Source organism: Myotis myotis, unplaced genomic scaffold, assembly GCF_014108235.1.
Source record: "Myotis myotis isolate mMyoMyo1 unplaced genomic scaffold, mMyoMyo1.p scaffold_m19_p_10, whole genome shotgun sequence".
NCBI lineage: Eukaryota > Metazoa > Chordata > Mammalia > Chiroptera > Vespertilionidae > Myotis > Myotis myotis.
Window position 1 is genome coordinate 35803571 of NW_023416314.1, and position 250767 is coordinate 36054337.

The following is a 250767-nucleotide window of genomic DNA, read 5'->3' on the forward strand; positions in this document are numbered from 1 at the left end:
CATTTACGACAGCATGGATGGATCTTGAGAATATCATGTTAAGTGAAATAAGTCAGATGGAAATGGACAAGAACCATATGATTTCATCTTTTAGGGGATATAAAACAGAAAGCAACAAACAAAGAAAACAAACTTATAGACACAGACAACAGTATGGTGGCTACCAGAGGGGAATGTATGGGGAGGATGAAGAGGATAAAGAGGGTCAAATGTATGGTGATGGAAGACTGGACTTTGAGTGGTGAGCACATAGTGGAAAATACAGATTTATTATCAAGTTGTACACCTGAAATTTATATAATGTTAATAACCAATATTGCCCCAATAAATGTATTTTTAAATTGGCTTTTTACTTATAAAAGCTAATGAGAGATATTAATTATTTAAAGTTGTACACCTGAAATTTATATAATGTTATTAGCCAATATTGCCCCAATAAATGTATTTTTAAATTGGCTTTTTACTTATAAAAGCTAATGAGAGATACTAATTATTTAAACTAATCACTATTGTCTTGTGATGTTATAACTTCTCTAATAAGCAGTAAAATAGATTTTTGATATCTATGAAAGAAAAAAAATAGTTATATTTTAAAATTCCATTTGTCTTTTTCCTGGGGAAATTTGAAAAAGGTATTTTCAATCCAAATTGAAGATGAAAATACAGTTAAACCTAAAGGCTAGGTAGTTTGGGAGTCAAACGTGATGTTGTTTCTTATAGTGAGGAGATGGCTGATTCAGGAGTTTGAGGCCTGACAGTCCCAGCACCTTGCATGTGTGATTTTGGACAATGAGCTCATACATCATTTCCCTCAAGTTAGTAAGTACATTAAAGTGTGTGTAAAACGGAGTCGCCACACAATTTTATAACTTTGCTTTTAGTCTTCATTGAGTTACGTATATGTAGACTATAGCTTGCATATTCAGTAGAATTTGTATTATCAAATAATTATGAAAAGGCTTTCATGCCTGAATAATCAACTTTCTAAGTATCATTAGATGACTTACTATAGGTCATTTATATGTGAAGTTTATTTTAACCTAACTCAAAATCAGCTGAAATGAACTACAGAATCTTAGAGTTGGAAGTCATAGAAGTCACTGAGAGATCAAGGTCAAACTTCTGGCTGATGCAGAGAGATCTTGTGTGCCTGGGCAGCATCTCTTGGCACAGAGCTCAGTAGCCCACAAAATAGCTCATTTCATTTCTGAATCTCTCTAGTTGGTAGCTTTTGCTGAGCTAAAATCTACTTCCCTGGAACTTTAATACCTTGGACTTAGAAACCAAGTTTAGGACAGAATAAAAGAGATAAGTAGGGCTTCCATAGGTTTACTTCAACCATGAGCTACAGAGAGAAATTCATTTGTTTATTCAACAAATACTCTCTGAGTTTATTCTATATACTAAGAACTGTGAAAGGTACTTAATAAACACTAACGAACTAAACAGAAATGATCCCTGCTGTCATGGAATTTACAGTCTATTAGAAAAGACACACAATCAGTAAGTAAACAAAATGTATTATTTTAAAATAGGACATGTGGGGGGAAAAATAGGACATGTGCTATAAAATATAAAGCACAGGTCAAGTATAAATAAACTTGCTAGAGAAGACATCTCTGAAAAGGTGATATTTAACGTTAGAATTTGAAGATAAAATGCAAAAACCATTTTAAAGCATTTGCAACATCAGCCAATACTGATTTGGCATTCAGGTCTCCATACTGTATTGATTTTGTGGAGCAAGAATCAACAAACATTCACAGGTCCCAAACCTGGATGCACTAATAGTTTCTGAAGCTAAAAGGAATCATGTCTCCATTGATTTTTGAGGAACTGGATAGAATTGTAAAGTTAACATGTTGGTTGGATATTAAAAGTAAGTGATAAAAAGAGTATTGAATTGGAGGACTCCTAGGTTCTGGTCCCAGTGCCACCACTAATTCACCTGTGGAGCATTAGCCAAGTCAGATCATCTTTGTGGCCTCCAGTTATTTCATCTGCAAACCTATCATCTTAAAGTAGATGAACTCTGAGGATCCTTCTATCTCTTAATCATACATGAACATGTGCTGGACATAGTCACTAACAATTGATGCAGAGGCTACCTTTAGATGTTATGTTAGTACATACTAGGTCTCCAAAATATATTGGGAAGTCAAAATCACTGAAATTGTGACAATAGACTTACGTGTATGGGGGGTGGGGAGTGGGGGGGTGGGGCGGTCCATGAACTGGGAATATTTGACTCAAGGAGTCAAATGCACATTGTTCCTTACCTTTGTGATAGTCTTCAGATGTAGATTTTTAAACTTTCACACTTGTTTATTCTCTTCCTTCACAATTGATCACATGAAGAGTTTCTTCTTGAAGCCCAACACTTGCCACTTAGGACAAGCCTAATCACTGCCACCTTTGGCTCCATACTTCTTTCTTTACCAATAATTGAACAAAAACAAACATTAATGTCAGGCAAAGATGAAGAAAATGCCAAAGCAAAGTGTTGCTTGTGGATAGCATCAATGGGAAGAAACTTTAAAATGTCCACTTGTCAGCTGATGCATGAATACCCAAATTCTTCATGCAAACAGCATTGTATCAACTCTGTATAATGAATAAAAGTATGGATGTGTTAGCTGAGGACCTCCTTTACTATAATCGTATTCTTACAGGGCTTAATTTGTCAATCAAAAGTGATTTGAAGGTGTTATTTTTATTTTACTCGAGTAACCAGTTTCCAGTGAGGAAAAAAATCAGATTCTGTTTTCCCAAGATTTCCAAACAGCACCTCAAAATAGTAACCCCAGCCATCCGAGAAAGAGTGTGTTCTAAAACTTAGAAATGTGTTTTTCCATCATTAATTCTCATTTCAAATGTTGAAGTCGGTGGAGAAAAATAGTTCCTTTCCATCTGGCTGTCCTCTTGCCTGGGGAAGTTGTGCTGTCTTTCTTTGTTGTTCTGACAAGAACTTAATTGTGTGAGTGATCCATTCCAGATCCAGACAGGGCTCTCCCACCCTCTGACCCAGCCCAGGGACGCTGTCAGAGCAGCAAAGGAGCTGTTTGACCTTCTGTCCTCCTCAGACAGGATCTGCCAGAAGCGTCCCTCCACAATGTTACACATTCATATTCTCTGTAAATCGAATCTAGACATTCAAGCATGGCAGGACAGACACTGAGGATGCAATTGGTGAGGGGCATTAACGGCAATCTTCTTTAAATCTGTTTCAGATAATTATAGATGAAAGATGCTTATTTGGATCAGATTACTATTTGTTCACATATTTATTTTAGTAAGTGGTGAGGCAAGGACATAAAAATGCAGAGTTGAAAGACAGATTGGCCTTGGATTGAGTTGATAAGAAATGTATGGGGCTTTTGGCTTTTGATCAATATTTGTATTCAGTGTGTAATCTAAAGTATGTATAATAAAAAGAAAACAGGTGGGAGTAATATCAGATTGTCGTTTATATTCCAAATTAAAAGATAGAAAAGGCATTGAGAAAAGAGCAACAATCCTTTTTTTTTTACTCTGGAAGAAATACATGGTGCTAGCAAGGTGCATGTTTAGTGTCCAGCATCCGTGGTTTTGTGTTGTTGTTGTTGTTTTTTCTTTTATTGATTTGAGAGAGAGAGAGAGAGAGAGAGAGAGAGAGAGAGAGAGAGATTGATTGATTTGTTGTTCCGCTTATTTGTGCATTGCTGGGTTGATTCTTGATTCCTGTAAGTGCCCTGACCGAGGATTGAGCCTGTAACCTTGGTGTATCCGGCATGTGCCCCAATTGGGCTGGGGATTGAGCCACCTGGCCAGGCACAAACAGCTGTCTTAATCACCCTACACCAAAACGATTAATAGGACTTCCATAAGACAGATTTTATCAGGTCATGGTCCACACCCCTCCAGAAACCTAGATATTCTACTTCTCTTGCCAGTAGCCCTAAATTGCCCTCTGGTCAGCTAAGGCTCCAGCTACCTCTTGTCCAGTGAACTTGCAGCCATTATGTGTGGGAGTTTTAGGGGACCTTTATAAAGAACTCGGGAGTTTAGGTGGTTCTTAAACTGTTATTCAGGGAGCTATTACTATTAACATAGCTCATGACTCTTCAACTACTTTCTGCTTCATCTTTGCTGTTAATACTTGCTGTTAATATGACTGTCATTTGGACATTGCTTTACAGTTTACAAAATGTTTTAATGTGTCCACAACATATGGTGGACCTGGTTTCTTTGTAGCCTAGTGTCTCAAATTGATCTGGTTTAATGAAAGATTAGTTTATTTATTATGAAGATTGGTTATTTGGAATTCCTTACACCAAGGGAGAGTAAAGACTACAAATAAAATTCACTGCTCTCAGCCTCTGGAGAACCTGAAAGCACAGGACTTTTTATAGTCATCCAAGAACCTTGCTCCTTAAGCCTGGAGTTCACTGGACATTTTGCAAAGCAAACACTCTGGCCTCTGGTTTCCTTATTCTGAAAAGAAAGGAGACTTAAGAATGTGAAGAAATATGGCCCTGGCCAGTTTGGCTCCATGGTTAGAGTGTTGGCCTGTGGACTGAGGGTCCTGGGTTCGATTCTGGTCAAGGACATGTACCTCGGTTGCAGGCTCCATCCCCAGTCCAATTGGGGCACATGCAGGAGGCAACCATTCGATGTGTCTCTCTCACATCCATACTTCTCTCTCTCTCTCTGTCTCTCCCCCTCCCTCCCTCCCACTCTCTTTAAAAATCAAAGGAAAAAAGTATCCCTGGGTGAGGATTAACAACAACAAAAAAGAATGTGATGAAATATGATGATTGAGCTCAAATACATTCTAGTAAAGAGAAACATTGAAAATGGAATAAAGGGTTCCGGACTTAGCAATGTACTTAAGCTCACTATGCCTCAGTTTTTTAATGAGTTTATATTTATATTTGCCCTACCTTCCTCTTACAGTTATCCTAGAATACACATAGAAGTATAGATGGGCATTATTAATATCCTCCCCAAAATGATTGACCTTTGATATTTCAAGATGATACTCTAAGGACAGAAACTTGGTAGGCCCATGTAGCGGAGGTTTTTTTCATACTACAAACCCATACACAGCTAGAACTGCATTTTGCAGAACCTGTGCCTTTTACAATTGGGACCTGACTCATAACCTCTGCACACTGGCTCAACAAGAACTTCTGGTTTGCTGTTTTCCTGGGATCCTGGATTTGAAAAATCTCTAAGGCCGTGGTTCTCAACTTTCTGGCCCTTTAAATACAGTTCCTCATGTTGTGACCCAACCATAAAATTATTTTTGTTGCTACTTCATAACTGTAATGTTGCCACTGTTATGAATCGTAATGTAAATATCTGATATGCAGGATGGGCTTAGGCGACCGACCCCTGTGAAAGGGTTGTTCAACCGCCAAAGGGGTCGCGACCCACAGGTTTAGAACTGCTGCAAGGGATCCTATTCCTTCCCCTGCCTCTGATACTTAAACTACCCTCCTCTGTATATCCCCCAGTTCCTAGTTTTTCCCACTGTCCCTTCAGTGAATATGAACTCTGACCTGAAGAGATCATTTATTCTTGGAGACTCTTTTTTTTTTTTTTAATATATTTTATTGATTTTTTACAGAGAGGAAGGGAGAGAGAGAGTTAGAAACATCGATGAGAGAGAAACATCGATCAGCTGCCTCCTGCACATCCCCCACTGGGGATATGCCCGCAACCCAGGTACATGCCCTTGACCGAAATCGAACCCGGGACCCTTCAGTCCCCAGGCCGACGCTCTATCCACTGAGCCAAACCGGTTTCGGCAATTCTTGGAGACTCTTGATAGTGGCCTGATAGTAGTAACACAAGCTGCCTCTCCATAGTATGCACGTGTAACAAACTGGAAACACAGCAACAATTTTTCTCCAGTAATTTTCTGCTACATCTTTGCTGTAAATAATTGCTATTCACAATATGACTGTCATTCGGACATTGCTTTACAGTTTACAAAATGTTTTAATGTGTTCACAATATATGGTGGACCTGGTTTCATTGTAGCTCATTGTGCCTCAAATGTGATATTTCAAGATATTCCTCTGCTCCAGAATAGAGTCTCTAAAAATTGCTCAGTTGAACAGTCTATCCTTGCATGAGGGGCTGCACCCCACTAGGGTATTCGTCAGGCAGGATATCCTTTAAATGGGGAGAGGAGTGCTTCCCTCCACTCTACTCGGCTGCTATACCCACGTACCCTGTGATACAAGTCTCCACGTAGCAAAGCCCTAAAGTCCAGTGCCTTCTTCCTGTGTCTTTCCGCCTGTAGTAGTTGTTCCTCTTCCTCTATCTGTAATACTACTGACGAATCTTCATTACAGCCTCGGGACGTTCAGGGCAGCCCCACTCCCCTTCATGTGGGAATTGCAGACGTGGACTTGTGTTGGAGAACAGTGAGTTCTTTTGCTGAGGATTTCCACTAATAGCCACGTTTCCATTGCCGTGCCCCCAGCGGCAGGAACTGGTTCCTGGACAGTCAGGGGATAGCAGGACAATGATCTCTTTAAATGTACTTTCCATCTTGCACATTCTGCCTTACAGACTTTTGCAGCAGGACACTGTTGGGTCAGATTCCTGTCAGAAAAATGTGCTGGACGTTTGGTGTCCTGGAAAGGGTATTGGGCAGAGAGGGAGAACCCTGGTCTAAGTCTGACATGCTGCTTCTGAGCTGTGGGACCCTGAGTGAGTTATTTTACCTCTGAGTTTGTATATGTGTCTGCAAAGGAAGGGTAATACCTATAAAGCACTGTGAGAAACAATGAGGTCTGTGTGAAAGGGTTTCATACACTGGAAAGCACTACACAAATGTAAGGTCTTCTAAGGGAAACTTTTTCAAAACTCAAAAAAAATATTTATGAACACATCGAATGAAATATTTCATAGCCATTAAAATTTATAAGAGAAGTTGTGTTGAAAATTTTAAATTGTAGTTTAAATTAGTGCAGTATAAAAGCTATGGGCCAGAAGCATGTGAGAACACATGAAACCAGCTGTTTTCAGGCAGTATAATTGAGTCACTTTTTCTTTAAAAATCTCTTTGGTGGCACGGCCTACATGGCTCATGGTTGAGCGTCGACCTATGAACTGGGAAGTCACGGTTCCATTCCCTGTCAGGGCACATGCCTGGGTTTTCGGGCTTTGTCCCCGGTGTGGGGCGTGCGGGAGGTAGCCGATCTGTGATTCTCTTTCATTCTCTCTCTCTCTCTCTCTCTCTCTCTCCCTCTCTCCCTCCCTCCCTCCCTCCCTCCCTCCCTCCCTCCCTTCCTCCCTCCACCTTCTCCCTTCCTCTCTGTAATATATATATATATATATATATATATATATATATATATATATATATATATATATACACACACACACACAATGAGCCAGGTCTGTTGCTAGACTCTGGATGCAGAGAGAAATAGGACATGCCTCCTTGTCTCCTTGTCTCAGGGACTCCCATTTCATACAGCCTTTGCAAAGTTTATTGTTTATAAGAATCACTGGATGAATTCCGATTACCCTGATCCCACCCTAGAAAGTCTGACTCAGTAGGTCTGGGATGGAACAGCCCACAGTCTGTGTTTCTTAAATAGTTACCCTGACTGATTCTAATGATTCCATTGTAGGCGGTTTAATCCACACTGTGAGAAACGTTCAGTGAGGTTTGAGTATTTTGCAGTTAAAGATAAGTGATAATTACACAGATCTGCTCATTGAAGAAGGCACTCTGTTTTGATTGTTCTGTCTGCACCTTTGAGCTGGTGTGTATGCCTCATTCCAGGGTGGGAAAGCCAGCCTGCGGAGAGCTGGTGCCTGGGAGGCGCAGGCAGCCCCTCCACACCTCTGATCTGTATCTCTTCCCCTCACTCCCTTTCTCGCCCACCACCACCCCACCCCACCCCCCGGGTTTTTCTCTAAGAACAGGTTCCTCTCCCACTCTGATGCCTCCTATGCCTAATAATATGTCAACATCCAGGTGCTCCCCCTTCCTTTCTCCACCCCACCCCCCAACAGATATGTCAATTTTATTGAAACAAACCAACTTCTATCTAGTTTACCAACGTGCTGGGGAAGGCTCTTGGATATGGTTACTGTTTCTCATTAGGAAGAGTAGGCCACTCATTGATGAACAGCCACAAAAATATCATGTGGAACCTTTTGTGTCTTGATGTTTCACTATCATTTAGCTCTTAGTCAACTTTTCCCCAGTGGGTTAGCAGCCCTCCACGGATTCCTGTCCTGCCCATCGAGTTAGAGTATCCCCTGAGCCCTGACTCAGCACCGCTTGCTTCCACATGCCTGTGAATGGCCCCGGTGGCTTGCTCGGGCTACACACCTGTCACCTCTTAGTCACCCAGCATCAAAATATTACAACTAAGCACACTGTCTGAGGCTAGGAGGCTTCATACTAAGAGTGGTGACACTCCAAAATGCAGCGAGGATTTCTCCATGTGCACGTGTTTACGTTACTAGTGTTAGTTTTATATTGCTTGTGCTTCAAAATACTGAGGGTTGAACGGTGACTTCTAGACTCCCTCCTTTCATTCTGCTCCCTCAAAACCACATGCAAATTCTGGTCCTCACCTACCAACATTTGTCATCTCTGCAAGACGTGAGCTTCCTGAGAACAGAGAGGAGAATGCCTTGGAGAATAGGGCACATAGTAGGTACTTACTAAATAGCTCTGGAATGAATTAGGTATCACTGAGGTGTCAAAAAGGCGGTTGGGGGGGCATGTCCATCAGACAATGAAATATTTCTTAAAAGTAATTCCCAAACTGGCTTTTCCTTGTTTTGTTTTGTTTTTTTAAATATATTTTATTGATTTTTTTACGGAGAGGAAGGGGTAGGGATAGAGAGTTAAAAGCATTGATGAGAGAGAAACATCGATTAGCTGCCTCCTGCACACTCCCTACTGGGTATGTGCCCGCAACCAAGGTACATGCCCTTGACCGGAATCGAACCTGGGACCCTAGAGGCCGCAGGCCGACACTATCCACTGAGCCAAACCGTTCAGTGGCTGGCTTTTCCTTCTTTATGTGTCTGAAATATTTCACAAATTTTTCAACTAGCTCTTTCAGCATAAATCCAAGACTGGAGCCATTGCCTAGCATAGAACAAAAAGCCAGGTATCAGGAGTAATTATGAGTTGAGCTAGTAATTTGTGTTCCTAATGTGTGGTGGAAGGTCAGTTTCCAGGGCATCTCTCCCAGCATTGATTCTTTTTAAAAATATATATTTTATTGATTTTTTACAGAGAGGAAGGGAGAGAGAGTTAGAAACATTGATAAGAGAGAAACATCGGCCGAGACCGGTTTGGCTCAGTGGATAGAGCGTCGGCCTGCGGACTGGGGGGTCCCAGGTTCGGTTCCGGTCGGGGGCATGTGCCTTGGTTGCGGGCACATCCCCGGTGGGAGGTGTGCAGGAGGCGGCTGGTCGATGTTTCTCTCTCATCGATGTTTCTGACTCTCTATCTCTCTCCCTTTCTCTCTGTAAAAAATCAATAAAAATATTAAAAAAAAAAAAAAAAAAAGAGAGAAACATCGATCAGCTGCCCCTGCACACCCCCTACTAGGGATGTGCCCGCAACCAAGGTACATGCCCTTGACCAGAATCGAACCTGGAACCTTTCAGTCTGCAGGCTGACGCTCTGTCCACTGAGCCAAACCAGTTAGGGCCCAGCATTGCTTCTTAAGTACAGTGACCTCATAACCTGCTCCAGAGCCTCACTTTACTGCTCATCACTATGTAACCAGCACCTGGACATGGGCCTTGCACACAGCAGGTGCTCAGTAAGTATTTGTTGAGCGAATGTATTTGATTGACAAATTCAGAAGCAAGTCCCAGATTAACTTAGAGTTGCTCACATTTTCAGTTATTGATCTTCTCCACCCTACTCTCTAAACAAGTTTCTTGCTTTCATATTGAAGTAGCTACTGCTTACATCATCTAATCCAGCACATTTTAATTGATGCCTACTCTGTGCCTCCCCAAAACAAGTAAAACATAAGCCCTGTCAGTTTCAGTCCCCCCACAGTTGGTTGCTCTGTTTTCCCACAATCTTTTGAAATACCTCTATTAGAGCATTCATTGTCCACACACTACTGAGACATCTGCCTACCTATTCCTCTCCCTAGAAAGGCTCTGAGTTTTGTAAAACCCTGGGTTTATTCATATTTATATTTCTATGCTGAATTTAGGAGAGTAGGTTCTTAGAAATTCCTTATTGACAATAAAAAGTACAGAAATAATCTTTCCTGAGTGACATGTATGTGAATATAAGTATGTTTTGTATTTGAATAGAAATATATGCCTTTCTAAGTGTTTTCCAGTTTTCAAGTGATAAATGCTAGGTATGTCATGAAAGAAACAAGGCTGGTTTTCATGTCTCTATTAAACACCTTCCAAGGTGTCTGCTGAGTTATAAAAAGCATCCCTCCTCCAAGAATTCCCCCACCTGACTCCTACCAGTTCATCCTCAGCGGACACATAGGAATGTGAGCTTCTCTTGCTGATGACTAGGGGTGGACACCGACCCAATTGGACCAGTCTCATTTTCTCTTGGAAAACTGGGATCAGGAACACCAGAGACTACTTCTTTGACTGGGAATATGTAAACATAGTAACTGCAGGGTAACTATGTACCCAAAGAGACAGAGAAAGCAGTCTGCAGAGAGAAAGGAAGGCAAATGCTCAGGCATGAAAACCATATGGCGAGAGACAGACAGACAGACAGACAGACACTGGCTGCCTAGTTTTTATCATATTTAGTCCCTTCCGAGGCCAGATTATTCAACTTTTTCTTGGGTTCTATTGGATATACCTCATTTTCTTAGCAATAAGTTCCCAATTTGGGCTTAAGCAATTTTAAAATAAATATCTGCTTTTGCAACTAAAAAAGATACTAATACACTATCTGAATTATGGAAGGAATTCTCATTAGTTTTTTTAAGTCATATTACCTTTTAGTTGTATCCACATATTATCCCAGAATATGTTAATCAGGAAATTATTTAGGTGAGGAATTCCTGATAAGTGCGATGCAATAGGTTAGGTGACTTTTTGCTCTTCAAATTTCTTGGTCCCTAAGACACACACACACACACACACACACACACACACATGAATGGAGGCTTATTTACAGAGGGGATTGGACACAGACCTTTGTGGGACTACAAAACTGAATTAGAGAGGTTTTGAAGAACCAACACATTTGGCAGCTTCCCAAGACATCTATTTCTGAAGATTCTGCTTTCCAGAACTGTAGAAGAATGGCTTTTGTCATGGGCCTTCACTGTGTTTCACATGAGCCAAGACAGAGAACTGGAAGAGACTAAAGAGTGTGTTCCTGGCGCAGCCCAGGCCCCGCTGTTGGGCTGGCCATAAACAGTGATGGCCAGAACTATCAAAGTAAAATAAAAGGCTTTGCTCATCAGAAACCGTTGCAAATGTGTGCAGCACATTCATTCAACCCTGGCATGACACACCCTGAATTTAGTCCTCAATTAACCTAAGCATTTCAAAAACATACATGGAAAGGAGAGGGAACTGTGGACTGGTAAAATCATCATTTGGTTCAGGAAATATTCAGAGGAGAATTTTAGGGCTTTTTCCTAGACTGTTATGAAAATATTAAGTTATAATGATTGCTGCCAACCTATTTAGAACCACTCTAGGAAAAGAAAACAACAAATAAGTTTCCAGCTCTTTTCTGCTTGGTGCTCTGAACCTTGAAGAAGCTTGTGTGTAATTTGACTGCAACTACTTTCCTTTTTTAGTTACTTGTGTTAAATGTGCCTCATAACTTCTCATCCCAGTGGGGCTGTCATTTAGAAGCAGGGTGGGGGGATCTGTTTTAATTCTGGCTTTTGTTTCAGCCACTAAATGTAATGCCACATGATTGTTGACCCAACAGTAATCCAGTTAAGAAACAGTCTTCAGAGTTACTGCATCATCAGAATTAACCCTGATTACATCAAATTATGTTGAAACCGACCACAGCTGTTTGCCCTGTTGAAGCAACTGCTTGAGAGCTCATCCAGAAGATACATCTGGGTGTCAGGAAGATACATTTTAGTTTTAACTTTTGTTTCTCAACACAAATGTAGGAGGGAAACAATGTGTTCTGCCGAGAGTGCTTGGTGGGAGCTGAAAGCCTGTGATTCTCCAGAATCAAACATCCTCTTAATCCCCAAAGAGAAGAAAACCTGAGACCTTTGGTGTTGGTTTCTGAAGGAAGGATGGAAGAAGAAGGAAGCTAGACTCTGTTGAGTATTACTCTGGTCAGCAGAAAGAAGTGGAACTGACTACAGGGAAGATGATGGGTTTTCTGGGGTAGGCGGTCACACAGTGGGGTGCTAGGGCTGGCTCAGACCAGCCTGAGAGAGTGGATTGGTTGCCGGGGTCCAACCCCAGCAGGTCCAGGGGTTCCCAAAGGCGTAGACGGAGTCGGCGAAGAAGGAAGGACACGGAGACAGTGTTCAGTTGATCAGCAGCCTAGCCAGGATCTCCAGCCAGGATCTCCAGCCAAGTTCTGGTCTGGATCTCCAGAGAGGTTCTGCTGTTTATTGTCTTGTTACATTCGTATTTATATCAGTTGATTTTAATCCTGTCAATTTCTATTACAAAGGTTAGGGTGTTTCTTATCTCCATTCCAGGGAGTAAAGATTATGTAGCTTAAGCATGATTGTTTGTAGTTAAAGTGATTAACTACCCGCCTGGCACTTAGTTAAGGAGTTTCATCCCCTCCCTGACTTCAGGGAAAAATCCCTACCTGGGGAAACAACCTTTCTCGGAGAGGTGACCTTGGTTAAAACACACAGCGCTAAGGGGAGCAAACATATTAAGAACAGTATGCTATATACGCCAGGTCCCTTGAAACATATGCTGTGCAGATGTTTCTATCCTGCAGCAACTGTGTCAAGCAGCAAGGATGGACTGGCTTCTGGCAATTGGTCAGTTGTGAAAAATTTTGTAAGCTGTTTAAAAAATAACATTATTAAAATGAAATTATAATTTTTAAAGGAGAATAACAAGTATTGGAGAAGATGTGGACAGTTTGGAGCCCTGTGCATTGCTGGTAGGAATGTAAATGATGTAGTAACCACGATGGGAAACAGTTCACGGAGTCCCAGTATGATCCAGCCATTTGACCCCTAAGTCTATACCCAAGAGTATTGAAAGTGTAGATTCACACAAAAACGTGTACATGAATGCTCTTCATAATACCCACAAAGTGGAAACAACTGAAATATCCATCTACTCATGAATGGATAATTTTCATCCATATATTGAAATATTACTCAGCCATAGAACGTAATGAAAAACTGACATATGGCCCAGCTGGTGTGGCTCCGTGGTTGAGCGTCGACCTATGAACCAGGAGGTCATGGTTCGATTCCTGGTCAGGACATATCCTTGGGCTGCAGGTTCCATCCCCAGTGTGAGGTGTGTAGGAGGCAGCTGATCAATGATTCTCAACATTGATGTTTCTCTTTCTCCCTCTCCCTTCCTCTCTGAAATTAATTTAAAAAAATAAAACTTACATATGCTACATGAATGAACCTTGAATACATTATACAAAGTGAAAGAAGGCAAACACAAGAGGCCACACATTGTATGATTCTATGAAATGTGCAAAATTGGCAAATCCATAGAGACAGTAGATTAGTGGTTGTCAGGGGTTAGGGTTGGGGGGATGAGGAGTGACTGCTAATAAATATGGAGTTTCTTTTTGAGGTAATGACGATGTTCTGAAATTAGATAGCCATCATGGTTGCACAATTTGGTAAATATACTAAGAAAAAAACACTGAATTGTGCATTTTAACATGCTGGCTTTAAGTTATATTAAAAATAAGGGGGAATAAACCAAAATTCATCAGTTGCTAATTATTTTAGTACATGTTGCTCTTATCTCTGCTCTTGGTGTTATATCTATTTTATCTTTATGCTGGAAATACTAAATAACTGTATCTCTTAACTCTGCATTCAAAGACATGAAGTTGATATTCTGACATCGATCAGGCAAGGGGTGGAGAGAGTATGGTATTTCCACCGCAAAAAAATTGTCACATACTACAAATCAATGCTTCCACCACGAGAGAGCCCATCTTTAAACATGTACCCGCACATCACGGGCTGTATGAGTCAGACAAACATCTTGGGTAATTCTGGTAGAATCAGGGAGTTAGATGAGATGATCTCCTGTGGCCCTTGGGTGCCCAGCAACACAGAGACTAGTGAGTATGCACAGCCACTATGCTTGCATTGAGAAACAATTGCTATTGGTCAGCTGTCGCATGAAACCCACTTTGAGTCAGGGGACCAGATTTCTCCAGCTTTGCTAGTATGTGTGTGGGTACAAAGGGTTCTCTGCTGGAGCTCCTCTAGGACCATCATAGTGAAACCAGGCACCAGATAAACCATAACCAGTTTAAACCTTAGTCCCAGAGATGTCTGGACAACAGTGTCAGGGTTTGGAGACCAAGGGTTAACGTAGTTACCAGTAGCTCTGTAGAGCCTGGGGGTAGAAGTCAAACGTCTATGGAGTTATTGTTTTTTAAACTCTCCAAGGGTTTTGACCTGTATTTAAAGTGAAATTGGGATTACCCCCACCTACTTCTGCCCTCCCCACCAGGCCAGTCCCTGGGGGTCTAAACACTCCAGCTGTTTATAAGGACCTTCACAGATACTGTTGGGGATGGGTCAGAAAGTTCTGGATGCTCCAGGGCCCACAGCTTCCACTGGTTATCCTTTAAGGATTGGTTCCTTCCTTCTCCCAACAGACATTTAATGGGCATCTGTGTGTGTGTGGCAGCACACTGGGAGGCTCTAGACTAGGGAAACAAATATTCGCAGTACATTGTGACGGCCCAGTTTGTAAGGGTGTGATGTGAGTCTACGAGAAGAATGAACAACTATGCTGGGGAGTGGGGTGGTGAGTTTTGGAGGATGGGTTCACAATCCAAGTGGAGGCAGGACTTCTCTCTGGAGGAAGTGGTCATCGTGCAGAGCATGGTTTGGAGCACTGGAGGCACCTTCCCAGGGACCTGGCAGTCTGTTCTTGGAAGACAGTGATAACCAAGTCTGCAGCATGATCTGTGCACACTGATGTTACCACCCCACTGGGGTCAGGAGAAATGTTCCCGGAGCCTAACTAGCCCCCAAGCAATCAGCACAGGTTCTGGTTCTTTGCAAAGGAAAATTGGGAAGCTGGACTTGCTCAGCCTTTTCTCATTCAGAAAGTTTATTTCCAAAATGTTTCCCACTGGGTGTAATGTCAAGTATAAACTGTTAGTGGCCACAGACAGGGAGGGAACCCAGTGAGGTCTTCAACCACTCCCCAAGCCCACTTCCAGATCTCCGTCCCATCCACAGGCCAGGCGCTGATCTGAGCAGGTCAGAGTAATTTGGTGGAGGGGACCAAGTGGGCTCAAAGCAGAACGGGTTGAAAGGAGCCCAGACCTCAATATGCCTGGGAGACACGGTGAAAGCCACCACGCCGAGGTGGCTCAGCTGGCCACGCTGACCTTGGCAAGCAGCACTCAGCGCTGAATCTAACCTGTCAACTAGACTGAAGGGGAGAAAAGGCAGAAGGACACAAACATCCACCCCCACCCCCGGCCCAGCCCCTGACGTCAAGCCTGGCGTGGGTGGTATTAATCACACCAGCCTGGTGTGCAGTTGGGCACAGCTCTCCTTCCAGCCCTTCCAACCCGTTCCTGGGAGCGTTCCACCAGCCATGCACCTGCCGCTGGCCACAAACCCTCAACCACCAGACAGGCACGGATGCAGGCTGGCGCTGATGAGACTCAAAGCCACAGTGCACCCTTTACAACCCAGGCTTGGTAGGGGGGAGGGGGACGCACAACGCGGTGCCCATGCTTCCCTCCCAGGTGTTCATTTTCTAATGTCTGCAATGCTCCCTCCAGAGAAACCCTCCCCATAAGATGGCCATTTCCTGAGAATTTAATGAGTATAGGATTAATGACCCAAAGCCCTCCTTGCAGCCGGTCATTAATTCCTCCAGGAAATAACCATGGTCTTTAATCAAAATTGCCTAAATTATAGACTAGTGGTGCATATCCTCGAAGGTGGGGGGTGGGGGAGTTATTCCAACCGATTCCAATAGATGGCGCTTAGCTTCATAAATCACTCAATTTGTTTTCCATTTTCCCTTGGCCAAAGGCAGGGAGCATTGGAAAAAAAACAAAAAACAAAAAAACAGCAGGGAGTGGAGAGGATTTAGTAAAGGCCCAGACAGGAACGTTCTGTCCAGCGCTGTTTTCCGACCTGGCACGCACCTCAGGCTCATAAGACTGGAGCCACCCCAGCGTGCAGCCAGGGGCCACAGCAGCAGCCCTGCCCCCTCCGTGCAGCCTGGGTGCTGGCAGCCTCCTCCTAAGAAAGTTAGGGTGGCTGTAGACACACCATGCGGATTTCTCAGTCTGCAGCCCTTGGACCTGGCACCATGACTCAGATGTGAATGAAGTCAGAAGTTGCTTTAGGTTGAGAGTCGCCGCCTCCTGATGGATTTGGCAGACTTGAGTATTTTGATATTTGTCGCACCGATTTTTAAAGTACTTCAAGCCAGAGGTTAAAACGGCCATAATTTTGGTGGTGGCCCTTGCAATGTGGCTTACAGATCCCGAAATTGGAAGGCTAGGGGAGCTCTGGTACCAGCCACCGCCTCATAGCTCTGGCTTCCGTTCAGCCCCAGCAGCACACTGAAGAGTGAAGAAAGTCAGTGAAATGCTGGGTCCCAGGGAGCTGACCTAAACCTCCTGGAGTGTGTAGAAAGGCTGCATATATAGTAAATGATTCGCTTGTACAAGCTGATTGAAAGTGAACTTGTCCCAACCCACCCAAGATCTGTACAACCAGAAGGGTGTCCCACTGCTTGAAGCAACTAGCTTTGCTGCAAAAAGACAGGGGAATGAACAAAATCGCCTCAGTCCAAAGGTCTATGGGGAGTGCGAGACGCTGTCCCTCCAGCTCACCTGCCGGCAGCGCAGTTCCTTACTGATGCAGCGGGTCACTCTCCCCTTCTCAAAGTGGAAGGAGGACCTACCTTTTACTGTTGTTTCTAAAGGTGCTTCCAGACCTGTGGTCAGGATGGCTGAGTGGTCTAAGCCCCGGCGTTCAGGTTGCAGTCTAAAGGTGCTTCCTGAGTGCAAAAGTGCTCCTAGGAAAGGATTTTCCCTCCACCCTCCACCTGAAGTTGGGGTTGTCTGGTCCAGTGTGTGCTTCCCCCCAGTTCATCTCGGGTAAACCCACCAGGGCAGTCAGAGGGGCTGCTATGCCGCACTTTTCATGTGAGCCAGAGAGGTCTCCAGTGTGGGGGTGCGCTGGGACCCCAGTGTCTGGTCCTACCACACCTTGCCTCCCGGTTTACTATGACACACATTGACTCACTTTTGCTTCCTTGATTCTGCACATCATACGAGTTTTCTTTTACTAAATTGTATTTCCCAGAGGCAGTGGAGGAGCCAGCGGGACTTTATTTCCTGGTAGTCAGATGAGAGGGCCCTAAGGTGATCTGCACACATTAAAGCCCCCCCCCCCTTTAAAATGAGACGGGCAGGCCCACCCCCACCCCCCACTCCCCACAATTAGAAACCTGGCCCTGCGCTGCACTGTCTTTGGACTTGAAGCTGTTCGTGAAATGGGACTAACGTTGCCCGCCCAGTTCGTAGACCCGTCAAGACAATCGTGCATATGCGGACTACAAAGGCGCCAGCGCCTAGTGGTCTGTTTTCTTCTTTCCTCTCCCGCCAAGGGTGCGAGTGAAACCAACTCTTGCTGGGAAGCGGGTCACTCATTTCAGCAGAACCTGACCCACTGAGCCCCGAAACTCGGGGATGGGAGAGTCCAGCCGCCCTCGGGTCCCTTCCTGACGACCCCCCCGGCGCAAAGCCGATTGGCGACCAGGGGCGCAGCCCCTTCCCCTAACCCCGACCCGCTCCCCCCGGGGCCCGGCCGCCACCCCCGCGTGCGGCTGGAGGCTTCGGGAATAAAGCAAAACGGGGCGGGGGCGCGGCCGGCGGCAGGCTTCGGCGTCCCCGCGCACCTCGGCCTCGGGGTCCCAGGCGCCCGGCGGTGTTTGTGTCTCCGAGGGCGGCGGCCGGGGGCGCGGCGGGCTGTGGGCGTGGCGAGCGCGCGCCGCCTTCCTGCTGTGGCGCCCCCTCCGGGGCCGAGCGCGAGTGCGCGCCGGGAGCGAGTGCGCGCGCGCGGCCGCCGGTCTGCCGCCTCGTCCTCGCCCCGCAGCCGCGGCCGCCTCGGCCCCTCCCCGCCCCGCGAGCTGCGCACCGCCCGCCGCCCGCCCCAGTGACTCGCGCCCGCGCCCTTGTCCATCCGACCCCGCGGCGGGCTCCAGGCGCCGGCAGCATGAGCGGCGGCGGCGACGTGGTGTGCACCGGCTGGCTGAGGAAATCGCCCCCCGAGAAGAAGTTGAGGCGCTATGTGAGTGCGGGCGGGGAACGGGCGCGGCCCGGAGGGCGCGGGCAGGGGGCGCGGCGCGGCCTGCCGAGGGGCTGGAGGTCCGGGAGGGACCGCGAGGACGGGGAGGGCGGGCTCCCGGTCTCCTGGGGCCGAGGGGCGGGGCGGGTGCGCCCCGAGACGCGGGTGTGTGGGGGGCGCCTGCACACCTGTCACAGGTGCGCCGCCGAGGGGCGGGGCGGGCCGGCAGGTGGAGGCTGCGGTGCGTTCTCGGCCGGGCGCGCGGCGGCCTCGGCAGCCAGCCTCCCCGTGAACTGCACACAGGATTGAAGTTTGTATCCATGGTGTTCGGACAGCGACGGAGTTGGCTCCCGGGGCCGGGGGCGCGAGGAACCCTGAGCGGCTTCCGCCTGCAGGATGGGGGGGAGCGGGCGGGGAGGGGGGCCCAGGCTCCGCACACCCCTTCCCCTTCCCTTTCCCCGCCCGCCCCTCCGGCGGCCGCCTGCTCCTTCCAGCCCAAAGCCTCCCCGTCACGGGCAGCGGCAGCGGCATCGGCATGTGCAGCCCGTGTGGTCAGTGGCTCATTTGTCTGTCCCCCTCCGTCCCTTTATTCTGTGTGTCTGTCTCGCACATGCACCCCCCACCCCAGCCCTCGGCGGGGACACTGCAGTTGGGTTTGATCTAATGACCTGGGTTTTCTGTTGTGCAGCCCCGGGGTCGGGAGAGACCATGCTGCTCAGTTGCCGGGCGGTGCTGACCGACAGTGTTTACTGACATCGCTGGGACTTCTCCCTTCCAGATGAGAAACTGGCCGCCTCGCGGGGAGAGTGGTCCAGTCTGGGGTTGAGTGGTGAGGAGGTCTGGCTCTCACCTACCCCCCAAACTAGAAGATGACTTGCCTGGTGGGGGTCAAAGTACAGGCTGGTGCCAGTTACTGAGATTTGGCAGAAGTCAGCCCTGGGCTCTGCGCAGGAGTTTGGAACTAGAAGTAAGGTTGCTAAAAGGTGTCAAGGTCTTCATCCGTTCCTGTTCGCTTCCTGTGAAATGCCCTTGTTACATGGACTCCCAGTGCGGGACTCTGGATCATTCCCGCAGCGTGGAAGTGAGCTGCTGCCTTCCAGCTGCAGTGCATCAAGGGAGCTCTGAATAGACCCTGCCCCCTGTCAGCTGCACCAGTGCTTGGGGGGGGGGGGGCGGATTGGGGGGGAGATGGAGGGGGGAGGGGGCGGCGGCAGCAGGAGGTAGAAGCTCACCAGAGTTTCCTGTCTTGGCTCCCCAGATCAGAACCAGAGGACTTCTGGCCTCTGGATTGAGGAAGTGACATTGTGTGTGTGTGTGTGTGTGTGTGTGTTTTAAGGAAGTATTGTTTCTGGTGAGTGCAAGTGTGTGTGTATGTAAATGAAATCAGGCTCTTGTGTAGATCATTTGCTGGGGAAAAAAATTCCAAAGGTTTAGCACAGGACTTTTGAAAGAGGACATAGATTTAAAATACAGTAGGGATGTGGCAAGGAAGTGTTCATCTCAGTTTAAAAGCTCATTTTCAGACATGCCCATGTAGCCAAAGAACTATAATTACTAAGAAAGAAACTTTTCTGTTCTTCAAAGTGGTATCAGTTCATTAGACACGGTTTTTATATTAGGTTGGGGAAGAGCAATTGGCTGTTAATGTTTTCATAAATATAAAAAAAAACACAAAAATATTTGGCCCCCAAAGAGCTTCTGAAAACTAGCAATGGAAGTGGAATGCCATACCAGCTATGGAATAGAGTATCCAGTAAAAATGTGACTTTTAGTTGTCAGATTAGACCACTAACCTCCAGAACCTTGAAACTTTGTTTTTGAAACAGTTTGCAAACAATTTGATACTGTATCTATATTTGACTGTGACTACTTCAACTCCATTGCCCAGACTCTTCTTATGACCCACTTATTGAGTATGTTTGTCCCCCCCAAAAAGAACTTTCGTTCAAAAAACCAAGTTTGGGGTCTTTGGGGTTAAGCACCTTTTCCACTCATTTGAAGTACAGGCATACCTCGCTTTCTTTCGCTTCACTTTGTTGCACCACACAGGTATTGCGTCTTTTACAAATGGCAAGATCCTCCACCAGCAAAAAAGATTATATCTGGCTTTATTGTGAAACTCACATTACTGAGATACTTGCTTTATTGTGGTGGTCTGCAACCAAACCTACATGATCTCGAAGGAATGCCTCTACATACTTGACTACCTGCATTCGTACAATGACTTCAGCCTCCCTCCCATCTTCCACACAGCTGCAGCCTGTACGCAGCTAATGACACGAACAACTTTCGTTAGGCTGTAGTGTGATGTGTTCCATTGGTATGACTGGAAGTCTTCCAGACTGTGGAAAGTTCAGATCCCTTAGTTAAAACTGAACTGATCTGCATAACCCTGAATTCTTGAGGAACAAACTGTCTGCTTTTACATCTTTTCTTTTGGGGTGTTGAAAATGTTGCACCCTGTTTTAAATTTGAATTCTGCCAGTTCCCTCTGTATATTAGAGGCCTGCATTTGTTAGAACCAAACTGGGAAAGAAGCATGTTCCAGCCCCATTGCTAACCATATACACCAAAATATTATTCTAGTGTATATATAATAGCCATGTGGTATGACAGGTTGATAACACTTCATTGTATGAATGTATCAAGCATCTGAAATAATGGGAAAAAAGCAGCTTATAAAATAGATCACAGCTATTTAAAATTAATCCAACAAATCCTTGTTACCAAGGATTAGCTTTAGGGATTTCTTTTCATCCACCTTTTGTAACTGATTAATCATAAGAAAATGTAAAAGGTCTATTCAGTATTTTCTATGTGCCCTGGAGGAATTACAAAAGTGACCTATGCAAAATGGTGAGTATTACCTCTGGGCATCATGATTTGATTGCAGTGGAAGGCTGGTAGAAAGACTAGCCCTTCCATCCTGCGGCAGTGTGTGTGTGTGTGTGTGTGTGTGTGTGTGTGTACACGCGCACACACGCCCTTCCCAAAGCAAACCCAAAGCAAAGGCTTTGAAGACAAAGAAAACAGTGCTGAAAAGCATCCACAGCCCCCAACCGCCCCCCCCCCCCACACACAGAAGATCCACACATCACCCACCTTCCTATGCCCAGTACACGGGGGCTCTGAAGGCAGCCCAGACATTCTTAGAAGATCGCCCCGGGGAGAAACAAGCTCAACCACCATCGTCAGGTTCCCCCCAGCTACTGAGTCAGCCATGAAGAAGACAGAAGACAGCAATACACTTGTGTTGACTGTGGATGCCAAGGCCAACAAGCATCAGGTCAAACAGGCTGTGAAGAAGTCCTCTGACATTGATGTGGCCAAGGTCAACACCCTCGTCAGGCCTGATGCTTCGCTGGCTCCTGACTATGATGCTGTGGATGTTGCCAACAAAATTGGGATCATCTAAACTGAGTCCAGCTGGCTCACTATAAATATAACATTTTTACACTCTAAAAAAAAAATACATATTATGACATACACTACTCTGTAATTTTCTATTTCATGGTGTTAAAAGATGTAGCTTCAGATTGGCAGCAGTAATGCCCCCTAGTGGCTAGTTTGGAGAAAGTTGAGTATTGACTCTAATGAGCAACTGAATTAAGGAAATTAATTGTTTGCTTTTCTTTTATTTATTAAATACATGTATTTATTAAGTATCTGTGTCCAAGGCCCTAGATTTCATGCTGGGAATAAAAATTAAGCCAGCCTTTCAGTCTTATCAGATGACCTTGCCTTCTCTTTCACAAAGGAAATTGAAGCTACCAGGGAGTAGCTGTCTGCACATACTGTGACCAAATTTCCAAATGCATGTGTATCCTCAAGGTTCCTTTCCTTCCCCCCTCTTCTTGGAGTAGATGAGGTGCCTCTTCTGACTGAGCTGTCCTTCTACATGTGCTCTGGGTCAGATCCTCTCCTACCTATTCAGATAATTCATACCCTTTGTGTCATGAATCTTCAACTTCTTCCCCTCTACCTATTCCTTTTCATTAGTATTTACACACACTTGCTTTTTTTTTTCTTTCTTCTTTTTATTTATTTAATTTTTTTTAGAGAGAGAATAAGGGAGAGTGATAAAGAGATAGAAACATCGATAAGAGAGAAACATCCATCCAGCTGCCTCCTACAGGCCCCCTACTAGGAGTCAAGCCCACAACCCAGGCATGTGCCCTGACTGGGAATCAAACCAGTGACCTCTTGGTTCATGAGTTGACTCTCAACCACTGAGCCACACCGACCAGGCAACACATACTTGCTTTTAATAAAATTCTTCCTTAGTATCACCCCCCTTCCTTCTCACTGTGCTTCTTTTTTTTTTTTTTTCTTTAGAGCTAAACTTGTTAATGGTTGTTTATATTATGTCTCCCTTTCTTCCACCTTCTTCTCAGTTAGCTCCAGTCTGAAACCTACTTTGTCATTTCACCAAAGTGATTCTCAGCAGGTTATAAATTACAGGTTTATTTTTCACTCCTCGTTTTAGTTTATCTCTTCACTGCTTGGTCACAGTGGGCCACTCACTCTTTCTTGAAACACCTTCCTCTGATCTTCAGCGATAACATATATGCCAGGTTTTTCTCCTTTTCTGGCCACGCTCAGTCTCCTTTGCTAGATTGACCCTCTTTACCCAGCACTTAAAGGGTGAAGCTACTTTATAGTCACAGTGGCTCTGGTCTAGGCTCTTTTCTCCTCAGTCATCCATTCTGCTGGCTTCGGTTATCATGTGCACGCTGGTCATTATCAAGTTGAAGTTCCAGCTTAGAGCTGTGTTCCGAACTCCAGACTTGTATATGCACTTGTTTACTGGACACCTCTACCTGCATGTCTCTCAGTCAACAGACTCACCACTCCCAAACTAAACTCATCTTTATTCCTCTCTTCTTTACCCCATGGCTGCTCAGTAAATGGTGCCACTGTCAAGTGGGAAACTTGGGAATCATCTTTGACTCCCGGTCACCCACTGTTCTACATCTAATCTTTCACCAAAATCCGTTAGTGCTATTATCCAAAGATCTTCTTCTATACCCTTCTCCACCCTCACTGCCTCTTAAGGTTATCATTTTAATAGCTGTCTGCTTAGTACTTACCCTGTGCCAGGCACCATGCTTAGACCATTGATCTCTTCATTTAATCCTTTAGCCCTGAGAGAAGGGAAATGACTTTCCCAACTTCATCTAGCTTTGTCCCAAAGCCTGAGCTTTTTTAAAAATTAAACTTATTATTTTGAGGTCATTGCAGATGCAAATAGTAAAGAGAGATCCTGTGTCATCTTTTCCAGTTTCTCCTAGTGGTAACATCTTGAAAAACTATAGTATAATTTCACAATAGGATATTGACAATGATACAGTCAAGACACAAGACATTTCGATATCTACATGATCCCTCCTGCTGCCATTTGTAGTCACCATCCCACTCCCACCGAGCCCTTACCCATGACAACCACTAATCTGTTCTCCACCTTTGTCATTTTGTCACTTCAAGAGTGTTACCTAAGTGGATTCATACAGTATGTGACCTTTAGGGTTTGGCTCTTTTTCCTTGAGCATAATCTGGAGACTCATCCAAGTTGTATTTGTTTTTTATTGCTTAGTGGTATTCCAGGGTATGGATGTACCACAGTTCATTTGTTTAACTGTTCACCCATTGGTTTTCCTTATGGATAATGACATTGAACATCATTTCATATGATTTTTGTACATTCTCTTTCAAACATCTCTAAGTCTTTTGTCCATTTTATACGGATTGTTTATGTTTCTTTGCTGTTGAGTTTTGAGAGTTCTTTATATGCACAAGGTATCAGTCCTTGTCAGATATGTAGTTTGTAAATATTTTATTTCAGTCTGTAGTTTGTCTTTTAATTCACTTAACAGTATAGCGGTTTTTCAAAAAAATTAAAAATAGAATTGTATGATCCAGCAGTTCCCCTTCTGGGTATATATGCAAAGGAGATGAAAACAGGATATCCAAGAGATATGTGTACCCCAGTGTTCATTGTAACATTATTCACAATATCCAAGATTATATTGGTGGGCTATATTGGCATACAATGGATTATATTGTCCATTGAGATACACTGGATGAATGGGGAAAGAAGATGTGTGTGTGTGTATTAAAATATATATTAATATATATAACACACAATGGAATATTATGCAGCCATGAGAAAGAAGGAGATCCTGGCATTTGCAACACATGGAAGGACCTTGAGGGCATTATGAGAAGTGAAAGAAGTCAGATAAAGAAATATTGTATGATATCACTTGTATATGGAATCTAAAAAAGCCAAACTTATGGAAGGATAGAGTAGAGTGGTGGTTACCAGAGGCTGGGAGTGAGGAATTCAGCAGTTATTGGTCAAAGGGTACAAGCTTCCAGTAGAAGATGAATAAGTTCAGAGATCCAGTACACAGCACTGTGAAATAGTTAGCAGTACTACATTGTATGCTTGAAAACTGCTAAACGAGTCGCCCTTAAATGTTCTCCCGCATAAAAAGAAATGGTATTTCTGTGATGTGAGGGAGCTGTGTAGAGGTAATCACATTGCAATATGTAAGGGTGTCAAATCAACATGTACACCTTAAACTTACACAATGTTGTATTTCATTAACGCTCAATAAAGCTGAGGGAGAGAAGGAACAGGGGAGAGGGAGGTCTTTAGAAACTAGAGTGAATTCAAGATTTGTTTCTAGACCATCCTAGGCCGCCAAGGCTTTATTCTAACAAACTATTTGAGTATTTAAATAAATGTTCTTTCTGGTTCCAGTTCCTGGGTCAGATAACCAGGTGGAAATTCCTTTTGGCAGCTTTCTGTTCTGTGGTCCTCATCACGGATTGGTTCTTTGAATGTGTTCACAACATCAAGGAAACTGCTCTGACCCAGGGCCAGTCTCCTGAGCTTCTTTGTCACAAGCGTTGGATCAGAATTTCTCAATAGATGAATCAATAAACAAAATATGGTATATACATGCAATGGAACATTATTCAACCTTTAAAAGGAAGGAAATTTTGATTGCTGGACACGCTACACCATGGGTGAATCTTAATTACATTTAGCTAGGTAAATAAGCCAACAAAAGGATTCCACTCATATGAGGTACCTAGAGGAGTCAAATTCATAGACAGAGAGTAGAATGGTGGTCTCCAGGGCTTGATGGCGGGGAGACAGGAGGGAGGGGAGAATGGGGAGTTATTATTTAATGGATACAAAGTGAAAAGAGTTCTTGAGACAGATGTTAGTGAGGGTAGCACAAAAATGTGAATACTGTACTTAAGACTACTGAACTGTATACTTAAAAAGTGGTTAACATGGTAAATTTTGTGTTATATGTATTGCAGCACAGTTTTTTAAATGCCAACCTCCTTATTTGCTAAGGGTTAGTACTTGGCTTTGCTAATACTTCTAATCCAAAGGAAAAGAGGATGGAATGTTCACAGCCTTAATGATAATGGAATGTTCTCCCAGGGATATCTGAGGAGCAAAGGCAGTGAAATCGTACAAAGCAGGAACACATGCCTGCTGCTTTGCTTAGTGAAAAGACTTTGGAATGGCTTTTCTATCCCTAGCTAAAGGGAATAATGGAATGTGGTAACCTCAAGTTTATGAGATATGCGGAGAAATATGGGCTCCTGAGCAGGCTATTGCCTGCATCCACATTAATGTTGACAAGCATTTCTTCTGCACCCTTTTCCTTCCCAAGGGAATGCATCAATACTCAACCCTGCCTTCAAGGAATTGGCAAGCTAGGGAGACAGAAGTGTACATGTGAAGTAGCAATGCCCTTATATGGAGCGATACGGTCCAGGCAGCAAGCTTCATGAACGCGAGGGCTCTGAGCATGGGGACAATGGAGGAGGAGTTGGGGTTGAGAGTTGGACCCGAAAGATTAGAGCCTAGAAAGGAACAAGGCAATTCAAGTGGGAAAGGGGTAGTACGTATGGGATTTGGGGGCAGTGAAAATCCATCCAGAGTGGAGAATAAATCAAAGAGAGGTTGGAAAAGTAAATGGAGAGCTGAGGCTGAGAGTCCATAAAAGGCCTTAGAGGGTAGGATGACATTTAATAATGAAGAGCATCACTCTGACTCATAAGTCTTTGCCTCTGAGAGAGCCACTCCTTTCATGTGAAATGTCAGTGGTGTGTGGACATTGGTTTTTTTTGTGGCTTTTTTTAAAAAAAATTATTTTTCAACTACAGTTTACATTCAGTATATGTGTAGACAAATTTTTATCTTCAGAAATCTTAGTGCTTCAAGGGCCTTGGGGTCCTTAAACAAGTGACTTGATTCTTTGAGCCCATGTACTTCCTTGTCTGTAAAATTGGAGCAGTACCTCTTACCTCACTGAGTTTGAGAATTTACTGGGATATAACAAGTGAAAAAGATATTTAGCCCAGAATAGGTATTTAATATTGGGGGAGGGGTGATGTTTATTGATATGTGTTAACCTTTCATAGGGACTCTGAACATGGGTGTCTTCGCCTCCCTTTCACATTTGGGGCAGACCCGAAGTTTGCAAGGTCAGAATGTAAGTGAAATTCCAAAGCTTGATATGACATCGAGGTCTAGGGAGTTAGTTTTTCCTGAAAGGAACATCTCAGGGCCTCTGGATTCCTGGGAAGGGAAATGAAACCACATGGGGATTTGTCTGGAGCTGTAACTCTGACCAGTGGATGTAAAGATCAATGTGTGAGATTCTAGAGCCCAAGTTTGAGAACGGTTTAAAGTGCAGAAACTTCCCAGTAAGTGGCGACCCCCTCCCTTTTAAAAAAGCAACAACGTTTTCATTGACCTGGAATTGAACCAGTGTACAGGACAACGCTCAACCATGGCCCAAGTGGTAACCCTTTTAAGCTGATGTCTCCCAACCTCCAGGCCCCTCCAAAGGGCATTTTTTTCATGTCTAGTGTGGCATTGGGCTTGTGTCTGTCTCTCTTTGCTAGGTTACGAGCACTTTACATGATGGTGTAGGCATCTCTCTTAGGACTTGTTGCAGTGCCACTTGTCGGGCACCAGCTATAAGCAAGGCACTTTCATAGCCACTGTCATTCTTTACCCCACCCCCAGCTTTATGCTTTCTTCTTTTTATTTGCCTACCATTCATCAAAATAGTGGGTTCCTTATTATCCTTCAAAGTGATCCATGAGGGTATTTTTAGTGCCCATATGAGCTCACATTTATACACATACGATGGGTTTGAATCTGTTCTAGTTGTTATCCTTATGGATGCTGGGGTTGTGCTGTCTGTGGCCAGTGGGAGCCTGTTGTCTTCTGAGTTCTTCTGACATGACCTTACCAGTACTTGATAGTTTCTTTATTATCTGGTGCGACAAGATGTTCCAGGTCTATCTTTCCTGATCCAGACCTAGAATTAGCTATTTCCTCAAAGACTTCTTTACTTTTAGTAAAAATGGTATCTAGAAACCCACATGGACATTAAGGGGTTGCTTATTGCTATTGGATTGGTAACACTTATTTTTTTACATGGTTATAATTAATGTAAATCATCACTTTATATTCTGCTTCCCCCCCACCCACAAACCATCATTGTGAATATTTTAAATTTATTTCTACATAATATTTTTCCAGTTCTTAATTATGAAAAATTTCAATCACACACACAAAGTAGAGAAAATAGCCTAATGCACACCAATTCACACCATTTCAAATCGTTTTCAAGATTTCACTGCATTCGTTTCATGTATCCCTTTCACTGTTCCTTGGCTGGAATATTTTAAAGCAAAGCCTAGACATATTTATAAGTCTTACAAATGCCATGTCAGTGAATGTATCACACCTTAGGTACACATTTGCCCTGGCTAGACATTTATGCTGCTTCCAGTTATTCAGTGTTGTGTACAGTACAGGCTTGTTCTGTTAAACAGGTGGGACATCTCAGAGTTTCACACCTGCTGATGAGCCACAGCAATTAGGTGTGGTTACCTCTCCCTGCAGTTTACTTTGTCAGGCAATCAGTATAGGTAGCCTGCTTTGGAAAAACGTGCCAGTGGAGTTCCACAGGTTAGCAAGAGCCTTTTATATACAGATTTTCTTATAAGGATTATAGGAATGAGTCTGTTGCTTTGATCTTCTTTTGACCTTTTGATATAATTTTCTAGAGGGGAAAAAAATGAGTCTAGGCTAGATGTATATATACTTTATTGGGTCCCAACAGAGGTTACCGTGTGTTGAGTTTAATGCCCATTAGAAGTCTATCTGAAGAGACTGTCATTACCAAATAGTAAAAGTCTACGGTGTGCATGGTGTTCCCCTCCGAGATTACAGACGTGTTCGGGAAGCAGCTTGGGTTATAATGGCGGGCTGTGCCAGTGGCAACGACTGGTGCTGCAGTAGTCCAGGAGAGACTGGGCTAGTGCGGTCAGTGAGTTGTGTCACAAGACCTGTGTTTATATGTCACTTCTGGGTAATCTTCCATTTCACCTTTCTGCACCCATTTCCTCATATACTATTAGGACTCCTATTGTGGCAGCCTTTTACTGCCCCGCCCTCCCGCTCAGAATGAGTTATGGAACCCCTTCTTCACACTCGTTTGTCATTATGCCTTCGTACCACTGACTGGCAGCTTCTAGAGTGTACATGTCCCTTGTTCATTCTCATAGCCTGGTACCCGAGGCATAATATATTCTCAGTTGACTAGGATTTTATATGCTGTTAAGTTTTGAACAGATACTACTTTAGGATTGTTTACATTTCTCTGGAGAAGTAGGAGCTTGAGATGGAATTGGACTGAAAGTGCGATTTATTTAATTTTCTTTTTTAGCAACAGATTTTGGGAACTTTCATGAGATAGGCTATTAAAATTGAATTTTTTTAGTAATACTTAAATTTCACTCTTATAATAAAGCTAGTGTAAGCAGGTTGTTAGAAAAAACAAATAGCAGTATTAATTAAGAGTACCCATTATGCTCTTACCATGGCATAAATATTATTAACATCTTAGTGTATTTCCTCATCTCTTCTTTCTATGTTTACATGTGCTTTGTATATTTTACAATATCAGAGTAAGGCTACCACCTTTTCTATGCTTTATGTTGATGTATTGAAAATATTTCCTTGTGTCACAAATAGTCTTTGAAGACATGACTTTCAGTGGCTGCTTAAGCAGAATGACATACGACAGAGCTTCTCAAGCATATGTAATGTAAGGACACTTTAAACAAACATTTCTACAAGTTATTGATGTTGAGTTAAATTATCTTTATCATTATGTAACCAAAATGTTTATAAACAAAAACTATGAGGGATAAACGTATACTTACAGCTCTTCTACAATTATAAAATTAAAACAGATTTGCAAATTAAATATACAACTTTGGAACCAATATAATTCACATAACAACAGTGGATATTTTGGTGAAACTAAATTGCTGCTTAAAAATGTGAATATCGCCTTTTTTTCTATGGGGCCTCTCTGTTCTGGGTCCCATTCTTTTTTGTGTTTGAACTACAGTAAAACTTTGGTTTGTATAGCAAGCCACTTGGCTGTTAACTGGCATGCCTATATTATTTATTTATGCTGTCCCTCTGTCCTTTCTCATTAAAAAATAGTGTATGATATTGAAGAGCTTCATACTTGATATCAATGAGATAAATGCAAATGCTGATAAACAAGGAGCACTTTTCACTTGTAAGATGATCAGTCAGATCATTGAGACTAGGCTTGTGTATTTTAAGATCACTCTAACCCCGGAGATGAAAACTCAATGTTGAAAACGTTTTTTGAAGTCGGTCTGGAGATCCCTAGGGATATGTCTTTGGATCCTATATTGAGAAATTCTGGTTTCACTGTAAAAGGCATGGGCTCTGAGGTTAGCACTGGGTGGGATCCACACGACGCCTCCCATGTAGTTTGTGGAATTGAGAAAGTTTCATTTCACCCTGTGAAATGGCGTGAATGGTAACTGTAACCAGTTACCCAAATAGTTTTAATGCGGAGGGGTGCAAGCACGAGTGCTCTTCTCTTTCTCCAGTCAGAACGTCCCAGTGTGGTTTGTCAAAGTCTCCTTCCTCTTCTAGAGGGTAAGTCCCTCGATTCTTTGGGCAGAGTCCAAAACCTCTGGTCACTCTGGGTTATTCAAAGTCCACCATTTTAAAATTTCAGCCTAGGCCAGTGATGGCGAACCTATGACACGCGTGCCAGAGGTGACATGCGAACTCATTTTTTTGTTTGATTTCTCTTTGTTAAATGGCATTTAAATATATAAAATAAACATCAAAAATGTAAATCTTTGTTTTACTATGGTTGCAAATATCAAAAAATTTCTATATGTGACACGTACCAGAGTTAAGTTAGGGTTTTTCAAAATGCTGACACGCCGAGCTCAAAAGGTTCGCCATCACTGGCCTAGCTCATCGAACGCTTTTCCTATTCCTGTTGGCTGGCCAAACGTGTGGCTCTGGGGACGTGAGGTGGATTTGCTTTATTCGGAGCGTGTGGAGGTGGGAGGACATACAGTCCCTCTGGACGACTTCCCTGCTCTCTTCTAAGCTCCTGCTCTGCGGTCCAGGTGGAGAGGGACAGGGATAAGTGCCTCTCCCACGGTGGCTGTTGGGTCTTCCCGGGTGACATTTACTGGTGGTTGGACCAGCACTGCCTGTGTGTGCACGCCTCACCCACACTTGTGAGTTCTTGGGAGGATGGGCTATCCCACTGCAGTCTCCAGACCTGGAGAGGAAACTGTATGCAGTTCTTTCCATCTCTTTCAGGCCAGCCACTCCCTCTCTGGGTACTGCACAGCAGGGGTCTACTTGCTCAGTGGACAAGCCCTCGTGGGTAGGGACCTGATAAGAGGGCTTAAGGCCAACAGTTCCGTGGAACTGCTTGACACAAGGGACTCGTATCCATGCCACGCAGTCAGGTAGCAACATTACTGCCCCTCCTCCCTCCTTGTCCACTCCCGTTGTCCACAGTGGTACAGGGCAGATCCTTAAGTCACCTGCCTGAGCAGATTTTCACCAGGCATTATAATATTTAAAAAATTCTTGTCCCAATCCTTTATTTGTGGCACCCCTCATCTCTTAGAGGAGCCCACTGGAGCGGTAGGGAGAGTACCATCCTAAAATACGGCACTGGCCACTAGGTCCGAGGATACACCTTTCCCCTCCCCATCTCTACTCTTCTTTTGTGGGCTGTGAAGAGGGAGGGGCAGTGCAGGACCACCAGTGGCAGTTGGGCTAGAAGGTCGCACAAGTACATCTTCTTAATAGATTCTTGAATTAGCCCAGCCCCTGTTTTTGACTGTTCCCTTTACCTTCTGGGGAACTTACCTACTCTCAATCCAGTGGTGCCACTGGAAAAGTCCTACTCAACTACTAGTCCTTTACAACTACGACTTTGTAAACTACTGTGGTATTAAATATGATAACATCAGACACATTGTAAGCACTCTATAAATGGCAACTGTTACAATTATTATAGTGCCAAATTCATTTGACTCTTACGTTTTCGGACATTTATGTGGTCTCCTATTTTCCACTATTTTAAGTAACACTGTGATCTTCATAGCAAAGACTTTTTATCCTTAGGACAAATTCCTATAAATAGAATGTTTAATTCTCAAAGGGCGCAGTTATTTGCAAGGCTTTTGATATTTTGATACATCGCACCAAATTGCCTCTCAGAAAGGCTAGTTAGGGTTTCTCTGATTCTTCTTTGATACCAGGTACTATAATTTTTTTAATGTATATATTTTTTATTGATTTCAGAGAGGAAGGGAGAGGGAGAGAGAAAAATAGAAACATCAATGATGAGAGCGAACCATTGATCAGCTGCCTCCTGCATGCCCCACACTGGGGATCAAGCCCACAACCCGGGCATGTGCCCCCCCGCCAGAATCGAACCTGGGATCCCCCAGTCCGCAAGCTGACGCTCTATCCACTGAGCCAAACCAGTAGGGCCAGGTACTATAATTTTTTAAAAATACCTGACAATTTAACAGGTACAAAAGCAGTTCCTTGTTTGAATTTCAATGACCGCTACTGAGTTGAATACATTTTCATGTAGTTTGACTTGTGTTTTTAAAGGAGTTGCTTGTTCAAATGACAGGTGCTTTTTTATATAAATAAATGATGCAATTGGGAAGATTGTGTGGCTTTGGGCAACATAAAAAGAGAACTTGGAATAACTTGAGCAGGGAATCTCCAACAGTGGGGAGAGAAAAGATGGACCAGACCTGACCAGATGTTCCCCGTGTTTAGCAGTTCTCTTCTGCGGCCTTTCAGCTCGGATTCCAGAGATTCCCCCCAGCCTTTTGATTTTTAACTCGGTTTCAAGGCCCACCTCAAATGTCAGCTTCTTCGTGCCACTTCCTGATTTCCTTCTGAAGATTTGTCTTCCCACGTCATCCTGCCTTAACCTCTGTCCAGCTCTTATGACATCGCAATGTGACTGTGTTCTTAGATCTCTCCCCATACTTATATGGGCTCCTCAGTGCGAGCAGTTTTCTTTTTTTGACCTAGTGTTTGGCACAAAGATACTCAAGCAGGAGATAAATTGACGAATAAAAATCATCCTTGCTCTTTGGTAGCTCACAGTTTATCAAGGAAAATAGACATCTGAACTTACTAATCCTCCTATATAATAAAGCCTAATATGTAAATTGTTTGACCAGGAGCTGGACCGCTCACTATGACATGTGCTGACCCCCAGGGGGCGGCACGGAACATGGTGGGCATCAGCGATGCGGTGCTGGCAGCGGCAGCAGTGGAGATGCTGCTGGCCCCGATGGGCCCCGTTGAAAGCGGGACCGTGGTAGGATGGTGGAGCAGGTGAGCGGGTGGTGCCAGGCCGAGGCGGGTGTGAGTGGTGTGCCCGATTGCCCTGCCAATCGCTCCGCAGATGGCAACCAATGGTGGGGGGTGGGGCTGCCACCCAGCTCCCAGGCGCTGAGGGAGCCAGGCAGGAGGCCCAGCCCTGACCCAATCACCCCTGATGGTGGAGCAGGTAAGGGGGCAGCGCCAGGCCACAGCAGGGTGCCAGGCAGGGCTGCGAGCCTGGGGGTGTGAGCTGGGGCCCGATCCCCGCAGGCCACCCTGAGGGACCCCACCCATGCATGAATTCGTGCACCAGGCCTCTAGTTAAATATAATGCAGAGTATCCTGCTATACGAGAGGTTGTAGAAAGGGTTGCAGTAGTGGGATGGAGTGATTAATTCCACTTGGAGTGGGGCAGTATCAGAGAAAGCCCTGGAGAAAATGACAGGGGGGTTGGCCTTGAAGAATAAGTAGGAGCTCATTAAGCAGATGGGGAAAGAATATTTCAAATAATGAAAACAACTAAAGACCTAAAGATATGGGCACATAAATGTTGAGGAAAGTGTACATATGGAAAAGGATGAAGGATGAAGTTCACGTGGCCCCCTGTGTTCTCCCTGGGACCCCATCTTCATTACCTTACTCACCACAATCCCTTTGCTTTGTTTGGAATATCATCTCTCTCCCCTAAACCCTCAGAACCTGTCAATCATTCTGAAAAGTTACTGAATACCTTCTGTGTACCATGCACCAAGGGAAAGAGGCAGAAATGGATTTGTGGACGACTCTGAATGGCATCATGGGGATGCTAGTCCCCGACTGAAAATCTAGGCGAGAGAGCGGTGTCTTGCCCAGATTCTTCCAAGTAACTGAGGCATTTTCTATGATAGCAACTGCAGATCAAGTACACATTCTTAACTATCCAAAGAGTGTTACAGTGTAGTCCCCATGTGACAGGATAACAGTTTCCCCCACACTAGGCTTAAACAGTCAAAGAAAATGCAGCTTCTTTTTTTCTTCTTCTATCACGGATCTGCTGCTTTTCTGGCCATTCCCATCTGTTCCAGTCACTTTTGCCTGAGGATAAATTTTTGGACATGATAAAGCATGCCCCAAACTAAGTGGCATAGGACAACCATTTTGTTTTGCTCACAGGTTCTGTGGGTCAGGAATTCAGACAGGGCATGGCAGGGACTTGTTTCTGTTCCCCAATGTCTGGTGCCTCAGCTGGGAAGACTTAAATGGCAAGGGGTGCCTCAACCACTAGGAAGCATCTGAAAGTGTCTTCACTCACGTACTCATCAGGGTAGGGATGACTCAAAGGTTCCACTGCCGGAGGGGGGGGAGGGGAGCGGGCACCTGCACATGGCCTTGGCATGCAGCCTGGCATGCAACATGGTAGGTAGCCTCTTAAGTAATCAGACTTCTTGTGTAGTGGTTCAGAGGCCCCAGGAGTGAATGTCTTAGTGGCCAAGATGGACACTTCATGGACCTTTTTAATGGTCTTGCCTTAGAAGCCATACCGTGACTCTAGTGGTCGAAGGAATCACAGACCCACTCAGGTTCAAGGAAAGGGCACAGCCTCTTAGTAGATGGAGCATCAAAGAATTGTTGGCTATTTTTTTAAAAACTGCCATAATAATATTTTAATTTTTTCAGTATAAACAGTCTCCTTTGAATCTGTTCAAAGTTCAACTTCCTAATCAGAGATCTTTGAGTAAATACTTCATCTTTCAGAGTGACTCCCACTTCCCTTTCTCCACCCTCAAATCTTGTTTGGTCTGGGATTCTGTCGGCCTCATTTATCTCCAGTCCCCCTCAACCTAGAACAGTGTCTTGGCAAGTAGTTGGTGCTTAAGATCTATTGCTGACTGCTTAAGGAGAATGCTCGCTAAGTCTGTGTGTGAGTTAGAAGAGGATCCCTGGGTGGTGCCCTCCGCTTCAGGGTCGAGTTGGAATGTGTCCTGGAGTTGTCTGTTGAGTTGTAAATCATTCTGTCTGCCCTTTGGGAGTGACATGTGGAACCCACTATGGAGGTTGTGATGCCAGACCTTTGTCCCAAAGTCCCTGTGCACTGAGAATCTTTGCTCCAACCACAGACCTCTGCTAGTCACCAGTCTCTTAGCAACTTCCAGATACCCTGCTCGTCATGCTCAGGTTTTAGGGAGTGAGTAGCGCTGCCCCAAATTCCTCTTTTCTGGCCACCTCCTGCTACTGCGTCCCAGCACCAGCTCCCACACCACCCTCCTGTTGTGGTTGGGGAAGTGGAGGCACAGTATTTCTGAAGTTCCATTGTTCACTAATTTGAACTTGGTGACAGCTTGGTGACAAAGAGGGTGTGCATGTGAATGGGGACCGTTTCTTTGTTTATCTCTTCTACCCTTTTCTTCCCCATAGAGCCGGAAGGAGCAGGCTTCTCTCTTACTTCCCCTTCCACAAGCGAGGGCTTCTCCTATAGCACATCCTCCTTTCAGCTTAGCTGCAAATAAGGAGGCACTTTCTATACGGAGTATGTGAAGAGAAGCTGCTCTGTCAACAAGAGGATACCAGTTAGGAAGCATTTCAAAAATACTGTAGCAGTTATTCTTCACTACATGGAGGCTGAAGTAAAATGACCTAAACTAATTGTACGGATTGTATTGTCTTGGATCAAGTCAAGACTTCTGTTTAAGCTGGACTTGTCCAAATTAGAAATCACTTACTTACAGCTTGCTGTTGAAGTAATGGCCTTGCCAAGCCCAATGTTCATTTATTTCAAACTCTATAAACCAGGGGACAGGTGCAAAGTGCCTCCTCGTTTGCAGGAACGTCAGTATCCGAGTTTCCTAGTAACTAGATTTGTGGTTGGTGAGTTCTGAGCCCCCAGCTGTGCTGTACTCTCTTGCACTGCACTTAGTGTGTCTGCGGTGTTGATATAAACTGGACCTCTCAGGCTGCCTGACCCTTATCCAGTGAACTTGTGTGCTGGCAGATACGGAAGGATCTACATCATCCTGAAGAGAACAAAACAGTGTGACTTTATTCTTATACAAAGTTATTGTGCAACAAATGCCTAAAATGCTTGCTGTGTGCAAGAACCCCTGCGAGGCATTGTGAGGGATAAGGGTGTTATAAAAAGGAGTCATGTTAACCTGCTAATAGTGGTAATTAGTGTATGTGTGCCATGAGATGAAAAAGGTGAAAATCGCTGGTTTAAGGCAAGGGAAGAGTTAACTTTTTTCTTTTTCTTTTTTTTTCAATAAAACAAAAGTAAGCAGAACTACTTGTGGGAGTAGGATCATTGTGTTACTTACTATGTAGCTCTGTTTCTAAGGATTTCCATAGCTCTGAGGGCAGAGGTTGGTAGAGAGCATTTGAGTAAAGATAAGAAAAATTCTTGCCCAGCCAGCGTGGCTCAGTGGTTGAGTGATGACCTATGAACCAGGAGGTCATGGTTTGATTCCCTGTCAGGGCACATGCCTGGGTTGCAGGCTTGATCCCCAATAGGGGGTGTGCAGGAGGCAGCTGATCAATGATTCTCTTATCATGGATGTTTCTATCTCTCCCTCTCCCTTCATCTCTGAAATCACAAAAAAATATATTTTTAAAAATCCTTTCCTGAGAATATATTGTGTATATATACACACACACATGCATACATATCTACTTATCTATAGTATATAGCAGTGATGGCGAACCTATGACACGCGTGTCAGAGGTGACATGCGAACTCATTTTTTTGGTTGATTTTTCTTTGTTAAATGGGATTTAAATATATAAAATAAATATCAAAAATATAAGTCTTTGTTTTACTATGGTTGCAGATATCAAAAAATTTCTGTATGTGGCACGGCACCAGAGTTAAGTTAGGGTTTTTCAAAATGCTGACACGCCGAGCTCAAAAGGTTCGCCATCACTGGTATATAGCCATACCTCATTTTATTGTGCATCACTTCATAGTTCTTCACAGATATTGTGTTTTTTACAAATTCAAGCTTTTTGGTAACTCCATGTCAAACAAGCCTCTTGGCACCGTTTTTCTAAGAGGCTCAGATGATAGTTTTTAGCAATAAAGTATTTTTAATTGAGGTATGAACATTGTTTATTTGAGCAATGCTGTTGCACACTTGATAGACTAAGTATAGCATAAGCATAACTTCTATATGCACAGGGAAACCAAAAAACTGGTGTGAATTTTTGTGTGTGTGATTTTATTTCGATATCTGTTTTATTGTGGTGGTCTGGAGCCAAACCTGCAGTATCTCTGAGGTATTCCTGTATCCTGTATATTGAATATGTGTGTGTGTGTGTGTGTGTGTGTGTATATATATATATATATATATATATATATATATATATATATATATATATATATAGTAAAAGAGTACTATAGTAATTAGACTGGACAGCCGAACTTCTGGACGTCATTCTGGACGTCCTTCCGGATAAAGCCGCTGCTGCGGGGGCCAAGGCAGAGGCAGTTAGGGGTGATCAGGCAGGTAATCAGAGTGGTTAGGGGTGATCAGACAGGCAGGCAGGCAAGTGGTTAGGAGGCAGCAGTCCCGGATTTTGAGAGGGATGTCCAACTGCCAGTTTAGGCAGGATCAGGCCTAAACCAGCAATCGGACATCCCCTGAGGGGTCCTGGATTGCAAGAGGGTACAGGCCGGGCTGAGGGATGCCCCTCCCCCCTGCATGAATTTCGTGCACCAGGCCTCTAGTGTGTGTGTGTGTGTGTGTGTGTGTGTGTATTTGCCTATTGATAGATAAATTGATTTGTCTATTCATGTATATGGGAAACTGTTCTGAGCACTTCTTATATATTATCTCATTTAATCTCCACCACAGCCCTAAAAAATACGCACTTTTTATTTTCCCTAGTTCATCGATAAGGAACCGAGAGGATCAGGGACTTTAGGACGTTTACTCAAACTTCCCTATTAAAAAAAGAAATAGATTTTGAACCCAAGTGCCGGCTGGCCTCTCTTTATAGAATAAACATGTTTTTGTCAGACAGATCTGAATTTGAATCCTGGCTCTACTCTAATAAAAAGGCGACCTTAGACGAGTTATCTGAGCTCGCTGAGCCTCCTTTCTACGTGGGGCGGCTGGCAGACTGTAAGTGAAGTTCCTCATTCCATTTTAATTCTCTCTGCCACTTCTTTGTGGCTATATCTGTGCCAACATTACACAACCTGACAGTGACAGGGTATGATGGCAGATTTCAACTGAAAATTTTTGGAGTTTGGTTGTGTAGCAAGTAACTTTATTCAACACATCCTTTCCTGGCCACATTGGCAACTTTGCTTTCTCAATTCGCTGAGAGACCATTGTAACTGTGGTCTCTGACCCAGTGGGAAATATCTTGGTCACATGAACTTGATGAGAGCTTGGGAATGTGGTGTCAATTTGGTGTGCTATCAGTAAAGAAAGAGGAAGCTGGACCTCAGACTTTAGGAATACATATTTCAGAAAATGTGTATCTTAAAATCTTGACCAGTGCTAGCACGTCTAGAGAAGATGACTAAGGGATCAGGTAGGAACCATGTCAGAAAGGAGAAGTAGGAGCTTCAGAGCCCTTCTGGTGAGAGGAAAAGAGATTTATTTTCTTCTGGCCGTGATATTTCTTGTGCTTCAGTGTTTGAGTGAATTCTGTATCATATTCTACTTCCCGTGGAAATTGATAGTATTCGCTCCATGATTTCTTGCCTTTTCTGGTGGCTATTGCTAAGGTCAGACTACAGTTATATTAAATGTACTTTTTGAGAAACATGAATCAAGAGAATCTGAGAGGCATGAAACTTTTGCTGTGAGTAAAAGAATCATGGCTCACAGCCACTAGTTTTGATCTCAAAACATTGCTCTTACTGGAATTCCTTGTTCGTAGTAGACGCATATAAATGTGTTCTGCTCCCAAATCTACAGGGACTTTTTAAAATTGGAGGTACGGTATTTTCCAGTGCTTTGAACTGTTAGAAAAAATAGGCTTTATCCTGGCTAAGTCTAAAGGCACTCATGGTTACAAAAGACTGTGGAAAGGTAGGAGTGAGTTGGTCCCCATGCATGGTGACTTAGCTTTGTGTAGGGGACTGTGCAATACACAGAAACTTGCATGGTTGCTGTTCTTGGAAAGTTGATTAGGTATAAAAATATAAGTATCCTTGTTATTAATTGTATAAGTATCCTTGTTATTAATTGTGTTAGGGGAAAAAAGCATCCCTCAAGCCTTCCCATTTGTAGATTCCAAAGCTTTGTTTTGGAATACGGTGGCCCCAGCAGAAGAAACTAAGAAAATGGAGGCTTCCATCAAGTGCCTATAGGATGCCTCTCACTGAGGATGTAAATGATACAGTCCTCAGCCTTAAGGAAATCGACCAATCAATCAATAGCTAGCTGAGATCCACTGAGAACAGTGCTGCTATATAGACATAAGCAAAGTGCCGTGAGGGCACAGAGGAGGTACCACTAATTGACTAGTAATGATCAGAGAAGAGCCGTTGTATTAAGAAATGATATAATGTAAGGTCAATATAAGGCATTTAGCTCAGTCTCTGACTTATAGTAAGTAAAGAAACTACTTGATAGGGCCTGTTCGGCCTCTCACATCCAATCTCGTGCTACACTGCCCCTTTGTTCGTTACTGTTCAGCCACCATGGCCTCTTCTCTTCCTCAAAAGAACCAAGTCCTTCCCAACTTCAGGGCCTTTGCTCTTGCTTTTTCCTCTTCCTGGAATATCTCCTCCCCTCTTCCTGCACCGCCCTCTTCCCCTCACCCTCCCTCACCCCCACCGGCATTAACTAGTATCTTCAAGGAGCATAGCAGGTAGTAAAGGGCATGGACTCTGGATTCAAATTCACTTACTGGCTCTGTGATCTTGGGCAGGTTACTTCTCTGCATTCCAATTTTTTCAAATGTAAAACAGGGTAATAATATGTTTTTTATGAAGTGGTTGTGAGGATTCAGTCAAAAGTATATATAAAGCATTTGGGCTAGGGCTTGGCTTGTAGTAGAGCTTTGATGAAGTGATTGCTGTTATAATAAAATGTCGTTACCTCAGCGAGACCTTTCTTGACCAGTTTACCTAGAGTTTTCCCCAAACCACTGTAGTTACCTATTGTGATTACTGGCAGATGTGGATATTTTTCTGCATCTTATGTCATGCCTTCTGTTCCCCTCCCTTCCGTTGGTTTCATCTGGTCTCCTTCATTTTTCCTTTTCTTCCTCCCACGACTTGGAATTTATTTACACATCTTATTTCTATTATTTTTAATGATTTTTCCTTGAAATCTTTAATACAAATTCCTTACTTGAAGTCTAAAGTAAAATATCTCTCCCCTCCTTCAAATTCAAGATCTTTAGGCATCTGTGCTTTAATTCTGCTCACTCCCCTCACTTTCATCTTCATTGTTGTCTAGTCTTTTGATTCCACCTTATTTTTCCACTCTTCAGATTAGTTGCCATCAGTGCTTTACACTGTCAGTGCTGTAGATATCCACATTTACCAGTTTCTTTTGCTTATAAGATATACATGTGGTTGGAAGGATAAATGACCATAGTAGTGACAGGTAGGAGTACAAACCAGTTGGAGAAAAAGGAGACCTATGTAAAACTTTAGACAAAAAAAAAAGAGTACAAACCGGGAATGAAGTATATCTTAGCAAAACATCTATAATAAATGCCACTAATGAAGACTGAACCATCATAAAACATATCTGGTTGTCACTTGGTCGTTGAGTGCTGTCTTCCCTCTGATCATAGTACATTAATTCAGCAGATGGCTATGCTGCACTGTGCTTACAGCCTTGATGGGTGTACTGCTGATGCATCAGGGTAAAAGAAGGTCCCTGCCTTTGAAGAAGCCTGTGCCTTATTTACTTATTTGTTTAAAAAACATCTGTATAGGAAGCCACATCTTAGACACGGAATGTGAACTACATGAGAGACAAGGTGCCTGACAGGGTGTAGTCATTGTCAGGGTCGTAGGAAGGGTGCAGTGAAGGCAAGGACACAGTCGAGGGCAGGCAGAAGCTCAAGCAATGAACAAGGTTCATTCAAACACTGTTTACTGATCTCCTGCCAAGTATGAGTTACTGCTCTGGACCTAAGACGTTACCAGAGAATGAAAACAGAAACCCCTTCCTTCATGGAGTTTATAGTCCAGTGGGGGAAAGACTGGAGATAAGAAAGCAAAAGATGCTGTGAGAAAATAAAGCATAGGAGGGGAGTAGGAAGTGTGTCTGTGTGAGATACCGTTTTAAGAAAGATAGAGAAGGCCTCCAACTGAGAAACTGACACTTGAGCAAAAAACTGGAAGAGGTGAGGGAAGGAATCATGCAGTGGTCTGGAACGGGGATTTACAGGGAGAACTGCAGGGGCAAAGGCTCTGAGAAAGAAAAGAAGAAGAAGAAGAAAAAAAGCACTTGGAGAGGCCCAGGAAGGGAGGGGGGCCGGTGGTGGTAGATGAAGTCAGAGAGGTAATTGGGGAATAGAAAACCTGGGCCATTGTGAGGAATTTCACATTAGCTGCGTGAGGTAAGAGTGAAATAAGCGTTATAAAGGAATTAAGTATTAGGTGATTAAGTAAAATATGGTTTGAATGCCCCAAACACTTTTTCTTCGTTCTGTTTTTATGTTTTTCTGGATTGAAGATGATTTATCTAGTACGATTTTAGAATTGTTCATCCTTAAAAGTTGAGGTGGGAGAAGTTCCAATTTCTCATCATGGTATCAGACTAAATCTCCTGTAGGGGGTAATATATATATATATATATATATATATATATATATATATATATATATATATATATATATTCTAAACAAAATATATAAAAACAATTGAAGGGCAACCAGAGTAGGCAAAAACTAGAGAGGATTTGACTCTTACCATAACGGCTTTAACTTAGAATGAAGGATTATATCCCCAGAAAAAGGGAATCACCCTAGGACTAAGAGCAATACCAAAATAGACCTGTTCCAACAAAGCATAAAAAAAATAAAAAGCCTGCTAGAACAAAAATAACTCTTCAGAGAAATAAAAAAGAATCCAGAATCTCCTCAATGTATCATCCACAATAAAAGATTATACAACTTGAAGAAGTTGAAAAATATGTCTATACTCAAGAGAAAAATCAGTATTTTGGATAACTACAAATAACCCAGGTATTGTAATTAGTAGACAAGAACTTTAAAGAAACTATGGTAAATGTGTTACTGCCTAAAGCAAAAAATGAATATAATTGGTGAACAGATGGATAATTTCAGTAGAGATTTGGAAATTAGAGGGGTACAAATGGAAATTCTGGAACTGAAAATATATGAAATAAAAAATAATTGGTGGGATTAACAAATCACTGAAGAAAAAAAGAGAGGAGTAGGGTTGAGACATTTTTCAAACCAAAGCCAGTAAAAAAGATTTTAAAGAAAATGCATAGAAGCTCAGCAACTTGCGGGATAGCATCAAAATGTCTAACATACTAGTATGTATAATCGGAGGTCCAGAAGCAGGAGGAGGAAGAGGAAAGGGTGGAGAGATTAGGACAGAAAAATTATTTGAAGGAACACTAGCTGAAATTTTGCCAAATTTGACCACAAGCAGAAACCTACAGATCCTGGAAGCTCAGTGAATTCCAAGCAAGATAAACAAAGAAAAACACACCTAGGCACATCATGGTGAAAAGGCTAAAAATACAAAGTTTTTAAAACCTTAAAAGCAGCCCGTGGGGGGAAACAGATACATAGTCATTACCAGAAGGACAGCCAACTTTTATCAGAAACAGTGGAAACCAGAAGAAAATGTAATGACATCTCTACAGTCCTGAAAGAAGAACACTGTCGTCCTAGATTCCATATCCAGTGATAAAGAAATAATTCGGGCTGTAGGAAATTGGAACCAGACGGTAAATTAATTATATAGGGAAGGAAAAAGGATGGGCATAGGACATGATAACTATATGGCTAAATTGAACACATTACTTTTCTTTCCGTTAGGTTTTTTAAAATATGTTTTTATTGATTTTTTAGAGAGAGAGAACGTAAGAGGGAGAGATAGAAACATTGATCAGTTGCCTCCTGCACTCTCCCTACTGGGGATCAAGCCCAAAACCCGGGCATGTGTCCTGACCAGGAATCAAACTAGTAACCTCTTGGTGTATGGGTAGATGCTCAACCACTGAGCCACACAGGCTGGGCTGTGCTAGTCAATTTTTAAAAAGTAAGTTGACTTTTTAAATAATAGTATATTGTTGGGTTTATAACCTACATAGAAGTGAAATGTATGACAGCAAAAAATATATATAACACAAAGGATAGAATGGGGTATAAATGGAATTTGAAGGTTCTTGCATTACAATTTAAAGTAATATTCATTTGAGATATACTGTGATGAATTCAGGATACATATTATAATCCCCAGATGAAGCACTAAAGAAATAAAGAAAAGAAAGGGGAGAGGAAGTGAGGAGGAGAGAAAATAACTTGATCAACTAAAAAGAGACAGGAGAAATAAGCAGAAATAAAGTCTACTTAAACCCAAGTCTATCAATAAATTCAATAAATATATTGAATATAAACAAACTAAGTACTAATTAAATGGCAGAGATGTCACACTGGATAAAGATACGAGACTCAACTGTAGCTGTATCGGTCAACGAGAGAGAGAGAGAGAGAGAGAGAGAGAGAGAGAGAGAGAGAGAGAGAGAGAGAGAAAGAAGAAGAAGAAGAGAAGAAGAAGAAGAAGAAGAAGAAGAAGAAGAAGAAGAAGAAGAAGAAGAAGAAGAAGAAGAAGAAGGGGAGGGGGAGGGGGAGGGGGAGGAGGAGGAGGAGGAGGAGGAGGAAGAAGAAGACGAAGAAGAGGAAGGGCGAAGGGGGAGAGGGGAGGAGGGAGGGAGAGGGGGGAGAAGAGGAAAGGCTGCTTCTGTGTAAGAGTGTGTCTGGCAGCTTTATTCATAATTGCCCAAAACTGGAAACGCCCAAATGAGTACTGCGTTTCACAACTGCAGAATTTACATTCTTTTCAAATATTTAAGTGATACATGTTCAGGTAATACATTTCAGTCATAGCTAAACTTTATTTAATCATCTTATCAGTCTAATGAGGTAGATTATGGTGCCATCATTTTGAAAAGTCTAGAAATGAGGCTCAGAGGAAGATTGGTCTTGTCAGGATGGCAGTCATGATGAGAGGTGGGACATCTCTCCCCATGGAGGTAAACAGTGAGCATCTGTTCAACCAAAAATCAAAATTATTTCTGTTCAAGAGCTCAGTGTAAGTTTGAGCATTAGCTCTAGAAAGCTGTCTCCTGAATCTAGAGCCAGAGACCTGTATCATTTTCTCATTACATTCTAACAGAAATTTCTGTAAAAACAAACAAGCATCTGTTTGCTCATTGTCAGTCCAACTGATGGGAAATCTGTTCGTGTTTTTTGGATGTTGTGTTTTTGTGTGTGTGTGTTGTTTGTTTGTTTGTTTGTTTGTTTTTTGCTAATCCTCACCCAAGGATATCTTTCCATTGATTTTTAGGAAGAGAGGGGGAGAAACAGAGAGAGAGAGAGAAATATCAGTGTGAGAGAGGCACATCAACTGGTTGCCTCCTACATGCGCCCTGCCCAGGGCTGGGTATCAAGCTTGACCAGAATGAACCCATTACCCCACAGGCCGAGGCTCTATCCACTGAACCAAACTGGCAAAGGCGGGAAATCTGTTTTGTTGGTTAATTGAATGATAAAACCCTTTTCTAAAGGAAAGCCCATCCTTTCTTAGTTTCTCATTATTTTGAGTTTACGCTTAATAAGGAGGAAGCCAAGGCAAGGACACAGCCAAGGACATTGTAATTGAGTCAAGTGGGACATGCTTTTAATCAGGGCTTTGGTGCTCAGCTTCTGGAGAGAGCCTTGAGACCTCTTCATAATCTTGCAAATCAGCATTTCAGTCTGGTACTCCTGAGGGCTGAGAGTCAGTGATAAACTGACTGGCTTCCCTGTGGAAAATCAGAGAAGCGCTGGAGGACAGCCTTCAGTCAGACTGAAGAAGGGTGAGCGCACAATAGAAAGTGATATGAACAGAGGGAATTGCTGATCAGATGGTCCAGAAATGTAGGTAATCTTAAAAACTGTTTATTCCAGTTTTCCTTTGGAGTATGTAGTAAGCACTTGTTGATTGCTTCCCCCATGAATTTATTTCCCCCTTTCCCCTTCCTAGCAGTGCCTTAATTCCTGTTAAGACCTCCATGAGGAGTAAATGAGTTAATATAGAAAGTGCTTAGAACGGTTAGTACACAGTAAGTACTATATCAATGTTAGCTCTCTTTTTTATAATTTGTTACTCATCATGAATAGACTCCTCTGGTTAATGCTGAAACAGCAGACTCTTGCTTAAGGAATCTGTTTTGCTACTTGGGTTCATGTCTGGGATGTCTGCACTTAGCTCTCAAAGGAGTAAACCCATCTTACTATATAATCTAAGGAGAAATAAACTACTTATGATCCAGGAAGCACAGTTCCAGGCCCATCTGGTCCTGTTCACACACCTACAATGAACATTTCCCCCATAGGTCTCCTTACCATACCTCTGTACTGATCTTTTAAACACACGAGTTTAAATAAACTCTCTGTGAGCTCTGCCACACTGTGGGAAACAGATGAGTCTGGAGTGCAGGGTTACTAATGTCATGAAGGTGAGTTGGCAGAAGGGCGACACAAGGAGTGGCCTGGACCAGGATCCTACAGAGTCTGTGTATGTGGCTTCTGAAGGAAATGAAATATAGTTTCCCCGGGGAAGAACTAGGACAACATAGCAGAATTCCAGGGGTGCAGGGTCCCCAGAGAGCACTGTGTGTGACCCATCAGTCACTGAGTCAGAAAGGGAGATGGCGGGACATGTCACTCACAATGACTACGTACCTGACAGATTTGGGGGTAGCACCATTCTGGGGCCCTTTCTCTGCTTCTCTCTAGCTCAGTTCAGATTAGAACTTGATTCTAGGATTGGGTCTGAGACTCATCTGTAATTGATAAATCTCAAGATTTTGCCTCTGCATCAGGGACCACATTGGGAGCCAGCTACACCTTCATGTTATTAAGCTCTTCAGTGCTTGCTGGTCTGTAAGTTCTGCTATGGGAGTATGTACAGATAACCTAACACCAAAGAGCTGGGATGGTCAGGAAAAATAATAATAGCTACATGAATTGAGTGCCAGTCCTATTCTAAACAGTTTGCATGTATTAATAAACTACTTATGATCTAGGGATCTGTTTATGTTTTTGGAAGTTTTCATTTCTTGGTCCCCTTCAATATATTAAAAGGCTTTTTTTTGTTTGTTTGTTTTTGTTTTTTTTTAATATATTTTTTATTGATTAAGATATTACATATGTGTCCTTGTCCCCACGTTACCCTCTACCCCCCCCCCCCCCCGCTCATGCCCTCACCCCCCCGTTGTCCATGTCCATTGATTAGGCCTATATGCTTGCATATAAGTCCTTTGGTTGATCTTTCCCCCTTACCCCCACCCTCCCCTACCTTCCCTCCAAGTCCCGACAGTCATCAGCTTATGTTGTTCATTATATTCCACAAATGAGTGAGATCATGTGGTATTTATCCGCTCTCCAGTTCCATCCATGCTGTGGCAAATGGTCATGGTTCCTTTTTCTTCTTCCTCTTCTTAAAGAATACCTTTCAGCATTTCATATAATGCTGGTTTGGTGGTGATGAACTCCTTTAGCTTTTTCTTATCCGTGAAGCTCTTTATCTGACCTTCTATTCTGAATGATAGCTTTGCTGGATAAAGTAATCTTGGTTGCGGGTTCTTGCTATTCATCACTTTGAATATTTCTTGCCACTCTCTTCTGGCCTGCATGGTTTCTGTTGAGAAATCAGCTGACAGTCGTATGGGTACTCCCTTGTAGGTAACTGACTGTCTTTCTCTTGCTGCTTTTAAGATTCTCTCTTTATCTTTTGCTCTTGGCATTTTAATTATGATGTGTCTTGGTGTGGTCCTCTTTGGATTCCTTTTGTTTGGGGTTCTCTGCGCTTCCTGGACTTGTAAGTTCATTTCTTTCACCAGGTAGGGGAAGTTTTCTGTCATTATTTCTTCAAAAAGGTTTTCAATATCTTGCCCTCTCTCTCCTTCTGGTACCCCTATAATTCTGATGTTGGTACGCTTGAAGTTGTCCCAGAGGTTCCTTACACTATCTTCATATTTTTGGAATCTCTTTTCTTTTTTCTTTTTCGGTTGGGTATTTTTTGTTTCTTTGAATTTCAAATCTTTGACTTGATTCTTGGGGTCCTCTTGTCTGCTGCTGGATCTCTGTAAATTATTCTTTATTTCAGTCAGTGTATGCTTAATTTCTAGTTGGTCCTTTTTCATGTCCTCCATGGTCTCACTATACTTATTGAGGGATTCATTAAATTTATCGGCGGTTTCCATAAAATTCTTGAAAAACCTTATAAACGTGGCCTTGAACTCTATATCCAATCGTTTGCTTTCCTCCATTTCTGCCATTTGTGACCTGTTTCTTTGCCTCCGCATTTTGGCAGCTTCCCTGTGTTGATAGAGTGGCCCTGCGCGCCAGGTGTCCTGTAGGGCCCAGTAGCTCAGCCTCCCCAGTTACCTGGGGTGGACACTCTTGGTGCACTCTTGGTGCCTTGGTTGTTGTAGAATCACTGGGAGGAATTGACCTCCAGGCCAATTGGCTGTGAGAATCAGCTGTGTCTAAAGTGGGAGAACTTCTGTGCTGAAGACACCCTTCTGGGGCAAGACTTGCTTCAGTGGGGCTTTGGTGCTCACTGAGTCTGCTCCCTGAGTGTGTCCCTTATGGATCTGAGGAGTTGCAATCTGGATGGTCCAGTGGCTCCTGGATCTAAGGAGGTGCTAATTCAGCCTCTGCCTGAGGCCACACAGCAGGAGCCACGAAGAGGCTCAGCTGTGAAGCAATGCAAGCTGCTTCGGGGCCTTGGGCCTTCTCTTGGAAGTTCTGGTTCTGCCTGGCTGGGCTGCAGTTAGGTACATTCACATGCAAAAGCCTCTGCCGCAGCCTGGGTGGGGCGGGGTCTCAGGGAATCAAAGGCGGATCAGGGAGCTATGGCCGATTCTCCGCCCGGAGTCGCGGGTCTCAGTGTCCCGGTAACGGCTGCAAGCACCTCTGCGGGAAAGCCGCCCTCAAGTTCGCCCGCTGCCGGACAGACCAGCTTCTCCCCATATGAGACCTGGGTCCCCAGAGACTTCCCGGAACCGGAGTTCAGAGCAGTCGGAAGTTTGTGATTCAAAAAGGCAGCCGCGTCCTCAGGCGCCACCCCCTTTCCTTGCGCGCGCGCCGCCATACCTCTGCACTTCACCTCCGCAGCGCCTCTGGCTCTCAGCGTGCTTCTCTTTCCTTCTAGTTGTAGAATTTACACTCAGCCAGCCTTTCTGTTGTTCTGGATGATGTTTGCTCAGTCCTTTGCGGTAATTTTCAATTGTTGTGGGAGGCGACAATTTCCCGGTGTTTACCTATGCCGCCATCTTAGTTTCTCCAAAAGGCTTTTAATTCTACATTTAAACCTTTGACCTTTTTTGTTTCATGACTTGAGCTCCCTTATTTGATTCGAGGGAGTCATTACCACACCCAGCAGCTTTAGATCTGGCTCTTTATATATAGTTTATATAACAGAAAAATCACTGACATCAGCATTCATTTATTGTTTCCTCCCTGTGTTCTTCCTGGCTGGCCTTCTTGCTTTCCGGGTCTTCTCCCAGGATCTACTTTGTTTAACAGGCTGAATGGAGTGACAGTATAAACTCAGGAATTTCCACACTAAAGAATTAAAAGATAACTGGGAAAGGGGAAAGTGCAAATTTAAAAGCGGACTTTGAAGGTCAGGGCCTGGTTAGGTTGGTCTGTGAGAGACCCTTGAACAACTGTAGTAATTGGTGAGGAGAAGATAAAAAGTGTGGGTTATAACTTTGATTCCTTTTGATAGCCGTTGAGAAATTTAAGTAAAGGCTGGAATTACCTTTTTTCTTTTTTTTTTTTTTTAAACCTTTGACTGCTGGAATGTCTGTAAAGTGCCATTCTGCCCAGAACTAAGGCCCTAAATTGCTGGACTTTATTCAGGTTACACACATCATGTCTTCCACTTTAGCTGGCATTTTGTACCTTTCCTTGCTTAATAGTTAAAAAACATTAAAAAATGTTTTTATTGCTTTCAGAGAGAGGAAGGGACAGGGAGATAGAAAGATAGAAACATCAATGAGAGAAAAACATCAGTCGGCTGTCCCCTCCATGCCCCCTACTGGGGTTTGAGCCCACAACCCGGGCATGTGCCCTGAGTGGGAATGGAACCGTGACCTCCTGGTTCATGGGACGATGCTTAACCACTGAGCCACACTAGTCAGGCAATAGTATTTCTTTTAGGGCAAGAACTGATGAATGAGAAATTCTTACATTTTTTTTTAGAGTTTTTCCTGAAAGAAAACTTTATGAGAGGTAGAGTGGGCCTAGGGAATAACACAGGCTGGAAGTACTCACCATTGAACCCTATGGGGCCCGTCAAATTTACTTGAAATGCTGTTATTTTTAACCGTATTGCCAACTAGGACTTGTACGTCTTTCTTGCTTAATGCCTTTGTGGCTGCAGCTACAGTCCTCATCGGTCCCAGGGGTCCTGGAAGCTCCAAGTCTCTCGGCACCTCTAGTGGGCTCCCTGCAGGTCCAGAGCACAGGCAGCGGGATGGAGCTGAAAGAGAGGCTCATGTGAAAGCTCTTTGTAAACCTACAAAGGATAGTATTTTGTACAAAGGCTGGCACAGAGCTGACATTCAGTAAAAGTTTGTTGAATGAAAAGAAAAGGGAGAAAAAAGCAGATACCTTTCACTCATACCAGAAATCTCTTTTCTTTTTTTGATCTTACCACCACCACACACACACACACACACACACACACACACACACACACAGAGCCATTCTTTTACAACTTGAGAATTTGCCAGAGTTGCCCAAGTCACCCGTAACTAGTGACTTTCCTACGTGTATATGTTGGACCACCACTCAGTAAGTTAGGAATTGTGTCTGGTAGCTACTAATAGAAACCAGCTCTAGTGGCTTAGATATGCCAGGGTTGTTTTCCAACGTAAAAGGAGTTGAGAGATTTGGATCCATGGAGTGAGGGGCCTAGGCTCCGTGGTCTTTGCTGCTGGTGACTTTCATCCTTGATCAGCTGGGAAAGCGCTCTTCTCGCTCTGCCGCTACCCAGGATGTAGACACAACAGTGGTGCTCCAGAAATCAGCTTGTACCAAAAGGCCCCAAACACGGAGTGAGCAGTTGCTATCACCTCCATCTCTCCTGTCTTCATGACCTTCAACAACAATGCCAACAATGAGGGAAATCTGGAAGATCCAGTCGTGTTTCAAAGAAGTTTCTTTCTCCTGGAAAGGAACATAGGCAGTTTTTCCCCCTCCAGCTGTAAGTTTTCAGAAAAGAAGAAAACAGTCAAAGGTCACTGCTCTCAGGGCTGGAGTGTCCTCCCCTGGGATCGACCCTGGCAGTTTGTGTCCTGCAGAGGAGTAAGAGAAATATCTGCGCCAGTAGAAAGAAACTGTCATCATGTGGCTCCGCAAAGCCCTCCGTCACCTGGATCCACAGGTCTCCCTTTTGCAGAAAAGTACCCTTAGAGGTTAGGGAAAGGATGAGACCTTTCCAATCTCGGGAGTGGAGGGACTGAGCAGCCTTGATCAGGGTCAGAGCGTAGGGGGCACAAGAGTGCCCTGCAGCATAGATTAGCACCATGCCAATCATAGTTTGTATTATGTAACTTCAGTCCCTACAGTAACCCTATGAAATATAGTAGGATCCCCATTTTTGTTCATGTGTTATACAGAGAGGAAGGGAGAGAGAGATAGAAACATCAATGATGAGAGAGAGTCATTGATCGGCTGCCTCCTGCACACCCCCCTCTGGGGATCGAGCCTGCAACCCAAGGCATGTGCCCTGACCGGGAATCAAACCGTGACCTCCTGGTTCATAGGTCGATGCTCAACCACTGAACAACACTGGCTGGGCTAGGATCCCCATTTTATGTTTAAGGGAACTAACATTTTAGAGGGTTTGTGTGTCACTTGCCCACATGTCACTCTTATAGTGAGCGATGGAACTGAGATTGGAATGCAAATCTGTCCACCTTCAAAGCCTTTGATATTTTTTTTCTACCTTTCTAGTCAGAACCAATGTCAAGCTGTGTTTAGGAAGTCTCATGGGTCCTTCAAGTGACTTTACTAATAGTCATATGAAAAGCTATCTCCCATAAGAGTTGGTGTTTGGAGTTCTTTTTCATTCAGCAAACATGTGCTCGGCTTCAGATATGACCAGGACACCAAACAGGGAACCCCAGAGAATCAAATAATAACCCTTTTCTCAAGGAGCTTCAGGGTAGCAGGTGACCAGAAATACAAATCATGCTAAGCAGAACGCTCTTGGCAGTGTAATCTGAGGTCTCCTGCAGGGGCGTGGGGGAGGGATTGAACGAGGGAAGGAAAAGAATCAGCCTTTCTTATGTGAGGCAGAGCCATGTTTGCCAGAGCCCAGCACCTCTCTTAGCCACCTGAGCTCACTTAATCTCCACAGTGACCATGCAATGTCCTTGTAGTCTCCATGATTACAGGGAGAGCAACCCACCCAAAGGTTCCCAACAAGGTTCCCAGGAGAATAGAATTCTCGAACTCACAACTGGCTGGCTGCAAGGTCATGCCCTTTCCATTAGGCCATTAACCATTAATCAACTGCGCAACCTGGGTGTAGCCTAAATGCAGTTTCTCCTGTTTTAAAAAATAATATATGCATAATGTGCTATATGGGACTCAAAGGTTCCCTTGGTTCTACCTTCCCCCAGGCCCTAGCCAGCTTGCTCAATGGCGAAGCCCAGCTGCTGCTGCGTTTGCCTTACTTCCTAGCACTGCCTGGCCACCTCAGCCTCCCTCTGGACCGGACTGTGTTTGGTCTCAGTTGTGCCCACCATGGAGAGAGCTGCAGGTTGATGCCTGAGCTCCATGGGAACAGAGCCAAGAAGTCTGGCTCCTACTACCACTTCCAGATGAAATGCAGGATGTGTTATTCCTCAGTGACTGTCCGGAGGGGCTGGGTAACAGCCTGGGTGTGGGGAAGGGGTTGGAGAGGGGGTGTGGGAAAGGGAGGAGCTAGTAGATGAATTACTTGCTGTCTGTCCCCCCATCCCGTCCCCCAGCACCCTCCCCCACCATTCCTCACGTACACTGTTCCTAGGCACTGTCGTCTGTTTGAAACATTCTGAATGATACGGCCAGTGGCTGTGCTTTCATACTAAGCTGTAGTCAGTTTGTTAATGCACAACCTTGTGTTTGCTTTCCTTCCCACCCTGCCTCACTAATTTTTCCCCTCTCTGCTCCTAGACTTCAACACCCGATAAAAAGCAGATACGTTTTGCCCCTGGCTTTGTTATTTAGGGAGCCTGGGCAGGGTAATAGTCAATGAAAGATAAATATCTTACCGGTACCCTTGTCCGGTTTACCTTGTCTTCTCCCTTCTTATATCTCACTTAACAGTGTCACAAGGGTAATACCTGAATGCTCTGTGCCAGCCACTGTTCTACATCCTTATGGTCAATGTGCGCCACACCCTGAGGGAGAAAGTAAACCAGGGAGATGGTTCCACGTTAGCGTATACACAGAGCAGTTGCATTTGTTTTTTAAAGAAATGGTCCTCACTTTTCTTAAAATGCACCATGTTTGTTATAAATTTTAAAATGCTGAAGAACTCAATGAAGGAAGCAAACATTCACCCCCAAATTCCATATCTGAGAATAATCAATAGGCAAATAACATCCATGCAGCTCCCACAAACCTCAAGTTTTCACAACCGTATGTTGTGTGAGAATAATTGCCTTTGTTATTTTCATAATTTACTGACGTACAAGACATGTCTCTACACACACACACACACACACACACACACACACCGCCTTTTTTCCAGATAAAATGCACCTATTTGGCAGATGAAAGTCTGGGCGGGAGAGAAGGTATGTAACAGCAGATCTGCCCTGAAGTGACTCCTCTAGTGGAGGAGAATGGGAACACAAATGTGACAGCCATGCAAGTTTCACATCCCAGAGGTTTAGCAGCTCAAAGAAGCCATAGGCTACACAGCCTGCCAGAGGTACATTTTGGATTATTCCATTCCATTTTAGATTTACATTTTGCTCCACTGTGTCATGGCTCAGAAGTGATAGAGGCACTAATTTATCAATGCGTTTTTGTGTTTTGTGGTTTTTATCATTGCATTCATATACATTGACCCTTGAACAACACGGGTTTGAACTACGCAAGTCCATTTATATGCCGATTTTTTCAATACAGTCAGTCCTTTGTATCATGGGTTTTGAATCCAAGGCTTCAACTAACTGTGGATAAAAGACAGTATTTTTGTATTCCCAACAATCAAAAATAGTATTTTGATTGTTGCTTGAATCTGTGGATGCGAAGGGCTGACTAGAGAGTCAACAGTTACATGTGGATTTTTGACTCTATAGTCAAACCTTGCATTGTTCAAGGGTCAGCTTTACACTACAAAGCAACCCAGTTAATGAGCAACAGAACCCCATTTTAAAGTCAGGGGTGACCGAAGTTTCTATTGCTGTGAGTGCCAGTGGTTAAGAGAATTGGCTGGAGACCTGCAGGGATGATGGATTTTCTGGTGTTGGGGATGTTTGACCTAACTTTGAAGATGATTTTCCAGGGTCTGAAGTTGAAGATTAAAACTTAACAATTTATTTTTTCTTCTTTTCTTTCTTTCTGTTTATTATTTTGCTGTATAGTTACTTATATAGGTAGATAATTGGATTCATTGAAATACCAACTTCATTGTTTCTTCTCTTAACTTTATACATATAGAAATTCTTGCTTTAAAAAAAATTAATTGATTTTTTTAGAGAGAGAGGGGAAGGAGAGGGAAAGAGAGAATCATCAATGTGAGATGAGAGCTGAACGTTGATCAGCTGCCTTACCCCCTACTCAGAATGGAGTCTGCAACCCCAGGCATGTGCCCTGACCTGGAATCAACTGAGCACCTTTTGGTGCACAGGATGATGCCCAACCAACTTAGCCATACAGGCCAGGGCAAAATTCTTGCTTTTTATAGTATGCTTATTCCAGTTTTTATTGAAGCATGTGCTTGTACTGTGACAACCTGTGTAGCAATTTGTGTACATTTATTTTATATTGTAGCGTGTTTTTTAATCACCAGTATCATATTTTTAAAAAATTTTATTAATTTCAAAGAGGAAGGAAGAGGAAGAGAAAGATGGGAACATCAATGATGAGAGAGAATCATTGATTGGCTGCCTCCTGCATGCCCCCTACTGGGGTCGAGCCTCCAACCTGGGCATGTGCCCTGACTGGGAGTCAAACTGTGACCTCCTGATTCATAGGTCGATGCTCAATCCCTTGAGCCACCCCAGCCGGGAACCAGTATCATATTTTAATGACTTCTGGACAAACATGACTTAGCTTTAAGATTTTCTAGTACAGTTTCTAGATCAAAACATATGTGCATTTTGAATTTTGACATTGTCAAATTGCCTTTGAAAGAAGTGATGAGAAATAAAGAAGGACGGATTGGGTTCATTCCCTCCCCGCCCCCCCCATATATTTTTAAGGTAATTTATTTGGCCTCAAATAATATGGATAAAGACCCTGAGAATTGGAGGTGACAGAACTTTTCTGAATATCTTTCCAGCTTAGCAAGCCTTTTATAGAGTAGATTGGAATTAATCATACTGATGAGCAGTGTTAATCTGTTGACTGGCAGGACAAACCAGCAAGGCAGCTGTTTTGATTGTGTTATTATTTATGGACTTTCTGTTTGGAGAAAGGTCTTGCCATTCTTAGCAAGGAAGTACCTAAGCACATCAGTGTAGCCAGTAAGTGCTGTGAGAAATGAAAAACTAATGAGAGAATTAAGAACTATAAACTTTCTGGGATATTGTCTGAAAGAGGTGAAACTTCAAAATTCAAGCTCAATGCCTCCACCTCCTTGATGCTTGTCCAGACCTGCTTAGCTGGAACTGGTTTCTCCTTCTCAAGGCAGTGGCAGTTCATTTGTAACACTTATGTGTGGCCACTGTCTCTCTCAATCAAAAATCATGATACATGTTCTAAGACAGGTCATAAACTGGTATCTTTAGCCTGAACTCCATCCACAGAGTGTTTTGCTTTGCCTGCATACTATTAAACAATTCTTCTTAGTTGTAGATTATTAAAAGCTGAGACATTTTGCATAAAATTTCCAGCTTCCAGATTTGGGGACACGGGGCCCAGATCTCTGCTGAGCAGCAATTGGTTGGAACTGCTTGGCGGCTGCCCAGAGTGTGTGCTTTCCAGTTTTCCGTATTCCCTCCTCTTCCTGCCCAGGAATCACACATATATGGACCTGCTTGACCCTTTACACCTCTAGAACATATGCCCTTTGAAAGCAGGGTTTTTCTGTTTTGTTCATTGCTTTGTTTCCTTTCTCATAACCAGAGTGTTGTCGGGCACATAGTAGATTAAAGAATATTGTTGATGGAAAGGATGAATTTGTGACTTTTGGTCTGACCTTCATGGGGAGGAATGAGTCAGAGATTTTCAACTTCTAACTCTTCCCAGAAAGTGGGATGATGTGCCCCTTTGCCCTTGAGGCCTTATATAGGGCCTCCTCATATTATAATGTCCTTTATGACTTTCCTCTCTTGATGGATGGTAAACTCACTGGGGTCAGAGACCTACCTGCTTTGCAGTGTTTGGTATCTTTAGTAACAACTTGCACGAAGAGATGCTTAAATATTCCTTGGATGGTTGGCAGAATTTTTAATTTCCCATGGGAAAAAAAAACACTTTGTGAATAAAGGCAGGGAGGGAGATGTTAATGAATATGTTGTAGTGGGGAATCATGAAATCGCCCACTTGAGTTTCTTTTGCATCTTTTTTTCTGCAGACCCTCACACCCAATTATATCCTATTTACCATCAAGACCATAGAAGGTTTTGACAATCATCACCCCTATTCTTTAGTAACAGGATAAATTACTCCCCATTCCTCATATTGTGCATACTCTTACTTAACGCTCATATATATTTGAGGCCTTACCTTCCACACCAGTCTGTGACTTCCACATAGTTATGAATTCTGTTTGGTTTGTTTTTGTGTCTCTAACCGTAGCATTTATGTTATAACATTCATACACCAACTCTGTATGAGCACTATTCTAGGAACTCAGTAAATGTTTGAACTTGAGTTTGTATTATCAGTTGTATTACAGCTTTTACACCACTTTATAGTTGATAAAACATTTTTATACTCATTGTCTCCTTTTATCTTGAAATCAACGCTGAGAGCTGCAAAGAGTTTCACAGCAGTTAATGACTGCATTTTGCCAGTTAGTGGCTGAGTATGTACTAAATTATGATGCCTAGATAGGGAGGGGTGAAACTGTGTAGGACTTGTCATTCTTGGCTGAGAATTTGGACCTGAAGCAAGTAGAGAAAGGGAAAGGCTTCTTGATCATTTATTTTTGGATGAGGGCTCTTTGCCATCCCAGGCTAGCCTATCCCCTCACTCTGGGTGACAATAGCATTCCTTAGGGGAGTGAGAAAGATGATGAGTCGTCACCAGTTTGCTTGCCTCACCCAGATTCCATTCCTACCTCCCAGATTTTTCCCTGTTTCCACCCAGCTCTTCAGTAACAATCAATCCCAGTCAGTGGCTATACTTTACTTTTTGGATCAAGGAGTACCCCTCCCTTCTCCATCTTCCTCCTTAGGGCTTTGGATAGGAGCCCTTTAATTGCTGTTGACTGAAGAACAGGAGGCCAGCCCCTGCATACCAGAAATGCCAGTGGCTTTGTTAGTTGAGGAGGGCACTGCATTAGCACTGCCCTCTAAATCCCAGAGCAGGTGGAGGAAATCTAATTAGCACTTAGTAAGCCAAGGCCCCTTGGGGAATTTCTGATAAGGAAAAGGTCAATGCGAAAGGAGAAGGAACACTGATAGACTTCATTTTCCTGGTGGCAGCTTTCTGAAATGGATTGGGGATCAAATGAGTTGGGGCTGGGCTGACATGGCTCAGTGTTTGAGCATCGACCTATGAACTGGGAGGTCACAGTTGAATTCCCGGTCAGGGCACATGCCCGGGTTGTGAGCTCGATACCCAGGTGTGCAAGAGGCAGCCAATCAATGACTCTCTCTCATCATTGATGTTTCTGTCTCTCTCTCCATCTCCCTTCCTCTCTGAAATTAATAGAAATATATATTTTTCATGAGTTGGAGTCTAATTCTTGCACTACCACTGGCTAGTTGGCCCCTGGTAAGTCCTTTTACTTATCTGAGATTTCATTTCTCTTGTCTGTGTCCACTCCTTTGCTAAGCTTCCTTTCCTGAACAAATGCTTGTTTTGTCAGAGTGGAAGGGACCTCGGATCATCAATTCAGTGCCACCTGGGGAAAGCTTTCCCCAACATTCACAATATCCAAACCTCACTGTGTATCTGTCTCAGTAGGGTCAGTAGATATGTAGCCAATATGTATAGTTTGGGGGAAGTTTCCCCCCAAAATTTGATACTAGTCTTGTGCTTTTTTTGGAAAAGTTAGCCACGTTCTGCCAACTTGAGGCCCACACTGTGAGTCCTTGGCACACAGTAGTTGCTCAATAATATGTCTGAATGGGACTGTCAAGTGAGGAGCTGGAAGTGGAATTCCAGTTGGGAGAAGCAACCGAGATTTTGACCTTGAATAAATAAACAGCCAGATATTTTTTCCAGCAAAAATGGGAAGAACAAAGAATTTCAATTTGGGGCAGGTGGTCTTATGGTGAACCATATGGAATTCCAGAGAAACATGGGAGAGGAATGCTTTATTATGGACCTGGGAGGGGCTGTTGTAAATAGTCTGTTGGAGGAAACTGAAAGTTGGAAGTACTGTGACTTTTGACTGAGTTATGGCAGTCTCTCACTGGCAGAGCTGTTACTGGGCAAGAAGGAATCTTTTCTTCTTCCTGCTGAGGTGGTAATATGGTATCACTTCCTGTTGGGGCCAGCAGTGTGCGTTGAATGACACGTGTGTGAGAGTTCTCTCTTCTAGCCTCCCTACTCCATTTTAAATGAGGTTTCTGTTTACTAATTTTCACACACCGCCCCCCCTCCTTTTTTTAATCCTCATATAAGGATATGTTTTCCATTGCTTTTCAAAGAGAGTGGAAGGAAGGGAAAGGGATGGAGAGAGAGACACATCGATTGGTTGCCTCCCACACGTGAACCCACAACCCAGGTACATGCCCTTGACTGGGAATTGAACCTGCAACCCTTCTGTGTGTGGCTCAGGGCACATTTCCTCCTTTACCCCTTTTGATCAAGGTCTTTCTCTGAAAGTATTGCTGATCAACAGCCAGGTTTTTCTGGCTTCAGTGGTCTGTCCTAAGAATTTTAAGGGTGGAGATTTTAGGGGAGGTCCTAGGGCAGGGTTCTCAACCTTCCTAATGCCGCGACCCTTTAATACAGTTCCTCATGTTGTGGTGACCCCCAACCATAAAATTATTTTCACTGCTATTTCATAACTGTAATTTTGCTACTGTTATGAATCGTAATGTAAATATCTGATATGCAGGATGTATTTAGGCGACCCTTGTGAAAAGGTCGTTCGACCCCCAAAGGGGTCTCCACCCACAGGTTGAGAACCCCTGTCCTAGGGGAAGATCTCAATAGAAAATTCAGCAGCTTCCTAGGTGTGTCCTTTCAGGGTCAGGTCTCCACTGATTGATTGGTCAGCACCAAGGTAGGGGGTCATTATCCAATGCAGCTGGTCCTGAGGGCAGCCATGGAGTCGTTGGTCTGGTTTTGTTTCTTTTCTGGGCCCGGAGCTGAAATACAACTGAGGCCGAGATGTTAACTCTAGGGAGGAAAGGTGAGGGGGTCCAAACCTCATGACCAGTGATATGCTAGGGTAGGAAAGGTCACCCTGGGGGCGAGGTCCCACCCTGCAATTGTCTTTTGCTAGGCCCTGGGCTTTCTGCCCTAGTGACCTTCTGTACCTGGCCCATCTTCCTTGCTCTGCTCATGTCTAACAGCCTACCACACTAGGAAGGACCTTTCCAGGTGTCACGTCCCATATTGGAGGGAAAGTGCACAGATGGGAAACCTTTTGTGTTCACATCTGAGTAACAAAGAGAGGTAGGAGAGAGGTCCCTGGGGCATTGCATTGTTTGTATCTTAAAAGAGAGATTATGTATGGCAAAGGTACACTCAGAACTGAAAGACTTAGTGTTCTGGGAAGACACAATGCAGAAATATATATATAAAGCATTTAAATAGTATTATTCTTTAAAAACTGGTATAAGTAATACTGCCTGTAAGTTGAAAATGCAGAGAGTGAATATGGATAAAAATCCAGAATCAGTTAATAGTCTAGATTAGAATCTCTAGACTCTAGAGAGTCTAGATGAAAGAGACCTGTGTGTGAATTTGAAACCTTCTAAGTGGCCTGGTCTGCACATGTGGGAAGGTTGTCTCATCAAGTGTCGTCTGCTGCAGTTTCAGGACATCTTCACCTGCAGGTCACCTCAGCTGTGCAGGTCCAGTTAGGGCAGGTACGTCCTTCAGATGTATTGCATGACTCCAGAAGTCTGTTCCCTGGAGTTGGGCAGCCCCAGGGTTGGTTAGCAGTCCTGACTGGGGCCTTACCAGTGAGGTCAAATAGTATCTTTCTGGAGGTGTCCTTCCCCCTGGACAGAACTTTCAGTTTGCAAAATGTTTTGCTTAAGGTCTTCATCTCCATGGAATACACTGAAAAGATTGCTCTACCAGAACTGGCTGACTCTGATAGAAGGAGTTAGACTTTTACAATATTAAAATGTAACTCCTTGTGTAAGCTGCAAATCAAAAGAGGCAGGGTCCAGGTACAGACTATCTCAAAGGATGAGAGTTTATGGTTCTCAAAGTGGGTGGGTCTGAGATTTAGAAGGACCCTGGTATTTGAAGGGTCTCTGCAAATGTTGCCAATTGCATCTTAATAATGCCATGCGTGTGTCCAACTAAACCTAAGGATTAAGGGTGGCTAGTGCAGCGGAAGTGTTGTAAAACCAGTCAGACAGCACCTGACCAGTAAAATGGGTTCTCCAATCGCTGTGGAGTTTGACAGGGGTTTCCTTAGTAGGGATACTCTTCTTTAAAGGGACTTTTAGCCCTTTGAGGAGGCAGTAACCTGGCTCCAATGAGAAAACAGACAGATCATGACTAAAATGTATTTACATCCATGAGGATGTGTGAAATCCACCTGCCAAACCTCCAGTAGTCTGTCAGGGAATTTAAAATGTCTGGGAGCAGTGGCTTCCCTGGGTATACTTTGGACAAGTGGGACCACTGAGGGAGGTGCTTTTTCAGCCTTATGAATATTTCCCCACCAATACTGATTCATGAGTGCTATCAGTTTTCAGTGGACCCATAGTTTGATGCATGTATAATCGTTAGGAAGTGGAAGTTTTAGGGACACAGGACTGGGTTGTTATTTGGGCCAAACCAAAGCTTTCTCTTTTTATCAGACCAACAATTGTTGGATTTCCAATCTTGTTTTTCCTTTTCTGAAGCCAATTGTTGGGCTTCTCTGGCCAGTTTTTCTAAGTTGTTATTTGGGGGAAATGTCTCTTTGGATCAGGGTAGAAGGTTGGTTCCTTTAAAGGTACCATTCCCTGAGGGAATGTCAGCAAAGTGGTTTCCTTTAGCTTTCAGAGGGTCAACTTTAGAATGCCCTGGGATCTTAACAAAAGCCAAAGCAGCACGTAAAAGTCATCTAGTAATTCCTTAACATACCGGCCACTTTACATTTTATTTCTGCTGGAAGTAAGGAAGTCACTTTGCTTACACAACATTCCAGAATCATGAGCTACTCAGAAAGCATGTCTACTATCAGTAGAAATGTTGGCAGTTTTGCCCTTGGCCAGGGTGCAGGCCTGTGTGCGCGCATATCATTTGGCTTGTGGGCCATAGTAGCTGAAGGCAAAGGTACCGCTTCAGTTCCACCAAAGGGTATTGATATTACATATCCTGCACAATATTTGCCATTATCATCACCTTTTAACTAAGAACTATCAGCAAACGCTGGGAAGTCTGCATCACTCAGAGGAGTTTCCTGCAGATGATGATGAGGGTCAGGAGGCGACCCTTCGGTGTTAAGCAGACGTGAGCATAAGGGCTTCCTCTGTAACTGAATGGATAAGAGTAACAGGGTTAAAGTTATTCCAACGTGAAAGAGTTATGTGAGGAGCAGTTAACTAAAGGATTTCAAAGAGGACATACAGATGGCCAACAAACACATAAAAAGATGCTCAAGATCACTAATCATCAGAGAAATGCAAATTAAAACCACAATGAGATATCACCTCACACCTATCAGAATGGCTGTCATCAATAAATCCACAAATGACAAATATTGGCGAAGATGTGCAGAAAAGGGAACCCTTGTACACTGTTGGTGGGAATATAGGCTGGTGCAGCCACTGTGAAAGCAATATGGAGATTCCTCAAAAAATTAAATATGGAACTGCCTTATGACCCAGTGATTCCACTGAAGCACTAATTCAAAAGAATATATGCACCCTTATGTTCATTGCAGCATTATTTACAATAGCCAAGATTTGAAAGCAGCCCAAGTGCTGTCAGTAGATGAGTGGATAAAAAAGCTGTGGTAGCCCTAGCCGGTTTGGCTCAATGGATAGAGCATCAGCCTGTGGACTGAAGGGTCCCAGGTTCAATTCTGGTCAAGGGCACATACCCGGGTTGCAGGCTCGATTCCCAGTAAGGGGCGTGCAGGAGGCAGCCAATCAATGATTCTCTCTCATCATCATTGATGTTTCTATCTCTCTCTCCCTGTCTCTTCCTCCCTGAAATCAATAAAAAGTATATATATTTTTTAAAGTTGTGGTACATTTTTACACAATGGAATACTACTTGATAGCAAAAAAGAAGGAAATCTTACCTTTTGCGACAGCATGGATGGACCTGGAGAGTATTATGGTAAGTAAAATAAGCCAGTCAGAGATCTAAGACAAGTACCATATGATTTCATTTATATGTGCAATCTAATGAGCAGAATTAACAAAATAGAGACAGACTTATGGATACAGAGAACAGACTGACAGTTGTCAGAGAGGAGGAGGGTTGGGGGGCGGAGTGAAAAAGGTGATAGGATTAAGCAAAACAAAAACAAAAAACTCATAAATACAGACAACAATATGGTGATTACCAGAGGGGAAGCGGGGCGGAGGAGATAGAAGAGGGTACAGGGGATGTAAATGGTGATGGAAGGAGATTTGGGTTGGGGTGGTGAACACACAGTACAATATATAGATGATGTAGTGTAGAATTGTACACCTGAAATCTATATAATATTATTAACCAATATCATCTCAATAAATTCCATACAAATTTAAAAAAGAAAAATAACATAAAAGCAGAGAACTGCTATTTTTAGTGAGCCCTACATATGCATCGGTTAAGCAGTAAATTCAATTTTCATTAAAAAAGGAGGGGAGGGTGTTATAGGAGGTAGAGAAGCTGACTGAAAAATGTTAAGTGTGATGAGAATTCAGGAGGGCTTCTGCATGGGGTACAAAGATGATTAAAGGGGACCCTGCAACATTCTCCTCAGTGGCCTTCACCTAAAGGGCCGTGGCAGTAATGGCTCTAAGGCAAGAGGGATATCACTGTGACATGGGGTCCAGTGGCTGGCTATAATGCCCTGTGGTCAATGGTGGCCCCTGTTTTGGGATGTGTACCCCAAGAACATTCTCTTCCTTTTCATATACAAAAAGGAAAGGGGAATCTGGTCATTGAGATGCCCAAGAGCAGGTAGGTTCATTGAACTCTCTTTTAAGGCTTTAAAGGCTATATCATCCTGTTGTTCCCATAAAATTGGGTTGGGGGAGGGGTGATTGTTATTCTTTAGTGAAACATACAGAGGTTTGTCCATAAGGGAGAGATGTAGGATCCAGTTTCAGCAATAACCAACTAGTGGGGGGAGACCTCGCAGTTTTGGGTTTGAGGAAACTTAGGAAGCCATAAAGTCTGTCTGGATCTAGGTGCAGCCCTTGTTCTGATATGAGACCCCCTAAATATAGAAATTAGGTTTGGGCAAGCTGCAATTTTTTCCTTGCAACCGTATGCCCCTTAAAGGCTAAAAGCTCCAGCCAGTGGATGCTGTCTTCCTGTGAGGAGACTTGGGAGGAAGAGCAAAGAATCAAGTCATCCACATATTGCAACAAAGTAGAAGCCCTAGGGAACTTTGTATCCCCGATATCAGCCTTCAGCATTGTGAGAAATAAGGACTGTCAGTAAAACCCTGAGGCATTACCTTCCAGTGAATTGTTTTCCTTCCCAAGTGAAGGCAAAAGTGTATTGCCTCGTTTCATCAACTGGAATGCTGAAGAACGCACGACATAATTCAGTTTTATAGTAAAGAATTTGCTTTCATTTGAGGTGGATGTTAGTACTGTGTATTGCTTGGAGGTCCGGGACAAACCACCCTTCACTCTTAACTTGTGGATTTTTCTCGTAGTAACACAGGAGTATACGAGGGGATTAGTGCAAGGGATGAGTCTGAGTCTTGTAATATTCTTTTACAGGCTTCATATTTTGGAGGATGTCTTTACTTATGTGGTATTGATTGATTCTGGGAAAGGGTTTTGAGGGATCCATTTGAGTATGATAGGTTATGCACTGTGGATTCTGCCAATATCAGTTGAAGATTTTGCCCATAAACAGGATGGTAGCTTATCCAATAAGGACAAAATGATCAGGGCTCCCAGATTCAGTCATCAGAAATGGAGCAAGTGTCGATGGGTCATTCAGTTCACCTGATTGGCTATTTTTATGGCTCCTGTCAAATTCTAGAATTATTTTCCCCTTTTGGGAGAAAGAACTTGCAGCATGACTCTTTTCTAAGAAATCTCGGGCTAATAAACGAACAGGGGTGGAGCAAGGGATGACTTTCTTTCAAAGGGCCTAAACAAAAAAGGATAGGTTCAGAGACAGGAGCCTGTTGAGGTTTATTAGAGATCGCCACTATTTGAACTGTTTTAGTACTCTGAGGAAGGAGAGCTCTATAGCAGTGGGGTTGAGCACCGAGAGTGTGGCTCCAGTATCCATGAGGACAGAGAGATATTCATTCCCAATCTCTAGCGGGGTTTCTCTAAGGCGATTGAGAGGGAGAATTGGGAAGAGCACCAGTAGGTCCTCAAAGCCCCATCATTGGAATTCAGAGGACATTGGAAGGGCTGGTTAGAAGGCTGGAGGCACCTATCATGCATAGGTTTGTGACCATTTCTTTTCCAATATCCTGGTTCTTTGCAATAATAACGGAAACTAGGAGGTTTTTTATTTTACATACGTGGCAAGATAGTAAGAAGCTAGGAAATTCCTGGGCAAGTGGAATGAGGGCCTGAGACAAGAAAATTTAACAAGGTCCAACAGTTTGGGAAGCTTGCAGCCAGCTTGTGAATTGCTAGACCTTATCTTCCCCAATCAAGGACACTTGAAAGCTAATGGTTTATACCTCTCCTCCCTCACCAGAAAATACATAGTTTAAATCACCCTGGCCTGGGAAAATAGAGAACAAAGACCCAATTAATGCCATTTGTGCCAGCTAAACCCAAGGACAGATGAAGTCTGGAGGACAAATAACCAAAACCCTGGAAGCATATGGATAGTATCACTTGAGGGAGGAATGTGGCAGGATAAATAGCTTCTAGGTCAGGAGGAGGGGAAGAGGGAACAAAGGAGAGTTTATCTCACCCACTGAACAGAGACGTCAGCAGTCTCGGGACTGGCCAAGATAAAATTGCCAGATGTTCTCATAAAGTCTGGGAAAAGCCAAAACAGAGTAAAAAGGGAACCCTGAAACCTATAGGAGAAAGAAGTATAAAACCCTTAAACCCCCACCAGGCAGTGCACTCACACTACCTTGGTTGCCCTCTTGTGCTTTAGGCCAAGTGTATTCTTAATAAATTCACTTGCTTTGCTTCCTTAATAAATTCTCTTCTTTTGCTTCAACACTGCTTTCTGCCACTCATCTGAATTCTTTTTCACGAGTGTGATAAGAGCCAAGGAGGGGCGAGCCAAGCCTCCTTTAACTTGGCTGGCTCTATGGTAAAATAGGGACCTCCATTGGCCAGAGTTAAAAAATTAGAATTTTTGTGGTTTTTCTTTCAGGTGAATCATATTCTAGGGTGTGAGCAAGCTAATTTGCCAAATTGACAAAATCTGGAATGGACATGGTCTCCCATTCCATCCTGGTCTTTTTAACTAAAAGAGAAAGGTCATGGTTCAGCCCTTTAATAACTATAAGTTACGAGCTACCCCAGAGGAATAAACATTGGAAGGAAGACCAGAGTTTTCTTTGAAACAATCAGATAGTCATAAACAGGTTCATCACACTTTCATGAGAAAGCCTGACTTTTGTTCCAATCAACAGGCTTTTGGAGAGCATTAGGAATTGACCCTTGAAGTTGGTTAGTGACTGCACAAGCCTGATCATATTACAGGTCTCCCACTTGGAATTTTAGAGACCTTTTCGGATTTTCCCAGTCAGCAGCTTTCATCCAGTTGTGAGCCTAGCCTTCACCAATAAGCACATAAACTAGCTGATACAAGACAGAGAAACCAGGTTGATGAGTTTGAATGACTATATCCAGTTTCTCAACAAATCTGCAGGGATCCTCAGTTACTTTGGAAAAATCTTTGACAATGGTTTACAGTTCAGTTATAGTCCAGAAACTATTAGAAACGAGTTTAGCCTTTTGATCCTCAGAAGGCTTAATTTTAAAGGGACAAGTCTGATAGGTTCAGAGAAGGAAGTGGGGAGAGGTTCAGAAGAGGAAGGTGGTGCCAGAAGAAGAGCCTAAGACAAAGGGGCTGGGAAAAGAGCGTGAGGCACCAAGAGCCTTTTTGTCTTTAGCCATTTGTTTACTTACTTCAGTTAATCTTAACTTTTTTATTTTTTAGAGAGGCAATTTTAGACTCCTGGTAATGTTTGGAAGCCTTAAAATACCAATCTAAATAGGCATTCCATTCATTTTTGACAATTTCAGAGCTATGGTTGTCCAATTTGGTTTTAAGAGAAATAAGTTTGGGGAATTCAAAAGTTACACATAATGGCCTTTGGTATTCTGAGTTATGTTTGGTCACATCACTTCATTTAGTTAGAAATGTGCATTAGGAGGAAAGATGATTTCTAAACATAAAACCAGTCAAGAGAGCCTGAAGGGGCATAGTTTCAGTTCCAAAAAGGAGTCAGTCCTAAGGCCAGCACAGTTCTGTTGGAAGAGCCTGATTTGAAAAGGGTCAGGCTGAAGTGCCAATCAAGTACTCGTGAGCAAAACAAGGCCTTAACCAGAAAAGGATGAAGCTTTTAATTAGATCCTGAATAGAGCCCAGAGAGTTTCAAAATGCAAAGGCAGCGGAAGCTCAGATCCAGGAGAAAAACTTACTCTCAAACTCCGGGGTGGGCGAGGAGCAGCGAGTTTAGTGGGCTCTGTGGGTACTGCACCTATTTCCTCACCAGCCTTTAGGTTGTCTGGGGGTGAGGGTGGGGGTCTTCTCTTGGTCCCCATATGAGGCAACAAATAATGTTGACTTTAAACAAATAGCCAGATATTTCCCCAGCAAAATGGGTTTATTCTAGAATAACAGAATTACAATTCAGGGCATGTGATTTAATGGTGAACCACATGCACAGTCTGTTGGAGGAAACGGAAAGTTTGAAGTATAGGGACTTTTCATTGGCTGAATTATGGCAGCCTCTCATAGGCTGAGATGTTACTGGATAGGAAGGAATCTCTTCTTTCTCCTGCTGAGATGATGTAGTATCACTTCCTGTCAGATGCAAGATACTTTTCTTTCTGTTGGGGTCAGTAGTGTGTGTTGAGTGAACATGCATAAGAGTTCTCTTCTAGCCTCCCAACTCCATTTTAAATGAAATTTCTGTTTATTTTCACAGAGAGAAGTGCATTATAAACCATTACAAGCAATAAGCATTTTACAAATGGAGTTGGGAGCTATTAGTGAGCGATGAAGTCAATGGTAGTGAATTACAAGAAGCCATCTTTAAAAATAAAATAGAATAGAGTAGCTTGCATTGTATCCAGTAAAGGTATCTCATGAAACTTTTAAATTTATGGGTACCGTGCTGCAATTTTAAAAGAATTTCTTGTTGGATTGTGGTCAAAAGCCATTGATTGAGACAGGGATCTATATTGAAATAAATCGGGGTCCTGAAGGGAAGGAATGTCAAGAAGCAATGTGGAAGAGACCCTAGGAATGTCCATTCTAGTCTTTACCTAAGCTGTTTGTCTTTGAGCAAATCACGTTTTCTCCTGAACTTCATATTCTTCTTTCTCATTGCCCTGGATATTCCTTGCCTGACTTGACCCTCACATCTGCTTGGTAAGACTCACTTAAATGGCCCTGATTCTGAAATACAGCGGGTACTTATAAATACATGCTAAATGGTATTATACCTTCCTCTCACTCAAATATCTGTTTATAGGTTTTTAAAAATATATGTATATTTCTTTCTCTTCTCCTGGAGAACAAACACTGCTTTATTCATCTGTGTATCCCCAGTACTTAACATTGTGCCTAGTACATGGTAGGTGTTTCATACATGTTGGAATGAATAAGTATTTTTAAAAGGAGTGTATAATAGATGATTCAATAAAACACTTACTGAGCATCTGTTATAAACGGTAGGTGCTGGAATAGGTACAAATAAGTGTAAAAAAGCAATATTTTTTCTTGAGGAGCTTATGGATGAAGAAATGGAAGCATAAACACATAGAGTTCCCGACAAAGCCATTAGTGTTAGTGTCCAACTCTATGGTTGCTCTGTGGATAATGTGTAAATTCCCATTTCTGTGTTTGAATATTGGCCACCAAACCCAGACAGCAGGAAGCATGGCTCTCCATCCTGACTTATTTCCTCAGGACATAAGTGAAGAACCTTGTTTCTGATTTGGGGATCTAGCGGTTCCAAAGCAGGTTAATTTGAGGAGGAGCCTTACCCTTTTATATCAGTTACTAAGAGGTTGTTTAAAATCTCCATTATGAGAATGGGCTTGTCAGTTTCTACCGGCAGTGATCACAGTTCTTGTTTTATATACTTTGAGGCTATATTTTAGAATGATATATCTTCCTGCACCTTTGAATCTCATGTCTTTGTAAAGTGACTCTTTTTTGTCTTAATAGCCCTTTGCTTGATATTGATATAACTACAGCAGCTTTCTTTTGAGTCATACATGTGCCTTGTATAATTTTTTAAACTACCTGTGCTATCATATTTTAGATGTATCTTTTAAGAACAGTCTGCATGCCCTAACTGGTTTGGCTCAGTGGATAGAGCGTTGGCCTGCGGACTGAGGGGTCCCAGGTTCGATTCCAGTCAAGGGCATATATCTTGTTTGCGGGCACATCCCCAGTAGGAGGTGTGCAAGAGGCAGCTGATCAATGTTTCTCTCTCATCGATATTTCTAACTCTCTATCCCTCTCCCTTCCTCTCTGTAAAAAATCAATAAAATATATATTTTTAAAAAAAGAACAGTCTGCAGCTGGATTGTGTTTCTGTTTAATCTGACCGTTTTTTTAAGATATATTTTTATTGACTTCAGAGAGGAAGGGAGAGGGAGAGATAGAAACATCAATGATAAGAGAGAATCATTGATCAGCAGCCTCCTGCATGCCCCCTACTGGGGATGGAGTCCACAACCCAGGTATGTGCCCTGACCAGGAATCCACCCCTGACTCTTGGTTCATAGGTCGATGCTCAACTACTGACCTACATCCACCTGGCTAGTCTGACAGTTTTTGTCTTTTAACTGAGGAGTTTAGATAATTCATGTTTATTGTACTTAATACACTGAGGAAGTATTTGTCTTTTGATTAGTGAGTTTAATTGAGTCATAATTTATTGTGTTTATGGAAATAATTTAGATTTATGTCAACCGCCTAGTATTGTGCCTTCTGTGTGTTTTTGTCTTTTGGATTGAGTATTTTATTTTTATTGTCTCATTTCCTTTTTACATTTGGAAGTTATACTGTATTTACTTTGTTAGAAGTTATGCACGATATTCCATTATATATATTTATTAAAAATTTTAATGTAATAGATAAGGTATTCACCTGGTTTCAATATCAAATAGTTGAAAAATATACTATGAAGAGTCTCCTCTCTATCCTCTGTCCCATCTGTTCAATTTCAATCCCCCAATACATCTATGTCTATAAATTCAAATATAGATTATAAATATAGATGCAAATGTATAGATAGTCTGTTTATTTCATACAAGTGGTAGTATAAAGCACTTTATATTTAACTTTTTTCACTCTTTCCATATTGATACATGAAGACTTTCATTCCCCAGTCCTTTTTTTTTTTAACAATAACATCAAATGATGGAACCATAACTAAATGTCTTTATTGATGGACATTTACACTGTTTTCAGTCTTACTCTTTTAAATAGACCTGCAAAATGTACATAAGTCATTGTGCACATGTATTAGTTTGTCTCTAGGATAACTTTCTAGAAAGGAATTGCTGGGTTAAAGTACATATACGATTATAGTTTTGATATATGTAACTTTGCCACATTACCTTCCACAGAGTTTATAACTATTTACTTCCACCAGCATGTATGAGAGCACCTGTTTTCCCACAGTCTTGCCAACATAGTTATCAAACTTCTGAATTTTCCAGTCTAAGGGGTGGAAAATAGTATCTCAGCATAGTTTTCATTTGCATTCCTTTTACTAGTCTAAGTCAGCATGGATCATCTTTTCACATGTTTAAAATCATTTGTATTTTTCCTTGAACTACCTGTTTATATGTTTCATTTATTGCGGGTTTGTTGGGTCTTATTGATTTGTAGGTGCTCTTTGCTTAAGAGATTAGCCTTTTATAGTAGGAATTGTAAACTTGAACACAATATTTATGACTTTAACTCAGTTTATTGTTCTCTTACTTTGCTGGTAGGTAGGTAGGATGTGTGTGTGTGTGTGTGTGTGTGTGTGTGTGTGTGCATGTTTTCACGTTTATGTGCTTTTTTGTGTGTTACCATGCAGAATATGTAGCTTTTTGTGTAGTTATTGTAATGATCTTTTCTTTCTATGGTTCTTACACATCATGTAATAGAAAGACTTTCCCACTCAGAAATTATAAAAGAAATGTACAATTTTATTCTATTACTTTTACAGTTTCATTTTATACTATATGCAAATATCCAGTTCCTTTAGAATTGATCCTAATATATGCTTAGAGAGACAGATTCAACTTTGTCACAATGTCATTGAAACATCAAATGCCATCTCAAATCTTTCCTCCATGATTTGAGAAGCCACCTCTATCATAACCTAAACATTTTATGCATGAACTAGGGGCCCAGTGCACGAAATTCGTGCAAGGGGGAGTGTGTCCCTTAGCCTGACCTGCACCCTCTCCAATCTGGGAGCCCTCAGGGGACCCCTCTCCAATCCGGGAGTTTCTGTCTGTCTTTGCAATCATATGAGCGAATTGTCTGAGACCCCAACCCAGTTTGGTTTGGTGCTCACAGAATAATAGAGGTCTTTTTTTTTCTTTGCTCCATTGGTGGAGATTTCCAAGAAGTTGCAGGATATCTTCCTTTTAATTTTTCCTCGACACTCTGACTTTACTTATGTCTCTCACATTTGCTTTCCCTTCATCCCCCACCTGCAACAGTAACTTGCTCCAGGCTCACTTTGCTCTAGTGTCTAGGAGATCCTGCAACGCGTCTGCCACCAGAACTACGATTTCCAGCATTCCTGGTGCTCCCCACGCTCTGGGCTTCCGCCCTCCAAGCCGCTCGCTCTCCACCCACTCTCCCACTCTGCCAAGCCCCCCAAGCCACCCACTCTCCAGCTCTGCTGTTCATCTGGCTGGGAGCGACCGAGGGAGCCAAGCCCCCGAAGCCATCCACTCTCCGTCCGCTCGCCCGCTCTGCCAAGCCCCCGAAGCTGCCTGCTCTCCCGCCCTACCCCTGGCCGCTCAGTGCCTACGCACATGCATGCTGCCCACAGGCCTGCCATCTTTGTCGGGTTAATTTGCATACTCCTAATTGACTGTGGGTGTTGTGGGTGGACAGTCAATTTACATATTTGTCTATTATTAGTATAGATACCCATTTGTGGACTTAATATATTACATTGTGATGATTGGTCTGTCTATATATTTGGCAACACATTCTGTTTTCATTAATGAAGTTTTATAGTATGTTTATATTATATGGTTATCTAAGTCTCCCCTCATTGCTATTCTCATTTTTCTGTATGAACCTTACAATTACCTTTTTCTATTTTAAAAAATGTTGCTTTTTACTGAGTTCATGTTAACTTTTAAAATCCACTTAGGGAGAATTGAGCTCTTTATTAGCACATATATTTTAATTTGGCCTAAAGTAATATCTGTACCTACTGTATTAGTTTCCTGTGGTTACTGTATAAAATTACTTCAAGTTTGTTGGCTTAAGACAACAGAAATTTACTCTTCTCTCACAGTTCTGGAGGACAGAAGTCCAATGTCAAGGTGTCATGGGGCCTTGCTCCCACTGAAGACTGTAGGGGAAAATCTTGTCTTTGCCTCTCTCGGCTTCTGCTGGCTCCGCATTGTTCTGTGGCCTGTCACTGTGCTATTCCAGTCTCTGCCTCCACGGCCATACTGCCTCCTTCTCTCCTGCATCTGTTCTCCCTCTGTCCTTCAAAACGATACGTGTGATTGAATTTCGATCTCACCTAGGTTATCCAAGTTAAGTACCTCCTCTCAAGATACTTGACTTAATCACATCTTTTGCCATAGAAGATAATATTCACCATTTCCAGGGATTAGAATGCGGACCTATGTTTTTGGGGGAGCTGCCATTCAGCACACTACATCTTCCTTCCCAATTACTACGTAAGAATCGCAGAATGCTTAAACTCTGATTATTCCTCCCAACTTATGTTTTTTGTTGTCTAGTATTTTCATTTTATTTTGTTTATTTTTAACCACACAAATTAAGTGTATTCTTGAATTCCATTGTCACTGTTCAGATTTCCCACATATTTATCAATATCTCTGCTTATCATTGTTTCAGTTTATGTTAGACCTTCCATCTGGGATCATTTTTCTTCTTCCTAAAATTTACCCTGTAGCATTGCTTTTAGTGACGGTCTGGCTGTGGCAATGTCTGTTGTTGTCTGAAAAGCTATATTTTGCTTTTATTGTTGAAAGTGTTTCATTAGCTATAAACTTCCGCATTGTCAGTTAATATTTTTAAGATTCTTTTTATTTTAGAGCAGTTTTAGGTTCACAGCAAAATTGAGGGAAAGTACAGAGATTTCTCATATAATCCCTGCCCCTACACATGCATAGCCTCCCCCTTTATTAACATCCCCCACTAGAGTGGTATATTTTTTAAAACCAATGAACCTACATTGATGTGTCAGAGTCACCCAAAGCCTACAGTTTATATTATAGTTTATTCTTGGTGTTCTACATTCTATGGGTTTGAACAATGTACAATAACATGTATCTATCATTATGGTATCATACAGAGTATTTTCACTGACCTAAAAGTTCTCTGTGCTCAGCCAATTCATACCTTTTCCCCACTCCCCAACCTGTGGCAACCATTGATCTTTTTACTATTTCATAGTTTTGCCTTTTCCAAGATGTCATATCGTTGGAATTATACAGTATGTAGCCTTTTCAGATTGGCTTCTTTCACTTACTAATAAGCATTTAACATTTCTCCATGTCTTTTTGTGGCTTGATAGTGCATTTTTTAATTGAGTTATTTGATATACCATACTGTGTAAGTTTAAAGTATATACATATTGATTTATATACTTATGTGCTATGTGATTGTCATAGTAGCATTAATTAACACATCTATTGCATCACAAAATTGTTTCTTTTTAATGTTGAGAATAGTTCATATCTTTTTAGTGCTGAATTATATATTTCATTGTCTGAATGTACCACAGTTTATTCACCTACTGAAGGATATCTTGGTTGTTTTCAAGTTTGAGCCATTATAAATAAGCTCCTATAAATATCAGTGTGCAAATTTCTATGGGGATTTAAGCTTTCAACTCCTTTAGGTAAATACCAAGGAGTACAATTGCTGAATCGTATATGAAGAGTATGTTTAGTTTTGCAAGGAACCACCAAACTGTTTTCAAAATAGCTGTACCATTTTATGTTACCACCAACAATGAATGAGCATTCCTGTTGGCATCACCTCCTCACTAGCATTTGGTGTTGTCAGTGTCCTGGATTTTGGCCACTGTAGTGGGTGTGTAATGGTATCTTGTTTTAATTTTCATTTCCCTGAGAACATATGATGTGGGTCCTCTTTTCATATGCTTATTTGCCATCTGTATGATTTTTTTGGTGAGGTATCTGTTGGTTTGGCCCATTTTTTAGTCGGGGTGTTTATTTTCTTATTGTTGAGCTTGAAGAGTTCTTTGTATATTTTGGATAACAGTCCTTCATCAGATGTGTGTTTTGGAAATATTTTCTTCCAGTCTGTGGCTTGTCTTCTCATAGTTTTGACAGTTGTTGTTTTTTTTAGCACACTGAAAATATTATTCTGTGGTCTTCTAGATTTTATTATTGCTGTTGAGAAGTCTACATTGCATGATAGTCTAATTGCTATTTTTTGTAGGTGAATTTTCTGCTTCTCTTTTAATATCTTCTTTTTTTGTCTTTGGTGGTTTTGTTTGTTTGTTTGTTTTTGGTTAATCCTCACCTGAGGATATTTTTCCATTGATTTTTAGAGAGAGTGGGAAGGAGGGGGAGAGACAGAGAGAGAGAAACATTGATGTCGTGCCCCAACTGGGGGCAGGGATAGAATCTGCATTTGAGGTACATGCCCTTGACTGGAATTGAACCTGGGACCCTTCAGTCCACAGGCTGACTCAGCTCTATCCACTGAGCTAAACTGGCTAGGGCCGTCTTTGGTGTTCTTAAGCTTTATTAAAATGTTTCATGTTATTTCTACTTATCTTGTTTGACATTTGTTGAGCTTCCAGGAGCTGAGGTATGGTGTTCTAACAGATAGTGAAAAAATTCTCACTCAATTGCTTGAATAATGACTTTCTCCAACCTCTCTAATTTCATTCTTTTAAAAAAATATGTTTTTATTTATTTCAGAGAGGGGGGAGGAGAGAGAGAAATATATATGTGAGAGAGAAACATTGATCGGTTGCCTCCCACACACACTCTACCAGAGATCAACCTGAAACCTGGACATGTGCCCTGACCGGGAATTGAACTGGTGACCTTTTGATGTATGGGATGACACTCATCCAACTGAGCCAAACCAGCCAGGACTCTAATCTCATTTTTTTTTTAAAAGAAACCACTCTTAAAAAAAAAAAAATTTTATTTCAGAGAGAGAGAAACATCAATAAGAGAATCATTGATGGGCTGCCTCCTGCACACCCCAAACTGGAGATTGAGCCCCCAACCCAGGCATGTGCCCTGATCAGGAACCCAACCATGACCTCATTGTATGTGTAAATCACATTTTGTTTATCCTTTCATTGTTGATGGATATTGGTTTTGTTTCCACCTGATTTTTTTTATTTAACTTTTGTTCTTTGCAGATTTCTTACTTTCTTGACAGTTCAGCATTAATTTTAAAAATTAATTTTTAGGAATAATGTATTTAGATTTTTAATTGTTTTCTTTGGGATGGTCGTTCAGAGTATCTAAACCACCCTACTGCAGGAAACCAAAGTCTCACACCTTCCTCCTGTGTGAAGGCCAGAAGACAAGTGCAGAGAACACATGTTTACATTTTTCCTTTTGGGCACTGGAAAGGGGAGTTTCTGAGGTATGCCATAATTAATATAGTTTTATACGTTTTAATTCTTTCCTTGAGGTCTGTTAGTTATTTCTTTACCTCTGTCATAGGCCCTATGAGAAAACCTTTAGACCAGTGGTCGGCAAACTGCGGCTCCTTGAGTGTGGCTCTTCCACAAAATACCACATGCGGGTGCGCACGTACAGTGCGATTGAAACTTCGTGGCCACACTCAAAGGGCCAAAGAGCTGCATGTGGCTCGCGAGCCCACGGTTTGCCAACCAGGGCTTTAGACTAAAAAAACTCATCTCTTGCCGAAACCGGTTTGGCTCAGTGGATAGAGCGTCGGCCTGCAGACTGAAAGGTCCCAGGTTCGATTCCAGTCAAGGGCATGTACCTTGGTTGTGGGCACATCCACAGTAGGAGATGTGCAGGAGGCAGCTGATCGATGTTTCTCTCTCATTGATGTTTCTAACTCTCTATTTCTCTCCCTTCCTCTCTGTAAAAAATCAATAAAATATATAAAATAAAATATATCCACACTTAACATTAAAAAAAAATAATAATAAATAAATAAATACAGTTCCTCATGTTGTGACCCAACCATAAAAAAAAAAAATAAAAAAAAAAACTCATCTCTGTCTTGCAGGATTTGGCACTCAAAGCACATTTTTTGTGCCAACCTCCACCTACCCCCGCATGCCTCAGTATTCAGTAGTAGCATTTGAAACTTGTACGGAGATATCAAAATTGTAGACTGCTTGAGCTGAAAGGATCTAATTCTAACTCCTCTCCCCTCCACCACATGTCTTAAAGATGAGTTGACCTTGACCAAAGTCAAGCGACTAGCTCAGGGTCACAGAAGGAGTCTGACAGCCAGAACTTAAGTTGCCTCACTTCTGTCCCAGTGTACCTTCTACTTCCATGTTCCTTCTCTCTTTGAGGTGACTTTCTGTGACCCAGTAATGAGTTCTGAGCTTGGTCTTTTGAAAAATTGATATGGATATTGAGGAAGATGATTGGACACTGATATGTGGGTCAGAGTCTAGGCAAAAATCCTCATCTAATTAACAGTTTGAAAGACCAAACAGAATTGGCCTTCCATATTGTACTCCACTCCTGTCTCCCCTATTCATGGAATCTTTTTAGATCTGTTAGAGTTTGGGAAACTTGTGATCATTCATCCAATCTCAAATTTTCTACAGGGACATTTTGGGAACTTCCACCTGCAAACTTTGCTATTTTTTATAGTTGAGAAAACGGAAACCTAAAAGATGCAGATGATTTATCCAAGGTCATGAAAGTGTTCATAGCAAAACCAGAGCTATCCCCAGGTCTCCCAATTCTTATTGTAGTGGAGGACTTCTAGCGTGCTAAAAATGCATTAACTTTGCTCCTGGTCTTCAACTAAGTTCCACCTCCATGTTCTGTGTTTTAAGATTGTGAAATGTCCTAACGGTGGTTTGCCTTTGAGAAGAAGCCAGAACCTGAAGGGTTAATGGGAATTGAACAGTGAAGGGGGAGCCCTTTTCTCCTCTCCTTAACTGGGGAGCCTGGGCTGGCTCCCTTGCACCGCAGGTGTACATCATTATGGTGTAATGATGTAATTACCAGTAATGCTGCTGCCGCCTGAGTCGTGGTGGAGAGGAGCATTAAGGAAAAGACCAGGCCCAGCTCTCTCCTAAGAGCCATTTCAGCCCACTTCAGTCTGTTAGATTGAAGATGCTGGGAGGCGAATGGCTTCAGCCGAGGAAAAGGTCAGGTTTAAAAGCTTTTCTGGGCATGGTATTTATTGTTGCTTTTTTGACCTTCAGAAAAGTCCCCTGGGTGTTTGTCCTTGATTTTTTGCCTTCCCATTAATGTTTCAAAGTTGTATTGCTGGCCATGCAAGGTCTTTAGCATAGGTGGCTTCCTGTGTGTGTTATTTGAGAAGGCAAAGTTCTATTGCCTTTCATACCACCATTACAGGGCCAAAGTCTTTTTGACTCTTGAAAATTTCAGTTTTTACCATTTCTGTGTGTATATATATATTTTTCTGCAAATATACTTTAACCTAAATAATTTATGAGATACACTTTAAATACAGAAAAATAAGGAATAGGATCTGGTGCCTTGGGCAAATCACTTAACCTCTTCCAAAACATACAGCCTGCCACCTGATGATTATGAGGAGGCAATCATGGTCTCTGGAACGGGGTAGACCCTTCCAAAGGTGTTCTTCTTTGTGGGGACAGCCATTATTCTTTTTGTAATGTCACCTGATGGATCCAAGTGTGTACTGTGGAATTAGATGTCAGCTCCTGCTGTCAGGGGACTTGACCTGTTTGTTAATTTGATGAACACAAAGGAAAGCATTGGTTAGGATTGTAAAAAAGTGGCTTTGACACAGGTTGTAGGAAAGCACACAAGCAAGTTTTGCTTTCTTCAGTGGTTCTCAGAGTGCTCCCCCTGGATCAATAGCATCAGTGCCACATAGGAACCTATTAGAAGTGCAGATTCTCAGGCCCCAAGCCAGACCTACTGAGTCTGAAATTCTAAAGATAGAGGCTACAATCTGTTTAAACCCTCTAGCCATTATTCTTTTCTTTTCTTTCTTACTTTTTTTTTTTTTTTTTTTTTTTTTGCCTTGTAGTAGCTCTGGTGCATATTGAAGTTTGGAAACCACTGGCTTATTTTATTACTTGGTACTAAGAGCCGTTTGATAATATAAAGTCCTTTATGTTTATCTAGAGCCGCATGATTAGAGTAGCCCCTAATCATGAGTGGCTATTTAAACTTAAATAAATTAAAACTAAATAAAATTAAAAATTCAGTTTCTCAGTTGCACCAGCACATTACAAGTGCTCAGTGGATACATGTGGCTAGTGGCTACCATACTGGATAGTGCAGATATAAACATTTCTACTGTCACAGAGATGGAGTAATGCTGGGCTCAGAGTGTTGGTCCTCACACTTAGCATGAATCGGATCGCCCAGAGCACTTGGCAAAACGTAAACCATGAAACTCCATCGTAGGAGTTTCTGCCTCAGTAGGTCTGGGACGCGCTGGAGAAATTACACTTATCTCAAGTTCCTGGCGATGCTGCTGCTGCTGGTCCGGGAGCATGCCTTGAGAACGAACCACCAGTCTAGCGTACGGATCCTTGACCTGAAACCTGTGACCCTCCTAAAATTGAAGGCGAAATGCTGTACATATCCATATAGTAAAGGCCCCAGGATATAAGGTCTGCAGTTTTCATCTGAGTCTCAAGTGGGTCAGCAGGTCAGTCAGGAGACCGCTTAGCTGCAGTTGAAGGAAAATCTGACTACTAGTGACTTAAATCACAAGGACAGTGATGTTCATTGAGCAACGGAAGAGGCAGGACGTTTCAGGGTTCTTTCAGTGGCTCAGGCACCCCACTAAGAAAACCAGGCACTTGACCTCCCCAGGAAACCCCTTCTGAATTTCTGGTCAGAATCCTCACCTGCCCACCCCTAGACCAGTCCTGACCAAGGGGAATGGGATTTGCATAATTAATTTCTCTAGACTAATTGTGATTCAACCCTGGGGGTGAGAGGGAGGGAGTCTGCCTTCCCTGAGACCAAGGGGTCTCTGTCAGTTCTCTGAACCAAATATTAGTTCCCTAGCAGGGGTTAGAGGAGAAATGGCTGCTAGGTTGATAGGGATCTTTGTCTATCTCAGTAAGTAACCTAAAAAATGTTAGGAACATCTGGCCTGCATCTTTTTAGATCACCACATGCTTCCAACTTGCTGGAAAAGGAGGGCCTGGACAAGCTCAGCTATGAAGATGTACTTGGCTCTGTCCTCTCATGCCTTATGGCAGGTCTGTGAAGCAGTTCTGCCCGTAATGGGGGCGAGGTGGGGTGGAATTTAGGAATCTGATTCAGGTTTCTGGAGTCAGCATCTCACCACCCTGAAAGTTGGTCCCCCTCTGACTTTGGCCCCAATTTTAAAAAAGGGCTCCTGCCTGGTTCCTTTGGCCAAGTCCCTGCGCTTGGGATTCACATTATTCCTTTTCTCTCACTAGTCCTCTTAGAACTAGTCCTGAATTTTGAGCCCAAATACTTAGATTCTGCTGCCAGAGTTCCTATCTCCCTGCCTGGGTCCCTGCTTATCTCCTCCCATCTGTATGCTTCAGCTCCTCCACTTCGCTAAGTATAGAGATCATGTCTAAAAATGTGCATTTGTGTCTTCCATGCAGAAGCGGTAAGTGAAGCCCTGGGAGTAATGAGATCATTGGAGGAGATGATGTCAGAAAAAGAGCTGAGCATGCCCACCCCCGTCCACCGAATCTAATTAAGGGCCTGGTCATCTGTTTTTATCTGTAAACTCCACAAATCAATAGACCATAAATCCCACACAAGTCACCACGCATCAGTAGTCCTAATAGTGCTCCTTGCAACCCTGGGAATCCAGAGATGCCCAATGAAAGGGATGATGGCGGCTGAGCGGGCAGAGCTCTCCGCCTGTGTCCCCTGCCCCAAGAGCAGTTCTGCTTTAATGTGTTTTTGTATAGTATGGACACAATTTTATATGCAGAAATAAAGGGTTCCACTTCTCATTAAAACAGGTGGGAGCCCTAGCTAAATGATGTCGAAGGTGCCTTTTAACACTGGCATGGAGCTCCAGGGCTGGAAGCCAGAACACAGGTCCTAGGCTGTCGCATAGGAAACAGAAGTGCAGTACTTTCCTGTTTAGGAGCTAGAACTCTGACCCTCTTGTTCTGTGGTTTTGAGCTCACAGTTGCCTCCGTTTAACAGCTGGATACAGCACCCAATTGTTTGCAGCCAAAGTCCTGCAAGCCTGTTTCCTCTAAAAGCCTCTTCCGCAACCTCCCTCCCCCATCCTCCCAGGACAGAGGTGGACAAGAGGGGAAATGAATGTTTCGGTTCCCCTGGGGGGTTGTGTGTCTTCCTCTCACACCCTTGTCCAGAATTTCTTGTGTAGGGAATTTCTATTTTCCAAAGATGCTTACCAGAAACAATTTGGCAGAGAGAGCATAGTTTGGGGGCAGCTCTAAATGATCACAAAAGCACATGTCCCCGTGGCGAATCTTACCTCATGTGAGGAAGGACGCAGCAGAGTGAAACCGCAGTTCAAGCTGAATCCGGAGTGGAAATGAGGAACAACCCCAAACACTGCCACGCGCATCAGGGCGCTTAATCCCTGACAGAATTCCGGGGTGTCTGTACATACTTGTTAAAAGTCTGTGTCTGGTATTAGAATGTGTACTGAAGCCATGGAAAGCTGCCCATTTTTTGCTGACAGATTTCAGAACGTAAAGCTTGGCTCCTGGGGAATGAGCAGACAGCAGAGCTGTTCTCAGAGGACGGGCACGAGCCTCTTGAGGGGGTTTCGGGGGAGATTATTTTTGGTTATAAATGGAGGGCCTTTGTTAAAAGTTGAAAAACATGGTCAGTCCAATCTTCTGAGGCTGTGAGAGAGAGAGAGTGACTTGCCAAGGTCACACAGACCATTAGACCAAGTTAACCCCAGACCCAGGTGGCTTCACTCTCTGCCCACAGAGCAGGCCCGATCCTGACTACCCCTCCAGATCCAAGGCTCCCCGGGTTCCTCCCTGCGGCCCACATTCTGCAGCTCCAGCCACCTTCTCCTTGATCTGTTGGCCTGGCTCCGGGGGAGATGAGCTACAGCTGGTCTGCAATAGAAAGACGATACATTTATGCAGACTTTCAGAGTGACCTATTCACCTTACATTTTCCACTGAGATGAATGAAAATGTAGACAACAAGACGGACAACTCAAGGAGAACAAGGAGAACCCAGAACAGAGAAATGTGCGATTTGTTTTTGCTTTTAAAAAGAAGCATATCACAGAACTTCTTGGTTTTGTTTTTTTGTTTTTTTACCTCTGTCATCTGTGACCCATTCGCCTGTGCAGCCAAGATATTTTGGCGTTTTTCTCTCTGGGAAAGCAGTGGGTGGGTGCGTGTAGAGGAGCCAAGAGTTAACAAAATACCAGCAGATGCTGGAGCTGAGGGAGAGGGTTCTCCCAGCCTCCCAGGCAGAGGCGCACCCACCTCCCCTCCTCCAGGCTCCCTAGAGAAAGACTAAAACTCTTCTACGTGAGAGGGCTTCCCAATCCTGAGAAAGGCAATCTCTAGGAGCACTTCCTGTCAGCAGGCTCTTAGGGTTTTGCCTTTCTGAGGATGCCCCCAGCCCTGTAGGAAGTAATAGCATTGTGTGTGAAGTCAAGCTACCTGGGTTGATTCCAGATCCATCATAGCATCCAAGTCAACCACTTCCCATCTGGGTGGAAATGGATGAGTTCCTCAAACTTTCCAAGGCTGCGTTCTCATCTGTGATAGAGATAATTAGTGCCTACCTCATCAGATATGTTAGAATTAAATAAGATAACGTGTATAAAGGACCAGGCACAGTGCCAAACACCTGACAGAGACTCAGTAAATTAAAAGGTTTTTGCAATGCCTCCCTTTTCCTGAGCAACTTCAATGCAGCTTTCTCTTTTCCCTGAGACGAGGAATAGTATCTTTCTACTTTGATTCTGGTTGCAGTAGGAATAGCAGAGTGAATTCATTTTCCTTAAAATTGACAAGGAAAAAAAATTTTACACACAGTAAACTGCATCTTTTCAAATTCAGTGAGTTTGAAACATACAGAACATTTCTATCAGCCCCAAAAGATTCCTTTGGTCCCTTTGCGTCTGTCCCTTCTCCTTTGCCCTTCGCCCCAGGCAACCACTCATCTGTTGTCGCTATAAATTAATTTGCATTTTATATGATTAGAATCCTACAGTATGTACATTTTTATCTTTTTTTTCGCTCAACATACTGATGTTTAAATGCGTCCATGTTGCATATGTTCTTTTTATCATTGAGTAGTAGTCCACTGTATGGATATACCAGCTTCTAATGGACATTTGAGTTGTTTTCAGTTTCTGGCTATTTTAAATAAGCTGATTTGAACATTGATTTGCATGTCTTTGTATGGCATATGTTTTCATTTCTCCCAGTTGAGTGGCTGGGCCATATGGTAGTTGTTTGTTAAACTTTTTAAGAAACTGCCAAAATGTTTTCCAAACTGACTATATCTTTATTCCTTTCTATTCCCACCAATAGTGTATGCAATTTTCAGTTGCTCCACATCCTCATCAACACTTAGTTCGTATAATCAATCTTTTCAGTTTTAGTCATTCTAATGGGTTTACAGGTAATAGTATTTCATTGTGGTTTTAATTTGTGTTTCCTTGATGTCTAATGATGCTGAACATCTATTCATGGCTTTTTGTATATCTTTTGTGTAGTCTCTGTTCAAATCTTTTGTGCATCTTAGAAAGTATATAGTTTATCTTCCTGTTATTGAATTGTAAGAGTTCTTTACAAGGTCTGGATACCATGTCTTTGTAAGATAGAAATATGTGAAATTTTTCTTTCAGTTTGTGAAAACATGTGAATTCTCCCAGTCTGACTTGTGTTTTTATTTTCTTAATGGGGCCATTTGAGGAGCAAACACTTTGAATTTCTATGAAGTCTACATTTCCTTTCTTTCTTTTTTGTTGTTGTTAATCCTCACCTGAGGATATTTTTTTTCTTTGCTTATTTTAGAAAAAGTGGAAGGGGGGTGGGGAAGGAGAGAGAGAGAGAGAGAGAGAGAGAGAGAGAGAGAGAGAGAGAGAAACATCGATGTAAGAGACACATGATTGATTGCCTCCTGTACACAGCCTGACTGGTGGGGATCAAACCTGAACCCAGGTATATGCCCTTGACTGGGAATTGAACCTGAGACCTTTCAGTATGTGGGCCGACACTCTAACCACCAAGCCACCTACCAGAGCAAGTCTAATTTTTCTATTTTTCTTTTATGGTTTGTGCATTTTGTATACCTACCTCAGGATTTCATATATTCTGTGAGCTTTTAATTTTACCTTTTATACTGAGATCTATCATCCATTTCAAGTTAATTTTTGTATATGGTATGAAGTAAGGGTTAGTATGGAAATTATTTGAGTGTCTATTATGTAAATAAATGTCCCAAGACATGTAATTATTGCCATTTTAATAACGAAGAAAACAGACCTCCAAAAGATTAAGCAACTTGCTCAAATCATCCAACCAAGATTCAAGCCCATGCTTTCCCAGTGCCAAAGCCCGTGTTCTCCCTACCATATTATGCTGGCACTGTGTCTTCAACTTTGAACTGGAATCCACATAAGCAGTGTCCAGCTGTAACCTGTGAAGAGGATATAAAAATATGAGATGCTACTGCCATTCTGAGGGCATTCCCTGCCTTAGGGTATGAACCACATGGATGTTGAGAACCAGGGCAGGGGTTGCACGTCAGCCAGCTTGCTTAGGTCTGTATCTCAGAAGCTATAAATACAACTCTTTCGGTGCTCTCTTGGCAAGAAGCCTAATTCTGAATTCTTTTCCATTTTACAGCTGGTCCATCAGGAATATGAAGTTAAGTGCCTGTCCATATAGACAGTTAATCCTTAGAGTACCCGGCTGGATGGCTGAGTTCCACTGTGTTTGGTTTGAGTTTTTATTTTTGGAACACAAATAGTGAGTCAGCCTCCCTTCTCTCCCTCTCTCTTCCTCACTACCCCTTCTGTGTTCTCTTAGACGCTGTGGTCACACTAGGTAAATAGTCTTTTCCCTAAAACGTCCTTTGAACCATGACAAAGTAAGGGGAGAGAAGTCCCCTGCCCTCTGTTACTCAGTGTGCCTCCCCCACTTTAAAAGAAAGGTCTATTTAAGGCCATTCACTTTTGCCATTTTCGAAGAGTCTCTGAGTCTTACTTAGCCAGGACTATTTTATTTCTTTAAAAAAAAAATGAGGGAGGGAATGTGAAGATAACAGCTATACCTCTCTGTTCTTGCTTTTCAACACTGTAGCGTTGGTAAATTCACTCCCTTTCTTCCTTTCTTTTTGTGAGGTAGTGTGGTGTTGGGGGAAGAGCATGAGGCTTTGGAGCAAGAAGTTTGTAGGTTTGAATCCCATATCCAATGCTTACATAGCCAGCAAATCATTCAGTCTCCATGAAGTTCAACTTCCTTTTCCTTTTTGTAAAATGGGAATGACATGTACCTAAGCGTTTGTCATAGAATGTCTATACCATGCCTGGCATATATGTGTGCTTCTGTCATCTCTTCCTGTTACCTTTTGCTCTCTTTGTGAAGAGTAAGGACATGGGATACTCATAAAAAGTCTGAATAGGGGGAGTTTTGAGTTTTATAAACAGTGTTGTTGTTTTTTTAGTTCAGAGCCCTATTTAAGGTGCCCTTAAAAAAGAGAAATGCTGCTTTCTCTTTGGCCGAGCTGGGCAGTCTAATTCAAAGCCCCGCCATGGAGGGTGAAACATCGGAGTCATTCTGCCTGTTGTTTTTCTTGCTGCTGCCAAGTATATTGTCTTTGGTCTCTGGAAGCAAACTCTGCTGTGATGTGATTATTTGCTAGTGAGAAGCTTATCTTATGGGCAGAAGTGTGAGTTGGGAAAGGGTTGGAGGAAAAAAGACAACCTATCTGTCTAATACGGAGAGGGCCAAGTATAGGTTGATAGAAGGAGAGGGAAACCTAGTTTTCATATTTGAGAGGGTTATACCTCCATCTTCTGCAGTACAGCCCTGAAAAACGCCGATCTCTGTCCGGGTGGGATGAGGACACATCAGTGTCTCTTAGTACCTTCTGGTTGCCATGCCTCACAACTGACCTTATTTTCCTCTTTGCTCTAGAGCCTCCTTTGCATTTCAGCTGGGGAGGGGGCTGCCCTCTGCTTCCCCTTTGGCCACTAAGGATTCTGTGGTCTCCCCAGTCACCATGTTCAAACCTGTATACCCTTTTTTAAAAAATATATATATATATATATTTTATTGATATTTTACAGAGAGGAAGGGAGAGAGATAGAGAGTTAGAAACATCAATGAGAGAGAAACATCGATCAGCTGCCTCCTGCACATCTCCTACTGGGGATATGCCCGCAACGCAGGTACATGCCCTTGACCGGAATCGAACCTGGGACCTTTCAGTCCACGGGGCGACGCTCTATCCACTGAGCCAAACCGGTTTCGGCCAAACCTGTATACCCTTTGAGATACCGTTCAGGGCTTAGCTCTTCCAAGACGCCTACCTTGACCACCATGCCTGGTTTGATGGTTCCTTGGCCATCCTAAATCATTCAAGTCGCCCTGAGAATCTAAATCTGTGAATATTTAATAAGTACACACTGTGTGTTAGAGAAAAGGGATTGGTTACAGAGACAGATGAGAGGTAGGACCAGTGCCTAGCACTTAGACTTGACTATTTCTTGCTCCACTTTCCTCCACCAGGTTCCTAGACCTCTTCAGGATTGCCTCAGCAGTCTAGTGATTACTCACTTTAACCTGCACCTCTGCTAGTACAGAAATGTAGTTGAAATTTTGTTTCAGTTTCCCAGGCTTCATACTGTCTCTACAATTTTGGATGCAGTTCATTTTACTTAACATTACAAATTTAAAAATGCTTATTATAAACTTTGAGGATAATTTAATGTCTGCAAATGTAACTTACTCACTGAAACACTGTATACTGCCAGAACATTGGAGCCTTAGTTTTCCTAGATAAGGAAATGGGCTTCCATGAATCATTAAAACCCCTGCGTGAGGCTTGTTTTATGCAGGTTACCACTTAGGCCTAAAATTCTGTTTCCCCCTCTCCAACTGTATACAGACTGTTTTGACTCTCCAACAAATAAGATGAGAAATTTAGTCTTGTTTATCTTAAGGTATGTGTTATATGGCTGAAGAACATTTACATTCAGATCTGTAAAATAAGTCTTAAGTTTTACCTATGGATTAATTCTAAGAATAAATAACTACTAATGTTCTTTGCAGTGTTACAGTTGTATAAATGTGCATAGCAGAGTTGGTGAAGAAAATAAAGATCTATGATACTAAGCCTGTGACATTTAAGAAGAATATTTCAAGCATCAGGATCAAATAGGAAATTCCATTCCTATATTCTATCATTTGCCACATTTTCTTTGCTTCATATTTATACCTTGTCTTTGCTTTTTGTTTTCCTTGGAGTTTGTAATTGCCTTTTTCTCCTGATAAAGGAAAGAAGCATCTGCTTTTACCTTATGACTGACTTCATTTAGCTTCTTAGTCATAATGTTCATTGTAGGGAAATGACTTTCATCATGACACATTCTTCTCTTAAGTCCACAGAGTTCCTGCTCTGATTTATAGTCCTGCTACCCTTTCATTGAATTCCTGCGTTAAACCTCCTTTCTTGTACCCCATGTTGTCCTCTTTCTTAAAATCCTTTTTAATTTTGCTGTAAAGCATACTTGGTAACTTTTTTTAAAAGAACGCATGGAAGTTAAACTAGGTCCTTGCATATCTAAAAGGTTTATTTAGCCCAGCTGTTTTTTTAGACAGCCCTTCAATTAATCACCTTGATTTCTGCTCCTCTTCCTGACCTTGCTCTACTTATTCTCTAATTCTATACTGTCGGTCACAGTAGCCACTAGCCACAGGTGAGCTGTCAAGTGCTTGAAATCTGTCTCATCTGAATTGCAATATGCAGTAAATGTGAAATACTCACCAGATTTTCAAAAAGAAAAACAGTATTTTTATGTTGAAATGATAATATTTTGGAATATTATTAAAATTAATTTCACCTGTTTCTTTTTACTTTTTAAATGTAAACAGAAAATTTTAAATTATATATGTGACCCACATTACATTTCTATGGACAATCTTTTCTCATCCCCAACATGGCCCCTTCCGGGCCTTCTCAAGGAGCAGCATTAGCTCCTGCCTGCAGCCGGTCCCGGTTCTTTCACCTGGCTCCCTTCACTGGGTTGTCTGTAGATGCATCTACATTTTCGTACAACTACAACATAGTACACTGACCAGTATAATCTCATCTACTTCCTATCTTTTGAAAAGTGTTTAAATTTCTAGTCTGTTCCTTTTTTCTCTTTTTTCCTCTCTCCCCACCCTAACCACAGGTACTAAATTAGTCTTCTTTGTTCTGCTTTGTCACATCTTTAGGATTTAGGAGGGAGGAGAAGTAAAGATATTTTTATTCTGTCAATTGGGAAACAGAAGAATTGACTGATTTTTATCACTATTTTGAACAACAGTACTGTGGTCATCTTTATGCATAAGTCTGTCTGTATCTCTAGATATTTTCTTAAGATGGTTTCTAGTTCAGATTATATGACTTTCTTTATGGCTCTTGATATACGTATCGACGAGTGTATTCCAAAAAAAGATACCAATTTATGTTCTCTGTGGGTTGTTCGATAAAAGATGGGAGCAGTTATCCAAAAGGTGCCAGATTCCATCTGAATCCTCTTATGTGGGCCTGTTATCTCAGCTTCCATGGAAAGCATGTCCTCTTTTCTGAATCACTTAACTTTTATGAGCCTTCATTTTCTTATTTGTAAAGTAGCAATAATCATGTCCTAAAGTAATGTGCATAATAACTCGCTGAAGGCAATATTTCCGTTAATTCATTTTGGCAAGTGTTTGAGAGCCTCCTACTTATACCGAGTACATGTGCTACAGAAGGAACTATGGGGAGTGTCCAAATGATATAGACCGTGGCCTCAAAACAGATTTCTAATGAAGAGACTAGAGCAGGAAATAAGACACACTCATAAGAAACTGTCTCTTAGTGACTTGTAATAAAGTAGATGCGTGACATTAAAGGGGTTTAGATGGAAAAGGGTTTGCACTCCACTTAAGAGATCAAAGAAGACAGCCTAGAGGAGGTGGCATTTAAGGTAGGCCTTGAAGGAGAAGTATAATTTCAACGTAGTTGGGAAGTAGGGTGGAGGGTGTATGAGGTGTGAGAAAGGCACGGGGGTGAGTTCTAGACAGAAAGTTGATAATGTTCACTAAGCTATTGGCAGAAGGTAAGGAAAACAAACATTTTTGTTTCTCTGAGTATACTTATTTTCATGTGCCAACCAATAAGGTACTTTCTGTTTTTATTTCTGCTGTGCTTCAATAGGGAAGGCGGGGAGAAATCATCTTACTCGTTTGGGCTCTGGCCAGAACTGAGTAGGCGAAGTTTGTCCATAGGGACAAGAACATAATATATTTACACTGGCCCTTCTCTCCCACAGAGGTCGGAAATTCTGAGGCATTTTTAAATAGTTCTGAGCCTGTGGCACATTACACTCATCCCACCAAATGATAACTTGCATCAGAAATATTGAGATGTGGCCAGAGAAAGAAGATTCCCGAAGAGAAGAGAAACTTAGACAGAGGATGGGCTGCCAATAGAGAGAGGAAAGGGAGGGCATTAGACCTTTTGGTGTCATCATGAAAAGGTGAGGAATTTTGTGAAACAAGATAAGGATTGTGTTTTTGATCCATCTTTCTGGCCTTTCCTTCTGGGAGTTCACTACCCTCTGTTCTCTGAAAATCTAGAACCATTCTGGTCACCCACCTCCCTCCCTCCCTCCCAAGTACTATACCCAAAATTTTTTTCGTCCTCAGCAACATTCAGGATTCTCTTTTTTGTTGCCTATAAAATGGAGCCAAGTTCCTATGCCTGGCTTTCAGGCACTCCCAGTCCCTCTGGCAGCTGTGGCATGGGAGATCAGGCCTAAGTTGGCAGTCAGACATCCCTCTGGCAGCCTGGGAGCCTTCAGGGGATGTCCACCTGCCAGTTTAAGGCCTAAGCCAGCAGTCAGACATCCTTAGCGCTGCCAAGGATGCAGGAGAGGCTCCCGCCACCTTCCACTGTGCTTGCACCTGTCAGCCCAGCTTGTGGCTGAGTAGAGCTCCCCCTGTCGGAGCACACTGACCACCAGGGGGCAACTCCTGTGTTGAGTGTCATAGCGACCAGTCGTTTTGCCATTAGGGTCAATTTACATATTGCCCTTTTATTATATAGGATGGGAAAAGATCATGAGATATATTTGGAGAAATCATAGAGCACACTGTACTAAATTAGGTGTGACAGGAGGTGCCCATGTAGTCCCCTCAAGTAATCATTGCCTTTTGTGTATGCTTGGCTAGATAACACTGGGATCAAGACTCAGGTATTGTTTATGTTCGATTCAAACACATTGCCAGATGGAGATGATGGATGCAGCAACCCTCATGGTCCTGAACTAGAGCTACCAGCTCCATGATGTGAATGGTTTCTTAAAAAGATATGACTTACTGCCTGTTCCAATTCATCTTGTCAAAATGGTCAACAGTTTCATTCTGGTTATACCTAGCAGCACAATTGGACTCTGTCTTCTGGGGTCCTTTTCTTTGAATGGTGACTCCCAAAGAGCAAGACACTCAGAATCTGCCACTTGCTTACCTACCGTATCGGCTCAGTTCCCACTCCCTAAATGGGCCAGCCCTTTACTGCCTCGGTGCCTCTCATTACTCCTCAGTGTGGTGGGAACAGAGATGATCTGGAGCTAGATCTGGGTTTGAGACCTAGATTCACCTCTTGTCTGTATCTTTGAACAAATTTCATAGGCTGGTTAAAGGTTTTTGAGAATAATAATACCTGCCCTTCCCAGTGTGGTTTGTTATAAGGTGTAGATGAGAATTTGTGCTAAAGTACTTAGCACGGTAGCTGTCACATGGTAAGTACTCTTTTCTGTCTACCTCTCCTGGGGGGTTTCCTTTTAATCCTCCCCCTTCTCTATTTGTTAAAATCTGTCCATCCTTATTTAGCTTCTATGTCATCAACAGTGAAGCTTTTCCAGGATTCCCAGATGCGAGAGATTTCTGTTTTCCCTGTTGCAAATGCTCTTTTGTGGAATTTTAGACTTTTGAAGAAAACGGTCTAAGTAGCAGGGGGACTGGCACAGGAAAGTATAAAAATCTGAACAAAATAGCACTATATTAGGAAGCAGGAACATCAGGGTCAGAGAGAAACAGTATGCAAATGGTATAAGTAAGGGTGTTTTGCTATTCAATGTAAGATGTTTGATTCTCAGCCTATCTCATTCCAGTAGGCCAAATATGAAGGTTGACTCTAGTTCCTAGTATTAACTATAAAAAGGGGGCCACTCACTCCTCCTCTGTATTCAGTGAGAGCCAGGTATCCAATCTTCTAGATAGTTCTGTATTTTTAGAATTTGATGCTATGTTTTGATCAGAATTGGGCATTCCGTCTATAGATTTTTCTAGGAAGACCTTGCTTGGTCAGCAGAATAGAATGCATCCAGAATGACATCAGTCTGGCAAGCTTTAAAGAAAACAACCCAAGATAGCCAACACAACTGCTGTTTCTTTTATTTACCATTTTATACCTGGTACCATCAGGAAGTTACATTTAAAAACAATTTTCACTTAAAAAAAAATCCCATAGTCAAAAAAAGCACTGATTCGCTGTGAAGCTGGAAAGATTCATTCATGGGAGCTGATTGTTCATATTTGTAGAATTTAGAATTTTTAGATGGAAGGGACCTTAAAGTTGAATAGGGTCTTCAAAAGGAAACAAAAGGCTCTTCCTTTCTGCATGAACAGAGTTCATTCACAAGACAGTGTTTCTTGATCTATGAGGAGTGATTTCAGACAATTAGCTAATTGGTTGAGGGAGGTGACCTATCAGCTTTGCAGAAAGGATGTGTGCTCTTAGGGATACACATAAAGAATATATCTTAAGCTTTCCCTGACAGCCAAAAGGAGCCCCATTAATCCTCCTATGTAATGGCCAGTCATAACCACAGAGAAGGAGTATATTTCACTGGAGAGTAAAGCTATGCAAACCCCAGCAACTGCCAACAGCCGGTCACTGTCACCATTAGCTCAGTGTTGTTTTAGGCTTTGAAATATTTCTGAATGATCTTCCAATTTGCTCTATTTTAAGGGGATAAGTGACCCTCCAGAAACAGTCTACTGCTTATTTTTAAGTGTTATCCGCTGCTTAGTTCATTCAAATGATACTTGTCTTATATAGAAAAAAAGAGCATAACTCATTTGTAGCCATCTTGAAAGTCCAAATGGATGCACACAAAAAGGGGTGGGGTGTTTCTGTAGGCAAATGTTCATTTTTCTCTGGATTTCAAATGTGAAATAAATTTAAAATGAAAGAAAAGGGTCATAGACTTTGTCAAGAAGTGAATCAGGGAAAGATAACTGATATATCAATATGTTGAATCTCTTTGCTCCTAGACTGGGAGCCAGTGAAATTGGTGTCATTGTTTTTTTGAATATATTATTAAGATGTACTCAAACTATAAAGTTTTATGATGAAACTGGCTGTGATCATCATCGGATGTCTAGCCCCTACAGCCAAAATAACCACAGGACTGGTCATTAAGAGACAAGTTTTCGTAGCACTGAGTGCACCCTTATTAGGATAGTGGTTAAGAGGGCATTGGACGTGACTTGAATTGTTTCTATTACCTACCTACTTTATAACCGTGGCTAAGCACATGCTAAGTATCTATATCAGGAATATTTTCACTTATTAAACTGACTGACACTGATTTAAATACATTACATTACATCACAAGAAGTCTAGGATAAGCACTTGCTGCCTTTGGTTTAGAGACTCAGTGTTACAATCAAGGATGCTTAATCTTTATGTCTTCCCATTCAGTCATCCATCACATATTGGCTTTCAACCTCAGGGTAAAAGGAAATCAAATGCTTTCCCAAGAGTCCCCAGCAGATTTCTGGTTATGTCTTATTGTCCAGAACTGTGAAACACAGTTGAATACTTCCAGTTTGAAGGAAGACTAGGGAAGTAAATGTTATGGTTTTCTAGACTCTATAATGAGGCAGATTGGCACAACATTCAGTTAATGATGATGATGGAGACAAAGCACCTTGTGCTCTCCTGAAAATTCAAGTGATATGATAGTTAACATTTTATACTTTACGAGGTACTTTTTCTAACATGCATAAGATAAGAAGTTTGTTGGTAGTTATTGTTGTTGTTGCATGTTTAGAAGTTCTTTGATGATTGATCCACCAACAAAGAAAAGCCAACTAGGAAGGAGAGCATAGTTTAAGCCTTCACATTTTTTTTTTTTTGGCCCAACTCAGGTCTATTGCTTACAAAACCTTCCTAGACCACCCAGAACCAAAGCTCACTGCTCTAAACTAATATCACTTACGACATAATATTTATTTGCTACTTTATGCTTTAAAAATACTCATGGCTTCTTAGCTAGGTTTGGAGCTCCTTAATCTCAGTCTCCATAGAAATGCCCTCTGGAATGTAGAGAACTCAGTGTTATTCATTTATTAACAGAACATTTTCTGTTTCTCATTATTAGCTGAATTTGAGGTAGTTTAGGGATGGGGAGTGATTACAATGATGCTTTTTTTTATGAGGAAAGAATTTTGTTTTCTTTTGCTTAAAGCTTCATCTTTTTTTCAAACTTTCCCCTTATGGCTCTTTTCCTCCTAAGAGAGTAAGATGTCAAGGGGTGAAGTATATCATTCCTTTTTTATTACTCCCCAGCCTCTTCTCAAATAAGCTTAACTTGAACTTAGCTATGAGGAATTCAGCCGTCATTTGTAGTAGAGCAAAAACTCCTGCCCCCTCACTGACATCTATTAAGACTTCACTCAAGAGGAAACCCTTGCATCGTAGCATCATTGGTGCCTTTTGGACACTCTGCCACTCTTCTTATGTCTTTTTGGAGGATTGACTTAAGAGGCCAATAGTATTGGGTAAGGACATCAAACCCATTGACTGATATCTACAATGAGGCGTAAACAAGTATCTAATATTTTGCTGAGACCAAATGCTAAGAATCTGTAGGGATTTTGGAACTTGAAGATATTAGATGACCATTTACCAAGGAGTCTTTAGTTGCAAAGCCAGTTGGAGAATCCTATTTCCCAGTCCAAGGTTCTTTCAACATCATTCTCTGCTAATGTTAGAGTCTTCAGAAGTCCATTGTAGAATGTAGATGTCAGAGTAATCACAGTCAGATTTCTGAGCGGTTGAATCCAGTAGGTCTCTTCTCTTTACCATGACTCTGCGACTTTAGAAATAGAGATGAGAGTAGTTTTGCTAACATATTTTAGTATAATTTATATCCCTTTTAAAGTGACTAACCCAGTTTGTTTGTTTTGTTTCTAACTGCACAAGACCCAAGAATTTCCTAACATCATGTTTCTCATACCCTTTGGCCACTTTGCTTTCCCACACTTTTAATTCCAGTTTTCACTGTTTGATGATGGTTGTTCTTTAGATATAGCAAATGTGGTATCTGTATTTCCAAGTTCTAAAATAGACTTTATGTGTAGACATTTGTAGACAAAAAAAGCACAAAATCTTAATTATTAACTATTTACATTATAAAGCAGTTCACCATGGCTTGGGAGATCTGGGGGCCAGTTAATTATCTCCCCTTCCTTCTGATCTAAACAGTAGGAAGAAGAGCCAAATGGAGGTGAAGGTATCAACTCTACTCATGGCTGCCCAGTGGTTCCTCAAGTACAGTCTAGAGATGTAAGTCTAGGAGTGCTCCATGCACTGAGTGAAATCTAAATCCCTCAGGACTATATAGAATAAGAAGAGAGGAAGCTAAGGATGAAATCCTGAGGATTGTAGTTCTTAAAAGGATCCTCATGAAGACTGACAAGGAGCACAGAGTTGCAGGAAGTTATGGTGTCACAAAATCCAAAGGATTTGGGAACAGCATTTAGGAAAAGAAGGAGTGCCCACCTGCCTCAAATGCTGCCAAGAAATCAGTGAAGGTGTGAGCCGCAACCACAAACGCATCCATGGGATTTTACAACAAAAGAAGCCTTAAAAAAAACAAAAACACAAAACTTGCTGTTCTCCCATCCCAACCTCCCTAGAGTCTAATCACATAGGACCATCTACATTTTGTTTTCCAGTGTACCTTCACATATGGCTCCCATTGGGTATAAAAATATGACACTGAAAGATCTTCGGCCTCAAATTATTCATTCTAAACCTTGAGGCACAATTTAATAGTGTGTGTCCGTGTGTCTGAAGGACGGTTGGTGATAAGATTTTCCTTTGTAATCAGGGCCCAAAATTTCTGAGTGTGAGGACTGTAAACTGTGGACTAGGAGGAGGTACTGATGGGGCAGCAGGGGGATGAGTCCTTCAGAAGGTCCCAGGTTCCCAGGCAGCCCAGCACTGCCTCCTCCTGTTATTTGTAGGATAGGTCTCTGCTATATGAGGGCTCTTGATCCGTTGTTGTTCAGTGCCAGAGGAGGAGGAACATTGATATTGGGGACGGTTAAATGTTGGCAAAATTAGGCTTCTGGGAGTATAAGAGAAGGGAAAAGAGAAGGCTCTGAAAACAAACTTCCGTGTTCTTCAAATTTCTGCTCAGGCCCTAGGATATGAAGGGAATAGCGTGGGCTGGCTTCTGCCTCTAAGCACCTACAGAAAGATGCTTCCCTAAAATCAAACAAATAACGCCATCTAATAGATACCTTTTGGTCTCCTAATGTTGCATTTTAATTCCCCTGCTGTTCAAGCCACGCTTTGATTTGTCACTCCAAATGCTTTCAAGTGCAAATAAATTTCCTATATTTCATTGCCACCTCTATGCAGGTTTCCTAACCCTTTAAATCTTCCTAACTATTAAATCGTGAGGTTTATTACATGATAATCAGAATTCACTTAAACATAGGATATAATTTGTGCCCCCTGCCCACTTCTCCCATCATTTGAAGCCAGCCGTGTGTAGAAGACACGAGACTCATACCTTCTGTGCTATAATGACTTGCGCAAATAGAAAACCTCGCACACAGTGAGGACTTGATTGAGGTTAAATTGAAATTTAAATCACACCAGGTGCCTGATGAGCTAGCTTTTTCTGGGGAATAAAGCCAATGCTGAATTGAGTGCATTGGGTTGGTGGGTGGGGAGGGTTGGAAGCCCAGTAGCTGGCTTCCTCAGACAGTTCTTGAAGAACTAGGGGCCTCCCCACCAGCTTCCAATAGCCTGAGTATTTTTAGTCCTCGCTTTTCATGTAAGTTTCCCGTTAACTGCTTGCAGGAAATCTTTTCTTGGACATAATCTGCCCATTTCCTGAAGTCTTCCTCTCCGCATTGTGTCAGTTAGGGGATGAATCAAGTCAGCAGATTTAGAGAGTGTGTGTTCTCTTCCCTGCATGGCTCCCCCTTTGTGGAATACCAGAAAGCTGCCTTTCTTGTCTGTTTCTAGGGGTGAAGGGAGGAGGGGCAAGTCCTTGGTGTGTGTCAGCCTCTTAGGCAGCCTGGCACAAATGTCCTTTTGTATGTGGAGGGGGCATGTGTGTGTTTTGCCCCTTCCCAGTGGACACTTCCATTTATTAGGGCCAGATGGTGTCCTCTGAGCTGTAAACAATGGTGTAGGAGATAAAGAGCCGCCTCAGTGAGGAAGCTGTGGTGACAGCAACTGGGTCGCCTTCTCTGCCTCTGCTCCCCTCTACCTCGTCCCGTCCGTCCATCCGTTGTGCCTGTGGGCTGGTGTGAGCCAGCTGGGACCTCGGTCATTCCTTCCGAGGGCCGAGCAGCTTGGGCACTGTTTTCTAACCTTGAAGACGTCAAACTTGGAGAGAGAGGCTTTCCATGATAAGGATAACAGTTTCTCACGTTTGCACAATGTTCGTTTTTAAACGTATCTTTCGAAGAACTGAAATTCTGGCTTTGAATGTAGGGTTTGTATCAAAAGATAGGACTTTGAGTGCTGGCCCTGCTCTTTAGTAACTGTGAGACCACAGGCAAGTTACGGAGCTAATGACAGTTTCTGCTTCATAGCGTGTTCCAAAGCTTAAAAGAGGAAAAATATATAAAGTGCCTGCCACATAAGAAGCACTCAAATATTAACCCAAATAAAAGGGGAGACAGAGAGGAGTATTAAGTGAGATAATTTAGATGAATATGCAATGCATGAGATGCTAAATGTTTTAGTTACTGTTTGGTGTGAGATCTGAGACTAAGCATTTTCTCTCACCTCTGAAGCTTCCCTCTCACCTGGATTCTCGCCCTGACCACTCCTTCCTTGTCTCAGGTGTCCATCACTGTCAGCTCTTCTCTCACATGTTATTGTGGTTCTGCTGAGAGCAAACCACTGTCTTTAGGCCAGCTCCTAGCCCAGTGCTTGGTGCAAAGTAGGGTTCAACAATTAAATGAATAGATACTCATTGTGAGAAACTCCAAAATGCACCCCCTTTCCCATTCACAGAGGCCTGTCCCTAGTCACGCAAGCTTATTTCTTGATTTGTTGTTGTTAATCCTCACCAGAGGATATTGTTTCCATTGATTTTTAGAGAGAGTGAAAGGGAAGGAGAGAGAGAGGGAGAGAGAGAGAGCGAAACATTGATGTGAGAGACACATTCTGGGAATCAAACCCATGACCCTACAGTGCACTGGCTGGTGCTCTAACCATTTAGCAACCCAGGCCAGGGCACTTATTATTTTTTTTTTTATACCCAGGTGTTAGAAATGGAAACCATTCCATAGGCTTTCAACAGAAAGGAATTTAATATAAGGAATAAGTTGCTTATCAAATGCATCTAGAAAGAACTAAAGCTAGATGTTCTCCACAAGTGACACTTCCCATGCTCTCAGAATACTGCCGCAATGATCAGTCCACACCCCACTCCACTCTGTAGCTGTGATATAGTTAGTGATTGGGAGGTCAGACCTGAGAAGCTATTGCTGCTCCTGAGTGCCCCTGGCACTCAGGAGGCTGGAAAATGCCTCAGCTGCATAAAAACCCTTTTCATGGCTACACTCTTGTTTGTCAGAGAAACAAGAAATAGCCAAGAGAGCAGGAAAATGGTCTTTGCCTCACTTTGCCTCACTTCTAACCTGCCAGTCTTGTATGAATGCAAATAATTGGCAGATTAACTGCAAGCAACTCCTGTAAAGGTGATTTTTTTTTAAAGTTTTCTACTAAAGTGGAGTAGGTGGCATTTGAGTGAGCCACCCTGCAGTATATATCACACCAGCTTCATCTAGAAGGTACTTCAGGTTGCAATATGACAGGATAAAAACTGGGTGAGGAAGTACCAAGAGGTTCCTCTGCATCCAGTTGTTACCTTCCAAGTGCAGAATCATTTGGATCACATGTCTCTATGGGAATCTTCCATATCTCCACATGGCCTTGAAAGGGTCTAAGTCCCCATGGGATGTACTAACAAGTGTTTGAAGGAATGCCCTCTTGTCTATGTCAGGTACTGTGCTAAGCAGAGGAAACACAAAGGCAGAAAAGAAAGACAAGGCCCTGCCTTCAAGGAGTTCTCAGTAGCCTAATAGAGTGATATGGAGATGAAAGCAGTTACAAAATGATATTATAAATGTTAAAATAGAGTTAGTCTCAGGAGCCCAGAAGAGGAGATGAAATGACGATAAATATGAAAAGGCTGTCTGTATTCATGTGAAGTTATGAGCCTAGCCTTATAAACTGAAGGAGATTATATATTTCTCCTGTTCACCCAACCTGGACACAAGACCCCAAAATCTTTTTTTTCCTTAACATTTTTAATGAAAAATTTCAAATATACAGCAAAATTGAAAGAATTTTACAGTCTATATCCATATATCTACCATCTAGATTTTGCCATTAATAGTTTATGATAGTTGCTGTATCACATATCTATCTATCCATTCCATTGTCCATCCATTATCCATCTTATTTTTTAAAGCATTTCAAGTAAATTGCAGACATCAGTATATTTCTCCCTAAATACTTCAGCATGTACATCATGAACTCATTAACTAGAGTCCAGTATTTGTTTAGTATTTTTCTTTTAGGTAAAATGTACATGGAATGAAACACCCAAATCTTAAGTGAGCTTTCTTTGAGATACCTTTGTAACTCAAGCATATGTAAGCATAAATTAATTACCAGCATCTCACAAAGTTTCCTCATGCCCTTCCTAGACAGTTCCCACCCCCACCCTCAAGAAGCAACCACCATTCTGGTTTTTCCCCACCAAACATTATTTTCGTCAGTTTTAGAATTTCATACAAATGAAACTGGTAGTATTTGCTCTTTTGTGTAAGGTTTCTTTCATCGAGCGTTATACCTTTTTTAAAAATATATATATTTTTATTGATTTCAGAGTGGAAGGGAGAGGGAGCGAGAGCTAGAAACATCAATGATGAGAGAGAATCATTGATTGGCTGCATCCTGCACACCCCCTGCTGGGGATCGAGCCCGCAACCCCGGGCATGTGCCCTTGACCGGAATCGAACCTGGACCCCTTTGGTCTGCAGGCTGACGCTCTATCCACTGAGTCAAACCAGCCAGGGCCCAGCATTATACCTTTGAGATCCATCCATGTAGTTGATTGTGTTTATAGCCCATTTCTTTTTACTGCTGAGTAGTATGCCATTGCATGAATGCCCAGGTTGTTTATCCATTCTCCTGTGGATGGATACCTGGATTGTTTCCAGTTTGGGACTATTATGAATAAATCTACTCTGAACCTGTAATGTACTTTAAAAAATAAAACTTTTATTTCTTCACACAGCTTTAAATTTACAGAGAAAATGAAAAGACAGTGCAGAGATTTCCCATATACCCAACATCCAGTTTCCCCTATTATTAACATCTTACACTCAATATCTTTTTTAAAGCTCCCTTTGGCTTAATGGATTGCTGTTGGGGAAGACTGCAAATACAATGCTACCAGTAAATACCCATAACGGGAAATCATTTTTGTTGTTCCTTTGAGATTATTGACCCAGGATTTATTTTGTCAAATAAGTCGGAGTCATGAATGCCTAATTGTTGGCCTGTATCCATTCCTGGGAGTCTTACCTAAGGAAGGATTCAGGGTCAGGTCCTGGGTCTGTAGGTGAGGGTTGATAGGGCTTATATTGACACTGCACTAGCAAATGATCACCCCACCACCCCCACTTCTGTCTTCTTCACTTCCTGGCTTTCCTGTCACCCCCAACAAATCCTCAATAAGACTGTAAGATTTTTTCCCAAAGTGCAGCTTATGATTATAACAATAATTAATATTTATGTTGCATTTGCCAGTCTATAAAACTTTCTAACATCCATTTCTTCTTAATTTCAATCTAGTGAGGTATCTGTATACTTACAAAGGAAATACTGAAGCTTGAAAAGATTAATTTACTTCTCCAAAGTCACACTACTGGTGATTATTGGTTTAGGGTATATACCCAGCTCTCTCTTGCTCTTAAATCCTGTTTTGTTTTGTTTTTTTTATATCATATTCTTTCTACTCAAATTTTGGACCTCACGATTCTTTTTCAAGGCAAAGCTCAAAGCACTAGTGGATCATTTAAGACCCTCTGTGATTGGGACTTAATCTACTTTTTCTTTTTTTTTTTCTTTTTAGTTTTTAAATTTTATTAATTTATTGGGGTGATATCAGTAAGATTATATAAGTTTCAAGTGTACAGTTCTATAATACATCATCTGTGTGGTGCATTGTGTGTTCACCACCCCAAGTCAAGTCTCCTTCCATCACCATATATTTGACCTCCTTTACCCTCTCCCACCTCCTTCCCCTCTGGTAACCATCATACTGTTTTCTGTGTTTCAATTTTTTGTTTGTTTTTTCATTTGTTGCTTTCTGTTTTACATCCCACATATGAGTGAAATCATATGTCACCCTACTTTTTCATTGTCATCTTTTCCTGGGAACCTCAGAAACACTTAGATGCATATTGTTTCCTGAACACTTCACAAAGATTGCTATCTCCATGCATTTTGATGATGATGTCTTCCCCTTTACATTCAGAATACTTTCTCTTTCTCCCATCTTTCATCTCTTGTTCCCAGAACTTGATTCTGGGAATATCTTTAATCCTGTAAGATTACTTTCATATGAAGCATCCCTTGATCACTTACCTCCCCCATCATTCCCCTTCCCTCACCACCTCCCTTCCCCAATGAGTCCCACAATGAGATACAAGGGACTTTATGTAAGTTGTTTACAGTCTATAAGGAGAATTAGGAAGTGATGATAGCATAACATGGAGATTAAAAATTGACCCAGATATAGATTTATTGAGTTCCCACTGTGTACCCAGCACGGCTACTCAGTACATAGTTGTAGAATTGTATTGAATAATAGACATGATATATCTGGGCTAAGTAGCAATGATCTTTAGCGTAGGCACAAATGAGGCTTACCTGCTGTAGTTAGAGAGATAGAAGCCGTCTCAGTCCACATACATCTCTATCCAACTCTTCTTAGCCTTCATCCCACTGGGTCAGAACTGTGTATTCTTTGGACATGTTTGAGGGTAGCAAACTGAAAAGTGAGTTCTCAGGTGATTTAAACATTCTCTGTAATATTTCATCTATCCTGCAAAAGTCACTGATATCCTAATCTCTGTCTGTGTCTTTATCTATGACTGAGAATACAAAGATGAACACATTGTTAGTGTCAAGAAGCTCAGAGCAGAATGTAAGCACCTTCACAGACAAATAACAATAAATCCATAACTGGAATCTTTTTTAGAATAAGATAAGAGAGAAGTTAATTTAAAGTAACAATTTCTTTTCCTATAGAAAAGCCCTTTAAAATGCTTTCATGACCACCTGGCTGGAGTGACTCAGTTGGCCTCCCTCCCTGCCTCCCTCCTTTCCTCCCTCCCTCTCTCTTTTCATTCTTCTCTCTAAGCATGTTCTCGGGTGAGGATTAGAAAAAAATACTTCTCATGACCATAATTTGCTATTTGCTCTACATATAACCTCTTTTTGAACCCACAGGAAAAAAATTAGCACAAATTTGACTCAATAGAGCTTACTACTCTTATCTTATTGACCTGAAGCCACTATATCTCATTTCATTTTATAAGGAAAACTAAATACATACAAAAACAAAATCCCCTAACATTTATCAACGTGAGCCCAAGTAATTTTCTCACTTGAATAGTATTTGTGTTTGCTAGCTCTCCCCTGGCACAAGTTGTGATGATTTTAAATAAGACATTTTTATCTGAACATAACACCTGTTCTGATTATCTCACAAGGTTAGAAGTATCTGCTGTAAAAAAAAAAAAAAAAAAAAAAAAAGTAATGAAGCAGTTCTTTAGATACTGATATGAAATAAGCTCCAAGGTATAATTTAAGGAAAAAAGTGAGCCTCAGTTACACTATCTGTAATGATACTAGCTCATAGACTATCTGTATAAAGAGGAAAATAGTATATATATTTACCTTTTTTGTACACATAAAATATCTCTTACTTGAAACACAAGAAACTCGTAACAGTGATTTTCTCTACACAGCAGAAAAGGATGGCTGGGGTTAGGGTGGAAGGAGACTTTTCATTGTTTGCCATTTTATACATCTTAATTCTTGAGCCACATTACTTCTTCAAAAATACAGTGCTCAGAAAAAAGGAACAAAGAAAGGATTTAGTGCTCAGAAAAAAGGAACAAAACATGGTTTGGGGATAATTTACCACTAAAGTTCATAGGAATAGGCTATTGTGAATTTTATTTCAGGTATCATTCATTTCATGCTTTCTGGTCAAATCACCCTGCAAGATAATCTCTCTATCTCTTGACTGCTGACAGTGTGGTGGTTGTCAGGGTGTTGCTAAGTCACCTAAGATTCTTAGAAATCGCACACTTTGGGTTGGTAGTAGTTTCTGTGGTCAGGAAGAAGGCACATATGAGCAAAGATAGAGTTCTTGGAAACCTAGCATTATAAATTTCCAGGGAGGAAAGAGCCAGAAGGTCAGTCCAGGGCCTGCCTCACTGTATGTCTGTATGCGCTCTGCAGCATTCCTGCCCAGTGATCACTGTCACTCCGACGTAGCTCGATACTATAAATAAAGATGCTGGCTAAGTCAAGAGGCTCTCAGTTCCCTGGTCTAGGTGCTGCCCTGGGAGGGTCACTGGACCAGAAGTCAGATTATTCGACTTGTAGCTCAGCTCTGCCACTGATTCACTCTGTGGCTTCAGGCAAATCACCTACCTTCTCTGGGTTTCTTTCTTCATCTCTAAAATCAGAGCGTTAGACTGGGTCAGGGACAGCAGGTACATGGCATGGCTGCAGCCATTCTCCCTCCCTTTCCAGGACAGACATCACTTCACATTTTGAGTATATTTTTATGATAAATAATGACAAATGAAGCTTCAGAAGCCTTCTCAGCACAGTCTTCCAAGCAACTAGAACCAATAGGTGGGACTTGGATGGCACTTGGCAATGAAATGAAAGTTACTTCCTTTCATAGCTCCAAGGTTCTCAAGTAGCAGTGTGCTAGTAAACATTTAACAACAGGTTCTCAGAAGAGAGGAGAAGGAGGAGGGAGAAGAAGCTGGGGAGGAGGAGGAGGAGGGGAGGAGGAGGAGGAGGAGGAAGAAGAGGAGGGGAGGAGGAGGAGGAAGAAAAAGAAGAGGGGAGGAGGAGGAAAAAGGAGGAGAAGGAGGAGGAGGAGGAGGAGGAAGAAGGAGAAGGAGAAGGAGAAGGAGAAAGAAGGAGAAGGATGATACCCTAATTTGCAGCCTTTGCCAGTTTCCATGATGTAAATTCTGCAATCATAGCTGATTTCAGACCACTAGGATGAGGTCATCTGGATTGCAAAACTCCTGAAAATGTAATAATCTGTTATGAGCTGATAGACACTGACTCCAGCACATCACTGTGAAATTGATGACTGAGTTAACTGGCCACGGCCGTAAATGAAAGTGACCATCCTTCTCAGGAAGTTTATCAAGAGGCATAATTCTTTGGAAATACCTGAAGGTCATAAGACTTTGACACACTTATTCTACTTCCCTGAGCCTCAGCTACACTATCTGTAAACCGGGACTAAGGATTCCTACCTCATAGGATTATAGTCAATAAAAAGAGACTACAGCTAAATCCCGTAGCACAGTGCCTACAACATCATCTGACCTCTGGAATGTGCCCCTCCCCTCACCAATGTGGGAGGCTATTACGTTAGTGTGTCCTTATCTTTCCCAGCCTCACAAAGGCTGGTCATTGCTTTCCCTCCAGCTCTCTCTATTTCTAACCACTATACATTCCCTTTCCTCTGTTTCTCTCTGCTCTACTATACTTAATCCTGTCTGGATGGATATAAAACATTTAATCCTACCTATTCCTAATGTTTTATCTGAATATTTATCCTCTGTCCAATTCTCTGGTGGTGGTCTGTGCTGTCAGAGATTAGAGGCACACCTGTGGGTAGAGACCAACCCTTTGGTCATCGATGTTTCTCTCTCACTCTCCCTCTCCCTCTCTCTTTTTTCCTTCCTCCCTCTCCCTGTCCCTCCCTTCCATTCTCTTAAATAAATAAATAAATAAATAAATAAATAAATAAATAAATGGGGGAAAATATCCTCAGGTGAGGATTTAAAAAAAAAAAATGAGCTCAGAATCATCTGCTCCAGGAAACCAGTAGATGTCACAGTTTGCTCAAGCCAGATGCTTAGAAGTCATTCTTCTCTGTCACTGAGCAATCACTAAGAAGTTGATTCTAGCTATTAAATATCCCTTTTGCATTACCTTTTCTTTCCATTGCCTCACTGCAGTCTAAGCCACAATCATTTCTCACTGGGACGTGCCTGGTCCTAGACTTGCTCGTCTCCAGCTTTTCACATGGCAGCCAGAGTGATCTTTCCAGAACACAGTCCAGCCATACCACTCCCCTTTAAAAAAAATTCTAGTGTTTTCTGTTATTCTTAGGATGAAGTCCAAATTCCTTAACTTCTTTCCACTGGCTTTTTCTGACCCTTTCAATAAGGATAATTCATCCCCCTAGCACACCATATTTCCCTGTATGCTAATATTGATCATGCTATGTTGTAATTGTTTATTCCTTGTTGACATCTTTGCTCTGAGATCAAGGCCTTGTCTGTGTTGTTTATGCCCCTAGCATGGTGCCTGATACACGGTGGAATACTGAATGGGTATATGAGTTCATTCTTTTAATTTTTTAAAATAATAATCTGCTATCCTGTAAAATGGATAGAAGACCTCTGGTGTCACTCATTGGTAAGTGTGGTTAGTCATACAGTATATTTTCTTCTAGCAGATCTGTGTACACAGGTGAGGGTCCAGTGTCTGTCATTACACCTGGAGTAGTCCAGAGCCACGGAGATCAACTTCCGTGGCCTGGAGGGCAAGACAGGAAGAAAAAAAACCCTGAAGCACTGAAGCTTCACCGCTTTCTTTGCCTTCTGGTGCTATAATAGCGGTCTTCGTGCGTGTATCGTTTTCTTTCCTCCAAATCGTTCCTTTAGTCGGTTGCTAGACATGAAAATTATTGGATAAAAAGGGGTGAACATTTTTAAGGCTCTCAAATGCTGCCAAGTTGTTTTCCAACGGCATCATACCAACAAATAACTTTGAGCTATGGACAAGGGTGCCTGTTTAATCACGCACTTAGCACCCCTAGGAAATGTCAATGAAAAAATTTTTTTTCTAGTTTAATAAAGGAGGGGAAATGGTCTTCCCCATTCCTGTTACTTAACATTTGGTCTTTTCACTTGCTTCTTCATGCTTCTCCTGCAGGAGCATCCTGCCCCTCGAAGGCTTGGTGGGGCGGTGGGGCTGTCCACCTCCACGACCTCTGGGCATAGCATCTGCCTTGTGCTCAGTGGGGAGGGGCCGCGATGGAGGAAAAACATAACCACGCCATTGTTAGGGGATGAGGTCGCGGGGATAATGCTGTGAGAAGGATGAAAAGAACGATTCTCCATTCTCCATTGTTGTGACTCCCAAGGATGAGCCAACAGCCCCGGCCCGGGAAGGGATGGGTCTTCGCTGCAGCCAGATGCTCCTTTTTCCAGCGCTGCCTGCCATTATTTCTGGCGAGAAGAGGTAGGGGGAGCCTAGCAGCTGAAACAGATTAACCTTTATGCCAGTTTCCTCCCTTTGAGTGATTGCCCTGGACCTGGGGACAGTCAGAATTAGTCAGAAATTGTTTAGAGGTCCCAGTGTGTAAGAGCCAGCCTCGGAGTTAATGCGCCATTCCTGCTTTGTCTACAGAGCTACATGAGGCAAACAGAGCCTCCTTTCCTCTCCTTCCCCACGGCCACTGCCTTCTGCAGGCCTCATCCTGTTTTGTCTGGGCCCTGGCAATAGCTTCCTGTTCCCCTTCATCTGGCCTCTCGTGCACTGTTGCCAAAGTGATGTTTCTGCCGTGCACGTTGGATCCTCTCTCTCTCTCCTGTGTCAGCTGTCACAGATAAAACCCAAGCTCCTCTCTCCAGCTTTTTGGGCATTTAGCACTGAATGCCGGAACTGCTTTTCCAGACAGTCCTCGGCCTCTCCTCTGACCTGGGCCTGACCAGGTGTTCATCCCCCCGACATGGTGCTCAGCACCTGTCGGTCCTTCTGCCTCTGTTCTATCTGATTAACTCCTATTCTCTCACATCCCCCCTCAAAAAGCAGGACCCCCTCAATTATCACCTCTTTGGCATATTTTTTCCTAGATTGCCCCGAGCAGTTAACCACTCTCTCCTGTAGCCTACACACAAGTTGTGATTTATGTTTATTTCCCTCAAATCAGGAATGATCACCTCCCTTTTGTATATTTATATTTGTGAATCCCCAGCCCCCGCCACAATGTTTTACACATAATAAATGCTCAAAAATGTTTCCTTTCTGCTAGCCTATTCTTATGTATTTAACCTTAAATATGTTCTTATTTTTAGAGCTGAAAGGGAATGGAATGTAGTTTAATCCTTTTTTTTTTTCCTCCTTTTTAAAAAAATGGTTAACAAAATCAAAGTCCAGTGGGGGAAGGAATTCACCTTGGGATGCACAGCTGAATTTAATGGCAGAGCTGGGGAACCTAGCTGAGACTGAACTCCTTAGGTAACTTGAAAAGAACCTTGAAATAAAGGATTGTAGGGGGGAAGAAAAAGAACTAGGTTCATTGCCATGTTTTTTTGCTAGATGATTTATATATGTTACCTTATTTTTATTTTGGGGAACATTTCTTTTGAAAAATTGTAGTAAAATACACATAACATAAAATTTACCATCTTGAGCATTTTTTAAAAAATGTTTTTATTTAAGAGAGAAAGGAAGGGAAAGGAAGAGAGGCACATAGGTGGGTGGTCAGTAAATTAGCTGAAAAGATGACTACACGTTTCTCTTCATGTGTAATGATGAATACCTAATCATTATTATTATATTCATATTAATATATATTTATAATGATTGCGAAAGCACAATCATACAGCATATGCAATAAAGTCTTACTTGTAGGGATGAAAAAAGATCAGGTGACATGGTCTGCCCACCAGGATTGCAGTGTAGCCGGGAGAAGATAGGATACTTTCACACGTACTTTACACGTTATTCTGTATTACATGTAGTCCTTGCAACATTCATGAATGGCAGGGAGGACTAGTTTTATCTCCACTCTTAGGATTCTAGAACCCACTAAGTTGGGGGATTTGACTCAGGTCTCACATAGCTAGAAGATCGAGGTGACTGACTTCAGGCAAGATGCTCAGTCACGTTAAGCAACTCAGTTTGTTCATCTACAAAGTGAAGATAATAGCATCTACTTCTGAGGTCATTGTGAGTCTTGAAAAGCAGACAGTGTAGATGAGTAAAGAATTCAACACAGTCCTGGCACACTGGACTATTATTTGTCTCTACATCTGGTGTTTTGTCCTTGTTGTAACTCTGCAGATTACTTTGGAAAAGAGGCTTGCAAGTCCCATCCCAGTGGTTTTGCCTCGGGCAGTTGGGAGTATTAATAGCCACTTCTGCTTTACATATAAGTCCTATGTAAAGCACCTCATGTGATTCCTGTCTGACTCAGGCCCTCTGTGAATGCTTCCTGTACTTCCGCTCCTGTCTTTGTGCTTTTACATAGGACTTGATGCTTCTAAGTCCAGAGGCTAAGGCATAAATCCCATTAGGAATAAAACACAGGATGCTCGCATGTTTTCCGGACTGTGAGTTCTTTTCGATTACCCTCTCTGCAGTCTTCCCTCTGTTCTCGTCACACTTTACGTGGTAGGTGGATTTCAGTTGGTCAGATCATTGAGGCATAGTAGAAACTAATCTGTACTGATGTCTTAGTTTGTAGAGGCCCCAGGGCACTTGTGTGATAAACAGTGCTGTGTAAATTAAAATGCAACTAAGGGTCTCTTCGGTTTTTCTTGAATTAAGTTTATTATGTGTGGTAATTTGCACCTCGGGGCTTTTGTTGTTATTTGTCGCAGTGTCTGTGGCAGTAATGAGCCTGCTCCCAGCATCATTGGCACGGTGCCCCACAGACCATCTATTTGCATTTGGCAGGACTCCGTGGTGTACCCTGAACAAATGAATCAGCCTCTTTGGGTCGTGGGGAGCCTGAATCATAGGGAGGCTGTGAGCCTTGCTCAGGATCCACAGTGATCCGGGATGGGGGAATACCAGCGAGTTCTTGTTCTGTTCCTAACAGGATTACCCCTTAGCTGGTGAGTCTCAGGTGCCCTAACTCATCCATAGAAGCACAAAGCCAGGGCAGGGAAGTACAGGAAGCATTCATGGAGCCTGAGTCAGACAGGAATCACATGGGGTGCTCTAATAGGACTCACATGTAAAGCAGGAGTGTAGAGCTATTAATATTCCCAGCCATCTAGGACTCTGATGCAGAATCCTTGACTATCTGCTTTATTGTAATAGGTAACACTTTGTTTGCAGCTGCATTGATCCAAACCATTTGAAGGACTAAAAAAGAAAATCTTCAAACTGGTCCCGAAGCCAGTACACTAAAGCTTGTACCTCTCTGCGTCTCACACGACAGCTTTATGAGATAGAGCAGGTGGTACTCTCGTCATGAGTCTTACAGAGGTCATGGAACTCTACTGGGATCCCATAATCAATAGCAGGCTGAGCATTGAGCCCAGGTTTTCTGACAGATCACCACTCAGAGATTCTCTAATTCTAAGAGTCAACAAAAAATAATATATTACACAATGACTTATTTTCAGTTCCTGCTTTTACCACCCTCATTGAGCATCTTAATACTTTAGACTGGGAAAGTTGCAGAAGCTCCTAGCTGAGAGGTGTAAGGCAGGCTGGGGTTTAAGAGAGGAAGCCTTGGTTATCCAGAAGCACCCAGAAGACAGAGTCAGAAGTCCTTGCTTTGCCACTTCATAGCTTTACACCTACAGTTAAGTTACTTAGCTGCTTCGTGCCCCAGTTTCTTCATCTTTAAAATAGGATAATAATAGTAACTACTCATAGGGTGGGAAGAGTTAATATATGCCAAATGCTTATTAGTTCAATGCCTGGCAGGGAGTAAATGTATTTAGTTATTCTTACAGTAAACACCACGCAGCATAGAGAAACTTCAAAATGATCTCCCTCTTGCTTTCCTCATACTTTCTTTTTGAAGACTTACAGGGAAATAACCCATGCTGTTTCCTCCTCCTCCTTCTCTTCCTCTTCCTCCCCAACTCCCTCCCCTTCCACATCCTTCTTCCTTTCCACATCCCTCTTTCTCTCCACAGACCAGCCTGGCTCAGAGCATGCAGTGAACACTAGGGGGCATTCATTTGGTTCAGGGCATCTTATATAATCCTGTATAATAAAAGACTAATATGCAAATCAACCAAATGGCAGAACAACCAGTCGCTATGACATGCACTGACCACCAGAGGGCAGACGCTCAACACAGGAGCTGTCCTCTGGTGGTCAGTGCACTCCCATAAGGGGAGCACTGCTCAGCCAGAAGTCAGGCTCATGGCTGGCAAGTGCAGCAGCAGTGGCAGGAGCCTCTCTGGCCTCCACAGTAGCGCTCTGGACTCCTCAGGGGATGTCTGCCTGCCGGCTTAGACCTGCTTCCCTAAGCAGGCAGGTGGACATCCCCTGAGGTGTCCCAGACTGCAAGAGGGCACAGACAGGCTGAGGGACCCCCTCCCTCCAGTGCACAAATGTCGTGCACTGGGCCTCTAATGTATATATATATAAAAGGCTAATATGCTAAGTGTTCAACCATCCGACTCACTATGACACACACTGACCACCAGGGGGTAGACGCTCAACACAGGAGCTGCCGTGATGCGCACTGGCCATTTACAAAAAAACAACACTGTGTATCTGGTGCTGACAAAGCAACACTCAGCTTCCCCCAGGTGGGACACTACCCCAGAGCAACACCCCACCAAATTACATCCGATGCTGCCGAGACCCCATGGCGCAAAATGCAGCCCACAGCCCAGCCCAGCCCAGAAACAGTGGCTGTGGGCGCTGGGTAATGATGTCACGTAGCAACACCTGGCTTCCTCTCCCTAGCGACTAGCCTTGCAGTTTCTTCAGCCCAGGAACATGCCTTGCTTTATAGCCAGGTGGAAACATTTTACACTTTAACCAAATGTATGTGAAGTATTTTCCTGTGCCTCATCTCATTTGATCCTCACAGAAGTCCTTGAGTAGGTAGATAGGAGACTCAGTGGAATCCTATTTTCTTTTCATTAGCCAGAAAACAGAGATTCAGAAAGCTTAGAAACTTTACCTGACTGAAAAGAAGTAAGAAATGGTAGGCCTTGAAATGACTTCAAGTTTTCTCACTGCACAGAATATAGTCAAACACTGCTGCAGTTAAATATTTTACCCTTTGTTCTCCCTGCATGATCTATAATAATAATCTGCTTCATGTTGATATTTACTGCTATGTTGCTGACAGTTACCTGAAAGAGAAGTTGGGGTGCTTCACTGAGCTGGAAAAAGTTTAGCTACATCAGAAAGCTAATCTAATTAAGCAAGCTTATTTTATGTATATTTAAAGGGTAAGTTGACTCATGCATGCACGATACATATAAAGCTCTCACTGGCACCAATTGTACGCATGTGTTTCGATCTGTCATTGTCGATCATGAATTTGGTTGACACTTCTATTATAGAGAAAGGGCAAATAATGATATTAAAATATTTCTTCTAATTAATTTCCTTTCAATGTGCACAAATTCTTGCACCGGGCCACTAGTCTTATATAATGATGTACCTTGTGACAGACATGGAATCAAGGTGGCAGAGAGAGACAGGTTACATTGGCTTTCAACCAGTGAAAATACTGCCCGCCCTCCTGGGTTTGGAAATGTGTGTGTATGTATGTGTTGGGGGGGTGGTTAAGTTCTCACAATGAATTGGGAGCACTAAAGGCATCAGAGGGCAGAGGATAGGCATATTAATCTCAAACAATGTATGGACAGTCCTGCATAACAAAGAATTGCCCCACCTGAAACTCCAGTACAGCCCTCTCTCCCCTAGAATTAACAGGGGCAACATTCCTATTATTTCTGCAAATACAAAAACCAAAATGGGGAGTTAAGACCTATAATTGGGAACCAGGCCCAGGCCCAAGACTCTGTGGTTAAGAACAGCTTAGAAAACAGATTTAAATTAGCGCACAGTGAAAAGAGAGTATTAATAGAAATCCAGATATTAATAGTGATGAGTCTCCCTTAGCTGAGGAGGACCTTGGCTCAGAACTTGTCCGACCATCACTGTTCTTGAGTCAATGCTGATAGGGAGTCTACCCAGGGATACATGTTTGGTTTGTCTTCCCCAAAACCTTTTTATCTCTACACTGACTTTGTATGAAATTCTGCTATTGGTCAGCCCTCAGATTGAAGCATCAAAAAACCCTATAGCCCTAGCCAGTTTTGCTCGGTGGTTAGAGCGTCAGCCTGAGGACTAAAGGGTCCTGGGTTTGATTCTGGTCAAGGGCACATGCCCCAGTTGTGGACTTGATCCCCAGTAGGGGGCATGCAGGAGGCAGTCAATCAATGATTCTCTCTCATTGTTGGTGTTTCTATTTCTCCCTCCCTTCCTCTCTGAAATCAATAAAAAAATATTTTTTTAAAAAAAAACTATAAAAGTAGGAGTTTTACTTTTGAACATCTCTAGGAGGCAAAGCAGCAGTATGAGCCAGTCCTTAGATTAAAAGAACTTCTATTCTAGTGGTAAAGTTAAAACATGACCACAACTAAATAAAATACACATTGCCTGTATAAGGTATCATGACAGAAATAACTTATTCCTGTCTATAATCATGTGAGGTAGGTGGAATTTGTTCCATTTTACAGATAAAGAAACTCAGACTCACAGAGGTCTGGTGACTCATTAGGGTCACACAGCGTAAGTGATTCATGGAGTTTGAACCCACGTCTTCAGATTTGAAATCCTGCTTATTTTCCACCGTACCATGCATCTTTTCTGTCTCTGCCTTCAGGAAGCTTACAACACATGGGTGCATCTGAAGTAACATAGATAACATTCATGATGAAACTTGAAGCAATAAACCAAGACTACTTACGAATGAAATCTCTACTTATACTCCTTTCAGAGAAAGTTTCTGTTCTAATTGGACTCGACATTGATAGTTTTAGAAAGCACATAGGTTTGGATTTGGTTGGAATTGATTTATTCAGGTTAGTAGATCATGCTACATTCTTGTTTATGAAAAGTTCATTTCAGTTTGAAGTATAGTTAAGTGGAAGATTCTAACAAAATAAAATGCCACATTTCTAAGTTTAGTAGATGGGTACAGGGGCTTCATAGAAGGCTATGCATTCTAGATGTTAAACTGTTGAACTTGATTGTATTTTTCAGTGATGCAATGTAATATTTTTTTGCTCAGAGAAGAGTTAAGATCAGAAACGGTTGCTTCAATCATGGAGCTTTATTTAGAAAGTCGCCTGTGTTGAACCTGGGAGATACTTGACTTTTCCTCAAGGAAGGCATAGCTCCTCAAGACTACAAACTTTTGTTCTGAAGTCTTGGCAGAAACGGAGACCTTGGGAAAGTAGGGCCCCAGAGGGCCCTGTGTCACAGAGTCAGGGTGCCTCGAGATAGAAAAATCATCTAAATACTGAGTTTCAACCTCTATTTATTCAGCTGCTCTGTTCATGCAGACACAGGTAGGCAGGGTGCCTAGAAATAAAAGGATTAGGTGGCTTTTACTTCTAAGATGAAAAGGTCCTGGTGCTTTGGTTGCCTGAAGTGGTCAGCATCTACCTCCACACACAGAGACAACGCTGACTCAGCTAAGGGGCTAACACCAGATTATAAAGCTGCAAAGAAGGCTTCCAGGCATCCAGAGCCCTAGTGGGCCACCTCCCTTTCTCTGTGGAATGCGTTTCCCAGTCTAGACTTTCAGAATTCACTCATATCTTCACCCCTGATCTCCAGCCTGGTATCAGTCTTACATCCTAAAGTTAATGCAAGTTGGTGTAGACCACTGCTAGGAAATTTTTGCAGTTTAAGAGGAGATATATATATATATATATATATATATATATATATATATATATATATATATATATATATTTATATATATCTGAAATCACCATGATATACACTTTAAATATTTTATAGTTTTATATGACATGCATACCTCAATAGGGCTGAGAAAATGTTTTCCAAAATTTTTTTAAAAATAGACTTAGTTTAGAGTAAAAGCTTTGGTTCCTGTCTTCTTTTAAAACACTAGGATAGCACATTGCATGCTGAAAGGGAGACTTGGGGTCTTGTTCCAGCTCTGTATGCAACTTCCATGTATGAATTTAGTAGGTCATTATTGTTTGCTGCATGAATGTTCTTTGATCTACAAAATGATGATAACCCCTTTCTTGCCCTCCTCTAAAACAATTTCAAAAATACAAAAAAGAGATTTGTATTCTGTGAGCCTGTCAGTACTGAGTCCTTAGCCAGCATTCAGTTCAGCTATTGCTTAGTGAAGGGGAGGATTGACCTGGTCCCTGTCTTTCCAGAGTGTTTCCCAAATGCACTTGAGTAGAATCTAGAAGCGTTAGTGGTATTTGACAGGGGGCATCTCAAAGGTAGACAATTCCAGGGATTCTTGAGTGAAAGCACTTTATGCTGCCTAAAGTCTAGGATATTTATGGGAGTAAGAATAAGATTGGAGAGAAGGAAGGGTGAAGAAGACAATTACAGGAAACAGTTTGGGGCAAAATGAATGCAATCCTGATTAGTTTGGACTTGGTACTCTAGGCCAGTGCTTCCCAAACTTTGTCATAGCATATCACTTTTTTTAAGTTTTTTAAATAACAGGCTATAAGTAGTTTATGACCCCAGATAACTGGCCCAAGAATTTCAACTTTCCTTTAGGCTGAAGTAATCAAGAACTTTCAATAAGTAGGCACACATCCACTGTTTGAAAAGTACTACTAGGCAATGATATTTTTCCAGACTTCAGGAAAATTCTCTCTTCTTCCATCTCTTCAGAGGCCCAGATTGTAATGTGACTGCAGCTCTGGATTCCTGCATTAGAACTGGATCCCTGTGGAAACAGAGCTCCCCAAAAATAGATCAGCCCATCACTACAGATCCTACAGACATTGAAAGATAATAGAAGATTAGTAGTTTCCAGGGTCTGGAAAGAAGGAGGAGTGGATAGTGACTGCTAATGGGTACAGGATTTCTTTTTGGGGTGAATAAAATGTTCAGGAATTAGATAGTAGTGATGGTTCCAGAACCTTGTAAGTATACTAAAAACTATTGAATTGTACACTCTAAAAGATGGATATTATGATGTAATTTATATCTCAATTTTGTTAAAAGGGTAATAGGAAAACAGCATTACCTGAATAAATTTGATAACTTATATGCAGTGGACAAATCCTGTGAAAGACGTATTATGAAAGCTGACACAGATGGAGTAAAAATCCAAATAGTCCTATATTTAGTATATAAACTAAATTCTCATTTAAAACCCCCACAAAGAAAACTCCAGGCCTGAAGGCTTCTCTGGTGAACGCTAGTAAACATTTATAGAAGAAATTATACCATGTCATTTATTTCCAAATTGATTTATAGATTCAATGCAATCCCTGTCAAAACCCCAGCGCTTTCTTTTTTGTAGAAATTGACAAGCTGATTCTAAAATTTTTATGAAAATGCAAAGGAACTAGAATAGCTAAAACAATTTTGAAAAAAGAAAAAGTTGAAGGATTCACAGTATCTGATTTCAAGACTTATTGTAAAACTACAGTAATGAAGACAATATGATATTGGCATAAGTATATATATAGAGAGAGATCAATTGAACATAATAGAAAGTCCAGAAATAGACCTACATATATTTGATCATTGATTTTCAATAAACACCCAAGGTAATTTGAAAAGGGAAGAATATTTCTTTTCAACAAACATTGCTGGAACAGCCAGATATGGAAAACATGGACCATGATGCTTACCTCACACTCTGCACCAAAATGGATCATAGACCTAAACATAAAAACTCCGCTTGTAAAACTTATAGAAGAAAACAAAACAGAAAATTCTTTTGATGTTAGAATAGACAGGAATTTCTTAGAAAAGAAATATAAGATACACAAAAAGCCTGAACTACTTAAAAAATTATAAATTGGACTTCATCAAATTTAAAGACATTTGGTCTTTAAAAGACATCATTGTAAAAATGAAAGAACATGCTACAGACTGGGAGAAAACATACTCGATACTTAAATCTGACAAAGGACTGTATCCAGAATATATGTAGAGAACTTTTACTACTCAATAATGAAAGAGACAAAAACAAAACAAAACACCCTCAGTTAAAAATGGCCAAAAGATTTGAATAGACACATCACAAAAGAAAATAAATGACCAATAAGCACATGGAAAGTTGCTCAATACTGTTATCAGGGAAATGCAATTTTAAAATACAGTGAGATACTGTTAGATAGGGCTAGGCGGGTCTCAAGGTCTGGGTGGTTCTGACTAAATGCTGTTCTTGCTGAATGGTAAAATGTAGCACAGTATTTTGCCCAGGCAGATGTAAAAAACTGCGTAAGTGGAGTCAACTGCAAAGAAGAAATTAATATGTAATTAGCCAAATAATGTATAAACAGTGTCCACAAAAAATGTATACGCACTTTAAAAGGTGATAGTTCAATTTTGAAAGTGAAATGTATTTTAATAAACACTACTTCATAGTTATTCAAAGTGTGTGGATACATTTATTGGGACACCCTATGTAAGTAATGGCTAAGCCTCCCTGACAGGAGACAGAGCTCTGGAGGTGAATCCTATTTCCTTTACTTGATGCAGGGAAACAAAACTACCTAATGACAAACATCTTGTTCTTTTTTTTTTTTTTTCATTGATTCCAGAGAGAGGAAGGAAGATGGAGAGAAAGGGAGAGAAAAATCGATGTGAGAAACATCGATCAGTTTCCTCCCGTATGCACCACAACCTAGGTATGTGCCCTGACTGGGAATCAAATACATGATCCTTTGGCGCACAGGACAGCGCTCCAACCAACTGAGACACAGCAGCCAGGACACATCTCGTTCTTGAATGGAACATTTCAAGCAGTGAACCCTTTGTGTTTGGTAACAATACCACTACACACCCATTAGGTTGACTCTGATGACTAAATGTTTTTGGACACTGGACTTCTCATGCATTGCTGGTGAGAGGTGGGGGGGAGATGCAAAAATGGACAACCACTTTGGAAAAAAACAGTTTGATAATGTTTTATAAAATTAAGCATACATTTACCATGTGACCCAGCCATTCCACTTCTAAGGTATATACCTAGGACAAATGAAAACATGTTCACAAAAAGACATGTACAGACTATTCATGGCTGCTTTTTCATAATAGCTTCAAACTGGAAACACCCTAATTGTCCATCTCTAAGTGACTACGTAACCGAATTATGTTACATCCATAAAATGGTATCCTATCAGCAATTTTAAAAAACCGCTGATCCTTGCAATAATATGGATGAATCGTAAAACTTTGTTATGCAAAAGGAGCCAGCCAGAAACGAACATATAATGTACTGTATGATTCCATTTCTGTGACAGAACAGATAGATCTAATTTATAGTGATAGAAAGCAGACCAGTGGTTGCCCGGGTGGGAGCGGGGCGCGGAGTGGGGAGAGGAGATCAACCTGGAAAGCGTACAACACTTTGGGTTGTTGGAAGTGTTCTATCTTAATTGTGGTGGTGGTTATGTGGTATATATATTTTGTCAAAATCCATAGACCTAGCCGAATCCGGTTTGGCTCAGTGGATAGAGCGTTGGCCTGCGGACTGAAGGGTCCCAGGTTCGATTCCGGTCGGGGGCATGTACCTGGGTTGCGGGTATATCCCCAGTGGGAGATGTGCAGGAGGCGGCTGATCGATGTTTCTCTCTCATCGATGTTTCTGGCTCTCTATCTCTCTCCCTTCCTCTCTGTGGAAAATCAATAAAATATATTTTAAAAAAAAAATCCATAGACCTAAAATCTTAAATGGGTGAATTTAATTGTATATAAATCATACCTCCATAATGTTGACTCTTAAAAAACAAGGGGGGAAATGGAGGCATTAGCGCAAAAATAATTCTTCTAATGCTGTGTGCTGACTTCTTATAAGTTAAACAAAACCCTTTTAAATGGGTCATATACAGGCAATGGAATTGTCTCTATGTGGGAATGCTTTTCAGATGTACATAGTTCAGGCAGCTGGATTGATGTAAATTTGGGCTCCCAAGATGCAGGGAGGTCATTATTTGAGCATCTTACTAGTAGTTAATCTGCACAATTAGGTTCTGTTTCTCCTTCCATCCTTTGAATCACTTCCCTACATTTTTATTTAGTGATGTGATTAGGGAAAGAAGCCAGATTCTGAAAGGGCCCCATGCCTTAGATATAGCTCTTTTACAGTATTCGCTCATGACCAGCAAATTCCAGAAAGCACTAGATTTTGTGCTCTTCGTGTATATTCACAATCTGAGTGCTTTGGGGAGAGTCAGTCCTATACAGTGGGGCAAGTATACAGTATACGCTATACCTGGCATTTCCAGCCCTTTGTCTTTTCCTTGTCTTAAAATGTCAGAATTTGAAGGGAATTTGGAAATTCATGAATTCAATACTTGTGCTTTATCAGTGAGGAAACCGTAGCCCAGAGCAGAAAAGTGTTCTCCCCCTTTCCCCCTTCCGGGTTCACATGCCCAGCTAACTGACTAGGACAGAGCTGGACGCACAGCCCAGATCTTTTTTTTTTTTTTTTTTTTTTAAATTTAAATTCTTTATTGTTTAAAGTATTACATAAGTCTCTCTTTTCCTCCATTGATCTCTCCCCGGCTGCCCCCACCCCCCAGCATATGCCCTTGCCCCCCCTCTCCCTGACTGTGTCCATTGGTTATGCTCATATGCATGCATGGAAGTCCTTGGTTGATCTCTTACCCCCCAAACCCCCCACCCCCGCCTTCCCTCATAGGTTGGACAGTCTGTTTGATGCTTCTATGGCTCTGGTTCTACTTTTTTTTTTTTTTTTTTTTTTTTTTGCTTAAAGTATTACAAAGGGTATTACATATGTGTCCATTTTATCCCCCCGCCCTAGACAATCCCCTAGCCTCCCCTATCCCCCAATGTCTTATGATCCACTTATTCCTCCAGGGCAGCTCACTAAATTGTAATCACACTTTATCAACTGTCCTCAATAGTGGAGGGCAGTGTTGCCCAACATGCTTTTCTTGGATGTTCTGTAGTAGAGTCACTTGGGGTTTGTATTCCTGAACCCCACTCTAGACCTATTGAGTCTGAATCCCTATTGAGGTTCCCTGAGGCCTGGGAATAGCTGCGTTACAACAGGTGTCTCCGTGGTTCTGATGCACAATAGAATTTTAATTACCTCTGTCGAAGCAAGAAAGTCACACAGTCAGAAATGTGTTTGAGGAAGTCTGAAATCAGGTCTTTTAGGGAAGCCAAAGCCCATGAGTCTTCTCTTCTCCCATTACTCGGGGGCTGGGCAGCTGATAAGAGAGGCCTTCTTTGTCCTAGAGCAGCGATTTTCAACCGGTGTGCCACAAGAATTTTTAAAACATGCAATACCTGACTACTTAATCAGTGGCACTGACCTCGTTTCCCTGAGATTGTCAAATAAAAAATGACAATAGCCAACACAACGGTAGCCATCTGATGTGAGTGAATCAAATTATACCTATTTTTTTAGTCAGATTGTCTAAAAATATATTTATTGGTATGCTGCATAATGTTAGTAATTAGTTTATGTGGGCCATGAGATGAGAAAGGTTGAACATCACTGTGCTAGAGGAAACAGTTTCACTATATTCATGGGCATTATTTGTGTACCCTTCCCCCAACTTTGCCCTGATTTTTCTCGTAACCTTTGCTTAATTCAGTGTTTTAAATACAACTGAGATCAGATCATTCCAGGACATGAAAGAGAGGTCGCTCAATGGAATGACCTTTGTTTCATGCAAAGGGTTGGCAACAGTTCATTTTTGTTTTGTTTTTTTGTCAATGGGAGATGTAATTCCACTAATTGATTCCCTGAGTCCTCTGCAGAAAGAGTGACCTGCTCTTTGGGGATCAATCTCATAGAATCTAGTCAGTGTCATCAGAGGCTCTCCCAGATGTGACCCTCTCCTCACACATGTCACATTTATTTTACCTCTTTGTTGTTGATGCAGTCAAGGCAAAGAATGGGTAGAGGGCACCGTGATAAGCTTGTCAGGGAGATGTGGCTGTGGTTCTCTTCCCCACCGTAAGTCATAACACAGCCCACCTGCTTGCTCGAGTGGGAAACCTTGGGAGTCTTTATTCTTCATTCACCCATATCCCCCCTATTCAGCCCATCACCAAGGTCCGTGATCACAGTCTCTGAAATGCATCTTGGAGATTATATATATATATATATCCTTTGCCACTCTCCTGGTCCTAATCGCCATTATCTGTCTCGGCTCCCTATTCATGCTCTTCATTTGCCACAAGACAGAATGATTTCTAACAATGATCTTTTAATATGAAAAAATGTAAAACCACTCAGTGGTCTCATGGTCTATTTATTTAAAAATACAGAACTAATAGATTAAAGTGTGAAAAAAAAAGTCTCCATATTTCATTTCTCCTCCACAGGGAGCCATTGACAGTAGTTTGGATGCTTTTCTAAGCATTTGTAAAATGTGTGTGGGTGTGTGCACATGCACACAGGTGTGTGTACATAGATGTATGCTATATATATGTATATATGTGGTGGTATGCATATACAGTTGACTTTGAACAACTGGGGTTAGGGCCACCGATTTCCCTACCCCACCCCCTCCTCATACAGTGGAACATCTGCATATAACTTTTGACTTCCCCAAAATTTCAGTCATCCCTTGGTATTTGTAGGGGATTCCAGGATTCCCATGGATACCAGAATCCAAGGATGCTCAAGTTTCTGATATAAAATGGCATAGACAGTGCATATAGTCAGCCCTCCACATCTGTAGATTCCTAATCATGAATTGAAAATACTCTTTTGGTTGGTTAAATCCGTGGATGTGAAATCCAGGGATATGGAAGGCCAGCTGTATATTTATTGGAAAAAATCTGCATATAAGTGGACCTGCACAGTTCAAACCTGTGTTGTTCAAGGGTCAACTATAAATGCGTCCATAAATATACAGGGTTTTTCATATAAATAGGATCATACTGTGTTGTTCTCAAGTTTGTTTCTTCAGTTGCTGATATATCAATTAATTTAATTATGCTGTTATTGGGGGATCTTGTACTATTTCAGATAGAATCTAAACTTCATAAAATGGCCTTCAAGGTTCCATTATAATCTTCCCCTGCCTTTCCCTCGTGCTACTTTCCACATTGCTCACTATATTCCATCCATTGCCTTCCTGTCACATCTTCCCATGAACCAAGGTTTTTTTCCTTCTCAGAGAACATGCTGTTCCCTCTGCCTGGGCTGCCCACTTAGGTACATGACAGTGATTCCCACATAGTAGGCTGGGTCTTTGAAACACACACACACACACACACACACACACACACACACACACGCACACATTGCTTATATACCGGTTTGCATGTAATCATACTTTAAAAAATATAAATATTGTGAATAATAAAATAATCCAGTTAATTTATAGTAACTTTTACTTATTAGGTAATACTAAAAAGTACATTCTTGTTGTATGGGAGAATTCTATAATTTTAAATTTTGCATTAATAATTGATATTAAGCCCTGGCCAGTATGGCTCAGTTGGTTGGGCATTGTACCATGCACCAAAAGGTTGCTGGTTCAATACCCTGTCAGGGCACATGCCCGGGTTGCAAAGTCAGTTCCTGGTAGGGAATGTGCAGGAGGCAGCGATGGATGTTCCCCTCTCACTTCTGTGTTTCTCTTTCTTTCTCCCTTTCTCTTCCTCTCTCTATAAAAATCAATAATAGCCCAGCTGGTGTGGCGCCAGGGTTGAGCATTGACCTATGAACCAGGAGGTCACGTTTCGATTCCCAGTCAGGGCACAAGCCTGGGTTGTGGGCTTGATCCCCAGTGAGGGGTGTGCAGGAAGCAGCCAATCAATGATTCTCTCTCATCGTTGATGTTTCTATCTCTCTCTACCTCTCCCTTCCTCTCTGAAATCAATAAAAATATATTTTTAAAAAAAATAAAAATCAATGATATTTTTAAATAATTAATATTAAGAACCATTAATCTAGATAAAATGCATAAAACCCAGGTTGTGAAGCCCTTCTTAAAATGGCTCCTTTTGCCCTAACTGTTTTGGCTCAGTGGATAGAGCGTCAGCCTGCGGACTGAAGGGTCCCGGGTTCGATTCCTGTCAAGGGCATGTTCCTTGGTTGTGGGCACATCCCCAGTAGGGGACGTGCAGGAGGCAGCTGATCGATGTTTCTCTCATCCATGTTTCTAACTCTCTATCCCTCTCCCTTCCTCTCTGTAAAAGCTCAATAAAATATATATATATATATATTTTTTAAATGGCTCCTTTCCACAGTTTTCATCCTCTCTTCAGCTTCACCAAACTCACCTTTATTATTTGAACACACCAAGCTTTATCTTGTACTAGTGGCCCATTGCATGAAGATTCCCCTGGCTGCTGGCACAGGTTTTCCTCCGGCACCTGGGACCGAGGCCTTTGGTCCAGCTGCAGCAGCGAGGCTTGGCTGCTCCTAGCCCCTCCTTTTTTATTTTCCAGCTCCTCCAGTGGAGCCCAGGGCGGATTGGAAGCCTGGGTTGTCCCCAACAACCCAGGCCCCCAGCCCCTCCTGAGCAGAGCCCAGGGCACACTGGAAGTCTGGGTTGCCCCTGGCAACCCATGCCCCCTGTGACCCAGACCCCCAGCCACTCCTTGAGCAGAGCCCAGGGCAAACTGGAAGCCTGGGTTGCCCCCCTGCGACCTGCCTGTGTATGCAAATTAACCGCCATCTTTGTTGGGTTAATTTGCATAGTTGCTCTGATTGGCTGGTGGGTGTGGCAGAGTGACAGAGTGATGGTTAATTTGCATGTTTCTATTTTATTAGTGTAGATCAGTGATGGTGAACCTCAGAGGTGACACGCGAAATCATTTTTTTGGTTGATTTTTCTTTGTTAAATGGCGTTTAAATATATAAAATAAATATCAAAAATATAAATCGTTGTTTTACTATGGTTGCAAATATCAAAAAATTTCTATATGTGACATGGCACCAGAGTTAAGTTATGGTTTTTCAAAATGCTGACATGCTGAGCTCAAAAGGTTCGCCATCACTGGTGTAGATAGTTGATACTCCTATTCACGGATTCCATTTTTAAAAAACTCACCTACTTGCTAAAATTTATTTAAAACCCCCAACTCAGTATTCACAGTGCTTTCCTGGTCAGTCCCAGACAAGCACATGTGCAGAGCAATGAAGACTGGAGTAGCCCCCACACACTCATTCCCAGCTGGGGCAGAACAAAGGCACACTCAGCCTTCTCGTTTCAGCTCTCACACTGTAAACGAGTGTCCTTTATCTTTCTGTTTAATGTCATGCTCTTCACACTGTTGTGCTTTTTATGGTGGTTTTGCTGCTTAAGATGGCCCCCAAGCTTAGTGTTGCAGTTCGGTCTGGTGTTCTAAACGTGAAAAGATACATGTGTTAGTTAGAGAAGCTTCATTCAGACTTGAGTTATGTGCTGCTGGGCCCAATTTCAATGTTAATGAGTCAATAGTATAAGGTATCTTCACACAGAAACAAGCATAAAACACGATTATGTGTTGATTGGTTGACAATAAATATTGTGGCCAGAGGCTTGCAGAACCCTAGCCCTGTGGTTCTCCTAGGAAAAGTGACTCCGTGTTCACCAATGCAGTTTGTGGTGACATTATAACCGTAACTTTTGTAGACAACGAGAGTCAGCTGTGCTCATATTATTCTCTTTTCCCGAAAAGTTTCCCTTCCAGCATGTTTTCTTCCACCAGCAAAGCACCTCTCATCATTTAAAACCCAGTCTAGGTGTCACCTGTGCAATACAACTTTTCCCGGCTCCTCCCTAGCAGGTGATCTCTGTTCATGCCACTGTTGGAGCAGTGACCTCCGTGCACAGAGGTACCTGTGTACACTACCTGAGTCCTTTCCACAGGACATGAGGCCCTAAGGGGCCTGGCTCGCATAGGTTTGATAAATGTTGATTGAATGATTCAAAGGAGGAAGGGGGGTTGTACATACTAATGGAAAAGAAACATAAAGTGGAATGTGGATTGAATAATGGATGTGACAGGAGCACATGGAAAGGACCCTTGTGTTATTCCTGGGGTAGGTCATGAACTGGTTCTGGGTCTCAATACAGAACACACGCTAAAACAGCCGTGGGCAAACTACGGCCCGCAGGCCGGATCCGGCCAGTTTGAAATGAATAAAACTAAAAAAAAAATTAAAAAAAAAGACCGTACCCTTTTATGTAATGATGTTTACTTTGAATTTATATTAGTTCACACAAACACTCCATCCATGCTTTTGTTCCGGCCCTCCGGTCCAGTTTAAGAACCTATTGTGGCCCTCAAGTCAAAAAGTTTGCCTACCCCTGCGCTAAAACCTCTGTTGATTAGATAGTGGCCTAAATTGCCTTAAGTGAGAAAAGAGTGTGAGTCTCCTCAGCCAACAAGGGGAAAACCTGGCTTCAGGGTCAACTTGTTTTAGGACGCACATTTCATCTTTTTTAACTCTGCCCTCTCTAGATTGGCTGTTCCAGACTACACAGGGTGGGCTCTGCAAGTTCTGGCTCCCATCACCACAGTCTCCTGTCCAGTGAAAGGGTCCACTTTGAGTTGAATCTTAATGACCACACTGGCAACCAGTCACTGGATGAAATGCATTAATTGGCTTCATCTAGGCCAGTGGTTCTCAACCTTGGCTGCACATTAGAATCACCTGGGAATCTTTTTAAAATCCTGATTTCTGGGCCTCATCCTCCGGAAATTCTGTTTCTTTGATACTAATGTTGTGACCCCACCCCATAACAAAGAAACAGAATTTCCGGAGGATGAGGCCCAGAAATCAGGATTTTAAAAAGATTCCCAGGTGATTCTAATGTGCAGCCAAGGTTGAGAACCACTGATCTAGGCTGCTATGACTCCCCCTCCCCCAAAGCCTAGAGTTGAGTCAGTGTCACATAAAAGGTATCTGTGTACCATCTCACTCAGGATGGAGATAGGGCCAAATCCTGGAAGTGTTACCTTGGCAGGTCATCTGATTGAGAGGTTTTGTTTGTTTTTACCAAAAGAAGAGCAAATAGATATTCTTTTCTCTTGTTCCTTTGGTATACTTTTCATTGACTTACATAGTATATAACATGGTGTCAAGCACTGCGCTAAATTCTGGAAATAAAAAAGCCCCTGACCAGAATGTAGCAGTCTTTGTGGTAAAATAAAGTTCATTCTGTGCCGTAGGAACAAATATGGTTCTCTAGAATCAGAGAGAAACTTTATTACTCAGATGAGCATGTAGTTATGCTGCCCTCTCTTAGGGGGATTTGGATTTGAGAAGTGGAAATGCTTTTGGACTAGGAACTGAGGCCTAGATTCTAATCCCTCTATTGCCATCACCAACTAATGGTGAACTTGGCCTTGTATAAACTCTGTGGGCAGTGTTTCTCAAAGTGTAGTCAGTAATCTGCATTAGCTCTCCTCAGGTTCTCCCTGACCCACTGGACCAGAAGTTCTGGGACCGTGATCACTGCAAATTGTTTAACCTCAATGAACTTCATTTTCCTCGTCTGTAAAAAGGGGATCGTGTTTGCCTTGCAGCGTTGGTTTGAGGATTAAATGTGTTAGTAGATAGGAAGCACATGGCACGTGGCGGGAGCTCAGCAAGTGCCATTCTCTTGCCTCCCTCAGAGTATACAGTCCCTGGGTCCAGAGTAGCTGAAGGATTCCCAGAGGAAGGGCAGCAAGGGAGACTCTAATTAATACTTGGTTATTCAGTAAAACTCGTACTTCTGTTCCAGTAATCTGATTAAATGAAGTATTATTGTATCCGATTTTCTTAGTTAAAAACACATACGGCTGTCAGGGTTGGGAGAGACCCTAGCCCCTTGTCCATCTACAGATACACTGCTTGAGCCCCCTCTTCCGTCTCCTCCCCACCCCTAGCCTAGGCCAGGGGTCAGCCAGCAAATCACTCACTCAGGAAGTGTTCCTCCAGAAATGTGTGCCTGTTACATGACCCACTGGACTCTCTTATTGGTTGCTCTTAACTGTTATGGGACAGAAGACTGGTCTAGAGTCCTTCATGCTGCAGTGTATTGGGGTAGAGCTGTGTACATCATGCACTCACAAGTCAGATCAAATTCTGTGTCTTTGTGATTGTTTGAGCTGGAACTCAAACCTCATCACCACCGGGGAGTTTCACTAAGCAAAAGTATTTGAGTATGTGTGTTTTATTGGTGAATTCTTTTTATATAAAGCAAACAGCTTTCGGAGATGCAAGTGTTATGTTTTTAATATCCCTGACTAATCAGTTCAGTTTATTGATATCACCTAGAGAGCTCAGTTAGAGCCTGATTAATTAACTATAATCCTCACTTGAGAGAATCCTCCTGGGCTTGTTGGCAGTTTTTAGCTTTACCCTCAGCAGAAAGAGGGAAGTTAAAAGGACACGCCCATTTCTAGGAGTTACACAAAACCCTCTTCCAAGAAATGTCTTGACCCTTCTACAGCTTTAGCCACAAGGCATGTGAGATTTGGTATCTGAAAAGATTATTTGAGGCTCTGAGAAGCCCTTAGTCAGCAAGTTCTGTTATCGTTGGTCTAATACCTAAGGCAGGGCGGAAGATTCTGGAGTTTTAGAAATATTTTCAACGGTCAAGGCTGAAACTAAAAGAGTTTCTAGTTAGTACTTGGTTATTCAGTAAAAGGCATCCCCTGTTCCAGTAATCTGAGATAACGGATTAGATGAAGTATTACCGTATCCAATTTTCTTGATTAAAAATATACAAGGCTGTCAGGATTGGGAGAGACAGTAGTCCCTTGTCTATCTACTGATCCACTGCTCAAGCCTCCTCTTCAGTCTCCCCCTGACTCCCAGCCTTGACCAGGGGCAACCTCTTTCTCTGAATAGTTTGGCTGGAACACAGCCACTCTTGTTTGCTTTCAAATTGTCTGTGGCTTCTCCATGCCACCATAGAATAGGCCAGTTGTGGCATTTGGCCTACAAAGCCTAAAATATTTCCTCTTTGACCTTTACCCAGAAACTTTGCTGACCCCTGGCCTAGTCTACCTCCTTCAGTATCTCCAGTGATGAGTAGTTCTTCCGTTTCCGAGGCACCAACTTTAGACCGCTCTTTTGGAAACATTTTCTTATACTGAGCCAAAACCTGCTTGTCTGTAGCATGCCCCTACTGGCACTAGTTCCACTTTAGTATGTGGAGTCACTCAAGAGAAAGACAATCACTCTTCCTTGTGTCAGCCCCTTAAACCTCAAAACACTACAACATGACTCCAGGCAGAAGCTCACTGAATCCTGGTCCCAAGTGCCTTCATCACGCCCAGGACTGAACACCACACTCATGTGATCGACACTCCAGTGTAAAGTCAAATTGGGGCACACCTGCATTTTCTAGGTGCCAAGAGCTATAGGTAGAAGCCATGGCTTCATTCTACATGCTCAGAGACCTTGTAATCTAACCCAAATAACAGAGACAGGTTTATGTGGGACATCACTCTCTGTTCAACAGCTAGGAATGATGCAACTTCCGGGCCTTATGTACCCAAGGTGCGTGTCTGTGGTCTGGGTGGTTGTGAAATGGTTTGTTTTTTTTTACTAGATTTGGGTACAAAAGGAAAATAGTCACTTCTATTTCATCAGAGAAGGTGGAGGCATTCTCTCTTCACTTTGAGAGTAGAGCCCCCATGCCATATACTTACTTCTTTAAGCTCCGTTGTTGAGTAAAGCGATTTGCATTGTCTTCCCCTATCTCCTTGCCATCTTCTCTCGCTGTTATAGACTATTGCAACAGCTTCTTAAATAGTTCTCCTGCCTCTGATTTTTCCTTTCCCTATTTGGCCTTCCTCATTCTGTCAGTTAGAGCACAGCTATTGTTACCATTTGTCTGCTGATCTGTACTCTTCAGTGGAAAGATAAAAGTTCTTAGGATGGCATCCAAGGCTTCCCAGGAACACCAGACTCATCTTTTCCACATTGAAAGAGACTATTCCACATTCTCTGAACTCATTTTTTAAATTAATTTTATTGGAATGACATAGATTAATAAAATTATATAGGTTTCAAGTGTACAATCATATAATATATCATCTGTGTATTGCATTGTGTGTTCACCACCCATAGTCAAGTCTCCTTCTGTTACCATATACTTGACCCCTTTTACCTCTTCTGCCTCCCTCCCACTCCCTTTCCCTCTGTTAACCACCATACTGTTGTCTATGTGAGGTTTTTGAATGGGTTTTATGTTTTTCCATACCCAGGCCTTAGTCATACTGTATGCTGTAAACAAAAGGTTCTTTTCTCCTTCTTTCCCAAAACCATATAGCAAACCCTACCTTCTTCATTATTCATATTCATTCGTATTTCTCTTTCTCTCTTTCCCCCTCCCCTCACCACTACCCACTGATTCCCTGTCAGTGGTCTGATAGCATATTGTGTCTCTTTTCATGGTGTTTCTGAAAAGCTGCCTTTTGTTTTAGGGATATGAGCAACATCATAAATAAGTTACTTGAAAGGAGTGTTTGGGTCTTGCCTCTTTTCTTTATAAGCATTTAGCGGAATGTGTGCTTTTTTTACTGAGTACTATAGAAGGAGCTCATTGATTGGGCACTGGCAAGGAAGTAGCAGGAAGAGCTGAAGGGGAGTAGACGATTTTGATCTGGGAGCCTGAAAGAATAGTGATGCCTTTGACCAAAGAGGCAGAACTCAGAGGCATGCTGATACGTGGTTCAGGGCAAGAAAAAGGACACACTAAACCCTCCGCAGTGATGATACAGTAGAAAGAATACTGAATTGGAAATCTGGGCATCTTTTATAACAGTGACTCTTCTGCCAATTATGTGATCTCAGAATGTCCTCAGGCAGCTTTAGATCCAATAACTATGTCCTTGGCACCTGTCACACGTCAACGTTTATTAGTTTCACTTAATTCTCAAAGCAATATTTTTAGTTTTGCATTTCCCCCCTTTTATATATATTTTATATATTAGAGAAGTTAACAAATTTGTTCAAGTTTATAGAAATATATAATTCAGTCTTTTCACTCTAATCTTAAGCTTTTCTCACCACACTCTGCATCATCTACCTCATTCTGCTCTCCTTCTTTCTCTGCGCTTGTTCCCCCAGGTCTGAATTTTTGTTGATCTGAATTAATAGTGTTTCTTCTGCTTAGATGGGTTGTACCAGGAATTAGGCAAAAGCTGATACCCTTTTTTCTTCTTCATATTGTCTATTTGATGTTTTAAAGTGGTTTAATATCATTTATTATTGAAACTAGGAAAAATGGTTTCAAGATGAGATATTTAAGAGTAAGTATACTTGTATTTTAATGAGATTTGGCTATGTTACTTAGTTCAATAAATAAGAGTACTTATAACATAGAAGGAAGGCCACATGTAAGATTTTGGGGAAGAGGAAGAGCTATATTCTGAGAGCATTAGATGGTGGAACACTGGGTGAAAGGTAATAAAAAATGATGACATTGTTACCGGAAAGGGGACCTGGCCCTTGGCGGGTCTGCCTAGGCCTGACTGGCAGTATGTGGGTTCTTGACTTCATGCAGGAAAATTTTCACAACATGAGTCCAGATGATGGAACATTTATGAAAGCTGGGGACAGTAAAACAAGAAAGGGCTTAGCATAGAAGAAGCAACAGGAGCGCTTTGGCTGGGCTACCCTAGCTCTCTGGGAAGTCAGAGAAAAGGGGGCCTTGGAACAGGGTTAGCCTGTGAGGAGCTGCCACTGCCCATTGCTCCCCTGGATGCAAGTCTCTCATGGGGCCCTTTAGAGTTTAAGAGATGCATGCCTGTGGGGGAAGAAGTAGGTAAAGAAGACCTAGATGGTTGTACAACAATGTGAATGTACTTAATGGCTCCCCAGAGGGGGACAGAGTGCTGAGTCCTTTGTCTTGAGGCTTGTATCTCTCCTCTTGCAGGCAGGAATCTTAGGGGAGGTCTCAAGGGAGGGTTTTAGCAGAATATTTATCAGTTTTCTAAGTGTGCTCCTTCAGGGTGGTGGTCTCCAATGATTGGTCAGCACCAGGGCAGGGGGTCATTAGTCATTGCAGCTGGTCCTGGTATCATCCACCTGCTTTTGCTGCTTTTCTGCATCTAGATGCCTAGACACATTGTCTCTAGGGAGGTGAACTTCTGTATCTACTGTAAACTGCTCTGCCAGTTTGTTAGCTGCCTCAGTTTCCCTATTCTACTTGTCCTGGCTCACTGGCCTGTCTCAAATGGCAGGATAGCTTTCAAGTATAAGCAAAACTTTAGAGAATTTAGAAAGGAAGGAAGATTGGGAGGGAAATTGAGTATGTGGAGGTGGAAAAGACCAGGCATGTATTAGAAATAGTGAAAATTCTACTTGGTTTAAATAGCAGCAACTTGGTTTGAATATATACCATGTATATGTGAGTAGAGATGAGATGGAAGGGTGGATTTGAACTAGATTGTGAAAGCCTTAAATCTGAGCCATAGAATCCAAGAGTCCATCAGCAGATAAAAGGGATAATCAAAATGGAATGAAATTTGACACATACTACCACATGGAGTAACGTTGTAGACATCATGCTAATGAAATAAGCCAGTCACAAAAGAACAAATATTGTATTATTTCACCTACATGAGTAGTCAAGATCAGACAGACAGAAAGTAGAATGGTGGATTGCAGGGGCTGGCATGGGGGAAAGAAGGGAGGGAGTTAGTGTTTAATGGATACAGAATTTCAGTTGGAAAAAAATGGTGTTGATGGTTGTACAACAATATGAATGCGAATGTACTTAATACCACAGAACTACACACTTAAATGGGTAAATTTTATGTTATGTCTGTCTTACTGCATTGGAAATGATTTGTAATTAAAAAAACAAAAACAAAAACTAAACCATAGAATTTGGAGTTTGCTATTCGGATGATGGAGAGCCATTACATTTTTAAATAGTTGGGAGAGTAAAAGGATCAGAACTTTTTTGCTCTGATTAAACTGGAAGCATTTAGATATATTAAATTAGGGAAACTGGTTAGGAAGCCATGACAGTAGTCCGGACTATAAGTAACAAGCACTTGAAATAGAGAGTGTAGACAGGCAGGCATGATATAGGCTATTATGACCAGTGTGGTGACAAATGTACTTGGACGTTTATTTTGGTGAATGTTTGTACACAGTCATTTGGGGTATGTACCCAGGAGTGCATTGTGGGGGGCTGGCATGAATGTTCAGCTTTAGTAGATACTGCCTAAGTTTTTCAAAATGATTATACCAACTGACACATCTACTAACAGAGTATGAGTTTTCCAGTTTCTCCACATCCTTCCCAGTACTTACTATTGTCAGTCTTTTTCATTGTCGCCTTTCTTGTGGTTGTGTGGTGGTGTTAATTTGTACTTCCCTGATGGCGAATGGAGATGAGATCTTTTATATGCTTATTGCCATTTGGGTGTCTTCTTTTGTGTGGTGCCTAATGAAATCTTTTGCTGATTTTTCTGTTGAGTGGTCTGCCTTTTCCTTGCCAATTTGTAGGAGTTTTTTGATATGTTCTGAATATGAGTCCTTCATCAGTCATGTGCATTGCAAGTATCTCTTCTCACTGTCTTGGCTTGGGTTTTCCTTCTCTTAATGGTGCCTTTTGATAATCAGAGGTTACATTTAATGTGGTACGATTGGTTACTTGTTCTCTTGTATTAGTGCCTTTTGTGTATTCAGGAAATCTTTGCCTACCCCAAAGTCATGAAGATATGTTTGTTTTTTCTTCTAAAATCAATAAAAACATATCCTGGAGGTTAAACAATTTGCGGAGATCACAGCCCCAAAACCTGAGTATGTGCCCTGACTGGAATCAAGCCCCCTTCTTAACCACTGACAACCATTAATCTGCTGTCCATCCCTAAATTTTGTCAAGGATGTTATATAAGTGGAGTTGTATAACCCTTCAGGATTGACTGTTCACTTAGCATAATTCTCTGGAGATTCATTCAGGATTTTGCCTGTGTCAGTATTTTTTTTTTTTTTTTAGAGTTTTTATCATGAATGGGTGTTGAGTTTTGTCAAATGTTTTTTTCATTGATTGATATAACCACATGGTTTTTCTCCTTTAACCTTATTAATATGATGAATTATACTGATTGATTTTTGAATGTTGAATCAGTTTTACATCCTTGAAATAAACCCCATTTGGTCATGGTATATAGTTATTATTTATCGTATTTAATTCTATGTGGCACATTTGGAGAATAATATATAATAAGAATTCCTGTAAGATCTGGAATTCATGCTATATCCTCAGCATCTGGACTAATACCTATTGCATAGTAAGCACTAAATAAATATTTGTTGGATGGCTAGCTGGAAGGGAGGGAGGGAGGGAGGGAGGGAGGGAAGGAGGGATGAATTATACATAAATGAGGCCAGAGAGATCAGAAAGGTTCAGGAATAGGAGATGTTGTTCATGGTCTACTTGTGAAGAAACAACAAATACAAAAATACCTGTAATAGGTTGTAAAAAATGACATGCCATGAGAAGTACATGAAAAGTGTTATTGCCTTGGCTGGGTGGCTCAGTTGGTTGGAGCATCATCCCATACACCAAAAGGTTGTGGGTTCAATTCCCAGTCAGGGAACATACCTAGGTTGTGGGTTAGATTTGCTGGTTGGGCGCGTACAGGAGGCAGCTGATTGATGTTTCTCCCATCAGTGTTTCTCTCTCTCCCCATCCCCCTTCCTCTCTCTAAAAAATCAATGAAAATATATCCTCGGGTGAGGATTATTTTTAAAAGTTTTATTAAGGTTCAGAGGAAGTAAAGCTTCATTTCACCTGAGGGGATCAGAGAAGTTGAGCTAGCCAGTGATGGTGAACCTATGGCACGCATGTCAGAGGTGACACGTGAACTCATTTTTTTGGTTGATTTTTCTTTGTTAAATGGTATTTAAATATGTAAAATAAATATCAAAAATATAGGTCTTTGTTTTACTATGGTTGCAAATATCAAAAAATTTCCATATGTGACACGGCACCAGAGTTAAGTTAGAGTTTTTCAGAATGCTGACACGCCGAGCTCAAAAGGTTCGCCATCACTGAGCTAGACTCTTTGAAGTTGCTTTGTTCTGAATTGTTTGATTTCAAAAAAAACAGCATGGACTTGAAGAGGTGTTGTGGCAGAAGAGGGATTGGGATTTGGGACTGGACCAGACAGCCTTGCCTGCTCTGTCATACATTTATCAGCATTTCATAGGCAGCCATTTGTCAGCCTACACTGCTTCCTTGGAAGCTGAACCTGACAGGCCTCGATGCTATCTGTAGCAAACACCTTTTTCTTGTTGTCAAGGGCGTCTGTGTGTGGTTATGCTGACACCTGCACTCCAGAGATTCAGAGACAGCTCTTTCTGCAGAGACTAGCCCTGAAGGGCACACATCAACTAAATACAAGCTAAACTATTGACAATATTTTTTTAAATGCACCTGACCCACACATGTGCACGTGTATGTGTTCCCTGCGGCATGCGTACACACAGCACACATGGAGTTCTATAAGCAGTGACCTGGCAAGACTTCAGATGATTGTAAATAAATAGTATTTATGTTTATTTTCTTACCTATACCCTAACCCTCATTTATGTCTAATAAGGCTTATTAGGCATCAGTTCTGTCCCCATGACCTACTAGTGCAGTGAGGAATTCATGTAAGAAAATGATTCACTCATTAATTAAATACGTAGTTATCAGTAACCAGTTATGTGCCAGGCACTATTCTAAACACTGAGGCTATGGCATGGGATAAGAGAGAACCAACCTTGCCCTCATGGAGTTTACATTCTGGGAGGTGGATGCGGACACTCAACATAAATATGGTATTTGAGGCGGTGTAAGTGCTAGGAGACCAGTACAGCGGAGAAAGAGAGTGTGAGGCTTTGGTGGTCAGAAATGGCCTCTTTGATAACGTGACATTTGAATAGAGACTTGAAGGAAAGAATACGCAATGGGAATATCTGAGCGAGGATTATTACAGGCAGAGGGAGCAAGCACAGCAAAGACCCTGAGGTTGGAGTGTGTGGCCCCTGTTTAAGGCCAGAGTGGCCAGAGCAGAATGGGCTGAGAATGGCAGGAGATGAGGTGAGAGATATGGGATGAGGGACCCCCCTCCCCCTTGGCCACAGTGAGGTGGCTCTTACTCTGAGTGAGATGAAAAGGCATTGGAGGCTCTACGCACAGAAATGAGATGTTCTGATTTATAAGTGCTGGGGATATAGCAGTGAAGGCGACAAGCAGAAAAATCCTAAAATTATGTGCTTCAGAGACGTTTTAGAAGAGTTTCTCTGTGATTCTTTCAAGGCATCGTGATTTGTTGAAAAACACAATGTACAATGTACAGAAAGTTAGGAAACTTGCTTTCTTCTCTTTGCTGGGTGTGGCATTGTTGCTTCAGCGCACCATATCTTAGGGGGGGGTCCCCGTCCATAAACTGAGATGTTATGGTTTCCAAGCTCACCCTGTGAGTGAAAGTACTATGAGTTTGAGTCTGTATTCTAGCCCAGGGATGGCAAACCTATGACACACGTGTCAGAGGTGACACGCGAACTCATTTTTTTGGTTGATTTTTCTTTGTTAAATGGCATCTAAATATATAAAATAAATATCAAAAATATAAGGCTTTGTTTTACTATGGTTGCAAATATCAAAAAATTTCTATATGTGACACGGCACCAGAGTTAAGTTAGGGTTTTTCAAAATGCTGACATGCCGAGCTCAAAGGGTTCGCCATCACTGGTCTAGCCTAATGGAATAATTGCTCTAAAGTGTTTTAGTCCACATCTAACTTCCTGATCTAAAAAGTGGGAATGCCACGATTCACTTCATGGTGATAAAACTGTTTCCATAGTGAAATGCCTTCCAAAATTATCCCTTCTTTCTGAAATTCTGGGGCAAAATGGGAGAGAGAGCCCATGTTCAGCCTATAGGTGCACCAGTGCCTACTCTTAACCTCGCAATAATATGGGGACCCGTGAAAAGCTTTGAAACAACTGATGACCTTTTCCCCCTCCTCTTACTCCTTCCCCTTCAGGCCTGGAAGAAACGCTGGTTTATCCTGCGGAGTGGCCGGATGAGCGGTGACCCCGACGTCCTGGAATACTACAAGAATGACCACTCCAAGAAGCCCCTGCGGATCATCAACCTCAACTTCTGTGAGCAGGTGGACGCAGGCCTGACATTCAACAAGAAGGAGCTGCAGGATAGCTTTGTGTTTGACATCAAGACCAGCGAGCGCACCTTTTACCTGGTGGCTGAGACCGAGGAGGACATGAACAAATGGGTCCAGAGCATCTGTCAGATCTGCGGCTTCAGTCAGGCTGAGGAGAGCGCAGGTAAGAAAGCACAGACCTTGCTCCAAAGGGCAAGGTGCTTGGTGGTTGGGGGCTTGACGGTTAGGGCAGCTGGGGGCTTGGCGGTTGGGGCTGTGACAGGGCTTTCAGGTTCCTTGAATAAGGAGAGCAGGCTGTAGCTAAAAGCTCCTCTTCAACAGAGGAGTAATAGGCAAAGGGTAAGAGTGTGAAGGGGTTACCAAATATTAGAGGGACCCCTGGCCCTGATGACACTCAAATGGGAAACTGAGATCTGTTGGGGTTGTGATGAAGCTAAAGGTACTTTGTGCTAACGGTAATGTGTTCAGGTACCTCAGTGCCACCCCATTTCTCAGCCCTGTGCCTTTCTCCCCTTCCCTCACTCTCTAGCACTCTGTGCCCTGTTACCTATCCACCATCCCATATGGCAGCTCTCACCTTGATCTTTTTTCTGTTCCACCTCTGTTTGTCTAGTCAATCTATTTCACACCATCCTACACAGCTACACTTGCCAATTTTTTTTGGGGGGGGGGGGCGGCGGGGGGAGACGGGAGGATGGGGGCATTATTGTTGATGTATAATCCAATGTTCATTTCTATGCATTTGGGAGGGGACAGGTGAGAAGGGGAATGCTGACTTACATTTGGGTTTTGTTAACCTTCAGAAGGAATAGCTCAGCTTTTTGAAATGAGTTTTAAATTGCAGAAATTCTCTTTGACATTTGTTTGGACTCATCTCCAACTGTAGGATGATTGAGCAGGGCGGTTTTTTTTTTCTGAGGCAGGTGGAGAGCCTAAATCAGTAGTTCTTAAACCTGGTTGCACATCAATTAAAGAGAAGCATGTTGCCCAACTGGTGTGGTTCAGTGGTTGAGCATTGACCTATGAACTAGGAGGTCATGGTTCCATTCCCAGTCAGGGCACATTCCCCGGTTGAGGGCTCGATCCCAGGGGCGGGGGGGGGGGGGGGGGGGGGGGGGGCGGTGGCCATGCAAGAAGCAGCCAATCAATGATTCTCTCTCATCATTAATGTTTCTGTCTCTCTCCCTCTCCCTTCTTCTCTGAAATCAATAAAAAATATATTTATAGAGAAGCATATAAAAGTCATTGATGCTGAGAACCCATGGCAAATCAGCTAACTAAGAATCTCTGAGGCATTCCTGTCTTTTAAAAACTTCATTCCAAGTAGCAATGATTTTGACCTAAGGCTGCACAGCTAGAAATGACTGAGCCAAGATTCTAACCTAACCCAGGTCTGACTTTCCATTATAATACTAGAGGCCCAATGCACAAAATTAGTGCAAAAGTAGGCCTTCCTTCCCCCGGCTGCCAGCTGCCGGCACCGGCTTCCCTCTGCCACCCAGGACCTGGGCTTCCCTCGCCGCCCCTGGCTTCATCCAGAGGTCGTCTGGTCTAATTAGCACATTACGCTTTTATTATTATAAATGTTGTCTCTTTCTCCCTAACCTCCTGAAATATGACCGTCTGGCAGAACCAAGCCCAGGTATTTTTGCCTCTTTGGACACTTTGATGGAAGCACTCCCTGGCCCCTTCCACCAGGGGTGTAGCTGGCTTAGGTTCCTGCCTCACCAGCCCGTATTGCTCACATTTCAGGGCTGGGGTATTCCAAGAATTCTGTCATTCTAGGCTTCCATGCAGTCATCAGGCTCTATTGGTGAGTGCGTGGGCTGGAGTGAGGGTGTCTGAGTTTAAATCACAGCAATGTGATTATGTGAGTCACTTGAAGCCTCGGTTTCCTCTTGCAGAACAGAGATAAATCATCATTATCCAGTGCTTCTGCTTCTCCGTGGGTACAGGACAGACCGTAGCCCCACTGCCTGTGCACCTCAAGTTTCTCATCTCCCACAGGGCCATCCACAAAGATACCCCATGGGGTTCACTGCAGAGATACCCCCCAGCAGCTGTGCCATGCAACAGCCCTGCCTGCTGCTTGGGCCTGTACAGACTTCTTCCTATACGGACCCTCCTTAAAGCTAATATTCCCTTTTCTTTTTCTTATTTTAAGAGTTGCAATAGGACCTATAGGAAAAAAAAAAGAAAAAAGAAAAACAACTTCTGTTTTTCACTTTCAGCTGGAAGAGGTTCTGTGGCAGATGGAGTCTTTTTTATAATCTTTCTTGCCATTCTCAGCTTCTGCTGTCTGCTGCCACCCTCCAGTTCCTCACATATTCCAGCCAGAAATGCCTGGAATGAAACCTGTCTAGGAACAAGACCAGACCAGGAGTAACACCAAGTCTGACTGTCGACATAGGGTGGAGAACACAACCTCCTGATAAGAGAGAGCCCTTCCCAAAAGGAAACCAGGGATGAGGCTCATGGAGGGAAAGCAAGTCCAAGGATGAATGTCTCGATTTCATATCGCACATGTGGAGGTTTTTTTGTCTGTTTGTTTCTTTGTCATGTGCGTGCGCACACATGCATAAAAGCACATATAAGAACCCCGCCTTCCTCTGGGAATCAGAATAGCTCTCAGCCCCCTGCGAATGGAGCAGAAAGCTGCTCTGAGCTGTGCTTCTGAGCAGGCAGGTCCAGCCCGCACATTTGTGGCCCAGACGTGGGCAGCTGTCCCTGACCAGATGTGCCACACACAAAAGAGCCAGCTCTCAGCACAGTGCTCTGGTGAATTATTCATGGGCTCAGGAGTCGTCCACTGTTGGGAAAGCTGGCATCCCTTTGAGTCCTCTCAGCCCCTCCTTCTTCCAGGGCCTGCACAGCCGCCCTCACGTGGACCCTGAAAGGCAGGCCGGCTGCCCCGGAGTCCCAGCCCTGCCATTTATTTGCTCCACGATGTTGAATAAATACCTCTGTGTGTCTGGGGCTTTGTCACCTGTGCAGTGGGGATGATGCTCCCTCCCAACGTTGTTGGAGGAAGATGGGAAGGTGTACAGGTGCACAGGGGAGCGCGGCAGCTTGTGGCCTGCTCCCCATGTAGCGGTTGTGTTGATAATGGTGATTTTTTACTTTGGGAGGTCAAGAGGAATAGGACGTGATTGAAGTATCTGGTGTTTATAGAGAATATGACACTCTGCAGAACAGTCAGGCAGTCTCCTTTGAGGATAAAGAAACAAATTACGATAGGCGGAGCTGCTAGCATTATTCCTGTTGCACAAGTGAGGAAGCCGAGGTTTAAAGGCCCGAAGCGACAGAGTCATGAGGCATTGTCGCCAGACCTAGAACCCAGGCCCTTTCACTCCATCCTGGGGCTATGCTCTGACTCTTGCCCATGTGTCCTAACCCCCTTTGCCCACACCTGTTTACCATGGCTGCTTGTCCGTCACAGAATAGCCAGCGAGGAGAAGCAGGACGTTTCTAAATCACCGAGAACTGACCATGAGGGCAGTAGGGTGCTGTCTGTACATTAGCATTAACCTCTGAAGGCCACATGAGCAGGAGAGCAGGACCCAGCTTAAAGCAGGCCCAAACCTCAAACCAGAGTGTGGGGATATTAGGCACCAGATCCCCGGTTGGAGCTCTTGAAGGTTTTGAAAGAAGGCCAGAGCCCCACCATGTTCAGTCTCCTATTTGCCTTTTTTCCCTTCTTCTCCAGCTCCCTGGCAGGGATTTCACAGTAGTCATGTGTCAAATTCTATGACACAAAGACTTTGCAGAGTTCAACAGACTGTTTTTATCTCTTCCCCACCTTTTCTCTCCTAAAATGCTTGGTGAGGCTTTCGTCCCTCCCCTCCCTTAAATATTTTGTAAATATTTAAACTTCTAGAATTCCCTGAGTCTCCTGAGTAACTCAACAGCAGAGTTCTTTTAGCTCCTGGGCCCCATCTGGGATCGGGCGATATCCATAGGAATGCTTTGGGGGAAATCTTGAACCTCCCGTGGAAGAATGTTATCGGAGGTCTTCACACAGCTCCTTCCCCTCCAGAGAGAATGCTTGGTGCTTAGAGGTCAGGACCCCTTATTCCAGCTGGACTTCTGACCGCAGGGATGACTGGGATGGAGCCAGGCCGTGCCCACAGATGCCTTCTGGTGACCTTGGCCCGGCCCCCGGTGCAGCGAGTGGGAGAGCCAGGGGAGAGACTGGGCGTGAGGAGGGCGGGGAGGAAGGAGGCCTTCCTTGGAGACCTTGCCCTTTCTCTCTTCTCATCCCTGGGGGGACCTTCCCCTTTCTTGTTTCTTTCCCTACCATTTGCTTATTTAAAACTGATCTTAGATCTCTCACCTCCTGGGGAGACCCTTGTTGGAAGCTCGGAGCGAATGTGGGAGGTAATATGCAGCTTCTCCCCCAGCTGACACAGGTCCCTAGAGGAGCAAAGAACAGAGTGGAGACCGACCCGGGCCCCAGCCCAGAGGCGGAGGCTGCCGTCTGAGTCACCCACCCTTTTTTCCACTGAGACAATGAGGAAAACAAACATGCGAACCCGTTTCCAGCCAGATCTGAACTCCTCATGGCTTTTTAGAGAAAAAATAAATGTTATTCTAAATAACCCTGAAATATCAGGCCTTCCTCATGGGACATGAACTCCATATAGTCCCCACGGACACTCCTGCCTTGTCCTGGGCCAGGCACAGCCCTGACCTGCAGGAGGCCCAGGCCCTCGGGAGGAGGACAAGGAGCAGGGAGAAACCTGGCCCTCTTCTCTCTGTCCTAAGCCTGGATCCTTCTTTCTGCTCTCCCTTTGCTACCAAACACTCCCCCTCACCACCCAGCCGTCCAGCATAGACAAGTCTGGTGTCACCTGCCAAACCCACAGACTGCTGGCAAGGCGAGCATCTCCTCCCAGCTCCTCAACACCAGCAGCTTGGAGAGCTCCCAGCGTCTCTGAGATCCCCCCACCCTTGTGTTTTCTGACTGATTCAGATGAGCTCTAGTGAATGACGGTAAAAATCATTGTCGCATTGGTCCCAGACCAGATTCCAAAGCCCAGATGCTTATTTTTGGCTAGAAATAAAATGAGGACTTTGAATTCAGTGGTAAGGTCGCCTTGGACCTCTGACAATCTTTTTTTAATATGTTTTTACTGATTTCAGAGAGGAAGGGAGAGGGCGAGGGAGAGAGAAAGGGAAGCATCAGTGATGAGAGAGAATCATTGATCGGCTGCCTCCTGCACAATCCTCACTGGGGATCGACCCTACAACCCGGGCATATGCCCTGACTGGGAATTGAACTATGACCTCCTGGTTCATAGGTTGACATTCAATCACAGAGTCACGCTGACTGGGCAACCTCTGACTATCTTGGCTGTCATTACACACCCAGTCACATAGAGCCCTGCATAAGGCTCTGAACACTACAAAAATCAGTAGGCATGGTTCATTTCTCTCTCTCTCTCTCTCTCTCTCTCTCTCTCTCTCTCTCTCTCTCTCTCGGATTTGAATCTTGAGTCAAAGTTCTGATTTTCAATTTCAGCTTTGTTACAGATCCCATTTCTTCAATAGTAAACAAGGGGCTTGGGGACGAAAACAGTGATTTTCAGCCCTTTTTTTTTTTTTTTTGGCATTGCTCATTAACCCAATCTCGCATGGAACACAATGTGTGCAGCAGGTGAGAGGGCGCTGCTGTGAGCATTGCAGGGGAGAGAGCTGGACCCCCAAGGTCTGACATCCACCACCACCACCACCTCTCCCAGGATAGCCTAGGAAGGCTGGAACACAGTGTGGAAATATTATTCTGCAGCAGCTATTTCAAAACAGGGCCCTGCAGACCAGCACTGAGCTACGAACGTCTCCCTCAGTCCACCACAAAAAGGAAAAACACTAGGAAGAAGTAGTCAGTTTCCATAAAGCTAAATGTAGTCAGATGGTAAGACTTCCCTTTATTCAGTTTCCCTTTGTATAACTGAGCACGTCAAAGTGTTCCTGGATGTGAAATGGGTCACAGTAGATAACAGGCTCCCATATTGGACATAATGAAAATTGTTAGCCCCGTGTCATCTTTTGAAAGTGCACAAACAAATAAACAGAGAGGCAGCGTTCTAATGCATCCCTACCATTGGGAAGTCTGGGGAACCGTGACCTGCTGGTTATGTTGGCATCAGGAGCTTCTGTGCTCACAGCCAGAGGCCCTTGACCTCCCCCTTCAGGTCAAGGCCCACCCTGCACCCCAAGTAAAGTCGGGGCTCTTAGAGACTGTGTCCCTTTTACTCATTCTGGCCCTAATCTTGATTGTGAGCTAGCGTCAGCCCCGGGGTTTTGCCTGTTCTTGAGTCATGTCCCTGTTAACCTACCTGTGGTCTCAGATCCCACATCTGACTGGACCCGGTCCTCTTTCTCAGAGACCCACAGCCTTACTCAACCCCTCAAGAGAGTGGCTGGAGCCCACTGCCCAGGGACAGACTCCTGTCGGCCTGAATTTCTGGAGAACTTCTGCTTTGCCTCCCCTCAGCATGCCCCCTCCTCACAGACTCTCCTGCCCACTGGTCTGGTGATGCCCAGCTTGTTTCTGGGCTCCCTCCTTCAGCACACCAGTGGCTGTGTCTGCCAGATCCTGTTCTAGGGACAGTCACCCAAGGAGAGCGTGAGACATGGACCACTGTCCACGAACTCCAGTCTCACCATGTTCTCAGGTCATGCTCCCCCCACCAACCCCCGCCCCACTGCCAGGCTGCCCTGGCGCTCTTCTCAGTGCCGCCAGGCTCCTGCCTTCCACTCTCACTGAGGTTTACCTGCCTTTAACTGACCACGCCTGGTCTGGGCCAAGATATATCTGTCATATAAAAAAGAAAAAATATATATATTTTTTTAATTTCTGAATTTAACTTCAATATCAAGCCCCATCTGGCTAGTAATGGAGATTGAAGTTTTGATCAACTTAGGATAAAACTGGTCAATATAGGATTCTCTCAGTTAATTCAGGTTTCTCTCTCTCTCTTTTTTTTTTTTACATAAATGGGAATATATCCTACCTAATAATAGACAAACATGGTAATTGACCATACCTTCGCTACGCCTCCCATGGGCTAATCAGCGTGATATGCAAATTAACCACCAACAATGATGGAGGCTAATTTGCATACTGTGGGCAGATCCCACTGGCCGCCCTGCCTGGGGCTGACGGCAGTGCAATCCCCAGCCATCGGCTGCCCCAGCGCGGGATCCGGGCCTGTCATCCGCGATCGGGGAGATGGGGCAGACACTGCGGGATTGGGCATGCCATCTGCCACCAGGGGAGTGGGCCTAAGCTAGCAGGTGGTTCTCTCCCGAGGGGTCCCAGACTGTGAGAGGGCACAGGTTGGGCTGAGGGACACCCCCCCCCCAGTGCACAAATTTTTGTACACTGGGCTTCTAATATATATATATATATATATATATATATATATATATATATATGTATATATATCAGATATTTATTTTTCCACCAGCTTTATCAAGGTATAATTGACAAAACTGTATATATTTAAAGTGCACTTCATGCTGGTTTGATAGATTTATACATTGTGAAATGATTACCACAAGCAGATTACTAATACATTCAACATCTCAAAATTCAGGTTTCTGTTGCTTTCTCCATGGGCTGCTATTCAAGTTCCCAGAGGCTTGGGGAACTGGATACAGCATGTGATTGGGGAGGGGGGCATGTGTGAGACAGGGCAAGAGCAGGACTCTCGCCATCTGTCACCCCCACACTCTATGCAGACACATAGTAGCTGTCCAGTGAATATTCAGATGAATGATGCAGCTACAGTATTTGGTTATAACTTTGGAAATAGTTATACAAAATTACAGTTTAAAAAATTTCCAACTTTCCCCCCAATATTCTTGGTTTCAGTTGGTCACTGTTGAGATGGTGGGGGGAAAAAAACTTCAAAAATACTCTAACATTATTCACAGGACATAGGGTCTAAAATTCTGTATATTGAAATAATGATATAAAGTACAATGAAAAACAAACCAAAAAAAGGGGGGGAAAACACACACACTCAAAATGGATGATGTACTAACTAGGCAGGAGAGACAGGGTATATCCATAGCCTAAGCTTTATTTTACAAATCTGTCATCTAATGTTCACTGTTCCCCACCTTCTCACCCCTTTGTGGATGAGTCAGTGAACAAAGCTCTTCGTGGCTGACAAAACGTATTAGCCAAATAGTCAAGACAGAGAAGGGAGAAGCTTTCATCACATGAGAAAATTCTAGAATGTTAGATCTTGAAGGGCCTTTAGAGAGTTTAGTTCCAAGCTCCTCGGAAGGCAAGAGAGGAGAGCTAATTTGCTCAAGACCGTACAGCTAACTGGCAAGGGTGGAATTGAAACCTGGGTTTTTTTACTTTTGGCTAATGTTCCAGGTGATATTGCAGATGATATCATCTTGCACTTGCATCAAAAGGCCTTCCGATTTGTGAAGTGCTTTTATATATGACTGGTTTAGAAAGTAATTTAGTGCAAAGAGCACGGGTCTTGGAAATCCATGAACGCACAACATTGATGAGTTCAATCTAAACGTGGTCTTGGGTCAGTTAGTTTACTTTTCTGAGCCTCGATTTCTGCATCAGTAAAATAGAAACAAGACATTCTCCACAACATCATTGTGAAGATTACATGAGAGTTCACTTAAAGCATGCAATGCAATGTGTGGTATGTGATAAGAACACATTAAGTATCTTGGAATGTGTGGCTGATAAGTTTTCACTGCCTCCTCTGTGACCTTTACAGCAGTCTTGTGAAATGTGTACCATGCTAATCTTATCTCCCCAAAACTGAGACATCTGAAATAACTCTATCATTGTGCCCAAACTCAAAAACGTTTTTACTGTGTGTGATTAATATTTTATCAAATAAACATGACTGACTTTCCTGATTTGAGATGCATTACTCGTAAGTTGTTGAGGTGCTCAAAGACAAAGATGTCTTTTTAAATGTGTTACTGATCATAAAAGCTAACTATCTATGAGGCAGTGTTCTAAGTATTTCTCAGATCTTAACTCAAATAATCCTGTGAGGTAGATACCAATTTTTTTTTATTAATTGATTTTTAGAGAGAGAAATTGATTTGTTCCACTTACTTAAGCATTCATTGGTTGCAATAATTTTTTTAAAAAAATTATTGATTGACTTTAGAGAGAGAGAGGAAGGGAGAGAGAGAGAGAGAGAGAGAGAGAGAGAGAGAGAGAGAGAGAAACCTAGATTTATTGTTCCATTTATTGATGCATTCATTGGTTAATTCTTATATGTGCCCTCACCAGGGATTGAACCTGCAACCTTGGGGTATTGGGAGGATGTTCTAATCAACTGAGCTAGCCAGTCAGGGCAAGGTAGATACCTATTATTATTCCCATTTTACCGATGAGAAAACTAAAGCACAAAGAGGTTCAGGAGCTTTCCTTAGTTCATACAACTAGTAAGTAAAGGAGCTGGGATTCGAACCCAGACGGTCTGGCTCCAGAATCCATGCTTTTAATTATGAAGCCTCACCCTGAAATCCTAGACGTGATTCCTCACCTCAAGCTGTCACAGTACCTGCACAGGAGCTTCAGTTCATGTGCCAAGACCTGGGAAAGACTCATGGCCATCTCTGCTCTGTTCTGATGACCTTCTTTGGCTTTGCCAGTGTGGCTGCTATCCCTACATCCCTTTTACGAGGCAACACACCGAGGTCTTGCTGCCTTTCATTTCAGCCTAAGCCAGCTTTCTCTGTTGACCTAAGCCATAGCTTTAGTTCTCTCTGAACCTAGGACAGATGTTTTCACGCCCACTACGGTCCGCATACTTATACACAGAGGTGGAGGGCAGCTGTGGGACTTGGCCATTGGGGGCTGCATTTTCCCCTCAGATTCATCAGAGCAGTGGCCCTCTGGCCAAAAACGTATTTCTTACATGATTGGTGATGAAAAAAAGGCTTTGGAGTGAGGGAGCAGGGACCTGGGTTCTGATTCTGGGTCTGTGGTTTGCCTGCAATATGAACCTGGGCCACCATTTGTTCATCAAGTACTGTTTTAGGACTATATTCGTTGGGCTGTCTGAGAAGCAGCTGTCAAGATGACTTGAGACGTGCTGGAGAGATAATGGGAGGGGGAAAGCCTTCATGGGACACAGGACTGACACCTGTGAAGGGGAGACGGACGGGAGCAGGGTTAGACTGCAGTGCCTGGTAAGACCGTCTCAGCCAGGTCAGGGGAAGTTCTCAAGCCCCAGGGCCCCCAGTAAGGGAGTCCCGTGTCCCGCGGGAACAGGCCTGTATTAGTCTTCCATCACTGTCACTGCATGAGAACAGCCGTGGGGAGTTAAGGGGATGCAGAAGGCCAGCAGCCGGGGCTGTCGGTCCATCATGCTGTCCACATCAGGAAACCTGACAGCCATATTTTTATGGCCACTACACTGAGATATCAGTGATGAATGGGATATGTAAGATCCAAACTCTTAAAGGAGCTTATCATTTAGTGGGAAGGGATGGGTCAAAAACAGAATGTTTACATGCTAGCAATAGTGCTTTGGTGAAAATAAGAGAAGGTAATGGGATAAGGAGTGACTAGAAAATCGTTTAGGTGGGGTGATCAGGAAAGACCACTCTGGGTCTTGGTTTCTGTATTAGTCATATTTAAGTGGTTTTCTTTTCTAATCCCACTGGATATGTGTTGAGCTCTTGTAACTTAGAGGTGTAAGCTTCTCATCTACCTCACATAGAGCTGCAGAATAGAATGAGCCCTCGACTTTGTGCGTAAAAAGCTTGAGCTTGAATCCTGGTTTGGGCATTTCCTAAGAGCTCTGCAGCACTGAATAAGTCGATTTATTTTGAATTTGCAAAGATCACTGCCTTGACAACTTCCAGCCTATTCTAAATGTCAAAGTTGTTGAGAGCAACCTATAATTGGAGAACAATTTTTTAAAATTTCTTTTACAATAGCATCAAAAAATATAGTACTTAGGAATCAATTTAACAAAAAAAAAAACAAAAACAAGCATGCAAAATCGCTCTACAGAAAGCAACAAACATTGCTGGGAGAAATTAAAGAAGACCCAGTAAGTGGAAAGAGACATCCTGTCCTAATATTGTCAGCATGTCAGTTCTCCCCAGGTCGATCTGCAGATGCAGTCCACTCTCTGTCATAATCCAGCAGACATTTTCGTATTAATTGACACCAAAGAAAATTAGAAAGTTGGGCCCTGCCAGGCTCTCGGCCCCTCCAGTCCCTTATCACCGCACAAAGGCCTGTTGAGTCCATGTGCACCTTCTGGGACCTGTGCTGGCCCTGGTCAAACCTGGGAGGGCTGTGAACACAGACTTTAAGAGGTTCTCTTGCACCAGCAACCTTCCCCGGTGGGTGCTGAGGGAGACCATGCACGGGTGGAGCACTGGCCTGCAGGGTCCATGCACTTGACTCCCTAGCACAGTGGTTCTCAACCTTCTGGCCCTTCAAATACAGTTCCTCATGCTGTGACCCAACCATAAAATTATTTTCGTTGCTACTTCATAACTGTAATATTGCTACTGTTATGAATCGTAATGTAAATATCTGATATGCAGGATGGTCTTAGGCGACCCCTGTGAAAGGGTCATTTGACCGCCAAAGGGGTTGCGACCCACAGGTTGAGAACCACTGCCTAGTATAACCCTACAGGTCGCTGTTCTACAGATTTTAACAAATCAGGACTCTTAGATTCAGATGCCACCCCTAGGTTCCACAGCCAATAAGCAGAGATTCAGATTTCCAAATTGATCCTTTCCGCACCACACTGCCTCTCCGGCCGCCAAGGCTCTGCTTCAGGTAATGCGGCTGGAGCTCCGAATCCCAGCCTCGCTGGCCCCCCAGAGCAGCGTCAGGTATCGTGATCACTGCCGCTGCCAATGATTCCTGATTAGCTCCTGCCCCTGTCATATCTGACGCTAGTGGTTCACACCGATGGCCAATTAGTGACTTTCCTCTTAGTGAAAGTCACTGTGAAAGGAGGGAGACGTTCACCTCTTATTGAAGTGGCTAGCTTAAAGATACAGTGGTATTTTTGTGGGAAGGTCACAAGGGTCAAATGCATCATTTACATGTGAGCTCATGGTGCTGACTGGATGGACTGATTCCTAGGGGAAGACTAATGGGTCCCCAGGTTCCTTGGGGGAAGGGAGCAGTGCTGCCCTGAATGTAAACGTGCTTTTTCCAACTGCAACATAAGCTCATCGAGCAAGGACGAGACCCACCCTTTATTTAAAAAAATAAATATTTTTATTGATTTCAGAGAGGAAGGGATTGGGAGAGAGAGATAGAAATATCAGTAATGAGAGAGAATCATTGATCAGCTGCCTCCTGCATGCCCCACACTGGGGATTGAGCCCACAACCTGGGCATGTGCCTTGACCGGTAATCAAACCATGACCTCCTGGTTCATAGGTCCCACAATCAGTGCTCATGACCCTAAGGAAACGACAAGAGTGAGCAGGTGAGATGTGCTGTAGGTGTGGCAGGGAAGGTGGGAACAAAACTTGTAACCTGGTCTCTCTAAAATGAGCAGGACCCTGGGTGGCCAAATATAATTGGCTGCCCAACCCCAGAAACACACATGGCCCAGGAAACCTCACAAGTGACAACAGTTCCTTTACATTTGGATCCTGGAGCTATTCATTCATGCTTCCATCCTGAAGAGGAAAGATTCTGACACACGTTACTGCCAGGGTATGTTCATTGAACACCTTCTTATTTGCATCTGGAAGTTTACTTGGACACAGAGCATTGAGTAAACCCCATCAGAGAACAGAGATGGTCTAGATCCTGGCTTCTAACAGCTCACAGTCTAGTTTTACATGTGAATTCCCAGCATAAAATAAACAGCAAAACGAAGTACTAGGAAAGGTTTAGAGGAAGCCACACTCTGTTCTACCTAGAGACCCTCTGGAATTCGTGGCATTGGCTCGGGGACCTTAGTTTCCCAGCTCTAAAATGAGATGCCCCAGCGCAAAAGAGGTTATGTAAGGATGTGTGACCAGGGACTGTGGTGTGCCTCTAAGCTACAGCTGCTCACTCTCTTTCCCCTGTGCCCTCCACAGAATCGATTTCTGCTCAAGTATACTGAGAGATGGTCTGCGTCAAGGTCAGAATGGTCTGACCTGGCTCGGAGCTCTGAGATGGTGTTCTTTCTCAGATCCTTCCTGGGAAGGGGGTGGGGGAGCCCAATCCACACAAGATCTCCTGGGGTCTCATGTTACTGCCTGTCTCCGCCTCCCCTTTCTTCTTCTTCTGCTTTAGGGTTTTTATAAACACTAAGAGACATAATACTTTTGAACTTGGGGAATTATTTATACTAGTCTTTAGTAGTTTGATCCAGCAAACGTTTATTTACCATGCAAATGTGAGTAACGTTATAAACAATATAAACATGAAATAACAGTCCTTCCAGCCAGTGTCCTGGTGTTCAGATCTCTTGACTGGATTGCACACCACCCCTGCCACCCCCGTCCCCCCCCCCCCATGTGTTATGGAGAATACATCTGCATTCACATCGATGCATGTTTCTCTCGGTAAAGTAGGACCCCCAGACAAGGAGATCTGCATTCGAGTTCCAGGGTTCATGTCTGACCCACTGCACTGTGTGGCCTTGGACAAGTAGCCTCACATTTTGGGGCCAGTTTCTCGAACTGCAAGTTTGGGGACTAGGGAGGGCAGCAGTGATGAATGAGCAATTGGACCCTGGGGTCTCTCCCGGTTGCCATGTTATGTAACTTAATGTGTAAAGTGAAGCCATTTTGTGTTTGGCCTTAAATGTATGAACAACTCCTGTAATGCTGATGTGTGCCAGAGGATTCAGGGCCATTTTTCCTTCTTACATAATTTTAGGCTTGGGACTGTGAGTTAAAATTGTCCTGGAGCTATTGATCCAATCTTCCCCTCAGCACCCATCTGATCCTTGTTTTTCAATGAAGCTTTCTACAGGGACCACTCACCCCACAGAATCCTCTACATCTACTGTTTTAAATATCATTTCATCCATCATTTCCCCATAGAACCCTTAGAATTTTAAACCATTCCACTTATCGAAATAAACCAGGGAATGAACAAGTGTCAAGCCAACAACCATTTATTAAGCATCTCGTAGTGACTGTTCGCCTTTATTTCATCTCATCGGCTCCTCGAAAGACCCCTGTGAGGTGGGCCTTCGCTTTGTCGTGTGACAGTATGGAAAGGTGCGCAGAGATGGCAAGGTTTTCCCAAGGCCCCGTGGGAAGAGTTTCAGATCCTGGGCCTCTAGGTTTCTGAATCCACATCAGGGCTCTTTCTGTTACACTTAATTCCTTTGCAGTTGGCCGTGGTCGGAGGATATGAAGGGCCAGGGAGAACTTGGATGGTTTCCAATTTAAATTTTTGATGATACAGAGAAAGATTTTTGGAAGAATTTGTTCTTTCATTTGGCTTTCAGAGCTCGCTTTGCCCTTGATATTTCAGTTGACCCTAACCTTTCTAACTCTGCTTTGAACTTAACCAGAGATTGTTAAACTCCAAGCCAGTGGATCTTAATCTAAATCTCTGTGTAAACATGACTCATTAGGTCTTATGTGGAACACCTCTCTTAAGTTTCCCAAAGATGACTTTGAGGTGTATCCATGACCTAATGCGAGCTCTTCCTTGTATAAACAGAGAAAGGAAAGGCCCACGAAGGTGACGTGGCATTCCCAGGGTCCCTGGCAACAAAGCTGTGCCTAGACCAGGGGTGGGCAAACTTTCTGACTCGAGGGCCACAATGGGTTCTTAAACTGGACCGGAGGGCTGGAACAAAAGCATGGATGGAGTGTTTATGTGAACTAATATAAATTCAAAGTAAACATCATTACATAAAAGGGTACGGTCTCTTTTTTTTTTTAGTTTTATTCATTTCAAACGGGTCGGATCCAGCCTGCGGGCCGTAGTTTGCCCACGGCTGGCCTAGACCCTCATTCTCTTCACCGACTCTGCCTCCCAGAAGGCTAGTACCATCCCTCACAGGGATCTTGTGGGAGCTCTTTTCTCTACACGGGTGAAGAGGACTGGCTATGAAGATAGTGAGATCTGTATCAGATCCAGGCTCTGCCATTTCCTAGCAGTGTGACCCCAGAGCTCATTATAACTGTCCTGAGCTTCAGTTCCCCCTTCCCCTCCCCGCCCCCCAAAACACACACAAATAAATGGAAGTAATATCTAGCTCATGGGGGTAGACTACAGGTACATAGTGGGTGCTTAGTAAATGGTAGCTGTGATTATTATGGTCAGTGTTGTACATTTTGGTCTTCCTCGTTCTGCATATAACACCTACATAGAGTATATCTGTGACTAAAACAGTGACACCAGTTGCTTCCCAAGCATCCGCTCTAGCTTAGAAAGAAACTCCATTCCTCTTGGCCGATTTCAAGGTCTCAACCAGTTCCATGGATACTCCAGAAACAGCGCAGTAAGAAGGGTGGGGTCCTGTGCTTGATGCTTTCCACAAATGGTCTCCAGTCCTTGCAGCAGCCCTGAAAAATATGTATTCTCTCTATCGAACATGTGAGAGTCATGGAGGTTTCTGTAGCCTGTCCAAGGCCACAGAGCCAGGAGTCAGCAGAGCCAGGCTTTCAATCCATCCTGGCTCCAGCCTGTGTTTTCATCCACCACGTTATGGGTTCTGAGACCCACTGAGGCTTGGGGTGGGGATTTTGAGGGAGAGGAGAAAGATAAAAAGGGCATTGAGATAAGGGAACCAGTCATTACTTGGCCAGTCACCTTTTCCAGAAAGTCCCGCCACCCGCCCCTTTCCTGCTCCTGTTATCACTAGCCCGTGGCTGGCCGGCCGGGCTGGTCTCCTCTACTGAAATCCTTCAGAGCTTTCCTGTTCTAGAGTTATGCAAGAAGGTGGGAGGAGTGTTTGTGTGCTGGGCAGCTTCCCAGGGGTGATTGTGGAACGGAAGGGGAGTGATTTGGTAGGGCCCTAAAGAGAAGCCAGGAAGAAGAGGAAAAACAAGACCCCGTTTAAAAGAAAACAAATTGACTCAGGCATTTTTTGGCATTATCTTCAGTCTAGACTTGGAGATAGAAGCCCAGGCCAGAAGTCTGGAAACGTCCATTTGTTTCTTGCTCTATAACTGACCTTCCTAATGACCTCAATCATTCCAGCCACGTAACAAAACCAGCCACTCACTGCTCCATTTAATCTTTTCCTCTTTCTTTACCATTCTTTCCTTCCCTCTGGAAGGAAGTACCCACAAATCCTCTGAGCGGTTTATGCAAATAGACGGATTTGTTTGCACACCCTTATCTCATTCATCTTTTACAGCCTAGGGAGACTGGCAGGCAGGCCAGGGCGTATCCTCCCCACTTGGCAGTGTGGAACCAACACTGGGACAGGCCATCCAGTCTCCCAGCTGCGGGTGGCAGAGCTGGACTGGATCCTGGGTCTCCTGACTCCTGCCACTTGCAGGAGGTCCAATCACTGAGAGGTCGGATTTCACACCACGTGGGTCTTTTCATCCCAAACCTTGCATTCTTGCTATTCTGTTTTGCTGAAATTCCCAATGCCTTCCTATATCTGTGGGGGAGGCCCTGAGCAGGTATAGGGAACTGAAGGTAGGAAAGGAAGAAGGCTCTTACTCAGTATACTTTAGTAAGGACTTGGTGTTCATTGAGTGTTCAGTTTCCTCTTCAAAAAGGAAATAAGCAGAGAGGGTTGGATGTCTTTAATTAGACTATTGTTAAGCTCTTGCCTATACTTAACACTTCATACTTGGCAAAGGCCTCGTGTCTTTGTATGTGTGTGTTTTCTAAATTCACATAACATGTGTCACCCACTTAAAGTATACAAGTCAATGTGTTTTAGTATATTCACAAGGTTGTGCAGCCACTACTGCCATCTAATTTTGGAACATTATTATCACCCCAAAAAGAAATCTCACACTCATTAGCAATCACTTCCCACTCCCATCCTTACCCCAGCCCTAGGCAATCATTCATCTGGTTTTCTGACTATATTTACCAATTCTGGACATTTTATATAAATGAAATCTAGCTTCTTTTTACTTAGCATAATGTTTGCAAGGTTCATACATGTTATAACATGTATTCAGACTTTGTTCCTTTTACTGGTATATAATATTCCATTGTATAAATATGCCACATTTTGTTTATTTATTGATCAGTCTGTAGGCATTTGGATTGTTTCTACTTCTGGCTGTTATTATGAATAATGCTGTTGGGAACATTCATGTACAAGTTCTTGTGAGGACATATGTGTTCATTCTCCTGGGTATATACCCATGAGTGGAATTGCTAGGTCATATGGTAGCTCTATGTTTAACTTTTTGAGGAGCTGTCACTGTGGGTCTGTGTTTATAAAGTTACTGAGATTTGTTTCCCACAAAATTCACCCACTTAAAGTACACAGTTCAGTGGTTTAGTATATTCACAGGTTTGTGCAACCAACATAATCAAATTTTAGAAAATGCTCATCACCCCAAGAAGAAACATATACAGACAGTCCTCAGGTCACGTCGGACTCAACTTATGTCGTTTTGTGGTTACATTGCCATCTCCCATTTATTTATTAAAAAAAAAAGCTCCGTCATTTCAACATATGTGCATTATGTTTTTTATTATTTACTAGAGGCCCAGTGCACAAAAATTTGTGCACTCGGGGGGGAAGGGGGAGTCCCTCAGCCCGGCCTGTGCCTCTCGCAGTCTGGGACCCCTTGGGAGATAACGACCTGCTGGCTTAGGCCTGCTCCCAGGTGGCAGAGGGCAGGCCCAATCCCTAGGTGCAGCCCCTGGTCGGGCTCAGAGCAGGGCCGATTGGGGAGTTGGGGCGCCGCCCCCTGTCATGCACAGAGCAGGGCGGATTGGGAGGTTGCGATGCCACCCTCAGTCATGCTCAGGGTAGGGCCGATTGGGGGTTGGGGCGCTGCCCCCTGTCACGCACAGAGCAGGGCCCATCAGGGGGGTTGGGACTCCGTACCCTGTCACACACAGAGCAGGGTCGACCAGGGGGTTGGGGAGCTCCCCCCAGTCACGCACAGAGCAGGGCCCATCAGGGGGTTGAGCTCCCCCCGTCACTCACAGAGTAGGGGCGATAGGGGAGTTGGGGCACTGCCCCCTGTCACACACAGAGCAGGGCGGATCAGGGGGTTGGGGCACTGCCACTGTCACACTCAGGGCAGGGCCTATGGGGAGGTTATGGCTCTACCCCATCACACACAGAGTAGGGCCCGTGGACGGGGGGAGGTTGGGGCGCCGCCCTCTATCACCCACAGAGCAGGGCCAATCGGGGTTGGGGCGCCGCCACTCTCACACTCAAGGCAGGGCTGATGGGGAGGTTATGGCTCTACCCCGTCACACACAGAGCAGGGCCCGTGGGGGGGTGGGGGGGGTGGGGGCGCCGCACCCTGTCACACACAGAGCAGGGCCAATCAGGGGGTTGGGGAGCTCCCCTGTATCAGGCACAGAGCAGGGCAGATCAGGAGGTTGGGGCGCCTTCCCCTGTCACGAACAGAGCAGGGCCGATAGGGAGGTTGTGGTCCCACCCCCTGTCACACACAGAGCCGCAGGGCAATCAGGGGGTTTGGGTGCTGCCCCCTGTCACGCTGATCCCGGTGCCGGGAGGCCTCGCAGCTCCGCTGATCCCGGTGCTGGGAGGCTTATTACCCTTTTACTATATAGGATAGAGGCCTGGTGCACATGTGGGGGCCGGCTGGTTTGCCCTGAAGGGTGTCCCGGATCAGGGTGGGGGTCCCCACTGGGATGCCTCACCAGCCTGGGTGAGGGGCTGAAAGCTGTTTGCAGCTGGTCACACACCCTTCAGGGTGGGGGTCCCCACTGGGGTGCCTGGCCAGTCTGGGTGAGGGGCTGAGGGCTGTTTTCAGGCTGGCAGGTGACTGAAGCTCCCAACCGCTCCTTTTTTTCTTTTTCTTTTTTAATTCTGGGCCAGCTTTAGCTCTGAGGCTCCAGCTCTTAGGCCTCCGCTCCTGAAAGCAGGTTTCTGGTTTGTTTTGGTTCTATAATCGAAACTCTGTATCAACTCCAGGTCTGAGATCCCAGCTCGCTGAAAGCAGGTTTCTGGGGTTTTGTTTACCTTGTATATTCGTTACAATGTTTTTTAAACTGCAGGCTCAGAGGCCTGCAGCGACAGGCGGGGAACGTTGGAGTCCTCCGTCACTGAAGCAAGCAAGCCTCATGTTAGTTTCAAGCTGCCTGGCTGCCGGCCGCCATCTTGCCTGGCAGTTAATTTGCATATCTCGCTGATTAGCCAATGGGAAGGGTAGCGGTCGTACGCCAATTACCATGTTTCTCTTTTTTTTTTTTTTTTTTTTTTTTTAAATATATTTTATTGATTTTTTACAGAGAGGAAGGGAGAGAGATAGTCAGAAACATCGATGAGAGAGAAACATCGATCAGCCGCCTCCTGCACATCCTCCACTGGGGATGTGCCCACAACCCAGGTACATGCCCTTGACCGGAATCAAACCTGGGACCCTTCAGTCCGCAGGCTGACGCTCTATCCACTGAGCCAAACCGGTTTTGGCACCATGTTTCTCTTTTATTAGATAGGATTTACCACAAGTAAAGGTCAGGAATTGTTATCTTTCTTTTAAATTTTTTTTACTGTTTCACTTCATTATGGCTTTTATGTGCTCCATGTGAGTGACATAGATGCTTATGTAGGTGGGTTCCAACTTACAGCGAAAATCATGTTATGTTGCGCTGTAGGAACAGAGCTCTGACTTAACCCAAGGACCTACTGTACTCATAGCAATCACTATCCATTCCCACCCTCAGGCAATCAACAGCCTACTTTCTATCTTTATAGATTTGCCAATTTAAGACATTTCACGTAAATGAAATCCCACAACTGTAGTCTCATCACTGGCTTCTTTGACTTAGCATCATGTTTCCAAGATCCATCCATGTTGCAGCAGGTAGCAGTATTCCATTCATTTCTGTGGCTGAACCATATTCCGTTGTGTGGACATGTTGCATTTTTTTTTGTCCAGTCTCTGCCTCCGTCATTACATGGCATCCACCCTGTGTGTACCTGTATCTTTGTTTTCTCTTCCTGCAAGGACACCAGACATTGGGTCAGGGCTCACCCTAATCCAGTATGACCTCATCTTAACCAATTACATCTTGAAGACCCTATTTTCAAATGAGGTCACGTTCTAAGATTCCAGGTAGACAGGAGCTTGGGGGGGGGGGGGGGGGGAGACACTGGTTATTCCAGTACAGGCACCAAGGAATAATCACATGAATTCAGGTAGAGATCTTCTAAAGTTGCAACCAGAAGTGGAATTTTGGCAAAGAGAGCCCCAAAACAGCTTAGAAGGAACTTTGATGGGGCTTCAAACCCTTACGGAATCCATGGTTTCAGAGACACGGCTTCACGCTGGTAGGATGGAATTCCAGGTGCCTGTGGGCCCAGCTCCGCTTCAACTTATTAACAGACTTAAAATTCTTCTCTGATCTTGACCACAAGAAACAAGCATACTTGGATTTTTGTGCCAGAGAAAATTCTTTTATTTAATCAACAGATATATATATTTTGAAGACTCACTATGTGCTGGGTTATACACACACACACACACACACACACACACACACACCTCCTAGGCACCAGGGATACAGAAGTGACTAGAACATGTTTTGAGTACTTACAACATGCAGAATAGTCTAGACCCTGAATTCATTTCATCCTTATAAACACCCTATGTCCATGTGAATAAGGAAACCAAGAGTCAGAGAGCTGAAGGGACTTCTCTGGGTCTGCACGTAAACAGACGGTCACAGATTTGCTTCTGCAGCCTGAGCTGGAGGCAGAGGGCCCCGGAGGGGAGGACAAGTCACTCCTCCCTTACACAGACCCACAGTCATGCATTCAGTGAAGGATGTGTGGGGGTAACAAGGCAGGATAAGTAGGTTGTGACAAAATGGCCTTGCTTGTCCTGCTGGGGAACCTGGACAGTGAGGAGTCAATGAGTGTGACTGAGGGAGTATGACCTGCTATCCCATGTACTTTGTTTTGTTCATCCACACACATTATGGAGTAGTGGGTGCTGGAGATGAGGTGTGGTAAAAGCATAGACTCTCGGCCCTTCCTGGGCTTACAGCCTAATCTACAGAGTGATGACAGAGGGTTGCTGTTTTCCTGAAATTCTCTTTAAAATACAAGGAAGCACTGGTGAGAAACAAGGTTGAAGAGGTAAACAGGAAACCAGTTCGATTGAAGAGATAAACACATCAAATTTTAGAAAATAGTCATCACTCCAAGAAGAAAAGAGAGCGAGCTTTGGAAGTCATCTTGAGGATAACAGGGGTCCCCTGAAGGGTTTTAGGGGCAGAAACTGAGATGATGCCGTGTTGAGGAACAGGGAGGACTCACAGGTCAGGGCTAGGTTTCTGGCTGGGAGAACTGATTGGGTGGTGACGTTGATGTACTTCACTGAGAGGGAGAACACGGGCGAGGTTGGGAGTTCAGTTTAGGTTTTTGAGCTTGACCGCTTGTGGGACATCTGCGTGGAGGTGCATAACAGCGAGAGGGACATGTGACAGGAGAGAGATCTGGGCTAGGGATCAGGACTGCAGGATTTTCGTCACATAGGTGGTAACTGAAGCTGCGAGGAGGGACAGGATACCCCAAAGGTTCTCCTGAATGAGAGTGAAGCTATGGCAGGGTCTGGAAGAATCCTGAAGGAGAGGAGTTTCATTGAAGAGGGGGATAGTGGGAGGAGGAACCCAAAAAGACCACAGCAACTGTAGGATTGCAACAGAGGTCTCTTTACCTTCCCTGTGTCCTGTCAAGCAGCCGCTTGTGTTCATCCTGGTGCCATGGCTTCTGGTCCTCTTGCCTGAGCCCTCTCTCCTCTGCCATTAAAGAGTTCATCCTGCAAATGGAATGGAGTACTGAAGCCAGTGAGTCTGTGAACACATGTCCAGTTCACTACGAGGCCTGTAGTGGGATTTCACTTTAAAGGTCAGTTCAGCTGTCGCTGGAACTGTTTCTCCCCAGGGCCCATGGCTTTTTCTGCTGTGCACGGGCAGAGGCTGTCCTGCCCAGTGTCAGGGACTATTGGAGGGTTTTAGCTGCAGAGCTGTATGAGCTGGTGAGCCTGCCTAGGGCCTTGCAGAGAGCGCCGACTGACTTAGGTCAGATAACGGAGTGGAAGCAGAACTATGTCCCCTCTGAAGTGATTTGGATGGACTCTAGAAAGCCACTATCACCACCACTAAACTACTGTCCCCTACTAGTCTTCACATTGCCAGAAATTACATCTTTAAACCTTTATTTCTTTTGCACAAGGCATTCCACTGTTAGGGAACTATTATATGCTGAGTGAATATGTTTGCCTTTTCTGCAAACACAGGTGGAACTTTCTATGTGCCTGCCTTTATTAGGTAAATGCGGAGACTGTAAAGACATCAGTCACTGTTCTTAGAAACCCGTGGGCTAGGCACGGAAGCACGGTGACAGTGGACATAAGAGGCGAGGGCCAAGTGCTCTTGGTTCCCAGAACAATGGCCAAGTCCAGGAAGGTTTCAGAGAGAATGTGATATCCATGCCGGGTCTGGTGTCGGCTTGTGAGTGCCAGAGAGTGGGACTGAGATCCAGGTGGAAGGGACGCATCAACGGAAACAGAGAAGCATGAAAGGGGCTGGGGTGTTCAGGGGCCGATGAAGCTTCCACCTGCCTTGCATAGGGGAGGAGAAAAGCAGGAAATAGATCATACTGTGAACAGCCTTGTATGTTATGCTAAGAATCTGAACCAAGCTTACAGAGCCAGCCAAATAAATCATGCCCTTGGCTTGGGGTGTAGCTCTAAGCTAGTAACTGTCTTTAATACCTCGCTTCCTTCCTAGCACCACAGGTGAGAGTTCAAGAGTTAAGAGAAAAAAGACCAATGGACAGAGTGGTAGGTGCAAGAGGTGGCCACGGGGGACATTGCCCTCCTCAGAGGACTTGGAAGGCAGGCAGGAGGCACCGGGGCCCATGTGGAGGGACAGCTCCAAATACCCGTGTGCCTTTACCATTGATACAGTAAGGTTCACTCAGCCCAGGGTCTCAGTGGATGAGTCTTCATTTCACAAAGCAGCCTTAGCTCTGAGGGGGTGGTGACAGCAGAGCCACCAAAGAGAAAGAAGGCAGTGGTACCTCCTGCCCAGGTGCTGGCCTTGCACTAGAGTCGCGCCCCTGGGCCACGGGAGCTACGCCTCCTGGAAGTGAGGCAGGTCAGGGCATCTCCTTCTCCGCCATGTGGCCAGCGCCCAGCTTCCTCTCTGGGAGGGAGACAGCACTGCGGCTGGACCATCCCTCTACACTGGATAGTTCTTGCTCTGACAACCCACTCACTCTGGAATAAGGACACCTTTCTTTCCTTTTCATTCACAGCGTCCTTTCTCCTTTTCACAGATTCGCTGAGAAACATTTCCTCAGCCAGTCACGGCGCCCGCTCCTCTCCAGCCGAGCTCAGCAGCTCCAATCAGCACCTTCTCCGAGAACGAAAGTCCTCAGCCCCGTCCCACTCCAGCCAGCCGACCTTGTTCACCTTCGAGCCCCCCATGTCCAACCACATGCAGCCCACCTTGTCCACCAGTGCACCCCAAGAGTATCTCTACCTGCACCAGTGCCTAAGCCGGAGAGTGGAGAACACCAGGTAGGAGATGCGGCCACTGGGCCCAGCCCTTTTCTGTCTCCGTGCTTCCATGTTAAACACAAGGGGGTACAGTATTTTATCTTTTCAGGTGATAAAATAGGTACTTTTTCACTTAGGCAACGGTCACATTTTATTTTTATCGTCTCTGTTGCTATACAGTGATAATTGGATTCCAGGGACACCTCCCATTGTTAAAAATCATGCTATAAAAACTTTTTATTTAATTTGGGGGGGAAAAGTCTTTTAGGGCTAGTGTTTCAGAATTGAAAAAGACAAGTTAGTTTACTTGTTGTCCACAAAGCCTTCACATTATTGAACAAATGCACATCTCACTGTTATATACGGTCCCACTGTCCACCTGTGGCTAATTAAGTTTGAATTTTAATTTAAACAATAAAATTTTAAATTCAGTTCCTCAGTTGCACTAGCAACATTTCAAGTGCTCAGTAGCCCCATGTGGCTAGTGGCTACCATACCGGGTAATATGGATATGAAACTTCATCATCACAGCCAATTCTACAGCAAGGACTCCCTGATCTAGAATAATAGTTTTGTTTTTCTGCCACCACCAGCTCTCTCACAGGTGCAGAGCCTGTGCTTACATATGTTTATTACCTTTTATGTCTACTGTCAGGATAAACAAAAGCACAGAGTTTAGTCAGAGCTATTTGCCAATCACTACCATGGCCAGAAGATTATAAATCATGTTCCTTAATTAATTTATTTATAGCTATCTAATTTGTGTTATGAAAATTAAGGCAATTAAAAGACTGGGTGTTTTAATATTTCACTTCACAGAAGATTTTCATGCATAACCTCACTCGATCCAGTCGAACACACTGAGAGAGAGCCAGTATGATCATTTATCTCCCTTTCATAGATGAAGACATGGAGGATGCTTACGACTAGTAAATGACAGAAGTGGGACTAGAACCCAGGTCTTCTCATGTTTGGCCCTGTAATATTTTCTCCATTCTGTACTACCTTGGTTCTGGTTTTCTGAGTCATTTGCCATCACCCGGCAGAAGCTCCCAAAACTCAAACGTAGCGATGCCTCAAATACCCATTTGATTCATTTGTTTGTGACCTTTCATGAGTTGAGCCTCCATCAACTTAGACCTGAAGAGCTGTGTTCTAAAAAGGTAGAATGAATTAACCAGGGTCACTGAATTCATTCATGGCAGAACCACAACAGCTGTTGATTGCTCTTGAACCACAGCTCAGGTGCGGGCAGTGGCTGCGATGAAAAGCAGATTACAGATATGGCTTCAAATTTAGGCTCTGCCACTGTCCTTGTGATCTTGAGCCACTTGGTTAACCTTCTTGACCTTCAATTTCCTTGTCTGCTGAATGGAAATAACCAATGCAAAGGCTCCCTGATGAGCATAAAATGACAAAACAGTAGTGGATGCTCAGTCCATGTCACCTGTTGTTCTCCTGTGCCTCATCCCCTCCTACTACATGGCTGATTTCCCAAGAGTAGAGGATGTGCAGAAGTTCTTACAGCCATAGTTCCAATGAAGGACAAAGTGCTTTATTTTAATGCCTCTCGGACTTTAATGCGCATGTGAAATACTCAGGGATCTTGTAGAAATGCTGGTTCTGACTGAGGAGGCCTGTGGTGGGTCCTGAAATCCTGCCTTTCTGTTAAACTTCGTATGATGCCATTTAGATTGTCTGCAGTTCACACTTTAAGTCATGGGTAGCGAACATCCGGCCCGTGGGCCGTAAGAGGTCTGAGAAATCATTTGGTCTGGTCTTGCCAAGGCATTAGGGGTCAGTTAATTAAATGTTTGACCAGATATAACGGGCTAATTTTTGAGTTGATAATTTTGTATGGCCCGGGAATGATGTTAGAATTACCCAAATGGTCCTTGGCAGAAAAAATGGTTCTCCACCCCTGCTTTGACCTTATACAATATTAGAAGCTACCACGACCTCCAGTCCCATGATATTGCTACAGCAAGAGAACAAACACATATATGTCTCTGCTTGAATTAGCACTTGGGGCCCACTCCCTGCAAAACCTCTGGAAATTCATCTCTCCTCTGAATTACCGTAGCAAGTTTTGATGATCTCCCTCACAGCACTTGGAACTCTCTGCCTCATATTATGGATACTAATATGTTACTGTTCTTCGAAGATCCAGGACACCAGTAGGCACATAGTTAGTATTTGGACAGACCCGTGTTGTAGAGCAAACACAGTAAAGGTGATAGAACGTATCTGCAGCTGGGGAAGCGCCTTTGCTGTGGGGCCCTGACCACTGTGCTGTTCTCTGTGTCTTTGTTTTCACTTGTGTGGATGTTGGAGCAAGAGGGTGATGAGCAGAACCTCAGGGATATTTTTGGAAAAAATTAGTTCAGACATTTTTTTTGCAGAATTCCAATGGGGGGTGGAAAGGAAGCGTTCTTCGGTCTAGAAAGACTATATAGTTTCTGGTAGTAGTGGAGTAGCTTTCATGATACTAAACATACTGTAACAATTATAAACTCTGGACAAAACACACAAAAACTGTTTAAAGGCACTTAAGAGCAATCAAAAAGCAGGCAAAGACTGGAAAAGATTTGACTCTTGAAAGAAGGGACTCACACTGAGTGGGTCCAACTTCCATGGCTTTTCCTATGAAGAAAATTCCTATCACCCAAAATATGTAGTATACCATGAGAAATTGTTAGACACATGAAGAAACTGTAAAAGTTGACCCATAGTTGAGAGAACTCAGTTCATAGAAACAAACCAAAGTAAACCCAAATTTTGGAGCTAGAATACAAAGACTTTCAATGATGATATTTATTGCTTTAATATATGGAGGGGGACTAATAATGAGTGAAGAGACTGTTAAATTTAGGAGAGAGAGAGAATCTCTGAAAAAGAACTCAGGAGTTCCAGTTCTAAGTGTGGGACATTCCCAAACCAACATAGCAGAGGCTTTGTACACAAATCTGAGATTTGCACTACCACACAGAAGAGTCAAAATTTGTAGTCTGAACCTAACCAAGTTCATTGCCTGCAAAAACAATATCATCAACATTCTCCAGAGGATTATACCAGAACCCTAGGCAACATACGAGTCTAGGCAACATAAGATCGCAACATTCAGGATTTAGTCCAAAATTTCTCAGCATACAGAGAATCATCAAAATGTAACATGTCTCGCCCAGCCAGTGTTGCTCAGTGGTTGTGTCGACCTATGACCCAGGAGATCACAGTTCAATTCCCCGCCAGGGGTTGCAGGCTCGATCCCCAGTAGGAAACATGTAGGGGCAACCAATCGATGATTCTCTTTCATCATTGATCTGTCTATCTCTCTCTCCCTTTCCCATCCTCTCTGAAATCAATAAAAATATATTTTTACCAAAAAAATTAAAAGAACCCTTACTTCATATCACACTACACAGAAGTTAACTCAAATGTATCAGAGACCTAAAAGTGAAGTCTAATACTATGAAACTTCTAGAAGAAACATCTCTGTGATCTTTGCTGGGGTAAGCAAAGAATTTTATATAGGATACAAAAAGCAGGAATCATAAAAGAGAAATTTGATGAAGTCGTTTTGGGGGGAGGTTGTTATTGTTTTTAATCCTCACCCGAGGATAGTTTTCCTCCATTTGATTTTTAGAGAGTGGAAGGGAGGGAGGATGTGTGTGTGAGAGACAGACATGTATTGGTCGCCTCCTGCACACACCCTGACCTGGGCCAGGGAACCAGGGCCAGAAACAAACCTGCAACCCAGGTATGTACCCTTGACGAGGAATCAAACCTGAGACCCCGTGGTGTGCAGGCCAGTGCTCTACCACTGAGCCACACCGGTCAGGGAGATAAAGTTTTTTACTTTATTTTTATTGTTGACACTATTACATGTCCCCATTTTCCCCTCTTTGCCCACCTCCACCCAGCCCTTGTTCCCCCTTCCTTCTGGCTATCACCTCACTGTTGTCTATGTATATGGCTTATGCATATATGTTCTCTAACTAATTCCTTCACCTTCTTTCATCCAGTCCCTTCTGCCCCCATCCCCTCTGACAGATATCTGTCACTCTGTTCCTTGTATGATAAAGTAGATTTATCAAAATCCAAACATTTGCTCTTCAAAAGAACCCCATAAGAAAACGAAATGGCAACTAATAAAATGTGAGAAAATATTCAAAGCACATATGTCTGACAAAGAATTTATTTCTAGAATATATTTAAAAAATGATTGCAACTCAGTAGAAGACAACCCAATTTTTTTAAGTGGGCAAAAGAATCAAACAGACATTTCACAAAAAAAGATACAGGAATGAGCAATAAATACATGGGAAAATGCTGAATCACCAAGAAAATGCACATTAAAACCTCAATGAGATTTGCTGCATCTCCACTGGAATGGCTAAAATAAAAAGACTAGCAATGCCAAGTGCTGACAAGAATGTGGGTGGGCTTTCATCCTGTACTGCCTCTGACATTCACACTGCACCCTAGGTGGTCTGCAAAAGAGGAATAATGCTTTACAGTTGACAAAGCACTTTCACATTTGTTACCTCATTTGATCTCCAAAATAACCTGACAGGGTTCCTTTTGAGTAGGGACTGGACGAGAGAACCAGCTCATTCATTGCTGTCAAGCATAGACATAAATATGCCTGGTTGGATTGCTACAGTCAGTCTGTACTTACGAGGCTAATAACACCAGTCTTCTGTCTATTCTTTTTTACATTTATGGGGTAATCTGCTATCCAGTTACAATAGATGAAGCACATTAGAGATAAAGCCACGACTTAGTCATCATTACTTTCACTACACTACCAGCCCCGATTCTTCCTTCAAGGATTGAGTAATATGTATTAAGGTTAAAATGATTTAGTTTTCAAAACCCAGCTCTTCCACTGAACTAAGATAAGTAACTCCTCAGCATAGTAACCATTGCCAATGGAAGGAACTTTGAACTGAACCATCAAGACCAGCAGATCCCTTTTTGTCTGTGAAGACACATGAGTTCCATTGGATTTATTTTTGTTTGTCAGCCTTTGGGCCTCATTCCAGATTCGAGCCAGTCTCTGTCTTCTTATTTCAAGGAGGCTGTTAAACCTCACAGGAGGGATCCATTTGGGGTGGGTCAGATGCAGGAGGATGGTCCAAATGACTTCTTAAGGTTGCTAGTGACACCAGTCATCAGAGAAATGCAAGTTAAAACCACAGTGAGATATCATCTCACACCTGTCAGAATGGCTACCATTGAAAAATCAACAAACAACAAGTGTTGGCCAGGATGTGGAAAAAAGGAAACCCTTGTGCACTGTTGGTGGCAATGCAGACTGGTGTAGCCACTGTGGAAAACAGTATGGAGGTTCCTCAAAAAATTAAAAATAGAACTCCATATGATTCAGCAACCCCACTTCTGGGTTTTTTTCCAAAGAAATCTAAAGCAGTGGTCACCAACCTTTCGGACTTCGCGGACCACCAGTAGTCCGCGGACCACTGGTTGGCGACCGCTGCTCCAAAGGTTTCCTTAAACCAGAGGTCACCAACCTTTCAGACCTCAAGGACCACCGGTTGGCGACCGCCGATCTAAAGCACTAATTCAAAAAGATATATGCACTCTTATGTTCACTGCAGCATTACTTACAATAGCCAACATATGGAAGTAAATTAAGTGTCCGTTGATAGACAGCTGAATAAACAAGATGTGGTGGTACATATATGCAATGGAATATAACTCAGCCATAAAAAAGGAATGAAATCTTACCATTTGTGACACGTGGATGAACCTAGAGGGTATTATGCTAAGTGAAATAAGTCAGAAAGATAAAGACAAATACTATATGATTTCACTTATATGTGCAACCTACAAAACAAACACACACAGTAAACAGACCCATAGACACAGAGAAAAAACTGATGATTGCCAGGAGGGAGGGGGTTGGGTGGCTGAGTGAAAAGGTGAAGGGATTAAGAGGTACAAGTTGGTAGTTTCAAAATAGCCACGGCGGTGTGAAGTACAGCATAGGGAATATAGTCAGGAATACAATAATAACTATGTGTGATGTCAGATGGGTACTAGATTTATCGGGGGATCATTTCATAAGTTACATAAATGTCTATTATGCTATACACCTGAAACTAATATAATATTGAATGTCAACTGTAACTGAAAAATTTTTTTAATTTAAAAAAAATATATTGTCAGTGATAACTACAGAGCTCTAGATTGTGGTTAATCTACCTACAAGCATTCATATATTAGATTTCCTTAAATGGGAACATACCCATTAAAAATCAAACCACGACTTTCATCGCTAAAGTACGTGTAGTCTAATAAGGTGGAAAAGAGCGAAATTGTGGTGTAGTGTGATACATACAATTATAGTGAAAGTGCAAAAGGCCAAGTGCAAAATGAAGTGGCTGGGAAACTGTCCCTAAAAGCCAAGGAAGAGGTTCGGGGTTGATACTAAGACCAAAGCACATGCAAGAAGTGGTGCACTCGCCCCACCCACCCACAGCCTCAGGAGCCCTGGGCAGCAGGACTGGGAGGCAGGCACTGAGTGGCTGGCTTTCAGGAGTGTCTTCCCTCAAACTCCTCTCTGCCCCCTGGGAACTCCCCAGGACACTTGTGTCCCAATATCTTCCCGCACCAACTCCGCCAATTACATTTCCCCATCTGGCATGTGAGGGTGGTACCTGCCTCTCAGAACTGTTGGGTTTAAAAGCTACATCCCGTGTGATGTGTCTGGCCCAGCACCATGCTCAGCTTCTGAGGGCTCTCAGCCACAGCCCTGGGAGAGAAGTCTGTCTCCACATCCCCTGCTTCCAGGTGTCCTTCCCAGGAAAGCAATGCAGCACGTCACGGGGACATGGGCCTCCATTAAGGTTTACAAGGACGTAGTGAAGGCCCCCGGATTGCTGAGTGCTCAGAATTCCCCTCTCAATTCTTGCCCAAATCAGAGGGGCTTTGAGTAGGACCAGTTCTACTCCCACCTGGGTATGAAACTTTGGGCAAGTTTGTTCCCTTGTTCAGCTCCTCCATCTGATTCCTGAAGGAACACTGGGTCCCCCTCAGCATGTACCAGTATTATCGACCACATGCCAGGCACTGCGCCGGAGCACAGGGCAGGTCCTCGCCTTCCAGGGCACAGGGTCTGAGGAAGTGGAGGGACGCCGTCCCAGCAGCTCTAGTACAAGGCAGCATGCATGGGCTGACAGAAGCGTGGAATGCCGTGGGAGCCGTGGAAGGGTGGTGGCGTGCACAGGAGGAATGGAGGGCCTGTAACCTCTGGGGACCGGAAGGGCTTCCGTGCATCCAGGAAGCATTCCAGCAAATGGTGAACAACGCAAGCCCAGGGTTGGAGCTTAGGCCACCGGGACATGTTTACGGAGAAGTCGTAATTCGGAGTTAGAGAGGAGGGTGCTGGGCGTGGGCACTGGGACCCCTCCAGTGGTGCTGAAAGGGGAGGTGGGGTTGGATCTGCGGATGCAGCGGCCTTAGGCTAAGCTCAGGGAAGGGGATGGCTGCACCAACACTTCTTTATTCATTGGTTTTCCCCATCCAACTCTTCTCCATTCATTGCTGTTCATTCAACAAACGTTCATTCCTTATTTACCTTGTGACAAGCACTCATCAGTTGCTGAGGGGGAAAAATGAATGAGAGTTTCTTTCCTCGAGGAAATCATAGTCTGGTGGAAGAGACAAGTGACAGTGGTGGGTAACACAGATAACAATGGCTGCCTGCTCAAGAACAGCGCTAAGCAGGTGACTGATGATGCTCCAAGGTAGAGGCTGGTGAGGAGCCTTTCGGGCTGAGTTTGAGAAGGAAGGACTAGGAGCTGGTCAGCTGGAAGTAAGAACTCTCAGACAGCCATCAGCACAACAAAGCCCAGAGGCACGGCTGCATGGGGCAGGCTGGGAACGCTGGACAGTCTGGCTCGAGTGGAGCCTGGAGTGGGGGTTGCGGGGGGCGGGGTGGACCTGCGGGAAGAGATTGCTTTGGAGTCGGAATGTGGCTTAGTCCTGAAGGCAGTGAGACAGTTTTGAAAAAGATTACACTGGACAGTGAGGAAAGTAAATGTCAGTGGAATGAGAAGCCCTGGGCAGATGGTAGGGAGGCTTTTTCTAACCCTTTTGCTAGAAAAATCAGGAGGCCTGAATTGGGTGGATTCAGTTGGACCTGTGGAGTTACTGAGTGAAAACGCATAATGTGGGTAACAGGCTTGAATGACTGGTTCTATTTCCAAGACAGGAGGGTAAGGAGGAAAATGATGAATTTGTTCTTGAGTATGTGTAAGGCTACTGCAGGACACCTGTCATGCTGACCCACCACAGCCCCACCTCCACCTTAAAATCCTCCCAGAAGTGGTGGGGCCAATTCCCATCAGGCCTCCTGGCACACTGGCTCCAGGCGGAGCAGCCTGCAGTCCCTTGAACTTGCCAGGTTGTGTTCTACTTCCTGTGCCTCTAACTGAAACACCTTTTCCCTTCTCTTGCCTTTTGCCTGGCCAATTGCCAGACTCGCTCAAAGGTAACATCTTTGGAGCAGCGACCCTTGGCATTGTGTACCACCCGCCGCCCCAGGGAGAGTTAGTATACATCCGTCCACAGCGTTTACGCGCCCGTGTGTGTCCCCTCCTCCACCCCTGCCCCCCTCACCCAGGGCAGGAGGCATCCCTGTGTCCGTTATGCCTGGCCAGTCCAGACGGAAAGTAGGAGGACATGAGTGCATGTTTGTTACATGAGGTAATGCAGATGGGAGCATCCAGCAGGGAGTTGGACATTCCAAACATCAAAATGAAAGGCACCACAGACAAATGCGAACCACGGGACCCCTTCTGCCTGCCACTGGGCGCCCCGCCCCTCCTCTGCCCCAAGCACTGCATCACCTCAAGGCTAAGTGGCCCGTGAAGTAGGCCAGGGCTGGCGGCTTGGTAAGGTGTGTGGTTGGCGTAGAAAGGGAGAAAGAACACAGAGGCCAGCAGAGGAGGGCTGCTGAAGGTTGGGTGACTGAAATGGATGCAAGTTTACATGAGAGCCTGGCCTAGACACCTGTTTCCCTTCCTCATTCTAGGCCTCTGGGCCCTGTTCTCTACCGCCATCTGGTGGCCACGTTTGTAAGTAACAAGCTCCTCATGAGCGGGAAGAGCTTGTATAAGGCAGGAGCTGTGTGGATTGTCCTCAGGGGTTATGACACCCTCGCCCCCCAGATTTAGCCTGCAAATTGTATATATGCAATATCTGCTTTATTCCAGTGAGAAATTCCAAGAGCTTTTCATCCGATTCTTAGCAGCTTATAGCCCCCAACAGGGGTCAAGTCCAACAGACAGATTCACTACTACAAAGGATTGTTCTAGAATAGTGATTGCTTTTTTACCCCCAACTGAAATCCAATGAAAAATCATAATGTAAGAGAGAGAAGACCAGACCTGGATCCCTGCGTTCTTAGAACCTCATCCTCCAGTTTCCCGAGGCACCTACACAGAACACAAAGTCCAGCTCAGAAACCACGCTTATAAACCAGAGGCTTATGCTGCTTCAGGCCCAAATGGACCCTTTGAGACCCACTAGGTCATGCTTTGTGGAGGCCAAACCTTATGGAGGTCACACCTTGGGGAGGTCACACCTTGGGGAGGTCACACCTTGGGGAGGTCACACTTTGTGGAGGTCACACCTTGGGGAGGTCACACTTTGTGGAGGTCACACCTTGGGGAGGTCCCACCTTGAGGAATCAAACCTTGGGGAGGAACTTAGTGAAGCTCACAGAACATATCAGTGGCCTATCTGGGACCTAACACATATCCCTGTACTCCTAGGTCTTTAAACTGCTTGGTTTTATCTTATTGCCCAAAAAACTAAATTAAAAAAAAAACACACACACAAAAACACAACTCTTTCTATCCTGAATATAGTTCCCAAACAGGAAACTATTTTCCAATAAATATTTTGACTTCCTTACAAATGCCTGTCAACAAGCGATAATACACAGCGAAAAATAAATCTGTAGCTAACATCTGAATGGCTCCTTATGACTTACATCAGCACCTGTAGGATAACTTATTTCACAATAGGAAGACAGAGACTTGGAGAAAATGAGTTGTTTGCTATTTTCTGACGACTTTAGGGTTCTTTTTACTGTCTCTCCGTCTTTGTATTCAAATGTGTATATTTTGCCTTAAAACAGTGATCAAGTTAGCAGTATAACTGGCTTCTTGATGTGGGGGTGTTGGTAAGACCAGCCCCCGCTACTCAGAGCCATTTGGGGGTAGCAGGAAGAATAAAGGCTGACGTTGATGGAACATCTGTATACTAGTCTAGTTTCTGAATAACCTTCAAAGTAGGTGTTTAATCACCGTTGTTGAAGATGCATAAACTGAAGCTCTGGGAGAGAACGTGCCTTGCCCAAGGTCACACAGCTAGTAAACTGAGGCAAACCTCAGGCCGGCTGGCCTCCACAGCCTGTGTTTCCCCCGCACTAAGGAGCTGCACAGGGTTTGACCTCCCTAGGTAGGCAGTCCTGGCCTCCTCTAACCACCTGCCCCGTCCCTTCTTTCTCTCTTAGGAGTGCCAGCTTCTCTCAGGGCACCAGGGCCTCCTTCCTCATGAGGAGTGACACAGCTGTACAGAAACTTTCCCAGGGCAACGGACACTGTGTCAACGGGGTCAGCGGTCAAGTCCACGGCTTCTATAGCCTCCCCAAGCCGAGCCGACACAACACAGAATTCAGAGACAGTGCCTACGACCTGCCCCGGAGCCTGGCCGCCCATGGCCACACCAAGGGCAGCCTCACAGGCTCCGAGACTGATAACGAGGACGTGTACACCTTCAAGACGCCCAGCAACGCCCTGTGCCGGGAGTTCGGGGACCTTCTGGTGGACAATATGGAGGTGCCGGCCACCCCCCACTCAGCCTACCAGATCCCTAGGACCTTCACCCTGGACAAGAACCACAATGCCATGGCAGTGGGTGCTCCTGGGGACTCGGCCATAGCTCCCCCACCCAGACCCCCCAAGCCAAGCCAGGCAGAAACACCTCGCTGGGGCAGCTCTCAGCAGAGACCCCCCATCGGTGAGAACAGCAGATCGGTCTCTGCCGCCACCATCCCCAGGCGCAACACCCTCCCGGCCATGGACAACAGCCGACTTCACCGAGGTCAGTGCGAGCCCAGCTGAGGCCCAGAGGGAGGAGAGGTAGCACGGGGCTTCTCAGCAGTTTGCTAGTCTGTAGCCATGCATGCCCAGGGGACATGAGGACCAGCCTGGTCACTGACATGGTTTAGACATCATCCATCCAGCACTGGAGGCTGTTAGTGGACACCCATATGGTGAGAGTGTAGCAGACCTGCCTCAGAGAAACTGGTATTCTACAAGGGAGATAGAACAGTCTTGTTTAACCACATTACAGCATATTATGGGTTTTGGAAATCTAAATCATAGTGTTTTATTCATTTATCAATCAAGCCAAAGATTGCAAAAATCAACTTAGAGGTCCAGTCCAAACTGGAGCCAAACCTACATAGATGAGCAAATCTAATCTAATAAAAGAGAAACATGCAAATTGACCGTACCTTTGCTGCACCCCCAAGCCACGCCCACCAGCCCATCAGAGTGACTATATGCAAATCAGCCCAACCAAGATGGCGGCTGGCAGCCACGGAGCTGGAGCAAGCAGGAGGCTTGGATGCCCCGGCGATGGAGGAAGCCAAGCTTCCCGCCTGCCCTGGCTGGCTGTGGGCTCTGCCAAAAGCAACAAAGTTTCAATTATAGAAAATAAATAAATCCCAGATACCTGCTTCTAGCCAGCCTCCACTGGGAGCTTGGGTGGCTGGGGGCCATGGCCAGTCTGAAAATGGCCCTCAGCCCCTCACCCAGGCTGGCCAGGCACCCCAGTGGGGACCCCCACACTGAAGGTGCAGTGGCCAGCCTGCAAACAGCCATCAGCCCCTCACCCAGGCTGGCCAGGCACCCCAGGGGGAACCCCTACCCTGAAGGGGCTGTGGCCAGGCTGCAAACAGCCATCAGCCCCTCACTCAAGCTGGCCACACCCTCAAGGGGTGAGGGTCCCTGCTGGGGGGCTTGACCACCCTGCAAACAGCCCTCAGCCCCTCACCCAGGCTGGCCATGCACCCCAGCAAGACCCCCCTCCCTGAAGGGCATGTGGCCAACCTGAAAACAGCCCTTAGCCCCTCACCCAGGCTGGCCAGGCACCCCAGCAGGATGCCCATTTTGATCCGGGTCACCCTTCAGGGCAAACCAGCCAGCCCCCACCCATACACCAGGCATATGATAAAAGGGTAATATGCAAATTTACCCTAACAGCAGAACGACTGGGAATCACTGGTCACTATGACACACACTGACCACCGGGGGCAGACGCTCAATGCAGGAGCTGCCCTTTGGTGGTCAGTGCGCTCCCACAGGGGTAGCTCTGCTCAGCCACAAGACAGGCTGATGGCTGCCAGCACAGCAGTGATGGCGGGAGCCTCTCCCGCCTCCTCAGCAGCGCTAAGGATGTCCGACTGCAGCTTAGGTCTGGTCCCCGCTGGCAAGTGGACATCCCCCAAGGGCTCCTGGGCTGCCAGAGGGCACAGGCCGGGCCGAGGGACACCCCCAAATGCACAAATTTTTGTGTACCGGGCCTCTAGTATTAAAATAAAATTAGATCTTCAGAACATTTCCGAAGCCCCCCTTGAATCTCTGTGTAAAGTCTGAACTTCTAACTTCGACTGTCACTCGTTTTCCACATAGAGTACTCCAGCCCTGCACATAATCTCCTCTGTTCAGTGAAAAAGTCTAGCATATTCATGCCTTTTGTTTGCATTTGCTTTGTAACTTGCAAAGCCTGTTTTATATCTGCTCTGTTGTTGAAGCCAGTAGTACCCTGAGAATTTGATGGGACAGAGCCTCGTCTCCATTCCACGTGAGGCCTGAGGTAGTTGAGACACTTGTTCAGGGGCAGAGATGGGCCTTGAACCTGGGCCCTGACTGCTGGCTCAGCACTCTGCAGTCTTGCAATGCATCACCTGTTTGATCAGTCACCCCGCTCTTTGGGACAGAGATGGCAGGGACACAGAGAACATGACCCTGCCCTTCAGAGAGCTCTCACACAGGTGGGGAAGTAAAATCACGTGTGTACATCAGTCAGGAGTCAGTGGTGGCCAGGTGAGTGGCCCAGGCAATAAGGGCTGTGGTTAGAAGAGAGGTGCATAAATGAGGGTGAAGTGATTGGGGCTCCACATAGATGCCAGCACTGGAGCTGGGAGCCTGGGAGGAACTTCTGAGCTGCAGGGAGATGTGACAGGGTAATGCCTGATCCCAGGGCGGGGAGGAGTGGCTTCTGGAGTCTCAGCAACACGGGAAGGGTCTGGGGGAGGCTCTGGGGGAGTGTCCACACGCAGGAAATCGTGTGTGCATCTGGTCTTCCTTCCTCTGCCACAGCTTCTTCCTGCGAGTCCTATGACCACCCTCAGCGAGGCGGAGAGAGTGCCGGCCGCTCTTCAGAGTCCATGAGTGACGGAGTCAGTTCTTTCCTGGTGAGTGGCCCCAGCCAGGCGTCCTCGGGCCGGCTCAGATGGGATAAGGTCACCCGAAGAGAGACAGTATCTCCCTCTTAGGACCCTGTCTAGTTCTTGTCTCAGTTCAGAGCCCAGGGCTGAGTTTTGAGTTTTGTTTGGGTTTTTTTCTTCACCTGAAAATACGTTTATTGATTTTCAAAGAAGGAGAGGGAGAGGATGAGAAACGTCCATGTGAGAGGAAGATCGATCCATTGCCTCCCGTATGCGCCCTGATCAGGGATGGAACCCACAACCTTCTGGTATACAGGACGATGCTCAAACCACTGATCCACCCAGCCAGGGCTCCCTGGATTGAGGAACCTGCTGTAGAGAAAGCGTGTGTACTTAGGTACACTAGACCACAGGCTCACCAACCCTGTGGGTAAACAGGAAGGTCTAAATGCAGAAGGCCCAGGCTCTGGGAATGCGGATCTCAGGCTGCATCCTCACCCGCCAGGTCTCCCCTGGGGGAGTGGCTGTGTGACTGCAGGCATAATTATGGCTTGAATGTAGGATCCCAGGCCGCCCTCTGCAGTGGCTGACCACAGTTCTGCAAGGTGTCAGGCCCCAGCTGAGCAGATTGGGCCTGGCTTCAGGTGCCTGGAAAAAAAAAATGGAAATTAGATAACCAATGCAGAAGCAGTTTAGTTCTACTTCTGGATGCACAGGGCAAGAATTGAAGGAAGGCCGTGGTCAGGGTTGCTGCATTGCACACTCTGGCAGCTCTGCCTGCCCCGTAGTCACCCTGAGAGCTGGCCTGAGTAGCGCAGCTGGCCCAGCCCTCACCTGCCAGGGCCAAAGCCTCTGATATGCTCCTGGCCCAGCGCAGGGCCTGACACACTGACTTCCCAATGGTGAGTCCACACTGACGTGGAGGGAGGACCTGAACTAACCTGTGCAGCCATGGCCTGTGCTGCCCTCCGCCTGGGGCAGATGGAACGCCTCATGGGCCCAGCCACTAAGGAGATTTCATGCTAAACATTTACCAAAAATTACAAGGAATCCCCAAGGGAGCCCAAGAGCTAAAAGGTTCCCAAAGGGGGACTTCCTGTTGCCCACTCTTTCTCTGGTTTCCCAGGGTCTGCCTTATAGCTTCACGGCGCACCTCACTGGTCGCGCCTTTTCCTCCCTGGTGCACAGGTCCTCACCGCTGTGGTTTCTTCTTGCCAGTGATGCTGTATTTCTTTCACTCTCCTTCCCTAGCCGGGGAAAATACGCATAGGCCGATCAGACAGCACCAATTCCGAAGACAACTACGTGCCCATGAATCCCGGCTCCTCCACTCTGCTGGCCTTGGAGCGAGCAGGTGACAACTCCCAGAGCGTCTACATCCCCATGAGCCCAGGACCCCATCTCTTTGACCCCCTCAGCTACCCTGCAACAGCCCTTTCTATGCATCGAGGCTCCAGCCGGGGGAGTGAGATCCAGCCACCCCCTGTCAACCGCAACCTCAAACCTGACCGCAAAGGTAAGTCCAATCTTTCCTGGTCCCGTCTTTGGACAATGGCCAGGGGCTGTTTGCATTCATTTAGCAATCAAGTGGGTCCTGCACTGTTTAACACCCCAAAGTCTCACACACATGCACTAACCCTGCAAATGCATCCCAGTGGTCTGGCACCTTAGGGACTGGTTGAGGGAGAAGCCTGGTGTCCAGAGCTGCGGGGGGGGGGGGGGGGGGGGGGGGGCCAGGCTCAGGACAAGCCACATTCTGGTTGCAGCTCCACCACCTGCTGACGTGTGAGTAGAGGCAAATCATTCTGTGTCTGAGCCTTGTTTCTTCATTTGTGAAAAGGAGAATATAATACATTGATGGCGAACCTTTTGAGCTCGGCGTGTCAGCATTTTGTACAACCCTAACTTAGCTCTGGTGCCGTGTCACATATAGAAATGTTTTGATATTTGCAACCATAGTGAAACACTTATATTTTGATATTTATTTTATGTATTTAAATGCCATTTAACAAAGAAAAATCAACCAAAAAAATGAGTTCGCGTGTCAGAGGTTCGCCATCACTGATATAATACGTACCTCCCAGAGGAACTGAGGGGCATAGCTACATCTGAAAGTTCCTCCTTGCGCATAAAATGTTGTGCAGGGGTAACTTGGAACAGTTTAGATCTGGGCAGAGTGGAACGGCAAAGCAGTCTATTAAAAGGTCCACTCTGACGTAATAGAAAGGCGTGAGCACTCAAACCAGGTAAAGGGGGTTGGCATCCTTATCCAAGACTTCCTGGCATGTCTTTGGGCAAATCCTTTAAGTTCTCTGAGCCTCAGTTTCCTTATCTGTGAAGTGGGAACAGTAATTCCTGCCTCCGGGGTTGTTCAAAAGGAAGCATCCCGGAGGTTGACTCTGGTCCACAGCAGGTGCTCAGTGAAGTTGGCTCTGTGTTCCCGGCCTCTGGACCAGGAGGACATGCTGGGGTTCCCGCTGCTCCCACCTCAGGCACCAGCCTTGGATCCGTGGCAGGGACTAGAGGGAGAAGTCGAGTCACCTCTGGTGGAGATGAGCCCAGTGGGTCTGGTCACCTGGGAATTCAGGTCTTAGCATTTGAATGGAAGCCTGCAAGGCTGTGGCCTTCATCTCCCTCCACTTTAGGGTCAGAGGTGGTCATGCCGGCATTCTCCCATATAAACGTCCTCCCTCATTTCCCTACATGGTCACAGATCTGGGGAGAGCAACCTGTTGTCAGACCCTCTGTCCTCACTTTAGAATCAGAAAATATGATTCCTGTAGACACAATGCAAAAAAATCTGTACTTTGGCATCTGAAGACAGACTTCGAGCACATCGCCGCTCAGCCTGTGTCCCTCTGTGAGACCAGGATGAGTCTGAGGGCACTCACACTCACCCTGTGTGTCACATGTAAGAGTGACATCATTATTCATGGCCGATAACACAACTTTCCTTCCTGCTCCAGTGAAGCCAACCCCACTCGACCTGCGGAGCAACACCGTCATCGATGAGCTCCCCTTCAAGTCCCCTGTCACCAAGTCTTGGTCGAGGGCCATGTGAGTGTCTTTCTGGACGTGGGAGGGTGGCCCAGAGCCGTCGGGGTTGGTGAGGGGACCGGTGGCCAGGCTGGGAGTCAGGAAGGCTGCAGCCCGATGATAACGCCGTCAGTAGCTCGGCACTCCCTATGTCTGTGGGAGCTCGGCTCCTCCTGTGAAGGGGGAACAGTTGTATCCACCCTGAATCAGCTCCTCACCTGGTAGTGATGTGTAGAGCTCTGAGGGCAGAGGTTGGGGTGGGTGAGGGTTGGGGGCCCTGTGGAGGCTGGAAACTCCCTGGTTTACCCTTTGCCTTCCCCCCACCACAGCCACAGCTTCAACTCCAGCTCCTCCCAGTACTGCCGCCCCACCTCCACCCAGAGCATCACCAGCACGGACTCAGGAGACAGTGAGGAGAACTACGTCTCTATGGTGAGTCCCCTGGGCCCAAGGCTCAGTCCCCACTCCACTCACTCTGCCCAGGGATCCTACATTACTTGCTATTTTGTTTGCTGCTGCAAATCTTTCTTGAGCCACATGAGGCGGTGAAGACAGGGCCCCTACCCGCAGAGACCGCAGTCATAGGGGCAGAGGAGGCCTGCCTCTGTTGTGATGACACAGGTGGTGTGGAGAGTGCAGCTGCAGGGCAGGCTGGGAAAGGTGGAGGACCCCAAATGACATCTTGGGGGGACTGGACTTTTCCTGTGGGAAGGAGGGAGCCCCAAAAGGGTTAGCAGACCAAGTGACTAGACAGGTTTTCAGAATAAGCACTGGTGGCAGGAGCACCTTCAAAGTTAACTCCTTCTTCTATCCTGTTAAAAGCCTTTCAAAGTAAAAGACCTACCCTTCACTCCCTTATGCTTTTGTGCTCAGGGCCATGAGCATGTGTGCAGAGGGGAGGCGCACATGGAAGGACTCTGGAGGCATAGACACAGGCAGCGTGGCACAGGGCCTCCGAGATGGCGGGGAAGAGAGGATGATTGCACAGAATAGGGTGGTTGCTGCACATGAACCAGCCAACCAGGGGGCAGACAGACAGAGCAGAGGACGATCGCCCTTCTCGCTAGCATGAGGCTTCGCGAAAATCCTGGGCAGTTTACCTGAGGCCTGGACAGAGACAGGACCCTCCAGCAGTCCCTGAGGGGCTGCTGAGGGGGCGGGGCCCCTTGTGGAGATCTCTGAGGAGCTGGGGAGCACACTGCTGTAGGCCACGGGTGGGGTTTCAGAGAAGCAGATTTGCTGCAAAAGACTTCCCAGCGTCCAGTACACAAAGGGAATGGGCTCCCGTCATGGGGTCAGCAGGCGAGGGCTGGGCTGTGGGGGAGCCTGCAGGGGGGAGCTGGCCTGGAGGGAAGGACGGCTCAGTGGGAGGAGTACAGGTTTGGGAGCCAGCACAGACCTGGTTCCCGCCCCTGCTCAGCAGCTGTACAACCACAGGCCACACCACAGCTCTGAACCAGTTTTGTCTTTGCTTTAAAAAATTAGGATTGCCATCAGGGTTTAAGTGAGCACGCGCCAGGCCCTGGCCCGGTGCGCGCCTCCAGGGGGGCCAGCAGCTCCAGCTCCCAGAGGCGAGCTTTCCGGTGGGGGGTTAGGCCAGTTCCCAAACTTACTAACAGGACTTTCCTCCCTGTGACAGCAATACCCAGTGTCTGCCTCGCCCATTCCCAGCGGCACCAACAGTCCAGCCCCGAAGAAGAGCACCGGCAGCGTCGATTACCTGGCCCTGGACTTCCAGCCAAGCTCTCCAAGCCCCCACCGCAAGGTGCCTGGGGTGGGCTGGGGTGGGGGCCAGGGCTTTGGTGGGGGTGCCTACGCCCCAAACAGCAGCACTCCCCTCTTGCTGCTTGACTGTGCTTTCGTCTGGGTCTTACAGGGCTCACATCACCCCCTCCGTCCCCCCCTCAGCTCAGGTACCTGGGCCCAGGCACGTGGTCAGCCAGGCCATTCCCTGTGCAGAGGGGCAAACAAAAGCACAGAGTGAATGAGCGACAGACCCGGGACTCCTATGTCCTGGTCCCAAGCTCTCTGAGCAGAGCTCACTGCCTGGTGGGTCCCAGAGCCCTGCTCTTGACGCAGTGGCCTGAGGGGACTCTGGGCCTAGGCCACCTCCACAGGACGTACAGATCTGTGCAGTCTAGAGGCAGGGCAGGCACTGGCCTCAGCTCAGGTCCCCTGCAGGGATACACAGAGGCCTGTGGCTGGTGCTGCTTGGCACCCAGCACATACCCTCCCCTGGAGGAGTGGTCACGAGGTGGGTGGGGACAGAGCTGTGGGCCTGGAGGCTCTAAAGGCCACTTTCAGAAAAGGACAAGACTCCTACGGCCAGCCTGAGCGGCCAGCGAGGCCCACCTCCTCTCCCGGGACAGCGTCCTGGGGCTCCCCGCCAGCCCCCTCATGGGGACTCACAGCACTTCTACTCCCCGCTCTGCCCTCAGCCGTCCACATCGTCTGTCACTTCCGACGAGAAGGTGGACTACGTCCAAGTGGACAAGGAGAAGACCCAGGCCCTGCAGAGCACCATGCAGGAGTGGACAGACGTGCGGCAGTCCTCGGAGCCTTCCAAGGGTGCCAAGCTGTGATGGGGCTGCCAAGCCTGGAGAGGGGCCCAGGCACTGAAGTTGGCTCCTCCCCAACTCCCCTCTCTCCTATCCTGTTGCCCCTTCCAACCTCCCCTCTACTTGGCCACCCTTGGCTTCAAGGCACTGAGGTCAGGGACCCTGAGCCTTTCCTGGGAGGTAGGGCCTGATGGAGGCACCGCCTCCACCCCCCAGGCCCACCTCTGGTTTTTACCAGTGATGGCCATGCCTCCATTCACCTTAGTTAGGGCGCTTGCCAAAAGCATCCTTCAGCCTCTTCCTGCCCTTGAGACCTGAGTACCTTCCAGATGTGTGGAGGGAAGCGCCGGGGCTCGGAGCTGGACTCCACACCTCACCTCCCTCCCAGCCCCCTTGCCGCCGCCTCTGGGCTGCCTCCTTCAGTCCCGGAAAAGCCCATCGTCTCACTGACCAGGACGACGAGGACCAGCAGACCAAAGTGGACATGGACTTTATCCCTTTCTGTCTCAGCAGGGGAGAGGCAAGGCCACCAAAAGGTGGAGGAGTTGAGAGGGAAGGTTAGAGGTGGTCTCTGGGCACAAAGGACTTAGATCCCCAGCTGCACTGCCCCCCTCCCCACTTTCAGCCAAGTGGCAGTGCACCTGTTGCAGGTGGAGGGGCAGAAGAATGAGGACAAAAGGAAGGAAAAACTGAGGATGAAGGGCAACAAGAACAAGGAAAGGGCCATCGCCCAGGAGATGGAGAGACAAGGACACAGCTTGATCCTCAGGGGCCGGCCCTGGGAGCTTCCCCAGGACCTCCTCAAGTTCCTGCCACCTGAGGGTACCACGTGAGAGAGGGCTTGGGCGGGGCTGGATGGTATGGGGTATGGGAGAGAGGGAGCCTGGGGGGCACTGGAGGTGATGCAGGGCCTGAGGGACGACCCTGGGACCGCAGTGGGCTGGGCAGAAGGCAGTGCATGGACACAGGGGGGACGGGCAGCAAGTTTCTGCAAGATGAGCAGTGCAGGGGGTGCAGGTGACTGATGGATGAGAGGCAGGAGTGAAGGCCTTGTGGGGACAGCATAGCAAATATACCCAAAGGGCCCAGTGGAATGGCCGAGGCAGTGCTGTGGGGATCAGGATGGAGCAGAAAGTGAAGGAGAGATGTCATGTGAGGGGAGTGGTGTGCGTAGTGTCAGTTCCCAGCAGTCATGGATGATGGGGAAAGCAGTGCAAAGGAGCGAGCAGGGCAGAGCCTGGAGGATGACATGGGATTTGGGCCAGGGCATGGTGCCAGCTGAGTGTTTCTCAGCTCCTCTCACACTATGTTGAACCCTCACAGCCCAGGTGCCATGTTGGACTCAAACCTGGCTGCAGGGACAGGAGGGGGGCTTCACCTCAGCCACTTTCTCCTGAGCCAGGGCCAGGGGGGATCTGAATCTTATGTTAAAAGTTCTTGGCCAAATTTTCTAGTTTCAGAGGGAACTGGGAAGACGAGATGTTTGATCCTGCCCTGGGAAGTAGACCATCCCAACAAAGACGACTTCCTACTATACTGAATGGAGGTGGCTACCACTCTTTCAGTTTCTGTGAGTGTGTGTATACACCCCTCACCAGCCCAGGGCCTGACCACTCCCTAAGAAGTCACATCCTGGAGAAATTACTTTCTCCACAGTAGCCCCTCCTCCCGTATCATCACCCAGCACATGTATTAATGGCTGCTGGGACCAGGCTCTGGGACAGGCACTGAGGACACAAGGGATTGGTAATGGCCATGAGAGACTGAAAATGCTGCTGCCCCCTTCCTAGGACGAAACACAGCCATCCCGAAGTGGCTGGAGCATGAGTGAGGAAGCGAGGCTGCTCCGGGAGGTGGGTGCCAGGGCAGGCGTGGGAAGGGGCTGAGATCAGACAAGGTGGCTTCTAGGGAAAGGAGGTGCCCAAGATGGGGCTCAGAAGAAGATGGGTCAGATTTTTAAGTGGAGGAAAAGGCTTGGCAAGCCTTGTGCTTTGGGAACAGAAGACCTTTGGGAGTATGGGTCCCTGGCTCCGTGTTCCCGCAGGGGAAAGGGCAGTGGTGGCCATGGCCTACCATGAGCAGGTGTGCCGTTCCCTCTATCCAGCCCTGACTGTGTCCCTAGGAGGGGAGCTTTTAATGGCACCACCCCTGTGCCCAGCAGGCTACAGGTAAGCCCAGGTGTGGGTGCCCTAATGTCAGTATTTTCTGGATGTGCCATGATGTGGACTGGCTGGTGTCTTCAGAGACTGTGTTCAGAGCTAATCTGCAAGGAGCCCTCCCTTCAGTTCTTGGTTCCTGTAACTCCCAAACTCTCAGGGTAGAGATGGAAGGAAGTACAAGGGAAGAGGACACTGGCTCACAAGCCCCACACTACCGGGTGTTTAGCACATACCTGTCGGCTCAGTTTAAGAAACTGGTCCTTTGGCCTCTTGGGTCAAAGCTCCCCTCTCCTGGTGGCCTGGCAGGACTAGGGTTGCTGTCTCAGCACCTTTAACACAGGACTCCTGCCTGGGGCGCCCTCCCCCACCTCCAGCTCCACCTCTACCTCTGCCAGGTTACACATGGCAGAGCAGGAACTGAGAAAAGAGGGAGAGGTTGCTACAGGGAAATGTCGCTCCCTCGGACCTTGGTTTGCCCGTCTATGAAATGGGTGGTTAGATTAGGTCTCTGAGGCCCCTGATAGGGCGGATGCTCAGCTGTTTTAAGGGAGAACTCCCTTCCCTGTGGCCTCTCTAAAGGGTCTGGATCACTAGGGATGGGCAACACCCAAACATTAGCCAGTTAACCCAGTCTCTTCCCTGGTTGAGTTTGGTAACCTCTCCATCTGAAACCAAACTTGCCCCATTCGTAGGACAGAAGCACAGCCATTCTGCAGTGATTGGAGCACAGGCTCCACCTCAGTCTGCCCTTTGCCCCCTTACCTGCCATGGGGTTAAGGCCTCAGCCCCCACGAGGCCAGGCCCCTCACCCCCACCCTGCCGCACCCTTTGACGAGCTCTGGAAGCAGAGCGCAGTGTGTCCTTCCTCTCTCTGGGCCTCCCTCTGCAGCGTGTGGGGGATGAGATGACCACAGGAGCTTAAAGCCCCGCCTACAGGCCGTCATCCTGGGACCCCAAGCTCTTTGGGGCTAGGTCGGCCGCCTTGAGGGGCGTCCCACTGGAGAGTCAGGCCGTCACGTGCTATTTGGTGGGGTGTGTGTGTGTGTGTGTGTGTTGGTTACATGTCTTGAAGTTTAGAATCCTTCACATGGAATTGTTGCTGTTTGTCAGGAACAGAGATAGGCTAGGAGAAGTCCAGGCTTGGGTTCTTGCCCTGTTACCATTTAAAATTGACATTTAATTTTTCAAATCACTGTTGGTGCCTAATCACTTAAGTTATTAATTTATTCTGTTTTCTTTTTTAAAAACAAAAAAAATTGTAACATATTTATCCTGTGAGTAGGTCTGGGGTGGGGCGGGCACGGGTTTGTGTGGGTCATTTTTGCTGTGGTGACACATGGTACAGGCCTGACGCGTGCAGGTCGCTTTTTACTGTGGTGTTGGAGCAGGACAACAATAAAGTCCAACGGAAGCAACCAGCGTGGGCTGCCATGTCTGCCTGTGGGAGGGGCTGGGGCGGACCAGGCCAGCCTGTGAGTCGTGTGTCAGCGTGAACACATGCTCGATGAGAACATGCTTTCTCAGGGTCCTGGAAAGGCTCTGGGCCAGCTTTCATTTTAGCAGAAAGTAACTGCTCCTTGGCGAGAAACTTGGGCACTTTTCTTGGCGAGAAGCGAGAATGAACCCTCCTTACCTCAGAATCCATCCTCCTGGTGTGTAAAATGGGAACTGCAGTAACCTCCACCAATTCATCTTTCTTAGAAGGCACCCTGACCGGGGACTGAACAACGAATGTGTGACTTGGCGCCAACAGACTCTCAGCCCGCTTTTGCTGGGCCCTGCAGCGGACATTTGAGGGTCTATGACACTTGGGCCCAAACGCAACTCCTCCACCTACAGCACAAGCAAGAGGCCTTGAAACCAAGCCCTGGCCGCACCACTGGCCGCCACCTTCCCACTTGGTTTGTTCTCCCAAAGGGAACAGGCAGGGTTGTGGGAAAGGGGCCTCCACATGAGGGCTCTGTGTGCCTCCCCAGCCCCACAGGTGGGATGGCATCTGGGGAAGGCCTGCCTCCCAGCTTTCTTCCTGGCCTGGGCCCACATCCAGCCAGGGGAGGCCACCGCCCCTCAGATCTCAGATGGAAGGAAGAAGGAACATGGTATCAGCACGAGCTACTGATGGACAGGCCAGAGTTCCTGGGGTCTGAAAATCCCCAGATACTGGGCTGCAGCCCCACCCGATAGTCCCCTGTCAACACCGCATCGGGCAGCCCCTTGCCTGTGCACCCACCACCCCTCCAAAGGCAAAGGGCTCCCGCTCCTCAGGATACCGGGCATTCTTCCTTCCCTCTTCAGCGCCCGCCTCGTCCTCACCTGTTCACAGAGCACTTCCCTGCAGGTGTTGCCACCCCACGTGGGATGCCTGACAAGTCAGCGAGCAGGGGGACCCTCCTTACTGCCTAGACACGCGACATCACAGCCACTGGGTGGGAAGGAAGACATCTTCAAAGGCTTCAGAGAACCCATTTTATTCCTGTTTGAGACCCTGGGTCTCTACTCTCCATGGAGAAGGGGTACAGCCGTGTCAGGGCACCTGAGGTCAGTATCTCCTCCCCGCCAGGCCCTCCCGCCAGCCCCCAGGCCGGGGCTCTCTCTCTGCCACTGAGCAGGAGCTGAGCCAGCCGGCTTTCCGGGACAGACAGTGGCTCCGTGAGAAACAGACACATTGGCAGTAAATAAGGATTCTCCATCTCACCCAGAGGGGATGCCCACAGTGGCATCTCAGGCACTGAGGCAGGCTAGGGAGGGGGAGGGTTTCCCACTGCAGGGGCTGTCCTCATGCTGGTCAGGGCAGACAGTCTCTGATCCTGAGCCAGGCTGCTTCCCACCTCCCCTCGCTCAGGAAAGCGCAGACACCCACACGTTACCGGTGAACCCCTCAGAGAGCCGGACAGTCGCAGGTGGGACGCAGCCCCGCTCCATGCCAGGGCCTGGCTCCTGCTCTGCTCTCTGTACTGTCCAACAAAAGGACCATCTACAAGGAGCTAGAAGGGCAAGGCTACTGGATGGCAAACACTGGCGCTGTGAGGTTCGGCCCTGTCGGGGGTCTGCAGGGGACAAGGCCAGGGTGTCCATCTAAGGTGCTTAAGTTGGCCAGGACACTCAGTAAAATCCTAATGGGGTCGAGCCCAGTGTCAGGGCCCGAGCCCAAGTTTAAGGGGCTTGGGTCTCACCTCTCCATCTCAGTCCCTGTGTCCCAGCAGCTCCCTCTCCACCTTTCTAGCCCTCGGAAGGGCCTGCCTTTAGGACTGGACCTGCCTCCATGGCCCCTCTCAGGCCCCATGCCCTGGGCCTCCCAGAAGAAAGGGGTCAAGGCCTCCCCTGAGGCTGGCGCCCCCCACAGGCAGGAACAGGGGAGGCTCCCATTAGAAGACCAGTCTGTGGAAATCACCACCACTGCCACCAGCAGGGCTGCAGCCCCCAGGAGAGCCTTCATCCTCATCCTTGTCTTCGTCGAAGCCCCTCCCCCAGCACGGGGACCCGGGGAGTGCGGAGATGTAGGCCGCCCTGCTCCGTGCCTCCTTCTCCTGCTCCTGGAACACAGGGGAAAGGGGGAAGGAAGCTCAAAACTCAGGCTCAGAAGCAAGTCCTCCTTCACTCCCTGCCCATGTCCCCCCAGGCCCAGAGGAGCCACGCTTCTGCCCTAGAGGCGGTCAGCCCCGTGGGCAGACAGGAGGAGGGACCCGTCCTTCCATCTACACCGAGGCTTCCAGCTCATTCTTCCTGCTCCCAAAAAACCCAGCCCTTGGAGCAAAGAAACTCATTCAGACTAACTAGCCTGACAGTCGCTAAGGGCCTGATGCGACACCAGGAGGCAGGAGGCCCAGGGACTTCAGGGGTCACGTCACACACACAGGGACCCTCCGACGGCTTCCTGGCACCATTGTCCAGCTCACTGCCTCAGGCACTGGGCACGGACTCTCCTGTGTCCGAGCTCTGCCTCCTGCTGAACGGAGGCCGGCCTCGCTGGGCAGCTGGTGGGAATGTACAAGCGGCCCCGTGTCCCACCCCGGGTGCCACCTTCCCCCACACACTCGGACTCCAGGTGCTGCTGTCCGGAGGTCCCAGGTGGCCACTGCCGTTGTTAGTCAGAGCCCTCTCATTGTCAGAGCCCTGGTGTTCCAGTTGCCAAGTATTTTGACACCAACCTTGACATCAAAGAGTAGACGGAGGCGGCTCGCTGGGTAGGGAGGCCCCTGGGTGCCCAGAGGCACTCTGTCCGCTCACAGAGCCCACACTGCTCCATCGGCACTTACAACCCTGAATAAATACCTGGTGATACTCAGTGTCTGTCTGGTGCCCTATCTGTCCCAGCACTAAGTGGTGGATGAAGGACAAAAGGAGGAGGGGAGAGACTCAGAGGAGCAGTAACTCTGGGCCGGGTGGTGCTGGGAAGCCCTCCACCAGGAGCTCAGGCCTCGGATGGGGCCCTGCTCACCTGCAGGAACAGGATGTTATCCCTGGAAATGGCTTCCATCAGGTCCTTGTGCAGGGCGGGCTCTGTCCGGACTCTGGGAGAGCCTGGTTCAGCCTCGGGGCCCTCCCCAGGCCGCTGCCGATAAAAGAGCACATAGGCCGTGTCCTTGGGGAAGAAGGAGGTGACGTTGCTGACAGACTCGAAGGAGGAGAAGGACACCCGAGTGTCGTTGAACAGGTACCACTGGTGCTCGGGCTCGGGCCTGTCCGCGGCTCCCAGGGCAGGGGCCGGCCGGGCGGCGCCCTCGCGGGCGTAGCAGTAGTAGTGACCGCTCTCCGAGGACACTCCGGAGTGCACCACGACGCTGCACAGGTCGTAGGCCTGGGCCCGGCCCCCGGCCAGCGGCAGGCGGAGCAGCAGGGGCACGGCCACGTCTTCCAGGATCTTGCGGCGCCGCATGGTGCGCAGGTCGAAGGAGAAGCGCAGCAGCGTCAGGATGAGGTAGCGCGGGCCCTGGCTCAGCTCCACCACCTTCTCGGCCTCCTGCAGCGAGGCGCACGACTCGCAGTAGTAGCGGTTCTCCTCCTCCAGCCTCTCGGGGGACAGGAAGTAGTTGACCAGGTCCAGGACGGAGCGGGAGCCCTCCCCGGAGGGGGCGGCCCTGGGGGTCCCTGGGCCCGGGCCAGCGCTGTCATTCTCCCGCTTCTCCACCTTCTTCTCCTCTCCTACCACTTTCTCCCCGTCCTCTTCCTCCTCCTCTTTAGTCCTTCCTTCCTCCTTCTCCTTTCGCACCTCCTCCTCTTCCTCCACCTTCTCCTGGCTCCGCTCCCCAGGTCCCTGGGAGCCCAGGCCTGCCATGTCCAGGATGGTTGGGGGGACAGCCCCTGTGATGCAGTGTTTCCTCTGCCTCTGAGGACCCGCCCTGCCTTGGACCTGAGCTGGGGACAGTGGGGGAGACTCGGGGGCTCCCACGCCCTCCGCAGGCAGCACCACGGAGCCCAGGCGGCGGTGGCGACAGCGCTCGGGTGGGGGAAAGGCCAGAGAGAGGTCCGTGAAGGCCTCCTCCCTGGAGGAGACGTTGAGGCAGCGGAGACAGCATATCCGAGTCACGATCTTGCCCCCGAACATCTTCTCCACCGAGGTGGAGCTTGGCCCAGGGGGCTCCTCTGGTGGGGACGGCGAGCTGGACTGCTTGAGCTTCTGGCAGATCCTGGTCCCCGTCTTCTCTTCTTCGTGCAGCCTGGAGCAGGGAGCAGAGCCTCCATACACACACGGTCCATTCCCAGTGCACTGGCCCGATTCATGCCTCTACCCTACTCAGCTGGCCACACAGTCAGACATATGCACATGCAGGAGTCTGCACAGGGAATATACCTACATGTGCCAAATGGCACCCATGCACTCACAAGCCAGGCACACACGCTGTGCATTTACTGCATACAGGCGCACAAACCTGCTACACATGTATGTATGTGCACACACCCCCAAGACCTGTGACGAACACACACGTGCACACTCAGGCGAGCGCAGTGCAGGGGTATACACGCACACCACTCCCAGGTCACGGTTCAGGTCAGCGTCTCCCAAGCTCCCGTCACACAGCCCCAGCCCCGACTCAGGCACACTTCTCAGACCCTTCCAACGTGCAATGCAGCGGGGAGGGGCGGGCTCCCCCAGGCCTAGCCCCCTTACCGATCCAGCAGGTACTTCAGGTACTCCGAGCAGTCCTGCTGGGCGCCGGGGCTGAACCAGGGTGTCCAGGACGCAGAGAGGAAGTTCTCGGGGGAAATGGCAGGCCGCTGGGACCGAGGCAGGGAAAGGCAGGGTCAGGAGCAGCAGGCTGCTCACCACCTGCTCCGCAGCTGGGGACTCTGTTCCCCCCACTTCCCGGCCTCCTCACTGAAGGCCTCCCCTCCTCATCCATCCCCGACCCGTGCCCTCCCACCAAGTCCACACAGCCTGGGGCAGGGCGTCAGGTTCACAGACAGGAGCAATCCTCCAGGCATCTGCTCTTCCCTGGGACTCCTCAGACTTCCTCTCCAGGCCCCTTCCCACTGCCATTCCCCTGCCCAGCACTCCTGTGGAAAGCTTAGCTGGAGTCCCCGTCTCCGATGCACCTGCTCCATGAGCCCTCTGTCCAGGTACTGCCACTGCTGTCTGCAGGTTCCTGTCCCCGGCCCACCCCACCCCCACCAGGAGCTCCCAGAGGGAGGACTGTTGCTCACTAGTCGCCCCGCCCCCACACAGGCCTTGCATGACGCCTGGTCCATGAAGGCAAGAGACAGCGGACAAAATAAATACGGTCCTCAGGGTCCCCGGCAATGTGAGTGCTCAAACAGGGCAGCAGATGACAAACAACCCTGAGCATTGACGGAACCTCGGACGGGAGGATGCGCTGCTGGGCCCCCAGCACAGAGCAGGCCTGAAGGAGGCACCTCTCTCCTGTCAGGCGAGGGTGCTGAACAGCTCCAGGGGCTTTGGCCCTGAACACAGGCCACCCCAGACTGGGGCTCCTACACCAGGAAGTGGGGGCTCATAGCCAGATGCAGGGAGGTCTAGGGGAAGGGAGGGGTGTCAGAGGGAGCCTCCTTTCCGCCACGCCCCCGCTCCCCCGGCCCTCACCTGGCTGTGCTCCAGGAAGGCGAAGAGCCACTGCAGCTTGGTCATCAAGGGCTGTGAGTTGTTCTCAGTCAAACGGAGCACACAGTGTCTGAAGCTTACAAACAAAGCAGGAGCACCAGGTAAGCCAAGGGCACCCGAGGGGCCTGTCCTCGCGACCCAGAGCCCCCCACCCCAGGCTTAAAGGCAGAAGAGACATTTGCAGCCCGAGTCTGGGCCAGGGGCAGGGGAGGAGGAGCAGGTGAACAACTTGGGTTGGACAATGAGGTGACCCCTGATGCCCCTTCCACTTCTGAAAGCCCATGATGCCAAGATTCAGAGATTCGAATGCCCTCCATCCTGTGGTCCCAGGCTCTGCGGCTTGCTCCAGGGTCCATGCCAGTATCCTCACCACCACTCACACCCTTGTCCTGCCTGCCTGGGAAATGGTGTTCACACCCACTGAGAGCAGCAGACCTTGCTCCAGCCTCAGTCCTCCAAATCCGCTCTTAAAGCCCCTTCCCAGGGCCCCGGCCACTGCTCCTCAGTCCACTCCTGCGGTTAAGTGAGGGAGGCGGGGTCAGCATGAGGGGTGTGCTGAGAGAAGAGGCCTCTGCAAGGGCACACTGGCTCCAGGTGACAGGGGTCTGATCCTATGGGGACGGGAAGGAGCCTCTCCTGACAACCCTACTCCCTGGACCAGTGGGAGGCCCAGCCCAGCCTCACTCCTGTTCTCACAAGCAGCTCTGGGCAGACAGACCAGCATCTCTCCCATCTGAGCCCACTGTGCAGAGCAGAGCAACCGAAGTGGGCTCCACTTAGCACCTGCCACAAGGTCAGTCCGGAAGCTGAGCACTCAAACGTGGTTTACTTTGCTGTGACCATAAGGACCATTTTTCTGATAAGTCATTTTATTATATTTTGCAAAAGTAATGGTCTGCAGAGGCTGGGAATTTAAAAAATAATACTAAAACCAGTTCGACAGGCAGTTCGAGAGCACAGCAGCAGCCCGTTCGCAAGTCCTGGAGATCCAACCTCCTCCTCCTGGCTGGACCCAACATTCAGAACAAACCGCAGTGAGGTCATACCATAGAGCCTGAAGCAAAGCTGACTTACGCTGTGAGTTTATTAGTGATGTCTAAGTGTGGTGTTGGCAAAAGAATATTTGAATAAATCAATGGGGAACAGAAGGGAGAGCCCAGAAATAGACTCACTGACCACTGACAAAGGAGCAAAGACAATAGGATGGAGCAAAGTCAGTCTCATCAACAAATGGCACTGGAACAACTGGACATCCACATGCAAAAGGATGAATCCAGACACAAAAACCTCACACCCATCGCAAAAATAAACTCTAAGTGGATCACAGAGCTAAATATAAAACAAAACTACCAAAATCCTAGGTGAAAACCTAGATGACCTTGGGTATGCTAATGACTTTTTAGATACAACAGACATGATACATAACAGAAATAATGGCTAAGCTGGATGTCTTTCAAATTAAAAACTTCTGCTCTGTCAAAGGCAGTATCAAGGGAATCAGAAGTCAGGCCAGAGACTGGGAGAATACACTTGCAAAAGACACATCTGATAAAAGACTGTTAGCCAAAATATACAAAGAACTCCTAACACTCAACAGTAAGAAGAAAAAAAAACTGATTAAAAAAATGGGCTAAACATCTTCACAGACATCTGATATACAGATGGCAAGTAAGTACATGTTACTCCACCAACACATGTCATCAGGGAAATGCAAACGAAAACAACTGGACACACGGATTAGTGCGCCCAAAACCCAGAACACTGACAACAAACGCTGGGAAGGAGGCGGGGCAACAGGAACCCATTTACTGCTCCTGGGGATGCAAGATGGTGCAGCCCCTTTGAAAGTCAGTTCAGCAGTTTCTCAAAAATTAAACATTCTATTGAGGACCGCACAAAGACGAGTTGAACGGGACAACTAAGGACAGAAAGCAGCAGCCACGTCGAGACTGATGGAAGGGGTAGAGCTGCAGAATGAGCTGGTCCCACACCCACATGTGGGGGTTAAGAAACAGGAGAGCTCTCTCAGCTGTGTAGGGCTCCCTGAGGAGCAAGGGGTTCTAGAACCACACCAGGATCCCAGCCCCGGGTTCCAGTGCCAGGAAGAGAAGTCCCTGTAACTTCTGGCTGTGAAAACCAGCAGGGATAGGGTGGCTGGAGTCCCAGGCAACTTTTTAAAGGGCCTGCTCACAAACTTACAGATTCACTCGCTCTGAGCTCCAGTGCTGGGGCAACAGCTAGAAAAGCACCAGGCACATCTGGGAGGAGCTGAACTGACGAGCTTCAGGGCAAGGGCTGGAGGGCCAGGGGCAGGGCAGCTCACTAGGGTCAGAAGTGCCAGCAGAGCCCTCGCTGGTTTGGCTTAGTGGATGGAGTGTCGGCCTGTGGACTGTGGGGTCCGGGGTTCAATTCCGGTCAGGGGCATGTACCTTGGTTGTGGGCACATCCCCGATGGGGGGTGTGCAGGAGGCAGCTCATCAATGTTTCTCTCTCATCAATGTTTCTAACTCTCTATCCCTCTCCCTTCCTCTCTGTAAAAAAAATCAATAAAATATATTTTTTAAAAAACAGAAACAAAAGACATAGGGTGGCTGAATGGATAAAAATACAATATGCTACCTACAAGAGACCCACTTCAGATCAAAAGACACACATACCCTGAAAGTAAAGGGAGAGAGAAATATTTTATGCAAATGGAAAGGAAAAAAAATTGGGTAGCCATATGACAAAATAAACTTTAAAATAAAGGCTATAACAAAAAACAAAGAACACTTCAAAATCATAAAGGGATCAATCCAAACAGAGGATACAACCCTTGTAAACATTTATGCACCCAGTGTAGAAGCACCTAAGGATATAAAGCAATACATTAAAAAGATTATACACCATGATCAAGTGGGATTTATTCCTGGAATGAAAGGTTGGTTCAATATCTACAAATCAATAAATGTGATACACCACAAACAAAATGAAGGATAGAAACCATATGATCCTATTAATAGGTACAAAAAAAGCATTTCACAACATCCAGCACCCATTTATGATAAAAACTCTCAGCAAAGCGGGAATAGAGGAAGCACACCTCAACTTAATAATAGCCATATATGATAAACCCACAGCTAACAACAACAGGTGAAAAACTCAACAGAGAAAAACTAAGAGCAGTTTAAGATCCGGAATAAGAAAAGGATGTCCACTTTCACCACTTTTAAGTCCTTGTCACACCAATCAGACAAGGAAAAGAAATAAACGCATCTAAGTTGGAAAGGAAGAAGTAAAAGTGTCATTATTAGCAGACTAGAGGCCCAATACACAAAATTCATGTGCTCGGGGCGGGGAGGGAGGGTGGCAAGGGGGTGGGGGTTCCTCAGCCCTGCCTGCACCGTCTCCCAGTTCAGAACCCCTCAGGGCTTAGACCTGCTCCCCGGGGCATCTGGCCTAAACTGGCAGTCAGATATCCTTCCAGCAGCCCGGGAGCCCTCAGGGGATGTCCAACTGACAGCCTAGGGATCGGGCCTAAGCCGGCAGGTGGACATCCCCAAAGGGGGCTGCAAGAGGGCACAGGCTGGGCTGAGGGACCCCCCTGCCAGTGCATGAATGTCATGCACCGGTTCTCTAGTATCTCAATAAACAATAATAAATAAAAGCAACTTCTTTATTTTTTTTAATATATTTTTATTGATTTCAGAGAAGAAGGGAGAGGGAAAGAGAGATAGAAACATCAATGATGAGAGATATCATTGATGGGCTGCCTCCTGCACATCCCACACTGGGGATTGAGCCCGCAACCCGGGCACATGCCCTTGGCCGGAATCGAACCAGGGACCCTTCAGTCCAAAGGCCAACACTCTACCCACTGAGCCAAACCAGCTAGGGCGCAACTTCTTTCAATAGCAAAAAGAAAACCACTCTCCACAGAGTAAAAAGGCAACTTTTCAAATCATGTAATTGGTAAGGGATTAATATCCAGAATATGCAAGGAACTCCAAAACTCAACAAAAAAAACAACCCAACTCAAAAATGGGCAATGGACTTGAATAGACATTTCTCTATAGAAAATATACAAATGGCCTCTAAATAAATGAAAAGATTTTCAACAAAATTAATTAGGGAAATACAAATCAAAACCACGACGATACCACCTCACCATTGTGATGGTTATGGTCAAAAATAAACAAACAAACAGAAGGCAAGTGATGGCAAGGATGTGGAGAAACTGGAACCCTGTTCACTGCTAGTGGGAAGGTAAAATGGTGTGGCCACAGTGGAAAACAGTGGTTCCTCAAAAAGTTAAAAATATGATTACTTTATGACCCAGCAATTCCATTTCTGGGTATATAATCAAAAGAATCAAAATCAGGGTCTCGAAGAAATATTTGTACACCCAGGTTCATAGCATCATATTCACAACAGCTAAACCATGAAAGCAACTCTCATACGCATTGACCAATGATCAGATGACTGAAATGTGGCTTATACATACAAGATAATATTATTCATCCTTTAAAAGGAAAGAAATTCTGCAATATGCTAAAATATGGACGTACCTTGAAGACATCTGCTAAGCAAAATAACCCAATCACAAAAAGACAAATATGGTATGATTCCACTTATATGAGGTACTTAGAATAGAGACAAAATCAGTGACAAAAAATAAAATGGTGGGTGGGGGAGGGGAAATGGAAATATGGAAAGTGATTGCTTAATAGGTATGGAGTTTCAGACTTACAAAGTGAACAGTTATGGGGATGAATGGTGGTGATGGTTGCACAACAATGTGAATGCCTTTACACCACTAAACTTAAAAAAGTCTATGATGGTCAATTTTCTGTTATGTGCATTTTAACACACACAACACAAAAAGGAAATTGGAGGGGGGACAAAGAGATCTACTTCTGTGGCTGAAACTGTGAGTAATTTTAAGTAAGCCATAAATTGGATAGGTAGCCACTGGTAATAAAGATTTTTTTTGAGTAAAGGGCGGTGGAGAGGGAATCTAATACCAGGGCGTCTGCTCTGGAAGACACAATCTACCCATGGAATCTAAGAGAAAAGTCCGTGGTACCCACCAACCCAAAGCAGAACCCCTTCCCACTGCAGCCCCATCCCTGGAGACCCACCTCCAGTTCCCACCCAGTCTCGACCTGAGGCTTTGGCAGTGGCCTGGAGACCTATGGGCCCCTCCATGTATCAAATTATGACAAAAATGCAAAACAGGACTCACCCCCCACCCCCACCCCCTATCCTCATCCTCATCTTCACACGCCCAGGAGCACAAATGAAAGAAGCAGGGACAGAGGGAATTCAAAAGCAGCACCTACTCAGAAGCCATGAACAAGGCCTGAAGGATGCTATTCACATAGCATGTGTTGCCCAGATTGATTAAACCAATCTTGCCCGTGTCTGACTTGGCCACGAGCCGAGGGTAGAAGCCAGCCAGCTCACTCTTCTGCGAGGTCCAGGCATCCTGCCCCAGCAGCTGCTTGATGCGGTCCTCGTTGGGAACATGGAGGTCCTGAGGAGGGAACAAGGCATCAGAAGAGTGGGCGCCCAGGTCAGCTCTAAAAACATCACCACCTCTGGGAAGCCTGGGACTACAGCCTACCCCACACCCACCCAAGCACCGCCCCATATATGTTCTAGAGATACATATGAACAGCCTCCTGCTTTCAAACTTATTCTAGGGTCTCACCTTGACATAGGGGCTTTCTACATGATCTTCCATGTCACAGCTGCTTTAAGAAGGTGGTAAAATCCCCATTTAATAGATGAGAAAACAACTCAGATAAAGAATTTTTCAGGAAGCCCTAACTGGTTAGGCTCAGTGGTTAAGGTGTCGACCTGCAGACTGAAGGCTCTTGGGTTCGATTCCAATCAAGGGCATGTACCTCGGTTGCAGGCTTGATCCCCGGCACCAGTCAGGGTGCATGCAGGAGGCAACCAGTCAATGTATCTCTCTCACATTGATGTTTCTCTCTCTCTGTCTCTCCCCCTCCCTCCACTCTCTCTACAAATCTATGGAAAAAATATCCTTAAGTGAGGATTAACAAAAAAACAAAACAAAGAAAGAATTTTCCAGGGATATACAAGAAGTGAGTGAAGAATCTGTACATTCTTAGAAGAGCCCAGGGCATGCAAACTCTGAGCAATGACAACACAGGCCATAGGCCAGATTCCGCCTTGTCAAAATCCCAATCCTTGACCTGCCTCTTGTCCTCACTAGCTGTGTGGCCGTGGCAGTGAGCCTCTCTCCGTCGCTTTCCTCGTCTGTCAAGGGAGGTTACTCCGACCTGGTGTGCGTGTGGCACTCTATCCTCTCACAGTGCTCACACACAGGGATGCTCCTGCCTCACCATCTACTTTTAGGTTTGCAGAGTCCTCTTTTCTGGATTAAGTCACCGCCCCCTCCCCCCCCCCCGCCCCCCCAACCTTGATCAGGACGGCAGGAGGATCCTGGGGGTCTGAGATGGGTCCTTGGTCACAGGCAAGATATTAGCAAGCTTTCCCACTCATTACCCTTTTTCATATTAAACAGCTGCATCTAAAAGAATGCTACCAAGCACTGGTCCTAATGATGATGTATTTTAAAGAAAAACACCTAAGCAAAATGTAGAGTTACTTAGGAGATATAAGCAGCATTCATTATAGTTCCTCTAGCCCTGCTCTGATTTCCAGACCCTGAGCACAGTCCCTAGATACAGGGCTCCAGAGCTTAAACCAGAGCTTAGAGCTTAGCACCGAAAGCACGTTGTCTCCGGAGCATACATCCTGTGGCCACTGCAGCAGGTCGGGCTCAAGCACTGGTTCAACACTCCTGCTCAGCCACTTGTCAGGATCACTTGCCCAGTCATTTATCAGAGTAGTCAGGCACCTCTCACAGCTGATTTAAAAAATGTAGGAGCTGCTAGAGGTGAAATAAGAAGATATGGGCCCAGTTTGGTCTCTCTTAGTCCGTTCTTTTTTCTTCCTATTATCCCCTACCCAATCCCCACTCCACACACAACACAAATAAATAGGAACAAAAAAGCAGGTAGTCGGAACCCCACACATGCTCACATGTGCACACAGAAGATGCAAAACAGCCAATGCCACTTTCCCAAAAATGGCACCTTTGTCCTCTGAGGAAAAGAAAACAAGAACTTCCAAATACTGGTAACTGTCAAGCTCCTAATGTTCCCGGAAATTTACATATGACACCTCCCTTAGCAGGGACCACATCTCCCGGGGAAACTGCCATGACCTGATACAACTGTCTGTGTCAGAGAACTTTCCAGAATTTATTTATAAAGGAGCCTAGATAGAAAGAAGGGTGTATTCATAGAACACAGGTGACAGAATCTTATAAACAACTAGCAGCCCGGGGCATGAAAATTCCAGGCCTGCCCCCTCTCACAGTCCGGAAGCCCTCAGGGGATGTCCTACTGACAAATTAGGCCCGCTCCCACCAGGCTGATCAGAGGAAGGCGCCGCCCCATCACCCCGCTGCTGCTGCCACTGCCGACCAGCCACAGCGGCTGCGAGGCCTGAGCCCTGGCTTTCCAGCCACCAGGGCTCAAGGCTGCCTGAGCCCCGGGCCTTGCAGCTGCTGTGGCTTTGTCTGGATGGACGTCCAAAGGACATCTGCCCTAATTAGCATATTACCCTCTTATTAGTATAGACTAGAGGCCCGGTGCACAAAAATTTGTGCACTCGGGGTGGAGGGGGGGTCCCTCAGCCCGGCCTGTGCCCTCTCGCAGTCTGGGACCCCTCGGGAGATAACGACCTGCTGGCTTAGGCCTGCTCCCAGGTGGCAGAGGGCAGGCCCAATCCCTAGGTGCAGCCCCTGGTCAGGCTCAGAGCAGGGCCGATTGGGGAGTTGGGCGCTGTCCCCTGTCATGCACAGTGCAGGCCAGATCGGGAGGTTGCGATGCCACCCTCAGTCATGCTCAGGGTAGGGCCGATTGGGGGGCTGGGGCACCGCCCCCTGTCACACTCAAGGCAGGGTCGATGGGGAGGTTGCTGCGCCACCCCCTGTCACGCACAGAGCAGGGCCAATCAGGGGGTTGAGGCGCTGCCCCCTGTCACTCACAGAGCAGGGCCCATCACGGTGGTTGGGGCTCCGTACCCTGTCACGCACAGAGCAGGATCGATCAGGGGTTTGGGGAGATCCCCCTGTCACGCACAGAGCAGGGCCCATCAGGGGGTTGAGGAGCTCCCTCCTGTCACTCACAGAGTAGGGCCCATGGGGGGCAGCTGGGGCGTCGCCCTCTATCACCCACAGAGCAGGGCCAATCAGGGGGTTGGGGCGCCGCCACTGTCACACTCAGGGCAGGGCTGATGGGGAGGTTATGGCTCTACCCCGTCACACACAGAGCAGGGCCCATGGGGGGGCGTTGGGGCGCCGCACCCTGTCACACACAGAGCAGGGCCCATCAGGGGGTTGAGGAGCTCCCTCCTGTCACTCACAGAGTAGGGCCCATGGGGGGCAGCTGGGGCGTCGCCCTCTATCACCCACAGAGCAGGGCCAATCAGGGGGTTGGGGCGCTGCACCCTGTCACACACAGAGATGCAGGGCGATCAGGGGGTTGAGGAGCTCCCCCATATCAGGCACAGAGCAGGGCTGATCAGGGGGTTGGGGCGCCTTTCCCTGTCACAAACAGATCAGGGCCGATAGGGAGATTGTGGCCCCGCCACCTGTCACACACAGAGCCGCAGGGCGATCAGGCGGTTTGGGCGCTGCCCCCTGTCATGCTGATCCCGGTGCCGGGAGGCCTCACGGCTCCACTGGTCCCGGTGCTGGGAGGCATATTACCCTTTTACTATATAGGATAGAGGCCTGGTGCACGAGTGGGGGCCGGCTGGTTTGCCCTGAAGGGTGTCCTGGATCAGGGTGGGGGTCCCCACTGGGGTGCCTGGCCAGCCTGGATGAGGGGATGATGGCTGTTTGCAGCTGGTCACACACCCTTCAGGGTGGGGGTCCCCACTGGGGTGCCTGGCCAGTCTGGGTCAGGGCTGTTTTCAGGCTGGTGGGTGACTGAAGCTCCCAACCGCTCCTTTTTTTCTTTCTTTTTTTTTTATTCTGGGCCAGCTTTAGCTCTGAGGCTTGGCTCCAGCTCTTCGGCCTCCACTGCTGAAAGCAGGTATCTGGTTTGTTTGGGTTCTATAATCGAAACACTGTTTCAACTCCAGCTCTGAGATCCCGGCTGGCTGAAAGCAGGCTTCTGGGGTTTTGTTTAGCTTCTATATTTGTAACAATGTTTCAAGCTGCAAGCTCAGAGGCCGGCAGCGGCAGGCGGGGAACGTTGGAGTCCTCCATCACTGAAGCAAGCAAGCCTCATGTTCACTTCAAGCTGCCTGGCTGCCGGCCGCCATCTTGGCTGGCAGTTAATTAGCATATTGCCCTGATTAGCCAATGGGAAGGGTAGCGGATATATGGCTAATTACCATGTTTCTCTTTTATTAGATAGAATAATGTCCTTCAGATTTGATTGGTACCAACTGGCTTGTAGCAACGGCTATTCAAAGCCATCCTATCTAATAAAAGACAAAAAGGGTAATTGAGCGTACCTTCGCTATGCTTTCCATTGGCTAATCAGCGCCATATGCAAATTAGCCGCCATATTCAAATCAGCACCATATGCAAATTAGCTGCATACTGCAGGCAGGGCTGGTCAGCGCCAGATACCATCTGGGCCCCGTTTGTGGTCCTGGGCAGCCAGCCAGGCTTAGGCAGCGCGATTGCATCACCTAAGCCCCGCCCCCATCCAGGACCCCATGGCGATCCCAGAGCAGGCAAGTGCAGAGGGTGGCGGCCAGAAAGTACAGAGGGCGGCCCGCCCCCAGGTGGGCCTGCTTCTGGGATCACCATGGCGATCCCAGAGCAGGCAAGTGTGGAGGGCAGCCTGCCCCCAGGTGGTCCTGCTCCTGGTATCGCATCCCAGCGCAGGCAAGTGCGGAGGGCAGGCAGCCCCCAGGTGGGCCTGCTCCTGGGATTGCCATGGCGATCCCAGAGCAGGAAAGTTCCCCACAGGCAGCACCCAGCAGGGCCTGCCCCCGGTCTCTGCAGTGATCCGCTGATCCATGAGCAGGAAAGCGCAGCCTGCAGGCAGCACCCAACCCTGGCCACAGCTCAAGGGAGAGAAAAACACACAGTGGAGGCCAGGAGCCTGAGAGATCAACACAAGCCCCCAGCACACACACACACACACACTCTCACACACACACACACACAGCACCTGCTTGAGCCTTCAATGCGGCTGGGGGCAACCCCCCAGTGGACACATACACACACACACACACACACACACACACACACACACACAGGACACCTGCTCCGAGCCTCTGCTGCCAGACTGTGGCCGTCAGTAGGACATCCACTGAGGGCTCCTGGACTGTGAGAGGGGCAGGCTGGGCTGAGGGAACCCCACCCCCCAGTGCACGAATTTCGTGCACCAAGTCTCTAGTCATCATATAAAAGTAGCACATCTTCCTGGAGCTACATTCTCTAATATTCAAGGAAAAGCGTGTTTGTGTCAAAACAACTGTAATTATAAAATACATACTTGAATCTTTAAAATAAAATAAATTTTAGACTCTGAGCTTGCATCGGGCTGCCTGGAGTGAGGCCCCGCCTCTGACATCAGCCCAGCTCTTCCTCTGACTGTAGGCCTTCCTGCCCTCTGGCTTCTCCCTGCTCCTGGCTGACCCTCAGAGGTTTTCATACACTGCTTAGATCAGAACTACTTTTATAGACGTTGGTCACACGACCCCCCAGGCTAAAAGCTCCTCAATGGCGGTGACTCATGGCTGTGTCCCTGGTTCCCCTTTTGTGTGGGGTGCAGAGTAGGGTATCAATAAAGTCATGTGAACAACTGTAAACACTCCTGCTCTGGAGTGCTCCTGGTCTGATGGGGGAGACAGACAGTGACAATGTGTGACAGAGCAGTGTCCAGGGCTGTGGGGGCCCAGAGAAATGCTGACCCAACCTGGTAGGGCCAACCTCAGGAAGGTGTTGAGAGTTATCAGGGAGGGCTTCTTGAGAGAGGTTAACACTTAAGCAAAGCCTTAAAGGATATGTAGGAGCTATTCAGGAAGAACAAGGAAGGGTTTACAGTTAGAGGGGCATGTGAATAAGCTCAGAGCAATCCTGAGAGAAGATGACCCATCTGGGGGCTCAATGTGCCTGAAGCAAGATGGGCCGGGGGAGATGATGGGAGACAGCCAGGAACCAATTGATGGGGGCTGCCACCAACCTGCAGTATGGCCCTGAGCAAGGCGCAAAGTAACACTCGTGTCAAAGTGGAGTGCGGGGGCAGCGGGGGATTGTCACTCACCTTGATGGCCTCCATGACAGGCTCATACAGGTCCGGGAAGCCCGGGAACCGGAACACCATGCAGTGGACCAGCTCTGCCAGCTGTTCCAGGCAGCTGGTCCCCGAGTTGGAGTCCTCCTTGAGCAGAGAGGCCACCATGGGGGGGATGTGAGGGAGGAGCTGTGAGAGCAGAGGGGGGTCAGGATCAGCACCAGTTTACCCACCTCAGACAGGATGCTGCTCACTGCGGATCACCCACCTGACCACTGTCCCCCTTACCACACACGGGGCTCTGAGCTCTGCACGCAGGTGACCCCCCTTACAAGATCGGTGGATACCCCGCCTCAGACTCTTCAGCCATAAAATGGGATCAATAATTCCCTCCTCACAGTTGAGGGGAAGCCTGAGCCCAAGCCCTGGCTGTTAAGCCTCAGCCAACTGACCTGCCCAAAGGCCTGAGTGACCATGGCCTCTCTGCCCACCCGGAATGGTGCTGGGCTGCCATGTGGACAGCGTGTGGACAGCCTGACAGATCCTGAGCAGCCGCCTCGGGACAAACACCATCATTCTTTCACCAAGCACACTTGTCAAGCCCTTCGTCCCCACAGCAATTTCATGTGGCTGTGATTCCTGTCCCCACTTTCCAGATGAATAAGTAGAAGTCAGAGAGGTTATACAATTGCCAAGGGTTTCACCATGGTTTACAGAAGAAGCTGGTGTCCACATCAGGTCTGTCTGAATCCCAAGCCCATTTCTCCCTTCTGTGCTACAGAGAGTTAACTTTCCAACCCATGGAGGTGCTACACCAGAATGTCCCAGAGATGGACAGAGCCAGGCCACGAACTGGGAGCAGGGGAGCCCAGGACGGGGATGGAAAGAAACCAACATCTGTCAAGTCCCTAGAATGTGGCAGGCTCTTGACAAGTATCACCTCATCTAACCCTCTCCCACCATCCTGGGGGTCACTTCTGTTCAGGCTGAGAGGTCAGTGCCTGACCCCAGGTCATGACTGGCAAAGAGCAGAGCTGGACTCAACCCCATGCACCCAACCCTGGTTCTGCGCTTCTCCCGTTGCAGCAAATGGGACCATCCGAATCTATGGCCCCAACTGCAGGTCCACAGGAGGAGGCAGGGGAAGGCTGCCCCCGGGCCTCAGGCTGTCCTTCCCAAGGAAGGGCCCAGAAGCCAGCAGAAAGGGCCTTGAGCTGGAGGCCAGGCCACCTGGGCGCTGACAGGCAGCAGGGTACAGAAAGGGCACTGGGTCAGGAGTCAGACAAACTGGTCTAGGATCGGCCCTGCACTGCTCACTAGCTGTGTGTCTGGGAAGGGACTTAACCTTCATAACCTTCAGCTTCTCCAGCGGAAGAGTGGAGAAAATGACAGAACCTCTTTCTTGGGGCTGTTCCAGGAGTTAAGTGAGCGCACAATGTACTGCCTTTAGCACTGTGACTGGCACACAGCTGTTACCCAGGGAACATCAGCTGTCATCATTCTAGGCTTGTCCCTCTCCTAGGGGCTCATGGGGAGGCCATAAAAATCCTCTAGTCTCAGTTCCCTATCTCTAAATTGGGGTCTCAAGTCTCCTCCAGTCCTAACATCCAGGGCTTCAAAGGCTGGGGCTTCAAGCGCTGACCCCTTGACCCCCAGCAGAGACAGTTGTCTGGCCTCCAGTCAGACCGAAGCAGGACGCAGCGGCAATGGCCCTTACCAGGTGGAAGGCCTCGTGGGAGTGCTGGAAGGTCAGGAGCATGTACTTGAGGACGGATAAGGCGGCTCCCCGGACAATGGGGTACAGAAGCTTGGAGAAAACCTGCAAGAGAGTCCCTTGTCAGGAGTCCCCCAGGCCTGGGCCGCCCCAGACCAAGTGCAGCCACAGGCCTGAGGGGGATCAGAGACCCCCAAGTTGAAGCAGCAGACCCATGCCAGAGCAAGACCAGGGAGGCACTCACTGGGTGGACAGACAGACGGTGAACTGGACAGCAAGACAGCTTAGCTATCTGGTGGATGGATGGACAGACACACCAAAAGTAACGTACACATGCTTGAGTGAGCAGTCAGAGGAGAGGATGGGGAACCTGAGGCTCAGAGAGGGCAGTGACTTGTCCCAGGTCGCAGAGGGTGGGAGTCCCCGTGCTCTGCCTCTCAGACCGGCAAGGCCCCTGCCAAGACACTAGCAGGAAGGGACACGAGCCGGGGCCAGGACAGGGGCCCACCAACCTTCTCGATTTTGGCGAGTGAAACCTCAATCAAGATGCTGAACTTCTTAACAGCAGCCAGGCCCTTCAGCAGTGCAATGATCCACTTGTCAATGTTCTTCCCCAAAGGCCAGGACACCCAGTCGATCATCCTGGTGAGGGGAATGACAGTGACACAGGGACTAGGGAGGCCCAAATGCCTGGGTGGTGGTGGCCAGGAACTAGCCATAACGTCCTGAGGTCCCACAATGACTCACTCACCCTACACAGGGCAGCCCTGGGCTATGTGGGATGAACAAGCAAACGAGCCCAACACAGGCAGCTGGCATACACGATGGGCTGTCTCTGCCTGGGCCCTGGAGCACAATGGCAGGAGGGGCTCTGGCTCCAGCAAACCATGGCTTGTGAACTGGAGCAAGTCACTTACTCTCTCAGCCTCAGTTTCTTCCTCTGTAAAATGGGGACAATGCCTACCAACAACAGGGTTGTATGGATTAAAAGAGATAATAGCAAACACTTATGTAGTATTCACTCTGCATCAGGCACTGCTCTATCTGCCTTATTACATGCATCAACCCATCTGACTCCCATAACACAATATCTGTGCACACTGAGCATAAAGCTAGTAGGTTCCCAGGAAAATATCACTATTACTATTTTTATAATCAGTAGAATGTACTACAGAGAGGTAGAACAGCATGAAAACAAAGTAACAGTAATAACAGTTTCTAGGCACTTTACATGCATTACCTGATTTTAACTAATTTAATCCTCAAAACAATCCCATAAGATGGGTTCAGTTATACTATGTCTTATAGATGAGGAAGCTGGAGCATAGAGGAATTGAGCAACTTGCCCACAGTCACACAGGCAAGAAGTGGTAGAGCCAGGATTTGAACTTGGGCAGCCTACCTCTACCTCTCACACTTTTTACCACTAAAGACAAGGAATCCAGGAAGGCCCAGTCGAGACAGTGGACCTGTACAGGAGTATGGAAAGAATGGCAGGGGGAGGCATGCAGGTGAATGGGACCTGCAGAGCCAAAGGCCTGTCGGCAGGAGGGTAGACAACATTTTCTGGGCCCACTGGACGAGCAAGTGTAAAGATGTTCAAATGAGGTGGGGATTGTGCAAGAGCTCTGTGAGCTGAAAAGACCCAAACTCCCTTTGTTATACTTGCCAAACTCATAAAACTTCCTGTGAAAGTACTTCCACTTTCTAATGTGACCCCGTGGAAGCCTGACAATTTCTTATACCATCACCCACATCTGCTACCACAGAAGGGGAAACGGAGGCTCAGACAGTTCACTGACCTGTCCAGGGCCTCACCGCTAGTACCCAGACTGGGAGCATCACTAGGGCAGGGCCCTCCGTGCCTCCCACATCCAGCGCTGGGCCAGACACAAAGCAGAGCCCGAGAAAAGATGGATGAATGAATAAGCATGAGGGTGTGGGCCCTTAAACACTAAATCTAGCCCAGCAACCCCACCCAGAAGAAGGGCCCTCAGCCCACCTGCTGACGGCCGTCAGCATCTGAGAGTCCGTCACACTGTCGTCATTGCTGAGGTTCCGGACGACACCATCCATGAGCTCCAGTGGGAGGTGCTGGACCACGCTGGCCAGGGCACAGGACGGTGGCTCCTCCTCTGGAACAGGGGGCAGGGCTGAGCTTAGCAAGGCGGGTGTGCCCCCCACCTCCCCATTGCCCCTTCTCTCATGCTGCCAAGGAACTAGCTGGGCCTCTGCAAAGAGGACGTCCAGGCCGCCTCCTCGCCTCCTCAGCATCACGGCCTCTGATTCAATCTGAACTCATTCACTCGTCAACCCGTCCCTGGCACTGCTTTGGGCCAGCCTTGTGCTAGGCCAGCCATGGGCAAACTACGGCCCGCGGGATCCAGCCTGTTTGAAATGAATAAAACTAAAAAAAAAAAAAAAAAAAAAAAAAAAAGACTATATCCTTTTCCGTAATGATGTTTACTTTGAATTTATATTAGTTCACACAAACACTCCATCCATGCTTTTGTTCCAGCCCTCTGGTCCAGTTTAAGAACCCATTGTGGCCCTCGAGTCAAAAAGTTTGCCCACCCCTGTGCTAGGCACACAGAAAAGCACTGGCCTCGCCTGCGGTCGTTCATGCAAGGCCTTTAAGAAGGGGTCACACTGGAGTTGGCGAGAGCAATAGGAGGCATAGATGGGCTTGGGGAGAAGGAGGACTTTCCATCTGGAACCACACAGACCAAGGCCAAATGGTCAAAGGAACATGTAGTCATCAAAGTTTGCTGTCCAGCTGGACAAGGGCCCAGATTCTTACACACCAGCCTTGGTTCTCCGTCCTTCCTTTTCCCTAAACCGCCCTACAATCAGGGAAGGCACAGACCTGATTTCAGTCATTTGCATGACCATAATCCGGGTTCCAGTTCTCAATGGACGGCCAAGATTCTACATTTCAGAGTTGACACCTGCAGGTTCTATTGCAGCTCCAGACCGTCCCTCTGCCTGCCGGAGCACCGTGCCCCCGCTGCTGGGTGCGGCCCACCTCTCCCAGATATGGCTCAAAAGTCACCCCTTCCAGGAAACCCACCCGGCCCAAAGGGCATCATGCCCCCCTTCCTATTGTCTCGCTCAGCCCCGAGGTCCTCCTTCTGCCCAGATTAATCTGGGTTCGACCTTTTCCCACACCAGGCAGTCTGCTCCCCGCGCGCCAGCACCCACCACAGGACAGGCCTCCCAGCAGGTGCTCCGCATAAGCGTGCGAACTCAATACGGGAACATCGCTCCCCACCTGTGCATCCGCCCGTGGCACACACATACCGCACGGCACACGGGCAACCCAAGCACAAGAATGTGCACGAATGGGCACACACTCAGCACCTTGGCACACACGAGCTCCCTCCTGCCCCAACCCCAGCCTCCCAGTGAGCGCACACCCACCTGTGCCAGAGATGACTGCGAACAACTCCTTGAGGCAGGGCAGGATGGCGGCGGGCTGCGCGCGCCACAGCTGCGCCAGGAGGCCGCTCACCTGCTGAGCCTGCTCCAGGAACTCCACGGCGCCCTCCTCGCCCTCGGCGGGGCAGCGGAAGCGGCCGAGGCAGCGCACCAGCTGCTGGCAGAAGAGCAGGCGGTGCGGGCCGTCGGGCAGGCAGCGCGGGTGCCGCGCCAGCAGCCGGGCCACCTGCGCGCAGGCCGCGGGCCCCGGGCGCTCGCACACGGTGCGCAACACCTCGCGCCTGAGCAGCGCGCACACCTCTTCGGCCGCGGGCCCCTCGGGCAGCAGCTGCAGGCCGAGCTGCACGCAGGCGAGCGCGCGGGGCCCCGGTGGGCCGGCGCCGCCCTGCAGCAGGCGCAGCACCCGGCGCGCGCTGAAGAACTCGGCGAACACCTCGGGGTGGTGGCGGCCGGCGACGTGCAGCAGCTGGCAGCCCACGCGGCGCGGCAGCTCGTCGGCGCCGTCCACGTAGAGGCGCGCGCCCAGCGCCAACAGCGCCAGGCACTGCTCGCGGTCCAGGGGCTGCCGCGCCGCTTCCAACACGCGCCGCACCAGCCCTTGTTTCACGCTGGCCGGGTACGAGGACATCACCACGGCCTCAAGGATCTTGTCCATGGCGGCCGCGCTGCGGGGGACAGGGAGCAGGTCACACTCTGCCGGACTGGAAGGTGTCTTGGTGAAGGAAAGCACAATCCTGGCACATAATGAGCCCCAGTGAGTTGTCGTCATTGCTGATGAGCATCTTTTATCTCGCAAAGGTAACACCTGAGCCCTCCCCTTCTCCCCACCCCTTTGCCCTTCTCTCCCAGGCCTCCCTAGCGACCTCGTCCACTATGGCAGTGGTTCTCAACCTTCTGGCCCTTTAAATGCAGTTCCTCATGTGGTGACCCAACCATAAAATTATTTTCGTTGCTACATCATAACTGTAATGTTGCTACTGTTATGAATCGTAATGTAAATATCTGATATGCAGGATGGTCTTAGGCGACCCCTGTGAAAGGGTCGTTCGACCACCAAGGGGGTCGTGACTCACAGGTTGAGAACCGCTGCACTACTGGGACGAGTAGGAGCTAGATCTAGAAGCCGCTGGTCAGGATCTTGGCCAGTCATGTCCTGTGGGAAGAGATGAGATGGAGCAGGGATGCATCCATTACACCTCCGGGGTGGGCGGGCCAACAAGGCTTCTCCAGATCCCCTGCACACTTCACTTTGTCCCCAATCAACTTCTTGCTCTTTCTCTGAACCTTTGAAAGATTCCACTTCTGTGTTTGCTGTGCGTTTTGCCTCAAACATCCTATTCCCCAAGGTCTCCACTACCACCACACACTCACACAACCAACCAAATTTCTGTTTTCCTTCACAGCCCACCTTGAACACCCTGTCTTCCATGAGAATAGCCCTGGGCCTCCAAGTGTGAATTCATCACTCACCCTCCATTCCACCTGTGGCCTCTTCCTCCATGATAGTGGGGATCACATACTATAGTGCTGGGGTGTATGGGTCCAAATCCCTCCAGTGAAACAAAGTCTAGTCTCTGTACTCCAGGACTGCACACTCAGCGTCCTGCCTGCCCCCCTAGCCTCGGTCCACACTAGCTCCTCCCTTGGGTGATTGTGCGCTTCCCTCCCCTCCTTGCTTGGCTCACCCTCAGCTCAAACTCACTTCCTTGAGGAAGCCCAGCCTGGCCTTCCCACTGTCCGTTTCAGAGCACCCATCCGCCTTTATAGCACTTAGGTTGCTTACTTGAATGGAGTCAGCCTCCTCCGCGATACTATGTGCTATCGCGGAGGAGTATGCTTCACAGATATTGTTTTTACAGATTGAAGGAGGCTGCTTCACTCTATTGCACTTGTGTTTTTTATAAATTGAAAGCAAGACCCTCGACTAGCAAAAAGAGAATGACTTGCTTTATTGCAATGGTCTGAAAATAAACCCAGGACATCTCGAAGGTGTGCCTGTAGATTCCCGAGGGTAGGAAGCAGGGCAGGGTTCGTTCACCATGGTACCCCCAGCACCTAGCCCAGTGCCTGGCACACAGGAGGCATTTGTTGAGTGAGCAAATGTGGAAGACAGCGTGAGTGACTGCCAACTTATTCCTGAGCCACAATAGCCTTCCCTCTGCCCTTCCCGTCCATGTGGGCTATTCCCTAGACGCCTTCATCCCACTGCCCCACTTCGACTCCTGATTTTCAAACTGGTTCACATGGGTACCGTTTGCTCTCAGAACATCCAACTTTCAGCTCCGAGAAGGCAGGGCCATTTCTGTGCTTCTTTGTATAATCCCACTCTAGGCAGGAGCTGATATAAGGCTCAGCACACAGTAGGTGTTTCACTAAACTTATGGGCTCAGTAAAAACCACTCTATCCTTCAGACGGAGAGGTGGTGCAAAGACGGAAATTTCCTAGAGGAGGTGCCAGAAACTTGTTCAGAGCCACAGATACTGTGGAACTCTGACTATGTGCCAGACCCTGTGGAGACACTCTTCCCTGTCCTAGCTCTTGGCCAAGACCAAACTTCCATTTCTGTGTGTATTACAATGCAATGGGCCCATTTATTTAGATCTCTGTCTCTCTCAACAGACAATGAACTCCACAGGGAAGCGACTGGGGCTTAATTCTCAGTGGCTGGCATCTCCCATGCCAGTCACTGCAGTCTGAGTGCCTCTGAAGAGATGATTGTGGGTATAGCCTAGGTACAGATCAGTGGTTCCCCAACACTGGCCTGGCTGCCTCAGAGTCATCCTGGATGCATTCTGCTTACCGTTCGGGTTACGTATGCTCTCTGAGCCTGTTTACACCTGCAGGGTTGTCGTGAAGACAAATATAAAGGCCTTACGGTGCTGCTAGGCACAAGGAAGTGCTCAGAAAATGTCAGTCCCCTTCACTTTAGAAGCAAAGTCATTGCCCTTAGGAGCATCCGGTCTGATGGTAGAGGCAGAGGTGTTGGCAAAGAGTGCCAAGGCAAGGCGCAATCTCCAAAGGCCTTTGAAAGCATCTTTAAAAACTGGTCTCCCTTCAACCCTGGGCCTCTATTTCCTAGGCAGTGGCTGTGACCAACCTCCTTTAAAGACCATCCCCCTTAGCCCCTAACCCTGCCCTCCAGGCTACTGAATTTAGTATGTAATATACTTTCAACCCAGGATGCCAGGTAATTCAGGTACAGGCATACCCATTTTATTGCACTTTGCTTCATTGCACTTCACAGATGTTGTGTATTTTACAAATTGAAGGCTAGACCCTCTACCAGCAAAAATATTACAACTTGCTTTATTGCGATACTGGCTTAATTGGGGTGGTCTGGAACAGAACCTGCAATATCTCCAAGGTATGTCTGTATTCAAGCAGCCAAGGAGAAACCTCAATCGATCAAATATTGACATTATGTGTGGAGGAAGAGGACATGGGGCAGGCAGAGTTCTGGGATGAGGGAAGGCTCTAGAAGTGGACAGTCAGACTAGGAATGATGAGTTCTGCATTTCAGTGTGACCTTGAGCAAATCTTATTCTAGTCCTGCAACTCATTGTGTGACCTTGAGCAAATCCCATCATGAGCCCCTTTTCTCTTCTGTAAAATGGGGGTGAATGATATCAGGTTGAACCACATGAAAGTGAAGGATCAGATGTTGGCAATTTCGCATGGTTCTACCTGATACCTACCACATAAGGTGGTTTGTGCCTGGCAGCTGAGAGTTCAGTCAGTGGGGCCATTCTGTGAGCGCTCTGATCTCCAAGGCCAGCCCTGCAGCCACAGTATAGTCCATGGCCTAGCCACTCCAGGCAAGCCTGCCTACCTTCCCCTACTGCCATGCAAGCAGCCGGAAGTCAGCTGCCACTATGGTCACCAACAAACCCACTCACTAATGTCTTCAGTGCATTCATGCAAAAGGTTCTAGGGGCTTGGACCTCATCTGACCCCATCACGGGCCACAGAAAGGAGCAGGACAGGGCTTGCTATCCCTGTCGCATGAACGGGGAAGACAAGGATCACCCAGCCAGAGGAACACAGCCTCAGCAGGTGAGATTCGATCTGTACTCGGCTTCCCTGGCAGAGGAAGAAGCAGACGGCTTCAGGGAGGTGGGATTACTCCTCTAGGCGCTGGGCCGGGAGATGGCCTGTGGACTCTGGCTCTGATCCAAGAGACAGCTGCCCCACGCCAAACAGCGGCAAACGGCAGCTGTGACCTCCCTCAGAAGAGCCTGCATTAAAATCACAAGACCCAAGTTCTCTGCTTCAGAATCAAAAGGTGACCTTGGGCGAGTCCTGGCCAGGCCCCTCAGCCTTCTCACCTGGAAAATAGGGACCATTCCACCTACCACTGCGGGGCTGGGTCCAGGTGTAAAAGATGAAGGCTGGGGCAGTCATGAGTCCCCTCCTGGGCCACCTGTTCCAGACCACTGCAGTAAAGCCAGTATCGCAATAAAGCAAGCTGCAATATTTTTGCTGGTGGAGGGTCTTGCCTTCAATTTGTAAAATACACAACATCTATGAAGTGCAATCAAGCGAAGTGTAATAAAACAGGTATGCCTGTGCCTGAATTACTTGGCATGCGTCATGAGTCTATCCTGGGCCACACTGTCAGGGAAGGAGACAGGGAGACACTCCACATCTCACCGATTCTACAAGGCATTTCATCCATTAGTCCTCACTGCCAGTTTTGGTTTCCAGTCTCTCCCCGAGCCCCAGCCCAACTCAAGATTAGCTCCTCTCTACTTCATGCCTGGACTAGTGCAACATGCTCCCAACCAGCCTCCTCCTTCCCTCCCTCGACCTGTCCTCCAGTAGAGGCATGTGTCCTGCAGGAGAAGAGTCGAGGCTTCTAATCTAGCCCAGCCACGACCCTCCACGGTGGCCCCTGTGGTTGGTGCTCTTTCACCTCTCTCAGCCTCTGAATCCCCAAATGGGAGATGACCACCCTCCTGCCCCTTAGCCTTTCCCAGCCAATGCCGCTGCTCCTACCCAAGCCCTTGGCTTCTACCTCTCACTGCTGGCAGGACAGCCTGAGAGTCCCAGCAATACCCAACCCTCTCCAGGCCACATAGTAAGCACATAGGAAAACCAAAATCCCTCCCCTGGAAGCCCAGATCCCTTTATCTGTCCCTCTCGATGACCCACTGCATTTCTGTTAAGTATTGACTGGTCTTTGTTCCTACATGGTGGAGCCTGACTCATCTCCATCATCTTCAAAGCACTGTGTGTGTGTGTGTGTGTGTGTGTGTGTGTGTGTGTGTCTACAATATCCTGCCCCGCCCCCATGCCCTGGGCCCCAACTCAGGCTTCCTCATCCCTCCCTGATCTGTTCCATCCACCCTACCGACATGGTCGGATTAATCTCATTAGATGGCAAGCTGTCATACCCCTGTTCAGACCTCTCAAGGTTCCCAGTGCCTTCAAGGCCCAAAACTCCTGAGCCTGACATTCCAGCCCTTTCTGTGACACTCAGCTGATGTGGGGCAGGGGTGGAAATTAACTTGGCAAAGGCTGTTCAGTGGTGAATCTACAGGAATTTGGGCAGTGGGCTTTCCCTGCTGGCTACCTTTGGGGAATACCCTCTTTGCTAAAAAAAGGGCTTCCCCTCTTCTCTCCTGGCAAATGTTGACTTATCCTCCCATGCCCAGGTCATGTGCCCCCTCCCCTGGGAAGCCTTTCCTCGTCCCCCTGCCGTTCAAGTCTTTGAGCTCTGGTTTCCCAAGGCTCTCTTCACTTCTCTCATCCCTCAGCAGTGTCACTGGATTCTGTGTCTCTCTCCCCGACCCAGACTGGAATTTCCTTTGGTAGGAAATAGGTCCAATCCCCCTTGTCTGTAGCCAGTGCCCAGCACAGGACCAGGCACAGAGGAAAGAGTGCCAAGTGACCAATGAGAGACATGTGACAGCGAGATGAGCTAAAACTAAAGATATGACCAGAAAAGCACCTTCTAGGGACTGGCCTAACCCTTGGTCCAGTCACTGCCCCCGCATCTGTCCAGGTCTGGTCTTGTATTTCTATAACTCTGGAATCTTAAATACCAGCCAAGAACACCCCTACAGAAGGCACTGGATGGGTCTAAGTGGGGCTCTAAACATTCTAGAAATGACTCAAACAACCAAAGCTAAAGAAAAAGAAAAAAAATATATCTATTCCTGGCTATCCCTCAGGTCAAAAGCTCACAGAATCTCATGAGACAGGGGAGGGAGCTTCAAGAAGGTCTCACCCTCTCCCTGCCCCAAGAGCACAGTAGCCCCTCCAAACCCCAGCTCAGCACCTAAGAGTTGAGTAGCCCATTTCCTTTCTCTCTGACCCTCATACCCATTTTACCTCCTTTGACTCCCTGGTGGGCACCTGGATGTCTCCCCACCCCCCCAACACACACACACACACACACACACACACACACACACACACACACACACAATCCTTCCAACCCTATCCACCCCCTTCCTCCCTGGGCAGCAGAATCCCTCTCGAAATTTTTAAACAACTTCTATCCAAGGCAGGAGACCCTCATCTGGGCCACCAAACTATCTCCTGGGGGAAAAGGTGAAAAGAGGTTTTACTGGTAAAAAAGCAAATGCTCTTTTACTGAAGGGGTATGAGGGGGAGGGGGAGAAGGGAAGAGGGGGGAGCATACATCCCCTTTTCAGGAACCCACCACACTCACCCACCTCCACTGGGGCCACCCCTCGCATACTCTGATGGCCTGTCCCCATCCCCAGGTTTTCTGGAAGGGAATGGACCAGGCTGACACGGCAGGGTCTCCTGTTCGCTGGGCTCTAATAGAGGGGTACCCCGGGGCGGGATGCTGAGAATAGCAGAAGCCCGAAGGCGGACTCTCAACACCTCCTCCGTCCCCCACCCCCACCCCCCCACGCCCCGTTTGCCCCGGCTGGGCCCAACCCCTCCCTTCAATTACACCAGTGCACCTGCTCCCAACCCAGGCTGGAGCTGCGGACCCACGAAAGGCCGGCAAGCTCCATGGTCCTGGGCGCTGGTGCCCTCAGCCCCGAGTGGGGCAGGGCTGCATCACCTCCACACACAACTGATGAAGGAGGCCGAGGCCCAGAGAGGGGTAGGTATTCACCCAAGGTCACACAGCGAGGCCAGGATGCACCCAGTCCTCCTGCCTCCCAACATCGGCCCCTCGGAGCCCTACGCTCCCGAACTGTCAGGGTGCTGACTCTCCCTCCCCCGAACCCGCACACCTGGCCCCAGCCCCCTTACCTCTGTGACCCCAGTGGACCTGCCTCAGACCAGGCTCCTGGGCGGCGCTCAGGCGGGGCCGCACTCGGCTAGGCCAGGCTAGGTCAGGGCGGGTCCTCTGCGTCCCCCGAAGGGACGACGCCCTCCGCCAGGTCCCCGATAGCGGGACGCTGCCTCCACCTCCCCGCCCTCTCTGCACAAGCCTCTATCCGGGAAGCCCGACTCAGAGGCGCAGCCGCGGGGCTACGGGGCTGCCAGACGATGCGGGGGGAGGGGCGAGGTGCGGGTGACAGGGCGGAGCCCGAACGGGGGCCACCCCGCGAACCGCCGCTCAGGCCGCGTCCCCTTTAAGGCCAGCTGGCCTGAGCGCTAGCAGGGGCGGGGTGGGGAGCTGGACAGCTCACTGCAATGCCTCCTGGGAGATGTAGTTTGCGGTCGGCTCACCCAACCACAAAGAGCCCAGAGAGAACTACAAGTCCGGGAGCTCTGCGCGTGGCCCCCGGCTGCCACGCCCCTGGGCTGGGCTCCAGGCCTCCGCCCCTCTCGCAAAGCTGCGCTGGCCGCCCGCGGAGGGGAGGCTGCAGAGCGAGGGCAGGAGGTGGGTGCGGCGCGACTGGGGACGCGGGGCTCAGGGATAGCCGGTGAGGGGGCGCGGGTCCCCCCGAGCACCTGTCCCACCATCGGAAATCATCTAGCCCAGCATAGCCTCGCCATGCTCAGCTATGCGATGGGGATGGTCACTCCTGTGGCTGCAGGGGCGGGGGCGCTTATCGAGGAGAGGGGGCGGAGCTGATGGAAGGCGCCGGAGTGGACGGCGATTGCAGGAAAAGCCGCGGTAATAAGGATCGAGCCTGTTGGGAGGAGTCTTTGGTAGGTGGAGGGAGGAGGGGCGGAGTCTCTAGGTGAGACGTGAACACGCGTGAAGTGGGAAAGGGGGAATCCAGGGCTGGGGCGTGCGCGCTGAGAATGCCTATGAAGCAAACCTGGGTTGGATTGGGTGAAATGGGCCGAAAAGCCTTGGGGAAGAAGGGGCGGAGACAAAGATGAAAAGGACGCCTCCCAGCCTTGGGACGCCCAGTGTCACAGGCTATAGTTTGGACAAGGGGGTGAGTGCCCACGTGGGCAAATACCTGTGGATGCAGAACGCCTTCCTTTCCTTGTGACTAGAAATAAAGAGCCCAACCCTTGAACTCCGTGTGTCACAGACATGGTCTTACTCAACTCTCACCCCCTGTAAAGGCGTCACCATATCCATTTACAGGAGGAACATGAGGCTCAGAGAAATGAAGTGACTTGCCCAAAACCACCCAGGACTCCTTATCCAAAGACCCTGCTTTTTTACCTGCCCTCTAGGGAGGCAGAGGTTTAGTCTGGAGTGTGTGGTAGGGAAGAAGAAAAAAAAAAAGTTTCACGACCTGCCTTTTGCAGGTTGTGTGACAGGACCAGCTTCCTCCACCCTCCTGAATGCCAACCTGTAAGGCAACCCTCCTCCTATGCTATTGTGAGGATGAAATAGGATATGGGCTTAAACGCCCTTGTTTATAAATTATAATTGTTAAGAGCAGGACAACCTTTCACAAGGAAGAGAGTGGTTGAAATGGAGTGCTTGTGCCTGAAGAAAATCACAAAAGGAAGCCTGAGTGTGCTGAGAGGATGAAGGAAAATTCTGGGACAGGATGGGGGACGGTGGTGGTGGTTGGGAGCTTGTAACAGGCGAGAGAATACTTTGCTGTGCAAATAAGTCAGGTTGCCCGGGCAGGTGGCCTTCCTGCTGTAGCCCACCTTTCCCTATCTCCTGGGCTACTGGGCAGCTCACTCCCTTGGGTCCATGTGTGTCACCTGAGTTTAGTCATAACTTTTCCTCCTACAGTGTGGATTGTGGGGAGAATGGAGCTGCCTGAGGGCTTGTTAGAGATATGAGCTGGGCAAAAGAGAGCTAAAACTACAGGTGTTGGGTGTAGGGAGGCCAGGGAGAAAGTGGATGGCAGCCCCCAGGGCTGGGAGCCAGTCTTTATCCTGGTGGGCTGAGTGAGGTCGGGGAGTCTCATTGGTGTCCTGGGAGACACATTACTCCTCTGAGCATTTTCATCCTTGAAATTTACCCAACCCTGTTCTCTCCATCTCCTGCACAGTGGGAGTTCTTGCATTTACTTCTAGGTGGTCACCTGGGCTTTAGATTCCAAACTGAAAATTCAAGAGAGTGTTTCCAAAATAAAAAGTTTTTAAAATTCCAGAGAGGGTGATAAACCTCCCTATTGGTAGATGACAGTCAATCTGGGGTGAGGAAAATGGATCTGACTAAACCTGAAGACAGTTCTTGCCCTTCCTCTACTAGCCTGCTTCTGGGGGTACAGAGAGGGGGGGATCCAGCAGGGTAGCAGGCACCCATCTACTTAAGTAAAGTGGGCGTTGGCAAGGGGTGTGAATAATACTCCCTGGAAATGCAGAGAAGGAAGGAATGACTTCCTCCTGAGGAGCCTGGCAGATGAATGGGATTTGCCTTCACAGCGAGCAGAGGGGATAGCAGCTGCCAAATTTCAGAGGTAGGAGAGGGCCTGGCATGAAAGTAGGGAAAATAACAGTGCAGGCATCCCTTGGAGATGTTGCAGGTTCCGTTCCAGACCACCGCGATAAAGCGAGTATTGCAATAAAGCAAGCTATAATCTTTTTGCACCTGGAGGGTCTTGCCTTCTATTTGTAAAACACACAAACACCTGTGAAGTGCAATAAAATGAGGTACACCTGTATCTACTTCATCTGTGATCAGCATGCATAAAGTGCTTAGCACAGTAGTAACTGCTCAATGAATGTCAGCCATCATGATTAATAACTGCTGCTATTTTTACGATGATGGTGACATCATCTACCCAGGAATTGGCCTAGAGCCTAGGGCCAGTGATGGCGAACCTATGAACTCATTTTTTTTTGGTTGATTTTTCTTTGTTAAATAGCATTTAAATATATAAAATAAATATCAAAAATATAAATCTTGCCAGAACCGGTTTGGCTCAGTGAATAGAGCGTCAGCCTGCGGACTCAAGGGTCCAGGGTTCGATTCCGGTAAAGGGCATGTACCTTGGTTTCGGGCACATCCCCAGTGGGGAGTGTGCAGGAGGCAGCTGATCAATGTTTCTCTCTCATTGATGTTTCTGGCTCTCTATCCCTCTCCCTTCCTCTCTGTAAAAAATCAATAAAATATATTAAAATATATATATATATAAATCTTTGTTTTACTATGGTTGCAAATATCAAAAAATTTCTATACGTGACACGGCACCAGAGTTAAGTTAGGGTTTTTCAAAACGCTGACACACCGAGCTCAAAAGGTTCGCCATCACTGGCCTAGGCCCACACAGCTAGTTAAGTGGCAGAGCCTGATTCCAGCGCAGGCCCAGGTGATGTCGAAGTCCATGCACTTTCCTTCCCCCCACTCTAAAGCCCCTCCAGTTCTTTCTGCCTGTCCACAACATTCACGAGGCCCACAAGTGGCCCCCGTTTGTGAACACTGTCCATGAGCCATGACAGGAGTTTCTTTCCTTCTGTAGTAGCAGACACTCTGGGTTCAGGAGGCAGGGGAAACAAGGCCTGGACAACTTGGATCCCAGCAGAGGCAGGCAGGCCTAGTGCTGTGGTTTCTATGGGCAGTTAGTTGGTCCTTAGTTCATTAAACATCCTTATAACCAGTGTTTTGAACTCTGCAGCTAGTAGATTGCTTGTCTCCATTTCGTTTAGTTCTCTCTTTTTTGGAGTTTTGTTCCATTCTTTCATTTGGGACAAGTTTCTTTGTCTCCTCGTTTTGGCAGCCCACGTGTGTGTTTCTGTGTATTAGGTACAGCTGCTGCATCTCCCAGGCTTGGTACAGTGGCCTGATATAGCAGGTGTTCTGTAGGGTCCATTGGCACAACTTCCCCAATCATCCTACTGGGAACCGAGGTGTGCCCCCTCCTCCTATGTGATCTGTGTACACCCTCCTCTTGTTGAACCTTGATTTCTGTTGGCATGTCAGTGGAAGCAATTTACCCCCAGGCCAATCAGCTGCAAGGACTGGCTGTGACCACCAACCACCAGGGAGGATCGATCAGCCACAGAACAGGCCTTACTTCATTGGCGCTCTGGTGCTCACTGACCCTGCCCCTTGAGTGTGTCGCTTGTGGAGGTCGTTGGGTAGTGGTGCTTTGAAGTGGTCTGAAGCTGCCTACTGGGTGCACTATCTCTGGGGCCACCTGGGAGATGCAGGCCAACATCAGTCACTGCCTCTCCTGTGTTCTTTTGACGTGACCACATTAATCTTTGATCGCTTCTTTGCTATCTGGCAAGAGATGTTCCAGGCTTACCTTAAACTTTTCCTGTCAAAGTCCTGAAATCATTGTTTTTTTGTAGGAGATAACATTTAGAAAACAAGATCTAGGGTCACTTGTACTCATTATTACTGGGGGTATCATTTCTAGGCTCTTTGAGCATAGCTAAGAAAGGATGGATGGATCGGTGGATGGAAAATCATGACTTAATAGATTCATTGTAGTCACAACTACTGGTCCTCACTATGTAAAATGAGTAGATTGCAGCCCTCGCCAGTTTGGCTCAGTGGATAGAGCATCGGCCTACGGAGTGAAGGGTCCCAGGTTCGATTCTGGTCAAGGGCACATGCCCAGGTTGCAGGCTTGATCCCCAGTTGAGGGCATGCAGGCAGCAGCCAATCACTGATTCTCCCTCATCATTGATGTTCCTCTCTCTCTCTCCCTCTCCCTTCCTCTTTGAAATAAATAAAAAAAATTTTTTTCAAGAAGTAGATTGCACGGAAAATAATTTCGTTAGGGAAGTTCAGTGAGCAGTATTGTAGGAAATTGTACAAAAAGAGTTCCTGCCATTTTCAGGACTCCATGAGTATATAAGCCATCAGCTAGGAACTCTGTGGCTGGGTTCAGTCCCTAGCTCAAAACCCAAATTAGAGAAGACACACCCCAGGCTGCGCCAAAGGACTGGTCCTCTGAGCAATGTCCAAACCCAGATCCTTCCAGAGGCCATGACTCAGAGGTCAAGAATGCACAGAACACCAGGCCAGGGATTCATCCTCTCTGAGTTTGTGAAATAGAGGCAATGTGACCTGTACTGCAGGGTCCCAGAGTTGTTGTGAGGATTTTTTTTTTAAATTGCTAACCAGTCTTTTCAACACGTACTACAAAATTCCTTTTCCTTTGTTTTGGTTTATGATCCAACTTAATGTATTATAATAATGTAACTACTCTTTTTCAATATTCTTTCAGGTTATCATTCATCAGCTTTTCCAAACTGAATCTTAATCCTTTTTAAACCTTTTTTTAAAAAAAAATACTAATGGCTGGACTGGTTTGGCTCAGTGGATGGAGTGTCGGCCTGCGGACTAAAGGGTCCCAGATTCGATTCCGGTCAAGGGCATGTACCTTGGTTGTGGGCACATCCCTACTGGGGGGCCTGCAGGAGGCAGCTGATCAATCTCTTTCATCGATGTTTCTAACTCTCTATCCCTCTCCCTTCTTCTCTGTAAAAAATCAATAAAATATATATTTTTAAAAAAATACTAATGGCCCTAACCGGTTTGGCTCAGTGGATAGAGCATCAGCCTGCAGACTCAAGGGTCCCAGGTTCGATTCCGGTCAAGGGCATGTACCTTGGTTGCGGGCACATCCCCAGTGGGGAGTGTGCAGGAGGCAGCTGATTGATGTTTCTAACTTTCTATCCCTCTCCCTTCCTCTCTGTAAAAAAATCAATAAAATATATATTTAAAAAAAAAAATACTAATGGTATTTGGATTAGGATAGCGTAGTGGCTCTAAGCAATTTTAAAAGAACAACTCTCAGAAGAATTACAGATCTCTGTTCAAATAGGCTTCTTAATAAGATGTCATAGCCTGTGTTACTTGAGGGAGCACAGGCTTAAAGACCTCACTTGGAATTCTAGCTCTGCTGCCTCTACCTGTGTGATCTTAAGCAGCTGTCTTCACTGCTCTGCTCCAGTTTTATAATCCGGAAAAATGGGATGACAATAGGACCTGCCACACAGCATCCGAGTGGTATTTTAATGTTCTCTTTGCCCTGGTCTTTATGTAGGTCAGAATCCAGTTGAGACCACCAGGTAAGAGGTAGGAAGGGGACAAGCGACAGACTTCAAGGGCCTTGGCTGCTGAATGCCCAAAGAGGAGTGTATTTGTCATTCAGAGCACAGACTTTGCGGACAGATCCAGGCTTGAATCCAGGCTCTGTCCCTCTGGGCAAGTTACTTCTCTGAGCTTCAGGCTCCCATTTGTAAAACACAGGTAAAACTCGCCACATTTGGGGTTTGAGTTCATATGTACAATGCATCTAATACAGGTTTGGTATACGATAAGTACCCCCAAGCATGAGCTGTGTCCCTCGTGAGGCCCGTGGGGACCATGGATATTTATTTATTTATTTTCATTAATCCTCACGTGAGGATATTTTTTTCATTGATTTTTAGAGTGGAAAGGAGGGGGAAAGACAGAGAGAAACATCGATGTGAGAGAGACACACTGACTGATCGGTTCCCACATGCACCCCGACCAGGGGATCGAGCCTGCAACCGAGTTATGTGCCCTTGACTGGAATCAGACCCGAGACCCTTCTGTCTGCAGGCCAACCCTCTAACCACTGAACAACCAGCCAGGGCTGGGACGTAGGTTTTTTGGGTTTTTTTTTTTGTTTTGTTTTGTGTTTTTTTTTTTTATATATTTTATTGATTTTTTACAGAGAGGAAGGGAGAGAGATAGAGAGTTAGAAACATCGATGAGAGAGAATCATCGATCAGCTGCCTCCTGCACACCTCCTACTGGGGATATGCCCGCAACCCAGGTACATGCCCTTGACCGGAATCGAACCTGGGACCTCTCAGTCCGCAGGCCGACGCTCTATCCACTGAGCCAAACCGGTTTCGGCTGGGACGTAGTTTTAATGAAATAAGAGAAATGTCTCACATAGCCTGGGACCTAGGTGCTCAGAAAATGCTGACTCTCTGTGATGATAGGCCTCTCTAGAGCAATGTCTTGGCTGCCCTTCCTTATAGGACATCTCCTCTTTAGGAATTTCATTTTCTGTGTCACAATTAGAGGTTGCAACCAGGTGATTTTTAGGCCTTAGACTGGAATTGCCCTCATGTGGTACCAGGCTGGGCCTTAAGCCCCCTCTTGTTTGGGCCACAGACCCTCTCAGGAAGGCGAGAATTCCAGCCTCAACTCCAAGTTCCCCCTGGCCTTTCCTGCCAGGTCAGATGGTCTGATGATCAGCATGGTATGATTTCCTGGTTTAACACCAGTGGTCTTCTCAGAGAGGGGGTGGGGCTGATCTTTTTCTTGGTTCTTTTCAAGTTGAGAGGCAGATTTTGAAAGTCTCCTGCTTAAGAAAACTATCCATTCAGACACAGTGGTGGGATTTCTTTACCTGGTTCAGTTTGCATTTGCAGACATCTTTTCTAATCTGGCTTTTCATGTTTTGCTCCTTTGTCATTACACATCATGAGATGCCTTTGCAATAGAAGGGTCTAGAATCTCAGTGGACTTGCCCTATGTCAGCTATGGAGGGGCTCTGGGCCATCCTGGGATCCCGTCCCCATGTACTCAAGATGCAGGTGGGCAGAGCCCCAGGTTGGCAGTGGACTAGCTGTCAAAGGACCCTACCCCAGTCTGGCCTAGACAGAATAAGGGAGTGTGCACTCTCACTCACACTGGGACCCCGTGGTGGGATGGAGAACTGACCAGAGGTGTTGGACTCACACTGACCTGGATTCAGATGCCAGTTCCTCCATTGACTGAACCTTTCTGAGTCTCAGTTTCCTCATCTGTAAAATGGAAGTGATAGTATCTGTCTCACAGGATGCTTGTGAAGACATCAAGTGAGGGAAAGGATATAAAGCATTAAGCACAGTATTATAATTCTCTGTAAATTTATATATGTATTTTATTAAAAATAAAGTGCTACGAAGTGTTATGTGAGGCCCCTCACATTATAAAAACAGGAAGTATAAATTCAGCAAGTGGTGACTATTGTCTTGCCAAGCAAGCTGCAGAGCAGCATTTATTTTTGTTTATTTAATCCTCATCCAATGACATTTTTTTTTTTGGTACCCCAGGTGGGACTTGAACCCAATGACATTTTTAATGATTTTTAGAGGGGGAAGGGAGAGAGAGAGAGAGAGATGTGAGAGAGGAAACATTGATCTGTTGCCTCCCACACGCACCCCGACCAGCGCCAGGGATTGAACCTGCAACCGAGGCATGTACCCCAACCGGAAATTGAGCCCATGACCCTTCAGTATATGGGACAACACTCCCACCAACTGCGCCACACCAGCCAGGGCTGCAGAGCAGTATTTTAAAAAGGCAGGGACTTTCAAACTGGTTAAAGCTATGATAGCCTCTTGTTGCTATTACCACTCTTAGTGGCCTTTACAGGGGGAAGAGAATTGTGTTCCTTAGCAAGTCACCAGTCTTTCGGAGTCTCAGTTCCCTATCTGCCAACAAGGAGAATGATGCTTACATTGTAGGACTGCTGTAAGAATTAAAAGGGCTTATACGCCTGGCCGATGTGGCTCAGTGGTTGAGCGTCAACATATGATCCAGGAGGTCATGCACATGCCCAGGTTGCGGGCTCGATCCCCAATAAGGGCCGTGCAGGAGGCAGCTGATCAATGATTCTCACTGATGTTTCTATCTCCCTCTCCCTCTCTGAAATCAATAAAAATATATTTAAAAGGACAGATAAGTGTAAAGGCCTTGGATGTAGTAAAACCCTCAGTAAACTTCCATTTCTCCCCTCTCAGGACCTCCCTGCTGCATCCTCCTCCCCTCCATAATGCTACACAGCACCTACTGTGTGCTAGGCAGGGAATATAAGACGTGGCATTGCTCTCAAGGAGATCACAAATTAGACCAGCGGTTGCCAACCTTTCAGACCTCACAGACCACAGGTTGGCGACCGCTGAACTAGACAGTGGTTTTCAAAAACAATTTTTATCACAACCCGAAGTATGCAGATGTACTTTATGTCACAATCCAGTTCACACACACACAACTAAAACAAAAGTTTCACAATATACATATATAATGGTGATAATCCACTGTATGGATTTCTTTTTTTTTTTTTTTTAAATATATATTTTATTGATTTTTTACAGAGAGGAAAGGAGAGAGATAGAGTTAGAAACATTGATGAGAGAAACATCGATCAGCTGCCTCCTGCACGCCCCCACTGGGGATGTGCCCGCAACCAAGGTACATGCCCTTGACCGGAATCGAACCCGGGACCTTTCAGTCCTCAGGCCGACGCTCTATCCACTGAGCCAAACCGGTCCCGGCCACTGTATGGATTTCATGACACAATCACAATCTTGATTTTTTTCAAGTTTATTAAGGCATCATTTATATTTGGTAAAATTTACCCTTTTTAGGTATACAGTTATATTAATCTTTAAAATCTTTATAAAATCATTTGGCCACATATCAAGACAATAGACTATTTCCATCACTCCGAAATATTCCCTCATGCTTGTCAGATAGGACAAGGGCATGAAGGTCGGGGCAGTTCTTACTAAATGCTATTCTTGCTCAATGTCAAAATGTATCACAACAGTTTGCAGATGCAGTTGTAACTAGAGGAGCTTGACCCTAACCCAACAGGATAAGTTTAGCTAACTGCAAAGAAGAAATCAACATATAATTAACCAAATAGTGTACATAAGCAATGACTAAGCTTACTTTTGGGGAGACAGAGCTTTGGATGTGAATCCCATCTCCTTTGCTTGAATTTGGTAACTGCCTTTACATAGACACTCTTCTCCCCAACCCAGCCCCTAGAAATCACTCATCTGACTTCTGTACCTATAGTGTTGCCTTTCCCGGGATATTATATAAATAGAATCACACACCGTGTAACCTTTTGCGGCTGGCTTTTTTCACTTGGCATAATGCTTTTGAGATTTTTCTATGTTGTGGTAGGTGTTGTAGCTAGTTCCTTTATATTGCTGAGTCATATTCTATTGTATGGATGTCTCACAATTTGTTTATCCATTTACATCTTAGTTGTTTCCAGGTTGGGCAAATATGAATAAAATTGCTTTAATCATTCATATACAGGTTTTTACATGGACATATGTTTTCATTTCTTTGGGATAAATAACTAGGAGTGGGATTATGAGAACTCTATGCCAAACTATTTCCCACAGCAGTTGTGCCATTTTGCATTCCCACCAGTAATGTCTTAGGGCTTCTGTTGCTCTGTGTACTCATCAGCATTAGGCATTGTCAGATTTTTTACTTGAGCCATTTTAATAGTTATGTAGCAGTATCTAATTGTGGTTTTAATCTTCATGTCCCTAATGACCGAAAACTTTATGGATGAGAAGTCAGGAGTGCCTCCCAGGGTCAGACAGCTGGGTAGCTGAGAAAGTTCACATGTATTTACCTTCTTTGTTGAAGTGTTTGTTCAGCTTTTTTTTTTTTTTACCCATTTTTTAAATTGGGTTGTCTGTTTTCTTCTTACTGAGTTTTGAGAGTTATTTTTATATTCCGGTTAACAATCCTTTATCAGATAAGTATTTTGCAAATATTTTTTCCCAGTCTTTGTCTTATTTTCACTTTCTTAACAGTGTCTTTTGAAGAGGTTTTCATTTGGATGAGGTCCAATTTGCCAGTTTTTTTATGGTTTGTACTTTTGGGTCCTATTTAAGAAATCTTTGCCTAACCCAAAGATCACAAAGATTTCCTCCTATGAGTTTCATAGTTTTAAGATGGTTTTACACCTAGGTTCCTTATCCATTTTGAGTTGTTTGTGTATGGTGCAAGTATGGGTTAAGGTCCTTTTTTCACATATGGATGTCCAGTGATCTGCATCTTGAAAAAGCCAGGAAGGAGGGCCATGTGCAAAGCAGAGCATAACATGATAGAATGGTGGACATTGCTGGAGAGGGCTGTTCAGGGAAACTTGAAGCCTCAAGGAAAGAGCTATTAACCTGCTGGAGATTTGGGGACAGCCTTACAGAGAGGCAGTGACTTATAGGCAGGGCCTTAAAGGTGGACAGCAGAGAAAGTGGAGAAGAGGCGTGTAAGGAGAGCAAAAGCAAGGCAGGTGACAGTCTGAGGTGTGTGCTGTGGTGCCTAGCGTGACAGAGCATAGCGTAGGGGGAGGGACAGGGTTAGAGGTGAGAGTGAAAAAGCAAAGTCATTTGGGCTGGCAGCAGTGTTTCAGGAAGATCAATCTGCAGACTAAAATGGAAGGTGGGCAGAAAGAGCCAAGTGAGGATGGACGGGGAGAGGGGATAAGGCCTGAGCTCTAGAAGTAGCTATAGAAATGGGTTCAAGGAGATAGTCAGGAAAACTTTACAGATGAGAAGTCAGGACTGCCTCCCAGGGTCAGACAGCTGGGTAGCTGAGAAAGTTCACAGCAGATTTGGGAAAAGAGGAATTCTGTTAGGCTGCTGGTGCCTGTGGTATATTCAAGTGGAGATGTCCAGGAAGCAGCTGGGTAAACACTGGGCTGTAGCTCAGTGATGTTAGCTCATCCCCATGTGACCACAAACGCTCTGCCACACTCATGAAGCTCCTCACCTCCCAGTTCCTGCCCCTTGTGTCACTGTGCCTTTCACAGTGGGGCCTGAGCTTTTATGATGGTGGACACCATGGCGCTGCCACTAGAAAATAGGGGCTTGAAGGACTGGGTTCTGTGACTCATGGGCATGGAGAGAATACCACAGAGAGCACCCTAGGAGACCTGCCTTCCAACCAGCCTCTGCCCCTACTGACTGTGCAGCTAGAGCCAGCCGTGGGCAAACTACGGCCCGCGGGCCGGATCCGGGCCGTTTGAAATGAAAAAAAGTAAAAAAAAAAAAGACCGTACCCTTTTATGTAATGATGTTTACTTTGAATTTATATTAGTTCACACAAACACTCCATCCATGCGTTTGTTCCGGCCCTCTGGTCCAGTTTAAGAACCCATTGTGGCCCTCAAGTCAAAAAGTTCGCCCACCCCTGATAGACACTTCCCTGGGAGCCACACAGCTGGGGAGGCGCGGGGAGGGCAGGCGACAGGAAAACAAGTGCTGTTGCTTTTGCAAGAAAAATAGTAGTTTGGGTGCCCACCCAAAGGTCCCCAGGTATGTCTGTGGCTGTTATCTGTCTCCTCCACCCCCAGTGCTGAGGTCTTCAGCACTAATGCACAGAGGTATGTGGTCTGTGGCCCACAGAACTGTCAGGAAAGACAGCCTAGCCTCTCAGCTGAGCCACTTCACAGAGCCTTAAATCAAAGAGAGACTGAAAACTAGAATATACAAATTAGTACCTAGAAAGAAAAGGCAATGAGGAAGGGAGTAGCCTATTCCAGGGCTCCTGCCTGAGCCTTCTGGAGAGAATTGGCCAGACTCAGCCCCAAGACCAAGCATCTTCCCCAGCTGCAGGTCTCCACACAGCAGCTGTCCCTTCCTCACCCCACCCATCTCTGAACTCCCCACTGTCTCACAGCCCATCTACTTCACGCTGCTGCTGACGATTTTATAACTTCATCATCAGCTTGTTCCTCTTCCAACACTCCAGATCAGTGGTTCTCAACCTGTGGGTCGCGACCCCTTTGGGGGTCGAACAACCTTTTCACAGGGGTCACCGAAGACCATCGGAAGACACAGATATAATTACATATTGTTTTTGTGATTAATCTCTATGCTTTAATTATATTCAATTTGTAACAATGAAAATACATCCTGCATATCAGATATTTACATTACAATTCCTAACAGTAGCAAAATTACAGTTATGAAGTAGCAACGAAAATAATTTTATGGTTGGGGGTCACCACAACATGAGGAACTGTATTAAAGGGTCACGGCACTAGGAAGGTTGAGAACCACTGCTCCAGATGGTTAATGCCTTTCTGCTGTATCAAAGTGCCCCACTAGACAGGGATGCAATCACGAGGACCACCCCTCACCCCCAAGACAATAGGGTAGGGCAGCCAAGCATCTTGTCCATCCTCAGAGTGGTGGGCTCTATCCCCTAGAATAAGGGGGTCTCGGCGCAGCCTCCTCAGAAGCCAGACATGTGATGAGAAGTACTCTGGCCTACCCACCACCCCTGCTGAGTGATGTTGGAGAAGTCCCTCCTCAGACTTCTGTTTTCCCATCTGGATAGCAAGTGTGCCAAGGACTTATTCACAACCTACTCCCATAGTGCCTGGTACATCTCCCCTGGCACTGCACCCTCACTGCCTCTTGTCTCGGTCTCCCCCACCCACCAGCCTGGGCTCTTCTCAAGGTCAGTACTGGAGTCAATTCCTCTCTGTGCCGCTCACATCCGGGAAAGACTGCTGAATCTGTCCCATAGACTGGCTCTTGGGAAAGTACCATGTTGGAAGCAGAGACGGCACACCCCCCTGCTTTCTAAAACCTTAAGGAGAAGGTTTAGAATGTAAGACTTCGGGTTGAAGGAGATGCTGGAGGCCATGAGATCAGTCGGGTGGGGAGGCTCTGTTAAAAAGTAGGTCAAGAGCCTTTGGGAAGGGTGCTCGGTGGCAGACTCCACATCTGCACTGACATCCAAGGAAGTTTCAAAGGAGGCTGGGGTGCTGTCATGACAGGAAAGGGCAGGCACCAGGAGCCAAGTGCATCTTCGTGGCAAGGCAGTTTGTTACAGGAGGATGAGAGTCCAGAAAAGGGTGTCATTTAGAGTCCAAAGGGCCGAGTGAGCCATCTGGGTCTGGTAGATAGATGGAAATGGCACTGATCCCAGCCATTTGTTGTAAATTTTTTGAGATAAAAATAAAAAATTAAACAAGAAGGCAACATTGGTACAGCAGAAGGAGTATTAGGAGTATAAGTCTCAGAGCTATGGTTGGGTGACAGTCGTTCCTCACTTTTCTCCCTCTCTAGGACTACTTCCCGGCACCCGGGTCTTCTGCCATGTCCGACCCCATCACACTGAATGTCGGCGGAAAGCTCTACACAACCTCACTGGCAACCTTGACCAGCTTCCCCGACTCCATGCTAGGTGCCATGTTCAGCGGGAAGATGCCCACCAAGAGGGACAGCCAGGGCAACTGCTTCATTGACCGTGATGGCAAAGTGTTCCGCTACATCCTCAACTTCCTGCGGACCTCCCACCTGGACCTGCCCGAGGACTTCCAGGAGATGGGCCTGCTCCGCAGGGAGGCTGACTTCTACCAGGTGCAGCCCCTGATTGAGGCGCTGCAGGAGAAGGAGGTGGAGCTCTCCAAGGCAGAGAAGAATGCCATGCTCAACATCACCCTGAACCAGCGAGTGCAGACGGTCCATTTCACTGTGCGCGAGGCACCCCAGATCTACAGCCTCTCCTCCTCCAGCATGGAGGTCTTCAATGCCAACATCTTCAGCACCTCCTGCCTCTTCCTCAAGCTCCTCGGCTCCAAGCTCTTTTACTGCTCTAATGGCAATCTCTCCTCCATCACCAGTCACTTGCAGGATCCCAACCACCTGACTCTGGACTGGGTGGCCAATGTGGAGGGCCTGCCAGAGGAGGAGTACACCAAGCAGAACCTCAAGAGGCTCTGGGTGGTGCCAGCCAACAAGCAGATCAATAGTTTCCAGGTCTTCGTGGAGGAAGTGCTGAAAATCGCTCTAAGTGACGGCTTCTGCATCGATTCCTCTCACCCACACGCTCTAGATTTTATGAGCAATAAGATTATTCGATTAATACGGTACAGGTAAAAGGACCCCAGCCACATTGGAGGGGGATTGCCAAGAAGGTCCATGTCAGAGCGTCTCACCAATGGTGTGAGCCAGGGCACTCTACTAATCTATTAATCACGTAGCAGGACTTGATTCCCCCGATGATGCAGTCTAGTTGTAGGAATCCATGTGTCCTCTCAACAGAACCACCTGTTTTCTTGCCATTTTGAGCTGGAGATGGGCAGTCTGTTATGACAAGTGAAAAGTCTGCCGATGTGTCCTAAAGGAGGGCACAGGAGGACTTTCTGGCTAGACAGAGGAGCAGCACTTCTGACATGGACTCCACCTCTCTCTATACGACTAAGCAGTGCCTCACTTACCCATCTGAATAAGGGAATGAAGTGAGAACAAGATGCTCCCTTCAGTTTCCCAGGATAAACTACCCAGAGGTCCCCATCACTCCTGCTCCTCCATCCGGGGATGCAGCCAGGACTTGGATTTGTTTGCCCAAGGGCGACCATGTTTAACTGGCTTGGAAAAGTAGTATGTTCTCAAAGCTGTATTAGCCCCACTTGGGGAGAGATTTGAGCTGTGGCATGGCCTAGAGCAGCCGTCGCCAACCGGTGGTCCGTGAGGTCCAAAAGGTTGGTGACCGCTGGCCTAGAGGAGTGAGCATCCACGCAGGGTCAGAAGATGGGGAATATCCCTTGTGACTGGATCAACTCTAAGCATTGGGAGATTTTTGGCTTCAGAAATGGACTTCTGTCCCTATGAAGGCTTGAAAATCTGGAGCCAGTGCAATGAAAGGCACCTCATACTATGGCCTGTTACCTGACTTTTGTAATCCTTTCCCCAAGAATTTAAGGTATCACTGGGACAAGTTATTTTAAACAAATATATTATGGACTCTCAGGGTTGGAAAATAATTCAACAGTCGCTTAGTCCTCCCTCACCCAAGCATACCCCAGGACATTTGGGGACCAGTTCCTTTCCCCAGTACCTCCAAGCAATCACCTATCCCTGCTTACATACCTCCAGTGACAGGAAGCTCATCATCCCTAAAGCAGGCCCTGCTGTGGTTGGCTAGTGCTGGCTATTAGAATGTTCTTATATTGAGCCAAAATCTGCCCTTCCACTCCCATTTTCTGGTATTGGTTCTATTTTCTGGTTCTTCTCACCCAAATAGGTATTTTCTCTTTCAAAATAGTCACCTTGAGAGACCAGACACTCATGAAATTATTAGGATTCCCCTTTGGGATCTGTCTTCAGAACCAAGGTTAGCCCTCTTCCATCCTCTGTAAATCTACCACATTTTGTTCTGGCTGTGCCTCCTTTGTGACCCCCTGCTTCACCCACCTTCCTCACTAGCCACAACTCCAGATACCCTCTGACCATCTTCTATTGGAGGATGAAGATTGGCCGCCCCTGAGAAGTGCTGCTAGAGGAAGCAGACCAGGGTTTTGGAAAACAGTGTGCAGCGAGGAGCCCTGGAGTGGTCTGAACCATAACACTGCCCTTGGACTGAGTGTCCATCCCTGAGACACTGCTCTGGAGGTGGCCTTCCCCTGTAGTACTGTGTCTGGTTAGAGCCAGACCATGGACCTCCTTGGGGTAAGATCCAGGGCAAAACACCTCAAGCCACTACTTCCCAAGGGGTGATGAGCAGTGCAGGCTTCAAAACTGCACATTATGATTCATCTCTAGAGTGAGTACGGCCTTGGGGGTCTCAGAATCTTCCCTACTGGGTAAGGGTCCCCAGTTAAAGCCAGGAAAGCCTGGTGGCACAGGCACCCACGAGAGATGGGTCAAGGAAAGGTCTTCCCATAATATGTTCTCTGCGTAGGGAGCTTGTACACAGGGCTGTGGGCAAGGCCACATCCCATAGGTAATACGGTCTCTTTCCCTCTACTGTGAGAGCCAAGAATCTCTGACAGCTGCTCCAGGCCCCCAGGCCAATGGTACTCGAATGGAAGCTATGGCCACAACAAAACAGTTTAAGGAAGAAATCTCATAAATGACCACTACCCTTTTTCCCTCTCCATGAAAATTCTTTTTCTCCATCTTTTCGGTGCTTCTTCATTCAAGCAGCTTGACTTTAGAGAAAGTACAGGTCCTATGAAGCCACTCATGTGCTGTGTGACTTTATGCAGGTCACTCACCTCACTAAGCCACCTGTTTCTTCATCTGTGAAATGCACATAACAGTAACACATAACCCTACCTACCTCACAGGGCTGTTGTGAGGATCAAATGAAATTATGTAAGAATACCATATAAATGATAAGTGGTCGTTATTTTGTATCTGTTTATAAGGGAAAAAACCCTGGCCTTAGAGTCAGACTAACCTGAGTTTGAATTCTGACTTCTTCACTAGCTGTATAACCTTGGACAAGTCACTGGGCCTCTCTTGTTCCTCATTGGATAACAAACCCACCTCCCAGGGTTACACAACTTAAATGAGGTGCATGTGAAAGTTCCTAACTACGCCGGGCACACAGGAACTCAATCTATATTTGCTCTTTTAGGAGGTAATAATGATGGGCTGTTGTACAGGGGACACCACTTTAATAAGCTCTTCCAGAGTATTTGGTGTATAGGCCCTGAGGATGGAAATGACCAAAAATAAAAAGCCTAGGAGTTCCCACAATGTACTCCAGGAACCTGGGGAAAGAGTTTAATTTTCAGAAGGTCTAATGGAGTGCGCAGCTGGGCCTTTGAGGGTGGGTTGGATTATGACAGAATAAGCTAAAGAGGGCATGTGGGCACTGGAAATAGCATGGGCAGAGGCCCAGGAGCTGGCAGGGCAGATGACAGAGGAAGGCTGAGCCTTTACGCAGAGCTACAGCACAGGCACTATGCACGCACCTCGCTTAGGTGAGTGCAGCCATCTGCTTAGCAAAACTGAGAACACAGCTGTGCAGGCAGCACCATCTTAGGACTAGTGAGGCAGAGTGAGTGTAGACTGGGAGGCAGGGATGTGCTGCTGCCTGTTAGCTCCTCACGGCCCTGAGCGAGACCCAAATGGTGATCAGTGATCTCAACCAGACTCAGTTTATTTACCCTTTTGCACAGCCAAGAGCTTTGTCCCAAGTGAAGGGCAATTCCGGGCACACTTGAGTTTGTCAGCTCTCTGTTCCTGCCCGAGGTGTGGTCCCAGGCATGCAAAGATAGTCAGAAAGGGTGCTCAAAGGAACCCTAAGGCACCTTGCTGTGACCACTCTGTGAGGGCTGCCACCAAAGATCACCATTGGCCACCATCTCAGGCACTGCTCCCTATAACCTCACACCTTCAGGATCATCTAAAGCCCTTGCCCTTTTACGAAGGGCAAGCCTTTGGACCCTCTATTCTACCATTGAGTCAGAGCTCCCTACGCAGAGGTGGCTGTGGTCCCACCCTTGCCCACACATCAATGCCCAACACAGCCCTGAGGACCAGGATGTGGTCACTCTGATTTGTAAATGGTCACATGGCCTAAAATATAGCACTTGTATAACTGCCCCTTTGTTCACCCCGAACTTTCAGCTTTTACAAACTACTCCTAAAGCAGGCTAATGTGAGTGGGCTTGGCCAAGGTCTGCCTTAGACCAGTTTCTTGGCTCACATGGCCAGAGAACCAGCCCATCCCTTTCCTAACCTGTGTTCTCTTCATGCTGACCTCCTGTGTCTGCCTGTGTCCCAAAGGGCTCAGGGCTGATGGGGGCAGCTGGCCTGGAAATGAGGCCCTGTGACCATCTGCAGAGCAAAACAACCTTGATAACAGGCCCACCCAAGGGAGGGGCCCAGGCTTGTTTCCAGGCCCCGTGGTATCCTAGCTCTGGCAGCTCTATCTGCCCAGATGGCCCAGTGACCTCAGTCTCCTTCAGAACCTTCAGGACTGTGTGACACCAAGCAAAGCGGGTGACATGCTCACCCCAGTCTGCACATAAGAACCAAGCAGGCCCTGAGGAGCAAGCTAGTCTGTGGAAGCCAGAAGATCCCTGAGCAGCTCATAGCACCCAGGACCCCACTAGACACAAAGGATAACAAAAAAGCTCTGAGGCGCTACTATCTGGCTTTAACTTTTGGGCAGGAAGTTTATGCCTAGCCAGGTGCACCTGACCCTTAATGCCCTGTCTCCTAGTCCTAGTTCCCTGGCCCTCCTACCCCAAAATACAGGACAAAGCCTTTGTCAACATTTCCCAGTTAGCTGGGAGCCCTAGAGTGTTCTAACCTATTTTTATGCCAGGTCTCTCCTCAAAGCCTAGGTTTCCTTTTACTGAGATGTTGGGTAAAGGGTCCTGCCAGCTAAAGACAGAGGTTAATGTGTTGTGACATGGGTACGTCCCCTCAACCCCAATTAGTTCACTTTATAAATCCAATATTGGATTTGCTAAATAAGCACCCTTTTATTCGGCACCTCATAGGTTGCCATGCTCCTTCACATCCATAGTTTCATTTCATGGAACTATGGAATATGCCAGGTCATTCCACACCTCTGGTGAGCTGCCCTTTACTACTTAGTCTTCATAGCAAGTATCTACTCATCTTTCAACACTGCATGAGCCTTGCCTCCTTAGCTCACCAAGCAGAGTTAGCCCCAACCCCCTTTGTGCCGCCCTGTACCTGAGAAGGTCATGTATCATAATGCAGTTGTTCATTACCAGTGTGGTGCTGGTAAATATTTAACAACCGATTCTCCGGGGGGAAAGCCCTAATTTGCAGCATTGGCCAATTTCCATGGTATAAATACGCCCACCATGGTCAATTCCAAGCTATCAATGTGATGTCACTGATCATCTGGGAAGAGGCAAACAATGGGCTCCAGAGAGCCAGAGCAAACCAGCCCCAGCCACCTCCACGCCTCCCACTGAACTGCGTGCTTGCAAGGGCAAGGGCTCTGTCTTGCTCTTTGTATTGCCAGTGCCTACCACACAGAAGTCGCTCAGTAAGTTTGAGGGACCTGTGAAGACATTGTTACCCTCCATGATGTCTTCCCTTCTCAAATTATTTCCTGCTCAAAAGTTTTACTTAAAAGTTCTCCTGCAGTACAAGATAAAGTCCAAAATTCCAAGCTCTTTAAAGACAGACTTCAGCCTACTTTAAAAGCACATATTCTGGGGAATCAAATCCCAGCCTTGTCACTTCATGGCTATGTGACCTTGGGAAAGTCATTTAACCTCTCTGTTTCCTTATCTTGAAAGTGGAGATAATAGTACCCACCTTGTATGGTTGTTGTAAGGGTTTAATGAGGTAATATATCTAAAGCTTTTTGAACAGTGCCTGGAATGTAGTAAGTGTTACACATTATTTTCTGTTATCTTTCATTGCTCTTACTTGCCCACTCCCACAGTGTCTCCTACATAATCTATATAGATCTTCTTTCTTTCTTTTTTTCAATCCTCATCCTAGGAAGAGAAACATCAGTGTGAGAGAGACACATGGATTGGTTCTCCCCCATGCAAACTGCAACCCAGGTATGTGCCCTTGACCAGGAATCGAACCTCTGACCCTCTAGTGGGCCGATGCTCTAACCACTGAGAAACACTGGCCAGGGCTCCATATGGATTTTCATCTCCTGGCCTTTTTCCCAAGCCACTCACACTGGTTGGAGTGTCCCACCCTCTCCTTTCCAGTGACCCAAACCTGGTCCATCCACAGTGGACACCCTTCTCACACTCTGCACTCTCTCACTAAGACCTCCCCTCCCCTGTCTTCCAGTGCCCATCAGGTTGTCATCTCCATGAGTCTCAGAATCAGATTTTATCGCATGTTCTGTTTATTCACATACTCTGTTTAGCACCTGCCATATACCAACCCCAGGGCTGGGCTCTTGTTAATCAAAGATGAACCTTGTACATTTCTCCTTCGGAGAGTGTGGTGGGTAAACAAATTCCAAATGGTGGGAGTCTGCTCCAGGTGGAGTGGACCACAAAGATGGGATAGCCAGCGTTAGCAGTAACCTCTCAATGTACATACCACTTTTTGCTTCCTTTTTCCTCATTTAATCCATACCACAAGCAGCACATGGGGGGGGGGGGGGCTTTTCTTCTTTTTTTAATAGGTAAGGGCACTGAGGTTCATAGAAGATAAATTATTTGACTGTGACCGCACTGCATGTAAGGCACATGGTAGGCCTTTGGCTAATATTTATGAAGTTGAATTAAATGTCATTTAATTTAAGTGGCCAAGAGGTGAGAACTCAGTCTGAATCCTTCTTCAGGATTATTTCCACTCCACTGTGAGGCCAAGGGCAGAAGCAGATTTCCAAGTGCCAGGCCTCTGACCTAGGCTTTTCCAGTGATGTTCCAGGTGACCTCAGGCAAATCACTTCACTGTCCTGGGTCTGAAAGCTTCCTTGGCAAAATGCAGCAAGGTAGAGCTCAACTCTACCTACTAGATGTCTCTTCTAGCCACAGCTGGAAGGAAGAATGAGCTTCTTAGTCCCGGAGATGTACAAGCAGAGCCCAGAAGAACCCATAATGGGCTGTCATGGGAGCTCCAGGCACAGGACTGGCTCAGGTATCTCCTCCTGGCCTTTCATCCCGTGAACATAATACTCAGGGATGGCACGGTCCTGGGATTTTTGTATTTCCCACTGTGAAACACTGGGCTCTAGTAAGTGCTGCTGGGGCTAAAACAACCAGGCAGAGTGGAGTCACTCAGATCGTGTCACACTACTGACACACCCCAGTGAAATCAGAAAGCTTTCGTAAGGAAGAGGCTCCTTCCACAGAAACATGGTGCCTCCCATCTCCTTAGAAGAGGAGGCAGGTTAGACAAGCTGCAATCATCATTCCTGAGCAGAGAGAGGGACTCCCTTCCTGCTAAGAGAGAGGACTGTCAGAATGTGACATTCATTGGCTATTTTTTGGCATAAAATCCGAGAATGTTGTGCTAGAAGGGAACTTGTCACTGACGATTGAAGGTGAAGAGGAAAGAGAACTGGCTGTGAGTCAAGCAGACCAGGTCCAAATCCTGGTTCTGCCATGTGACCTTGACAAGCAACACTGCCTTTCTCAATGATTTCCTCTATGAAGTGGGGATAAAAATATCTGAATCGCCTACTTCATATGGTGATTTAAGGATTAAGTGAGAAAATGCATAGAACGTGCCTGACTCCCTCCTCTTTGCTCTCCGTATATCTCACGTTCCTATATCCCCTAATCTTATAAAAAGAATGTGTGAATCCTGTCATTAGAAAACCAGTGCCAAGTAACAATTACCAATGGCCAGGCACCATCAGGAATGTTATCTATAAGCATTCATTTCATCTTAACAATCTGAGAAGTCACTATCTTAACACTTCACTTTCAAGTAAAGACACTGGGCCACATAGATTAACTGGCCCAAGGGACTGAAGCCAGAAAGTGTCAGAACTAAGGTTTGAGACCAAGTATGTCTGGGCAGAAGCCTAGAATCACCAAGGTGAACAACTCCAGGGGACTCTATTCTTATAAAAAATCTGCCCTAGCCGGTTTGGCTCAGTGGATAGAGCATTGGCTGCGGACTGAAGGGTCCCAGGTTCGATTCCAGCCAAGGGCACATGCCCAGGTTGTGGGCTCGATCCCCAGTAGGGGGGCGTGCAGGAGGTAGCCGATCAATGATTCTCTCTCATCATTGATGTTTCTCTCTCTCTCTCTCTCCCTCTCCCTCCCTCTCTGAAATCAATAAAGAAATATATATTTTTTTTAAAATCGAATACAATCTGACTGCAACTCCTTGGAGTTGTGCAGCCCCCCCAATCTTATAAGGCCCCCCTTTTCCTAAGCTCCTAGTGTTTTGAATCTAAGGATATAGATGCCATTTTCTAAGCCTCTTGTGGGGCAGGCACTGTTAGGCCTGGGGGCACGGACCTGAGCCTGTCCTCTTGGCTGATATTACCATTGGGAAAGACAATCAAGTAAATAAATGATTTCTTACACACTAAGATCACTTCTCTGTTAAAAAGGCAAAGGTAAGAGAGAGGAGGGGAACGCTGAGAGAACCATGGACCGCTTGGAGAGGCAATGGGACAAAGATATCCTCACCAAGAAGGAAAACCCTTATGCTGGGTATTCAAGGATAAGTAAAAGCTTCCTAGGCATACAAGGCAAGGAGGGAGGGGGATTCCAGCCATATAGGACATCAGGGACAAATAATAATAACAGCTGAGATCAATTAAGCACTCATGTAACAGACATGATGCTGGGCACAGTGTGGATCAGAGATCATTTTCCAATCCCACTGAAAGGTCCTAATCAGACTACGTAGACCAGCAGTCACTAATCTTTCGGACCTCACGGACCACCAGTGGTCCACAGACCACGGGTTGGCAATTGCTAATAAACTGTTCCCAGACCCAATCCCCAGAAAAAGACCCAGAGAGACAGCTGATCTTTCACTTGCCTGTCTCAGGCTTATCTTTTACGTTGGTTTACTCTCTTGTACTTAACTATTCTCTCATAATTGCCATAAAGAATCATCACCTCTTAAAGAGAGACTTGTCCTCCCATAAGGACATGCTCTTACCCTCTGGTCTCAGAATATCCAGTCCCTTAGGAAAATAAGTGATAAACTGTATATAGCAGAGTCTGCTGGTTGTCCCTCAATATCGATTTTTCCCTACTTCCTTTTGTAACAAAACTCAGGAATTTTAGCTGGGCACTTGGACACAGAAGAAAGACCATATTTCCCAGCTTCCCTTGTAGCTAGGTAGAGCCATATCACTAAAATCTGACTAACTAGATGTGAGAAGTGTTATGGATAACTTCTGGACACATCCCTAAAGTGAGGGAGTGTGCCCCTCTTTGTCCCTTCCAGCTTTCTGGTGGCTGGAATGGCAGACATGTAGCAGGAGCAGCCATCATGGACCATGACATAAAGGCCATATGCTGAGGATGATAGAGCCACAATAGAGAGGGAACCTGGATCACTGACATCATGGAGTGCTGTACCAGCCCTGGACTGACTACCTCTACACATCTATGAGAGAGAAAATAAATGTCAACCTTATTGAAGCCACTGTTTATTTTCACTTATAGACAAACCTCATCAAAACAAATACTTCCACCTTATCTATGCAAGGGAAATTCATATAAGTGCAGGGGGATTGTTTCATTACAGCAAGTAAAGTTACCATATTTTTCCATGTATAAGACGCTATTGTTTTCTAAAATCGTTAGACTGAAAATCCGAGGGACATCTTATACACGGAAGTCAGACAAGGAGGGAGCCGCACAGGTGCATAGCTGCCCATACCTCGTCAAACAGGCTTCCTCCAATCACGAGCCTTATTGTTACTGACGTCAGCTGATGCCATAATTGGAGGTGGAGAGTGCACAGATGCAACAGGGACTGGAGCATTCTGAGCCCATAAAGACGTCAAAAAATAAAAATATAAATACCGGTAAGCAATTGTCTTACTCTGCAAAATTCTAACTGAATGTAATCAGCTGTGCAAAAGAGCATGGAAATAGAGCTGCAGAGAGATATTTGGACCTCCTCTCACTGAGTGTATAATCAGACAGTGAAGAAAACAGGAAGAACAACTCCTTAAGATGGCAAAAAAAGAAGGCCAGTAAAATGGGCAAACTTGGAGCAGAGGCTAAAACTTGGATTATGGAGCAGCGCCAGAGTGGCTTATGTGTGTCAACCAAGCTTATTCAATCTCAGGCAAGAATGTTTGCAAGCGAAATGAACATTGTTGATTTTACAGGAAAGGCAAAATGGTGCTTCAATTTCATGAGGAGAGAAGGGTTGGCCAGGAGAACATGAACAAAGTTAGTTCAGAAAATGCCACCAGTTTATGAGGATGATCTCACATAGAGAGAGAATGACTCAGAAGACAACAGTGATACAATAGAAGTTAAAGAAACTGATATGTCTGGAACTAATAGTGATGAAGAAGAGAGCAGTGATGCAACAGAGGCTGAATAAAGTGATATGCTGCATAATATCAGAGTACTGGTATGTAAACATTACCTGTGGTGATTACTAAATAAAAATGTGTTCTGTTTTGTGTTTAAAATATTGATTTCTTAATTTGGGGTAGAAAAATTGGGGCGGGGGGTGTCTTCTACATGGGAGCATCTTATACATGGAAAAATACGGTTTATGACAAGAGCCCCTTTCTAAAACTGGCTTGCTGCCCTGAACCTGGGGTCCAGTGAGCCTAGGGAGCTCTGATGACCCAGCATTCCCCTTACTCCTGGGTCAGCTCAGTTTCCCTGCTAGAGGCCAAAACTTTGTCCTGAACCCCAGCTTCCTTACCTGAGTCCAAAAAACTGTCCAGCTGTGTTAGCTCCTATGTACACACTCTAGCCCCTAGACCCATTTCCCCAGTTGTAGGATGAAGCTCTGTTTCATAAGCACAACTTCCCTGGAGGGCAAAATGCTTCCTGCCCCATCTAAGGTACAGGCCCTGCAAGTAAAGCATTTTCAATAGGAACTGAGTAAGCCCTTTGATATATGTCACTGAAGTGGTGCCTAAGGAATCCAAGCTCCTAGGCAAATCTGGCATTGGGCGATTATAGCCTGTTACTGCATTTTCCCATGTATTAAATAGGTGGATAACTGGAAAGCTCAAATTGGTCCTTAGCTTACATTCAGGACTTATGTAATCATTATGTTCATCTGACAGAGGAAGACCTCCACTCTTCCTATGATGTCAGGTGCAGCCTGGATGCATGTGGGAACTTTCAGTGTTCATGAACTTCATGGGAAGGGGCATAAGATGCCAAGGGCTTATGAGAGAAGGCACAGTAACAAAGGGGCTGGTGAAAGGGTAGCATTAGCAACTCTGGCCTCCACGCTCCTCGTGAGATGTGGGTTTTTGTGGCAATGAAGTGGCAGGAGTTGGGCACGAGGAGAAAGTTGTGCCACGTTGCAATGGAAGATGGGATATCTGTGACACAGACAGTTTGATCAAAATATACCACATTGAGCTCAGTGGGTGAGGAGCAGAGCTTGCTCCTGTTATATCATTAAGCATCATGAGTCCATTCTATGTTACTTCTTATTATTATTATCCTCAAGATCCCCAAGGGCTCAAGTCTTCTCTAAAGGGGCTTTTAATGAGGGAAAACATTTCCACTGCAGAGACTCCCACGACTGTGATCAGCTGCATGCTCCAATTTGGATCCCAGATGCCAATACCACCGTAGGTCCCATTCAAACCAGGATTACTAGGCATGTTCCAAAGAACTGTCCCCCACCTTTCTCTGCGTGTCTCCTGATTAGGCCCAGGAAACCATAAGAGAACTTCACACATGTACTTCATTCGTTTCTCTCTAGCCAATCCAACATAGCAAATCTTCCTAGTTCTTTAAGATCTAGTTCAATTGGCCCCGAACTCCAGGGAGCTTTCCTGAGTTTCTCCCACCAGATCTTACTGTTATTATTAACAACAGCAACAATAATCGTAATTCATTAAGTCCTAACAAAGAGCCAGGCACCATGCTGTTATTTATGAACATAATCATTCCATTTAATCTTCACAATGACCTTCTGAAATTAAGTGTGACTATCTCCAGCCTATAGATGAGGAAACGGAGGCTGAGAGAGGTGACGCGCCTTGCCCAAAGTCAGAGAAAACTGTTCAGTAACTGAGTTAGGATGTGAGCCCACCTGTTGCTAGGAACAACAGCTCTGTACTGCCCCACTGAAAGGCAGCAGTTACTTCTTGGAACTGCCCTGGCCCTTTACCTGGAGTCTCTTAGGGTGGCATAATTTCCTGACCTGCTCCAGCTCTGGCAGCCTAGGGTCTGGGATAGGGGTGGGCAAACTTTTTGACTCGAGGGCCACAATGGGTTCTTAAACTGGAGGGCCGGAACAAAAGCATGGATGGAGTGTTTGTGTGAACTAATATAAATTCAAAGTAAACATCATTACATAAAAGGGTACGGTCTTTTTTTTTTTTTTAGTTTTATTCATTTCAAACGGGCCGCATCCGGCCCCGCAGGCCGTAGTTCCCACAGCTGGTCTGGGATCATCAGAGGGAGTAGTGAAGGGCACACCGGGCCTTCTTGGTGGCACTCTAGGAAGCACCGCCAGGGCCTCTGTTGCTGAGTTCTTTTCTAAAAGACTATCCCCCACCCTCCCACCCCCCACCTCCCGCCTTCAGTTCTTTATGCAGGGGTCAGTTTTAGAATTCCTGGACTCGGCTTCTGAATATCGATTGTTTGCTGGAGCAAGTCAGCAATTTGCGGTTTCCTGACAATGGCTCTCTGTTCTATTAGAGAACTGGGCTTTTTTGCATTTCCATCAAGCAGGGCACAGGCCCAGAGTCTGGCCTAACCTTCTGACTAGTGATCCAGGGGTATTCTGTGGTCAGGTCAACTGCCCCACCCTTCAGAATGGAGAACCCAGGAGAGAAGAAGGCCCAGCTCTGCTTTCAGAAAGATAAAACCCAAACAACACTATAGCTCTTGCTCAGAGAAGGGATTGTTATAACGCCTACTTCCTTTAAAGTGCATTTTAGTACTTTAAAGGAAACAAAGCAGGTGTAAACCCAAATGGCAGTGTTGATAAGGGGGCAGGGAAACAAGCACCCTCATATACTATTGGTGGAGTGTAAACTAATGCAATCTCTTTGAAGGACAAGTTGGTACTATTTATCGGCATTTCAAATATGCAAACCCTTTAATGTAGCACTCCCAGTTCTTAAAAATTTATCTCATGGATATTCTTGTACATTACACAAAGCTATATATACAAAAAATGTCTACTCATGTATTATTTATAATAGCAAAAATAGTGAGTAATCTAAATGACCATTAGTTGAGGATTTATTAAATAAATAGTTGGAACATTTTGCTGCCATTTTTAAAAAGAAGTAGATTTGTATATGCTGAAATAGAACGTTCTCCAAGATGTACTATTAAATTAAAACACCAAGATTCAGGGAGAAAAAAGGTGTGTGTGTGTGTGTGTGTGTGTGTACACATACATATAGAACAAAATTCTGGAAAGATAGTAGGAAAGTATCAATGACAATTACTTCTGAGTAAAAGTCCTGAGATTCTGGACTAGAAGGGAGACTAGCTTTTCAAACCTGACTACCAGTTTGAACTGGTTTGACTCCCCCCAGCCTACATGTACTTCTATTACTTTCACTAGAGGCTGGTGCACGAATTCGTACACGGGTAGGGTCCAGCGGGGGGGGGGGGGCAGTTGAGGGGACAATTTGCATATTAGCCTTTTATTATATAGGATTTTAAAAGTATCCAGCTTGGCTCTAGCTGGTTTGGCTCAATGGATAGAGCATTGGCCTGCAGACTGAGGAGTCCCAGGTTCGATTTCGGTCAAGGCCATATACCTTGGTTGCAGACGCATCCCCAGTGGGGAGTGTGCAGGAGGCAGCTGATCGATGTTTCTCTCTCATCAATGTTTCTAACTCTCTATTCCCTCTCCCTTCCTCTCTGTAAAAAATCAATAAAATATATTTTTTTTAAAAGAAGGTATCCAGCTTAGAAAAAATACTCGTATCCAACCCAAACTCTGCTCTTCAAAACTGCTGCAAAGACCTCTTCACTGATGCCCATAAACTGAACTGCTACTGTGTCAAGCCCTATGCTTTGCTTTATGCACAGTTCTGCTTTACATGTATTTTCATGTATGAGGTAAGTAAGGATCAGATCTCAGTTTTATTGCTGAGGAAACAAAGACATAAGAAAATTAAGTAACTTCCTATGATGATTATTTTATGGGCTAACTTGGTACCCAGTTATTTAACTAAACACAAAATCAAATCTAAGTGTTGCTGCCAAGATATTTTGTGGATGTGGTTAATATCTACAATCAGTTGACTTTTAGATGAAGATTATCCTCAATAATCTGAATAGGCTTCTTCCAATCAGTTAAAAAGGCCTTAAGAACAAAACTGAGGTTTCCTAAAGGAGAAAGAAATTCACCTATAGACTGCTGCTTCAGCTCCTACCTGAAAGTTTCCAGCTTGCTGACCTGCCCTGTGGATTTCCGTCCCCACAATCCTAAAAGCCAATTCCTTGCAATCAATCAATCCCTCCCTCTCTTGCTTCCTCCCTCCCTCCTTCGCTCTTCCACTCCCCATATCCTCCTACAGGTTCTGTCTCTCTGTTAAAGTCCTGACTGACACACTTTCTGAAATCACAGGGCTAAATGGGGTTCAAATCTAGGTCCATCTAGCTACAGAATATCTGTCTCTCCACCAGATGTCAGAGTGAGCTCGACAAAACACATATTGGTTCATGTCACCAGCCCATGTGAATCCCTTTATTAAATCCATCTCCCACAGGATAAAATAAAAAACTCCTAGCATGGCTGTGCTTGCCAAATCTCTTTTGGCTGAAAGTAGAAAAAGATGCAACTCAAACTGGGCTTAACAACATTTAAGGAGAAGGAGGTTATGCACGTTTATTGCCTCATGTGATGAAGAAATTAAGCGGAAGTGCTGATTTCGCCAGGACTAGTTTCTCTCTCTTCATCTCTCAGGTTTGCATTATTATTATTATTATTATTATTATTATTATTAATTTCTGGTGCTGTATTTCCAGCCTGCACACTCCTAGGTTCAGTCCTAGAAAAAGGGGAACTCATTTCTCCCATATGTTAAGTACAAATTGTAAGAAAAATTGAGAGTTTGGGGCTTTAAGTGGTCTAATGTGGACATGTGTCACTGTCAGCAGTGTTGTCCCAAGCACTAGTTGGTCTGGACTGTGTGTGAAATGGGACCTTCCCTGACCAATCAATATGGACTGGTGATAAGGTGGAGTAAATCCCTGAGTGAAAATCAAGGATTGCTACTAGAAGTACATGAAAAAATGCTAAGCAGTCCAAAATGTTCACCTCAGTAACATTCAAGGTCAGACATCACCTGGCCTTTACCCCACACCTTCTCCCACCACCCCATACAACCTATGCTCCAGTTTTACCCAGACATTGGCCATTCCTTGAACATATCCCAAACTCTTCTTCCTCTATGCTGCCTTTTTCCTGCTATTCTATCTGTCTAAAATACCATTCCTTCCCATCCTCCATCCTAGAAATGATTACCTTTTCTTTAAGACCATCTCAAACAACAACTTCTCCAGAAAACCTGTGTAGATATAGATATCTCCAACTGAATTACCCTCTCCCTCTTCTTCGTTTCTATAGAGGTATTTTTGTTTCTACACGGCGCACTTCGCACATTCCTCCTGGTATTATGGCGATTTAGGCACCTGACTAGTTTCTCCTAGTCTGAGTTCCTGGAGGGGACAATAAATTACCTGTATAACCCTCACAGTGCCCACAAGAGTGTCCTGAATATACAGGATGTCCCCAAAATATGTACATACACACGTTGAATAATTATAAAAGTAGTGTTTATTAAAATACATTTCATTTTCAAAATTGAGCTGTAGGCTGTTAAAGTGTGTATACATTTTTTTGTGACATACTAGATTTATTTGAGTAAATGTTTATGAAGCATGGTCAGCTGGTGTGGCTCAGAGGTTGAGTGTTGGACCATGAACCAAGAGGTCACAGTTCGATTTCCCACAGACGTACAAAGGATTGTAAAAAAAACTATGAACAACTCTACTCCAACAAACTGGACAACCAGCATGTCAAACTCCCAGCCAGCGGGCCACATGCCTCATTTAATTTACTGTTGAAATTGAAGCAGTAATCAAAAAAAAACTTCCAACAAACAAAAGCCCTGGTCTGGACGGCTTCATAAGGGAGTTTTACCAAACATTCAAAGAATTAAAACCTATCCTCCTCAGACTATTTCAAAAAATTCAAGAGGAAGGAACACTTCCAAACTCATTCTATGAAGCCAGCATCACCCTAATACCAAAACCAGATAAAGATACTACAAAGAAGGAGAATTACAGGCCAATATCCCTCATGAACATAAACGCCAAAATCCTTAACAAAACTCTGGCAAATCAGATCCAGCATTACATTAGAAAGATCATGCACCATGACCAAGTGGGATTTATTCTGGGGATGCAAGGATGGTACAATATCTGCAAATCAATAAATGTTATCCATCACATAAACAAACTGAGAGAAAAAAAATCACATAATCATATCAATTGATGCAGAAAAAGCATTTGACAAAATCCAACACCCTTTCTTGATAAAAACTTGGATAATAGCTTGGTAGAATCTAATTCAACTTTAACACGCTCTTTTTCAATATTATTTTATGTTAGTAAAATGTTTAGCCCACAGAGTGCCCAATATATTGTCAACATCTTTATTTAGTGTCCTCATTAAATATAATGGAGAAAGGAAACATGTAACAGATAAAACTTGATTATGAAGAGACAAGTTCTCTGGAACCTCAAAAAACAGTCTACTTGGCATGCATTTAATTTTACAATTTCCATTTGAAAAGATGTGGACATCCTTGGGAGTCTCTGCTTTTGTATTCGTTTTCTGTTGCTGTTCTAAACCCAGTCTTAAAACAACTCCAATTTCTATGGGTTAGAAGGTTAACAGAAATCTCACAAGGCTGAAAATCAAGAAAGATAATAGCAGGGGGTTCTAGTGGAGAATCTGTTTCCTTACCTTTTCCAGGGGCTCCCCACATTCCTTGGCAGTGGGCTCTTCCTCCAACCACCTCAGATCTCTGCGGCCCTTCCATAGCTGTGTCTCCGTCTGAATCTCTTCTGTCTCTCCCTCTTCTCTTCTAAGGACCCTTGTGAATACATTGGGCCCACCTGGATAATCCAGGATACTCTCTACTTTAAGGTCAGCTGATTCACACACTCAGTTCCCTCTACAAACTTAATTACCAGTTGCCTTGTAATCTAAGATAGTCATAAGTTAAGATATGGACTTCCTTGGGGGGAAGCATTGCTCTGCCTACCATACCCTATTACATTTACTGGGGTGATATAGAAGAGAAAGGCCCAAAGATTTTAGTTAATGTCTGGGAGCTAGGGAAACTCTGAGGGTTATTTGAATAGTTACCATCCTTATTTTTTTTCTTAAGCTGAGGCAGTTGGAGAACATTATTAATAGTTTAGGTGAGTCTGGTGAGTTTTCAAAACACCTATCGGGTAAATTAATGAGCACTGCATGCAAATTAATTTGATACCTTACTGTGTGAAGAGAAAGAGACAACTGGTGTTTCTCACTAGAGACAATACTTCTAGCTTTTCTAGTGGAAATAAGTTTGCTTTCTGACTTTACAGACTGCCTGTTTTCTTGAGCTCTGCATTATTACTTCTTAAAATTGTAGTTATCAATAGTTTTGGTGCTACTTTGAATTATTAGGAAGAAGGGGCATGAGTGGGGGGATGGAGGTAATGGGGGGTAGTGGGGGAATAAGGACACATATGTAATAACTTAATAAAAAAAATTTTAAAAATAAAAAAGCCTTTACCAAAAAAGGGGGCCCCTTTGCCCCCCTGTCCCCCTTTGCCCCCCTGCTCCCCTTGGCCCCCTTTTGGCTCCCTGGCCCCCCTTTGCCTCCTGAATCTCTTCTGTCTCTCCCTCTTCTCTTCTAAGGACCCTTGTGAATACATTGGGCCCACCTGGATAATCCAGGATACGCTCTACTTTAAGGTCAGCTGATTCACACACTCAGTTCCCTCTGCAAGGACACATATGTAATTAACAAGTGAATCTAAAAATCAAGGGAATAAATAATCTGATGAACAGTATGAACTGGCGATTGTAATAGAATCAGGGACATAGAAAAGGAATGGACTGACTATTCTTGGTGGGGGGAGAAGGGGTGTGGGGTGAGGGAAGAGATTGGACAATAATCGTGCACTTATGGATGAGGACAGTGGGTGGGGAGTGAGGGCGGAGGGTGGGGTGGGAACTGGGTGGAGGGGAGTTATGGTGGGAAAAAAGAGTAACTAATGTAATAATCTGAACAATAAAATTTAATTTAAAAAAAAGAAAAAAAAAAGAGCTTCACAGATAAGAAAAAGCTAAAGGAGTTCATCACCACCAAACCAGTATTATATGAAATGCTGAAAGGTATCCTTTAAGAAGAGGAAGAAGAAGAAAAAGGTAAAGATACAAATTATGAACAACAAATACACATCTATCAATAAGTGAATCTAAAAATCAAGGGAATACATAATCTGATGAACAGAATGAACTGGTGATTATAATAGAATCAGGGGCATAGAAAGGGAATGGACTGACTATTCTTGGGGGGGAAAGGGGTGTGGGAGATGCGGGAAGAGACTGGACAAAAATCGTGCACCTATGGATGAGGACAGTGGGTGGGGAGTAAGGGCGGAGGGTGGGGTGGGAACTGGGTGGAGGGGAGTTGTGGGAGGAAAAAAGAGGAACAAATGTAATAATCTGAACAATAAAGATTTAATTAAAAATAAATAAATAAATAAATAAATAAAAAATAAATAAAAAAATTTTAAAAAAATAAGAAAAACTTTTACCAAAAAAAGGGGCCCCTTTGCCCCCCCCCCTTGCCCCTTTGCCCCATGTTTCAGGGGACATTATTTAACAGTTAAACTTGTTTTGTAATATAAAAACTTAACTAGTAGTTATTTTAGAAATACCATTGAAAATAGAATGACATTTATTAATTATATTAAAAGAACATAGATGTGAATATTATAAAGGAGTTTACTGCCATGAATACTTAGGTAACATGGCCAACTCCTGAACTAATACATATGAACCCACAACAAACACCCCAGGAATAATAAAATCCTTAGTTCTTATCATAGCTTCATTTGTCTTCTGTTGTTTCAGTCTCCAAATACATCCGGCACAGTGCTGCATTAGGGCGGCAGATAAAAGCATCAGTTTCATCCCCCAACTCTGTTAACTGTTTCAATGAAGACACACAAGGATAATGGTCTTTTAACATATCAGGCAATTTAGAAGTCTTGTTTTGAAGTCGCTGAGAACGTCTAACTGGTGTTAGAAACTTGAGCTTTTTAGATGTAGAATTTATTTCATCAAACTGCATTTTCTTTTTTACACTTTGCAAGTATGGTGTAGTAGACACAATATATTTAATTAAGCAATCCTCCCTAGTTTCTTTGTCGGGGGTTTTAACATCATTGGTTGGATCTTTTGTTTTGTGTACTTGCTCTTTTTTACAATCTTGAAATACCACATTTCTATGTTTATTTTCCATTTCAGGTTTTCCTGACTCTAGATTAACACCAATATCTTCAATGTTGACTTCTTGGATTTTTTCCTTGGTTGCACAAGCCTCCTCAGGATTTTCTCCAAATTTAACTTTTTCTTGACTCTTCATTGTTAGAATATCTGCAAATGCATGTCGCATTTCTTCAATAGGCTGAGCTCCTGCCAGAATGGCCTCCTCAAAGATTGAGATAATATTTTCGATAGAACTTGTGAGTGGTTCAAGACGTGCAAGGCATATCCAATACTTAACAAGTTTTTTGGCATCTGGAATATTTTTAATCAGGTCACTCAGTATGTTTAATACTTCTTCTTTGGGGCATCCCTCATTAATCAGGTTTAGGCATTCAGAAAATGTCTTGTTTACTTTTTCAGTAAGTAATCTTTGTTCATCTTCTTCTGCCATGGTAGTCCAAAATGACCCAACTGGTTTTTCATTCTGTCCTTCAGGTTTAGGCTGGGTTATTACTGAGCTAGGAGGCCTTTTCAACATTTTTCCTTTGCTAGCTCTCCACTCACTCAGACGAGCTTTTCTTTCTTCTACTGTTTCTTTGGGCTGAGCCCTTCTATTGATAGTTGCTTTTGCTATAGTATGCCTGCACTGTTCAATGGTTTTTGACTTTCCTATCGGTTTGATATTAGAAGATGAAGCAGGCCTGGCTATCATTTCAGATGTGATGCTTCTTGATGCTGTCTTATTTCTTTTTACTTCCTGAGAAGAAATGGTTTTGACACTAGATAAAACTGTTTTTAATTGTAGTAATTCTTTCTCATGAGACCCTTTCTGAACTGTAACATTGGCAACGCCTTGTTTCAGGGAGTCCTGGGTATTATGAGTATTACTGTGGTGACTTCTAATAGGAGGACGTAAAAGTTGTTCATTCTGAGATGTAGCCCTCACAAATGTAGTCGTTGTCATCATTTCTGAGGCTCTGTGACTTTTTGCTGTTACACTGCTGGTGTTGATAGGCTGAGGTTTTGTGGCCTTAGAGATAGGAGTTGAAAGTTTCTTTGTTCTTGCAGAATGCTCATCTTTGACTTGTACAGGTTTTCTAAATGAATTAACCTTAGATTGAACAATTTGGCCACGATAAAATCCAGGCACAGGTTTCTTGAGCACGTTAGCATCTTCCTTTGGTATTTCTGTAGTCACTTGTTTCTTTTTATTATTGTTTTTAATGTGAAACGTTTGGCTTAATGTCATATGTTGACCTTGGTGATCATTTGTAATTAGTAACAACTGCAGAGTTTGATTATTATTCTCCAAGTTACATGTATCAGTGGCTATAGTTGAATTGGTTAATTCATTAGAAGGTTTTAACGGAATACAATTGTTTCCCATTGTTACATTATTTTTGCTCCTTGTAGGTCTATGAACATTTTCTTTATCAGCCATTTTTGTCTTAAGTTTCAGAACTTTTGTCTCTTCTTGTACCAGACCCTCAGATGTCATCATTCCCTCGTTTCTACTGGAGAATTTCTGATTTTCCTATTTGTATGCAAAAGAGTTTTTCTTTTTAACAGATGCTCCTTGAGTTTTTATTTTCTTTGTTCTCTGAAGGCGAACTGGGCCCCTCTGACTTGGGGGAAGCTGCAGGTCTCCTGGAACCGCTGGGGTCTTCTGGAAAAAAGAATACACTGTCACCAAATAAACTTGTTAATAAAGTGACTGCTAGTTTATCTCCTGCATGGTATCTATGGGTTATACCTTTCTATTTTATCCATAGGCAGGAAAATTCATTCTACATTTCATAAACCAAAGAAGAGTGAGAACAAAACAGACATTCTAAAATAACATCTAACAATTCTTTAATATATTCTTATTTATTTCAGACAGGAAGTGAGAGGGAAAACGAGAAAAACATCAATGATAAGAGAGAACCATTGATTGATTGGCTGCCTCCTGTACATCCCCCCACTGGGGATCAAACCCACAACCCAGGCGTGTGCCCCGACTGGAATTGAACTGTGACCTCCTGGTTCATTGATCATTGAACTGTGACCCCATGGTTCATTGATCAACGCTCAATCACTGAGCCATGACAGCCAGGCTGCATCTGACAATTCTTCAAGACCGGTTCTCTATTGCATTTTAGATTATATTCCTATATACTATAGAAAATATGTAGACAATTATCCAAAATGTTATCTATCCTCTGATTCACATCCCTCCCCCCAAAATATAGGAAGAGGACAACTTGAAGATTATAAACACTGTTTGGGGGAAGGAAACACCACTTGAATTTTAAAGTACATTTCCTTAATGCTAATTTTGACCATAAAAAAAAGATAAGGGAGAATTATATCAGTCAAGATAGACTAGGTTATGGTGCTGTAATAAACAATCTCAAGCCTCAAATGGCTTAAAATAGTATATTCATTTTATTTTAAAAAAAATATATTTTATTGATCTTTTACAGAGAGGAAGGGAAAGGGATAGAGAGTTAGAAACATCGATGAGAGAGAAACATCAATCGGCTGCCTCCTGCACGCCCCCCACTGAGGATGTGCCCACAACCAAGGTACATGCCCTTGACCGGAATCGAACCTAGGACCCTTCAGTCCGCAGGCCAACACTCTATCCACTGAGCCAAACCGGTCAGGCTATATTCATTTTCTATTGCTGCTCTAGCAAACTACTACAAACTTAGTGGCTAAAAATAACAGTTTTATTATCTTAGAGTTCAGGAGGTCAGAGGTCTGCAATGGGTTACACTGGGTTGAACTCCTTCTGGAGGCTCAAGGGGAAAATCTACCTCCTTCCCTTTTCCAGTTTCTAGAAGCCACCTGAATCCCTTGGCCTCATCCTATACCTTCGAACCCAGCAATCACATCATTCCAACCTTTGCTCCATTAACATTTCAAGGACCCTTGCAAATACAAAAGGCCAACCCAGATAATCCAAGATAATATAACCCAGTCTCAAGGTCCTTAACTTGACCGTATCTGCAAAATCTCTTTAGCCACGTAGAGTAACAGGTTCCAGGAATTAGGACATGGACATCTTTGGGAAGACATTATTCTGTCTACCAAAAACAGCTCCTATTTGTTTCCTGCTCATGACACATGCAGGGCCCATGGTAATCAGTCAGCCAACCAAGCTTCAGAGCAGCAACTCTCTTGAGCAACACCAGCTACAACAGAGGGGAAAAGAGAACTCTCAAAAGCAATCAAATGCTTCGTCATACAAATCGTTTTGTTTACAATTCATTGCTTGGAGCCAATCACATTGTCTCACATGATTTCAAAGTGTCACCACACCATGTGAAAGGAGGCAGAACCTGAAATACTCGATGAATGGGATTCCTATCACAGACCTCATCTCATACCCAAATCCTCTGATCACCCACAGTACCCATGCAAATTGTATTTTTTCTGCATCAAGAGAAACTGTGCTTGTCATTAGTGCTCTTCACCATTCAAATTACCATTTAGATGCCTGTCATGATCAGACTAATTCAGAGCCACACGTAGAACGGAAATTTAAAAGATGTTCTAGATATCTTCTACATGATAATGAGGAAACCCTAAGAGAGATGGACAGTAGTAGTGAATAACCCAATAAGACTAAGGTGTTTGAACAAAACTGCCCTTATTGCATGCTTATTATAAACGGTCTTGTAATCATGATATTCAATATCAAAACAATTTAGTAGATTGACATTATTCTGAGGTGCTGGAAAAGTCTTATTTCTGGCTTTGAATGTTTGTTTCTTGGGTTTTCACTTTATAGTTAGTAGGCCACATGTATTTTATTCATTTTTTCTGTATGTAATATTTTATAATAAATGAAGAAAAGTTATTAAGCTCAAAAGTTATTAAGCTCAAAGATAGTACATTTTATGCATAGCCTATATTATTTCAATTTAGGGAACTCAAATTATCATCTTTCCAAAGTCAAGTCAAGCTATCTTTCAGAAAAGCTATCTTCTACAGTCAGTTGCATAGAGAAGTTAGTAGCATTCTGATGCATTTGTACTGCTGACAACCAAGTCAGATAAAAAATGATTGGCTTTCATTTATCTTTAGCTGATGTAGCCAGAAGCAAAATATTTGAATGCTGTGCTTTGAGTAGCCAATGACATGGCAGCAGTTACTACCGCCCCCACTCAGCTCTTGATACTCTTCAGGAGAAGAGATGTCTTATCATCACTCTTCCCAAATCAGGTGATTATATCTAAAAGAGGGTACATTTATGAGATCTCCTCTGCCATTTAGCAAATCTGCTGATTAAAGCTGCAGCTGTGAATTCCCTCATGGGCACTGTGCCTGAGCTGGACACATGACAGAAATACTTGAGAAAGAATGACTCGAAGTGTAAGAGCAAATTGCATAGGAGAGCAGATTGATTTTTTATTTCATAAGTTCAAGCTACTGACTCCACTTTCAGTGCTGTAAACTGAGACTCAGAAAGGGTTGCTAGGTGGCCTAAGGTCTCATGTCCAGTGAAGATAGAAGATGAGTCTGGATTCCTGTTGCCCAACACCCTGACGGATGTTTTTCCTTTCATGCTAACTGTACTCCCTGCACCCAGATTTGGAGGCTCTCGTGCTCATTACTGTCTTTATTTTCCCCCTGTTGTTTTAAACCCTACACTTTAGAGTTGATCCCACTTACATAACCATTAGAATTACACAGAGTTAGTTCTTTCAGGGGTCAGAGTCCTCAATGGAAGTGAAAAGAAAAAAAAAAAACATTTTCAGAAGGAAATGGATATAAAATGTTAAGTATTAGCATAAACTACTAGCTAAGAAAATCCAGCTTAATTTCTTAGTACTGGATTAGCACTTTCAAACTGTTCGTGACAATTAAATAGCCCGAAGATTAAAAAGCAAGCAGCCTTACTCCAGATTAGCTCATTTGAAAATTTTATGAAAATGCAACTGGACCTTTTTAATGGCATTTTTTACCCATTGTCTTTCCTGTATTTGACTGCTAACTTCATAGAAAATGAAAATGATAAATTTAGTGATTGAAGTATTTCAAAACTGCAACCAGTATAGTCTACATTTTACCCCTTTCCCCAGTGGCAGAGTATCTATTATGCACAGTTGGACAAACCACTGGGCCCCCAAATGCAGAGAATAGTCCTCTTATCTCCCTGTGAATCATGCATTGAGAATGAGAACAGCAACATTATACACAGTGTGCATTCAGAAGTTATGTCTGGATATAATCAATTAAATATTGAGTAGAAATGTGGGTACTGAACATGGAAATGTCAGGTGCATTTAAATGGACTCTAGAGAGAAGAAACTAAGATGGCGGCATAGGTAAACACCGGGAAATTGTCGCCTCCCACAACAATTGAAAATTACCGCAAAGGACTGAGCAAACATCATCCAGAACAACAGAAAGGCTGGCTGAGTGTAAATTCTACAACTAGAAGGAAAGAGAAGCACGCTGAGAGCCAGAGGCGCTGCGGAGGTGAAGTGCAGAGGTACAGCCGCTCGCGCACGTGAGGAAAGGGGGTGGCGCCTGAGGACGCGGCTGCCTTTTTGAATCACAAACTCCCGACTGCTCTGAACTCCGGTTCCGGGAAGTCTCTGGGGACCCAGGTCTCATACGGGGAGAAGCTGGTCTGTCCGGCAGCGGGCGAACTTGAAGGCGGCTTTCCCTCAGAGGTGCTTGCAGCCATTACCGGGACACTGAGACCCGCGACTCCGGGTGGAGAATCGGCCATAGCTCCCTGATCCGCCCTTGGATTCCCTGAGACCCCACCCCACCCAGGCTGCGGCAGAGGCTTTTGCATGTGAATGTACCTAACTGCAGCCCAGCCAGGCAGACCCGGAACTTCCAAGAGAAGGCCCAAGGCCCCGCAGCGGCTTGCATTGCTTCACAGCTGAGCCTCTTCGTGGCTCCTGCTGTGTGGCCTCAGGCAGAGGCTGAATTAGCACCTCCTTAGATCCAGGAGCCACTGGACCATCCAGATTGCAACTCCTCAGATCCATAAGGGACACACTCAGGGAGCAGACTCAGTGAGCACCAAAGCCCCACTGAAGCAAGTCTTGCCCCAGAAGGGTGTCTTCAGCACAGAAGTTCTCCCACTTTAGACACAGCTGATTCTCACAGCCAATTGGCCTGGAGGTCAATTCCTCCCAGTGATTCTACAACAACCAAGGCACCAAGAGTGCACCAAGAGTGTCCACCCCAGGTAACTGGGGAGGCTGAGCTACTGGGCCCTACAGGACACCTGGCGCGCAGGGCCACTCTATCAACACAGGGAAGCTGCCAAAATGCGGAGACAAAGAAACAGGTCACAAATGGCACAAATGGAGGAAAGCAAACGATTGGATATAGAGTTCAAGGCCACGTTTATAAGGTTTTTCAAGAATTTTATGGAAACCGCCGATAAATTTAATGAATCCCTCAATAAGTATAGTGAGACCATGGAGGACATGAAAAAGGACCAACTAGAAATTAAGCATACACTGACTGAAATAAAGAATAATTTACAGAGATCCAGCAGCAGACAAGAGGACCCCAAGAATCAAGTCAAAGATTTGAAATTCAAAGAAACAAAAAATACCCAACCGAAAAAGAAAAAAGAAAAGAGATTCCAAAAATATGAAGATAGTGTAAGGAACCTCTGGGACAACTTCAAGCGTACCAACATCAGAATTATAGGGGTACCAGAAGGAGAGAGAGGGCAAGATATTGAAAACCTTTTTGAAGAAATAATGACAGAAAACTTCCCATACCTGGTGAAAGAAATGAACTTACAAGTCCAGGAAGCGCAGAGAACCCCAAACAAAAGGAATCCAAAGAGGACCACACCAAGACACATCATAATTAAAATGCCAAGAGCAAAAGATAAAGAGAGAATCTTAAAAGCAGCAAGAGAAAGACAGTCAGTTACCTACAAGGGCGTACCCATACGACTGTCAGCTGATTTCTCAACAGAAACCATGCAGGCCAGAAGAGAGTGGCAAGAAATATTCAAAATGATGAATAGCAAGAACCTGCAACCAAGATTACTTTATCCAGCAAAGCTATCATTCAGAATAGAAGGTCAGATAAAGAGCTTCACGGTTAAGAAAAAGCTAAAGGAGTTCATCACCACCAATCCAGCATTATATGAAATGCTGAAAGGTATTCTTTAAGAAGAGGAAGAAGAAAAAGGAACTCTGACCATTTGCCACAGCATGGATGGAACTGGAGAGCGGATAAATACCACATGATCTCACTCATTTGTGGAATATAATGAACAACATAAGCTGATGACTGTCGGGACTTGGAGGGAAGGTAGGGGAGGGTGGGGGTAAGGGGGAAAGATCAACCAAAGGACTTATATGCAAGCATATAGGCCTAATCAATGGACATGGACAACGGGGGGGTGAGGGCATGAGCGGGGGGGGGGGGTAGAGGGTAACGTGGGGACAAGGACACATATGTAATATCTTAATAAAAAATATATTTAAAAAAAAAAAGAATATAGTTGAACAACATTGGTTTGAACTGTGTGGGTCCACTTATACTCAGGTTTTTTTTCAATAAGTATTGTAAATATATTTTCTCTTCTTTATGACTTTCTTAAAAAAAAAAATGGACTCTAGAAATTCACATAGAAAAAAATATTTTCTTCAGGATTCATCTCATTCTTGAAATAGGACCCTCATGAATAAAACTAAAGTTTGCTGTTTACTATATTTTCTCCATCCTCACTACTTTTCCCACTCCCTAAAACCATTTTCTGTATAAAACCTTGTTAATTATCTGTAAAGACCTTACACTTAGATGTAAGCTCCCTCGTGGTGTATTGAAGAAGCCACCTGTGATGCTCTTTCTGTGTAATTCTCCAGAATTTTAGAATGTACCTGGAGCTCATCTTATTGAATAAGAGCTACACACCTACACAAGTCAATTGAACTAAAT

The 250767-nt window shown here is 45.4% G+C and overlaps 4 protein-coding genes across 8 annotated transcripts; 2 read left to right on the plus strand and 2 right to left on the minus strand.

The window, feature by feature from the left end:
- The first annotated feature begins 18271 nt into the window (after window positions 1-18271).
- GAB2 (GRB2 associated binding protein 2) lies at window positions 18272-182733 on the plus strand. 3 transcript variants are annotated; one of them, XR_004970370.1, is made up of 11 exons: window positions 18272-18470; window positions 133422-133722; window positions 156962-157226; window positions 167752-168341; window positions 170627-170721; window positions 171946-172210; window positions 173661-173751; window positions 174060-174162; window positions 175370-175495; window positions 176169-180985; window positions 182067-182733. XR_004970370.1 is itself a non-coding variant. In XM_036324852.1 (10 exons), exons 1-10 carry the CDS (start codon window positions 18396-18398, stop codon window positions 176310-176312), a joined length of 2055 nt encoding a protein of 684 aa, XP_036180745.1. In that variant the 5' UTR covers window positions 18272-18395; the 3' UTR covers window positions 176313-182733. The 3 variants fall into 3 exon arrangements, 2 of the variants coding, with proteins under 2 accessions (XP_036180745.1, XP_036180746.1); XM_036324852.1 differs by having other exon boundaries at window positions 176169-182733; XM_036324853.1 differs by having other exon boundaries at window positions 18273-18470; window positions 156983-157226; window positions 176169-182733.
- On the minus strand, window positions 181787-209511 carry USP35 (ubiquitin specific peptidase 35). The gene is made up of 11 exons (XM_036324851.1): window positions 209176-209511; window positions 201921-202603; window positions 200503-200635; window positions 199013-199142; window positions 198504-198605; window positions 196817-196975; window positions 190826-191019; window positions 185487-185580; window positions 184557-184663; window positions 182886-184104; window positions 181787-181980 (listed from the first exon to the last, which is right to left on the minus strand). The coding sequence occupies exons 2-11, from the start codon at window positions 202591-202593 to the stop codon at window positions 181813-181815; spliced, it is 2979 nt and encodes a 992-aa protein (XP_036180744.1). The 5' UTR covers window positions 202594-202603; window positions 209176-209511; the 3' UTR covers window positions 181787-181812.
- KCTD21 (potassium channel tetramerization domain containing 21) lies at window positions 202610-226120 on the plus strand. 3 transcript variants are annotated; one of them, XM_036324855.1, is made up of 2 exons: window positions 202610-202736; window positions 223054-226120. In XM_036324855.1, the coding sequence occupies exons 1-2, from the start codon at window positions 202683-202685 to the stop codon at window positions 223864-223866; spliced, it is 867 nt and encodes a 288-aa protein (XP_036180748.1). In that variant the 5' UTR covers window positions 202610-202682; the 3' UTR covers window positions 223867-226120. The 3 variants fall into 3 exon arrangements, with proteins under 3 accessions (XP_036180748.1, XP_036180749.1, XP_036180747.1); XM_036324856.1 differs by lacking the exon at window positions 202610-202736 and adding an exon at window positions 209683-209752; XM_036324854.1 differs by lacking the exon at window positions 202610-202736 and adding an exon at window positions 209766-210024.
- A 16315-nt stretch (window positions 226121-242435) lies between these two features.
- On the minus strand, window positions 242436-244499 carry LOC118662762 (cytoskeleton-associated protein 2-like). The gene has a single exon (XM_036321560.1). It carries the CDS (start codon window positions 244346-244348, stop codon window positions 242468-242470), a length of 1881 nt encoding a protein of 626 aa, XP_036177453.1. The 5' UTR covers window positions 244349-244499; the 3' UTR covers window positions 242436-242467.
- Between the last annotated feature and the right edge of the window lie 6268 nt (window positions 244500-250767).

What these genes read in the sequence shown, in the direction of transcription:
- GAB2 (XM_036324852.1), top strand. Translation starts at nt 18,396, where the DNA reads ATGAGCGGCGGCGGCGACGTGGTGTGCACCGGCTGGCTGAGGAAATCG. An exon ending in ACGGAGTCAGTTCTTTCCTG is followed by an intron (nt 170,722 to 171,945) that starts GTGAGTGGCCCC and finishes CTCCTTCCCTAG; the next exon opens with CCGGGGAAAATACGCATAGG. An exon ending in AAGTCTTGGTCGAGGGCCAT is followed by an intron (nt 173,752 to 174,059) that starts GTGAGTGTCTTT and finishes CCCCCACCACAG; the next exon opens with CCACAGCTTCAACTCCAGCT.
- USP35 (XM_036324851.1), bottom strand. Translation starts at nt 202,593, where the DNA reads ATGGACAAGATCCTTGAGGCCGTGGTGATGTCCTCGTACCCGGCCAGC. An exon ending in ATGCTGACGGCCGTCAGCAG is followed by an intron (nt 199,143 to 200,502) that starts GTGGGCTGAGGG and finishes TCCCCTCACCAG; the next exon opens with GATGATCGACTGGGTGTCCT. An exon ending in CTGTCATGGAGGCCATCAAG is followed by an intron (nt 191,020 to 196,816) that starts GTGAGTGACAAT and finishes TTCCCTCCTCAG; the next exon opens with GACCTCCATGTTCCCAACGA.
- KCTD21 (XM_036324854.1), top strand. Translation starts at nt 209,947, where the DNA reads ATGGAAGGCGCCGGAGTGGACGGCGATTGCAGGAAAAGCCGCGGTAAT. An exon ending in CCTGTTGGGAGGAGTCTTTG is followed by an intron (nt 210,025 to 223,053) that starts GTAGGTGGAGGG and finishes CTCCCTCTCTAG; the next exon opens with GACTACTTCCCGGCACCCGG.
- LOC118662762 (XM_036321560.1), bottom strand. Translation starts at nt 244,348, where the DNA reads ATGATGACATCTGAGGGTCTGGTACAAGAAGAGACAAAAGTTCTGAAA.